The sequence below is a fragment of the Megalobrama amblycephala genome, linkage group LG13, assembly GCF_018812025.1.
Source record: "Megalobrama amblycephala isolate DHTTF-2021 linkage group LG13, ASM1881202v1, whole genome shotgun sequence".
NCBI lineage: Eukaryota > Metazoa > Chordata > Actinopteri > Cypriniformes > Xenocyprididae > Megalobrama > Megalobrama amblycephala.
The window spans coordinates 32,756,866-33,045,223 of NC_063056.1; the positions used below are offsets into that span (position 1 = coordinate 32,756,866).

At 36.9% G+C, this 288,358-nt stretch overlaps 9 protein-coding genes, 3 long non-coding RNA genes and 1 pseudogene across 36 annotated transcripts; 5 read left to right on the top strand and 8 right to left on the bottom strand.

Moving 5' to 3' along the window:
* Positions 1–1,997: 1,997 nt before the first annotated feature.
* On the bottom strand, positions 1,998–10,458 carry LOC125244193. 3 transcript variants are annotated; one of them, XM_048154233.1, is made up of 7 exons: positions 10,194–10,458; positions 9,533–9,648; positions 9,350–9,433; positions 4,052–4,108; positions 3,848–3,928; positions 3,523–3,615; positions 1,998–2,280 (listed from the first exon to the last, which is right to left on the bottom strand). In XM_048154233.1, coding segments are annotated over exons 1-7 (633 nt in total). In that variant the 5' UTR covers positions 10,195–10,458; the 3' UTR covers positions 1,998–2,079. The 3 variants fall into 3 exon arrangements, with proteins under 3 accessions (XP_048010190.1, XP_048010189.1, XP_048010188.1); XM_048154232.1 differs by lacking the exons at positions 1,998–2,280; positions 3,523–3,615; positions 3,848–3,928; positions 4,052–4,108 and adding exons at positions 7,375–7,923; positions 8,716–8,811; positions 9,010–9,090; positions 9,215–9,271 and having other exon boundaries at positions 9,533–9,686; positions 10,194–10,375; XM_048154231.1 differs by lacking the exons at positions 1,998–2,280; positions 3,523–3,615; positions 3,848–3,928; positions 4,052–4,108 and adding exons at positions 7,375–7,923; positions 8,716–8,811; positions 9,010–9,090; positions 9,215–9,271 and having other exon boundaries at positions 10,194–10,372.
* On the top strand, positions 3,338–8,810 carry LOC125244194. The gene is made up of 3 exons (XR_007179248.1): positions 3,338–3,445; positions 3,536–3,619; positions 8,729–8,810. It is a non-coding gene; the product is annotated as an uncharacterized LOC125244194 (long non-coding RNA).
* A 3,633-nt stretch (positions 10,459–14,091) lies between the features above and the next one.
* On the top strand, positions 14,092–69,569 carry slc4a7 (solute carrier family 4 member 7). 17 transcript variants are annotated; one of them, XM_048153727.1, is made up of 28 exons: positions 14,128–14,252; positions 16,112–16,194; positions 30,115–30,196; positions 36,571–36,714; positions 36,820–36,958; positions 37,947–38,107; positions 38,193–38,342; positions 40,133–40,546; positions 42,932–43,047; positions 44,475–44,537; positions 47,743–47,900; positions 48,061–48,148; positions 49,566–49,712; positions 49,872–49,975; positions 50,826–51,000; positions 51,224–51,357; positions 52,315–52,560; positions 52,668–52,773; positions 53,213–53,374; positions 53,455–53,568; positions 56,386–56,547; positions 56,622–56,873; positions 60,115–60,183; positions 60,314–60,487; positions 61,092–61,223; positions 61,431–61,522; positions 61,679–61,730; positions 67,573–69,569. In XM_048153727.1, the coding sequence occupies exons 2-28, from the start codon at positions 16,126–16,128 to the stop codon at positions 67,573–67,575; spliced, it is 3,708 nt and encodes a 1,235-aa protein (XP_048009684.1). In that variant the 5' UTR covers positions 14,128–14,252; positions 16,112–16,125; the 3' UTR covers positions 67,576–69,569. The 17 variants fall into 17 exon arrangements, with proteins under 17 accessions (XP_048009681.1, XP_048009684.1, XP_048009683.1 ...); XM_048153721.1 differs by lacking the exon at positions 61,679–61,730 and adding an exon at positions 65,689–65,796 and having other exon boundaries at positions 14,129–14,252; XM_048153723.1 differs by lacking the exons at positions 14,128–14,252; positions 16,112–16,194; positions 61,679–61,730 and adding exons at positions 19,906–20,091; positions 20,213–20,417; positions 65,689–65,796.
* A 4,127-nt stretch (positions 69,570–73,696) lies between these two features.
* Positions 73,697–108,399, bottom strand: dpy19l1l (dpy-19-like 1, like (H. sapiens)). 2 transcript variants are annotated; one of them, XM_048152845.1, is made up of 22 exons: positions 108,249–108,399; positions 86,427–86,451; positions 86,260–86,347; positions 84,506–84,643; positions 84,289–84,409; positions 83,811–83,904; positions 83,584–83,641; positions 83,390–83,481; positions 81,900–81,999; positions 81,278–81,355; positions 81,104–81,190; positions 79,914–79,973; positions 79,740–79,820; positions 78,984–79,085; positions 78,838–78,909; positions 78,553–78,623; positions 77,790–77,814; positions 77,541–77,660; positions 77,224–77,398; positions 77,021–77,120; positions 76,782–76,907; positions 73,697–75,179 (listed from the first exon to the last, which is right to left on the bottom strand). In XM_048152845.1, the coding sequence occupies exons 1-22, from the start codon at positions 108,367–108,369 to the stop codon at positions 75,008–75,010; spliced, it is 2,106 nt and encodes a 701-aa protein (XP_048008802.1). In that variant the 5' UTR covers positions 108,370–108,399; the 3' UTR covers positions 73,697–75,007. The 2 variants fall into 2 exon arrangements, with proteins under 2 accessions (XP_048008802.1, XP_048008801.1); XM_048152844.1 differs by lacking the exon at positions 108,249–108,399 and adding an exon at positions 86,937–87,348.
* Positions 108,400–120,969: 12,570 nt separating this feature from the next.
* Positions 120,970–169,455, bottom strand: LOC125244215. The gene is made up of 3 exons (XR_007179253.1): positions 168,179–169,455; positions 131,843–131,988; positions 120,970–121,812 (listed from the first exon to the last, which is right to left on the bottom strand). It is a non-coding gene; the product is annotated as an uncharacterized LOC125244215 (long non-coding RNA).
* Positions 169,456–169,929: 474 nt separating this feature from the next.
* tbx20 (T-box transcription factor 20) lies at positions 169,930–179,521 on the top strand. 2 transcript variants are annotated; one of them, XM_048153969.1, is made up of 8 exons: positions 169,930–170,554; positions 171,492–171,735; positions 171,988–172,152; positions 172,534–172,642; positions 173,260–173,418; positions 173,715–173,791; positions 176,261–176,376; positions 177,701–179,521. In XM_048153969.1, the coding sequence occupies exons 1-8, from the start codon at positions 170,428–170,430 to the stop codon at positions 178,039–178,041; spliced, it is 1,338 nt and encodes a 445-aa protein (XP_048009926.1). In that variant the 5' UTR covers positions 169,930–170,427; the 3' UTR covers positions 178,042–179,521. The 2 variants fall into 2 exon arrangements, with proteins under 2 accessions (XP_048009926.1, XP_048009927.1); XM_048153970.1 differs by having other exon boundaries at positions 176,264–176,376.
* A 5,702-nt stretch (positions 179,522–185,223) lies between these two features.
* Positions 185,224–193,537, bottom strand: herpud2 (HERPUD family member 2). 2 transcript variants are annotated; one of them, XM_048153398.1, is made up of 9 exons: positions 193,381–193,537; positions 192,293–192,649; positions 191,597–191,674; positions 189,633–189,734; positions 189,375–189,514; positions 189,163–189,288; positions 187,779–188,102; positions 187,555–187,657; positions 185,224–185,819 (listed from the first exon to the last, which is right to left on the bottom strand). In XM_048153398.1, exons 2-9 carry the CDS (start codon positions 192,437–192,439, stop codon positions 185,643–185,645), a joined length of 1,197 nt encoding a protein of 398 aa, XP_048009355.1. In that variant the 5' UTR covers positions 192,440–192,649; positions 193,381–193,537; the 3' UTR covers positions 185,224–185,642. The 2 variants fall into 2 exon arrangements, with proteins under 2 accessions (XP_048009355.1, XP_048009354.1); XM_048153397.1 differs by having other exon boundaries at positions 187,555–187,681.
* Positions 193,538–194,985: 1,448 nt separating this feature from the next.
* On the bottom strand, positions 194,986–196,551 carry pkdc (protein kinase-like domain containing). Its single transcript, XM_048153038.1, has 2 exons — positions 196,432–196,551; positions 194,986–196,103 (listed from the first exon to the last, which is right to left on the bottom strand). The coding sequence occupies exon 2, from the start codon at positions 196,100–196,102 to the stop codon at positions 195,128–195,130; it is 975 nt and encodes a 324-aa protein (XP_048008995.1). The 5' UTR covers position 196,103; positions 196,432–196,551; the 3' UTR covers positions 194,986–195,127.
* Positions 196,552–197,500: 949 nt separating this feature from the next.
* On the bottom strand, positions 197,501–239,571 carry LOC125243647 (fucolectin-like). 4 transcript variants are annotated; one of them, XM_048153434.1, is made up of 6 exons: positions 239,404–239,571; positions 239,070–239,146; positions 198,950–199,247; positions 198,693–198,847; positions 198,244–198,526; positions 197,501–198,023 (listed from the first exon to the last, which is right to left on the bottom strand). In XM_048153434.1, the coding sequence occupies exons 2-6, from the start codon at positions 239,140–239,142 to the stop codon at positions 197,873–197,875; spliced, it is 960 nt and encodes a 319-aa protein (XP_048009391.1). In that variant the 5' UTR covers positions 239,143–239,146; positions 239,404–239,571; the 3' UTR covers positions 197,501–197,872. The 4 variants fall into 4 exon arrangements, with proteins under 4 accessions (XP_048009391.1, XP_048009390.1, XP_048009388.1 ...); XM_048153431.1 differs by lacking the exons at positions 197,501–198,023; positions 198,244–198,526; positions 198,693–198,847; positions 198,950–199,247 and adding exons at positions 220,406–221,163; positions 221,386–221,668; positions 222,266–222,420; positions 222,523–222,820; XM_048153432.1 differs by lacking the exons at positions 197,501–198,023; positions 198,244–198,526; positions 198,693–198,847; ... (1 more) ...; positions 239,070–239,146; positions 239,404–239,571 and adding exons at positions 220,406–221,163; positions 221,386–221,668; positions 222,266–222,420; ... (1 more) ...; positions 223,383–223,459; positions 223,710–223,798.
* On the bottom strand, positions 204,986–206,983 carry LOC125243650 (annotated as a pseudogene).
* LOC125243649 lies at positions 224,600–227,008 on the bottom strand. The gene is made up of 6 exons (XM_048153435.1): positions 226,910–227,008; positions 226,609–226,685; positions 225,945–226,239; positions 225,688–225,842; positions 225,241–225,523; positions 224,600–225,041 (listed from the first exon to the last, which is right to left on the bottom strand). Exons 2-6 carry the CDS (start codon positions 226,679–226,681, stop codon positions 224,891–224,893), a joined length of 957 nt encoding a protein of 318 aa, XP_048009392.1. The 5' UTR covers positions 226,682–226,685; positions 226,910–227,008; the 3' UTR covers positions 224,600–224,890.
* Positions 239,572–244,990: 5,419 nt separating the features above from the next.
* smarcc1a (SWI/SNF related, matrix associated, actin dependent regulator of chromatin, subfamily c, member 1a) lies at positions 244,991–270,410 on the top strand. The gene is made up of 28 exons (XM_048152197.1): positions 244,991–245,222; positions 246,133–246,252; positions 247,114–247,199; positions 247,313–247,394; positions 247,562–247,654; positions 247,743–247,812; positions 247,905–247,974; positions 248,651–248,726; positions 248,849–248,974; positions 249,261–249,376; positions 249,913–250,040; positions 250,418–250,477; positions 250,590–250,627; positions 250,842–250,960; positions 251,091–251,162; positions 251,328–251,441; positions 252,214–252,367; positions 252,499–252,609; positions 252,711–252,770; positions 252,862–253,120; positions 253,685–253,846; positions 257,204–257,259; positions 257,533–257,674; positions 263,588–263,745; positions 263,928–264,062; positions 266,711–266,969; positions 268,547–268,690; positions 268,815–270,410. Exons 1-28 carry the CDS (start codon positions 245,037–245,039, stop codon positions 268,913–268,915), a joined length of 3,297 nt encoding a protein of 1,098 aa, XP_048008154.1. The 5' UTR covers positions 244,991–245,036; the 3' UTR covers positions 268,916–270,410.
* A 5,484-nt stretch (positions 270,411–275,894) lies between these two features.
* Positions 275,895–281,692, top strand: LOC125244236. Its single transcript, XR_007179261.1, has 4 exons — positions 275,895–277,682; positions 277,811–277,869; positions 278,090–278,270; positions 281,011–281,692. It is a non-coding gene; the product is annotated as an uncharacterized LOC125244236 (long non-coding RNA).
* Positions 281,693–288,358: the final 6,666 nt, after the last annotated feature.

The window sequence follows — 288,358 nt, forward strand, 5'->3', positions numbered from 1 at the left end:
AAAATTCAACATTCTAAAGTTTATAACTTTTGAACCATTTGCTCTAGAAAAATACAATTTAGTACATCTGATTCATCTCTTCATGCTGATTCTATTCAAATTCTTACATTAAGTCTCCGCCCATTACAGTAGCGGCCATTTTGAAAAGTACAGTATTCCGTTTTTTCGCTACTCCTCCTTCAAAATATGTCCAATTTTGTCCAAACTTTGATCAGGTGATCTTTGGTCTGAGCCGCACAGAAATGACTGAACAGATTTTTTTTATTCATCTTTGTTCAAAAGTTATGATGTCACGAAGTTAACGAGGTTGACCCAAAATTGCTATAGAGGCTGTATCTCGGCCAAACTTTGAGCAATCAAAACTAAAATTGGTACACTTGATCAAGACCATGATCTGAGGTTCCATGCCAAATTTGGGAACAGCGCCACCTACAGGTCATGAGATCTGAAAAATGGCTATTTTGGCCAATAACTTTTGAACACTTTATTAGAAAATCAAGATCTTGGTGTCTATGGATTCCCTGTGCCATGCCGAATCCGAGGATATCGAATTCGTCAACATCGGATGAACCACGTGTCCGCCATTTTGAATTTTGTCATAAATTGCAATAACTTTTAAACAATTTGACATCTTCACACAAATTGGTATGTATGACCTTTAGAAGGTCCTGAAGGTACCTGAGAAGTTTCAACACAGCGCCACCTAATGTTCCACAGATGTAATGATTATTGCAAAACCACTTATAACTTTTGAAAACACTTTCCAAAATGTGTATGCTTTATGTCATTTTATTCCCTGGCTTATGCCGATTCCGACGATGTGTCATTTGTCATTTTCCTTAAATGTACCTGTCCGCCATATTGAAATAAATGGAAAACAGTTTTTTCGCTACTCCTCCTACAATTTTTGTCCAATTTTATCCAAAATCAGCTCAGGTGATCTTTGGACCGAGCCGCACAGAAATGACTGAATGGATTTTTGATATTCGCTACCATTCCCAAGATATTCATCTCTGAATGTGACCTTGCTTGTGTTTGTTGTCTTATGCTAGTTAGCTTAGCATGCTAATTGCTTAGCATGCTAACCAGTTGTCATTCTCTTTAATGTGGCTCTTCAGTTATCAAGTTAACCATGAGCTTCATTAGCATGAAGTTAGCTTAGCATGCTAATATGGTTAGCATGCTAAGTAATGCTTTTTTTGTGAATTCTTTGTTAGACTAAAAGGTTTCTTCCACAGTCTGTTGAATGTGCATCCTCAAGTAGCTCAATGTGTAAAGCCAGTTATCTGAAGAGCCCTGTATCCGAAGTTAGTGGGTTCAAATCCCAGGTGGAGCGGTTTTATAAAATAGTGTGTTTTGATTCCTTTACTGCCTCTTGGATTAGAAATAAATGCTTTTTGTTTCATGCTGTGTTCATTTTCATCTAAGCTTATGTACATTCTGAGTTCATTCTTGCCCGTAATTCTGAACCAGCTGTTTCATGTTTGTTCATTTTCTGCTGTTTTTCCTCTTCCTGCTCTGTATTGCACTACAGCATGATGAGCTGCAGAATGATCTAAAGTGCAGCTTTATAAGAATTCTTCATTTTGAGTTCATTTTCACATGAACTAATAAACTTCGGCAGGTGTGGAAACATTCACTTGCACAGTGGTGCAATGAGATGAGAAATGGACCTTGGACCCGGAGGTCGTGGATTCGAATCTCGTGTGGGGTTCCTTTATACAATTGTGTGTAATGAGTCATTTTGATACCTTTTTTATCCAAATAAGGATTGTGCTAATCTTTATTCCTCTTCAATGAGATACAAGTATTTTAGTTCATTCCGTGTTCGTTCTCTGAACTTCTATTGATTTTCATTTCATTTCCACCTGTCCTTCTGAACCAGATGTTTTGCATGTACATTCAATTTCTGCTGTTTTTGCTCTTCCTGCTCCGTATTGCGCTACTGCCCCTACTGGGGCTTGGCCCCGAATTGCTGCTTGCAGCTATATTTGCCCATTGTTTTCCTAATAGTTCACTGGAGGTCCAGAAGGACTTGATTGTAGCTTGGTGGAGGTTCAAAAAGACCAGGATTGTATCTTAGTGGAGGTGCTGATGGGGCTGCATCATAATTTGGTGGGGTACAAAAGGACTTGGGTTGTAGTATGCTGGAGGTGCTGGAGGACTTGGTTCGTAGATTGGTGGAGGTGCAAAATGGCCTAGTTGGCCCTGAAGCACAATATTGTTGTCAGTCATGTAAGGCACATCCCTGTTTATGTAACTGTCTGCAACATCTCTTGACTAGAGGACACAATAAAAAGAGAACATCATTATTGTGTTGTATTCATTATTGGATGTATCTCAATGGGATGCAGTGACACCTAGTGGCAGCTGTTAATCTTACTTCTAGTGCATTTATTATAGCCTGACTACGTCAGACTTCCTACTTCCGCTCAATTTCATTTCGCTTCTGTACTCAGTCTGATACAGCGTCAGAGCTTTGTGTTTGCCACCGGTCTGGAAACAGCCGGGCCAATCAACGAACAGAGGGCGGGCTGAGAGCCGTGACGTAGATGCTAAGCGCCGAGTTTTACATTGTAGGTTAGAGAAATCGAAAACCGAAACGACCGCGGAAATGGGAAACGAGACACGGGATGCAAACTTCGGGATGCATTAACTTCGCATAATCTGCAAAAGTCGTTTACAGCCATGTTCACTCCGGTATTTCGCTCACATCATCATGTGTTTACAACAGGTTTACAGTGGAAGTTCAATCATAGATTTGAGTTCGATGCATGATGTCTGTGCTTCGATGCGGCTGTACAGGCGGATAACATACGTCATAACTAAACGTATCTGATTGGCTTACGGGTAACCAATGATTTTAAACTTCAGACAAGCGTCCCCTAGCGAGAGAGAAAACACTTCTCTATTATGCCATTCCAGACTCTGTCTACGAAGCAAAGTGAAGTAGCAGAGTCTGGTATTACCAGGCTACATTTATTATCAGAAAGGATATGAAGACAAGTTCACTTGTTTCTGTCAAAATGCAGTTAAATGCTCATGAGAGATAAAATGTGGCTCTTTCTGTCCCCATGAAAGTACTAATATGTAAATGATTCGGTTGCTTCTCTAGAGCATAGAATCATCATTAAAAAATATAACTCTCTCAGTCAGGTTGATTTTGTGAACTGGTTCAGCTGATTCATTGAAAAGAAGAACTAATGCTGGTTTTCACTGAAAAGTTTCATTCCTCAAACAAAGCTGTCCTTATATGTCTTTAGAATACATATAGCTGGCAAGGATATAAGGAATAATTTTTTGATGCTTTGTTTTTTTGCAGAATGAAATTCCCAGTCCTCATTCATCTTCATTATATTGAAGGATATTCTATATAATTTCACCATTTGTGTTCCACAAAAGAAAAAGTAATAGGGGTGTGAGGTTAAGTAAATAGTGTCAGAATGTAATTTTGTTTTCAATTAGTACATTTTTAAAGATTATTTAATATACATTTTTGAACTTCATTTTAATAAGTTTTACCTTCTTCCTGCAGCAGTCACAAGAAGATGAGGCAACAATAAGAGAGATAATGAAGACCACAACATCACAGACAACCAAGGGAATTGTCACAGCCTGAGTGAGTATGGAAACAAGATGATTATAAACTTATTATAAACACATTTTATTAGTAGTCATAAATAGTCATTTGTCTTGAAGAAATTGTCAGAAATGGCACATCATGATTGATATTGAAGTACAGATTAGTGTAGAGCTAATCTGGTTACAGTTGAAACCGCTTTTATAGTTGATCTTTCTTAGCACTTTTAAATGTAAGTTTGGCAGAGATATTTATACAGACACTTACATCACTGTCAAGAACATGAAATGGGATGGAGATAAAAGCTGCTATGGCATTGAACCAGTTTAGAAGTTGTGAGATTAAGACCTGTAATGGGAAAATACCCTTTAGATAGATCAGAGATGGTTAAAACATAATGCATTGTACTCTAGTACTATACTGTAATTTAAATGTAAAATATTTTCTATTACATTAAATATTCAGACTAACCTGACATTTGTCACGTTTGGATGCAGCTGATACCGTCACAGATCCAGTTAAAACTGACTACAGTGAAGAAAATGTACATTATTCAGTATTTGTTCATAGTACAATGTTGTCCTGGTGTTGAAATAACATACTTACAATTAGACATGACCAGAGAAGATAAAAACATCCTGTCCAGATAATATTGCCAGCAGTAATATTGCTCTTCGGATCTACACGATTCACATAAATGACATATTTTGATTCAAAATGGTGAATTTCGCCGAAAAGCGACTAGTTTGCAGGTATGTTGTTAACTTATTTAATCTTCAATAAAACTTATTCAATCTTTTTCCACCTAAACTGTATTACTCCATCAATAGAAAAATACAAATGAAAAAATGCGGTGTGATTTGAGCATTTGAGCATTGTATTGTTTCGGTCTTGATTTGCCACAACAAATTTAATTAACAAACAAATTTTAACAAATTTAAATGAAAATGTTGACAAAAGAACAAACAAACAAAAAAAAACAATAGTGACAGCTGTGATGTGCAATATGATGGACCTCCATTAGGCATTAAAAAATTGACTATAAATACTGTACCAAACTACAATATACGATACATTTAGGGTCTGCAAACAGTGTGTATAACAGATGGGTACTTGATTTAAAAAAGTTAGAACCCCTGAAATTTAAATGCATTTAAATGTAAATAAAATTTTTCCTTACAATACATGTTTTTTTTTTCATCCACACTGTTGTAAATCAACCCTGTCAAACAGGGGAGGACTACCAAAGAAATTTAAATAAGGATCTGATTAGCATTTTTTTTATTATAATAAAATTTATTATAAACTTACTGTATTGGTTTCCTTATGGACCCAACATTAGTATGTAGCAGAAAAAAACCTTGAAGTGGTTCAGATGAAGATATGGCACCCCCATAATCATCGGCCTGATCATCATGAAATTAGACACCACGTACTGGTCAAATGGTGACAATGGCTTCTGCTGAGAGCTGGTCACATCATCACGTTTAGGCATCTTTAAACACACTGAGAGAGATATGTGTTGGGATGGGAAGTGTAAGAAATGTTATGTTCCAAATCTGATGTACTTCGCCATTTCAATTTTAGTTAGATTTTGGTTACTAACAAGCTAATGTACTTTTACATCTATACTATTATCAGTAACATTTTTAAACTTTTTTTTTTTTTTTAACTCTACAGTTGTTTCTCTTTGCAGTCAGCCAAAGAGAAACCAGCAGAAAAAAAATCACTGTTTACATTCTCTGAGCTGAAAATCAGGATTTACTAGAAGACCTCACATGACGGGAAGTTAACCAAACGGTGTTGGCGGTTGGTTTATTTGATTTTTTTTTTTTTTTTTTTTTTTTTTTTTAATCCTAAACAATTCACAGCCTAAAAAAGGGACAAGCGACATCACTATTTTCTGATAAAACTTTGGAAGAAGCATGTTCATTTGATTCATCACACAACATAAGATCTAAAGGTCCAATCTAAGGTTGTATTTGTATTCCACATATTGTATAATATTAAATAATAGTCTTCCTCCCAACCTCTAGTCCATTCAGATTAGCAGTATCAAACAGATCTGTTCTACAATCTTAGGAAAATAATCAATATATTAATAGATTGCTTTACCTTGATGTTGCTCTTGTCTTGGCTCTTGTCATTTCCTCTTTCCCTTTAAGTTGTAATTTAGTTAAAAGGCAGTTTATGAGACTCCACCTCCTGAGGGAAGTTTATGCATATAATTTTTGTGATATTATGGGTGTTTGTGATATATGGCTCAGTGGGTAGCGCTGTGTCTGGTTTGATTCACGGTTGAGCCAGGAGGAAATGTGAAGTTTGCATGTTTATGAGACACCACTTTGTGCTCAGTTTTCCCTTACAATCCAAAGACATGCAGGACAGGTGAATTTGAGACACTAAATTGTACATTGTGCGTGTGTGTGTGATAGCCCAGCATGGTTATCTGTTTAGGGTGTTTCTCTTTTTTTAATGGTCTGAGATGCTGGAACAGACTCCATGCACCTTCCCAATGACCCTAAACAGTTTAGAAAATGGATGCATGTTTCTGAAACTTCACTCTATTCTGGGATATGTAACTTATATACAGTATGCAGCAATTTGTCTATTTTTTTAACACTGGCCACTATTCTGATAAAATGTCATAAAATACCAACAATTTGAATAATCTGGCAGAGACTGTGTTTGATAATGTTTTATGATGACTAATAATATCTTGTATTCACACCTAATGGACCTAATAATTACAGTAAAAAAAACACAGTATGTGTTTATCATTAAAAGTTCAATACAATATAATCTCTATTGTGTCTGTGACATGCTGTTGATTACAAATGAAAATAATTTTTAACTCGTCTCCAAGGTACAATGAAAAACATGCAGTAGTGTATTTACAAAGAAAGCTTATGGGGGTATCTGTCACGTGTGGTACAGAGACAAGAGAGTAAGATCCATGTGCAGCTTTAATGGGGTAATCCAGAAACGTAATCCAACATGCAAGGGTCAAAATCCACAAAACAGTCCATACAAAAACAAGGGAAAAACAAACAGAGAAGCCGGTGACCGTAAATGAAACCTCAATAACAAAAGCAGAAACAAACAGGGTATAAATAGACAGACACAAATGATCAAACACAAAACAGCTGAATGCAATGATGGGATAATGAGTCCGGGAAGTGGTTTATGGGAAATGAAGACCAAAAGTGGTGAAGCAATAGTCCGGGTTGGAGTGCCCTCTAGTGTCTAACTAGGGCACTCCAACTTGTGATCATGACGGTATCACACTGTAAAAGGATTAGTTCACTTCAGAATTAAAATGTCCTGATAATTTACTCACCCCCATGTCATCCAAGATGTTCATGTCTTTCTTTCTTCAGTTGAAAAGAAATTAAGGTTTTTGAGGAAAACATTCCAGGATTTTTCTCCATATAGTGGACTTCACTGGGGTTCAACGAGTTCAAGGTTCAAATTGCAGCTTCAAAGGGCTCTACACGATCCCAGACGAGTAATAATTTTCTAAAAAAAAGAAAAATGTATATACTTTTTAACCACAAATGCTCTTCTTGCACTGCTCTGTGTTGCGCCGCGCATTACGCAATCATGTTGGAAAGGTCACGCGTGACATGTGGCGCATTGGAGAGCTAGTGCAAGATGAGCATTTGTGGTTAAAACGTTTTTTTTTTTCCTTCAGAAAATTACCAATAGTTTCGCTAGATAAGACCCTTATTCCTCGAAAAAAGGAAATCCTGGAATGTTTTCCTCAAAAACCTTAATTTCTTTTCGACTGAAGAAAGAAAGATATGAACATCTTGGATGACATGGGGGTGAGTAAATTATCAGGAAATTTGAATTCTGAAGTGAATGAATCCTTTAATAATTGTTAATATGAAACAGTCACACTGTTTTAAACTAACATTTGAACATGTTAGCATGAGACTTGTGGTAGAATTTTTAAATTATATTCAGAAAACTGAATAAGTAGCTCCAATAAAACTGATTTCATCAACAGACTAGAAATTGCTCCTTGTTTTCCTAATAGTTTGATGGAATGTCAAAAGGACCTGGATTATAGTTCACTGGAGGTCCAGAAGGACTTGACTGTAGCTTGGTGGAGGTTCAAAAAGACCAGGATCGTATCTTAGTGGAGGTGCTGATGGGGCTGCATCATAATTTGGTGGGGGTACAAAAGGACTTGGGTTGTAGTATGCTGGAGGTGCTGGAGGACTTGGTTCGTAGTTTGGTGGAGGTGCAAAATGGCCTAGTTGGCCCTGAAGCACAATATTGTTGTCAGTCATGTAAGGCACATCCCTGTTTATGTAACTGACTGCAACATCTCTTAACTAGAGGACACAATAAAAAGAGAACATCATTATTGTGTTGTATTCATTATTGGATGCATCTCAATGGGATGCAGTGGCAGTTGTTAATCTACCTTCTAATGCATTAATTAACCAGAAATGATATGAAAACGAGGTCACTTGTTTCTGTAAAAATGCAGTTAAATACTCATAAGAGATAAAATGTGGAACAAAAACAAATATAACTTTATTTCTGTCAGGCTGCTTTTGTGAACTGGTTTAACTGATATGTCCTTATGTTCCTTATATGTCTTTAGAAAATATATAGCTTGCAAGGATATAAGGAATCATTTTTTGATGCTTTTTTTTGTCATTTTGCAGAATGAAATTCCCAGTCCTCATTCATCTTCATTATATTGAAGGATATTCTATATAGTTTCACCTTTTGTGTTCCACAGACAAAATGTAATAGGGGTATGGAATGGCATGAGGGTCAGTAAAGCCGGGCACACATTTAACGACTAGCTAAAACATTCTAAGACGGTGCTCAACATACAAGCGATTGTTTCCTGCGACTGAAGCCGATTTAAATACGTACACATGGAATTTAAGCACCGACTGCAATCGCAGACTGAACGCAACTGGCTCTGACTGGACGCGTTTGAGCGCGATCAGTCATAAGTATCAATTTACATTCATAATCGGCCTTACAATCGTTAAGTGTGTCCCCGGCTTTAATAGTGTCAGAATTTTATTTATTTATTTTTTTAATTTGTACATTTTTAAAGATTATTTAAGATAAGAGTCTTTGAATTTCATCTTGATGAGTTTTACCTTCTTCCTGCAGCAGTCACAAGAAGATGAGGCAACAATAACTGAGATAATGAAGACCAGAACATCACAGACAACCAGGAGAATCAGAGTTATGCCCTGAGTGAGTATGGAAACAAGATGATAAACACATTTTATTAGTAGTCATAAATAATAGTCATTTGTCTTTAAGAAACTGCCCACTTTTATTAAACCACTTTTATAGTTGATCACACTTATATTAGCACTTTTGAATGTAAGTTGGCAGATATATTGTACTTTTGTTAGACTCAAAGCAGGATGTCTACAGACACTTACATCACTGTCAACACAATGAAATGGGATGGAGATAACAGCTGCTATGGCATTGAAACAGTTTAGAAATTGCGAGATTAAGACCTGAAATGAAAAAAATACCCTTTAGATAGATTAGAGATGGTTAAAACATAATGCATTGTACTTGAGTACTATACTGTCATTTAAATGTAAAATATTTTCTATAACATTAGATATTCAGACTAACCTGACATTTGTTTCGTTTGGATGCAGCTAATATTGTCACAGATCCAGTTAAAACTGACTACAGTGAAGAAAATTAACATTATTCAGTATTTGTTCATTGCACAATGTTGTTCTGGTGTTGAAATAACATACTTACAATTAGACATGACCAGAGGAGAAATAAAAATCCTGTCCAGATTTCTAAGACAAGCATCACCATACCTAATGATATTTCCAAAACCTGTAAGATATAAAACAACACATTATCTGTTTCCTCATTTCCCCCAAATTAAAATTATCAAGAAGCAAAAAGAAATTGAAGTGGAACAGTTTGTTTTACCCCCATGACCTTTGGCCTGATCTTCATGAATGTAGACACCACACGCTGGTCAAATAGTGACGCTGGCTGCTGCAAAAAGCTGGTCATATCATCACGTCTAGGCATCTTTAAACACACTGAGAGAGATTTTGTGTGGGAATTATGGGAAGTAACCCTAAACAGAAGTTAAAGGCATGTTTTTCTCTTTACTGTTAGAGAATTTGAAATCAGAATGAAGAGGAACTAAATGTCGCTGTAAATATTTTCAGAGCAGAAAATCTGGATTTACAGGAAGAGTTGCTGAGACGACACATGAGAAGATAAACACTGTTGGCAAAGACACTTGATTTAGATTTAGCTTTGTTTTGTTCCCCTAATACAACTTATACAATACAAAAGTACAACCTAAAGATAACGGCGCAGGAGATATCACTATTTTCTGGTGGTCCAAAACAAAGTTTGGAAGGAGCATGTTCACTTGATCCTGCGTGCAACAACACAAGAAATCAGCGCAAACTTACAAAACAGCCATGATATACAAAACCATCATAAGAGCACAATGAGCAAATAAAGAGGATTGATATATGATAGTTGCACTGGTATTCTATTCTAGCCACCAATTCCAGCTCTTATCTGACCCACAAACACAGAGAGACAGACGATAGAAGAGCAGAATACTTACTTTAAGTAACAATATTTCCCCCAACTTAAAATCCATTCAGATTAGTAGTATGTGAAGAAAAGGTACTTAATACTTGTCAGTATTACTGTTGACGGTGTGTTTGTCTTGACTGATTTTCAGTTTGTTTTTGATTTAGTTTTTCTCTAAGAAGTCTCAAGACTCCACCTCCACAAAATATGAAGAGAATGGCTCTTAATCGTCACAGTTTCAGGATGTAAACATTGGGTGATATACTGGGTAAAAACAAATATCCAACATTTTTGGAAGTTTTTTAAAAGAGACTTGCTGATCTTGAGGCATTTAGAATCAAAATTGAAATAAGCATGGCAAGTAATGATAATCAAGTTTATCGCCACTGAACTGTAGAGTCAGGATGGCCAAGTGGTTTAAGGCAGCAGACTCAACAGGTGTTGAGCATTCTGGTCTCCGGATGGAGTCATGGGTTCAAATCCCACTTCTGACACAAGGCATTTGGACTAAAGGACTAAAGGATTCAGCTTCAATGACAGAATGTAAATAAGTGATAGTGCAGATAGTTCAAGATGTGTAAGAGCAATGCAATATCTGATCACCATGATAGGTTGTGAAATAAAATACAGTACAGGAAACCCAACTTAAATGCTTTTATTTATATTATGTTAATCATATATAAATTGTTAAATGCTGGAATAGTAACACAGAATAATGTCATGTGACATTGTTTTAAAGCTTATTTTAGACCTCCATCCATCTACTATAGCCTAGATAAAAGGATAACACATGCAGAGAAGTTATGAACCACAAGGGGGCATCCCTGTACAAAGATAGAAATTTTCGAGCAATAAGTGTTGTAATCTCAGCTTGGCTAATTACCTGAAATAAATGGTTAAACAAACAATCATTTAAATAAATAATCCAGCCAATATCGTCATAATGTGAAATGAAACAACAACAACAAAAAAGACTATTATATATAAAATGTAAAATTTTCTTGTTCCTGATTGTCTCTGATGCCAAAGTAACACAAATGATCTATTTTTCATCATCAGTGGTATTAGTATTCACAGTCATTCATAGTTGATTTTTTTGTTTATTTTTAAATAAAACAATTATTTAATCAACCTTATTTAATCTTGTTAAAATTTTTTATGATTTTAACATGTAAACCAAGCATTCTGGTGCACTCTGACAAGAAAATAAGTGGAAAAAACAACATTTGCTTTAAATAATAAAAAAAATTAATAATAATAAAAATTAAAAACATTTATTGACACTAGGGCTGGGCATTGACACAAATTTCACAACTGTATTTAATTTTGATTCAGAAGCTTGCAATTTGATTTCAATTTGATTACCTTCAGTTCAATTTGGGGTTTATTTGGGGCCTATCAGGTGCAGTACACGGCAAATTTTCTCAAAGAAATAATATAAATATACCCTCCACCCCCGAAAAAAAACTCTTCGGATCTACACTATTCACATAAATGACATATTTTGATTCAAAGTGGTGAATTTCAACGAAAAGCGACTAGTTTGCAGGTATGTTGTTAAAAGGGATGGGCAGTATTTATGATACATGTATTTCAAATACGTATTTCAAATAAAAAATAGTATTTTATAATTTGTATTTGATAGGGTTGATGAAAATGGCTTTGTATTTTGTATCAAAATACTTCAGTGTTTTGTATTTTTGTATTTTTAAAATACTGTAAAATACTTTGTAAAAAGTCTACATGATGACATCATAAAATTGCAGCCTCTGAAACTTGTTGAGATCAGAACAGAAAATTGATCCATATGGAAGAAGGTGGTCAAGGTAAGAAACATGCAGGCTGCCAGCTTTTTTAGCGTAATTTTTAGCATAAATTGCTATAATTTTTAATGTTAAGTTTTGGTGTTTGTTTTGGTAGCCTAGTCTAAATAGTTGACCAATTTACATAATGTTCTTGAAAACTATTATACTGTAATGAGCAGCAGCTCCCTATCTTTAGGATTAACAATCGAATGATTAACTAGTTGTTATAAATACAGGTGCCATCAGTTGTCTTCTTATGAATGACTTGTCTGTCATTGAGTCAGTGTTGCTGATGCAAAGTAGGCCCTTCGTTACCAAACACCAAGTAACTAAATTAGGATACAATTATGAGTCATTCGCAAACATTAAACTGTCGGTTACTTTAAAACTAACTTTCATCACAGGGATTTGTGAATATTTGATCAGTTAAAGCCACAATATGTACATTTTTGCCACTAGAGGTCGCTGATTCAAAACAAATGCGCAGCTTAATGACACCTTGATTTCGCGGAATCATGGGATGTATTGTCTTCACGTCTACAGCCGGTGGAAAAGAATTGGGACGGGACTCAGGCAGAAATCATGTTCATGGATGAGATTATTAACGTTACTGTAAGCAGAGCATGGCCGAATGCTGTGAGAGCATTAACGAGGCCGCTGGAACGATTGCTAATTGCTGATTGCGAGAGATGAGCATGACACACATCTCAACAGCAGCTTTGAACTTTTATTATGCCACAGTCGCTGCTTCCGCTTCTTCCAGTCATTTGTATTTGGGGTAAAGCAGCACTGATTTATCATGTTAGGCATATTTATGTGTTTAAAGTTGTTATAGTGCTACTCTGGTTGCATATGTCAGATTTATTGATTGACTTGGGCAGAGAAAAGCTGGTGCTATCAAACATTATTTGCTTAATCAACTGAGTCAGTGTAATGGTGAAGGAATCGATCAAATAGGCCAGTTGATGGAAGGTTTGCGAAGAAATTTCATGCTCCCGTGTAAAAGTATTTTGTAGTATTTTTAAAATAGAAAAATACAGTAGTTTATTTTGATACATGGTGTGACTGCTGTATTTTGTAGTTTATTTTGATACACTTAAAATTAAGGTATTTGGTATTTTATTTTAAAATACATTTTGATGTATTTTTGCCCAACCCTGGTTGTTAGCTTATTTAATCTTCAATAAAACTTATTTAATCTTTTTCCACCTAAACTTTATTACTCCATCAATAAAAACTACAAATGAAAAAATGAAAACTGTCATGCAAATGAAAACTGTCATGCAATATTGTTTCGGTCTTGATTTGCCACAACAAATTTAATTAACAAACAAATTTTAACAAATTTAAATGAAAATGTTGACAAAAGAACAAAAAAAAAAATATATATATATATAAAACATGCAATATGTGCAATATGATGGACCTCCATTAGGCATTAAAAAATTGACTATAAATACTGTACCAAACTACAATATACGATACATTTAGGGTCTGCAAACAGTGTGTATAACAGATGGGTACTTGGTTCAAAAAAAGTTAGAACCCCTAAAATTTAAATGCATTTAAATGTAAATAAAATTTTTCCTTACAATACAATGTTTTTTTTTTCATCCACATTGTTGTAAATCAACCCTGTCAAACAGGGGAGGACTACCAAAGAAATTTAAATAAGGATCTGATAGTTATTATAATAAAATGTATTATAAACGTACTGTATTGTTTCTTCGTGTTTGCTAGGAGTCAAGGTTGGGGTTAAGGGTCTGCAAAGGTCAACCCCTGCTATACAACCAGTCCCTGCTTATAATAGGCTGTTGAGTGGTTGGATAGTTTTACCTTGACATTCCTTTTTGTTTACGTTATCACTCATTCTACAACACATTAGGCCTAATAACACCATAATACTTCTTTCAAATCATCATCCTCATCCTCATCGCTTCTCTAATGGATTTTGTACAAGACCACCCAATAGCCAATCAACCCCTCCCCTTCTTATAAATATTAATATTCCAGCGTCGTTCCGGCGATGTTATTGGCTAAGAAAAAAGCCGGTCGCCTGAGAGTGAACGGATGAAATCACCTGTCAATCTCAAAAAGGGCGGGATTTGCCAAGCCCAGATATATGTAAAAATACCATTCACACGCGCTCAGTGGCTGTGACACGAGCGAAGGGGCTTTTCGAAATATCATATTCAAATCAGTCTCCGGCTAGGGACGGAAGAAGTGGACAGTTTGAACAAATGGAGGAAGATAGCAATGAACAGATGAAACCCCTCCTGACCACAGTAAGCATAAAGTTATTTGTTGTTGTCTCTTTAGAGATGAGAGTTTGGAAGCCTAGAGCGTTTCTGCGCGCGTTTATTTCAAAGAAAGAAAAGGGACGGGGATGAGGGAAACGGATGGTGGGATAGGTTTAAAGCATCACTTTCTCTGGGTTGTTAACGACCCAAGAACATCCACATCGTCTTAGTGGACTTGAAACGTGTTTGATTTGAGATGGTATTGCTGTGGAAATATACTTTCATTGTTTTGGGGTGATCACGCTTCTGCCAGGAAGTGTCGTTTAGATCATTGCGTCACAATAACGGTGAAAGAGCAGCGGAGCAGACGATGAATCTCTCTCTCTCTCTCTGGAACGATAAAAAGGATTTATAAACATACATAAACGTTATAACTTTTGTTGTATGATTTATTTTCTTTCCTCACAAGATTGTCCTCGTCTTTTGGGCACATTTTGAATATACAGGAACATACAAGCAACATTCTCTCTCTTTATATATATATACATTTAGTTTTTAGCTGACATGATCTGCTGTTTATAAAACGTAAATATTTCCTTTTGTTGTGTCACTGTTACCATCATCATTTCCCTTTTATAGTGATGTATTATTCCATAATAATAATAATAAAAAAGTCATACTCATATCATCCTTTCAGAATTATGATTGAAGTCCACTCATTTTTATCACTTAGAGGACTATCTTTGTAAACCTAGGTAATGTGAATTTGTATAGTAAACAATTGATTATTCTCTTCTCTCTTTCTGCTATTAGTGTTTACATGTAGTGTGCACTTAACTCTCTCTCCCTCCCTCTCTCTCTCTCTCTCATTCTTTAAAAGCTTATTTTCCATGTAGTCATAACAACGTATATATTTCCTTCTCCACAAATTATTTGTCATCTGTAGATACTAACAGCCCTGATGCACTTCCATGTGTACAGTACTACATCATTTACTCAAAGCAATAGTAGCAACTCTTAAAGGGATAGTTCACCCAAAAATGAAAATTCTGTCATCATTTACTCACCCTCAAATGCATACAGGTTTGGAACAACACGAGGGTGAGTGAATGATGACAGAATTTTCATTTTTGGGTGAACTATCCCTATAAGTCGTTAAGTATATAAGCTCATATAAATAAATACGCACAATGTTTGTATATTCAATAGAAACATCAATAAATTGCAGTAAGCACCTGTCTAATAACATCCAACAGTTTATGTCTCATAACATCCAAAGTCCAATGGATTTGAAGAGTCATCAATAGAAATCAGAAATAGACATTGAACGACCTTTTTGGTGCAAAGATAGTATTATTTTTGGAGCGTCAGCTGTGTTTACATGGTATTTTGCTTGATTTGTCACGTCTATGATAATGCAAAGGGTAAATTCATGTATCTATGATTTTTTTTTATTGACATTTAAATTGGCAGTGTGAATACTGTTACTTTTTATTTATCTTTTTCAAAGTGTGTAAAGCAACAATAAGGGCTTATGTTTTCATATAAACAGTCGCTACACTGATTTTTTTTTTTTGGTTTACACTTTTAAAGTATTGGTAATACTTAAAGATAACAATCTCTGGCTTGCTTACATCGCTATCTTGTGTTTTCCACACAATTATTAGTCTCCGGTATGTTGTGAGTATTATGTAATGATGATTAAGGTCCAAATGGCAAATCTGAGTAAGACTGGAATCCAGATAAGGAAATGCTTGTAAGTTATTGCGCAATTATGTATATTGTTTAGATGTCGCTAAACAAAGTTAGCATTCTATTTATCTGAAAATATTGCAATGGCCAGTTCCTGGTGTGTAACAAAGAGCCTTGTTGTAATTTCCACCTGTTGCTTACTCATCACTCAGGTGTCTTCAGGACAATGATGTTCCTCATGCCTGTTCTCTGCCATGATTCTATCGGGATATTGGCGATGAGGGAAGATTTCACGGTTCGTTGAGTGTGCGGTAACGTTACAGAACTGGTTCAGAATGGAAGATTAGACAGGAAGTTTGTCATTGTTCTCTGGTTGGAGGATCAGCAGCTCTCGGGAGTGCTGGGACCCAGCAGACAATGCTGTTGATAAAGCCACAGAGGGCACAGCCATAAGCTCAGCAGGTTTAGAGTAGTTGGGGACAGTAGTATGAGGCGCTGTGACCTGTCTGTCTGTGTGCAGCAGGCAACACAGTTGCTCTGCTACAGCTAATTCACAACAAGTCTTTCCGGTCCCACTTGTTTACATATGTTGACATAGATTCTTCTAAAATGCAGTTCATTAATAATAAATGAGCACAGAAGTGGTGGGATCTTTTTTTTTTTTTTTTTTTTTACAGATTTTTATTAATAACAAAACCTCTATTCACATGGATTTTGTTGTTTCACATTTTTGTGTTGTACAAGATTTTGTTAATCTTAGGTGAGAAGAGGGTTTGAGACTGTACAGCGGTGCAAAGTCTGTTTGCCTGTGCCTAGTATTAGTTTAGTCTGTTTTAAGTGTATCAGAAAATTATGGTAACACTTTGCAGTAAGTTTTCATTTGTTAACAGTTAACCATATTAACATGTTAATATGCACAATATGCACATTTGTTAATCTTAGTAAATGTTAATTTCAACATTTACTAATACATTATTAAAATCAAAAGCTGTCTTTGTTAATAGAAAGATTAATAAATAATACTGTAACAAATTTATTGCTCGTTAATGTTAAAGGGACTAAAGGGTTAATATTAAATTTAGATTAAACTACTCAATTCATATGAATTAGTTTTACGATCTCTTTATGAACTTTTTGAAGCGTCAAAGTGGTAGTCGCGTCGCTGTCTATGGAGGGACAGAAATAGGGCTGGACAACTATGGCCTAAAATCAAAACCTCGATTAATTGAGCATTTTACGATTACGATTACTGATTTTGTTTGTTTGTTTGTTTTTGCCCTCATAGTTCACTGACAAGGTTTGTACTGTAAATATGATTGACTATTAAAAGGTGGGATATTTTTCCTATTGAAAGAGTGATCTGACATAACTCACTATTAGCAGTATTTTATCTATGGTTCGTAACATTTCTTACAGATTTCTACTCGTTGTAAATCATATAAAGATAAATTAGTACAGTAAAAGTACGAGCGATTGCGTGTGTGAATTAGTCATACCGTCTCTCTATTAATTGTGAAGCTGTGGGTTGCAAATAGGTCCTTCAAAAGTAGAAAAATATATGCTATAATAAGTTTTGAATTTCTAAGCTACTTTAGTGATAAATCACAGGACAGCACTGACAACTAGTTTCTGCGTTTTACGCAGCTACTATTTGTATAAGTGTTCGTGCCACAATGCAGGTGCACGAGCACGGTAGCTCAAAATAGTATACATCCAATCATCGTCTAAAATCGCTTGAATGTCCAAACTGGCACCCAAGTAACTTTGTTTTGGTAAGCCTTTCTCTGCAAGCATGTGAAAAAATGAGCTGCTCAGATTTAGCTCCCCTTGTGATGTAGGAAGGGGCTCTTATTATAATATTACTGCCCCATGAATCTGTATGTTTACACCCACGGCGTTGCCATTTTGTTTTCGCAAGCGGCAACGGTGTACCTGTTCTGACGCCATGGCAAAAGTTCGAGCAAAGCATGCTAACTGTTCTGTCATTGGCTGCACAGACGAGCACAGAGCACTATTTAGAGTCTTGTTAGCTTGGAAGTTGACCCTGGCAAGCTCGATTGCTAAAAAAGGAGAGTTTCTGTCCGAGCAATATTTTGGAAAAAATATTAGACCATTCACAGCATTTGATAGCAATCATAAATGTTGGCCTTGTGTGTATGGCTCTATTTGGCAAACAGGTACGCTATTTATGTGGGCGTTTTTGCACAAAAGATTAACATGATGGCACATGCTAGTCAATGAGTTGAATCAACTCCACAGCAGCTACATACATTTATCCACTAACCATTCAAAAACGTATTCTAAAAGTTGTAACTTCTTCCTGAGTCTCTCCCTCAGTGTCTGACTCCGGTTTGAACAATGTAAGGCTGAACACCGTTACTGACAGTCGTCATTTTGGCTGCGTGAGATTCTCCAGCTTTGCTGTTGTTGAGCAACCGAAGCGCAAGCTGTTAAAGCTCTGCCCTCTTTTAGAAAGCGTGCCAGGATCAGCAGCTCATTTGCATTTAAAGGGACACACACAAAAACAGCGTGTTTTTGCTCACACCCAAATAAGGGCAAATTTGACAAGCTATAATTAATGATCTGTGGGGTATTTTGAGCTGAGACACATTCTGGGGACACCACAGGCTTATGTTACATCTTGTAAAAGGGGCATAATAGGTCCCCTTAAAACAAACAAAAGACAAAGAGAAAATCACTCATTGCTCTTGACTGAATAACTTGTTACATCTTTCAATCTTCTCTCTTCATATTGTGTTTCACATGTCACCTTGTTTGTGCAGCTTACTTTTATTATGCACAATGACATTATTAGTATCAGCCATATCAGTCAGCCTTATCAACTTATGCATCATTTATTAGAATGTAGGTTGTTTAACTTGTTGATATGATCATTATTCCTAGGTCACATTCTGTTAATCATCATCATGATTGCACTTCACACATGATTTTTTGCTTGGCTATTTTATTTGCTCATTGCCACAATATAAGTGAAAGGTGCCTGCAGGGTAGCAGTATTTCAGTGTAATCTAAGTTGGAGTGAGCTTTACACAGTCAGGGGCTTTCTAAGTGTCTGTGATGCTTTGACATGATTGATGCTTAGTCAACTGAAAATGGCTCAGGTAACCTGTTTGTGCTTGTTGATCAGGTTTTTTTTTTGGCACAAAACCACTTTTCCACATGAAATATTTTAAAATTCAAATGTGGGAATGTAATTGGTTAAGTTTGGTAAAAGCTCAGTACATCAAATGACAATATTCGCTGATTAATCGTTTTGACCTTTCATTTGTTTCCATGAACTTTCTTTCCGACAAACCATATAACAGTGCTTCCTCCTAGATTAGAATGGGACTTTTTTATTTTATTATTCTTCGATTAAGCCCCCGTCATTCACACATACTGCGCAGCTTCTCAGATTTAATTATAGGCATCAACAGCTTCACTGGCTGAATGGCACAACTTCCTACAAAGGTTACTCTGTTGTCAGGGACAACAGGTATGCATTCTTTCTCTTCAAGAGCATAGTATTAGTGTGCATACCTTCAGCTCAGAAGCATTGTGTCTGTGTGATAGCAACATTTGTTCTCTTTTACACATTTAATATCACATCTTTTTACTATAATTTCCATTAGCTTTAGACACCTTTATATTGCAGGGACCCTTTGGTTCAACCGTACAGTAGTGGGTTCACTAAAAACTCTCTGTTTACTTGTATATTACATATTATATATGAAATGAAAAGTAATTATGAAAGGATCCTCCATGTGATTTATTATGATTCCTATAACAACAAAAAGGTATGGACACTGTGTAAATAAGTGATTAATTGTGCTACATAGGATTGTTGATTATTTTGTGATTATATTAGCTTTAGTGTAGTAGCCTTTGATATTGCTTCATGCCCTTTAACTGCTCAGAGCATTGGCATGCTGTCCTGGCTTCCCAGGCCATGTATAGCTCCAGTGCTCGTGGAAAAACACATGCACGCTCACAACAACACACCCTCACACACTGAAACGGCTCTCGGATATAAATATCGGCTCTTGTTTAGGTCTTTGCAACCAGGAGTGAGACCCATCCGACGTCAGCATAAGAAGTGTGCACTGGCAGAGACTTGCAGGATTCTCTCTCACTTCTGCTTACTTGTCAGAGTGACAGATCTTGGTAGAAGCAGACTGCCATTTTTTAGGAAGTGCGTGGACTTCCTCTTCCACAGATCCTGATTGTAGCTTGTCATTCCTTTTTGCTTTTTTAACTACGTTTTAATGCTTTAGGTTGATCTTTTGGTCTTTGGTTTTAACATCTTTATCTAGCGGACCATATTTATGAGCCAGCTGAATAATCAGTATCTCCGGACCTGAGTGACTGCATCATTGAAGCTCTTGCGGTCTTAAGTGCAGTTTGATTTTCCCCAAGTGACGAAGTTTTAAAGTTCCTCCCCAGGGTCTGTGAAAAATGCAGGATTTCTGGGGAGATGTTATGAATTTGAGGACCACCAGAGGAGCCACGATATTCTCGGTATGTCTTTTTTTACTCACTGTTGTGTATCTGGCCTAATGCGGGTATTTATTTATTTATTTTTTTTGAGCTTGCCGCATGATTTAGATTCTGCGTAGCTCATCGAATATGCTTTCGCTTGGTGTTAGTGTTTGCTCTGCGGGTTCTGTTTCAAAATATTGCCTTAAGAACAGAGTATGGTGTGTTTAGTGTGACATTTAATTTACATGAGAGTGAAATTGGGTGGCATTCTAATGAAAAAGGGCAAATCATGTCACTGGTTTCAAGACACCTTGCCTGTCATGTGTCCTTATGGTATTCTAAGTTCACTTTGTACCCTTTGCTCCGTTTTGCCCTTTGGGGTGATATCTGATGCCATGGCACTCAGGAATCCTTGGACAGTGGCCCGTGGTGTGACAGAGCCACCTTGGGTTTTTTTAATACACGGGACTGTACTGGAATGTACTGGAAGAGAACATACTTATCTCACATCTCATTGCATAATATAGACTAGCTAAACCTTGATACACCTTGATTCCTTTAGTATCTATGTGTATCCATGAATGTGACAGAATATATGGCTAGTCAATTTTTTAGTTACTAGATATAAAGATACTAGATAGTCATAAGTGATATCAGAAAGTACATTCTAAAGATCAGTCAATCAGGCATTATATTATGATATTATGATAATCAAGCCTTATTTAATGATATATAGATATTTTATGATATTAATGATCTATAGAACTTAAGTAATTAGAACTAAAACTTGGTAACCATGTTTAAGTGAAAATGTATTAATGCATATCATTTTAACTGAACTGGTGGTGGTGCCAGTGCTCGAAATGGGCCGGTACACTTCTCAATATTTACCTTTAGTGTATCGCCAATTCCCCTAGAGTTAAACAGTTGAGTTTTACCGTTTTCTAAATCATTCAGCCGATCTCCAGGTCTGGCGGTACTACTTTTAGCATAGCTTAGCATAGTTCATTGAATTTGATTAGAATGTTAGCATCCCACTCAAAAATAACCAAAGAGTTTCAATATTTTTCCTATTTAAAACTCGACTCTTCTTTAGTTACATCTTGTACTAAGCTATGCTAAAAGTGGTACCGCCAGACCTGGAGATCGGCTGAATGGATTCGAAAATGGTAAAACTCAACTGTTTAACTCTAGGGGAGTTGGAAAATGAGCCTATTTTCAAAAAAAGTGGAGTGTTCCTTTAAGGCTGGAATACACTACACGACTTAAAATCGAACAGTTTTTTAAACAGCAGGCATCATACACTTGCTGACTTTGTAAATGGTTACAGAGAAAAAGCTGGGCATCATACACTACACGACTGAGGATCACACACTACCAGACTAAAATCATTCCGAACACAAACAGAAACATGCGCCTGTCATACGCATGACAGCTGAAACAAATGAGATGACCCGCAGTAGTGGAAGACGAGCCAAGTGCGTATGGAGGTGGACAGGGGTGGGTAGACACAGTCAGTATGGACTCAACAGATTACAACAGGAGTTATAGGTAAATACTGTATTTTTATCTATGTTGTTACCTTTAATATAATCCATTATCAGTTGCTTTTTACATTTAATGTAATATTAACAATCATTCGCAGCTATTTACATTTTAATCCGGCTACTTATCCAGGATAAAGTGTAAATGTCGAGCCCTGAATAATGATGAATATTAACATAGCTAATAATGAATGAATCTGGATTTACCTCAGAAAGTGGTCAACTCCAGACAAAGCTAACAGTACAGTACAAACCGAAGCAATTTTTCCTTCATGGTGGAGCACCACTTAATATTCTTCAGTAATTTTTCTGAATTTATGAGAAATAATTTATGTATTTTTCAACCTGGGAGTGATGTGAGCTGTATTAACCCGACTGTATGACGAAACTGCTGCAAACAATTAGTAAACAAACGGCAGATTCTGCATTTTCTCATACATTTATTTCATGCGCAAGCTCGCAGCTCCATCTAGCGGCTGTATATTATAGTGTCTTAACATGATCACTCGTCAAGCGCCAAGCTTGTGATTCGTGAGCTGTTTTTTCCTTTTTACCCATATGACTGTACAGTGTACTGTATTTATTAGCAACACATATCATACACTGATTATATGTGTTCTAAAATCGGCTCAAAATATCAAACATGGTTTGAAATACTCCGACAGTATGGATTCAAAGTCTGAAGCTAAAAAATCTGAATCTTTGACCATCATATACTACGCGATTATGCTCAAATCTGCAGACTGGCTCTGACTTTTGGTAACTAGCGTCAACTTGTTCAGACTGTAAATAGGAGAAAAACTGGGGCAAATGTTGTGTAGTGTATTGCAGCCTTTAGTTGTCCAGAGTGAAAGTTTAATTGCATATGCGAGTGATTTATTCGCATTGTTGAAGTTTGGTCAATCACAGGCGATCCACACTCCAAACTAGAAGGGGGCACGCGGTTATGTAACCCTGTTTGCTAACGCCACGACAGGAAAAAGAGCAGAAAAAGAAGAGACGATCTATGTACCAACCAAAAACAAGAGATCAGGGGCTGTATTCACAAAACATTTTAACTTGCCACTAATAGTTCTCCTAAGTAGTAGTAAAGTTCTTAGGAAAGAGTTTTCTCTAAAAGAAACCTTTTCACAAAGCTGCCGAGACCAACTGTTACTAAGGTGTAGAGAGAAGTCTTAAGCTAAGAGAATGTGTGGGGTTGACCTCGTCCTCAGTGATTGGCTGATGGGGGAGGGGTCTCTGTCAGTGATATTTCTATGATTAAATTGTAGCACGAGATATCATGTTGCCATATTAAAAAAAAAGGTTTTAAAATGTAGGCTAATCACTAATTAAATAAGTATACGTTCCGCTAATTGTCAGCCTCATACATGTCTACATCTTCAGAAATTGTAGAAATCAAGTGGCAAATGATGTTTTATAAACAAAGTTCAGGGGGAGTACGTTCAAATTATCTATCCAATCAGCTCGAGAGGATCGAGGCATGTATATATGTATGTGAACTTATGAAACAATTGCCACAGGTAATAGAACATTATTTTCTTATTTTATTTACTAAAGATTTATTTTTGCCTTTTTATTATGATAGGACAGTCAGTAGACAGGAAACTAAATGGAAGAGAGAAAGGGGGGGACGTGATCGGGAAAGGTCCACGAGCTGGAACTCGAACTCGGGTCACCCGAGCTGCCCACAAGGCTACCAGCGCCGGTGATAGGACATTATTTTCAACTTGACTGCAATATTATATTCTTTATCATTCAATGCATATTGCCTGTAGATAAATGAACCTTTATGTTATGTCTTTGCAGATTAAAATCTATATGTTAAAGTATTTTATTACATTTATAAGAGAAATCACCCAAGGCTCTATCGCCTATTGCCCCTAACTTTTCACAAATTTAGGAGCTGGTTTTAGTGCGAAAATGCTTTGTGAAATACTTTTGGAGCAAAAATTTAGGAATCCTAAAATTAGGACTGACACGCCCATTATTTTTAAGTTTCTCCTAAATCGGCAAGTTAGGAGCTACTTTAAGCCTTAAGATGTTTTATGAATATGGCCCCTGATGGCACGCAAGAGTTTGCTAGTAGCCTATACGCTGAGTTTCAATTAATTTTTGTGACTCACTTCACAAGCTTCACGGAAAGGAAATCGGGACGGCAAAAACTGTAATGTAATATTGAACTTTGTGCATCCACCATTGCCACCGCATGTTAATGAACTCTCACGCACAAAGAAAATGACAGCTTAGGCTAGGCAAAACAAGTTAATCAAACCAATAAGTTTGAAAACAGCCGTTGCATTTTACCACGCAGCATTGGTTAATCTATCAATTAGTCAAGCCACCTTTATTTGCATAGTGCTTTTTGCCATGCAGATTGCTTTTCTCTGGAAAAGAGAGAGTCAGTAGTTTCTGTTGCAACATCGAGTTCTTCTAAGCTATCTGGTATGCTTAGGAGATGAAACTGACAAGGAAGATTATTTCTAAAGCAATCTTTAGTGGTAGAAGTGATAGTTCTACCATATTTGTGGCAGGGAGGTGGTTTTGCAGCCTTGGCTAAAGGTAGTATACATGAGACTAGATAATGATCTGAGATGTCATCACTCTGTTGCAGAATTTCAAAGGCATCAATCGATTCCATGTGACAAAATTAGATCTAAAGTATGATAATAATTAGATCAAAGTACGACAATGAGTCAGTCTTGATACGTGTTGTCTAACTCTTTTTCATTATCTACATGGATATTAAAATCACCATCAATTAGGACTTTATCCGCAGCCAGTACTAACTCCGATAGAAAATCAGCAAATTCTTTGATAAAGTCTGTATGGTGCCCTGTAGGGCTGCACGATATATCGCATGAGATTGTCACACGCATTTCGTCAGTAAAGCCGGTTCCCTGATTACCGCTAAGTCGCCATCACCTGCTTTCAAATGGAGCGGCATTTAATAGACAGAGCCGTAGATCACTTACAAGCCACGCAATATCGCGTTCATATCACAGATGAATCGCCTTCGATAATGAACGCGATATTGCGTGGCTTTTCAGTGAACTATGGCTCTGTCTATTAAATGACGCTCCATTTGAAAGCAGGTAATCAGGGAACCGGCTTTACTGACGAAATGCACGTGACAATCTCATGCGATATATCGTGCAGCCCTAGTGCCCTGGTGGACTGATACAGTAACCAGCACATATGTCAAATGGGATTTGTCACTTACATTACATAACGTTACATAAAGCACCATCACTTTGAAGGAATTATATTTGAAAGACTTTTGAGTAATACTGAAGATATACGCAAAAGATTAATATAAATTACAGCAATACCTCCCCCTTTGCCTTTCCAATGCGGCTCGTGTCGATAATAGTAACCTTGAGGCGTGGACTCATTTAAAGTAATGTAATCGTCTGGTTTTAGCCAGGTTTCTGTCAAACACAGCACATCTAGATTATTGTCTGTGATAATATCATTACATGCTCATATCATATCATATAAGTGCTTTTGAAGAAAGAGATCTAATATTCAGCAACCAAAGCTTTATCATTTGTTTATCAGTATCTGTTTTTTATTTGTTGAACATCAATTTTTTTTACTCTTAAATGGGTTTGTGAGGTTTTTTTTATATTTACTAATTTGGGGTACAGACACAGTCTCTATGTGATGATATCTAGGTGAAAGAGTTTATATGTGTTGGGATTTCTATGACTTCTGTGATGTGTGACAGCTAGCAGACAGTCGGTTTAGCCAGTCTGTCTGCTTCCTGACCATGTTTCAGCTCTAAGACTATGTGCCATACTTCTAGAGAGAAGAGCGGCACCATCCCAGGAGGGATGAATACCATCTCTTTTCAACAGGTCAGGTCTGCCCCAAAAACTTTTCCAATTGTCTGTGAACCCTATATTATTCTGCAGACACCACATAGACATTCAGCCATTGAGTGATGATAGCCTGCTAAGTATCTCATCACTCGACGGACAGGAGCAGGGGTCCAGAGCAAATTACAGTGTCTGACATCCTACTTGCGAGTTCAGACACCTCTTTAATGTTAATTTTAGTGATCTCCGGCTGGTGAAGTCGGACATCATTAGTGCCAACGTGAATAGTAATCTTTGAGTATTTGCAATTAGCAGTAGCCAGCACTTTTAAATTTGCTTTAATGTCAGACGGTCTGGCTCCCGGCAAACACGTGACTATTGTGGCTGGTGTCTCTATTTTCACGTTCCGTGTAATAGAATCGCCGATAACTAGGGCAATTTGTGGGTGTGGGTCTCAGTGGGTGTGTCACTGAATGGGGAGAACCTGTTTGATGTTCTAATCGGAATGGAAGAGCGGTGTTTGGCCCCGCGACTATGCTGTCTCAGTCACCTGGTTGCCTTGCTGCGCGGTCTCTACAGCCGGAACCGAACATTCTTGTACAGAGTTCACTAAGCTAGTCGCATCCAAAACAGTATCTAAAGCCCTTACATTCTTACTATTCTCGATTTAAAGTTTGAATGCGTGTCTCTAATTCTGAGATTTTTCTCTGTCAGCCTGACTATTTCCCTGCGTTTATGACATGTGAACCCCTCGTCGCTGACAGAGAAAGCTATACTGAACATGTGACAGGCAGTGCAAGAAACAATAAAAGGAGAGGATGACATAACTCACCGTGTTTGTAGACTGATCTGACTCACCGGTTGTTAGATGGACTCGTAGAAAAAGGAGCACGAGAGAAAAAGATGGTAGGCACGGATAACAAGTTAACGCATTGTGATAGAGATTTAGATTAAAAGATTTTATTTTTATTTTAAGCAATCAGGAATCTGGGGGGGCCAGACATGTAAATGTGACGAACTCATATCGAACCTTGACCCCAAAACCGAGGTACGAACTGAACTGTGAATTCTGTGTGCCGTTACACCCCTAATATGTATATAAACCATGTTTTATAGGCTAAAATCTATGAATAATGTGCATTTATCCGCTTATTAAGTCTGATGTCATGTGTCACAGTTTTCGGGTCTAAATGCTCTATCACTTGCCAAATGCATAGAATAAACAGTGCTAATATAATCTTGTCCACTCTATGATTTCAATAAATTTACAAGTCACATCAGGCATCAGTACTTATAATACAGAGGTGAGATGATGGTTCAGTACTTGTGAAAACGTGCATAGAAAATAATATAGTGTTTAAAACAAACACTGAATATCCTTTTTTTATAGGTGTAAATTCTTGACAATTTGGTCTCTGTCGTTTTCTGAGAACTTTTCTGCTTACAGGTATTTTGATGTTACCTCACTGTGGTTCCTTTCTCACATTGTGATGGCCAATTTATTACGCAATTGAATGTTGGTTATGGCAGAATTTATTTTTACACTGTGCTCTTTTGAATGAGCTCAGAAAAATGTGCCCTGAAATAGTTTAGGGGTAAGAATAGCTGTGAATGTGATCTGACTATGGTTACATCATCCTTGTCATGCAGCTGACCAGAGGACGTAGTTGCATCTATTGTTTATTTTACAGTTCTAATATGCAGTGATAGTCAACTTGTTGTCCAACAACCAACTAGTTGATTGGTTGATTCATCGTCCCAAAGTTTCCTTTCTTGCAAAAGTCATAAAATGAAAGCATCACCACTGCCATAACCTTCAAGCGGATGTCTTTGGCTGATGCATTGCATATCATGCCTAAAAAAGGCATCACACCATGGAAGTGAAGTTTAAGATTCCCATGTCAAGTTAAAATAATCTAAAATTTTAAATGCATCTGCATTTTGCTTTTTGTTGCACTTTGTATAGTTGTTTTTGAGCGCAAGAACACATCTTACATAAACACCCCTTAAAGTCGGCACAAAATGAAAAATCACCCAATCTTAAGTTTTCTTAAGTAGCTTTATTATTGGGAACGATTCACCCTTGCGTACTTTTTTTAATCAATATGTCATTACTTGATCTTCTGGTTAAACATCAGACTGCAAGCTCACATTCAGATCTATCTCCATCCAATCAGTAACCGAATGATAGAAGTCCCTATATATATTTCACCCATATGTACGTCACAATACGGAATAAAAGATTTTTCACTACTTCCATTACATCACAACTTTAAGCTGTTAGCAATTGGCTTCAGGTAAACCCGTACCAGTCTATTTCACTTGGCTTCCTTATAATAGATTAGTCAACTAGTCGTTTAGACAAATCTGATAAGTATTACTTAATTTTTTTTTTTTTATATTTATTTTTAAGTGTTGTCACAGCAAAGGATAAGGTTACTTTGTTTTCTCACAGACCTATGCTGCGTTCTGTCTGGAGACTTGGCCCGTGCAGCAGCAATGGTAGGGAATTGTGGGAATTGGGGTATTGTCTGGGGAACTTAAACAAATATGCAGTAGAGGGACTCAGGCATAGTCCTGAGAATACCCTGGGTCGCATCTGGAAAAATGTCACATAATCACCATCTCCAATACTCCTGCTCCTTCTACACAAACCACCAAAATGTTCTCACAGACATGCGGGGATCTCTTGGGAAATTCAGGACAATGTTGTCTAGTGCGTTCTCTTGTGTCCCAAGCATACTTTAGGGTCCCTTCTAGGCTGCAAGTGGAAAATTTTTCTCAGTTCACAATAATCATTGTCCCTGTAGATTGCGGCTTTGTCCTGATAATAGAGAAAATGTAGTAAACTTGGATTGGGCCCAATTTAAGATCATTGTCTTTGTATACAAGTGAGTGGGCAGCATGTAACAATTAAAATCACTCGTTTACATGGTCACCAAATGTGACTCAAACTATTAAATCATTGTGGTTGGAAAATAAAGTGCAGTAGACGTATTATAGACTGGAAGTGGACATGTGCAGCATGCATTTAAAGAAGTTTAGTCTAAGCCCTGTCTTAGACAAAATTATACTTTATTGAAGTGTCCTGTGTCCTAGTCCCTCATGATGGAGCATCGATAAGCAAGGGCGGAGAAACCATTATCATTTGTGGGGACATGTCCCCCTCACTTTTTAGGAGATAATCATTATTTTTCAAAGACTAATGCCTTGATGTGTCCCCACCACTTTTCAGATCTTTCCTGCTTCCCTGCACACAACACAGGTGCCAACCGACAGCAGCTGTTAGTTGATAATATGGTTTCAAAGCATGTCTTATTTTAGAGACGTGTTATTATGGCCACAGGTTAAAAAAATGAGATTTTTTTTTTTTAAAACTTTCTGAAGATAATTGTGAATGGTGACTGATGGCATCACATTTTGGTAACACTTTACAATAAGGTTTTAAAAGTTAACATTTGTTAACTAGCTACTTTAGTTAAAATGAACTAAGAATGAACAACACTTCTACAGCATTAATTAATCTTATTTAATGTTAATTTCAATATTTACTAATACATTATTAAAATCAAAAGTTGTATTTGTTAACATTAGTTAATGCACTGTGAACTAACATGAACAATGAATGACTTATTTATTAAATAACATTAACAAAGATTAATAAATACTGTAACAAATGTACAGCTCATTGTTAGTTTTTGTTAGTTAATACATTGACTAATGTTAACAAAAGAGACCTTATTGTAAGTGTTACCCATGTTTTTATATTTAGGTGTTAAAAAATTGATTAGCAGAACCATTTTTGATACAATAAGTACATGATCTTTAGACTACAGCATTAAAAACAAATGCATCATGAATAATTTAATAAACATTACATTATTATTATTATTTATGCCACCACAATTTATGTAGGTAGCTAACTAATGTGGGATGAGTTACAGTACATGCCAAAGTTTAATATTTTAGGTTAGGAGTTTGTTCCGGTCCCAAAATCTTAGTATGAGAAATAGTAACAGTGATGGTTGCATTTGCCACTAATTAGCTTAATATTTATGTGGACATGCCCTGTGTATTTCAGTTTTTAGTTAGTTTATGTTCTTGTTGGCTGAGGTAGTAGTGCTGTCCACGTGCTTTGGTTGACTTGACGCAAAATGAACTCTAGTTTTTTTATTTTTTTGACCAGTTTCCTTCAGTTTTGTGTCAAGGAAAGCATTGTCAAAAACAATAGTCTTAAACTCTAAACTATTGCACAATTCTCAATTAGCCAGCAGTAATGGCAGCTGGAATGGCACCCTCTTGTGTTGCCATGGATTGTTTGTTTACTCTGTTGTGACATAAATTCATCTGTCTTTATCTCTCTCTATTCAGGGCAATGATGAGGAAGCTGTTGTTGATCAGGGGAAAACCAGCTCTACCATCCACACAAACTTTGAAAAAGAGGAGCTTGAAAGTAAGTCACTCCCTTCTTTCACATAACCCCCTCCTTTATTTACCCCTCAAAATCATATGCTTTGTTTTTGTTTTGTTTTTTTGTTTTTTGTCTTATTCTCAAGCACACCATCTGGTCTTTTGGCACATGGAGGTCTATAGTGAATATCTGCGGTTCTTTCACTCTTTACTTTGGGAATGTTTTAAAGCACAGTGATTAAAACCATCCATCCCCTTCAACCTCATTTCACTCTTTGGCTGAGTTCAGTGAGGTTTTAAACCTTAAACGTGTCTTAAACCACCCCCCTTTTCCCTCTGAGGGCTTTCCCATGGGCCAACGGCATGTTTCCAGGTGATCTAATCCTGCTATCAGCCTTCTGCATGTGTTCTGGAAGCTTGTGCGTGTTGGAAAGGAGGCACTGGGTGTTTGGTAACAGTGCTTTGCCAGATGAGTAAAGCAAGGAATGTCTTGAACTCTCAGGAACTCAGTCTTAAAGTGACTCGTGCATAGTGTGAGGGGGCATATGACCTACATCTGGCTCTTACAATTATGGCATTCAGAGTCAATGGAAACAAAGCTGTGAGTAGTGGCTGTCATGTACTGATATATACATAAATAATTCAGTTCAACATTAGACATACACAAGTTGTAATGCTCATTATATACTTATTCAGACCAATTTAATGCTGACAAATGTTTTCTTTGTTATCGTTAAATTGGATTATTTATATATTATTATTTATATGTTTAGGTATTAAGTTAAATGTATTGGGGTGTGCGATATCACAATTTTAGATCGTGAACGATTAAAATGTCTCCATGATCTGGTTCTGAAGTAGAAATATCATAGTATTTAGCAACACAGCAGTAGGGTTATGCTCACGTGACATTGCAGTTGAACATTTTATTTGCTCGCTGTTCTGACATGCGCTTTTCTGAGCACGTACACCCAAAGCCCACGCACACTAAAAGCCTGTCACACAGCGCGCGAGTACTGAACTTGGTTGTCTTTCGCATCTTATTAGACTTAAACTGTCAAATACACACAAGGTTTACATAAACAAGGTCAGTTATGTCTTAAAGGGATAGTTCGCCTAAAAATAAAAAAATTATCCCATGATTTACTCACCCTCAAGCCATCCTAGGTGTATATTAGGCTTGCTGCGATAGTCGGTTGTTACCGTTGTTGCCGGTGTACACCATGGCCCCCCAGCGTTGTTTTAAATTTTTATAGTAATAAAAAACATTTAGTTCAGTTAGAGAATAGACACTACAATTAAAAACTGAAGGGGTCTGCTCAATTCAGTGTGAGCCGAACAAGAGTCGCTGCACAGATCAGCAGCAGGAATGAGATTTTACCTTACTTCGCCCATTTCGCCTCACTCTTGACTGAGAAGACGATGCCAGAAGGTTTGGTTTCAAAGCAAAATGTAAAAGCACCTATTTAAGCGAGTTTGTCATTGTACTGTTTTGTTGTTGTGTTTTTCATTAAGAATAATAATGAACCCACCTTTAAAACTCTATAATCGTATAAAAATAGTCGAGTTCCGGCAGAAGAGTAACCTCTTGAAAAGGTCTTCCAAACTTAAAATTTTCTATAAATCTTTTCTATTTTAATACATTTTAAAATGTAATGTATTCCTGTTATGGCAAAGTTGAATTTTCAGCATCATTACTCCAGTCTTGAGTGTCACATGATCCTTTAGAAATCATTCTAATATGCTGATTTGGTGATCGTGAAATATTTCTTATTACCTCAGTTGAAAGCAGTTATCTTGCTTAATATTTTTGTGGAAACCATTATTTTTTTTATTTTTATTTTTATTTTCAGGATTCTTTGATGAATGCTTTTCTTTTTTTTGTTTCAAAACGACTTTCAGGACAGGTTTAAGCTTCCGACACTGTAGTGCCAGAAGCTTAAATCTGTCCAGAAGGTCGTTTTTGTGATATGATTGTAATGAGTTAAAGAGGGAACCTGTAAAAAGTAGCGTGTACGGGCTGTGCTGTACTGGCCTCCCGCTTACTTTAATAGCATTACGATGGATTAGACAACAGCTCAAGATCTAATTAATTAAACTGGGCCTGCTCGGGTCATGCATTTGTGCCCTCCAGTATTAACTGCACTCTCTATTCCTCACATAAAACACCATTTCACACTGAACATTCTTGCTTGTTCTTTTTTACTTTTTTTTGACAGCCAATGTAATTTTAAAAATTCAGTCCGTAACCTTTTTTGATTAAAAATGATCCAAAATAATTTTTTGAGCAAGTACATAACCAGCTAGTGTTCAAAACTATCTCCTTACCTTAGCTCGATTCACAACGGTAAGCTTGTAATAATGTTTTATAATAAGAGCGGTACTGGTGGGTTTCTGCGGGAAATTTGAGCATGTAGCCGTTCGCCTTTGCATCATTACGTCACATCTGAAAACAGAAAGGAAGGAGTCCCAGCTAGTAGACTATATCATGTGAGAATGCTGCTTGTAGCAGATCATTTATAGCCTTTTCTCACAGCAGCTGAAATAATTAAACTTATCATTTTGATGGCGGATTGTAATCCAGAAAGATACAAATGACAATCATCATTGACAACTGGAGATTCAACCGTAGTCAAAAGCAAAAGACGTCAGACTGCGGAGTGACTATGGAAATTTAAATCTACAGGTAACGCTAAATACACACTAAATACATACACATACATACACACTAAATACACATAGTCATGCAATGCTGATGTTGTTAACATTAACAGTTTGAGAACAAAGTATAACAGTAATAATAATTTGCATGGTTTGGCATGATACGAGCTAAGCGATCGTTAGATTTAATCACCGTTGGCAGTGCGATTTATTGTAGGCCTAATGCTTTTTTTCTTCAGTTGGTCAGAACAAAAGTGGCAGACATGTTACTTACTTGTTCAGATGACATTTTCTGGTGAAAATTCTTATTTTGGTCATACTTCCAAGACTTCCAAGTAGAATCTGTTTCCGAAGTACAGTATCCACACCGATGTGGTGACTGACACCAAACATTAGATTCATCTGCACAGAGGATACACAACCGATACACAACGCACGTAACGATAATAATTCCGCATATAACTGCAATTTCAGGTTTCAAACAGAGATGTCGACAAAGAGGCCAAACTTACGGACACCAGCTTTAAGTGAAGTAACAGTAAACCCTTTGCATATTATTCAGTATAATCAATGCTTATAAAAGCATATTTCTTGCATGGCATCATTTCCTTGAATATTTACTCATTGGACTCTGTTAAGGGGATAGTTCACCTCAAAAATGAAAATTATCATCAATTACTCACTCTTATGTCATCCCATGACTTATTTATTTCCATGAAACAAACATTTTTTTAACAACAAAAGAAGTTCTTTAGCACACTGCTCTTTTCCATACAATGAACATAAATGGTGACTACAGCTGTCAGCAAGATTTTCAAGCCAATATTTTCAATATTTTATATTAATATATTCAATATTTATATTAAATTATTTAAATTTCAGTCTGTTCTTCACACAAAGCTAGTGTGTGGCTTCAGAAGAATTGGAGATTAGTGCATGAATCTTTATAGATCAATTTCATTGTCCCTTTTGTGACCCACATGAGAACAAAAGTCAGGTTTGGAGTGACATGAGGATGAGTAATTTTTTTTTTTTTTTAAATATTGCTTTAAGTTAGACCTCAGACAGGATTCCTTTATCTTTGTTCATGCCTTTCTGCCAGACACGTGTGATGATATAATCGTAACAGACGTAGATCAATGAATCATGTCATTTTTGTGCCAATTTTAGCTCCTTGGCTTCATGCGCTTTGATATCTTTATAATGTTGTTCTGTGTTTTTCCTGCCAACTGAGTGCCTTAGCTGATTATTGTAATTAGTAGGACCAGGATGGGTTTTCACAGGCATGCAGCTTTGCAGAGGGCTGTTGTTTTGTAGCTGTTGTTTAGGGGAGTGTCGAGATAATGTGGGAGGAAGGTTTAGTATTGGTCGTCCCACCTCCACCCCCCTTTCCATAGTTGTTGCTTTGTAACCGCACCACTGTTTTCTTCTACATCTAATAAATATGGCTCTGTTTTGTATGTAATCTAAAACCAGTAATTGCCATTAGAGACTTAATTTAGATTTAATGATGTGCTTTGGAAACCTTTGACCCCGCAGTGTGTATGGAAAGTCAACAGTGACTCTCTTCAGCTGGGGAATACATGCTTTCAAGGACTGATGCACATGAGATAAGTGATTTGCAGGTTTGGTGACGCAATTGCGTTTCCTCTGTGTGTCTGAAAAATTTGCAAGAAGTTTTCATGAGCTGTTGAGGCTGTCAGAGTGTGTACTCGAGTTTCAGCCTCCCATGCATTCTCCGCATACACAAGCGTGTGAAATTGGTGTAGACACTGCAGGCGTTTGCACAGACCACACATGTTTTCGCACACTTCCCACCCTTACACTATGAGCGCTCCCTGCACAACAGCCAGCTGAATGAAGTTAGGTTCAAATTGCTTGGAGTCTTCTTTTCTTTTTGACATCATACTTGTGACGCACACAGCTTCTGCTTCCCAGGAATTTGCCTTAAACACAAAAACTCAAGCATGGGTGGCAGACTTAACTTTTAAGCTTTCCTTAAAGCACGTCAGAGGCAGTTAAGATGTTATTTATGTCTGTTAAGAGCACGTCGGTTTTCATGCACAGTTTTTTTTCACAGTGTTAGATTGAGTTTAGGAGGGTTGCTCAGCAGAAGTTTGGGATATGTGTACTGGAACATAAGAGAACTTGTCATGTTTTACTCAAGGTGTTTTGTTTTAAAAAATAGAGTGTTCTGGGTGGATATACAGGTACTATGTTAGTTATCTGTATTGAATGATATTGGATATTTAAAGAATTGAAAATTGAATTTACCTTGGCATAGTTGAATAACAAGAGTTCAGTACATGGAAATGACATACAGTGAGTCTCAAACTCCATTGTTTCCTCCTTATATAAATCTCATTTGTTTAAAAGACCTCCAGGCGAATCTCAACATAACACCGACTGTTACGTAACAGTCGGGGTGTACGCCCCCAATATTTGCATATGCCACCCCATGATCGAGGCATTACACAAGGGCAGGCAGTATTAACGTCTGGATCTGTGCACAGCTGAATCATAGGTAAGCAAGCAAGGACAACAGCGAAAAATGGCAGATGGAGCAATAATAACTGACATGATCCATGATTACATGATATTTTTAGTGATATTTGTAAATTGTCTTTCTAAATGTTTTGTTAGCATGTTCTTAATGTACTGTTAAATGTGGTTAAAGTTACCATCCTTTCTTACTGTATTCATGGAGACAAGAGAGCTGCGCTATTTTCATTATTAAACACTTGCAGTCTGTATAATTCATAAACACAACTTCATTCTTTATAAATCTCTCCAACAGTGTAGCATTAGCCGTTAGCCATGGAGCACCATCAGACTCATTCAGAATCAAATGTAAACATCCAAATAAATACCATACTTATGCGATTAGACATGCTGCATGACGAACACTTTGTAAAGATCCATTTTGAGGGTTATATTAGCTATGTGAACTTTGTTTATGCAATGATAGAGTCGAAAGCTTGGGAGGGGGCGGAGAGCGCGAGCAATTAAAGGGGCCGCAGCCTAAATCGGCGCATTTCTAATTATGCCTCAAAATAGGCAGTTAAAAAAATGAATAAAAAAAAATCTATGGGGTATTTTGAGCTGCAACTTCACAGACACATTCAGGGGACACCTTAGACTTATATTACATCTTGTAAAAAAAACGTTTGATGGCACCTTTAATTGTGCATGTCTATTTCCCCTATTTTACATTTAGATTACTCATCATCTAGGCATCATCTAACACTCACTTAAAGTTTATATTTTGAGAACATTAATAATTTAATAACACTTCTAAATGTAATATTTAGCAAATCTCAAAATGAATATCAGTTTTTCTAACTGTACATTAGAATATTGTGATGCTTAAATTAGCTTGTAGCATTTAAAATTCTATATTTCAGTTTTAGTGTTTTAGTTTAAAGTTTTTAGACAAAATACTATGCCCTTACACACACAAACCTGTGCTTTGTATTAGTGGATGGAGTCCATGTGTTTTGGGTAGATCTTGTGCATCATTGTGCATTTGTTTGCAATTTGTCAACAACATTTTTGTTTTTGCACATTGAAATGTGGCTCAGGAAGTGCTTATTCCTGAGATAGGCAGTTCAGACAATAAATAATTCAGCTTGTGTGTCTGGAACACTGTTTTTATGTTTTATTTGATCTCTTCCTTTTGTTGTCCATAATGGACCTTAAAATGACCTTCTCTCACATGCATTACAGGACAGGTGGATAAAGTCTTTCTCTTTATAGGTCACAGGGCAGTTTATGTGGGCGTACATGTACCTTTAGGAAGACAAAGCAGACGTAGACATCGCCACCGTGGTCACAAGCACCATCGGAAAAGGAAGGACAGAGGGTCTGAGCGAGAGGACGGGCGAGAATCGCCATCGTACGGTAATAATAACAGTCTAGAATGTCTCTATGTAGCTAATTTTTATGAAGAAATGGTAATAATTTCCTGTTCATTCTTGGCTGTCTCTCTCTAACTCATGGCTGCAGACACTCCTTCACAGAGGGTCCAGTTTATCCTCGGAACTGAGGATGATGATGAGGAGCACATTCCTCATGACCTCTTCACTGAGCTCGACGAGCTGTCGTTCCGTGATGGAAACGCTTACGAGTGGAAAGAGACAGCCAGGTGAGGACACAAAATGAAGCCTGAGAGTGCATGTATGTATTGGGTGTTCTTGTGTGTACTGATTCATTGTAAACTGCTATACTACATATATTGCCCAAAAATATTAATTAGCTGATAAGTATAGAGTGGTTTAACAGACAAAATTAAATACTGTATAAAATGAAGTTAATAAATATGTCATGGAAAGTTGCAATAAATAAAAAAATAAATAAGGCATGAAATATACTTTTAGACTAATTTATTGTTTAAAACATTACATTATGTATTCAGTTATTTTGTGATTATTTGATTCGTATTATATTGACTGCTTAATTTTATTTCAATGTGTATTTTATGAAGTTTTTCATTTTAAGTCATATTTCAGGGGTGGTGTTTCACCTCCTTCATGTTACATGAAAAAAATAATCTACTTCATGTTATATTTATTTGTTCCTACATTTTATTTATATTGTACATATAAAATGAAATTGCATATAATTTTATATATATAATAAAATATATATTATTTTTTTTTATTATTATTATTTATTTATTTAATTTAGTCACTCCATAATAAGGGCCATTTTGTCATTTTTTTTCACTGGCTGATTAACAGAACAAAAGCGTACAGAATGTTTTCAATGGATAATGTGCTTTTTCTTTTAGTAAATTAAGTATGAATATGATATAAAACACATGTAATTTCAGATCATTTTTATTAATTTTGTTTAAATGTTATATTTTATATGCCCAATTGTATTAACTTAAGCTTTGGTCCTAAAAATATAATGGTATACACTGGCCTCAAAAAGTATTTGGACACATTTTAAAATGTCTGAAAGTCATTGCATTTTGACTTTAAAAGGACTTAAAAAGGTAGTTTTCTCTTCAGGTTCACCACGGGTGTAGCTCATCACATAAACCATGGACAACCTGAACATTTGTCTACCAGAAAGTGTCAAAATACTTGTCTTAATTCTTGGTCAACATCAAATCCTTCTTGTTTCAGGTGGTTGAAGTTTGAGGAGGATGTAGAGGATGGAGGAGAACGCTGGAGTAAGCCCTATGTCGCCACGCTTTCCCTGCACAGCCTGTTTGAGTTACGGAGCTGCATTCTCAATGGCACTGTCATGCTGGACATGAGAGCAAACACCATTGAGGAGATAGCAGGTAACATTTGGCTGTTAGATAAACCCTTTTATATCAGCATGAACACAATGAATGTCTAAAAATTAAAGTCTCTCTCTGCTCCCAGACATGGTATTGGACAACATGGTGGCATCTGAGCAGCTGGATGAGAGTTTGAGGGAGAAGGTGCGGGACGCCATGATGAAAAGACATCACCACCAGAATGAGAAGAAGCTCAGCAATCGCATCCCGCTCGTACGCTCCTTCGCCGACATAGGCAAGAAACATTCAGACCCGCACTTGCTTGAGAGGAATGGTGAGAGCTTTTGCTGCGCTTGACTTTCTTTCTAATATTTACTCAAAATAATTAGATTCTCTTTAATCAACTACTTATTGATCCTTTGTTCCTACTCAAAAATGAGAAATGAAGGAAAGTAGGGGTGCATAGGGTCCTTGTGCCTGTGGCCAGCAGTTGTTAAAGATGTCCGGCAGGGAGTATATGTGACTAGATGTTCTGTTCCTTCAGTGCTAAAAGCATTGAATTTGATTGTGAAGTGCATGGCGCATTTCATTGACTGATTTCAGGCCATCACTGTGTGCTGTGTTGGTTGCATTTCCTGTATTTACTCACACCAAAATCTTCCTCAAGGAAGTGCTAAAGTGATGGTGTTGTCATTGTCAAGGCATGTTCCACAAGAAATGGAAGCTTGAACCAGCTGCGTGACAGAACAGCGGCGTTACACATAAAATAATTATGGGTTACTTTGGAACATTAGATATTTAATGATATTTTATAAATATTTATTTATTTATATTGTCTTGACATCTAATTTTAATGAGTAGTGACATCATACGCTACCATTTAAAAGTTTGGGGTCAGTACGATTTTCTAAAAACCAAGGCTGCATTTATTTTATCAAAAATACAGTAAAACAGTAATATTATGAAATTTTGTTACATTTTTTTTTTAGGATTCTTTGATGAATAGAAAGTTCAAAGGAACAGCATTTATTTAAAATGGAAATCTTTGCTTTCACTTTTTATTAATTAAATTAAAATTAAAATTATCCATTCAAATTAAAATAATTTCTTTTTATTAAAAAAAAAAAATAATTTTACTGACCCCAAACTTTTGAATGGAAGTGTACTTGCATACAAATGGTGATTTAATATACGTTGAACAGAAGTCAAACAACAAAATAAGGGATGGTTCACCAAAAAATGAAAATTTTGTCATTACTTTCTCACCCTCAAGTTGGTCCAAACCTGTATGAGTTTCTTTCTATGGCTGAACATTAAAGAAGATATTTTAAAGAATGTTAGTAATCAAACAGTTGACGGCATTAGGAAAAAAAATACTATGGAAGTCAATGGGCCCTTATCAACTGTCTGGTTACCAACATTTTTTAAAACATCTTCTTTTGTGTTCAACAGAAGAAAGAAACTCGTAGGTTTGGAACAGCTTGAGGGTGAGTAAATGATTACAAAATTTTCATTGTAGGGTGAACTATCCCTTTAAATTGCTCGGATTCAGATATTTACTGAACAGAAAGTACTGCATATGTGGAACTAGCTTCAAACCCAGTGGACTTTTTTTTTTTTTTTTTCCATAACTTGAATAGCAAAAGATTGTGTTGATTAAATGTATTTACATAGCATTTTTTTTTCTGCTTAGTTGAGAGTATTGCTTGCAAAAATAGGCTGTTCTGAAACGCTACTTGAGTGCTGCTTTTGTGAAACAGGCCTAGCTCTGATACTCAGAGTTGAATGTGGGTTCTGTAATGGTTTACAACCAAAAACAAGCTAGTTTGATTTAGTAAAATCTTGACGATCAGCGTGTGATGCTCATGTCTCTGGGTGTTGACTGATCGTGACTGATTTGCACTTTCCGATCTTGCTGCCATCTCACTTCCTCACTTCATTCTAACCTTCCCAACTCTCTCATCTCAACATTTTTGCCTTTATTTTATTCATCAGTGTTATTTTATTCCATCTGCAGTCTGTTTACTTTGTTTTCCTCTCTTCATACTTTTCCTCCTTTTTGACCTCCTGCACTGGTCCCATCAGGGGAGGGTCTCTCTGCTTCCCGTCTGTCCCTCCTTAGACGTACATACTCCACCTCCACTCCCCCCAGCTCGCGCCGTCCATCCAGAGAGTCCCGCGGTTCCCGTTCCTCCATCATTCTCAACCTCTTTCTGCCCAGCCCCAACTCCTCCCCTGTCGCCACCCCCAACGGCTCCCCTTTCGCCACCCCTCAAAACACACCCCCTACCGCCCACCGCGCTTCATCACCTCTCCGCTCCCCAGGACCCTCTCAGCAGGGGCCCGAGCTGCTGGTGGCGCGGGGAGAGAGAGAGGACATTCCAGAGGTCGTGGTGTTCCCGCCCGAGGAGGAGGAGGAGGAACCGCAGTCACGGTCTTTCGAGAAGGTGGTTCATGACCCGGCCAGGCTGGCACAGCTATTGCCCCTACCGCAGTCAGGCAAATATCCAGCCCAACAGCATGATGTGTCACCTGCATGATACATTTGCTCAGCCTCTCACTCTTTTTATATTTGTCATGAGTGTTTGTGTCCAGAAAACTAATTACATTAGATAAGAAATGAATGTGCTACGCTAAGCAGCGATGAGCATTTTGAGTGTTCTGTTTTCGATTATGGCACATACACTACTGTTCAATTTTTTATTTTATTCAGTAAGATGTTATTTATTTATTAGAAAGAAATGGCTGCATTATATTGATCAAATGAGACATTTAAAGTCTTTTACATTGTTACAAAAATACGATTTCAAATAAATGCTGTTTTTTAAACTTTATATTCTTCAAAGAGTCCTGAAAAAAGTGTCATGGTTTCCACAAAAATATTAAGCAGCACAACCGTTTTCAATATTGATAATATTAAATGTTTCTTCAGGAGCAAATCAGCATATTAGAATGATTTCTGAAGGATCATGTGACACTGTATTAATGACTCAAATTCAGCTTTGCCATCACTTAAATTATATCTTAAACCATAATAAAATAGAAAACGGTTATTTTAAATTGTAATAATATTTCACAATATTACAATATTGTCAAATAAATGCAGATTTTTTGAGCTTAAGGGACTATTAAAAACATTTAAAAAAATCTTACTGACCCCAAACTTTTAAACAGTAATGTATGTGATTTTTTTTTTTTGATTTTTTTTTTTTTGGAAAGAAAAAAAATATTATTGTCTAATATAAAATGAATAATGGAAATGTAAACCCAGAACCTCTCACCAAAAGCTTGCTAAACTCAAACTTTAGCAGGAAAGTGTGTGTGCATGTGTGTGTGTGTGTGTGTGTGTGTGTATACACAAAATAAGCATAATTTAACCGTAAAATATTTATATATTTTTTTCATTAATTATAAAAAAAAAAATCTGAAGTCATACATGAAAATAAATTGTATTTGTCAGTAAACAAATAAATAGAAAAAATAAATATATTTGAAAAAAACATAACATCCAAATAATCGGATTATGTAATGCGCACTAGTTTCAACAGATTACCTCCAACGCTCTCTCACATGCTGTCCTGTCTCTTTCTGTCTTGTCTCAGTCACAATCTTCCCTCGGTCACCCTGATTAGTATTTGAATGTCTTCTTGTGTCTCCACATGTTTTTCTTGAGTTTCACCATGTCCATTCAATCATATGTTTTAAGGAGAGATTGACCATACCCATATGAGACAGTTCAAATTGGCACACAGTGTTGTCCTTGGTGTTTTATACTGATCTATAATGAAGTACAGTGGCCTCAGAAATATTTATATTTGCACCTCTTACATATTAAATACGAAATATCTGATGATCCCACCAATGATGCTAGACATTTTCTCAAAAACGTTTTTTAATACCACTTTATTTTTATTATTAATACACCTGTCTGGGTTTATTAAAGGTCTTCCACAATCGATAAGGTTTCTGCTTTAGTTATTGGGGCATATGCACACAAGAAACCAGATCAAAAAACAAATCACCACAAATAAAGCACACTATGAAGGGTGGTAGTACCTCACAGTTGCTAATAAATTATGTCATGCTGAGAAGCAAGAAGCTTCCTGTGAAACTTTAGGTCACTGGCCTCTTGGAATACACTTAATTCCAGAAGTGTAAACTGAGCCTGTTGAAATGGGAGTGGGTGATGTCATGGAGTTGCTCCATGTTGTATATTGCTACATTCACGTTGGCAGAGTGTCCAGCTCGTGTGCTCGCAAACCTCTGTTTTGTGCCTGACCAGGCCCTAACGAGGAGGCAGTGACATTAAACAATTGCAATGACTGATTTGTCTGTTCTACAGGGAAGACCATAGAAGGAGGGTCTTTTTGCTCCCTTTATTTTTAAGTTTGCATGACGTCAAGCGGCAGGCTCAGATAGCAGGAGAGCTTGTTTCCATGAAATGTCATCCCAGGCCTACGCAGTTTTACAGTGCCTCTTTTTGGATATTCGGAGATGGTTTTCGATCGCTGTGCTGTGCCTCACACAGAAGCCAGGAACAGTTTGTTATACCTCAGTTAATGGTTTAGCCTTAATGCTCTCCTCAAATGAACTCCTCCTGTCATTCCATAAAAAAGGTTTGATTTCTTTCCAACAAATTCTGTGGGTTGGAAAATTTTAAAGACCACTTTCTACACGTTTGAAATTCAACCTTGCAGCATCCATGAGTGTACACGCTGTCGTGTGATGTTATCCAGAAAGCATGTGACCTGCTCTGCATGTCCACACTCCAGACCACACAATGAGTGTACAGTTAACCTTCCCTGCATATTAAAGTTCTGAGTCACAAACATACATCTAAAATTGTCCTCTTCCACCACTTTCCTCTTTTTCTTGTCTCAACAGGTCTCCTTGCATCCCCCCAGTCAGCCCCGGGAAGCCTGGACAACAGTAAGCACAGTGAAAGCCGTATGAATGGCGCTGGTGGCAGCCGGGAAAACAGCACTGTGGACTTTAGTAAGGTGAGCTTCCTCTGCGACACATTCTGTTGTAAACGTTGTGGAGAGGTGTCACTTAAAGGAATAGTTCAACAAAAATGTCATTTGTTTCCTCATGTTCTCTCCTGGCTTTGGAACACAATAGAAGATCTTGAACAGTTCACCTACGTATTGTCATTTAACTCTTATACAAAAAACTTAATCGTGGCATGTGTCATTTCTTAATTCCAGTAAGTTTGTTGAATAATTGTGGGATAAGGAAGATTGTTTTTCCTGTTTTAATATTTAAAAGCACTGTGAATGATGTTTTGTATAATTTGAAGCACTTTTGGACTTTTATGGTGAAGGGTTTTTTAGAGCTGAACAATAATCACAATAAAATTGTGATATGACTGCGATTTATGTAAATAAATTTATGCGCTGTGCGTTTCAGAGTACGACACTGTTCATTTGGGAAAGCAACACGTGCCAACCATTTCACCATCCCTGTTGGGATGCAACAAGAGGAAAATAGCATTAAGGGTTCCCTGTGGTTTTCCGCCAAAATAAAAGCATGATGGTTTAACTTTGAAAATGAAGAAATTAAGACTTAAATATTAGTATTGTAATTTTACAGTTGTACTATAAAATGATTATTATTTTTATTAGATACTCTATTTTTTTATTTTAAAATACAATAGTGTTATTACAATAGTAATACATTTATTTTATTTTATATAATAATAATAATAATAATTAATATTAATTACAATATATTGTGCAGCTCTACAAACAAGCACAGCACACCTGGAGCTCTTAAAAATGACAATTTTTAATCACAATTTAAATTGCAATTTTTAACAGAAAAAAATCACAACTTCATTTTTTTTCTCCCTCAAAATTGTTCAGCCCTAGGTTTTGTTTTTTGTTATCAGTCTCAGAGAATTTATATCTAATATAGGCCATTATCTTGTTATCTGCTTTAAAATATAAATAATTATCAGTTATCCAAAACAGCCAAAATTCCATATTGGCTCTTAAAGGTTTAGTTCACCCAAAAATGAAAATTGTGTCATTTATTACTCACCCTCATGTCGTTCCACACCCGTAAGACCTTCGTTCATCTTTGGAACACAAATGTAGATATTTTTGATAAAATCCGATGGCTCAGTGAGGCCTCCATTGCCAGCAAGATAATTAACACTTTCAGATGCCCAGAAAGCTGCTAAAGACATATTTAAAACAGTTCATGTGACTACAGTCGTTCAACCTTAATGTTATGAAGCGACGAGAATACTTTTTTATTTGGACAATGGTGCAAAAAGATTTTTAAGTGTACCTAAGAGCACCTTTAATATGCATCAAATGACCTGTGGTATGAGATCTGAGTTCTGAACATAAAAGTCTCATGGCAAGATGGCAGATATATTCAGAACACTGAACACTCTCCATGTCTGTCTGGTTGGTATCAGGACAGCCAATCCCCTTTTCACTGTAGTTGCAGCTCTCTGGGAAGGGGCAGCAAAAGGCCTACAGTAAGTCTCTACATCATTATTTCTTCCAGTGTGTCGTCATCGAGTGCTTCATGAGGTTGTGTTTGTGACTCTGGTCTTCTGTGATGTCTTCTTGAGTGGTTAACCATGTTTTGATTACTGTATTGTGTGTCGTGATAAATGATGTTTGAAGTGACTTGGAAAAAGGAACAATGTTTCTGTTTTGATGTTGCAGTACTTCACAATGGTTCTGTCCAAAATATGGGACCTTCAGACAGGCTGTCATTTTTTTTTTATTTTTTTTTTTATACAATATTCTAGTGGGATGGTAACCCAGGTTAGTTTTGGAGTGAATCCAAAATAGTGGTCGACTGAAGTTTTTTTTTTTTTTTTTTTAATCTGGTATATAATATTATGGTAACACTTTAATTTGTTAACATTAGTTAATGCATTAGGTATAAAGCAGTGAAACCAATTTTTAATGTTAATTTGAGCTGTTTATTTTTAAATTGTTCTTTTTCATAATACATCTAGATTAATGCATGCTATGAAACCTAGAATAAGTGCTGTAAAAGTATTTATTTTATGATACCGAATACATTAACTAATGTTAAGAATATAAAGCTTATTTTAAAGTGTTTTCAGTATTATTTTATGTTGCAAATGTGTTGATACTTATTTTACTACATATTTATTTACTCAACTTATATTCACTAAATATTTAAAATGTTTTTTTAAATGTTCATTAACGTTGAGACATTTAATGCTGTATTGCATTGCAGCTATTGTAGCCAGTAGGGTGACAAAAAGTGATAAAGTGAGCCAATATCTGTGGACTTTACTTGAAGTTACTGTTGAAACAGTGAAGTATTGGTTTGAAAAAAAATTCTCACGGCCATTGTTCATTATGACAGCTTTGTTTCAAAATAAAACTGAAACCCTAGAGTGAAACCTGTTTTTCTACGAATGTCCACCTGTCTTGAAAGAAGTTAATGTTCTTTGGGTGTTAAAAGTACCTGGGTTTATTTGATAGCTTGTTTTGGTTCTGCAATTGATCCTGAACTTCAGATGATGTCCTATTTTGTTAGGAGTTAGGTGACATCTTCCCATGAATACTGATCCTGGTTAGAAAAATGTGACTCGCTAAGAGAAAAAACATTTCTCCAGACTGAACTGATCTACATTCTGCTGTCCTGTGGATTGTGAAATATCACTTTTCTCTCACATGTCAGTGGTTTGGTATATTAGCTGGTTGTGTAATTGTTGTTTTTGTTCATTGTCAGTAGTTTACCATAGAATTGTTTTTCATGGTTTATTTTTGTGTTTCATAGTTCATGTGAAGTTTCATTGATAACCATGTTAAACTGGTTTAGACAGAGATTGGCAGAAGTTTAGTTCCTGAAGTTTTGAAACATTTTAATTATTGCATGAATACCAGAAATAAGGAATCCCATCACTAGACTAGTGTGATTTACTGGTCTGGTTTTTGTAATACTGTGGAATGTGGTTTAAAGCCCAAAGTATACTTTGGTTTTCGGTATGCGAGTGTCCGCTTACAGTGCTCGTGATGCAAATTTTGTCACCAGAATAGTACACACGTACTGTGCGCGCAGATCGCGCCACATGCACATTGAATTTGTTTCGCACTAATCAGTTGATTAACAAGGTGGCAACACACAGTAGAAAATGAAACTAAAGAAACGGAACAACAACAAAATATGAGAGAGCGCAACAACAATAGACACCCGCATTAACAAGTGCTTGTGTGAGGGGGTTATGAGATAGCCGCAACTTTAGTATACAAAGAATACAAAGACGTTTTTATCAGTCATAACTTCTGGAGAAAAATAGCGCAGACACTGGGCAAAGATTAAACTTACTAGTTTTAACAAATAGTAATACATTCAAAATGTAAAAATGTACAGTCTACTTGCAAAAATATGCTTTCTTTTAATTCAGCCATGAGGTCAACCATGACGTATTGCTCTTCTACTGGTCATACGTCTTCATGTGATGCAAATTCACAGGTCAGAGTTCTTTGGAAAGTAGCGAAATGCTAAACGTTTTGCACAGAGATGGTCTTATTATTGGGAGATATGAGGGTCTGTGGCTCTACCATTGGAGAAGTGTAACAGCTAACTTGGATCACGTGTGCCTTGATAACCAATCACATTACAGCCTTGACATCATTGAATTTCGTTCAGAGTTGTGCGACAGTCAATCACTATTTGCAGATACCATAGAAATGAATGAGAAGTCCCGTGAACTGAATCATACCAATTATCCATGACTTCTCTTATAAAGCAGCATTTGTTTTGGTGTAAACTTAAAAAATAGATCAATCCAAAATTTGTTTAAGAACAAACCTGTTGAAGATTAGCCAGTGGGCTAAAAAAAAAAAAAAAAAGCCTCTGGTCTCCTTCCCTGCATACCACAGTGCAGGTGTTACGCTTTTTTTGCTAACCTTGCAGGCTTGCCTTCAAGTGGCTTTGTTTTCGCATGAGCATGCGTTTCCGGTCTGACATATTCGCATGCGTATGAATGGAAGTCAGTACAACAAAATGTGTAGTGTGACCACCCCTGTATACTTTGGGCTTTATGCTGCCTTCACGTGCTATCGGAAACTTCCTAATTCCCACTTGTGAAGTTGTGATTATGAGCTTTTAGCATTCAAGTGCCTTGTCGGAAAGAACAAGAATCATAGAGGAGATATTTATTTTTGCCTGTTTATTGGAAAAAACTTATTAAAGCCAAATTATAGGCTATATTTAGTATCCCATTAATTGACAACCATATAAACATTAAGCGCCCTATCTAAAATTCTGGAATTTCGGTCAAAAACATGCTATTTTTGCTGTGTATAAACATACAATGTGCTTCAAATGATTATTCATATATATAAACATGCACTACTTTTTAACAACAAGACAAGGCGATGTAGCTGTTGTGGAAAAAACTAATAAAGAATACCAGTCACAGCAGCAGTCGTTCTCCCCTCCGCCATGTTTAAAGTTTATGGCACGCCCAACTTGGGATCTTGGGCATCAAAATTATCCCTGAGCTTCCCAGTGGTAAATACTACTTTAGAATGTGTTCATGTCCAATTTTTAACTAGGAAACTCCGATAACACGTGAAGGCAGCATTACTTCAACTGCACACTCCCAGTAAAGCAATACCATGAAGAAACACATGAACGTCTAAAGTCAACACTATGTACCTGATCTTCTACTTATCTGTGCTCTTAAGGTGGACATGAATTTCATGAAGAAAATTCCTCCAGGCGCCGAGGCTTCAAATGTTTTGGTGGGGGAAGTTGATTTCCTTGAGCGTCCAATCATTGCCTTCATCCGTCTCTCACCTGCTGTTCTTCTCACTGGACTGACCGAAGTTCCCGTTCCAACAAGGTAGTGCTCAAGCACCCCTAAAAACCCTTGTATTTACATACACGCACACAAATAACACCTTTTGTACTCCAGGGAGACTTCAGTAGGTCTCTTATAGTATGTGAAGCCTTTTCTGCAACCTTTTCCTGCAGTTTTATTTAATTCCTCAACTTATTTACAGGTTTCTCTTCTTGCTGTTGGGGCCTTTCGGTAAAGGGGGCCAATACCACGAGATTGGCAGGTCTATAGCTACTTTAATGACAGATGAGGTGAGACATCTACCTTGAACATGGCTGTATTTCTTAGTCTTGGTTTCCTTTAGCTCAAACAGTAGAGCATGTCCCTAGCAACGACAAGGTCATGGGTTCAATTCCCAAAAAATGCATGAAAAAAGATGTATACCTTGATTACAATGGAAGTTTCTTTGAATAAAAGCATTTGTCAAATGCATAAATGTAAATGTAATTTTATTTGAATGAATACAATGCTGTGAGAGATAAAGTACAGTCCATTCAAGAAGTTGTACTGTTTTAAGATTATAAGTTTAAGATTAAGATTATAAATGTCTAATTTTCACAACCTTTGCGTCTTGCATCCTGGAAATTTTTGTGAAGATATTTTAATGTTTTGCTTAGTAGAAATACTTTTTTTTAAGTTATAATTTTTGTGCATTTTTGCCATTATTGGAGAGGCCAGTCATGGAGAGATAGGAAGTGATGGGGAGGAGAGAGATGCACAGGATCGGAAAAGGACCACGAGTCGGGACTCGAACTCGGGTCACCATGAAGTGCTTGGCACTTAGAGTAAATGTGGGAGCGCTGCCCACAAGGCTGTGGCTCTGACCTTAGTTAACCAATTGACAAGTTACACAGCAGTTCAGCATATTGGACAGACTTTTGAACCTCACAGCCTCGTTTTCATTCACGTCAAATTAAATATGTCATCTACCCTGACAAAGGTCTATAAAGATCAGGATAAACTAACCCTGCTTTAAACCTTCAGTAGCATTTTATAGTGTTGTTTATAATCTACACTTCTGTTCAAAAGTTTGGGATCAGTACGTTTTTTGTTTTTTTTTAATAAAGAAATTAATACTTTTATTCATTGTGCATTAAATTGATCAAAAGTGACTGTAAAGACAATGTTACAAAAGATTTCTATTTCAAATAAATGATGTTCCTTTGAACTTTCTATATATCAGTATTTCTATATATTATATATATAAAAAGAAGTTATCATGGTTTCCTCAAAAATATTAAGCAGCACAACTTTTTAACATTTGACAATAATAAGAAATGCTTCTTGTGCACCAAATCAGCACATTAGAATGATTTCTGATGGATCATGTGACTGAAGACTGGAGTAATGATGCTGAAAATTCAGCTTTGCATTCACAAGAATAAATTGCACATTCAAAATATATTAAAATAGAAAACATTTGTTTTAAATTGAAATAATATTTCGCAATTACTGTTTTTACTGTATTTTTGATCAAATCATTGAAGCCTTGATGAGCAAAAGAGACTTCTTTCAAAAACATTAAACCCTAAACTTTTGATCTGTATTGTAAGAGATGATGTTGAAGGAAGCTCAGACTGTCTTTACTCATAATCATACATTTAAGATTGCAGCAGCTCCATTTATGTCTGCATAATCACGTTAATGTCTTTTCTAACATCGTGACAGATCTTTCATGATGTAGCTTACAAAGCCAAAGACAGGAATGACCTTCTGTCTGGCATAGATGAGTTCTTGGACCAGGTGACAGTACTGCCTCCAGGAGAATGGGACCCCACGATACGAATCGAGCCTCCAAAGAGCGTTCCATCTCAGGTAATCATCGCCTGCGAGTTGGGGCCATTGTAGAGTAGTGGTTACGGCTCAGAAGTGATAACCAGAAGGTTGTTGGTTCAATCTCTGGTTAACAGGGTGCTGTTGTTGCTCTTTCTGGCTCTTTTCTTACATTTTGTTGTTTTAATTTCATGGCTGCAGGAGAAGAGGAAGATGCCTTCCATGCCTAATGGCTCTGCTCCACTATCAGAGATTATCAATGAAGAGGAACACCACACTGGACCTGAACTCAAGAGGACAGGACGGTCAGAGCTCCACCACTTATATACTGCATACTCTTTACATACATCACCCATATTATTTTTGAGTTATCAATAAAATAAGTATGTTTTTAGATTCATATGACGCTTAAAGCATATATTACAATGGAGAGATTCTGTTATATATGAAGCCCTAAATATGGCTGATGGGTTTATATAAATGACATACTTAGACGTGCTGTGCTTTTGCATTAAGCCATTAAGATATCTGGACTTTAAGGACATGCAGATGAATGCGTTTCAAAGCTGAACCCTGCTGAACACAGTGTTAGGGAGAGAGACAGAGAAGGGGGTAATGTCGGATTTACTTAAGTCTCTTTTGATGAAGGAGGACCTTATTAAACACGCATTAGGTGGAGGGGGGTAAAAATGTTTTTATGGTGCAAATTTTGTAAGCCTTTCATGTCGGAGGTATTGAATAAAGGCAGTATATTTAACAGTGGTGCCTCTCCTTTGATGTGCAGCTTAAGTGGCCGGCCAGAGACGGTTGTGTAAGAGAGCCGTCCATTAAGCCCCAAAGCATTCTGGAAATACAGTACACCCTAACAGCCATTAGGACAAAATGAGAAGCCCTTAATTTTCAAATGCATTTCCTAATTTTATTTCCATGAATGTAGTGACTTTACATAGTTAACTCCACTGTCATAACCAACAGTGATGTTTATTTTATTAGAATTGAGTGTGTGTACATATAAAAAATAACAATAACAACAACTATTATTATTTTTGTTTGTTGACATCTTCAAATTATTATTTATTTAACTCACTGCTTTTGTAAATATGACCTGGTTGAATTTTTTTTTGTCATTTCTTTTTATTCTTTTTACTCACACAGGATATTTGGGGGTCTGGTGCTAGATGTGAAGCGGAAAGCTCCGTTTTACTGGAGCGATGTGAAGGATGCTTTCAGCCTGCAGTGTTTAGCTTCTGTTCTTTTCCTCTATTGCGCCTGCATGTCCCCCGTCATCACCTTCGGAGGCCTTCTGGGGGAAGCCACCAAAAACAACATAGTGAGTCAGACTTGTAGACTTGGCTATCCCTGGAAAGATCAATGGAGGATTAAAGCTCCATGTGGAACAGACTAGTCTAAATACGATTCAGATTCACTGGAATCAAGAGTGTTATTGAGCGTAGCCCTTAAATATTTAATTTCTACTTCCACAGAATGCTGTATTCTTTGCTAGAAACTCTCCCACAGTTTGATGACAACCCTTTTGTCTGTGTTTGTTTTAGAGTGCCATTGAGTCTCTGTTTGGAGCTTCACTGACCGGTGTGGCCTTCTCTCTGTTTGCTGGTCAGCCTCTCACTATCCTGGGCAGCACTGGGCCAGTTCTAGTTTTTGAGAAAATTCTTTTTAAGTTCTGCAGGTGAGAGAGAGACTTACTTTCAGTAGTGTCACAACTTCTGTACCTCAGGCATTATTCTCATATTTTAGAATTTGTGCTAAGAAACTAGGGCAATTAGTGACTGTTTATTTTTATATATATAATATATATATATATAAGATTTTTTTTAACTATTTATAAAATATAGATTTTTTTGAAGTATTACATTCTGTGAAATGATTCGTTAAGATGAACAGTTTGAACTGAATCATGCTTACAGTACCAACTCTAACACTGTTTTTTCTACTGATGTTTCAATCAAAAACACTATTATAAGCTTAAGAGACAGAACAAGGAAGGATAATGAAACTGCCGTTAGAAAACTTAATGGCCATATAAAAAGGAAAATAAAATCATTGCAATATTCATGGTTGCTTAAGTTCATATCACTGGCAAACTCATGATTTAATGAAAGTTCAGCACCCAGATGTTTATATGAAATATCAGCATTCTTGACACCGTTTGTCCAGATTATTGGCTTGTAACAAACTATTGTATAAAAACGTTTAAAATGAAGTGTGACATGTCAATGCTTGACATTTCATCAGCTACCCTACCATTTAAAAAGTTACAGTAAATACAACTCTGTTCAGATGTCAGCGATTGTTTCCTATTAGGATATGCTGATTTTTAAACCTTACATACTGTGGTGCCATCTACTGGTGCAGAAAAGAGTTGCCGCAGGTCTCTGGAGATACAAGACGCATTTAAGTTCAGCATAGCCTCATTTTAATCCTACTTGTTTAATCCTACTGTTTATAGTGTTTTTGTGCGGCAATGCACATATAAAATTGCATACTTTTCGTGGCTTGATATTGAAGTAAAGAAAAACACATGGCTGATTATATGAATAATCCAGTAGAAAATATGTATATACATTAATTTAGCTGATACCTTTATCCAGAGCAATATATAACATGCCTGTTTGTCTCTCCTCAGTGACTACGGTCTTTCCTACCTCCCTCTGCGCACTAGCATTGGCCTTTGGACGGCCTTCTTGTGCCTTTTGCTGGTTGCCACAGACGCCAGCTCTCTGGTGTGCTATATAACAAGATTCACAGAGGAAGCCTTCGCTGCTCTCATCTGCATCATTTTCATCTATGAGGCCTTGGAGAAACTCTTCCAACTGGGGGAGATGTACCCTTTCAACATGCATGACAATTTGGACAACCTCACATTTTACACGTAAGGAAGTATTCAACTTTGTGTTTAAATGGACCGTATAATCAGGGCTAGATTAAAAATAAACTTGGCCCCTTAATTCTTATTCTTTCTTTCTTTTTTCCCCTCAGATGTCAGTGTTCACCTCCAGCCAATACTACAGAGGAAATGGTACAGTCATGGAATCAGTCAGGGTTTACTTCTGAGACCATTGACTGGAGTGAACTTAATGTGAAAGTAAGGATTTCTTTTTTCAGATTACAGTTGAAGTGTCTTTTAACATGAAAAGAAACACTATTAATGTCAAAAGACATAAGAATAAGGTGGAAGGTCAGAATAAGGGCAGGAGAAAAGGTGTCCAGTTGCCAAACTCTCATTTATCAGTAAATGATAACAAAACAACTACTTAACAGCATATTAATTTCTAAATAAAACCATATGGAACTTATAAAATAAAAGTTAAAAATGAAAGTAAAAAAATTTCAATTTTTTGTTCCATAGAATTTCTTGATCATCGAAGCTCAACATGTTCAAAATATTACCTACTAAACATATGGAACACTTTAATCTTTTGAGAGCCTTAATTTTAAGTTGCATTTGTATCCATATCAAGATAAATTAAAATCTTTATTTATTATTTGTTGTTGTAATTGTTATTTTCTCTGTCTCTTTAAAGGATTGCAAGATACTCTATGGCGAGTTTGTGGGTCCTGCTTGTGGACATAATGGCCCGTACATCCCTGATGTATTGTTCTGGTCTGTCATTCTCTTCTTCACCACTTTCTTCCTGTCATCCTTCCTCAAGCAGTTCAAAACCAAACGATATTTCCCCACTAAGGTTAGTAGAGACATTTCTCTGCGTGATTATGTGCTGATACAGTGTCATTTACTCTAATGGTTAGTTTCTGTCCTCTACAGGTCCGCTCTTCCATCAGTGACTTTGCAGTTTTTCTAACCATCATGATTATGGTCTTGGTTGATTACTTGGTGGGCGTCCCCTCTCCTAAACTACATGTCCCAGATACCTTTGAGGTACTATAAATGTCATTTTCTATTATACATTTGTTTTTGTTCATCGTAATATGATGAGTTGTTAAACTCAATGTTTGGCTGGTTTTAGGGTTTTTGGACTTTTGACCTTCCACTCCCCCAAATTTGGTCCATGTTTATTTTACTAAGAAAAGTTGGAATCAATTTTTCTCAGAGCCGTTTCTTTTGCAGCTTCAAAAAGAGTTGCAATGAGTTTATCATCATTTGAACAGAGGCAAAATGGCAAAATTTGCTGTAAGCAGCACAAAATAAACAGAAAACACACTAAGCGGGGTGTAGTTGACTCTAAACCACCCCAGCTGTTTCTGTTGTCTGTTATCATGCTGGGCTTTGACTATTGATTTAACCTCTCTTGTCCAACTATGTTTTTCTATAAAGCCTAAGAACTACATGTTATATTTTTATGCAAGTATTGTCATCTTCAATAATGCTCAAAAGTTTAATAATGTTTAATTTTGGGTTCAGTAAGATTTAAAAAAAAAAAAGAAAAGAAAAGAAAAGAAATTAACACATTTATTCAGCAAGGAAAAATTATATTGATTAAATGTGACCATAAAGACATTTATAATGTTACAAAAGTTTTCTATTTTAAATAAATATCTAGTTCCGTCGTGAAACTCTAGAGGGCACAGGCTTATAGGTCCTTTACATACAAGCAATCTGCATTATTACCGCATGGCACAAGCTGATTGGTCTCTGCTGATCCTGTAGCCAATGAGATTGCTTGCTCAACAATGGGCTAGAGTGCGCTATCAGAGTTCCTCTGAAACCCTCCACCTCCCCAGCTCCACCTGCCTAGATCTGCTATGGGATTTATGTACGTCTGTTTATGCGGCAGCAGCATATCTTACATGCTCACAGCAGCGTGTCTGTTTATCCATTAGCAGCAGCAAGTACATACTAGTGTTGCACAATACACCGGTACTAGAAAGGTATCGCGATACCCTGCTTATAAAAACGGTCTGGTTCTTCATTTTATTAGTAGCGGTACTTTGAGTGCCAGCTGTATTTCCTAATGTGTGACAGCAGAGGGCAGTGTGCGTGCAGCGCGCTGCTTCTTAGGCACATTGAGTGCGTTTATTCCTATCAACTGCGCAACGGCTTTTATGGTGACGAAACGAGAGGTATGGTTGCAAATACAGGTGCTCTTGCAGACCGTCCACAAATTGTTGAGAAAGCAGATGCACGAAGCGAAATATGGCATTATTTTGCTTACATTGCCGACAGTCAGGGCAAGCCCACAGACACCACAAAGCCCGTCTGCAAAAGATGTTACAAAATAACGCAAGCGAAGGGAGTCAAAAGCATCTTGCCGTCAAACATCCCGATTTGTACAAAGAATTTAAAGAGCGACAGGTTAGTGAATGTGATACCAGCATTATGTTTATGCTCTCAAACATTAAATGAGTGTTATTTATTCATTTTACTCGTGCAAGCAGAACTCCGTAAAGAGGTGTATTATTGAGTCTTAAGTTTAATAAGTGATATCTGGTTGCAAAAATAAAATTAATTTAAAAATACATAAATATGTGAAGGGTATACAGTATACAGTTATTTTAAACCAATTTATGCTTTAATAGCATTGCTCTAATTATTTACAGTAATATAATTTTTACAATAATCTTACTGTCAAAAACACCTAAATGTATATAAAAAAGCATAACGGCAAATAATTCATAATTTTATTGAGCATGAAAATAATAAACATTAAAAATTATATTAAATCTAACTCTAACTTCATGGCAATGAAGCTCAAATCCAGAATTATCAGCCTGCACACTGGTGAAGAAAGAAGTTCTGTCATATGTTATTTATTTACTTTTCCTGCTGTTTTAGGTTTTTGCCATAGTATCGGTATTGTGATATTTAAGTTGGGTATCGTATCGAAGTCAAAATTTTGGTATCGTGACAACACTAGTCCATACTTGCACTAAAGCAGCAGCAACGTAGCAGATCTAGTCTACCAAGACCAAATACATTAACAATGCCATATTCAGTAACATGCTAATAGTATTCTGAGACTTGACATGATTGAAATGCTGTTCTTTTGAACTTTCTATTCATTAAAGAATTCTGAAAAAAGTATCATAATTTCCACATAAATATTAAGTAGCACAACTGTTTTTAACATAGATAAAAAAAAAAATGTTTCTTGTGCACCAAATCAGCATATTAGAATTATTTCTAAAGGATCATGTGACACTGAATATTTCACAATATTACTGTTTTTACTGTATTTAAATAAATGTAACTTTTTTTATGAATTTTAAAATTTTAAGAAATTTTACCAACCCCAAACTTTTGAACGTTAGTGTACAGTATCAGTATGTGTTTCTTGGATACTGTTTATTTTGGCTTTGGTGACATATTCATTCCCATTGTAAATGGGGATGATGATTTTGTCTAAATAAATAAAAAAAAATTAATGCACTTAAAACAAAAATCAATTATTTAGGCATTGAATTTTAGGTGAATTTAGGCATCACAACATAATGTACTGTATGAAAAATGGATATTCATTTAGAGATTTGTAAAAGATTTAACAGTGTTATTAAATTATTAGTGTTTTAACTGTATTTGAGCATTAATTCACAGCAAAGGTGATCTAAATGTAAAAATAAGAGAAAGGAGCATGTGCACTGAAATATCCAATATCGAATGATGCCAATAAATTAAACTGTTTCTAATGTAGGCTGATAACCGATATGGTACAAAAGTTGTGCATCCCTAATAAATCACATTTTATGTTTATCACAAAAAGAAGAACATGAATATGAAGTGTTTTCTTCTGTCCCGTAGCCCACCTCAAAGAATCGGGGCTGGCTGATTTCACCTCTGGGTGATAACCCCACATGGACGTTGATTGCAGCAGCCATCCCTGCCCTGCTGTGCACCATCCTCATCTTCATGGATCAGCAGATCACCGCTGTCATCATTAACCGTAAAGAACACAAGCTCAAGGTCAGTTCAACACCTGATCCAGCTTATCAGAGCACTGCAGTGGTGCTGGTGCTCATGGTTCTGTTCTGCTGCAGAAAGGCTGCGGGTATCATCTTGACCTTTTGGTGGTGGCTGTGATGCTCGGAGTGTGTTCTGTGATGGGCTTGCCCTGGTTCGTCGCTGCCACTGTCCTCTCCATCTCTCACGTCAACAGCCTGAAGGTGGAGTCGGAGTGTTCAGCTCCGGGAGAGCAGCCCAAGTTCCTGGGTATCCGTGAGCAGAGGGTTACCGGGTTCATGATCTTTGTGCTCATGGGTCTTTCTGTCTTTATGACATCTATTCTAAAGGTAAGCTCAGTATATTAAAAATTATTTAATAATTATAAATCATATAAAGTCTACTGTATCGTATTTGAGAAGCAAAAAAATCTAAGGCCTCTAAATTATCAACATGATCAAAACTTTGCTGAAAAACCTGTTGTACACAATCTACTAGATGCCTTCTACCCTCTGGCTGCGTTTACACTGGCACAAAAAATCCAATCTTTTGCTCACATCTGACACAGATCGGAATTAGTTGCACACCTGTAAACACAAAAATCCACACGAGATCCGATTTTTTTTCGCATCCGATCTGAGCCACTTCCAAATGTGGTTTTAAATCCGATACATATCCGTTCTCTGGACATGTGACCTACGTCTAAACACACATATCTGATTCCCATTGGAATTCCAAGCCACCACAAGGCAAGGGCGACACGTTTGCTCACTAAAAGGTAGCTTTAATGTTGTATTATGAAGCAGACATGCTTGTATGCACTTGCACTAAAAATTTGCAGCTTTATTATTGAGGTGGGAACTTTATATGTCTAACGTTATCTATTTTTCTAGAAAGAAATTGCGCACACACACATACATTCAGCAGCTGAATTTCAACCTTTGCCTGGTTCATTTAAAAGAGACCGCAGTGTTGTTGTTTTTCTTATAAGCCAAAAACTTCACTGTAGCTACTCTCTTTCTCTCTCGCGCGCACGCTCGCACGCTCTCTCCCTTGCTCACTCAAATTCATTAAAAAAAATGGAATTCTAAAACTGATAACTGTAGATAAAATATCAAGCGCAAATTACCTTTTTTTCCGGTCTATATCTGTTCAGTCAGATTTTGCGCTGCAATACATCCATGACACTGACAACTTATCCATTCTGACAGGTAATCATGGCCACTCAACATGAAATATATAAATACTTTTAATAGCGGCCATTCAAAACCCGAGGCGTCTACTATGTGCATGTAAAACTATCAATGACAATCATTTTGGGGCAGGAAGTAATGTAAACACAGATATCGGATACCAGTCGCGTCTAAAGTGAATGTAAACACACTGGCCAAAACATCGACATATGGTCAAATGATCGGATCTGTGCATTAAGACTTGCAGTGTAAATGCAGCCTCTGATTGACAGTTCATATTTTTTAGCAAATAAAAGTCCTTTTAGTATAATTCTAAAAGGTGTTTGTCCACTTACTGGACTGAAGCAATGTAGGTTTACTTGATTATCCATCACTTTTTTTCTTTTTTTTTTGAAAAATCATTTGATATATCAAAATATATCAAATTTTATGAAAGTAGTCTGCTATACTGTTATAAAGATCTCAATGATTTACATTTACCATATAAATGTCAGCAACTGCAGCAAATTTATTTTTGATTATTTTATGTATGTATATATATATACATATATGTGTATGTGTATATGTGTGTGTGTGTATATGTATATATATATATTAGGGGTGTGACGAGATCTCGTGGCACGAGATCTCGCGAGACTAATATGTGACGAGACTTCTCGTCGAGGCGAAAAGTAGTCTCGTGATGTTGTTGCCATGACAGAGTGTTAGGATGATTAGGAAAGAATATGCCACGCTTCGTTTACATTACGCCTCCACTGTCATTTTGCTTTGTATTTAAATAAAAACCATTTAATTCAGTTGGATAACGGTTGCCACCGCTCCATATTTACAGAGTTACGCGCGATCGCTAAAAGTGAAAGTAAACGCGCGCGCGCATTCAAACGCGATTTCAATACCCCGCATTTTGAAAGCGGCTCCCTGATGAATGCAAATATCTCTCAATATGAAAGCTATCTTAGGCTGGGCAGCGTAGTTGTAACCTCTGAGCTCTGTATCAAAGAAAAAAAATGGTCTTATTTGTACTTTGGTTGCACTTATTGTAAAGTAATTACCATAAAAAATGAATAACAGTTTTCTCTTAATCTTATTAAGCACAAACAATAAGGTTTCATTTGTTAACATTAGTTAATGCACTGTGAACTATCATGAACTAACAATGAATGACTATTAACTAACATAAACAAAGATTAATAAATACTGTAGCAAATATATTGCTCATTGTTAGTTGATGTTGGTTAATTAATGTTAATAAATGAGACCTTATTGTAAAGTGTTACCATTTTTATTTATACTGTTTTTATGATCAGTTTGAGGAAAGGACTTCAGTTAGGAGGTCAAAAGTTGTAGAAGCTCATAAATCATGTACAGTAAGGTCTGAAGAGACTGAAATCATACAGAAGAGAAGCCAGTCAGTTGAGTTAGTGGCAAAACCTTTTACAGTACTTGAGTGTTGTTGTCTTTTACTGCATATGATAATTTATACTCAGTAGAACTGAAATTACATTCATTACAAGATGATTAGTTAAAACATTTTAAAGACACCTGCAGAATATTTTTTCTAGTCATGTATTTCGCCATTGAGGATTTCTTAAAAATAGTGTGTAAAAATCTTGTCTCGTCTCGTCTCGTGAACTCAATCTCGAGTCTCGTCTCGTCTCGTGAGATACCTGTCTCGTCACACCCCTAATATATATGCATATATGTGTATGTGTATATGTGTGTGTGTGTGTGTGTGTGTATATATATATATATATATATATATATATATATATATATATATATATATATATATATATATATATATATATATATATATATATATATATATATATATATATACTGTATATATATTTACAGTCAAACCAAAATTTATTCAGACACCTTGAACATTTAACATTTGGTAATAAAGTATGACAGGATATCAGAGTTAAACTGTGTCAGGAAAAAATGTCAGATAACACTTTTAATTATGTCAGATAACACTTAAACAAAACATGCTCAGGTCAAAGTGTCTGAATAATAATATGTTTTACTAATTTTTGGTTCCAAATTTTTATCAGTTTTACTGGTAGTCCACTGTATGAAGAATTTTTGGGTATAATATGTCAGTTTACTTTATTTTGATATCCTCACTTACAGAAATGAACTATAGTGTGCTGCACCCACTAGTGAAAATATAGCAAAAATGTCTGAATAATTGTGTGTGTATATATATATATATATATATATATATATATATATATATATATATATATATATATATATATATATATATATATATATATATAAGGTTTAATAAACGTTTTCATTTAAACAAAAAATTCTGATTATTATTTCAAATGTCAGGCTTTACAGGGTTAATAGTATTTTTCCCTTCTTTTTTCTAATTTCTTTATAGTTTATACCAATGCCCGTGTTGTATGGAGTGTTCCTCTACATGGGTGTGTCCTCACTCAGAGGCATACAGGTTAGTGTACTTTAATATTCACAATACTTTATTTCACTACAGGATTGATGGTCTTTTTTCATTAAAGCGGCTCAATCTAAGACTATGATGAATTTGTGGTAATGTTGTTTGTGTATTCATTGTACTGCAGTTTTTTGACCGTATTAAGCTGTTTGGGATGCCTGCAAAGCACCAGCCTGACCTGATCTACCTGAGATACGTGCCACTGTGGAAGGTTCATATATTCACAATAGTTCAGCTCACCTGCCTGGTGCTGCTTTGGGTCATCAAAGCGTCTGCTGCCGCGGTGGTCTTCCCTATGATGGTAAATATAAAATTCTCCATAAAATCTCACTGACTCGTAGTACATTTTACAGTTCACACACATCTATGTTTAGTCACAAATGCGAGTGAAACGCTCGCACTTAGAGCCCTATCAATAGGGAGTTGAAGTTGAGAAAAGGTTTTGGATGTAGAGAAATAGGATTTCTACTGTAATCTAATACAGTTCTGTAGTGTATATAATCAGATATTGTTGATTTAAATGTCAAAATGACTTGCAATGTGAAAAAGACACAACACATCACTTTCAAAGTGACATGAATATATGCAGCATAACCTCATTATTGCATATTACTTGCATAGCTTTCATAATTTAAATGTTCATTAAAAATGTAAGCAAATTTATTACGCTCTCGGCTACAGGCTTTAGTACACAGTACATTCCGTTTTACCAAGTTTATTGCAGATTTTCCCCAAAAATCTGCACAAAAATTGGATTCCGTCTCTGTATGCTCATTGAGATTAAATTTTGAAATATTTTTGAAATATTTGAAACATTTTTTTGTTAATCTTCATTCAAATTGTACTGCTCATCATCCATTGTTGCATGTTTCTTTTTACTTAGTTCTTGTATTCGTCTTTTGTAGGTTCTTGCTCTGGTATTTGTGCGAAAGCTTCTAGATTTCTGCTTTACGAAGAGGGAGCTTAGCTGGTTGGATGACCTGATGCCCGAAAGCAAGAAGAAAAAAGAAGATGACAAAAAGAAAAAAGCAAAAGAGGTACTTGATCAGTATTTATACTGAAAGATGGCTCTCCTATACCTCTTCATATGCATTTAACATCAATGTGATGCGTTGTTTAACTTCTCCTGATGATAAGCAGGTTTAGAATATTTCTGAAGCTCATCAACACACAAATATTTTCCTCCACCATATTGTTAGATTTTTTTTAATAAGGTCCTTTCATGTTAAAATCTGTCTACCCAGGAAGCACAGCGCATGATGGAGGCAGGAGGAGGAATAGAGATCCCCTATGATGGTGATCACCTGGAAATCCCTGTGAAGACCCTTAAAGTCAGGTTGGTGACAGTTCATAAATCACATACTTAAAAATTTCACAGATCTCTTGTATACTGCAGCTAAGGCATTTCTTTGTGTGGATTTCTTTTAACAACCTGTGTTGGTCTCATTTAAGGGCTCATTCAATAAGTTTTGACCCATTTCTTTTGAGACAGATCTGACAGTGTAGCCTCCGGCACCTCATACGAGGAAGATACGAGTGGAGTGGTTGGTCTTTTGTCTACACACAGACCTGCTTGTGTTCTGGTTCCTGCATACTCCCTCATTATAGGGGCGAATTCCAATCTGCGTTTTTGTGCTCTTAAAATGCACTTCGGGAAGAAGACATCATTTGTAGGGTTGTTCCAAACGAAAGTGAACAACTGAATCCTTTCATGAAGGGCCTTTCCACAAGTCCGTTAGCAAAGGGTAAATGCGATCAGGGTTGCCAGGTTTTCACAACAAAACCTGCCCAATGGCTACTTAAAACTAGCCCAATCACGTTTCATGGGGGGTCCGTGTTTTTCGGCGGGGTTTCCCTGGTAAAATTCGCATTCCATGCGCTAAATATCATGTTATTTGGGGTCGATTCAACCTGTGGACATGGAAAATAACCCGCGGCAACAGTGTTAAAGTAGCCCAATTCCATGGGAAAACTGCAGACTTGGCAACACTGCATTTGATAGTCACTTCAAGGAAGTAATTTTATTGTTCATGTGACCCAGGGTGATGAATCCTTGCGATTCATTTTAAGTTAATGTATAAACAGAGTAATTGAAGTTGTTTTGTATGTGATATATAACACACTTTTCTGTCATACATTTCATATGAAGTTTAAATGAGTTTCATAGGTAAGAAATGTTACGTTAGTAGATACGTTAGCTAAATGTGACTACAAAGAAGAAATAGCAAATTTGAAAGTGGAATAAACTCACATATATATCATATTTTAAAAATGTAATTTATAAAATGTTTATTTATTTCCAAAAATTATATTAACTCTTTCCCCTCCAGCATTTTTTAAAAAAGTTGCCAGCCACCGCCAGCGTTTTTGATAATTTTTTGTTGTATTAATATCTGAACACTCAATACATCAAAATAAAGAACAGGGGGTCTCATTTATAAAACTGTGCGTAGGATCCCTACTAAAATTGTACGTACGCGCAAAAGCTAGATTCTGCGTACGCACAAAAAAAATCTGATTTATAAAACCATGCGTACGCCAGAACCTGCGCACAAATCCCTATAAATCCCAATCAGCGGAAGATTGTGCGTACGTGCATCTCCACCCTGTCTCCTCCCCGAAATCACCATATATGGAGCTTACGACGCCTAGTTTTACTATGCATAACCTCATCTGCATATCATTTACATACATATTCCCATCCACGTGACACCACGGTTAACACCGTCAAAGGTACAAGACATTGGAAAATATTAGATATGGACTATAAATGCAATTTGTGCCACACATTATATTGATAAAGATCATCCAATATCCTCTTTGTTTTAGAATAAATATATCAAAACATCCATAAAAACAAAATTGTATAAAATACTTCAGATAAAGGTTTTAGAATAGAGTTGATTCATTCATTTCCACTGGCCAGATAGTATTTTAATAGTTTTAAACAATTCAAATCAAATTTATGCAGTTTTGCTGATAAGGTGAACATATATTTTAGGAAGTTTAAAACTATTTTTAGTGGAAACAGATCGGCCTACTTATTTATTGCAGTGTAAATACAATTGTCTGACTCGGCGCGTCACTGACAAAGTATTTTAAAAAGAAAACATGCAAATCTTACCGTTTTCCTCAAATTATATCCTTCAAATGGTAATTGTCTGAAGATCCTTCACACGACATCAACACCTCCTGCAGCTGCGGTTGTACAGTAAGCTATTATTGGACCTATTCAAACTGGACAACGGACCGTTCGACCACCGAATCCAGCAGTGTCTTCCATAATATCACCACACATAAAGTTAAGTGTGCATCACTGATCATCATTCTCGAAAAAATATTATGTCATAACATCTGCAGTTTAGTTTAAAGAGGAATTATTGTGCTCCCAGCGCTCCTCGCTTTCATTAAAGCAGCGTGTCACTGGAAAAGTGACCGAAAGTAGCACATCTACGATCTCACTTCATATCACTTTTGTCTCCAGAATGTGCGTACGCAAGGCTCAAAGTTTCCTTAAAGGTGCGCACATTCTCCCGTCAAGTTTGTTTTTATAGATCACAACCTTTGCGTGGGAACTGGCGTACGCACGTTTCCAGCCCCGTTTTATGCGTACGCACGCTTTATAAATGAGACCCCAGAGCCTTTACTTTTAAACAAAACCAAAAAAAACAACCCTGTTTTAGTCTAGCTTCAAGCATTCTTTTTTATCAACACTTGAATATAGGTAAGTTTCATAAAAAAAAAGCGACATTTTGAGTAAAAAGCTGAGAAAATGTCGTTTTTATCAAACACTACATCTGGATCATATTCAGTGCGATGATCAAAGCATAGATGCAGTAGATCGCTTCAATCAAAACCCCCAAAGCTTGCACAGTCCTATACCACTTCCTGGATCGACATTTCACTCAGTAACATTAATATTAGGCAGTTTTCATTTATATGCTGTTATTGTTGATGATCGCATTATTTTTCATATGCATGTGCATGCATATGAGATCGGTCGTTTCTGCACCTTCCTCATCTGTGCTTTCGTTCAGAGATTCTGTACTCATTCGGAAGATGCCTAATAGCATCCCAGAGACATGGAAACCCGGAAAATTCCGTTTTTGGCTGGGAAAGAGTTAACAGCAATAATAAGAAAGATAATGAGGAAATTACGTTGTCTTTCACTGCTCACTTCACCAAGTGCATTGCAAACGGCCACATTATGACTCCAAAGTCCTTCAGAGTGAGTAGGGCATAGGGATGCTCACTTCCGATTGGAATTCGCCCCAGCTCACGGTGTTAATCATCACTTACATTTGATTAACACAGAGTAGTTTGCACATCACTGTGTGAGTGCATGGTTTCGAGTCTAAATCTTCTTCTGGCAGCTCTGCATTGGTTAACAGTGGTGCACCTCATTTAGCTCATCCTTTCCCAATGCAGAACAGCTTCAGATGATGATTGTTGCTTATGATTTACATTGAATGCTCAGTAATCGACATTCCATGTGTAAACCAGTGCTCAGCAATATCTCAACCAATTAACCAGGGCCATCTCATTGAACAATACACTTGTTAGGCTTCACTAACAGGTTTCAAGAGCATTTGACTCCATGTCGGAGGGCTAACTCTCATGACGTTATTATTAGAGGCATTAATATTAGAGCAGTGACTTTTGTTTAACATTCAAATGACAGTTGAAGTCAAGTTATGTAAATTTACTCTCAAGGCCAAAGTAATCCACATCGTTGCATGGCTCTCTGGATTTCTTAATTCTGACTGGGCAATTGTGCAATTATGTGGTATGATACTTTATATGATTATGTAACATCATTATTAAAATGATATCCCCCTATATCAAACCTGTGCTCAGACCAGAGGTTTCCTCCTTGATGATTATACACAATTGGCGAGAATAAGAGACTTCTTACTGACCCAAAATGTTTAAACGGTAGTGTAGTTTGGTATTATAATTAAACCACTAGTTTTGTTTTAGGTTGCCCTGTGAATGTGATTTAGCTTTGAAAATCCAAGGATTGATATTTATTTATTTTATTATTATTATTATTATTAATTTTTTTTTGTAGTTTGGGAAGTTCGGTCCATTTTGTCTCATATCTGCTTAGTGTCCTTTTTGTAGTTACTTTATCTAATCCAGATCCGATAGACGATTCTTACAGAAGAAAAACAATTCCAAGAGGTTGATGTTTGGGTTTCAGCAAGGGAGCAAGTACATTTTTATCTATCTGCTGGTGGAGATGAGTCAAACATGCTTTAATTACTAACATGACATAATGCTCACGAACCTCATCACGGCAACATTAAATGCTCACCTCTGAAATAACACGCAGGGTCTTTGCTGGGAAAGTGTGTCTTTGGTATATCTGATGTTTTTTTTTTTTTTCATGCTTTATTAATCAAATGGCCATCAAGCACAGTGCTGGTGAACAGAAAGAGATAAGAGTGTGTTCAAGTGTGGCCGACCAGCCATAAGTGCTCTGATGTGTCTTCTCTGCAGCATTGACCCCTCTGTGGTTAACATATCTGATGAGATGGCCAAAACTGCTGTGTGGAGAGCTGTTGCCATGAGCTCTGACAGTGCCAAACTATTGAAACATAGTGCCAGGTAGCCATTGTTCCTCTAACCTCATCCCTGCTTTAAAACACTTCTCACATCATAATACTCTGCTTCCTCTCAATGCTTCAATGCACAGCCTGTTTCCTTGTATAGATGTTAAGCTGTAGACCTGTATATTTGAAACGGTAAAGCCCTGTTCATCCACAGTTTTATTTTAATGTATATTGTTGCATTTTTTTTTTTTATACAAATGATGCTTAATGTACAGTATTATTTTAAGTCCTTCATGCAAAATATAAATAATCTAAATATTTTTTTGTTGTTGTTGTAGTAAAGGAATAAAATAAAAAACATGGCCTCATTTGTAACAATAATGTTTTATATAAAATGTATATATTTTATAAAAATATATTTATTTTATACTTATAAGTTATATTTATAAAAGCCTTATTAGTTGTCAAGCCTTGTTTTAATTATTTTATGTATTTTTAAATAAATTAATTTAATATTATATTTATATAATAATATATACACAATTATTTATATATTTTATGAAAGTTTTTTTAAAAGAAAAAAATAGATGTATAATTATAAAAGTTAAGCCTTATTTTGTTAATTATTCTGTAATTTTTAATTAATTAAATATTATATTTATATTAAATTTTATATATATATATATATATATATATATATATATATATATATATATATATATATATATATATATATATATATATATATATATATAATTTATATATTTTATGAAAGTATATTAAAAATTGTAAATAAATGTATTTAATACTATCTTCATATTAAATTATATATATAATTTATATATTTTATGAAAGTATTTTTTTTTTATTAAATAAATAATTTAATTTTATATTTAATTATATATATATATATATATATATATATATATATATATATATATATATAATTTATAAAAGTTATATATATATATATATATATATTACTTTGTTATTTTGTTATGTAAATAAATTTATTATTTTATATATACACACACACACACACACACACACACACACATAATTTATATATTTTATGAAAGTATATTTTTTATATTTATGAAAGTTAAGCCTTATTTTGTTAATTATTTGATTTTTTTATAATTAATTTAATTAATTAAATTAAATATTATATTAAATTATTTATATATAATTTGTTTATATAATTATATAATTTTATGAAAGTATATTTTTAAAAATTGTGAATAAATGTTTTTAATAAGTTTACATTACATTATATTTATATTATTTTTATGAAAGTGTTTTTTTAAATATATATTTTTTTATATATAGAAGTTATTAAGCCTTATTAGTTATTATATTTATATAAAATTATATAGTTTCAATTTTTTTGCATTTTGTACCCCTTTGTAAATAGAACCTTTTTGTTTTCTAAAAAAAAAAAAGTACCAAAATGTACATGTTTTTTTTTTTTTTAAACATCACATAATGTAAGTAAGTTGTGTCAGAATAAGAATATGTGAATAACTCAATTTTGACAAAAATGTCAGATAGAACCTTATAATTCCATGGTGACGATATATAGACTTTTAAATGTTCTGTTTAGATGCATTTGTTTTCATGTGACCAGGCCTTTATCCATCGTTTAAAAAGAATGCCTGTGTGTGTGCTGGATATGCTTTTGCACGTTTCTGATGTATGAGAGAATTTTTGTGCTTCATTTTTAATGTGATACTGTATGTTGCTAGTATGGTGATAATAACATTCAGGGAAAGTTGTGCTAAGCGACTTTTACTGAGAAATTTTCCCTTCATCTTTTCTCTTTATGTTACAGTGACGAGAAGACGGCTAGCATTAAGATCAATGTGGAAGACGAGCATGGGGATAAATGTGTGGATGCGGAGACGTCAATATGAGAGAGAGCTCACTGTGGACACACATGCAGGGCCCTTCCCAGAGTCCTCTAGTTTGTAACAGTGTTGCTCTGTTCTGTGTGCCCTACCAACCTGCCTAAGTCAAGCCAAAGGTAGACGTGCCCGATAGAGGGCTGAGAAATGAGTTCCAGGTATATTTATCTCAGTTTCTATTTTTAACCACACCAACAAGCCCTTTTTTATTTTGTACAATTTGTTTTTAATATGAATAAAGCACCACGTTTTCAGACATATAGGGTATGATATGAAGAACCCAGCCTCTTAGTTTCATCTTTGATTTTTATTTAATTTTCTTATTTTATTTTTCTCTAGATATAAAGACAAAGTCTTTTAGAATTACTTTTACATGCAAAAATCCTGTTTTTCACGGTACCGCAGTTTTCGATTAAATCTCTTTAGATGATTTTCTTTTCAGTACATTAAAATGCTGTTTGTTGCAGAGTGCTGCTTTTTAAAAGAAATAAATGCACATATGAGAAAATGTCTCGAGACCAAAGGTGGTGACATTCAGCTGCATGACTGACCTTCCAAACTGTTTTTGGAAAAAGAACGTGCAAAGCAAACACTTTAAAATGTCACATGTAGGACGTATTAAACCTGAATGAAAAATAAAGTATTATTGTACTTTAATTGTAAAAATGTCATTCCCACTGATGGTCTGACAGATAGCTTGATGATTTATGTACACATACTATATTAAAACAGTCCATAGCACAGAATGAGAACTGCAGTCACTCTGAAAATAAATAGCACGTCAGGAAGATTAAAACGAGAACGATGTAAATTGTTCCAGATTGTGTTATAAAGCTAAAAGCGATATCATTTTTGCCCCCATTTTTTCATGTTTACATTGTTTCTTTTTTAGTGTTATGAAATAGTGTTTTGTATTGTTAGTACTTTTGATTTGTACAATGTGTTAATCAACTAATTTATTAACGGTCTGGTCAAGTATGCGGAGGCGATGGGCAGAAGGATTGCTGCAGTGTTGTTGGCCTGTCATTTCTTTCCTCTTCTGTAACTGGTGTTAATGTGCACTTTAGGTAGGCTTACCATCACGGCTGTAGGCCTGGCAACAACTTATTTAATCTAGAGCAGTCTCAGGAAACTTTTTTGCACTCTTTTCCCACACTACTTAATCTCTTCAGTGCTTCAAGATCACATGGCCTCCTTTTTGCTGTTTATTTTATGAGAAATGTCTTTTAATTTTACACTGGACAGAAAAAAAGTGCAGCCCCCCTCTGTTTATGCCATTTTTTTTTTTTTTTTTTTCAAGCTGAAAACATTTTAAAAGCTACAGATGTTGAAGACCCTTTTTTGCAATATTTATAATACTCCAACAGAGCAATTGTCATTTATTTTATTATGTTGTTTTTATATATTCTTTTGAGTTACTAAGCGTAGTTCATTTGAAATTAGTAGTTTACTTGCATTAGTGAACTAGCTCACTGTCCTCATGCTCACACAGCGCTTCATAAATCCCACAATGAAAATGAAATACCTCTGACTACTATATGTGAAGGCACTCTATGACTTGTAAATCAGTAGATTGTATACTTTTGCAGCAAGTTGCTTGTTAAATTTGATGAATTAAGGTTGGAATCTGTGGGTGGGAGTAATATTGAATATCTGGAAGATAGTTTTCTGATACACCAATAGTATCTTCCTGTATAAGCCTCACAGTAGGACTCTGAACAAGTATTGCTGCCGTGGTGTTCTGAGCTTCTGTCTGCACAATGTACATGTACTATTTCAGAATTCTGCTCCGTTCAATTTCCCTTGTGAACTGGCCAAATCAAGATTTAAAATGTAGGCGATACGTTGCATTTGTATGATATACAAACAACGGGAGAGTTGTCTTTTGTAATGACGAAGTTGTTTAATAAAGCAATAAAGGTAATAACTGTTTCTGTTGTCTTAAATCTACCGTGTGTGTTCGTTGTTTATTTTTGATATTTTCCTGGATCACTTAGTCTTAATGCTACACTTTCACTATGTAACTTTTTAAATAAATTCAGATGAGTACAAAAAAAAAAATCGGGGCTACTGTACCTTGAACGTTTTTATTGATTGATTTAAAGAGTAGTAAAATAGGCATTATTCATTAAATTATTTATGTTATTGTAGTATTGGATGAGTGACCACCAGACTCTCTCTCTCTCTCTCTCTCTCTCTCTCTCTCTCGCTCTCTCACACACACACACACACACACACACACACACACACACAATCCATCCCTTTATATAGGCTACCCAAAATGGTGCCTTGGGAGGGCACTGAAGTGTTTAATCAACATATTTTTAATTAAAATAACTCAATTATAAATGATTTCCAAATGACACTCCTCAGATAGCAACTGTCGGCCCAAATCCGGCCCACATCTGCCACGAGTGGTATGATGATCTGAGGCACGTGACGTGGCGTCATTTTTAAAATGTTACATAGAAACTATCCTAAAATTGATCTTACGATCATTTCTCAGATGTGCGTACATGTGATTAATAGAATAAACGTACACACAGAAAACGAGCGTACGCCTCTCTTTCAGATGTGAAATCTTTGAGATTGAGATTTATATTTCTACATAAGAGGATCTATGGTTGGAACGATGTCTAAGAAGCCCTGCAGTGATCAACCTGAAGCTTTCACCTGCACACCCACTGAAGCTATGCGGTATTGAGCCCGATCTCTATCTGGATGGGAGACATCCTGTGAGATTGGGTAGCTGCGGGAAGAGGTGTTAGAGAGGCCAGTGGGTCCTAATGCCCCAGTACAGTTGCAATAAGCTGTACTGCATAAAGGGTGTAAAATAGTCCATACAGCACATCACATACCACCCAGTACAGTTGCTATAAACTGTACTGAATAAAGGGTTAAAATAAACCCCAGAAAATAAGGGGTGTAACCCTGGGGCAAAAATAATCCCTACATTATATCACATACCATGAAGTTAGTTAGATCACACATCACAAATGATATAGTACTTTTAGTTCTTACAACTTACATGGAAGCACTCTCTTTTTATCATTACTATTTTTAGTGTTTTTGAAAGAAGTCTCTTATGCTCATCAAGCCTGCATTTATTTGATCAAAAATACATTTGAATACATTCGTCATTGAAGTCAAAAGAAAACCAACAGTGTGAATCCTTTCAAACTCGACTGTCATTGAAATCTCATAATGGAATAAAACTGACCATCACTGAGATCTCGTAAAGAAACAAAACAGACTATCTTTGAAATCTTGTAACAGAAGAAAACCGACAGTCATTGATAACTGACAGTGATTGAAATCTCGTAACTGAACAAATCCAACTGTCACTTAAACTGTCACTATTGATATCTACTAAAGGAACAAAACCGAGCATCAATTAAATCTTGTAACGAAACAAAATCAAATGTCTTTGAAATATCGTAAAAGAACAAAGAAACAAAACTGGCCATCATTAAGGTCTCGTAACCAAACAAAACTGACCATCATAGAAATCTCGTAACTGAACAAAACCAACAGTTTGAAATCTCAAAGTGGAAACCAACAGTGTGAATCCTTTCGAACTCGACTGTCATTGAAATCTCATAATGGAATAAAACTATCCGTCATTGAGATCTCATAACAATACAAAGCCCTTCAACCATTGAGATCTTGTAAAGGAACAAAACCGACTGTCATTGAAATCTCATAACCGAACAAAACCAACCGTCATTGAAATTTCGTAACTGAACAAAACCGACCGTCATTGAAATCTTGTAACCGAACAAAACCAACCGTCATTGAAATCTCGTAACCAAACAAAACCGTCATTGAAATCTTGTAACTGAACAAAACCGACCGTCATTGAAATGTCGTAACTGAACAAAACCGACCGTCATTGAAATCTTGTAACCGAACAAAACCAACCATCATTGAAATCTCGTAATAGTACAAAACTCCCAGCATGCATCACAGCATGAATAAATTATGCAGCTGAATTGTTCTATTATTTTCTTTAATTCTAACTATTTGCTTTTCTTTTTTGCTGTGGTTTTTGTCTTTTAGTAGCTTTCTGTGATGTCCAGAGTTGATCTTGTCTGAATATTTTGTTGTCACCATTGCTGAGATTCATACGATCATTGTAGTTTATTATGGAAGCCTTAAAAGGCCATGGATTATAATTATTTTTTTTCTATTTTGTTTTCTCATGATCACGAGTTAGGTTCTTAAGGCCATAAATTATTTTTTTTTTTCTATATTGATTTCCATTACATTTTATGGCTTGCATAGTCTTTCATCATCTTGACATAAAAGTTCTTTTTACAATGATTGTCAGATTCTGAAACACACTGCACCCAGATTCTACTGTTGCTATAGTAACGAACACAACTTTCACGTGCATCTGATTAACAGCTAAACCGTAAATCTTATATGTTGTGGATATTTCAGCAAAATGTTTACTTCAATAAATAATAAAGTCTACAATAAATAAATAAATATAGGCTAATCAATGACTTCAGAAGGATGCTAAATTATTCTATAACTATTCTAAAAAACTTTTAGAGATGCTTGGATTCAGCCCACTTTAATTTCCTCATAAGAAACAACATTTATGGGACAGTTCTATATAGATTTTGTTGCTGATTTGAAATATGTTATTTAATTGAGTTAGCCAAGCAGTTTTTGAGATTTCAGGATTCCCCCATTCAAATAGATAGGACTTGGTCTTGGATGCCTGAAATAGCTGCCCGGAGGCGTTGCAAAATATGGCCGCAGAGTGAACAGACTTTCCTTGAAAGGGACTTCTGAGTTCTGATTGGTCAATCGCTGTTATAATGTTAATTATCATACAGAGAATTTTAAAATTTTGTTTACATGATAAGATTTACATAATACATAACACTGTTAATCTAAAGGGGATGGTAGCATTACAGAGGGGGTCATTTTTTTTAACAAGGGGGATGCCGTGACATCCCATTCTTAATCCGTAGGGTTTAATATGGAGTTGGCACACCCTTTGCAGCTATTACAGCTTCAACTCTTATGGGAAGGCTTTCCACAAGGTTTAGGAGTGCGTTTATGGGAATTTTTGACCATTCTTCTAGAAGCGCATTTGTGAGGTCAGGCAGTGATGTTGGCGAGAAGGCCTGGCTCACAGTCTCCGCTCTAATTCATCCCAAAGCTGTTCTATTGGGTTGAGGTCAGGTCAGTCAAGTTCCTCCACACCAAACTCGCTCATCCATGTCTTTATGGACCTTGCTTTGTGCACTGGTGCGCAGTCATGTTGGAACAGCAAGGGGCCAAACTGTTCCAAATTGTCCAAAAGCTGCTCGTCCATAGAAACCCACTCCATGAAGCTCTCGGCGTACTGTTCTTGAGCTAATCTGAAGGCCACATGAAGTTTGGAGGTCTGTAGCTATTGACTCTACAGAAAGTTGGTGACTTCTTCGCACTGTGCACCTAAGCATGCACTGACCCTGCTCTGTGTTTTTACATGGCCTTGCTTTACGTGAGTTGCTGTTGTTCCCAATTGCTTCCACTTTGTTTTGATACCACTAACAGTTGACCATGGAATATTTAGTAGTGAGGAAATTTCACAAATGGACTTATTGCACAGGTGGCAACCTATCATGGCACCACGCTTGAATTCACAGAGCTCCTGAGATCGACCCATTCTTTCACAAATGTTTGTAAAAGCAGTCTGCATGCCTAGTGCTTGATTTTATACACCTGAATTCAATGATTTGGAGGGGTGTCCCAATACTTTTGACTATTATATATATATATATATATATATATATATACACACACACACACACACACACACAAATATGTACCAAAGACTGGACTTCTGTAAGTGACTAGCCAAATAATCTTTCTCTAAATAGGGACAATTCAAAGAAAATGGAAGATATGTCTGCTCTCGATAGCAATTTACAAACAAAAAGAACGGTGGACTACTTCACTAGCTAAATAAACAGGCCACATTGTCCAGTCGAGTTGATTAAAACAAATACTTAGTGCCTTAATATTTATACAAACAACAAAGACACAATGAAGGATTAAAATAAAACATTTAATTAGGGAAATACAAAATGTTCAGTAACTCACATTAGATATAAAAAAAATAAAAATAAAAAAATAAAAAAAAAGAGAACATGAGTTCTTAAACCGTTCACAAGCATGTCAAATAAAATGTAAAGGACACTTGAATTACAATGGACAATATGCTACAAATTTATACCTTTAATAACTCTATGGCAGTGATTACAGTCCATCATCTTGATTTTAAAGAACTATTATTATCCAATGATATCAGGAAAGACAATTGGGATAAAAACTGTTGCCATTTCCTGACACTTGCATTTCCCTGACAGATGGGAAAGGAGCACAACACTCGCAGACTTCTGAACACTGGTAAACCTCAGTAGAGAAAGAGAAAGTGACACTGACATGATCCAAATGAAAATACAGCTGAGCTTGACAACATTTTTAAAACATAAGATAAAAATACTATTTCACAAGATAGCTTCTCTAGTAAATAACACTGACCATGATTTTCACACACAAAATCTAAAAGTAACAAAAAGAGTAACAAGCAGATGACTAATAAAACTGAATTGGTAGACTTAAAAACAACGACAACAACAAAAAGAACACTATAGACCAGGGGTTGCAAGCTCCAGTCCTGGAGAGCCACAGTCCTGCAGAGTTCGGCTCCAAGCCTGATTAAAAACTCACCGGCCTGTAGCTTCATAGTAACCCTTCAGACCTTGATTAGATTGTTTAGGTGTGTTTGATTAGGGTTAAAGCAAAACTCTGCAGGACTGACGTTCTCCAACCCTGCTGTAGACTATTTTAATCCTCCCTTAAACTATACATATAATTGTCTTGTAGGTCACTTTGGTAAGAGCATCTGCCCAAAACAAATGTAAATTTTAAAACTTTACACAAAAAGGGTTTCACGAAACTTCAGAGGTTGAAAATACTAAGAGTTTAAATAAAATATTTTATGCACAGAGTGAAATGATTTAGGTAAACAATACTCTGGACCATACGCAACCAGCAAACAGCAGCACCACTGATGGCAAAAATCACAGTCATTCAGACAAAATAAATACATTTCAACAAGCATGTGAGCAGATGGTTAAGGGAAAAGGGATGATTCAACACTTGACTCTCTGTGGTGAATCACCTGATTCACCACGGTTTAAACATTTCATACAGTTTATCAAAACAAAACGGACACCAAAGTGGCAGAAGCAGGTCTCAAGAAAAACAGAACTGACTTTTACAAAAATAATCATTGCTGTGTATATACACATGTATCAAAGACAGAAAACAGTAAAGCTGAAGGAAAAACTGCTGTTATCTCATATCTCTCACTGTTTTGGGAACTCGAAGGACTTTGTAAATGTTGTTGTGAAAGACAGTGGAGAAGTGAGGACGAGAATCCCTCGACATGAGAGTGCAAAGTGGCACTTTTCCTGCATTTTGGCTGTCCTCCACATCCCAGATCTCAGGCATGCTGCAGCCGGGCCTGGAGATGAAGAAAAAAAAAAAACGTGTGAGATACATGAAGACATAAAAGGCTAGTTTCTGCCACAGGAAAAAAAAAAAAAAAAAAAAAAAAAAAAAAAGTAATTGTGATTGTGATTTTTCCCCCTTACAATTCTTTTTTTTTTTTTTTTTTTTCACAAATGTGTTTACATCTCACAATTCTGAGGAAAAAGTCTGACTTGCAACATCATATGAATATACTTCCAACATCGTTTCTCTGACTTAATTTCTCCAATTTCTACTGCCATGATAGACAGCATCTTCTCCTACTTCCGACTTCGTTTCTCCAACATCCAACTTCATTTCTCCGGAGTTGTGACAATTTCTCAGACTAAATTTCTCTGAGTTGCAACTTCATTTAACTGAGTTGCGACTTCATATCGCCGACATCCAACTTCATTTCTCCGACTTCCGTCATCGTTTCTCCAACTTCCGTTGTCTCACCGACTTTATTTCTCCGACTTCCGTCATTGTTTCTCCGACTTCCGAATTGGTTTCTCCAACTTGGTTTCTCCGACTTCCGTCATCATTTCTCTGACTTTGTTTCTCCGACTTCCATCATCGTTTCTCCGACTTTGTTTCTCCGACTTTATCCAACTTCCGTCATCGTTTTTCCGATTTTGTTTTTCCAACTTCCGTCATCGTTTCGCCAACTTTATTTCTCTGACTTCCGTCATCGTTTCTCTGACATCGGACTTCGTTTCTCCGACTTCTGTCATTGTTTCTCCAACTCTCTCCTACTTTGTTTTTTCAACTTCCGTCATTGTCTCTCCGACTTTGTTTCTCCGACTTCCGTCATCGTTTCTTCGACTTCAGTCATCGTTTCTTTGACTATGTTTTTTCGACTTCCATCATCGTATCTCCGACTAGGTTTCTCCGACTTCCGATTTGGTTTCTCCAATTTTGTTTTTCCGACTTCCGTCATCGCTTCTCCGACTTTCATCATCGACTTGGTTTCTCCGACTTCCATCATCGTTTCTCCGACTATGTTCCTCCGACTTCAGTCATCGTTTCTCCGACTTTTCTCTCCAACTTCTGTCGTCTCTCCGACTGTTTTTCCAACTTTTGTCAATGTTTCTCCAACCATTTCTCTGACTTTGTTTCTCCAACATCCAACTTCATTTCTCAGAGTTGCAACTTCATTTCTGACTTCCAATAAAATTTCTGACTTCGTTTCTCCAACTTCCAACACTGTCTCTGACTTAATTTCTCTGACGTCCGACATCCTTTCTCCGACTTCCTCTTTCCTCAGACTTCCTTCTCTGACTTAATTTCTCTGACTCGTGAGATATACACAGTTGTGAGTTATAAAGTCCAAATTGCGATATAAACTAATTACAAAAAAAAAAAAAGTCAAAATCCTGAAATAAAAAGTCACAATTACTTTTTTTTCCCTCCATTCCCTGGCAGAAATATACAGAGCCCCGCACGACATGCGGACAAAATGTTTCAGTTTCCACAACTTAATATGTGGCCACAATATAATCTTTTCCCACATGTCACATGTGGGGCTCAGTAGAAACAAGCTTCCATAAGAAACTGACAAACTCAGTGGTAGTAACTCAAAGTATGAGTCATTTACTTGGAGCGTCTGGTGCACCATGAGTCCTCTAAGATGAAATAGTCCACCTGCAGCTTTATTAAGTTTCGCTTTACTTCCTCAGCTGGTTTTCGGCTGTACATGGCATATACCATTTTTGTTCTTTCTCTGAATAATAAGGACAAAATGAAATCAAACACTTTACACTGAGAACAATTTCATAAGAATCTAATAATAGTATAAGTAATTCAATAGAGAAATGCATGTCAAATCGTGTCTACCTCAAACCTGCGTCTTCATAGTGTGGGTGATTCACTATGGCTCTGCCTGTGGACAGTTTCACACTTGCCATGGTGGGCATAGCACCAGCAAACACAGTATCTACAGGAATATTGCATGGATACAGGAGTCAAATTGTTCACATTAAATGAGATGTTTCATTTTGCACAATTAAAAGTAAATCCAAAAGACAGGAGTTTCTCACTAGGGCTTGTGTTGTCCTTGATCCACTCCAAGAGCTCTTCTTGAGGAAAGTTACTGAATTCTCCTATAATGCCCCACTGACTCTGCAGGTTGGCAAATCCTTGGACTGCCATGATGGACAATATTCCTACAACTGTCATCTGGAGTTTAAACTTCTCTCCTATCCAACCAAACAGCTACAGATGAAGAGCCAAGGAAATCAAAACATTAGTGAGTCCAACAGCATTTTACATTTAAAAGTTTTTGCCCAAAATCAGCTTTGTTGCATTCTAAATAGTTTGGAGTAAGTTGCTGATAGAGCGTGAATGGTCGGGTCACCTGTCTGGAGCAGATTAAACAGGACATGATGCACATGTGTGGAGTGAGGAAGAGCTTCAGTCTCATGATGAGCACAGCCAGGACTGCAAACGCCACTAGCTGCAGACTGTGGTACACCAGCTAGAAAAACAACAGTCGTGACAACATAAATACAGCCTTGAGTCATTATATATTATTACACATTTTTGGTATATCATTTTGGTAAAAAACAAAAACAAAAAACAATTAGAATCATAAAACCTATCTTACCACTCCTTTTGCCAACAACTGGGTTCTGAGAGACAGAGAAGAAAAAAATATTGAAGGGAAAAGTTTAGAAGGGACAATAGGCATTATTATCCAAAGAAACAGTCCAATGTAAAATATACACTACTGTTTAAATGTTTGGCTTCAGTAAAACTTCTTGGAAGAAAGGTTAAGGTGATAGTAAAGACATTTATGATGTTACAAAAGATTTCTATCTCAAATAAATTCTGTTCTTCATAATTTAATATTCAAAGAATCCTAAACAAATGTACCACAGTTTCCACAAAAAAAGCAGCACAACTGTTTTCAACACTTAATAATAAAAATGTTTCCTGAGCAGCAAATTAGCATATTAGAATGATTTCTGAAGGATCATGTGACACTGAAGATTGGAGTAATGATGCTGAAAATTCAGCTTTGCCATCACAGGAATAAATTATATCTTAAAAAAAGAAAACAGTTACTGTAAACTATAATTCAATTCAATTCAATTCAAATTTATTTGTATAGCGAATACTATAACAATATTTCACAATATTACAGTTTTTACTGTATTTTTGATCAGATAAATGCAGCCTTTGTGTGCATAAATGGAAAAGAATAAAATCTTTTATTTTACTGAATATTGTCGTTCTTTTTTTTCCCTTTTCTGCCACATTTCCCCTATTTTTAGTTGTTGTCACCATTTATGTCCAAAATAATCATGCCAATAAAGTGCTGTAGATTCATCTGAAAAATCAAATAAAAACCCACATAGAATACTTACTGCTCTGTTTCATCATCCTCTGACTTCTCTGTCTTTTCATTTCTGAGGAATATAATAATGTCCTGTATAGTCTGTCCTCAGGAAGCAAAAGGAGGAAGCATATGGAGGGAGTTTTAGTATAGTTTCCTTTTTCTTAAAAAGCTTAACACTAAACTAACTGATAAACTTGGAAAACTGATGGGAAACTGTAAACTTAGACTACTGCGGCAAATAGATAAAAGCAGGGCACACATAACAAAACTTAGTAGAAAGAAACCATCCATTATCTAAATGAAAACAACTCACCCTTCCAGCAATAAAACCCACTATCAGCACGTTAACTGGAAGCAGCATGGTTTTGATGTACCGAATGAGTGTCTGAAAACACATTCATTACAATGAAAAAAGCTTAAAGGGGTATCTGATGACTGAAAATAGATCACATCACCCACCTCTGCTTCAATGAAGTCAAACTCAGCTGCACACGTGTACATCATTGTGTCAAAGTCTTTGTAGCTTGTGAACTTGGATTTGATCAGACTGCTGATGTGGGCCTATTTCAAAACCAGGGATGCAAACAGGTAAGGGGAAAAAAGGTGAGAACATTGCGCAGGGCAGGGCACTTTTCTTTTTTTTTTTTGCTTTATTTGCTTTACATGCTCATTTGTAGTTATTTTTTATTACCCTATATGTCCAAAACTGTAATTTTTCATGAAAAAAATAAACATTGTTGCAACATTTGACCAAAATCAACATTTGGTTAAAATCTCGTTATAAAGACGAAGTGCTATGCAGGATATTTAAGACAATATTGGCTGATTAGATGACAATACTGTTTGCCACATCTCAGACCTCAAATACATAAATTACCCATTATAGACATAGTAATTTTAAAGTAAAGAGTAGAGGAAACACTGTACGGTACTTACTGAAACAACCAGTACTTTATTTACCCTTGTAAGTTCACAAGTACCCCCCTCCCCATAAAAACACTTTCTCATTGGATCTATGCAAATCCCATTGGTGACATATTTTAATCTCAAAAAAGTGAGTTCTCACTGAAATGTGAGGAGTTTGCATCTATGCAAAACAAAACGAAAATGTCAAAATCCCTGTGAACTGTTTAAAGGACGGACCCCCCCCCAAGCTAAAGCTAACTGATATTCACAGCAAGAGAAAAACACACAGCACTGCTCTCATTTACTCACATCATCTGATGCCCCAAAGATCACAGACAGCATGAACTTCAGAATGACAGTGGAGACCACCCATGCAAGACACTGCATGACCTAACAACAACACAATTGTTTTTGTTTAGTCAATTTTGTGTAAGTCAGGCACATTTTTATTGATGCATCAGCCAACAATGGATGTGCTCTTACCCATGTGAAGATTCCAGGTTTAAATGTACCAACCAAACGGTCTCTCAATGCAATAACCCCCTGAAATGAAAGTAGACCAACCAGTAAAGCTGATGTGTTTCCTCACAGCATATTTGTGTTTGAAGTCATCTATTTGGATGCACTTTGTACTTTAAAGGGTTCACCCCAAAAAAAAAAAAAAAAAGTCATCAATAACTCACCCACATGTTGTTCCAAACCTGCAAGACTTTTTAATGTTCAAAACACATATGAAGACATTTTAAATTAAATCAGAGATTTCTGTCCCTCCACTGACAGTCCACGCAACTACCACTTTGTCGCTTCAAAAAGTTCACTGAGATTGTAAAACTAATCCATATAAATCAAGCAGTTTAGTCTACATTTTCTGAAGGGACTCAATCGCTTTATATGATGAACAGATTGAATTTAGGCTTTTATTCACGTATACACACTGATCAGCAAACAAACAGAAGCTCAACTGAACCTGCTCGATGCGAAAGAACATACCTCTTCCGGAAGCTCAAATGTGCTGCAAGGCAAGGCAATTTTATTTGTATAGCACATTTCATACACAATGGTAATTCAAAGTGCTTTACATAAAGAATAATAATAAAAATAGAACATAAGGAATAGAAATAACGGTAAAAACAGAGAATTTTACCGCAATATTTACTGCGTAATACACAAAAATGATTAATGTTTATGAGTGAATGAAAGCCTAAATTAAATTTGTTCATCATATAAAGCGATTGAGTCTCTTCAGAAAATTTGGACTAAACCACTCAGTTCATATTGGATTAGTTTAACAATCTCTCTATGAACTTTTTGAAGAGTCAATGTGGTAGTTGTGTAGACTGTCAATGGAGGGACAGAAATCTCTCAAATTTCATTAAAATATCTTCATTTGTATTTTGAAGATGAACAAAAGCTTTACAGATTTGGAACGACATGAGGGTGAGTAAAATAATGACAGAATTTTAATTTTTGGGTGAACTAACCTTTTAATCATGGTTATTTATTCAGTTAGGCTATGGCACTATTTGCCTTTGCATGTTCTCTGGAAGACAACATTCATATCATATCAGCAATCATTTCACAAACATATCGGCTTCTGGTGTCCTTAGAAATCATCTATCCTGAGCAAGTATGGGTGTGAATACAGTAATGAGACCTCACACTGTCCAACTCACCCAGATAGAAACCAGTGAAGAGGCGTAGAAGGACGTCAGCAGCATCGAGTTCCCGAACATCAGAAGAAAACAGACGGCCAAGGAGATCTGTGAGAAGCAGTCAGTTCATCAGTGAATCAGAAGGACAACATGAGCAATACTGTGGCTCCATCAATAAAGTCTAGATTACATTACCATATGTGTCACTAAGACTGACTGCATTTTTGACGGGCTCAAATATCCCAGGATATATGAAGCAAAAAGGGATGCAACCTGTGAAACACAAACAATATTGTCATAGCATCCTTTACTATCTTGTTACAAAACAATTTTCTCATAAAAGTTGAAATTAAAACAGGATATTCCTGAGGCATGCAATCATGTTAAACTTATCTACAGACAGTTTTCCTCAGGCAAAAATATGATTACAAATGAGTCTGACTCTGGAGGTGAACTGTACACATTTATTTAATGAAACATACCGTTCAAAAGTTTAGGATCAGTAAGGTATTGCTTTTGAAAAAGAAATTAATACTTTTATTCACCAAGGATGCGTTCATTTTATCAAATGTAAAATCAGTAAAACATTTATTTTACAAATGTTTTCCATTTCAAACAAATGCTGTTCTTTTGAACTTTCTATTCATCAAAAATCCTGAAAATGCATTAGTTTCAATTTCAAAGGGATGTTCAAAGATGAAAGGTTGCAGAAATGTTACATTTGGCTGCTTGCCTGTACTACCTCCAAATATCAGCATTTAGACACAAGCATTTAGTTTGGCATGCTTATGATCTTGTCGTCTCTTCCATCACTCACCTGGGTAAGTAAGACAAATTGAGCAAACTGCCACGGCAGCATGAAGAAAACATTGGAAATTCCCAAAGCCATCATGGTATGCTTGCTTGGGTTCCTTGTCCTTCCAAAATCAAAAATATCCAATAAGATAGATCTTAATTGTATAGAATAATCCAAATCTGTATGTATAGTGGTAAAGTAGATATCAACACATTCGCAGCATTAAATTACATGGGTTGGAAACAAAGTAAAAGCAGATAGGTTAGAGGAAAAACACACATAAATATTGTTTAAAAGTCTTAAAGGGATAGTTCACCCAAAAATGAAAATTTGATGTTTATCTGCTTACCCCCAGAGCATCCAAGATGTAGGTGTCTTTGTTTCTTCAGTAGAACACAAATGATGATTTTTAACTCCAACCTTTGCTGTTTGTCAGTCAAATAATGCTAGTGGATGGGAACTTCTACAATAACAGTAAATAAAACTTGTTTAGACAAGTCCAAATTAAACCCACTATGTCCAACGGCATTCATCACTCGATTCGTTTGGTCTGATCGCGCTCTGACAGCGGCAGTGATGTCTCGCTCTCATTGAAGCATATGTGCGAGACATCACTGCCGCTGTCAGAACGCGATCAGACAAAACGAATCGATTGATGAATGCAGTTGGACATAGTGGTGTATTAGAGGTAAAAAATGATATAAATACTGTTCGGTTTCTCGCACAAACCGATCGTTTCGTGTCTTAAGACATCAATGTGTCGTCACGAGCCGCAGGGTTTAATTTGGATTTGTCTGTCGTGTTTTATTTACTCTTATAGTCCAAGTTCCCGCTGACTTGCATTATACCACTGACAGACGGCAGCGGTTGCAGTTAAAAATCATCATTTGTGTTCTACTGAAGAAACAAAGACACCTACATCTTGGATGCGCTGGGGGTAAGCAGATAAACATCAAATTTTCATTTTTGGGTGAACTATCCCTTCAAGTGACTGCATAACATCTAAAAGATCTTAACGGGATAGTTCACCCAAAAATGAAAAATATCCCATGATTTCCTCACCCTCAAGCCATTCTAGGTGTACATGTCTATCTTCTTTCAGACGAATGCAATCTGAGCTATATTATAAAATATCCCAGCTCTTCCAAGCTTTATAATGGTAGTGAATGGAGCTCCTGATTTTGAAGTCCAAAAAAAGTGCATCCATCCATCATAAAAAGATAGGGGGGTTAATAAAGGCCTTCTAAAGTGAAGCCATGGATCTTTTTCTGACAAAAACCCATATTTAAATCATTATAAACTAACAACTTGCTTCCGCGAGACAGCCTACACAAACAGTCATATACACCTAGGATGGCTTGAGGGTGAGTAAATCGTGATAATTTTTGGGTGAACTATCCCTTTAAGCCATCTCAAAGTACAAAATATAAAGAGTGAATGTGAACCTGAAAGATTTAATATAAACATGAAATTGCTATGAATACACCAAACGTGGGAAGAAAGCAAATTACCGGAGGATGTATGTGAGCAGAAGCATCTGCAGAACCAGGAAGGGGTAGGAGAAGCTCTCTCTCAGAGGTGGCGTCCACATGACCCGAGTACTCTGGGATTCAACGGTTCAAAACAGAGATGAAGCTCTAAATTCTAGGAAACTGTGGTGAAATAAAACACTATCTACACATGCTTAAGAAAACATCCGCTTTACCTCTCCATGGTTAAAGAAGAAACACAAAACTGTAACAGTGCCACCCAGTCGACTGCCACTACAAGAACAGCCAAAAAAGAAAGTGCATGTTATGATTTCGTTTTTGAAACAAGACTGTGAGGATTCAACCATTTGGAATCAAAACGAAACTTCTTAAAGATCCACTTTCTTCTGTATCGATTGAAGCGGTCTCCTCTGACTGAGGTGTTTAATCTAGGCTCGATTACCTTAGATATGTTCCATAAATAAAGAACAGACTCATCATCGCCCCATTTAACAGGAACACAAAGGTGACATAGAAGTATGCAGGATCTCCCAGACCTGTGGAAAAGCCACTCAAGTAAGTAAAATATCTGCAAAATGAAGAACCTTTGGCTGTCAGTAACAAAGCCAATAAAACGGCACCTTCTGCTTTCACTTTTTCTTGCACATTAATAACACTTTAAAAATAAACCTTCCTTCATGACGAGTGTGTTAGCAGAAGTAAAAGTTGCAAGAAAATTAGCAAGTGCAAAAAATAGGTTCAAGACATTTCTAAAGAATGCATTTAAATTGTAACTACAATCAAGGAAACTTTTCTAGGACAGTAAGACAAAATAGAAGGTGATTGCAATAGTGTCATTTACAATGATGTACTGTACTGCTAATGCTCTCTAATATTAAACAACAAGTAGATGTTTGGGTCAAACAAGGCTTCTCAAATACCTTCACAACTCTCCACTGGATCTAGACCCTCCCCTCTGTTGATGGTCCAACACATCTTGGTAGGGAACCCAAAGAAATCCATTGTGCTGGTGAATGCTCTGTACCAGCTGGCCAAGACCACCTGCAGTATAAGAGAAAGTTAATTTCAGATCAAGCAAATACTGTGGCGTGAAGAGATTTCATTGCCATTCAGAAGATGCCAAAGAGGTCATCTTACCTCAGGGTACAAGTTGAACCTCTTAAGAGTGTTTATCACCAGAGGGTATTCAGTGAGCCGGTCATTCATGATCATGTAAAGACCATCCATGAAGGAACGAGCCTCAATGATGGTCTTGAAATATGAGTAATACAATCCCTAAAAAGATGAAGAGTGTGAACATACATACATACATATATATATATATATATATATATATATATATATATATATATATATATATATATATATATATATATATATATATATATATATATATATATATACATACACACACACACACACACACACACAGGGGTTGAGCTGTGAAACTGAAACTCTGGCTAGGAGGTTTCACACCTATATCATGTGTGATTTTACATTCCATCAGTAAGAGCAGAGTGTGTACATAAAATATTGCAATCCACACACAACATAATGGGAGACATATCAGAGTTCAAAAGAGGACAAATTGTTGGTGTGTGTCTTGCTGGCTCATTTGTGACCAGGACAGCAAATCTTTCTGGTGTATTAAGAGCTATTGTGCCCAGGGTAATGTCAACATACCACCACGTAGGATGAACCACATCCAACAGAAGTAACTGTTGACACAAGAGGAAGCTGTCTGGAAGGGATGTCCAGGTACTAACCAGGATTGTATCCAAAAAACATAAAACCACAGCTGCTCAACTTACTGCATAATTAAATGCACACCTTGATTCTAGTGCTGCCAATTTAGTGATTTTGTCGCTAGATTTAGTGACTTCCCCGTCCCTTTTTAGACTTTTTTTTTTTTTTTTTTTAAAGCCTAGAGACAAATCTAGCAACTTGTTGGACGAACCTTATTATCTAGATTCCGTGACTCGCCCACTGATCTGTATTTATATTAATATAGATCAGTGGACTCGCCAGTCTGACGTCATCTAGCGACCGGTTTTAGCTACTTTCAGCTGAAAGCAATTGGCAACACTGTTCAACTCTCCTGTTTCCACCAAAACTGTTCGCCAGGAGCTCCACAGTGTCAATATTCATGGTCAGGCTGCGACAGCCAAAACTTTGGTCATGCATTCCAATGCCAAATGTTGGTTTCATTGTTGCCAACAGTGCAAATCTTGGGCTGTGGACAAAGTGAAACATGCAATGTTCTCTGATGAGTCCAACTTCACTGTCTTTTCCACATCCGTGAGAGTTACGGTGTGGAAAAGCCCCAAAGAGGCTTAACACCCGGACTGTTGCCCAGAGTGAAGCGAGGAGGGGGATCAGTCATGGTTTGGGCTGTAATATCTTGGCATTCCCTATACTGTGCTTGATGGGCACATCACTGCCAAGGACTACGAAACCATTCTGGAGGACCATGTGCACGTAATGGTTCAAACATTGAAGTGAGTGCCATCAAGTATTAGCATGATAATGCACCAATGCACACAGCAAGATTCATGACAGAATGGTTTAATGAGCATGAAAGTGAAGTTGAACATCTCCCATGGCCTGCACAGTCACCAAATCTAAATATTCTGGGGATATTACAGCATCACATATAGTGACCTGGCCACTGTTCTGGAAGAGGAACGGCTCAAAATTCCTCTGGCCACTGTGCAGGACTTGTATCTGTCATGCCCAAGTTGAATTGATGCTGTAACCCCAACCCATACTAGTAAATGATTGTGGTCAATCAGGTGTTTCAGTTTCATTGTCAAACCCTTGTATAACACATACTGTACGTAATACATTAACACAAACCCACACACACGAGAATTCAACAAAGGAGTAATAACCATCTCTGTTCGAAAAGCCATCTCCTTTTCCAAGGACGACATGTGTGAAAAGTGTCTGTCATTTTCAAATAGATGTGAGAGATGATACCTGAAAAATACAGGACAATTTATTTATTTTGTCACAAGAGGATCGTTATTATTAGTTTTAAAGGTCTAAAGGTACTTACCAGTGTAAAAATCCCGCAATAAGAGCTGTGGAGAGAAAAACGTCAGGTTATTTGATTTGTCCAGGTCAGACAAACAGCTACGTGGCCACATTGGAGGACTCTTATCTAGTCTCTAGTCTAGTAGATGACGTGGTAAAGGTTGCCTAATTTAATACAGATTAATGAGCCTGATTAATTATTTTAATCAATTAGCATCTGTGTTAAAACTGAGTGGCTGACATGAACAAATCTTAGGAATTCAGTACATGTGTGGTCATCATTGGCTATATTAACCGAAGTGAAATGAATTAAATTTGATTGGTTGCCAAGTACAGTTAACATGTGAGCATTCTCCAATAACCCACATTTTAAACTGGTATTTTATTGTTGTGTAAGAATAAAATCGTCAAAGGAACTATGAGCTCTACACAACTTTGTTGTTTACAAGCCGAGCTGCTTGATTATCAAAACATGCTAGATGCTAATCTGAATAACCGTTAGCTACCTAGCGGCTAAGATACCAAGCCTTACCGAGAACCAGCACTGTTATTCCTCTTGCAAACGCAGATGGGCTCAAACCCAATTTGTTTCTAATGAACCCAGCAAAAAGTCCGTTTTTACTCTGGAAAGCCGAGCCTTTCCCATCTTTCCCACGCCTGTTTTTCCCTGAGACGGACTGACTCCTGTCCTTCTCGCTGCTCTGGTCCTTGGCATTTGGTTTTCTCGTTTTAGCTACCATGTTTTCATATTTCTGTCCGTAATAGAGGAACAACAGGAGCGTAGATACGCGATAAAATCAGTTGTTTCACTCTTCCAAACGCCTCACATCTGTGTTCCTGCACAGTTTGAGTGCTCTGGGACTTCACTGATCTGTTGAATGAAGCGGGCATCGCCCCCGTCTGGACGCCGCGCTCATCTGTCAGCGTCAGTTACCATGGCAACGCGTTTAACCTGCGGGTAGCCATGATGGTAAATATATGCCTTTATAACATATTAAATATAGGCCTTTATAACATATTAAATATAGTCTAGGGCAGCGGTTTTCATCCTTGTGCAGGAGTCCTCAATCAAACAAATTAAAAAGCAGTTATTAAGACTCTATTTATACTGTGAAAAATTGATATAAACGTGTAAAATATTATGTGGAAAATAGTTTATATTACGATGCATTATTATCTTTTTTACTCAAACCGTACTGTTATATTTATTTTTAATTTATCTGACATTATTCTGTCATTAATTACTCACCCTAGTTCCACACCCGCAAGACCTTCGTTAATCTTCAGAACACAAATTAAGATATTTTTGATGAAATCCGATGGCTCCGTGAGGCCTTCATAGGGAGCAATGACATTTCCTCTCTCAAGATCCATTAATGTACTAAAAACATATTTAAATCAGTTCATGTGAGTACAGTGGTTCAATCAATGTTAATATTACAAAGCGACGAGAATATTTTTGGTGCACCAAAAAAACCCAAAAAAACAACGACTTAGTGATGGCCGATTTCAAAACACTGCTTCATGAAGCTTCGGAGCGTTATGAATCAGTGTGTCGAATCAGCGGTTCAGAGCACCAAAGTCATGTGATTTCAGCAGTTTGACACGTGATCTGAATCATGATTCGATACGCTGATTCATTATGCTCTGAAGCTTCCTGAAGCAGTGTTTTGAAATCGGCCATCACTAAATAAGTCGTTGTTTTGTTTTTTTGGTGCACCAAAAATATTCTCGTCGCTTTATAATATTAATATTGAGCCACTGTATTCACATGAACTGATTTAAATATGTTTTTAGTACCTTTATGGATCTTGAGAGAGGAAATGTCATTGCTCCCTATGGAGGCCTCACGGTGCCATCGGATTTCAACTAAAATATCTTATTTTGTGTTTCGAAGATGAACGAAGGTCTTACGGGTGTGGAACAGCATGAGGGTGAGTAATAAATGACATTATTTTCATTTTCTGGGTGAACTAACCCTTTAACTAAAAATATACACAAGCTTAACTAACAGAAATTATTCTGATAAGAGTGTTTTCCAACAATAATGTAATGAAACAGTGACAATTTAAGTCTGAAGGGAGTAAAGCCTGTGTTTAGGCTATTAAGGAAATGTATTTAGCCAAAGATGAACTTTTATTTTAAATAAATAAAAGCAGCCTACTTCAGTGTGATAAGTTACTATCATTATGCTTAACATTGAGAATTTGAATAATTGTAATGTGATGATCAGGTGCGGATATCTAAATCAGAGAAAATCATCGAGCGGTTGGCAGGTGGATGATTTATTTTTAACAGTGGATTCAGGTACAATACAGACTTTTTCTTTGTTCAATTTGACACTGAACATGGGTTGGAGCTCTTATTTTAAACTCTCAAAGTATTTAAGACTGTTTTATGACTGAAATGTTCAGCGACTGACAGTAATATCCAGTGATGCAAACTACTCAAAATTTTTATGGAATGTTGCCATTTTGATTTGAAAACATGCAATTATTTAATTAATATATGAATAATGTAGCCAAATTCATAACTGAATGTGACGAGACAAGAAAAGTTTTGTGTTTTTGACATATTAGACATACAAATAAGAGTTAATATTTTAAAAAAATTATTTGCAAATAAAACATACTTCTAAGTTAACTACAATAGACCTGGAAATTTTACCAATCTTATTTATTTCTCGTTATTCCCTTAAATCCCTTTTACTCTTTTAATTATTTAATTCATTTTAATAATGATAATTAAAAAAAATCAATAATGCCAATAATAGTGTGCTATATGCTAACTCATAAGAGACATCTGTTTGGGACTCGGACTACGATTGAAACTTTGTCTGTTTATTGAATTTCTAAAAAGAACCGGTTCATAAGAGTCATTTGTTCGGGAATCGGAACACACAGCTGAAGCCATGTGTTGTGATGAAATCAACCGCTTGATGTCGCTGTGATACAGCAAATGAAGCTGGGAGCCGTAAGGTACCTTTGAAAGTAGGCTATATAATTTATATATTAGGCACTAACAGTTAATTTAAACGATATAGTTCTTATGATGTTGTAAAATCATAGCTTATATATTTTCAGCCATATTTGTTGTGCAGTTCTAAACATATTCAGACGATTAGTGGTCTAAATGCTAAAAGGGGGGACATAATAAAATAATTGTAATACTTTGAGATATTCATGTGTTTACTATGTATCCTCAGTAGGGTTTTTTTTTTTTTTTTTTTGGTAATAAATGGTGTAATTTTAAGTAGCTTACAGTGGCACCAGTAAGTATTGGGACAATTAAAAGCCACACATTTAAAATGCATGAATGCTGTTGCATTACATAATCAAACATTTATTTTGTATAACATAGCACAAGTAATTTCACAAAAAAAAAAAAAAAAAAAAAAAAAAAAGTTGGGCTTTAAAAAAAATCAAACAACAGATAGGCCTATCTGTAGGCCTGGTTTTACAGACAGGGCTTAAGTAGGCATTTAAGTAGCTTTTACACATGCCTTAGAAAAAAAAAATACTGGTGTGCATCTTGAGACAATGCCACTGAAGATATGTCAGCGCAAGTTGCTTTCAGTTAAGACAGCTAAAACATGCATTTTAGCCTGGGACTTGTCTTTGAAACTGGGCAGCAGAGTCTTCATACATTCATTTATAGTTTGGGTCCAGTTATTGTAATTGTAAAAATGGCTGAAGAAAATGTCTAGGATCATTTGTTTACATTTTATTTATATGCAATAAAAGTCATACATTTTTAAGTGTTGCTTAAGTGTCCAAAAACTTTTTGTGAAACATTTATGTGAGTTTACGGTGTAACATTTGATGGCACCACAATAAGTTAGAAAGTTCTTGAAGTGGGCAAGGAGCTGATGGAACTAAAGCAACAGGAATCTGTTTAGTTTGGAACATGCTGAGAATTAGGGCTGGATTCCTTTTGGATGGTGACATCACAACCGTTTCTCTTCATCTCAAGAAACAAGGCCAGAGCACATTTCTCAACAGGGTATCTGAGCTGAGGTGGGGGGAACACACTCTTTTCACTGTTCCTTTTTACTTGTAGGCCTTGGGATAAAAAAAATCTTACTTTCACTGAAAATCATGCATGAGATAAATAATATATTCCTCTTGGCTTGACTTGTTTACCTGGTTTATATGGTTAAGCTTTTTATCTCACATACCGGATGATGATGATCAGATTAAGCCTAGTCTAATCACATAATAATGCATGTGCTGTACAGACAGTCCTGCAACATCCATCATGTAAAAACGGTGTCTGTACAATGACGGTCTCAGGTGCCAAGCGATGAAAAAGCGATTGTTTTCTGCCGTTGTACTGATCTCACCACGGTCTTTCATGGCCTCTGAGTGAATCACTGGTGCTAGACATAACCTAAATACAATAACGAGACTCTGTGCCCATCTTGAAAGTTATGGTTAGAGGTGCCACTGAAATGTCTGTGGTGTTAGCACAGCTTGTGGCCACACTGAGGGAATTTGTTTTTTCAGCAAACATAGCTGAGATCTGGCCCGCTTGCAGGGTGAGAGCGTAGGTTCTGCTGTTAGCTGATGACACCTCCTGTCCAGGCGCTCGGGTTGCCAGTATACTTGGCCCATCATGAAAGCCGACAAGCAGATGCAGCTGCGTCATCATTTGAGGCATGTTGGGTGGGAGGATGTTTATTCACATTTTTGTCCTGTTTGAATTATGCACTTAGATTGAAAAGTGATGCATAACTAAGTGCATATTATTTTTAAACATATAACAAAATAATAATTTTCCTTCAATACTAATTAAAATATAAATTTTATTTAAACAAACATTCTGCATTAGTACATCTAATCTGCTGACGAGGTGATGACACCACATTTGAGTTCAAAATATAGTATTATCTAAAGGACATTCAGCAAAGCCACCCACTGACCACATGTATGAAAGGCCTGGCTGGCTGAAGTGTGAATCAGGGATCACTGTTTATGTAAAGGGTTTTCTGTGCCCTGAAGGTTCCCCAAAACTCAAATATCTCCCAGATGGGCTTAAGGCGTGCCAGTATAATCATGGGACAGTGAAAATTGGCGCTGAGCTCTTTTTCTCTCTCCCTCAATCTCTCACTCGCTGCACTAAGTTTGTAAGTATGAATGCGAGCGTCAAAAATGTTTAATGCATGAGTACATAAATTAAATGTTGTAAATTATATAGTTACCGGCCACTTTATTAGGTACTATAAACCTTGCTCCCAGGTGAAAAAAAGTAAATTTCTATAATGTACTTAAAGTGCTCTATTTTCGTGCACTAATTTTGTACTTAAGATGTACTAAAGAAGAATTTTTAGTATATTAAGATAATCTTAAGAACATCTAAGTGTACTCAACTGTGCTATTTTGAGACACCATGAAATATGAACTTAAATATGCTTTTAATATACTATCTCTGTATTTAAAAAATGTATTTAGATACCACTTATAGTACATTTGAACCCATAGTGTACTACAAGTGTACTACAAATATTTTTTTTAAATACAGAGATAGTATATTAAAAGCACATTTTAGTTCATATTTCATGGTGTCTCAAAATATTTTGTACATCTTAAGTACAAAATTAGTGCACGAAAATAGAGCACTTTAAGTACATTATATAGAAATGTACTTTTTTTCACCTGGGTTAATATTGAGTTGGACCCCCTTTTGCCGCATACCTTAATTTTTTTTTGGCATAGATTTAAGAAGGTGCTGGAAACATTCCTCAGAGATTTTGGCTCATATTGAAATGATCGCATCACGCAGTCGCTGCAGATTTTTCAGATGCACATCCGATGTGAATCCACCACATCCCAAACCTTCTCTATTGGATTGAGATCTGGTAACTGTGGAGGACGCATAACCTGATATTGCGGAGTTCAGCATGTTCCTGGGTCAACATTTTTGTTAATTCTGGAACAACATTCAAATCAGATTTGAGGGACAAGTTTACAGTTTATGTCAAGTTTAGGCTTAAAATCATGAATTGGTGCTTCTACATCAGTGTTATTCATCTATCATTTCCCTCGGATTTTTGGGATAACTTATGGGTATGGGTAGGGTTAGGTTTAGGGGTAGGAATAGGGTTAAGACTAAATTTTCAGACTAGAATGTTGTTCCAGGATCAACAAATAATGTTGACCCAGGAACACATCTAACTCAGCAATATCAGGACGTGCGTGGAGGACATTTGAGTATAGTGAACTCATTGTGATGTTCAAGAAACCAGTTTGAGATGATTTGGGCTTTGTGACATGGCGCTTTATCCTGCTGGAAGTAGGCATCAGAAGATGAGTACACTGTGCTCATAAAAGGATGGATATGATCAGCAACAATACTCAGGTAGGCTGTGGTATTTAAATGATGCTCAGATGGTACTAAGAGGCCCAAAGTGTGTCAAGAAAATATCTTCCACACCATTACACCACCAGCAGCCTGAATTGAACAAATTCTGACCCTACCATCTGAATGTTGCAGCAGAAATTGATACTCGTCAGACCAGGCAACTTTTTTCCAATCTTCTAGCATCCAATTTTGGTTAGCCCGTGTGAATTGTAGCCTCAGTTTCCTGTTCTTAGCTGACAGGAATGGCACCTGTTGTGGTCTTCTGCTGCTGTAGCTCATCTGCTTCAAGGTTTGATGTGTTGTGTGTTCAGAGATGCTCTTCTGCAGACATCGGTTGTAACGAGTGGTTATTTGAGTTACTGTTGCCTTTCTATCAGCTTGAACCAGTCTGGTCATTCTCTTCTGACCTCTGGCATCAAAAAGGCATTTTCACGCACAGAACTGCTGGATATTTTCTCTTTTTTGGACCATTCTCTGTAAACCCTAGAGATGGTTATGCATGAAAATCCCAGTAGATCAGCAGTTTCTGAAATACTCAGACCAGCCCGTCTGGCACCAACAACCATGCCACGTTCAAAGTCACTTAAATCAACTTTCTTCCCCATTCTGATGCTCAGTTTGAACTTCAGCAGATTATCTTGACCATGTCTACATGCCTAAATGCACTGAGTTGCTGCTATGTGATTGGCTGAATAGATATTTGCATTAACAAGCAGTTGAACAGGTGTACCTAATAAAGTGGCCAGTGAGTGTGTGTATATACAATATAATATACTATATATATATATATATATATATACACACACACACACACACACACACACACACACAAAAGTATGGAAGAGGATTAGGGCCAAGCAATAATAAAAAAATAAAACCATCTCGAGATTAAAGTTGTTAAATTTCGAGAATAAACTCATTAAATTACGAGAAAAAACTCGTTAAATTACGAGAACAAATTTGTTAAATTATGAGAAAAATGTCATTAAATTTCGAGAAAAAACTCGTTAAATTTCAAGAAAAAAGTTGAGATAAAATGTTGAGAATAAACTCATTAAATTACGAGAAAAAGTCATTAAATTACGAGAACAAATTCATTAAATTATGAGAAAAATGTTGTTAAATTTTGAGAAAAAAGTCAAGATAAAATGTTGAGAATAAACTCATTAAATTACGAGAAAAAAGTCATTAAATTACGAGAACAAATTCATTAAATTATGAGAAAAATGTCGTTAAATTTTGAGAAAAAAGTCGAGATAAAATGTTGAGAATAAACTCATTAAATTACGAGAAAAAAGTCGTTAAATTACAAGAACAAATTTGTTAAATTACGAATTTGTTCTCATAATTAAACGACTTTTTTCTCGTAATTTAACAACTTTAATCTCGAGATGGTTTTATTTTTTTATTATTGCTTGGCCCTAATCCTACAATCGTACAAAAGTGACAGTAGTACACAAAAAATGTATTTGAACTTTCTTTGTATCAAGGAATCCTGAAAAAAAAATGTATCATGGTTTCCACAAACACAAAAAAGAAAGAAATGCTTCTCAAGCACCAAATCAGCATTTCTTATAATAATATTTCACAAAGTTACTGTATTTCTGATCAAATAAATGCAGCCTTGATGCGCATAAGAAACTTCCTTCAGAAACATTAAAAAAATCTCTCTGTTTCTGTTTCTTTTTATGTGTTTATTTACATTTTTTGCACACTTTTGGGGACTATTTTAAGTAACGTTTGTGAAATGATTCTGTAGTTGCGTCGTTCTCTATAAATCTTTTTGGTTTGAGCACAGTGTGTGGTGCAGTGAGGTAATTGCGTTGCAGCTACTGACTGCCCGTCTGTGTGACATGTTTATTACTGGCAAGAAACACATGCTGTCAATGATCACTTATTCTTAGGGCTTCAGTTATCTCAACATTACGCCCCATTAGTATTCTCTGGAAACCAATTCAATTAGAGCCCTCCTGGGTCCCACAGATGCCATTTATCTCAGAGAACAGAGCATCAATCACTCTGAGAGTTTATCAGCTGTCTGAGCAAAGAACAAGAAAAGTGTGTCTGTGCCTAATTCCCTTTGCGACCTGCTTTGTGTATTATTATTCAATTGATTATTAAACTATGATCTCTAAAATTCATCCTTTTGTGAATAAATAATGACAGAATTATGTGAACTATTACTTTAAGGTTTCTATCTGCTCTTGGCACACCTGCTCAGACTGACGTACGGCTGCAGACCTTGCTTTAATCCCAATGCAGCGCTTTCAGGATTACAGCTGCTCTCTCCTCTCAGTATCTTACAGTCACCTGCTGCCTCTCCAAGGTGATCACACACATGTTGATATCAGTCTCTGCTCCCTGCCTTATCCCTAAGATACATATCATGACTATTATGCAAGACTTTTCACTGAAAAGGAAAGGATGTTTTGTAAAGCAGCTGGTCTTGGTGGTTGTATGTTCTTCAAATGATCAGAAAGGTTTAGCTAAAACACACACACAAAAAAAAAATAAGAAAATAAGAAATAAAATAAATAAAATATAAAATAAAATAAAATAAATATAATAAAATAAATATAATATAATAAAATAAAAACTAAAATTAAATAAAAAATAACATAATATAAAATTAAATAAATAATTTATTTAATAATTAAATAATCCAATTAAAAAAATAAATTAAATTAAGACAAAACAAAACAAAACAAAAAACAAAATAAATTGTCTCTTAGTATGCAGAGACAATTATAAATAAAATTTTATAAATTTTATAGTTTTATATATATATATATTCTAATATATAGATGTCATATATGTCACTGTTGTTTTTTTAATCAACATATATATATATATATATATATATATATATATTTTTTTTTTTTTTCTAATATATATACAGTACAGTCCAAAAGTTTGGAACCACTAAGATTTTTAATGTTTTTAAAAGCTGCTCACCAAGGCTACATTTGTTTAATTAAAAATACAGTAAAAAACAGTAATATTGTGAAATATTATTACAATTTAAAATAACTGTGTACTATTTAAATATATTTCACAAAGTAATTTATTCCTGTGATGCAAAGCTGAATTTTCAGCATCGTTACTCCAGTCTTCAGTGTCACATGATCCTTCAGAAATCATTCTAATATGCTGATCTGCTGCTCAAGAAACATTTATGATTATTTTCAATGTTGAAAACAGTTGTGTACTTTTTTTTTCAGGATTCCTTGATGAATAGAAAGTTCAAAAGAACAGCATTTATCTGAAATACAAAGCTTCTGTTGCATTATACACTACCGTTCAAACGTTTGCGGTCAGTAAGGATTTTTATTTTTATTTTTTTGAAAAGAAATTAAAGAAATGAATACTTTTATTCAGCAAGGATGCATTAAATCAATCAAAAGTGGCAGTAAAGACATTTATAATGTTACAAAAGATTAGATTTCAGATAAACACTGTTCTTTTGAACTTTCTATTCATCAAATAATCCTGAAAAAAAATATTGTACACAAATATTTTGTACAATTGTACACATTAAATGTTTATTGAGCAGCAGATCAGCATATTAGAATGATTTCTGAAGGATCATGTGACACTGAAGACTGGAGTAATGATGCTGAAAATTCAGCTTTGCATCACAGGAATAAATTACTTTGTGAAATATATTCAAATAGAAAACAGTTATTTTAAATTGTAATAATATTTCACAATATTACTGTTTTTTACTGTATTTTTAATTAAATAAATGTAGCCTTGGTGAGCAGACGAAACTTCTTTTAAAAACATTAAAAATCTTAGTGGATCCAAACTTTTGGACTATACTGTATATATTTTTTTCTAATATATAGATGTCATATGTCACTGTTGTTTTTTTAATCAATATATATATATAAACATTTAGAAAATTACTATAACATTTATTTTAACAAATAGTCTACTGTTTTAGATAATCTATCATTTTTGATAGTCTAACATTTTGTAGGGTCAAATGTTGTTTTGACTTTCGTTTGGTGAATAAAAACAGTTGTAACACTCTAAATGTCTCTTGTGTTTCGCATCTGAACATACTTCAGGATTGCGATGACAAAATGGGGAATAACAAATGACTGAATTTTCATTTTTGGGTGAACCATCCCATCAACTAATCCTTTAACTAAACTGACTACAATCTGTGGCACTTCCATACATCAAAAATTCTGTTAAGTAAATTTATTGTGGCGATAAATACAGGCCCCTTTCAGTCGAGCATTTAATCAGAGTTGTATCAAAAGCACTCTGAGGGCAAGATGTGGTCGGAGGTTTGCGAGAGGACATGATTGGCTTAGTCCAGTGCAGAAAGATTGTTTCCTTTGGCCCCGTTCAGTGATTTCCTGCCCTGTGATCATCTCTTCCATATGATTAGACCGATGTGCAGAACATGCCGTCATGTGATGGGCTTATGCCACAGGCCGAGACTTTGCTGGCCATCAGTGGGTGTGAGCATAAAGAGAAATGAACTGCAACAGGCTTTGTGAGAGACAGGGTAATTACTGGGAGAGAGCAGTAAAAACCCAACATAATTTACCAGAAGATATTAACATTGGGCCTGATGCCGCAAAAGCAAAGATATTTCTGTCAGCAGCCTATGACAATATTATTTGTTGAAACAGCACAGAACCTCCTCCCCTACACGCACAGAAACACATATGGCACCACAGCTGAGACACACTGGGTCTGTAATGCAATTACTCCGACAAGATGTCTTTTCATTCAAACCCAACACAATACACAGAAGGTTTTCTAAGTTGCAGCTGCTCCTCTTTAGTTAATACAAGCGCAGAGAACAAACTGTTAAGTAGTTGGGTGGTGCGGACACAGCGAGTGAACAGGTTGAGAGAGGATTTCGAATTGAAATCAATCATTCGTCTGACATAGCCAGTGGCCTCATTGCCTTTTTGCCTGCTGCGCATAGCAGCTAATTATGCGAAATATTTTTCCACTAAGCCTCTTACTCAAAGATATACCTGGTCATCTATAGATAGAAATGTGGAAAGCCAATTATTTTAATTAAAGTGGAGGGCCTGGGATGATCTTGAACCCCTTGGTGTGTGACGCCTTCAGAATGCTTTACACACTAGAAGAGACTCCCTGTCACTTGTCAACACCCAAATGTTTTAATCTTTCCTTCCTCGGTGCGTATTAAAAGATTATGAGCTTTCTGCATGGCTGGGCGGCACACAGTCCCTTGTTTTGCAGCTTTCCGAAGGCCCCGGCACATGCGGAGGCCCAGGCGGGGCGGGTGGCAAAGGCTTTGAGTTCGACTCGAGTTGGCTAGATGATGAGAGAACTTGGTGAATCACACAGAAATATGTTCTGCTCACAAAACTTTGAAATTTTATTTTGGATAAAGAGAATAAAGGCTGTTGAATTGGCCAATATGATTATTTGTATTGTGCCATTATTTTTGTTTTTTAAATTACACCAATTTCACACCAACATTTTTGTTAGTCCTATTATTTTTGATAACGATTCTCATTACCATTGTATAGTAGCATAATGTATTTTTGGGGTTATTGTTTTAAACAAATCAGCATAAATGCAATATATCAAACACTAACATAACATATAAAAACTTCCTAATTTAAATAGGTTATACATATAGTAATAATACAATACAACAATTTTTTATTTCTCAATAAGAATCGTTTTTAGAGAAAAAAGTGAATAGTTGTCACGAAAATAATGTCACAAAGCTAAACAATTTTAATTATCGAAAAATATTATAAAAGCATCAAATAATAATAATAAAATTATGAAAATAATTGAAAATTTCCCCCCATCAATTTCTAATTTTTTAGATTTTTTTGTTAGTCCTAATTTTTTTCAATGATTCTCATTGCCATAATATAGTAATTTCTTGTAAAATCATTAAATTATTATTTTTTTAAAACAATTGGTATAAAAGCAATATATCAAACACTAACATGACGTATAAACACTTCCTAATTTAAATTATATATATATATATATATATATATATATATATATATATATATATATATATATATATATATATTTATATATTTAATTTCTTAAGATTTTTAGGGAAAAAAGCAAGTAGTTGTCATGACAATAATGTCACAAATCTAAACAATTTTAATTATCCGAAAATGTTATAAAAACAACAAATAATAATAATACAATTTTTTTAAATAATTGAAATTTCCCCCTCAAAATTCCATTTTTTTTATTAGTCCTAATATTTAAAAAAATGATTTAAAAAATGATTCTCATTGCCATAATATTGTAATTTGTTTTAAAATTATTAAATTATTACTAAAAAAAAAAATTGGTATAAAGCCAAAATATCAAACACTAAAACACTAACATAATGTATAAACACTTCCTAATTTTATAAAAAATGAATACTATTTATTTTAACAAATAATCTATAATTGTTTTAGATAATCATTTTTAATGTCTTTACAATTTTTAATAATGTGTATTATTTTTAAAGGAAAGTTGTGCTTAATTGTCATTAAAAAAATGTAAGCAAAACCTAATCATGCATGATTGTTGTAATCTTTTATATCTTAAGTTTGAGAATCCAAATCATAAAAGCAAAAAAAATCTCAGAACTTGCTATAGTTATGTTTACACTTACATGTGCTAAAAATACTAGTTTTAGCATGTGTTTGTGAATCTCAGCATAAATTTGTGTATGAAAACTTTGCCACATTACTCCCAGATTCCATCTTGACACTAGGCTCACTTGTTGGTGTCCATTGCAAAAAAAAAAAAAAAAGTGAGAAAGTGAGAGCACAGGTTTGTATTAACACTCCTTACAGGTAGAGAGCAGAGGCGTAATAGCCTCTTTCAGCACCTAAGCGAGGCGGCGTGCTGCAGTAATCTTTCAGCAACTTGGCTCCCCGCTAACAGGCCTTCTCTGAGAGCGCCTTTCAATTAGCAGTTTATTATTGCAGAGGCCCCACAGCACTGGGCGCTGATAGCCACATGCCAATACTGCTACTGACACTTCGGGGGTAAGCGCTTTCACCGTGGGGGTGGGGAGAGGGGGCTGGCATCGAAGGGACCGACACCTCTCACTTACACCGTCGCTGGCATCTGAAACAACCACAGTAGATAGTGCTACCAAAGTCACACCTTTGTTCCATGGTATTCTTTTCATGCATGGTCTCTAACTTGCATAAATACCCCTATAATAGTATCTTTTGACTGCATTTAATGGCTCTGCACTTCCCTGTCCTCTCTCTGAAATACTTTCACATAAACACGTACGCAGACGCACACGTGCGCACGGCACTGTCCCTCTCCATGCGAACCCCGGGCTTCTATCTGCCAATGCGCTTGTAGAGATATTGTTAGCATTCCATTTGCCATTTACATTTTCTCTGCTTGACATAATTGAAGAATGGATGCTCTTATGAAAATTAAACTTGCGGTCCTCCCGGGTTACTGTAACCCTGTTAAAATGTAATGAGATTCTTTATGCGTCTTCTCGTGATTTTTTATTAAATAGAATATCAGTATGACTAATTCCCCGGGCCTAAATGCAGACTGGGACACAGCATTATTGATAGGGCAGCGCGTAAGTGGTCTCCCATCCCCAGCCTCTAATGGTCTAATAATGCATTATACCAGTATCAGTGGGCCTGTGGCTTGCAGTGCTTATTGTCGTTATTGAAAACACCTGGCCGGACCATTCATCAAGGTTAAATCAAGAGGGCCCATTTGTTCATTAGCCTGTCACTAAACATCTTTATTTAGTTTTGCCGTCCGAGGCAGATCGGCGGCCCTGGAATTCTGAGCAGAGGAGTCCCGGAGTCCTTTCCGAACGGGGAGCGATGCTAAACGGTGTCATTCCGGACGAATGATAAAGAGAAACAGATTATAGTTGTTCCCGGAACACAAGCTATTTCCCTGTGTATGAATTCACCGCACTCATTTATCTGGCCGTCCTGTTTATATGGGAGGGTGAAAAACAGCCCGTCTCGTTCTTCTTTTTTTTTTTTACCGACACACACATTCAAGAAACAGTCTGAGAAAAAAAAAAGCGATGCTTATTTCACTCCAAATATTGACATATCTAATTAACAGAATTGATAATTATCAGACGTTAATTAATTCTCCAAAATAAATGAGCAAGTCCTCTGAAGCCTATTATGAAATTACTGGCACTGACAACTCAGGTCATTAGTATTAATTATCTTGCCCACAAAGAGGATAGAAGGCACCCATACGAGCGTTTAAGAGCAAATTATATCTCCCTTTAAGCCATTTATTACGAATAAAATCAATAAGGTAATTTTTTATCAACTTCACTATTCACAAATGTTAATTTGGAAATGTAAGGCTTCAAAAGGTAAACTCATATTTATTTTACATTTATTTCTTTTTATATCATATTCTCATGTAAATATTATATATATATGATATATTAAAAACGATGTGTGTGTATTGATTACACAAATAATTGTGTAATTGTGTGTCAATATAATTAAATAAGTGCATTTTACATTTTACATCTTCAGCTTTAAGCAAAAAATAAAGATATATTTGGCAAATGTTTCCAGAATGATACTTTTCCATAAACTTAATATAGCCAATTATTTATATGTAATCAATAAATCTTTAATATTTTATTAAGAGGATTTCATTGCAATGACAATATAGCCTTTTAGTAATGATATACAGTCAAACCAAAAATTTTTGATATATTTTTACTAGTGGGTGCAGGACACTATAGTTCATTTATGTAAGTGAGGATAGCAAAATAAAGTAAACTGTGACATATTATACCCAAAAATTCTTCATACAGTGGACTACCTGTAAAACTGATAAAAATTTGGAACCAAAAATTATTCAGACACTTTGACCTGACCATGTTTTGCTTAAGTGTTATCTGACATAATTAAGATTATTTTTTTCTGACACAGTTTAACTCTGAGATCTTGTCATATTTTATTACCATTTTTTTTAAACTATAGTGAATAAACTGTAATGATGAATGAAGGTGTCTGAATAAATTTTGGTTTGAATGTATGCATTTATATTGTTAAGAAGGTAAGTTAGTTATATCTAATATAGTGAAAAAGTTTTCAAAACAGCAAGCTTTTACCATAACTGGTTGTTGGTGACAGAACCGGTGTTTTGGGCGTAATAGGATCTATTGTGTACATCTGACAGTTTGAAATACGAGGTCAAAACTGCTGCGGTTCGATATACTGTACACTATTCTGTGTGTTTTGATTGTCAATATGCAACAGTCAACAACAGTCACTTCCCACTTCCCAGGTTCACAGAAACCTGAACAATAGCATCATAAAATGGCAGCATTTCACAGAGACTGTAAATGTCATGAGCAATGAGGAAAACATAATACACACACACACACACCTTGGCTACATTGGGCAGAAACCCCGCACGTTAGGCAATGGAGGGGCACCGCGTTGACGAACACATGCGCTGGTCCGAACCCAGCTGCCAGAGAGGGACGCGGCGGGGCTCGCTGTGAACCGAGTTCACAGAACCATATATCTCTCATGGCCGTGGCACACGGGCGTCCACCAGCTTCAGCCGTCTGTCAGTGTCCTGGGTCACACAGACCAAAGACAAACAAACACCAGCAGCTGGACCTGCACCTTTATATACTCGCTTTCTCAGAAATACACACACACACACAAAAAAAAAAAATCACAATTACGGTATACATCTTCACCCACATAAACCTCTGGCTTGGTATGGTCACATTTGGACATGGTGTTTTGTGGGCCATTGTGTGTGTTTTTGCACAACTGCTGATTCTAAATCTTGCAGAGACACATACATGTTCGGTAAAAAAGGAAAAATGGTATGCAGCCAAAAGCTGCAGGGATGCAGGACAAAAGTATATGTTAGGAGATAAATGGCTAATATAAATAGTCATGAACATTAGTGAGCAGAATCACTAGCGAATGCATCGTTTGGGTTACTGCGGTGTTTATATTGCAGTGAAATGCCAGTAACTCTGGGTGGAGACTGTTCTTCTCACACTGGACTGAACAAGGGAAAAGAAAACGGAAAGAGAGGTTGAGCACGAAATCATGTTGGCAGTTGCTGACTGCAGTTCATATCTCAGTTATATATCCCTTAGGAAGACGTTTTATATAGATGGAGAAAATTTAATAGAGGGTCATTTGCTGTTCTTCGGTATCTTCAAAAACTTGAATGAATATGAATAGATTTGTATAAAAAGTTAAAGTTGTCTTTCTCCAGAAAGACTTTCAGAAATATGCTCTGGTCAAAATCAGTCACTTTATTATAAATTAATTGATAAGGTAATTAAAAAGATGCCAACAGAATGAAAATATAAAAAACTGAATGATTTCAGGATTTCAGGAATGGAAATTTCAGGATGGAAACAAAGTGCTTCCATGTTTTGAAATGCTGAAATGACTAAACTGATTTCTGTATTCTTTCAAACAGGAGGGAATGTTTTAAAGTAAGACAAGCCAACTAATACAAAAACAACTACTTGACAGAATGAAAAAAAAACAACTTTAGTTTTCATTGATGTTTATAGTGTTGCTTCCCAAAAAAATGTCCCTTCCTGGAGAATAATGTCAGTAAGGAACTGGCTTTTGTTAGCAATCAATTTTACAAATGACTAACAGAATAGAAAACGACATTAAAGATACATTGAAATATTCATTATAAATTAAAACAATATTCTAATTACATTATTTTCTCTCTTTATTGGAATCAAGTAAGGAAAACCCAAAGAAACCACTGGAATATTTCTTAATAAAATAACAATTTTCCATTCTAGATATTAGTGTAGTGTAGCAACCAGGAACATGGCAAAAATGGCAACATCCTCAAAACAAAGTAGTGAAATTATTTAAAATTGAACAATTAATGACCATTTAATTGTGATACTGGGATAAAAGAACTAACTAATATGAACTGAGTTTAATATTTTATCCAATGTACTTAGGATTAAGCAATTTAAGTCTTTGCACGTTTGCTTTGTAAACGCTTGCTCTGTTCGTCACGTGACCTTTGCAATGTGATTACGTAATGCGTGGCGCATCGCAGAGCTAGTGCAAGACGAGCATTTGTGGTTATAAAGTATATAATTTTATATAAATTTTTTTTTTTTTTTTTAGAAAATGACCGATTGTTTCACTAGATAAGACCCTTATTCCTCAGTTGGCATCGTGTAGAGCCTATGAAGCTGCATTGAAACTGCAATTTGGACCTTCAACCCATTGGTAACTGTTAAAGTCCACTATATGGAGAAAAATCCTGGAATGTTTTCCTCAAAAACCTTCATTTCTTTCCAACTGAAGAAAGAAAGACAAACTTCTTGGATGACATGGGGTGAGTAAATTATCAGGAAATTTGAATTCTGAAGTGAACTAATCCTTTAAGCTAAACTAAAATCATTCATTCAAGTTAAATGAACACCATTGATTCTAGTTAGTTGTACATGTTTGATTTTATTTGGTTTTACTTGTTTCGATCACGTGGAACCACATGCCATGACTGAATCATGTTCAGCCAAAGAGCTATTTTTTTGAGTGTACCAGTGATGTTTTACTAAGACCAGACCAACAAAAATAATGACCGTAACAGCATAATAAAGGAAGACAAATTAGGCTATAAATGTCTCACATATGAGTGACTGTACAGTGTTTAAGAGTAGAAAAATGGGCATGTTTCTCACTCGAATATTCAAGTCTAATAGACTTGAATGTCTGTCAAAAGAGGGAGAAAATGTCGTGGTGTGGATTCATTTAGTAAAAAGGAGAAAATTATTCTTCATTCCTTTTAACAATTTGGCATGCGTTTGATGCAGGGAGAAAATTATTTTCAATTGTCTGCATCACTCAAGAAGCTCGAGGAGCTATGAATTGCCAAAAGTGATTTGATTAGGTTGAGCCTAATGACTTGAATCCATCTTCACATTTATCCTCTCTACTCAAACGGAGACAATGTTCCTTGTCAGCAAATTTTTACAACTGAATGGCTGTCTCCTGTTTTTCTGGCGATGACAATGAGGTTTTTTGCAGGCCTGTATGTTGCAGCGCACAGTAGCTCCCATTACAGAGCAACCTCAGCCATCATCATCTGTAGCATCACTCTCTCTCCATCTCATGGTCAGCCTCTCTCTCCCTCGCTCGCTCGCTCAGGGTCAGGCCGAGGGCCTGCATGGGAGGGTGGGAGAGCTTTCCCTCTGGACTGTTTATTTTAATTTGCGGAGTTGCCGGGGACAACGAACAGTGGTTAGTTGTATGCCTTGGCAGCTCTTTTTAAACAGCCTACTTGTCTGATGTCATGACAGGATTAGGGGTAAGTGTGCGAGTAATGCGTTGATGACGCATTCGTAATTAAACAGATCATAATGGGGTCCATAATGATCAACACTTTCATATGGGAAAAGACATGGTGTGATCTAATCAGCAATAGATAAGCAACAAGTCTGTCAGATACAATTAATTCTGTGAAATTATCAAGATGAGATGAAGTATGTAAAAAATAACGAAGGCAAAAGCTGAAAGCAAGAGAAAAAGAACTAAAAATTTTGTAATAGAGTGCAACCGTTGAAGCGCCGCGCAGCGAATAACATAATCGAGTCGATCTCTCTATGCTTTTAAAATACTGAAATGTTTGCAGTATATATATATATATTTAAAAGAAGTTTCGTCTGCTCACCAAGGCTACATTTATTTAATTAAAAATACAGTAAAAAACAGTAATATTGTGAAATATTATTACAATTTAAAATAACTGTTTTCTATTTAAATATATTTGACAAAGTAATTTATTCCTGTGATGAAAAGCTGAATTTTCAGCATCATTACTCCAGTCTTCAGTGTCACATGATCCTTCAGAAATCATTCTAATATGCTGATTTGCTGCTCAATGAAGATTTATGATTATTTTCAATGTTGAAAACAGTTGTGTACTTTTTTTTTCAGGATTCCTTGATGAATAGAAAGTTCAAAAGAACAGCATTTATCTGAAATACAAAGCTTCTGTTGCATTATACACTACCGTTCAAAAGTTTGCGGTCAGTAAGAATTTTTATTTTTATTTTTTTGAAAAGAAATTAAAGAAATGAATACTTTTATTCAGCAAGGATGCATTAAATCAATCAAAAGTGGCAGTAAAGACATTTATAATGTTACAAAAGATTAGATTTCAGATAAACACTGTTCTTTTGAACTTTCTATTCATCAAATAATCCTGAAAAAAAATATTGTACACAAATATTTTGTACAATTGTACACATTAAATGTTTCTTGAGCAGCAGATCAGCATATTAGAATGATTTCTGAAGGATCATGTGACACTGAAGACTGGAGTAATGATGCTGGAAATTCAGCTTTGCATCACAGGAATAAATTACTTTGTGAAATATATTCAAATAGTACACAGTTATTTTAAATTGTAATAATGTTTCACAATATTACTGTTTTTTACTGTATTTTTAATTAAATAAATGTAGCCTTGGTGAGCAGACGAAACTTCTTTTAAAAACATTAAAAATCTTAGTGGTTCCAAACTTTTGGACTGTACTGTATATATATGCATATTTTGCAATAAAATGAAAATATAGTGTTTTTATATATATAAAATCAACATTTCTAAATGAGTAGTTTTATATTTCTTCATCGTTTTTAAATTGATTATGCTGTTCGCAATGCTTCATGGGAGCATTTAAGTCAACAGTTAAGTCTTGTACCTTTGTTGGATTTTCAAAACCTTTTGCTTCAAATCAATGTTTGTTGTGATTCACTTCATAGCTGATTGGCTTTCTTCATTGCTTATAATGCTTTAGACTATTTTAAAATCCCTATGGGAAAAATTAATGAAAAAAAAAAAAAAAAAACTTCTGGAACCAGCGCTGCTTAAAAATTGGGCAGGCATTGTTGCACTCTATTATGGACAATTAATGAATAATTTATGATTCAAGAAGACTAATAAAATAAAGTGAATTGAAAAATAGGTTTTAACAAACAAATATATTTTGAGAAAGTTTGACTAAGATTTAATATTGGCAATTTTTGTCTGCTGAAATCAATTGAAAAACACTAATCAATATAGCCCAATGATAGATAAAAAGCAAAATAAGTAAATGTAAGTCAATTTAAATAAATAAATTTGAATAAAAAAAATCAAACTAATAAATACAAATAGTTTTTATGACTCAGTTGGATTTTATGTTGCCATTATTTCCTGTCTGCTGAAATAAAAAAAAATTGAAAAACAAACAAAAAAATGATTGAATAAATATTTTTTATGATTTGAGTTAATGTTTATGTTTTTACATAAGTTTTTATGTTATGAGTTTTAATGACTAAGTTAGATTTTATGTTGACATTATTTCCTATCTGCTGAAAACACTAATAAATAAACAGAGCCTAATGAAAGAAAATAAATTAAATTAAATTAAATTAAATGTAAATATAAAATTAAAATCAAATAAATACATTTGAAAAACAAACAAAAAACAAATAAATAAATACATACATATTTTTGAGAAGTTTCTATTTTATGTTGGCATTATTTCCTCTCAACTGAAATCATTGAGAAACACCAATAAATATAGCCTAATTAAATAAAATAAAAACGTAAATATATACATTTAAATAAATGAATCGTTTTTAAGTTAAATTTTATGTTGCCAATATTTTATCAGTCAATTGATATAGCCCTTCAATATTAGAAATACACACTAAAGAGACAAAAAGTGCACAGCCATTTCCATAGTTACATCGAGCTTTGCTGTGTCTCATTTGTCACACCAGCTCAGTGTTTTAGCATTTAAGATGGAGGCAAAGATGCCAGCTGACATCCAACTCATGGATTCAATCTAATAATGAAGTCTTGTTTTTTTAGGAAGGAGAGAGGTAGCACGCCGGTAGCTTTTATTAGATGATGCCATTGGAGGAGTCTGATTCGGGAATAACCGAAGAGGACACCAGAGAGCCTGTGAGACTGAGTGGAACTGGTGTTTCAAAAAGAGGAACGGAGAGGAGAGGAGACAGGTGGCGTTTACGCCGCTACTACCGCAATCACAGGAGCGTCAGTCAGAGCGATATTGCTCCTGGCGCAAGGGAAAAAAAGAGAAACATTTCACCGCTTGCAGAGAAAGTCTGTTGGTGAGGGGGACCCTAATCACATTACCCTAGAAAACTTTTACTTATGGCTAATGGAATTCGTTTAAAATTGAACCATGGGGGGCATAAGTACATTTGCATTGATCCAGATATGTATAGAGCCAAAGTCAGTCTATCTATTTTGTGAGGAAATTAAAGCGGGTAAGCCCATAGAGCCAGACTGTATAATCCTATGTTAAAAGATCAATACGAGCTGGCCCGCTCATAGGCCTTTTTTATTTGCTAAAACGCGTGTATGCGCGGGTGCGCGTTTGTCCGGTGTATATTTTGCCAGTGAATTCTTCTGTGTGTGGGAATTGGCCATCTCCCATGCTTACCTGCTTGTTGGGTGGCGGCCCGGCTCTTTCGTGGCTCTTTGGGGTTTTGCGCGCCTGTTAACGCCATACAAATAAGCAGCGCTGCCCTCCGTTTATTTAGTCTGACACTTGTGACATCCATCGTCTATAAAAGCCCCTGTGACGGCCGGCCCTTAAGAGGAAAATATAGGATTGCAGGATACAAGCAGTCAGTTAAATTAAAACAACACATTATAAAAATCCAAAGAAAACAAGTTTTGTTTAAAAAATTTCAGTTAAAGGAAAAAATTAAGAAACACAATCATGTTTAATGAGTAATGAATAAAGGAATATATATGTATATAAATAATAATTACTTTTTTTTAAAGTGTGCCACATTATCCAACACTGCTATTGGTAGTCTGCACATTATGCCACTGCTAATTTGCATAAATGTAAACTCAACAAAGCCAATGGTTCCAATTTCCAATGGTCTCTGTTGCTCACGTTGTGAGAAATTGCCAACTCTGAGTTGCTATGTTTCCATCTTAGGTTGATAATTTAACTTGTGTAAAATTGGAATATTGCATAAATCATTTGTGAATAAAGCACTGTTTCCATACCATGTGTTCAAGAGAACAAAGTCATCACTTCCTGGGAAATTGGTGCAAAATATCTGTAATAAAAATGGAAGTTGCTGCAATCAAACTGTGGCTCTTTTTTCATTCATCATAAATGATTTGCGCCTCAGAGCGCGCAGAAGAAACGCAATAAACACTGTCAAGTTATCTTGCGTTCGGATGCATGTTGTTTGAAAACGCAATCATTTGAGACACCCAATCATTGTGATGACAGACTTTTGGCTTGTTTTGGCCAAGTGGTACAGTACAGTATAGTATGGTACGTAATTATTTCCATTTCGATTGTCAGAAGTTGTGAATGGTACCGAAATACCAAACTGTACACTGTAAACCCGAATGAGTTGGCAAAACTCAAAAAATTAGATTTTTTTGTACTTATACATTTTAATAACTTTTAGCTTGAAATTGAGTAAGTTCATTCATACGTTATACATCATATACATTTGCTCTACTCAAACCAATGAATTATTTTGAGCATTTGGGTTTATAGTGTACCGCACCACTTTTTTGGGAACCTTCTGTTAGGGTACCTAGCACAGTAGTCCGGTACCTAAAGCCAGAAAGTCACTTTAGCGCAGGCACAATAAACAAACATTGTGTGTGGGTGAAATATTATCCTCAAGGAGAGGATTTTTGGAATAGAATATATCAATACACAGTTACAGTGACGCTGATTAGGTTAAAGGGTTAGTTCACCCAAAAATGAAATTTCTGTCATTAATTACTCACCCTCATGTCGTTCCACACCCTTAAGACCTTCGTTCCTCTTCGGAACACAAATTAAGATATTTTTGATAAAATCTGATGGCTCAGTAAGGTCTGCATCACCAGCAAAATAATTAACACTTACATTGCCCAGAACAGTACTTAAGATTTAAAACAGTTCATGTGACTACAGAGGTTCAACCTTAATGTTATGAAGCGACGAGAATACTTTTTGTGCGCCAAAAAACAAAAACAAAACAACAGCTTTATTTAACAATATCTAGTGATGGCCGATTTCAAAACACTGCTTCATGAAGCTTTGAAGCTTCACGAATCTTTTGATTCGAATCAGAGGTTCGGAGTGTGAATCAAACTGCCAAAGTCACGTGAACCACTGAAATTTCGAAACACTTATGACGTAACGAAGCCTCGTTTGCTGAAATCACATGACTTTCACGCTCTGAACCTCTGATTCGAAACAAAAGATTTGTGAAGCTTTGAAGCTTCATGAAGCAGTGTTTTTAAATCGTTGTTATTTTGTTTTTTTTGCGCACAAAAATTATTCTTTTCGCTTCATAACATTAAGGTTGAACCACTGTAGTCACATGAACTGTTTTAAATATGTCTTTAGTAGCTTTCTGGGCATTGAAAGTGTTAATTGTCTTGCTTAATTTGTGTTTCAAAGATGAACGAAGGTCATACGGGTGTAGAACGACATGAGGGTGAGTAATTAATGACAGAATTTTTGGGTGAACTAACCCTTTAAGCATTTACCGTATCTGAGAGAAATGTAGCAGCGTGTTGATCTGCCTCTTCAAAGGAAGATTACAAACGGAGACTTCACGATGTGAGTACAGGACTGTTTTACTTCACGGTCTCTTGTTGGTAGACATTTATTAATTTGCCTGAACCAATATGAAGCGAGGTCTATGTTTTATCTCCCGCTTCTTGAATCTCGCGCCGCCTGAGCTGACAGGTGTGCTTTTGGTTGTCATGACAATGACGTAATTTATTGCGGCACAAGCTCATGTTCATTTACACTGAACCAAAACAGTATCAGAGTCGCCTTTGATATAGTGGCTGAGGTGGGTCAGACCCGGTGTATTTTAGGTCTGCTTTTATGCAGCATTGCGTCTTTACACAGAATTTTGAGCAGGTACAGTCCCGGCTTAACTCGGCTGTGTAAAGATGCTTTTAGTGAATTTTAAAATGTAAGCGGAGAGAAATTCCTCACACACATCCAAACGCACCACAACTTCACACCTTGCCAGGGTCATCCACTACTATTCACTTTCCAACTATCACAAGTGTTCCACTAGACTCAGTGGAATTAGCGATGGATAAAAACCACAATGACATTCACTGTGGCTGGCAGAAGGTAAATCTGATGACTAAGAAACCCAACTATGAGATTAGTCTCTAGCTCTCCTTCCCTAAGTGCTACTCACTACAAATGGGACCCTAAGAAGATAATAACCTTACAATTGCTTTTATAGGGATTGAGTTATTCTATTACAAGACCATGGAAGAATATCACCTTTATCCTTGTGACTGCACAGCCATCCTCCAGTTGTCTGGAATGGATCGGTGATGTTGTGAATGCCACGGGAATCTGGATGATGAATAAAGATAAATATTACATCTTAAATAAAAGTCAACATTAAATCAAAATTAAGCTGTTGTGAACTTTCTGCAGCATTATTTTCTAATATTAACAATAAAGTTTAACCTGTGAACCAATTTTGTGAAATATTGCATGTGTAACTAAACCACTGACATGCAGATAATTAAGTATTAAGAAATCACAATATGTTACAATGTTGAAATCAGATATCGCCTTCATCCTTTACCTATAAACTCTGACCTCAGAGAGGCTCCTATATATTTTTTTCCAATCTCATGAAAGGGTCAGGTGTGGAATAATCTCCCTATTCACACCCATAATTACAGCACTGTTGCCCTCGTTCAGTTTAGTGAAGCCCCATGTGGTGAGTGTTGCCACCAAAGACCCTAATAGTATTTCATAGAATCAGCAAAGTGGACAGTAAATGTGAAAAGGGTCTAATGGCTGATATCCTTCCAGTGGCACTCCTCTTAACACATAATCCCTTTTGTCATCATCTAATGGAATAAAAGTGGCAAGACCTTTCCCAAACTCCTCCTCTCAGTTTTAAAAACATTACTCTGCAAGGACCAATGTGACCATTTCCCATACACTTACATTGAAAAAAGGACCCGAGCCAAAACTAGAGACCAGAATATCAAAGAGAAATTTCACAATTTTTCTAAATGAATAATGTTTTTTTGTTGTTGTTGTTCTTTTTGCAGATAGTTGTACATGTCAGAGAGTGTATTCTAAAATGGACCTGTCAACGGTCAAAATGCTTGGTTTAAAATAACAACAACAACAACAACAATTTGGGTTATTTGGCAACCCAGTGTTGGGTAAATATTGGACAGAACAGAACACATTTTTAATCAGTGCTGGGTCAGTCAATTGGTTTTTAATTTTAAATAATAAAAATGTACTCTAAAATCTCTAAAAACAGTTCATATATAATATTTTTAATTCATTGGCAAGTCAGTCTTTTACAATCATAAAATACTCCAAAACATTAAAGGGTTAGTTCACCCAAAAATGAAAATTCTGTCATTTATTACTTACCCTCATGGCGTTCCACACCCGTAAAACCTTCAGTAATCTTCGGAACACAAATTAAGATATTTTAGTTGAAATCCGATGGCTCTGTGAGGCCTGCATAGGGAGTAATGATATTTCCTCTCTCAAGATCCATAAAGGTACTAAAAACATATTTCAATCGGTTCATGTGAGTACAGTGGTTCAATATTGATATTATAAAGTGACGAGAATATTTTTGGAGCACCAAAAAAAACAAAATAACAACTTATTTAGTGATGGCCGATTTCAAAACACTGCTTCAGGAAGATTCGGAGCACAAATGAATCAGTGTATCGAATCATGATTCAGATCGTGTGTCCAACTGCCAGCGGCTGAAATCACGTGACTTTGGCGCTCCGAACAGAAGATTCGATACACTGATTCATTTGTGCTCCGATGCTTCCTGAAGCAGTGTTTTGAAATTGGCCATCACTAAATAAGTCGTTATTTTGTTTTTTTTTGGCGCTCCAAAAATATTCTTGTCACTTTATAATATTAATATTGAACCACTGTACTCATATGAACCAGTTTAAATATGTTTTTAGTACCTTTATGGATCTTGAGAGAGGAAATGTCATTGCTCTTAATTTGTGTTCCGAAGATTAACGAAGGTCTTACAGGTGTGGAACGGCATGCGGGTAAGTAATAAATGACAGAATTTTCATTTTTGGGTGAACTAACCCTTTAAGTAAATGTTTTAGGACGTGCCAGGAGCAGAAACAGCAGCCAATGGGAATTTGTGGAAAGAAAACTGATATCTGTAGTCTGTTCCAGTTCATAAAATGGCAATCTTATATATAAATGTTTGAAAAGTTACATAAAAAACAGCGTTACCTTGTGCTATCTCATCTGTCAAGCATTTCCACCGTCAAACGCATCGTGCAACCCGACCACAGCTCACTGTCAGAAAAAAGGTACGGTGCTTTTCACTGGGGCAGTACCCTAAGGTACAAAGGTAAAAAGGTACTAATATGTACCTTTAAGGTACTAATGCTTCATTTAGGGTTAAGGTACAAAGATGTAGGCTACCTTATCACTTTTGTACTTAGTACTGCCCCAGTGACAGTGCCGTACCTTTTTTTTTCCTGACAGCAACGCTAGCGCACTAGATCAACAACGCTCCAACTTTGTTACATATGACAGCGATATCGCGTCGTGTTTCAGACCTGGTCGCGCATTCGTTTGAAACTTCCATGGTGGCGCCGACGCGTCGTTCGGTGCAGCGTTTGAAGAACGGCTGCTTCCTACATGTAAACAAAAAAAAGGTAAAATGTGAGACTACAGACGTTTTCCTCTTTGTGAAGTTTGTACAGTAATTATTTGTTAGGAATACAATATAAACCTTAATTTCTTTCACGAATTTCCCCTCAGGAAGTTTTTTCTCAGAACACAAAACAAAATGATGGTCAAGTTCCAGTTTTAACCGGTTTGGCACAGACTACCCAACATTGGGATACATTTAGTGCTGGATGTAAGGGGGTTCATTGTCATTAAAAATGACCCAACAGCTTAGATACAGAAAAACTACCCAGCACCTGGGTTAAAAAAAAAAAAAAAAAAAAAAAATATATATATATATATATATATATATATATATATATATATATATATATATATATATAAACAATAAGATTACCCAGCATTTGGGTTAAAAAAATATCCCAGCAATTTTCAGAGTGACCCAGCACATGGTTAAAAATAATAAAAATAACTTGATAAAATTACCCAGCAGGCTGAACCAAGCATTTGGGTTAAAAAAAACAATGCAACATTTTTTAGAGTGAAAGTATGAGCACGAATATGATCTATTTCCAAAGGAAAGATAATGTGCATTCAAATGACTTGTTTCCAGGCATGACTTGGTCTGATTCTGCTGCTGTCTATGAAGGGGGATTAATGGAGGCCTTATTGAACGATTTGACTTAACACCTCTCAATCCTGCGGGTCCTGCTCGGGCATTAGTCATATCTGAATACAGTTACCATTAATGCCACTAATCCTTTTAGTGGCTCATCAATAGCTTTCCGTTGTGAGATCCGAGGTGTTAAAAGTCCCCAGGACAAGACAGGTGAAAGGGGGGTCAGTTAACTTTAGGAGCACCGATCTGGGGTAAATTACCCAGCCAAAAAAAACACAGCAGGACAAATAAACAGCAGGCTGGAAATGAGCTGTCATGAGCAGAAATCATTTTCTGGCATGGTGACGGACATCTCTTCGACCACCCGGGAAAATCCACATCCACGGTCTTCATGCTTCTTTCGGCCCGAGGTTTAGGCCGCTCTCACAATGCCAGGATGCTGAGCTGTTTCGAGAGAAAACAGAGCATGAATCATCATGTATGGGAGTTAGGGCCGTGCATGAGGGTGGCGGGACAAACTGGTGTCCCAAGATGTGCTATTTAAAGCCTGCCACCACCAGGCAAAGGAAGAAGTGGTTGTATTTCATTTCAAATGATGTCTTGTTCAGGAAGAGCCTGAGGAAATTAGTCTGGCAGGAAGCCACGGGGGTCCGAGTCCGACTCCCTTTCACACAGTAATGGCTACCGGGGAGAGAGCAGTGACCGGAGAGAATGATATCGTATCAGTGATAGTGTGTTCGAAGGAGTCAAGAACCTTCATTTACCTCAGAAGAACACATTTAACACAAAATGTTCACACAAAAATGAAAACTCATTTCCTAACCCCACTTTTCTTCTGTGGAACAAAAAAGGAGAATTTTCATGCTGCTCAATTATAAATAAGTCAAAAAAGCACCATAAAATTAGTCTCCATATGGCACTATATTCCAAGTTTTCTGAAGTAACACAATTAGTCTACACATGAAAACCATATGACGTTTGTAGTATAGACCTTATGCTCCAGAGAAACAAGCGTGCAGCCATCTTTTTCGTTTTTGCGGTATAGCTCTGTATTTCTATGGCACCACTGAAGTGGATTTACTTATTGTACAAGGGTTAGTTTACCCAAAAATAAAAATTCTGTCATTAATTACTCACCCTCATTTTGTTCCAATTCTGTAAGAACATCTTTCATCTTCGGAACACAAATTAAGATATTTTTGATGAAATCCCGAGAGCTCTCTGAATCCCCATAGAAAGCAGTGCCATTACCAATTTCAAGGCCGAGAAAGGTAGTAAAGACATTGTTAAAAAAGTCCATGTGACTACAGGGTTCAACCTTAATTTTATGAAGTGACGAGAATACTTTTTGTGTGCAAAAATAACAGTAAATAAGGTTGAAGCAATGCAGACACGTCACATGGACTATTTTAACGATGTCTTTACTACCTTTCTGGGCCTTGAAAGTGGTGATGGCACTGCTTTCTATGGGGATTCAGAGAGCTCTCGGGATTTCATCAAAAATACCTTAATTTGTTCCAAAGATGAATGAAGGTCTTACAGGTTTGGAATGTCAAGAAGATGAATAATTAATGACAGAATTTTCATTTTTGGGTGAACTAACTCTTTAACAAAAGTTATGGGCATTGCAATGTTTGAAGCGGATGTCATAACAAATGTCAGTAGACCGGGAAGATTTTAAAACTCATAAATCCATAAGATCTTACCTTCATGCTGTGGAAATACAAACAGGAAGACAGGACATAAGAGCGCAGCGCTGAAAAGAGGCGGGGCTACACAAGGTCTATATATGGACAGAAAAATACAATATAGAAAATGACATTGCTTAAATGCATACATTTATCAAACTTGGGTAGATGTTGCTACAGCAAATATCCCAGTGTCTATACGGTAAGTGGGGATTACTCTAAGTTATCTTTTAGTAATTTGCAGCTTATCAAAAAGAGCAGTTTTCTGCCAGCTACTTTAAGAACACTTATAACAAAGAGGGCAGACCTGGAGAATTTCAGGCAAGTTCACACAAACAGACACCCTTGAACACGCATACACACACGCACTATTGCCTCCATCTCTCTGCCTCCTCTGTTTAAGGTAAAATAAACTAGGTTTTCTTATCATAAATTAATATTTACTGCATGATTGGAGATAGATGCGCATACATTGTCCCCCAAAAGTATTTGTATACATAATCCACTTACTGTACATTGTTAAAACAGTATACTGTTTAAAAGATTGGGGTGGGTAAGATTTTTAAATGTTTTTGAAAGAAGTCTGTTATGCTCACCAAGGCTGAATTTATTTGATCACAAAATGTAAAAGTAATATTTTTAAATATTATTACAATTTACTATTTTCTATTTGAATATTCCTGTGATGCAAAGCTGAATTTTCAGCATCATTATTCCAGTCTTCAGCGTCACATGATCCTTTAGAAATCATTCTATTATGCTGATTTACTGCTCAAGAAACATTTCTTATTATTATCAATGTTGAAAACAGTTGTGCTGCTTAATATTTTTGTGGAAACCATGATACTTTTTTCAGAATTCTTTGATGAATATAAAGTTCAAAAGAACAACATTTGTTGGAAATAGAAATATTTTGCAGCAATATAAATGTATTTGTCACTTTTGATCAATTTAACACATCCTTGCTGAATAAAAGTATTAATTTCTTTCAAAAAGAAAAAAAAATGTGACCCCAATATTTTGAATAGTATCTAAAAATGTATGAATGTCATTGCATTAGATAATAAAATATTGAAACAGGTGGCACCAGCTTTTCTGAGCCATCTGAAACCCCATAAAGTGGCTTTAGCTTTCCTTCCTGTGTTGATGTGTTTCCTTTTGAAACAGGAAGTTGTGGTGGGACTTATGAAAGGGCTTGTGGCTTTTTAAAATAGCCAGTAGGCTGAAATTTCTGTCAACGCCATAAACTATTATTGGCTACTTGATAATGCTAGTCAATGGCAATATAAGGTGGTGTTAGGGGGAGGGACATTCTCCAGATAGAGAGAATTTGATTGGACAGATGATAAATAAATAATACAAACATACATACACCATGAGTGCAGGATGAGTCTTTTTTTTTTTTTTTTGGTGCATTTTCCCAGGAAAAAGAAAGGCTGTTAATTTAAAAAGCATTTTTAAAATGCTTACATTTTTAGAATGTAATTAAAAAAAGAAGAAGAAGAAGAAGTACACTAGTATACACTAGTATGTAGATGTTTCAGAAAAACACACCATGACATACAGTACAGTCCAAAAGTTTGGAACCACTACGATTTTTAATGTTTTTAAAAGAAGTTTCGTCTGCTCACCAAGGCTACATTTATTTAATTAAAAATACAATTAAAAAACAGTAATATTGTGAAATATTATTACAATTTAAAATAACTGTGTACTATTTAAATATATTTGACAAAGTAATTTATTCCTGTGATGCAAAGCTGAATTTTCAGCATCGTTACTCCAGTCTTCAGTGTCACATGATCCTTCAGAAATCATTCTAATATGCTGATTTGCTGCTCAATAAACATTTATGATTATTTTCAATGTTGAAAACAGTTGTGTACTTTTTTTTTCAGGATTCCTTGATGAATAGAAAGTTCAAAAGAACAGCATTTATCTGAAATACAAAGCTTCTGTAGCATTATACACTACCGTTCAAAAGTTTGGGGTCAGTAAGGATTTTTATTTTTATTTTTTTGAAAAGAAATTAAAGAAATGAATACTTTTATTCAGCAAGGATGCATTAAATCAATCAAAAGTGGCAGTAAAGACATTTATAATGTTACAAAAGATTAGATTTCAGATAAACACTGTTCTTTTGAACTTTCTATTCATCAAATAATCCTGAAAAAAAATATTGTACACAAATATTTTGTACAATTGTACACATTAAATGTTTCTTGAGCAGCAGATCAGCATATTCGAATGATTTCTGAAGGATCATGTGACACTGAAGACTGGAGTAATGATGCTGAAAATTCAGCTTTGCCATCACAGGAATAAATTACTTTGTGAAATATATTCAAATAGAAAACAGTTATTTTAAATTGTAATAATATTTCACAATATTACTGTTTTTTACTGTATTTTTAATTAAATAAATGTAGCCTTGGTGAGCAGACGAAACTTCTTTTAAAAACATTAAAAATCTTAGTGGTTCCAAACTTTTGGACTGTACTGTATATATGATATATATTTAAATGTGGCTTGCATGTCTACATATGGATATGTGGATATATTCGATTTATTTGAAGCCAAATGTGAGCTTAAAAACATGTCTCTATAGATGCGTGCATCTTGTGTCATTACATTTTCTCAACTCTTGTTTTATTTTCTAGCTTCAGAGTAAATCATTTAACATTTTCATTTTGTTAGCAGTTCCCTTAACATCAAACAGGTACCGGTCGCACCACATCCACCGGCCCTTTAAGATTTACAGTCACGTCTCCTTCACTTTAGTCTCCTGATCTCTTCTCGCCTCCCCAATTACAACACTAATTTCCCTAATGGAGCATTAATGGACAAACAGGCTGCTGAAGCGACGAGGGAATAAAGCTCACTGCTCAGCACAAAGCCAGCGAACACAACACAAGCCTATTAGATTTCACAAACAATGGCACTGCGATGCCTTTCCCGAGAGACAAACATCTCCCAAGTAGCAGTCACGGCTACTTAGCATGCGGGACAGGAAAGCCGGGGCTTGTTTGCATGTCACGGTGTGACCTTGCTGTGAGCGGCAGCTATTGATTGTGCTCTCCACGTGCTCGCTGTCGTGGTGATTATCTGTGTTGATTTTCAAACGGCTGGTATCCAGTGCTTTAACAACCAAAGAGTCGACTTGTGTGGAGTATTAGGAAAATTAACTTCATTGCCAGGTTACTATTGCAGCTCTCATATCCAGACAGCCATGAGTGAGTAGTTTTTTTTAAAGATATGTGGTCTCTTGACCTGATATGACAGCATGGAAAAGCTTTGAAGCTGTGCCCACTAAAAACGGGAATGCTGAAAGATGAGTAGCTAGTTGTAAGATCAGTTGTATAGTACTTAGATATTGCCAATGAAGAAGGGAGGGTGTCAGGAAAGACAGAGCAAAAAGATCACCACACTGGCGCCAAGACCCTCTTCTTATCCTTGTCATTCGCTCACAAACACACACATCACTTTTTTCTCCCACCAATAACAGTCAGACACTGGACACAGGCATCACATTGATGGGAATAGAGTTTGATAATTAGCAAACACTCATTTGCCTCTGCAAAGGAGCAAAGCATATAAATTTCGAACACAAACCACAAAGATGGTAAAACTCAACAACTACATATTTAAAGACAGTCAACAACATAAAATCTCATATTCTTTTATTTAAGCCAACAGATGTGTTTACAGGCCCAGCACACACACGTATGTTGGGTTTCCAATTTTTATGGGGACTTTCCATAGACATAATTTTTATACTGTACAAACTATATATTCTATCCCTTAAGCCTGAACCTATCTATCACAGAAATCTTTCAGCATTTTTACATTTTCAAAAAAATTTGTATTTTAGTACATACTGTACAGTGGGTACAGAAAGTATTCAGACCCCCTTAAATTTTTCACTCTTTGTTATATTGCAGCCATTTGCTAAAATTATTTAAGTTCATTTTTTTCCTCATTAATGTACACACAGCACCCCATATTGACAGAAAAACACAGAATTGTTGACATTTTTGCAGATTTATTAAAAAAGAAAAACTGAAATATCACATGGTCCTAAGTATTCAGACCCTTTGCTGTGACACTCATATATTTAACTCAGGTGCTGTCCATTTTTTCTGATCATCCTTGAGATGGTTCTACACCTTCATTTGAGTCCAGCTGTGTTTGATTATACTGATTGGACTTGATTAGGAAAGTCACACACCTGTCTATATAAGACCTTACAGCTCACAGTGCATGTCAGAGCAAATGAGAATCATGAGGTCAAAATAACTGTCTGAAGAGCTCAGAGACAGAATTGTGGCAAGGCACAGATCTGGCCAAGGTTACAAAAAAATTTCTGCTGCACTTAAGGTTCCTAAGAGCACAGTGGCCTCCATAATCCTTAAATGAAAGACATTTGGGACGACCAGAACCCTTCCTAGAGCTGGCCGTCCGGCCAAACTGAGCTATCGGGGGAGAAGAGCCTTGGTGAGAGAGGTAAAGAAGAACCCAAAGATCACTGTGGCTGAGCTCCAGAGATGCAGTCAGGAGATGGGAGAAAAGTGTAGAAAGTCAACCATCACTGCAGCCCTCCACCAGTCGGGGCTTTGCCTGACCGAAGCCTCTCCTCAGTGCAAGACACATGAAAGCCCGCATGGAGTTTGCTAAAAAACACCTGAAGGACTCCAAGATGGTGTTTTGTCCTTCATGTGTCTTGCACTTCCGTCGGGCTATCTATCTATCTATCTATCTATCTATCTATCTATCTATCTATCTATCTATCTATCTATCTATCTATCTATCTATCTATCTATCTATCTATCTATCTATCTATCTATCTATCTATCTATCTATCTATCTATCTATCTATCTATCTTCACAATAAAAAATATATAAATATATGAAGAGTTCCATTGCAAAAACCTCTGAATGCCATCTGAAATTTTCTTCTAAAATGATAATTTTTTTATCAGACTTCTATGTTTATGTTCAGTTATTTCACTTTAACGGCGATGAAAAGGACTTATTGATTGCCATTAAAGTGAAATTACTGAACCTAAACATAGGAGCCTGATAAAAACGCTAATTTTAGAAGAAAATTTCAGATGGCATTTAAAGGCTTTTGCAACTGAAGTCTTCATATATATATATATATATATATATAAGAGGATAGTTTATGGTCTTTTTTAACACTTACAATAACGTCCTGCTAGTGAAGTCAGAAATATCATATTTATCAATGGGGATATCCAGGTTGTTGAGTTGTGACGTTAGAAGGGGGGTGTCCATATGAAAGATGACACAAAAAATAGATTTGATGAGAAAGAGAAGCTATTTCGATTTCAGTTCTGCATTTTATACAACAGAACTTGTAACTTGTCTCATGTAAGTCTACTTTTGAAGTAATGTAAAGCTAATGACTCACCCTTCACACTTTTATGCAACTGAATGAATTGTTTGTTAGATAACATGCAAAAATGAATAATATTTGTAGTGTAAAAGTGATGCAGGTGTATTTGCTTCTGCTTACCCCTGATACAACACTGTTTGCCATTGTACAGTATTTATTTGTTGTTATTGGACTGCTCAATCCAGCAGTAGGAGCCTCTAGATGCACTTTAAAGCAGCATAAATTAAATTGTAAGGATTTAAAAAAAAATGCAATCAGAAATGTGATTCAGTAAAAGTACAACTATTCACTTTCAATAGTACTCAGGTAAAGTAAAATCCCACATAAATGACAAAGTAATGAAGTAAATTACTCAAGTAGGCCTACTTTATATGCCTGCTGGAGCGACATATCTGGAAAACATGAACTGTGGGAGGGAGGAAGGGGCGACGGACAAGTTCAGCCGAAAGAAAAGAAAGCAGAGAAATGCAGCCGCTCTAATCTCAAGTCTGGCTCCAAAAACAGTTTGGGTGAGAAGCTCCAGAGGTCAGCTGGACCTGGGATCCAAATCCACCTTCTGAGGAGCAAACAGCCGCTCCCAGATGACTCACACTGGAAGGCCTTCTCTGGTGACATCATCTATAGCGGAAGGAGAATGAGAGTTAATACTCAAAGACACAAACAAGGGACTTGGCATCATAAAAAAAGAATCTACAGTCATGATTTATAGCACTGAAACCAGTCATGGTCATCCACATACAGTACACTATAGTTCTCGTGAGAAAAGTTGGGTGTAATGCATTACAAGTAACCCGTGTTCACGTCATCCAGGATTCTTCAACTTTTTACAGGTCGAGGACCCCTGCAAGGGTGCAAAATACACCTCAAGCCAGATATAGCGCTACTGTTCTGGAAGAATGAGAGCATCTGATGGTCAGAATATGAACCCTAACCATGCTCACATACTCGGACTATGTGCTTCTCTGGCCCTGCTGCGCTGGGGTAAATTCAAAGGGGCCAGATAAGAACTGGAGCCAAAGAGTTATAAAGCTGACTGTCTGTTTGCATTCCTCACATCTCTCAGTGCCTCCTACCACGCTTAAACACTCACGCTACAACACACACATGCAACAGTCATTCTGATACAGTATGATCAACAGGAATGAGATCAACAGGAGTGAAACATAAATCTTCCATTTTAAGGTGTAGTTTCTTGCTCGTAACTTAAGAAGTGGCGACAGCTGAATATACATGGAAATAATAGCATCATATATAAATTATGCTTGTTATGAAAATCAAACTGTAATAATGGTCAGAGTTAATGGCTATTTTAGTCATTCTTGCAGTTTTGTTCTGCGGCAATCCAACATTTTTTATATCTACTGAACATTTATTCAACTATCCTTTTTTTTTGTTTGTTTTTTAGAAAAAAATAGCAATGAATGTATAATTTTATACTTCTGCCTTGTTTAGTTGTATTAGGCCTTTAGACTGCATAAATCAAGGGTTGGCAACCCAAACATGCCAGCTATTTGCCATGGAATGGCACATAAGTGATAAGAGTAAGAAAGTATTAGTACTGGAAAATGTACTCATTTTATTTAGTTATTTTAGAAATTACTCATATGCTTATTTAATACTTGTTGCATTGCAGCCTGTTTTATTCAGTTATTAGCTTTATGATTGCCAAACACTAATGAATCTCACAAACTATTCGTATATCTGTGATTAAAGTAAAAGTTCAACTAAAATGAAAATTCTGTCATCATTTACAGTAAGATTTCTTTTTTAATTAATCAAAATTAAATTGATCAAAAGTGACAGCAATGACATTTATAATGTTACAAAAGATTTATATTTTAAATAAATGCTGTTCTTTTGAACTTTATATTCATAAAAGAATATTTAAAGATTTTGCTATGGTTTCCACAAAAAATTTTAATCAGCATAATTGTTTTTAACACAAGAAGAATCAAATCAGCATATTAACGATTTATGAAGGATCATGTGACACTGAAGACTGGAGTAATGATGCTGAAAATTCAGCTTTGACATCACAGGAATAAATTACAGTTTAATATATATATAGAAAACAGTTATTTTAAATTGTAATAATTCACCATATTACTGTTATTAACTGTATTTTTGATCAAATAAATGCAGCCTTTGGTGAGAAGAAGACACTTCACCCTCATGTCACCCTCAACTTGAACTGATCTTCTTTCTTCTGCAAAATATGATATTTAAAGAATATTTTAGCTGTTTTTGTCTACATTATGAAAGGAAATGGGAACACAAAAAGCTCAAGTTCTAAAAAGGACATAAATTCTAATGCCTTTGAAATAATGTAATAACATCCACACAAGTACAAATGAAGCAGTCTTGAATGCGAGGGTGAGAGGGTCAGATCCTGTGTGTGACCTATTATTCAGTTTCTCTTTGGGGCTTGGCCAGTTTCAGTCAGCTCTGTATGCTAGTTCATGAACTACAGCCCTCGTGCCAGGCTGGAGGAAAAATGCTGTGAATACCCAAGTTGACATGAAAATAACCTCCAAGTAAAATACTACATCCGATTTCCCAGTGTATGAATGAAAAGGTTGCTGCTTTTACAAGCTACTTAATGATTGTGAATGTGAGTGTTGCCTTAAACCTTTTGGCAACACTGTTTTGCTAAGGAACAGAAAGTGCCCTGTGTCAATAACCTTGTTAGTGCTCTCTTTTGTTCTGAACTTGACAGTTCATCAACCATTTGGCCAGAAGCAAAATTTGCTATTCCTCAATGGGAAAAGAGCAGGCTGCTTTCCTCTGTCAGGATGGTAACTGAAAAGAACATTTAACCTTTAAAAGAATAATTCAACCCAAAATAATATGCTGGTCATCCTTTTCCATGCAATCCAATGAATGGCGACTGAAGATTTCAAGCTTCAAAAAAGGATGGCAGAGCACTATAAAAGTATCATAAGTGAAAAAAAGGTTCATTTGACTCATGCACTATATTTCCCAAGTCTTCTGAAGTCATTAGACAGCTTTGTGTGAGGAACAGACACAGTTTAAGTCATTCTGATAATCTACCTCATGAAATGAGCAGTTAACAGCAACTGGTTTGAGTAAGATTCATCAATTATTCAGAGTGGTTTTGTGAACTGAATCAATCAATTTATTAAAATGATTCTGACTCAAAAGAATGATTCTTTACTTTGCTACTTTACTTATGCCAAGGAGTTCAAGATTGGATGTGTTGTGGTTATAAAGGGATGTGGTAATGCATATGTGAAATCGATTTGCTGTGAATGTTACATTGAAACAAACAATCAGAACGCAAATAGAGTTTCATGGCTGAACTATCCATTCTCACACAAAGATATCATATGGCTTGGAATATTGCGCATGAGTAATTTAGACACTTTCTAATGCTAATTTTATGGTGCTTTTGTATCGTTTTAGAAGCTTGAACATCAAGTCAATGTTCATTGAAATGAAACATGGAATAGAGCCTGGAAAAGTCTTTAAAACTTCTTTTGTGTTCTACAGAAGAAAGAAAGGGCCTGTTTACACCTGATCACTTAATGCGTTTTCTTTGATTGGAAAGCTATTTGATCGTGAAAAGACCAGGTGTAAATGCCCTCCAGAACTCTTTCGAGAAGGATTTAAATCCGATCACTCAAACCCCTTCAGAAGGAAATGAAAATGAAACTGGACAAGTGTAAATGCTCAGGTGTTGAAGCCACATATACGTTGCTTTCGATTAAATTTGCGTATGCAGCCATGGCCAAAAGTATTGGTGGTGACATAAGTTTTGTGTTTCGCAAAGTTTGCTGCTTCAGTATGTGTAGATTATTTTTTCACATTTCCAGTACACTGAAAAGCAACATTTCATAAGTTTTATAGACTTTTATTGGCAAAAAGTTTCAATATATGCAAAGAATCAATATTTACAGTTTTGACCCTTCTTCATAACCTCTACAATTGGCATGCTGGATATCAGCTTTTGTGCCAAATTCCATTCTTGTCTTATTACATGCTTGAAGTTGATCACAATTTGTGGATTCTGCTTGTTCACTCACCTTTTGAGGATTGACTTCAGGTTCTCTATGGGATTAAAATCCAGGAACCCGCTTGGCCCCGGATCCAAAATTTTAATGTAATGATCTCCGAGCTACTTCATTATCACTCTTGCCTTGTGACATGGTGCTTCATCATGCTTTAAAATGCATGGATCATCACCAGATTGATCCTGGATTGTTTTGAGAAGTTGCTTTTGTAGGACATTTTGATACCATTCTTTATTCATGGCAATGTTTTTGGGCAGAATTGTGAGAGAACCCATTGCCTTGGATGAAGAGCATGGATCTCAGGATGCTTCACTGTTGGCACGACACAGGACTCATGGTAGCGTTCACCTTTTCTTCTCCAGACAATTGATTTTTCAGATGTCCCACTCGGAAGGGGGCTTCATCAGAGAAAATAATGTTGCACCAGTATTCTGCTGTCTAATTTTTGTACTTCCTGCAGAATTTCAGTCTGTCCTTGATGTTTTTCTTGAAGAGAAGCGGCTTCTTTGCTGCCCTTCTTGACACCAGGCCACTGTCCAAAAGTCTTCACCTCACTGTGTGCGCAGATACACTCAAAACCAACTTCTGCCGATACTGAGCAAGCTGTGCACTGGTGGTGACACGATAGTGACTCCTCAGGAGGAGACAGTCCTGGTGCTTGCTGGACACTATGGGGTTGTCCTGAAGCCTTCTTCACTTCATCTGAACCTCTTTCCTTGAAGTTCTTGATGATTCTGTAAATTGTTCTTTCAGGTGCAATATTCTTTGCAGTAATTTCCTTGTATGTGAGGCCATTTTGATGCAACGTGCTGATGACTGCATGTTTTTCTTTGGAGGTGACCATTGCACATGCACAAGAATACAATGAATGGAGGCACTTCTTCCTTGCATTTATAGCAATGATTAATGATCACTAAATAATAGTACTCGTTAACACTTTCCCATGTGCTGATGATATGATTAGTAAAATTATGATACCTGGTCAATTTGTGCCAGGGCCAAAAAAACTGTGAAATTTGGGTATTTGTGAAAAAGTTCATTTTTTTGGCCAATAAAGCACATGCATCTGATCACAATAATCTAGAAACAATGTGAATTAACACGACTGAAGCAGCGAACTTTCCAAAACACAACATTTATGTTACTGCCAATACTTTTGGCCACGGCTGATTGGATTCATATTCGTTTTGCAGTGACACATTTATGTGGCCAAGAATAAGTTGAACAGTTTTAACAAATGGGATAGTTATCCAATCAGGAAACACATGAAGTGACCAGGTGTAAACAGGCCCAAAGTCATCAGGAACCGCATGAAATGACATGAGAGTTAGTAAATATATATATATATATTTTTTAATTATTCCTAAGAAATTATTCTCCAATTAGAGAGGAAGTCTTACCCAAAGCGCTAAAATGTTTGAGCAAATAAAAAACATAAAATTGGCCTCACCCCCTCACAAAACTCTTTAAACTCTTTGAATTGCCAAATAACACAAATGAAAGCTACTGGGTAATTATAGAATTTGGCTTTCCACACTGCCCTGAGGACTTTGGAATCTGTGTTATGACAAGAAAACATTTTTTGTTAATACGGCACACCTCTGAAACCACAAAAAGTCGTTCCTGACAGGATGTTAGTTGCTTTTAACAGATATGTCCAATCATAAGTGTTAAGTGATGGATATAAGCAACCCATTTATTTTATTTCTGATGGTTACAATAGATGAACTTTTGCTTTCACATTCATCTTTGTCATACAGGAAGATAAGATTAGACTTGAAATGTTCTTACATTCATATGAATCACATTTCATCTGTGCCTCAAGGGTCACGTTCACTTTCAGTAAGAACATAATCTACCCTTGATTCCGACTGTCATCGTTTCCATTGATGTATGGAATTATGCCATTTACATAGATAGGAACAGAGTAATGACAGCTGAAGCTTTGGGAGGATTTGGAGACAATAATGGAGCACACTTTGCACTTTCTCACACAAAAGCACAGTTTAAATTTCCTCTCCTCACTAAGGCCCCCAGGACTGGGCAAAGAACCTTCACTTTTGAGATGATCCATATGGACATTTGGTCTTAAAATTATGAGCACTTTTACATGACTAAATTCATACTGCAAAATAACACCTCAAGTTGTGAGAAGTATCAGATCTTTGTGTTTAAGCCAAGAACCAAATGTTACCTGTGCGTAAAGCTCAGGTGATTTAATGCTGACACCCGGAGATTATGTGAAATTATGAAAAGAGTGTGTTGCATGAGGAGAGGTAATTACGCCTGATAGCCATCAGAGAGGGGGCGACCGCAGGTCTCCTCTGTTAATCTCGGACCAGTTGCGGCCAATTAAAATCCCACCCGGCAGCCAAGACTGATGGAGCTGTGGAGGGGGGCATTATCTACTACTTTCATCTGATTAAAATGGCACAGAGAAAAGCCGCTAATGGTTCAGATGTGATTCACAGAGGGGAGATCGAGGATATGCATCACATACACACTCATTACGTCAAGCTGCACCTGCTGAGAATGTCCACTTAGTGCTTATTTTGATGTTGCTGTCAACCTCAAATGCAAATGCAATTGATTTAATTAATATACACTACCACAAAAACATTAAGCAGCACATCTGTTTTCAGCATTGATAATAATAAGAAATGTTTCTTGAGCAGCAAATCAGCATATTAGAAGGAATTCTGAAGGATCATGTGACACTGAAGACTGGAGTAATGATGCTGAAAATTCAGCTTTGCATCAAAGGAATAAATTGCATTTTTAAATATATTAAAATAGAAAACAGTTAGTTTAAATTGTAATAATATTTCACAATATTACTATTTTGAAATGCAAATGCAGCCTTGTTGACCATAAGAGACTTCAAAACAAAAAATCTTACCGACCACAAACCTTTGAATGGCATATTTAGAATAATTAAATATTGAACCGTAATTTCAATAAATGTCTGAAAACCTTTTATATAAAACACAAACTTGCTGTTAGGGTGGTCTGGGTGGTAAACAGAACATTGCTTTGCAGTTGCTATATGTCAATGCCAGGGTGTTGCTATGCAGTTGCTAAGGTGTTCCAAGCTGTTTTTAGCACACTGATATGGGTTGTTAATGTGTTCTGGGTGGTTACCAGGCAGTTGCTATGCAGTTGTTTACATGTTCTGAGTGGATTATAACACATTGCAGCTGTTAGGCTGATGTGTGTGGTTGCCAGGGTGTTGCTATGCAGTTGCTAAGGTGTTCCAAGTGGTTTTTAGCACACTGATATGGGTTGTTAATGTGTTCTGGGTGGTTGGCGGGGCATTGCTCTGCAGTTGTTAAGGTGTGTTTTTTTAACACACTGATATATATTTATAACGTTTTTTTTGGGTGGTTACCAGGGAGTTGCTATGCAGTCGTTCTGAGTGTATTATAACACATTGTGGCTGTTAGGCTGATGTGTGTGGTTGCCAGAGCATTGCTATGAGGTTGCTAGGTCACTGTTAGAATGTTTTGGGTGCTAAGGTGTTCAGTTTTTTAGGATGGTTGCCGGGGCGTTGCTATGAGATGGCTTGGGCATTGCATGGGCAAGTCCTCCGCAAATCACATAATTTGAGGCACCATTGATGTCCGCAGCACAAACAGTGCAGGATGAGTTACAAGCCAAATGCTTAGGGGGTTGTCAACCATAAGTATGAGCAGTAGTAATAGTTATGCTTGCCTGAATCCATGTTCTCTCTAAAGACATTCCAGAAGAACGTTAACGGTGACAGTAACATTACTAAAATAAAGATGTGTCATGCTCAAGGGTTGACTCCTGTCTCCATTAGCAGCTTAATGAGAATCAGTCAGAATCACAAACTGTAACACGCTAATCCTAGCCAAATCCCAAGCATACTTGAGGGGCACTAGACTGCTGATTCCTGGGCTAATGGGTAGGATGAGGGTGAGGGTACATTCCAGTGGAAGTACGGCCATTGCTCTTGGTCATGGCCTTCTCCAATCACCACCCTTTGGTGAAGTGATGCACAGGATCTATGCACGATATATGTTAGGGGTTAAAAGGCCTATTATGTCCTGTAATGCCTTTTGCTCACGCCATGTCCTCCAGAGGAATGAACTAATGCTAAATCACAAAGATCTATGTGGGAAAAACTTTCAAGTGGACTCAGAAATGCTCATACTCGCATTCATTCACACACAGAGAAATAAACACCTGACTCACAGAGAGGTTAAGGTGCTTGTGTGAGCACTTGGACGTCACAGGTTAACAAACACACCGTAAAGCAACAAGGTGGAGACAGGCTCCTCGACGAGTGCACTTTTTAACTCCCCCCCACAACGAACCGAGAGGAGGTTTACACCTTCTGGTACAAGGGACGTGTTTACACTACACTAAAGCCTCCGCATATTTATTACCAGCAGCACGATCCCAGGTACTTAAGTGTCTGTGGACGGAGGGAGATCGGGAGAGAAAACAGAGCCACCACTCTGTGCTCACCGCTAATCCTCAGGCATCCCGCTCTGCTATCGAATAAGAGGGTCTGGATTGGGATGAGAATATATATATATATATATATATATATATATATATATATATATATATATATATATGCTAAGAATATAGATAAATCTGAAATACCATACAAGCAAACTACTCTATTTCTACAATAATAATGTAGATACGGTAGTATGCTATTCCAAACACTGTATGTGTGTGTAATATCAACACTTTTACTATTGTGGTAATATACACCAGTTTGTAATATAAAAGTTTGGTGTTGTACGATTTTTTTTTTTTTTTTGGTCTTTTATGCACACCGAGGCTGCATTTATTTGATCATATGATCATAAGCTGCTGTTTGGATTTAAAGAGTCTATGACTGGATCATTATTGCTGTGATCATTATGTTTCTAGCATGTTATATGTTTGGCAACAGTTCTTTCAACCCTAATTGATGGAGAATGTAGCTTTTCATTTATCAAACATTTGATGCACCTCTTGATGGAAATAACTTCACAACATTTATTTACATCAAGAGGTGCATCCATTTTTGGACAAGATCTTGTATTGACAATGCAAGAGGTGAGCACTCTGTAAAGTCTCCTCCAGCACATCCCAAAGAATTTAAGGTCTGAACTCAGAGGTGCCAATTCATGTGTGAAAATTATTCTTCATTCTCCCTCCCAACCATTCTTTCACATTTTGAATCTTGACATTGCCATCCTGTAATATGATACATCTTCCTATATGGTTGTTTAAGAATATATAATAAATATAATATAACATAACATAACATAATATAATATAATATATAAAACAGAAGTTTCCAGAGGTTACATACTGTAGAGTGATTTTCATGAAGACAAACAGCCCCTCTCGTCTCACACACACTCACACGCCTCTAAGTATGCTAAGGAGAGCGGGAGATGGAGTTAAATGGAGAGAGAGATTGAAAGCGAGGGATGAAGATAAGTGGGACAGGATTAAGTTGTCTTGAGTCTGTCTGAGGGTCTACATGGCAGAATGGCAGCTGCTGAAGTGTTTATCAACAGGAGTTCTGCTCCGACGCTCTGTTTGTTTTCAGCTGTATGCAGACAGCTCAGCAGTTCACACGCAGAGACGATCAGGAGGGCGTGAGCTGTTTGATACAGTTATATTGTCAATGACAGTGATAGTCACATACTCATATCTGATTCTATGTGATGGACTGTAGATACACTTTAACTGAAAGTCAACATGCAATCAAATCTGACATATATATATATATATATATATATATATATACTGTATATATATATATATATTTAAATTATATATATATATATATATATATATATATTTAAATTATATATATATATTTATATTTAAATATATATATATATATATATATATATATATATATATATATATATATATATAAATTATAAAATGGAATCATTTTGTAAATGATTTTGTAAAAACAAATATATAATTTTAAACTGTCATATAGAGACCACTTTTTGAGATCCATTTAATTAATAGATAAAATCAAGTCCTGTCCAACATATTTTTTTTACTGGAAAACCTTGCGTCACATCAATTAAGGAATTAAAATGCTGTTTTTGTTGACTAAAATGTGCTTGTTCTTATTTTTCTTCCTACACAACTGATGCGACTCCATACTGACACCTATCTGCATGGATGAAGCAACATGCAAAAGCAAAAGGTGAATTATCGATGACACTGTAAAACAAGGATTCCCAAACGAAACATTTTAATTTATTGTTAATATTTCTATAATTTAACAACAGATTTGCATGTTTATGGTTCTCTGATGTCTGTTTAGTTTAAAAAATAAAAATATTTCTGTGATATTTCAGTGATTTATTTAATTTTTAATTATTTTTTTATAATTTACTAATACATTTTCTTTAGCTTATCAACCCAGAGAGAAATGTATTAATTTTTGTGTCAATTATTAATTTATTCCACAAACTGCATATTTAATCATGACCTGGACATGGCAGACTAACCTGATGTAGAATAAAACAGCTTATCTTCACATGTGCATCATTGTACAACATCCTGTATTTGTCAAAAGTACATTCATTCACTGCTTTATGCGTAAAGTTTTATTTACTTACATTGAGACAATCCACGTTTTAAGCTGTCAGGCAGCAGACTGAAGTTCCTTATCTATGGTGCCCCTTGCAGTGGTCTGGGTTTCTGGTCCTGTGGTCAGCATGGACAGTGTCCATATAGTGGCATGCGGTGATCAGCATTGGCCCTGCTGGGATAAGAATGGCAGCGGTGAGGTGTGTGATGAGGAGGGTGACAGGGATCCTGTGTGAACTGGCTGATAGAGGAAGCTATTCCTGCCCATTCCCACGGACCGGCCCAAAAAACATACGCTAGGGTGTCAGGCACGCCGGCAACACTGCTGACAATGCAGAAAGTGACAAGTGTGTTTGCTGCCACCTCTCTGAAGAGGCACAGCAAGGCCCTCACGCGTGCGTTTACGTGTACATGCTCTAACAGACGTATACACATGCACCATGAGCAGTGCTGAAGCTGTGCTCTCCAATGGCTGTTCTATGTAACCTCTCAAACTAATTTAATTGAGGTGCTGATGGCCTTTTTCTGCACACTTTGATCATAAAATCTGTAAGGAAACAGAACAAAGCACTGACAGGAAGACAGTCACCATGTGGCCAGTCGATTGCGTGTGTTTGTGTTTTGAGAGGTTGTTGATTCTAAGCATCAGCACCTTTGAACTCTGCAAATATAATGTTCAAAAGTTTGCGGTCGTAAGATTAACAGTAATGTTGTGAAATATTAGACTATAAGGACACAGTATGTTAATATGAAGGAATTTTCTGTATTGATTTTTCACAGGTGTTTTATTTTGAATTACGCATTACAATGTGTTGATTTTCAGCATCATTACTCGGTTTCAGTGTCACATGATCCTTCAGAAATCATTCTAATATGCTGATTTGCTGCTCAAGAAAATATTATCCATGTTGAAAGCAGTTGTTCTGCTTAATATTGTGGAAACCACGATACATTTTTTCAAGACTCTTTGATCAACAGAATGTCTCTGCTGTCACTTTTGATACATTTTTAATGTGTCCTTGCTGAATTAGAAGAATTTATTCCTTTTTAAAAAAAAAATAAAAAATCATACTGACCCCCCCAAAATTCCCCATAAAATTTACAGTAAAAAAACAGCAGTTGTTGCTGCTGAACTTTACCGTAAAAAGCACGGTAGCAACATTTTAGGTTTTACGGGACAGCACTTAGTTTACTGTATATTTACAGTTCAAAACCATATAATTCAAAAGTTCATATTTTAATAATTACGGTTCATAACTGTTTATTTTACACACTGTAAAAAAATTCAGTTAAATTTGGGGTAAAAAACCCGGTGGCAGAAATTTACCATAAAAAATGCGGCAGCAACATTTTAGGTTTTACAGATAACTTCAATTTACAGTAAAAAAACGTATTTCATTAACTGATATAATGCTAATTAACCAACCTATTGAAGTGCTAATATCTGTTTTGTACCATTGTAATACACTGACAACCACAATCACAGTGGTGACGAGAGTCACATGATGAATCATAGCTCATCACAAGCATCTTTTCCAAAAGCTGAGAAGGACTATACTAGTAATATATAGAAGTTGCACACAAGCAGGGAATTGTCACGCAGGGAATTGTGGGAATGTCAATTTACATTTTTTTCACTGTAAATTATACAATGACTTACAATGACTGATTTTTCCAGAAATGTATACCTCCAAAAACTGTAAATTTAACGGTATTTTACTGTAAAATTACATTAAATGTACCGTTAGATGTATTACAGTTATTCAATGTATATAGTAAGGAAACTTTTTGTTAACCAATTAACTGTTTTGTCTTTTACAATAATTGTTTTACAGTGTGTGTTTTCTGCTCTGTTTAAAACTGATCCCATCTTGTTTTAATACACAACAGCCCTTAATGCACGATTTCTGCTCCAGTTGATGTTCTTTTCTATTTTTAGTTCTGCTATTTGCACTAGAAAAACAAGGAGTGACATGCTTTGTCTGGCATTGAACTCATGGTACTGGAGAATGGATGCGCTGGCAGTGCGGGAATGAGCTAAGTGATGTTTCACTCTTTGCTCTGCCTTTTTGCTTTCCACTTTCAGTGTCAGCCGTGGATAGCTTCCTCTCATTCAGCCAGTCTGTGGACAGATCCTCAGCCTGCAGACAAAACATTGTCACCCATCACAATGGACTGCAGCGGCCATGTCTCTGCGGCAGACCGGTGGATCGGTCCTTCGTTGGCTCGGTTTAAAAAACCCCAGCTCCGCTGACAGCTCCTCCTTTTGTCCATCACTCAGACCGCCGCAAGCCACCCCTGCAAGCAGGCCAAAGCGCAAACAAGAGGACAAAAAGAGAAAGGATGACACAGATATAAAAGCCCTCCCCCTGGCTTCTTCTAATCCAATTAGAGGGCTGTAAATTTGATTGGGGCCCTGAGAGTGTGCCTTCAGCTGTCCGTCATTAGCGAGTGGTGAGAGGGGGCTCATACCTCACAGCAGAGGTAAAGACTGAGATCAGAGTACAAGGAGACACGCATGTGAAAATGGAACCGCAAAGGACATGTTTGGATATTGTACACCGTAAGAAAAAAATACGTAGAAAAACAGAAAAGATGCAAGGACATTATGAAAAGTTGAATGAAAATGAATGAAGGACATTTCATTTAACTCTAAAACACAATGCAATGCGTAATTCAAAAATATTGGTAAAACACCTGTGATCACTAAGATCACTATGGAAAATTCCTTCATATGAACATAATCCATTGTGCCCTATTTTTACAAACTTTTTAATGGAAGTGTAAGGTGCTGAAAAAAATATGATTGTGAAATATGAATATAAAATATGAAACATGCATGTTAATTACTCAAAGTCATAAAACAGACAGAAATTAATATAAAATCTAATTGCTAATCTAATCTTCTGTGGGAAAAAAACACTTCCAAAACCATCCTATGCTGGTTTGAGCTGGTTTAGAACCAGCCAACAGACCAGCATGTTTTTACAGCAAGATGTTCTGCATATCAACTGAATATTAATATCAGTGAACTATATAACTGGGTCAATGACATGACGGGTCATTTTTTGTCCAAAGGCCTTAATGATAATAAAAAACAAAGATATGCTATCCAAAGTATGTAAGGTAGTACAACTAGATCTCTTTATTGAATCCAAAAGGTTTTAATTATATTTTGCTACATATAAAGGTATTTTAAAGATTTTGAAGTGTCAAAAGGTCATTTGGTTTAACCGTCCAAAGGCCAATACAGCAAATTAATTTGTGATTAAAATATCTTAAAATGTAATAGATGTATATTTTTTTTATTCTGGCATGATTTTATAACATCATATATCAACATAGTGCAAACTGGTATTAAAATTATGTGTAGAAGTCATTGCTTTGTTATGAGAAAGAATGTCTGGAAAATTGAATTTCATTTATGTAATTCAGAGTAACCAATATAAAGGGACCATTTTGGATCAAGTCATGCGGCCAATATCATGTGACATCATTCAGACACCTGCAAAGGACCACTTGGTTGTGAAGCAAAGTAACTAACTCTCTCTTAACTGTTTGAAAAATTCATGTTTTCACTGAAATATCAGGTCATTCGATACAACCGCTATAAAACATGGAAAATTATGTAATATTTTAAAACTAGTACTAAATATTAAATGTTTAATTGTCCTTTTGCTAGCTAGCTAGCAAGCTAACTACCTAGTTATCTAGATATTAGCCTGTTAGCATTGTTTGAAAATATCGTCATTCAGTATAACCAAAAGTGTTGTTCGGTAAAAACAATTCGGTTGTCCATTGTGTAAAAAAAAAAAATGATAAAAGCAGTGTTAATTGATTATAAAAACCACAATCTCATTGTTAACACTTAATAAAACTTCAAATTTAATTATATCTTGATTATGTTTTTTTTACACTTTTAAAAACCTTATTCGTCAATGACCCATCTACAGTTAGAATATAGAACTACATTGGTGGAAAACATAATTATATTGTGATTATTATTAATAAATGCAAATTACCAAATGGGCATTAGTATTTTTATTATTATATTGCTTTTGCCATATTTAAAGTAATATTTATTTATTATATATATTTGTATTATTTGTTTATTTAAAATAAATAAAACAAAAAACAAAACAAAAACAAAGCAAGGCACAACAAAGCAAAGCAAAGCAAAGCAAAGAAAAAAAGCAAAGCAAAACAAACCAAAACACAAAATGAAGCAAAAAACAAAAAGCAAAACAAAGCAATGCAAAAAACAAAGCAAAATAAAACAAATCAAAACACAAAACAAAGCAAAGCAAAAAACAAAACAAGGCAAAGCACAAAACAAACAAACAAAACACAAAACAAAAAACATTTTAAAAAACATCAAAAAACATTTATCAGTTGTAAAACTATATTAATTAATTATTAACTTCAATTTTTCATAAACACAGTTTTAGGTAGCCTAAATAGTTGCATTGAATTGAACTGTATGTTGATTGTATGTTGAACTGTATGTTGAACTGTATGTTTTGCGTTTTGGTTAACAACATCGCTTTACTATGGTAAAAATCACTGAAACACAAGGCCTTCATTATCATTGACTTGTATCACTGAATTCGATTGATTCTCTGAACTAAAACGTAAACATTATCAGAAACAATACAAAGACAGAGGAAACAACTCTGAAAACATCACATCTGCCATAGGCGAGTATACAGAGTATAATACTACTCAGCAGTCTTGTTAGTAAAACAAGAAGAACTGATCAACATTCAACGTAATTTCTCTTTTGTCATACGAACACATGTGTCTCAGAGTGGCTTTGTTGGAGCTGGTGGATTATGGGGGTGGCGGTGGTCAGAACCATGGACGCTGTGGTAACCAGGTTTGCTTGCCACGCATACAACGGGACAGCAGGGCCCTTTCTTTAGGTCATTGTGTAATTATTGTGTCAGAGCTGCATTAGTCTGATGGCTGTCACGGGCCTGTCCTCAAGCTCTTAGGGTCAGACTAATGGATGTAGTTACAGTGGTCGGTAAACAAATTGACTGAGGAATCCATACAGGAAAATAAAAAGAGAAAAAGAGAGAGAGAGACCGAATGAGCAGACAAGAGTTAGACAATAGACAGAATGACAGGAGAATGAAAAAAAAAGGAAAAGGTAAGAGAAGAATAAGCAGGAGGGAAGATGAAACAAGAAAAGACTAAAATCAATAGAAGTCTGCGGGATCAATAAGAGCTACATTTTCATCTGTAACAGGATTGACTCTCTGCGACCTTATATAACTATTCCCAGTGCATATGTTGAATAGGGAATCCTGCCCTGGGGACGTGACTGACAAGACTACAATCTGATAGGAATTGTAAAGAACAAATGATAAAAACAACTGATTAGCAGAGCTGTGCAATTTATGGAGCTAAATTGTCCTGGTATGTTTATTATTTTTTATCATATATTCACTATAAAGTACTTTTACACAGACTTTTCAAATGCAACCCAATAAAATGTTAAATAAAAATACTAAAAAACAAACTGTGGTAACATATTTCAGTCATTTACTTACAAAACTCATGCTGCGTTTCTTTAAAGGGATAGTTCACCCAAAAATGAAAATTTGATGTTTATCTGCTTACCCCCAGTACATCCAAGATGTAGGTGAATTTGTTTGTTCAGTCGAACGCAAATTATGATTTTTAACTGCAACCGCTGCCGTCTGTCAGTCAAATAATAGCAGTGGATAGGAACTTCAACTATAACAGTAAATAAAACTTGCTTAGACAAGTCCAAATTAAACCCTGCGGCTCGTGACGACACATTAATGTCCTAAGACACGAAACGATCGGTTTGTGTGAGAAACCGAACAGTATTTATATCATTTTTTACCTCTAATACACCACTATGTCCAACTCCGTTCAGCTTCCTGCTAGTGAGGTCAAAAAACGCGTTCTGGTGACGGAAGTGATGTCTCGCCCATATACTTCAATAAGCGCGAGACATCACTTCCGTTGTCAGAGCGCGATCTGACCTCACTCACCGGAAGCTGAACGGAGTTGGACATAGTGGTGTATTAGAGGTAAAAAATGATATAAATACTGTTCGGTTTCTCAAACAAACCGATCGTTTCGTGTCTTAGGACATTAATGTGTCGTCACGAGCCGCAGGGTTTAATTTGGACTTGTCTAAGCAAGTTTTATTTACTGTTATAGTTGAAGTTCCTATCCACTGCTATTATTTGACTGACAGACGGCAGCGGTTGCAGTTAAAAATCATAATTTGCGTTCGACTGAAGAAAAAAAGTCACCTACATCTTGGATGCCCTGGGGGTAAGCAGATAAACATCAAATTTTCATTTTTGGGTGAACTATCCCTTTAACTATATTTTTTATGTGAACAACTTGCGGTAACTACACAAATTTAAATACATAGTTCACCTAAACATGACAATTCTGTCAGCATTTATTCACCCTCATGTCGTTCCAAACCTGTATGACTTTCTTTCTTCTGTGGATCATGAAAGAAAATATTTTGAAGAATGTTGGCAACCAAACAGTTTCGGTTCCCACTGACTTCCATTATATTTTTTGTCCATACAATGGAAGTCAGTGGAAACTGTTGCCAAAATTCTTCAAAATATATTTTTTTTTATGTTCTGCAGAACACAGAAATCCATACAGCTTTGAAATAACATGAGGGTGAGAAAATTATGACAGAATTTTCATTTTTAGTCTTCTAGGCTATAATCTATAGGAGTTTGATTCACTAAAAAGAACCATAAGAGTCATTTGTTTTAGAATCTGATTTGATTTGCTGCACTGTATTAGTATGATTCACTAAAAAGAACTCATAAGATCATTTGCGCAGGGTTGCGAGGTCTGCGTAACAAGACTAGCCCAATGGCCAATCAAACATAGTCCAAAAGTATCCTAATGACCATATCCCAAATGTCAAAATATGCCACTCCCATACATAAAATACATATTTTACACAGTAACTTTTATTCAAATTGTAAGCCACTATATTGTAGATATCAACACAGATCAAAGGCTCCCTATTTGTGGCCCTCCTTCACAAAACTTAACATCTAGCACAGTTTTATCATTGGTATATCATAAAATATTTCAATACAAGCATTACAGTCAAATATAATTTATGCAATATGTCAAACCTTTAAAGGCGCACTATGTAAATTTTCACCACTAGAGGTCGCCTATTCAAAACAAGGTCGTAGCTTGATGACGCCGAGATTGGGCGCGGAATCTTGGAAGGTGTCGTCTTCACCTCACAGCCGGTGGAAAAGAATCGAGACGGACTCGGTCAGAAATCATGTTCATGGATGAGATTACTAACATTACTGTAGTATGAAGCAGAGCAGGACAGAGTGCTATGTGAGCAGAAACGAGGCCGCTGGAGTGATTGATAATAAGAGACGAGTGCAACACATGTCTCGAGAGCATTGGAGCTTTTATTATGCTTCCGCTTCTTCCAGTCATGCGTATGTGGGGTAAAGCAGCGCTGTTTATCATATTAGATACATTTGTGTGTAGAAAGTTGTTATAGTGCTACTCTGTGTTCGCTTGGTGGCTACTATGAGACACTTGTTGCACAGTGCAGTAAGCTAGATCGATATTAGGCTTGGTAAAACATGGTACTCAAGGTAAATCAAGAAAGGATTTAAACTATAAGACTTACTGTGTTGAGCTATATAGCATGATTCGTTTTATGTTGATGAATATATTCAAACAGTTGCTCATTTGTCTAATAAAACACATAATATATTAAAGGTGCCATCGAATTGAAAATTTAATTTACCTCGGCATAGTTGAATAACAAGAGTTCAGTACATGGAAATGACATACATTGAGTCTTAAACTCCATTGTTTCCTCCTTCTTATATAAATCTCATTTGTTTAAAAGACCTCCGAAGAACAGGCGAATCTCAACATAACACTGACTGTTACGTAACAGTCGGGATCATTAATATGTACGCCCCCAATATTTGCATATGCCAGCCCATGTTCCCAATATTATGAAAGGCATTACAAGAGGGCAGCCAGTATTAACGTCTGTATCTGTGCACATCTGAATCATCAGACTAGGTAAGCAAGCAAGGACAACAGCGAAAAATGGCAGATGGAGCAATAATAACTGACATGATCCATGATATCATGATATTTTTAGTGATATTTGTAAATTGTCTTTCTAAATGTTTCGTTAGCATGTTGCTAATGTACTGTTTAATGTGGTTAAAGTTACCATCCTTTATTACTGTATTCACGGGGACAAGAGCCGTCGCTATTTTCATTTTTAAACACTTGCGGGGGGCAGGGAGCGCGAGCAATTAAAGGGGCCGCAGCCTAAATCGGCTCATATTTAATGATGCCCCAAAACAGGCAGTTAAAAAATTTAATTTAAAAAAAATCTATGGGGTATTTTGAGCTGAAACTTCACAGACACATTCAGGGGACACCTTAGACTTATATTACATCTTGTAAAAAAATGTTTGATGGCACCTTTAAAGCATCTTTGGTGTTTCCATGGTTTCCACGGAAATTGAGGGTAACGCGGGTATGTCATTGGTAGGCGACGCACGGACACGTCCTGGTTAAAATTGCTTATTTCTCTGTATTTAAACATTCTTGGAAACATTTGTGATAATGTAAGTACACAAGACAAATAAAATATATAACATTGTTCTAGTGGTTTTTGGATATTTTAATCCAAAATATTACATATTGTGCCTTTAACCCGCAGGGAGAAAAATCAACCCCTGCCAACAGTTTAAAAGTAGCCCAACTTGGCAACTCATGCAGGAAACAGACTATATACTAGTTGTTTTTAAACTAGCCAACAGACCAACAAACCAGATGTTAAGCCATCTTAAACCAGCAGGGTGGATGAGTTGCACATTCAGAATCACAGTGAAATATCTGATAAACACATTTGTGGCTGCACATCAATTGAATACTAATATCAATATCTATCACCACAGCTAGACAAATGAACTATAGCTTGGTGGAAAAAAAACATTATTGTGATTATTGTGCACTGATTTTTTTTTTATCATCTTGCAGGTGCTGTCTTTTTACAAAATTTAAATCAAGTGTCTGTTTGACGCTATAGATTCAGTAGAGATGTTGCAGTGCTGTTTCCGCATCATGGAAGACGGCAAACATGAGAACCGCTCACAGAAACAAACATTCAAAAATGGAAAGAATTCTGAATAAGAATTGGTCCTTGGTTCCCAGTTGTATGTTAGGAAAAGGAAGAGCATATATGGGACCTAGTGGCACAGAGAGTATTTGTGCCATAATTAATCTCTGCAGCGAGAACATCAGTATACTCTCCACTAAGGAAATCACAGATACACTTACAGTCTTATCTTTTATTGGCTGGCTCCTCTCAGACTTATCTTTTATTGGCTGGCTGCTCCTGATGAGAACCTATAAGCTGAAGCTGGCCTGCCCAACTGTCCTGTAGCAGATAAGTCTATCGCCACAGTCTGGGAAAGCAAGCCTGTTTCCACTTTCTCTGTCTCCCGTGCTTTTCTTTCTCCTCTAGGCCTCTTTCTTCTTCAATGTAGGGTATTTGTGGGGACAGAGAGGCTGGACAGGGATTAGAGTCTGCAGCGCTCGTACATTCATCATCGCCCTGCATGCTCTTTTGATCTCGCTGAGCTACAGTAAGGGAAGAAGTTCAGGTTTCCGCAAATTAAAGAGACATGTAAAGAGAAGTCATTTTTAATGCACCACTTTGTCTGACATGACCTGCTGGTTTATGAATATCTGCAGATGAAATGACATGCTATAGTTTTAGTTTGTATAGATTTCTACTTGCCCTGTTAAGAATAGCCCAAATATATACATTTTAAAATCATTTAAATTTAAATTTATAATTTTATATATGCATTTAATCTTACAATTATTATTTTAAAAAATCATCAAATATTAAGTTTTCTCTTTGAAATGAGCAAAAATAGGTAGAAATTATGTATTTCGTATTATGCATTATTCAGAAAACTAAAATACAACCATTTTACTTTTGCTGGGAAATGATGGTGTATGTTGTAGACAACTAGCGAACCAAATATACATAAAACAGCAGAAGGGATTGTGCTGAAAAGATAATAACTTAATAAAAAATATTTTGCGCAGAGCAATTTCAGTGCATTTAGCGTATGCCTAAACTGGGTTGTGAATGAGACGTTTTTTGCACTGAAATTCTATGCATTAAAGTGGTGCAACTATTTAGTGACTTCACCCTTTAGTGTTACCATGTCAGAGATTGGTCAAGAGCAGACACCAAGTCTCATCCAATCAGTCAGTGACCCCAGACCCCCAAACCCCCAGCCAGTGGAATCTGGAGTCAGGAGCCAAAGTTAATCCCTGGCTCTCATCAGGATCTCTAAAGTTGAGCTGGGCAGAGGTAATGTACCATGGTTTTGTCTCTCTCTCCCTCCGCTCACTGACATATGACAGAGCAGTAAAGAGCATCCTCAGCACTCATCTCCATAGCCCTAAATCACCCTAAACCTAAACAAGACATTCCGAACTCAAAGCCTTTTCACCACAGTAGCACCACAGAGCAGAGGGAAAAATCATCACGTTGTCTTTTATCCATCATTCCCCCTGACACAGATGCATTCTTCTCCTGGCAATCATTGTCAACATGTGTATGGGATTTTTAAACTTTTTGATGACAAGGACCCATAAATATGACAATCCCCTTGCAAGAGACCATCTTCCTAAAATATAAAAATGTTTATTCTGTGTGAGACAAATATTAAGGGCAATATAGACAACTAAATATGTTGTCATGTATTAATCGCTTTTTTTATTGCTAATGTGTGAACAGCTTGTAACAAAACTTAAATTTCTGGATTCTGGATGTTTTTGTCCAAAGGGTGTGATGTTTACGCACGCCCCGAGTGCACTGAAAGAGCCATTCTGTCATGCATTTAAAGGGTTAGTTCACCCAAAAATGAAAATAATGTAATTTACTCACCCTTGTGTTGTTCCACACCCGTAAGACCTTCGTTCATCTTCGGAACACAAATTAAGATATTTTGCTGAAATCCGATGGCTCAGTGAGGCCTGCATTGCCACCAATGTCACTGAACCTCACAAGATCCAGAAAAGACATATTTAAAACAGTTCATGTGACTTCAGTGGTTCAACCAAAGTCCCTTTAAGACAAGTCATTTCACTCGGCGGCCATCTTTGAAACGCCTCTCGGGCATCCTGGGCATCCATGCAGCTCCTATCTCTTTGAATAGGGAAACATCAAATTCGCCAAAGCTGTTTGCCAAGCTTTCGATTAAATTTCATATTTGAAATCACTAATGAATTCTGACAACAACTGTCTCATTTTTTTTTTTTTTTTCCAAACGCTCGAATCATGACAAAAAAAATATTTTTTAGGCTGGATCAAGCTAATGCGCATGCGCAGACCTAAATGCGCGTCTCTTGTGCCTCATTTCGGAGGCGCGCGTCAGACTGTTTCTATAGAAACCTGTGCTTCTAATGGCCGCTGCAGTGACGCGATGACTTTACCAGTCGGCGATTGTCTCTTATTTTGAAGGCGGGACTATTGCGCGTTACACTTTCTCCCATTCAAAACAATACGAGTGACATGTCTTGTGTTATTCTATAGTCTTTGGTTCAACCTTAATATTATAAAGGGAAGAGAATACAATACAAAACACCGCATCATGAAGCTTTGAAGCTTTACAAATCTTTTGTTTCGAATCAGTGGTTTAGAGCACCAAAGTCAGGTGATTTCAGTAAATGAGGCTTTGTTGCATCATAAGTGTTTGACATTTCAATTGTTCATGTGACTTTGGCAGTTTGATAAGCAATCAGAATTATGGATTCGAAACAATAGATTCATAAAGCTTCAAAGCTTCATGAAGCAGTGTTTTGAAATCGGCCATCACAAAATATTGTTGAAAAGTTATTTTGTTTTTTTATGGCGCACAAAACGTATTCTTGTCGCTTTATAATATTAAGGTAGAACCACTGTAGTCACATGAACTGTTTTAAATATGTTTTTCGTAGCTTTCTGGATCTTGAGAGGTTCGGTGACATTGCTGGCAATGGAGGCCTCACTGAGCCATTGGATTTCATCAAAAATATTTGTGTTCCGAAGATGAATGAAAGTCTTATGGATGTAGATCGACATGAGGGTAATTAATGACAATTAATTTTTTATTAATCATTTTTGGGTGAACTAACCTTTTAATTTTATGAAGTGATGAGAATACTTTTGTGTGCAAAAACAAAACAAAAATAACAACTTTATTCAACAAATTTGTCAGTCTCCTACGCTTCTCGTTGTTAAAATATTATCTGGAAAATATTTATTTTTATAAGGTTTTTATTAAGTTTTATTAAATAACAACTTGAATTTTAGCTGCTACACCACACCACCTATCTGATTTCTTGTTTTTGACAATTGCTTTTAATAACGCATAGCTGTTTCCTTCACAGGCCAAAACTGTTATCTCTTCTCTTAACTGTTAGCAATTAGTGACTGGATAATGGGTCCACGGCCACAGCAGACACTCCTGGTCCTCATACACACCAAGCCTGGTTCTGTCAATGACGCACAATCAGCAACCCCATCCTGTGAGTTTATGCGGCAGCGGTGCAGACGGCCGGTTGGATGAGCAGGTGCAGCTATCAGACAGAGTTCTGCAAGAACTGGGTCTGCTTGTTTGTTTTGGACAGAAAGGGTGTCACGGCCCTTAGGGCTTTACTGTAGAATATCACAATCAACGGTGCTTTTGTTAAAGCCAGGTCTGTTTTTAATGAAGATGTTAAAGGAGACTTATGGGTATTATGGGGTATTTCCTTGCTGAAAAGACCAACAAATGCTCTGTGTATTAACAAACGCTCAGTATATCACAGCAAGTTGATCTTTTTGTTTAAATTAAACCCATGTGCTGGAACAAGCTGGTCTTTTCTGGAGGGTTGCTCTAAAGCAGGGGTTTTCAAACTGGGTGACATTTGAGACAAAATGTTGACAAACAATTTTGGTCCATCTAAATATCAGCAACTTTGGGCCTCTGAATAACACTGAGGTGTTTTCCCCCAAAAAATTGTATGATCAGAATGTATGAGCGCTATATTTTCCTATATCATACTATATGCGCCTAATGAATCAAATATGATACTAAAGAAAAAAACACATATCCAAACTTTAAAAAAAAAAGTCTATTATTTTTGTTTGGGTAAAAACATCTGTTAATAAATAAATAAATACATGTAGTCATGATCATGGCAGCTTTGGGTAAAATAAAGGGTCATGGCAGACAACATGTTTATAGGCCTATAAAGAAAAAATTGGTGAATTACTTAATATAACATTGTCTGCTATTGCAATCAATCAATCAATCAATCAATCAATCAATCAATCTATCTATCTATCTATCTGACAAAAGAATAGCAGACATAATATTGATCATTACGGTGCACAAAAGCTGGCAGTACACATCATATTTCTTATCTGGAGTTGCAGACTAATTTGGTGAATAGGAGCTCTTGAAACCCCTTTCACTATGATGTGAGGAGATAAAGAGAAATTTGACTGACTTGACAGAAGACAGAGGATAATGAATGTGAGACACAGAAGCTGAGATTGACCTTCACACGGCCTCATGAAATCCAGTTTTGTGAAACTGCCACCATCATTCTGTGTTGGCTGTAGACTGTTACAAGCAACATGGGTTACCTAAGCCAGATTGCTTTTTGTAACAAGCAGTGACATTTTTTTAAGGTTAATTGTCCAACACTGGAACTGAGAAAAATGGCAAAAACTTACATTTTCAGACTTTGTTTACTTTAAATTGAAGCATAGTTAAAGGGTTAGTTCACCCAAAAATTAAAAAAATGTCATTAATTACTCACCCTCATGTCGTTCTACACCCGTAAGACTTTCGTTCATCTTCGGAGCACAAATTAAGATATTTTTGATGAAATCCGATGGCTCAGTGAGGCCTGCATTGCCAGCAATGGTACTTCCTTTCTCAAGATCCATAAAGCTACAAAAAAAATATATTTGAATCAGTTCATGTGAGTTCAGTGGTTCTACCGTAATATTATAAAGCGACAAGAATATTTTTTGTGTGTCAAAAAAAAAAAAAAAAAACCCGACTTTTTAACAATATGGCTAATTTCAAAACACTGCTTCTGAGCTTTATGAATCAAATCAGTGGTTCGGAGCACCACAGTCACGTGATTTCAACAGTTAGACGGTTTGACACGTGATCCGAATCACTGAATCGACACAAAAGATTCGTAACGCTCCGAAGCAGTGTTTTGAAATCGGCCATCGCTAGATATTGTTAAAAAGTCGTTATTTTGTTTTTTTAGCGCACAAAAAACATTCTCGTCGCTTTATAATATTAAGGTAGAACCACTGTAGTCACGTGAACTGATTTAAATATGTTTTTAGTACCTTTATGGATCTTGAGAAAGGAAGTATGCAGGCCTCACTGAGCCATCGGATTTCATCAAAAATATCTTAATTTGTGTTCCAAAGATGAACAAAGGTCTTACGGGTGTGGAACGACATGAAGTTGAGTAATTAATGACAGAATTTTCCTTTTTGGGTCAACTAACCCTTTAAGCCAAACAAGTCCATCACCGGATAGATCATAGCCCAAGACAGCAGCTTTAAAACTTTTGATGACAGATGCATAAATATGATGATACAATGAAAATGATACACAAAAATTATAAATACACTATTTTTTAAAAGTTTGCAGTCAGTAAGATTTGTTTATGTTTTTGAAAGAAGTCTCTTATGCTCACCTGCATTTATCTAAACAGCAATATTGTGAAATAATAATACAATTTAAAGGAACTGTTTTCTATGTTAATATATTTTAAAATGTAATTTATTCCTGTGATGCAAAGCTGAATTTTCAGCATCATTACTCCAGTCTTCAGAGTCACATGATCTTTCAGAAATCATTCTAATATGATGATTTGCTGCTCAAGAAACATTTATTATTATTATTATTATTATTATTATTATTAATGTTGAAAACTGTTGTGCTGCTTAATATTTTTGTGGAAACTGACATTTTTTTAACATTTATTTGAAATATTTTTTTATAACAAATGTAAAAGTCTTTACAGTCACTTTTTTGATCAATGTAATGCGTACTTGCTGAGTAAAAATATATGAAACATATTTATTTAAAGAAAAAAAACCTTGCGAACAGTAGTGTATATGTAAGTCTAGTAAGTCTTTTCGGCAAGGAAATACATAATACGCAAAATCTCACCCATCATCTTCATTTTTAAATAAGGGTGTAACATTATTATACCTTTAGAAATAATGTAGTAAACCATTCCCTGTAAAATAACATGTAACATTAAAGAAGGCTTGATCTTACTTTATCATGCCAATCACAAACGTTGAGTGCCACATTTGCATAAATGTGCAAAAAGGATGCAAGACTGATGAGGTCCCTGCATGTGATGAATAAACTGACAATTGATTCACTCTGAAAACATCTTTTTCACAACATAACTGCTTCTTTTGTCGGTATTTGTGCCACTTTTAACAGACAGAACACAGAGAGGAGACAGGAAATTATTTGGGGAGGAAATTAGATCACATGCAGACCATATTCCAACCTTCATCTTCTGAATGATCACTATGGATTAACATATCTGGAGGGAACACATGCTTTAACCACTGTGACACAGCTTCAAGAGTTTGCCCTGTTTTCTAATTAATTTGTTTCTGAATCAAATCTAAACGGTGCCCACGTTGGCCTGGGTGTGAGAGCCTGATGAAGGAAAGTTTCCTTCTATCAGTGCTGCTGCTTCCCTCTCCAGCCTGCCTGTCTCCCTCTTATCAGAGCAGACCTCCCCCTGCCGGCTCCTATCAAACCCTGCTGCAGCCATTCTCTAACCGTCTACCACTCTGCATTCTCTCTCTCTCTCTCTCTCTCTGGAATATTTCTTTTTCTTTTGTCTGCTGCCCCACTATAGTACAGCATAACACTGCAGTAAAGCTCTCGTCCACTCTTTGGCTTTTCATAGCCTCTCTCGGGATTGGCCTGGTGTCCGTGCCGCACTATCGGAGTGTGAGGGAGCGCTGTGGCTCTGCACAGTGTCTCAGAGCTGGAAGTGTGCGCACATACACAAATATACTATACCAGTTTCTACTTTAAACTATAAAGATTTCTATTTCAAATAAATGTTGTTCTTTTGAACTTTATTCATGGATTCACAGTTTCCACAAAAATATTAAGCTGCACTGTTTTCAACATTGATAATAATAATAAATGTTTCTTGAGCAGCAAATCAGCACATTAGAATGATTTCTGAAGGATCATGTGACACTGAAGACTGGAGTAATGACGCTGAAAATTCAACTTTGCATTACAGGAATAAATTACATTTTAAAACATATTAAAATAGAACACGGTTATTTAAAATTGTAATAATATTTCACAATATTGCTGTTTTTATGGTATTTTTGATCCAATAAATGCAGCCTTGGTGAGGCAGAAGAGACTTTCAAAAACACATGACATGAATAACGAGCAAATTATTTGATAAAAAATACAGAAATATTGTGAGATATTATTACAATTTAAAATAACTTCTATTTTAGTATAGTTTTATATTTTATTTATTGATATGATTCTTCAGAAATCATTGTAATATGCTGATTTGGTGTTCAATAAACATATTATTATTTTATTATTATTATCAATGTTGAAAACAGTTGTGCTGCTTAATATTTTTGTAGAACAATCACAAATATATTTGTGAGCAATATATATTTTTATTGCATTTATTAATCTTTGTTAATGTTAGCAAAAATAAAAAAAATTGTTTGACTGGTCATGTTAGTTCACAGTACATTAAACCATCCGCAAACTGTTGAACGATATAGTGTTTTCGCTCACATATGCACACACTATTACACATATTAACAAAGAGAAACATTTTAAAACCACTTGGGTTATACACATATCTACAAACAAAGGCGGTAGCATTATTTAACACATATGTTTCATCCAAATAAACAAAAGCAGGAGACTTTATCAGTACTCTGTAACCAATCCAAAGCAATCTCACTTCTTGTCACTGAACAGACAAAACTGTTTTGGTCACCCTGACAGAATTGTGTGGTCTTCCACGGATACCTTCGGAGTGACGAGATCCTTTTGAATTTCACCCAGTCTGGTTTGATTTTGCTTACACACACAAAAGGACACACAAACGTCCCTTTGACCACCCACATTCCCTCCCCGAAACAAGCTCGGCCAACAGACGAGAGCTGCCATGCATCGCCTCGGTCAGCGTTGAGCTGTCATCTTCCTGCGTTACGTCACGTCGTGAGTGTGGGAGCTCTGTTCTGCTCTGCACTTCAAATGTGTGAGAAACAAACTGATGTACATGTCTGTGGACCACCCTGCTTCTGTTCAGATAGTTCCAAGATAGTACAGCAAACCTAAAACGGAGACTAATCTCTTGTATATTTGTAGCTCATCATTGATAGGGACTTTTAACCCCCATAATAATATATTAGTCATATACAAAATCATGTTGCAGCATATCATCTATACAGCACTGTAGTTGTGGGATAATTTCTTAAAAAAGAAAAGAAAAAAGTCTTAATACTTTTATTCCGCAAGAACGCATTAAATTGTTATTTAAAATAAATACTGTTCTTTTGACTATTCAAGATTCATGAAAAAAAAAAAAGTATCATGCAGGGTTTCCACAAAATTATAAAGCAGCACTGTTTTCAACATTACAAAATCAGCAAATTAGAATGATTTCTGAAGGATCATTATACTGTAGTAATGACTGCTGGAGTTGTAGCATACTATTTATATGATATCTTATCTACTGTATTGTGACACTATCAGCAAATGTGGCTTCTTTTTTTTTTCTTCAAAATGGGTTCCAGGGACCCCCAGAGGACCACAAGTGGGTACTCAGGGGTCCGTGGACAATTTCAGGAAAAAAAAAAAAAAAAAAAAAAAAAAAATAATAATAATAATATATATATATATATATATATATATACACACACACACACACACACACATATATTATATATATATATATATATATATATATATATATATATATATACACACACACACACACACACACACACACACATATATATATATACAGATTATATCATAAACTGATTAAAGTTTACTATATTACAGAATTTAATGGTGTTTTGGTCTGGTTAAACAAGCCGTATAAAGAGATTAAAAGTTCTGTCACGTGATTCCAAGAGTTTGACTTTCTTCTGTGGAAAAAAAAAAGTTTTAAAAAAGTCAAAGGGTCCAATGTTGTTTGGACCCTGACATTCTTCAAAATATCATCTTTTGTGTTCCAGAAAAGAAAGTCATACAGGCTTGGAACAACTAAACGATGACAAACTTTGCATTTTTGGATAAACTATCCCTTTAATTATCAACACATGACTGACCATTTGTCATTCTGCACAACTAATCAAATCCATAAAGTTTTGGGAAATTGCTGATTATTCCCAGCGGTGCTGACGATGGCTCCATTCTTATCCCCTCCTTCCTCTTCCTCACTGTGCCTCTGCCCTGTCTATCTGTCTAGGCCAAGGAAGAGCGTGTCACCCAGTCACTCAGGGGGGCTCAGATAGGCCTGGCTCCCTGCTAGGCCTGGGACGCGGCTTATCAGCCAAGCCTGGCTCCATTTGAGGGGGAGTGGGCCGACAGCGTCTACACACCAGGCCTGAGCGCCCCCACCCACCATCCCAAAAAAATACTGATAACACAAAGCAGGGAGTGTGAGAGTGAGAGTAGTTCCCATTTCGTAGTGTCCGCTTATAGTTTCCACAAAAATATTAAGCAGCACAACTGTTTTCAACAATCAAATTCGGCATATTAGACTGATTGATCATGACACTGAAGACTGGACTAATGATGCTGAAAATTCAGCTTTGCCATCACAATAAATTACATTTTAAAATAGATTATAATAGAAAACAGTTATTTTAAATTGTAATAAAATTTCACAATTTTACTGTATTTTTGATCAAATAAATGCAGCCTTGGTGAGCATAAAAGACTTCAAAAGCATTAAAGGGGACCTATAATGCCCCTTTTACAAGATATAATATAAGTCTCTGGTGTCCCCAGAATGCGTCTGTGAAGTTTCATCTCAAAATACCCCACAGATCATTTATTATAGCTTGTCAAATTTGCCCCTATTTGGGTGCGAGCAAAAACACAAGTTTTTTTTGTGTGTCCCTTTAAATGCAAATGAGCTGCTGCTCCCGGCCCGCTTTCCAGAAGAGGGCGGAGCTTTAATAGCTCAACAACAACAAAGCTGGAGAATCTCACGCAGCCAAAATGAGGATTGTCAGTAACAGTGTTCAACCTTACAGCCTTACTCAAACCGGAGTCGGACACTGATGGAGAGACTCAGAAAGAAGTTACAACTTTTAGACTTCAACTGGACATTTCTGAATGGTTAGTGGATAAATTTATGTAGTTGCTGTGGAGTTGATTTGACTCATCCACTAGCATGTGCCGTCATGTTAATCTTTTGTGCAAATCCAGCGTTGAATTGCCCCTCGTTTGTGAAGCAGTCCTGCGTAAAATGGCAACAACACTCTACTACAACAACTCTTCCTCTTCTCTAAAGCAGCCCAACATGGCCTCATCCCTTTTGTTGTGTGTTCCTGGGGGCAGGGTTTATGTAAATTTTAGGGTTAGTGATGTCACCAACCCGGGAAGAAGCTCATTGTAGTTCCTACCAGCCATTTGTTGTAGTCCTTAAAAAGCAGTTTCTGTAAATGGAAATATCTGCCTTTGCATTGAACTTTGAGTATTGTAACTTTGTAGATGTTGTTTATGCTCAAGCAGCAACATTACACACTAACTAAAGTTAAAAAAGTGAAATCATAATTGTGGCGAGCAGGGCGGGCGAGAGCCGTGACGGAACGGCGCGAGGCCGGTGACAGGTGCGCCTCACAGGTGGAGCTTGTTAACTCTCGCGTCACTGGCCTCGCGCCGTTCCCTCATGGCTCTCGGCTGCCCTGCTCGCCACATACCCCCATCGCCCCTCGCAGGCCGCTCTACTCCCCCCCCGGGGCCTGTCTCGGCGGCCGCAGCACCTGGGGGTAAGGACAGATGAGACGAGAGAAAGGAGACGGAAGCAAGGGGAGCGACAGAATGAGAGAGGGGAGAGAGGAAAAAGAGAGAAAAAAAATTCTTGGTCCGGTTCCCGGGCACACTCGGTCCTCAGCCAGCCGAGAGGCTCTTCCTCGCGGTGCCATACGATGGCACTGGACGCTCGGTGGACGGCCCGATCCGCGACCGCCTCCTGGCGGCCGGCGATGGCTCCTCCGGCAGCGAGTCAGCCGTCCCCTGCTCCTCCCCTTCATGGCGGACGGTAGCAGGCTCCGGCCCACGGCGGACGACGGCAACTCCTCCGCTCCCTCCTGGATGGCAGCCACCCAACCTCGTCCCAGGAGCACGGCATCAGGGTCTCAGTCCCACCTGTCACAAGCCTCCAGTACCACCACCTCAGGCAGCCTCTCGCGGTCTTCACTCCCGCGCTGCCCGAACTCTGCAGCACCGCGATCCCCCTCAGCAGCGAGGGCTCTAGATGTGGGAAGGAGGAGGCGGGAACCGGCGAACATTCAAACAATAATCTTTAATAAAATAAACAAAGAACAAAACGAAAGTAATACCGGCAGACCCTCGCGGATGTCTGCTGGCCACACAAACATAATAAAACATAAAACAAAGTCCAGGCCTGGTCCTCTCTCGTCCTTCACTGTTGTTGCTCCTCCTTTTACGCTTCCGGAGCTCCTCCGTGAGAGACTCAAGGCCGGTGCGCCTCACAGGTGGAGCTTGCGTCACCGGCCTCGCGCCGTTCCCTCACGGCTCTCGCCTGCCCTGCTCGCCACAATAATCAAGGACCCCTTTAAAATAATCTTACTGCTCCCAAACTTTTGAACGGTATACAGTTATGACATACTATCTATATGGTATATTGTATCATATACAGTTGTTTTGGCATGCAGTCAATACACTATGATAGTAGTTAAAGGGATAGTTCACCCAAAAATTAAAATTTGATGTTTATCTGCTTACCCCCAGGGCATCCAAGATGTAGGTGACTTTGTTTCTTCAGTAGAACACAAATGATGATTTTTAACTCCAACCGTTGCCGTCTGTCAGTCAAATAATGCTAGTGGATGGGAACTTCTACTATAAGAGTAAATAAAACTTGCATAGACAAGTCCAAATTAAACCCTGCGGCTCGTGACGACACATTGATGTCCTAAGACACGAAACGATCGGTTTGTGCGAGAAACCGAACAGTATTTATATCATTTTTTAACTCTAATACACCACTATGTCCAACCGCGTGCAGCACTCGTTAGTAAGGTCTGATCGCGCTCTGACAGCGGCAGTGATGTCTCGCTCTCATTGAAGTATATGCACGAGACATCACGGCCGCTGTCAGAGCGCGATCAGACCAAACGAATCCAGTGATGAATGCAGTTGGACATAGACAGACGGCAACGGTTGGAGTTAAAAATCATCATTTGTGTTCAACTGAAGAAACAAAGTCACCTACATCTTGGATGCGCTGGGGGTAAGCAGATAAACATCAAATTTTCATTTTTGGGTGAACTATCCCTTTAAGTTAGTTGTCGCATACTATCCATATGACATCATATATCTATTGTTACATGATTACCAAAATGGCAATAACACAAAGCAGGAATTGTGTGTGAGAGAGAAGTTCCCGTTTCGTAGAATCTCCTTATAGTTCACATCAAATTAAGAATGTTTCGGAAATCCACACACAGATTCGCGCAATATGTATCCGGTCATTCCGAAGCCAAATCAATGAACCATGTAAGTGCAGAATCCATCTTATATGACAGAGCTTAGGAAAAAGGAAAGTTTAACTAAAGGAAATGGGATTGCGAGTAAATAGGTTAACCAACCATTACAAAGTATTCCCGTATTCTGCTATTAATACACTGGTGAAGCCATTTCAGAGTTGTCATTTCTCCGTTATACCTTCAGGCCATTCAGCAAGCTCTAACTTTATGGTGGTGCTTTTCATAAAATTAGCATCGCGTAATGTATTTCCTGTCTGACTCATGACTACAGAGAAAAGAGGGAGTTTATTAGCCAATAATGCTGCGGCACTGCAGAATGTCACTGTGTGCTGTCAGGCCTGATTTCATTACCTTACAGGATAAGAAATGCACCGTGATATTGAGGAGAAAGTCCATCATTTGCAGAGGGCATTGACAGGCAGGGAGGAGAGCCAAGGAGCCTCCGCATCTCCTGGGGGCCATTTCCTCCTGTAATCTGTGGGACCCAGGCCGTTAGAGCATCCTTCCACTGGTTCGCTGTCTCTGATCCTGTGGCGCTATCATCTGCTGGGGCGTCTGTGGGCTACATGTGACCCTATGTATCTCGCACACATACAGAGACGCAGCCGGTCAGCTCATCTCTTATCGCCTCAGCCTGACGGCATCTTGAGAAGCTAACTGTCTACAAATATAGTGATTGCAGGAATTGTCAGCACCAGCCTTGTGGCCTGATATCATTCGGACACTCACTTAGGAACTGTTCAGAAGCAAAGCTCCAGCATTTTATCTATACCTCCAGTGGTCAAGCCAATGTAACAGGAGAAGACGTTACATATCAAGATATATAAGCCAGTACAGGCCAGTGTTAATCTTGTCAGTAACAATTCAATATTAACAATGCACTAACAATGCATCATAGCTACAACAATGTAAAAGTTTGGGGTTGTTAAGAGTTTTTAATATTTTTTTAAAAAGAAGTCTTTTATGCTCAACAAATAACTTTTCTATTTGAACATATTTTGAAATGTAATTTATTCACTGTTAAACGGAATGGTGAAATTAATTAAATGAAATGAATTTGTTTCACTCAATAATAATGAAAGTTCAATGTACTTAAAAGAAAAAAGTTGTGTGAACTCAAATTTTTATTGTAGTAAGCTGAACTTAATATGATTGAGTTGAGTTGCAGCAGATTTCTAATTCTCAGCACGCTTTGCATCAGACTGTATAAATAAATGTTGAAACTAAGTGTTATTTTGTGTGTTTTTGCACAAGATTAAAATAGGGAGACATAAGTTAGTGTTTAATATTGGGATTTACAGGGGGTTCTGTTATGTTAGTTTTGTAGGGTTTCCATTGTGGTGAAGAGTAGAGCCTGTGATTGAGGATAGGCTGCAAAGCCTTTAAAGACCATTTATATGTTGTTTGATTGTATATATTATATAGAATATTTAAATTGAAAGGAAGGAGGATTCTGAATTACTTTAACATGGTAAAATGTATGAATTGGAACAGAGAGTAACCAAAATATCTAGTATCAAACACATAAGACTTTGGGGATATGTAACACTCTGTGTTCTGCGGGTGCAAATTTCTGTTTTAACTATTTTCATGTGGTCAGTTGTTATGCTCTGGTGAGGGAGGTGGTAATTGGGGTTTTTCTGAAGGGTTAAGGAGAGCAGGATTAACCCCTTGACAGACTACAAGCTTCCAGACCTCCCCCCCCCCCTGCCTGACCCCAACACATGTACACTGGGTCTAAAGTTCAAGGTTCTGAGAAAAGAGTTCAAATCCACAGTCTGATAACACTTCCAGTCCAGAGACCCCAATGCTGTGGTATAAAAGGACCCAAAGGTTAAGGTCTCAGAGACATCTATCTGTACATTCATCATCAGACCTGGAAAGATATGGAGAACCCTCACACGATGACTCCAAGGAGGTCTGATGGGAAGCAGATGAAGGTCAGAATAACCACAGTGATCAGATAGTCGGATCTTGATGTTTCAGGACATCATACAACCTTCAGACTTCATCACAAATATGATTATAACATACTGATTTCACTGCAAAAACTTGGTGACAGCCATTGGCACAGATCCCCAAAGACCACAAGAACCAGACAAGTCCTCTGCACAGACCTATGACCAGCTTCGTCTCCATACTGAATCCGATCTTCAATCAAAAGGAATTGGATGAAATATTTGAATGCTACCGATCCACAATCTGGTTTCTGATTTGTGATGAAGCCTGAATCTCTCGGTGTTCATTCGTTGGCCAGAGGAGAACTGGCCTGAATTTTCCCATGTTTTTTTTCTCCATTTCGGTGACCTGATGGAGTTTGGGTTCCTTGCCACTGTCACCTCTGGCTTGCTTAGATGGGGACACTTAATATTCAACAATATTATTGATTTGACTGCATTGACACTATTCGATGAGAACTGAACTGAGCTGGACGACAACATCCCTTTTTTTCTGTAGAACTGCCTTATAGATGAAATTTCTATAATAATTGATTATCTTTACAACGGAAATAAATTAAAGGTGCCCAAGAACGTTCTTTCACAAGATGTAATACAAGTCTAAGGTGTCTCCTGAATGTGTCTGTGAAGTTTTAGCTCAAAATACCCCATAGATTTTTTTAAATTAATTTTTTAACTGCCTATTTTGGGGCACCATTAACTATGCACTGATTTACACTCGGCGCCGCCCCTTTAAGACGCGAGCTTCCTGCCACACGAGCTGTCGACTATATTACAGCGCATTTACAAAGTTCACACAGCTAATATAACCCTCAAATGGATCTTTACAAGATGTTCGTCATGCATGCTGCATGCATGCTTCGAATTATGTGAGTAAAGTATTTATTTGGATGTTAAAAGTTTTATTCTGAGTGAATTTGAGGCTGTTCTCCGTGGCTAACGGCTAATGCTACACTGTTGGAGAGATTTATAAAGAATGAAGTTGTGTTTATGCATTATACAGACTGCAAGTGTTTAAAAAATGAAAATAGCGACGGCTCTTGTCTCCGTGAATACAGTAAGAAACGATGGTAACTTTAACCACATTTAACAGTACATTAGCAACATGCTAACGAAACATTTAGAAAGACAATTCACAAATATCAGTAAAAATATCATGCTATCATGGATTATGTCAGTTATTATTGCTCCATCTGCCATTTTTCGCTGTTGTTCTTGCTTACCTAGTCTGATGATTCGGCTGTGTGCAGCTCAGACTTTTACTGGCTGCCCTTGTCTAATTCCTTTTATAATGTTGGGAACATCATGGGCTGGCATTATGCAAATATTGGGGCGTACACCCCGACTGTTACGTAACAGTTGGTGTTATGTTGAGATTCGCCTGTTCTTCGGAGGTCGTTTAAACAAATGAGATTTATATAAGAAGGAGGAAACAATGGAGTTTGAAACTCACTGTATGTCATTTCCATGTACTGAACTCTTGTTATTCAACTATGCCAAGGTAAATTCAATTTTTGAATCTAGGGCACCTTTAACACCGAAGCTGACTTCAGCTGAACAACGACACTATTTTTCTTTTAGAGCTGCTGTACAGTGGAAATGAACTGTTTGCATCATTGAATCATTTTCCTGTTATCACTGTAAAGCTGCTTTTAAAAAATGTGTATTGTATTAAGCGCCTTATAGGTGACTTGAGTGGTTGCTAAGGCATTGCTATGGAGTTCTGATTGGTTGCCTACTCAAAAATAAAAAATGTCATCATTTACTCTACCTCATGTCATTGCAAACCTCTACAACTTTCTTTCTTATATGAAACATTATATTATTGATTATTTTGTCTCAGTTTTATCCATACATTGAAAGTCAATGGGGTCCAGTGCGGTTTTATAGAAATACATATAGGTTTCAAGTATATCAAAATAAAATTAAAAATATTTGAAAAAAAAAAAAGCCTCTAAGTGCCGTCTGAAATGTTCTTTTAAAATAAGCATTTTTAACAAGCACGTTTGTTTATGTTCAGTTATTTCACTTTAATGGCAATTAATAGGTCATTTTCATTTCCATTGAAGTGGAATTACTGAACCTAAACATATGAGCTTGATAAAAATGCTTATTTTAGAAGAAAATTTCAGACGGCACTTAGAGGTTTTTGCATCTGAAGTCTTCATATATATATATATATATATATATATATATATATATATATATATATATATATATATATATATATATATATATATATATATATTATATCACGTTTCAAATGACACAAAGTTGAGTAAAAGGGTGAACTTTCCCTTTAACAATAAATTACAGGTACAATTCACTGTCTTAAGGTTCTTTGTTATGTTCCATCCTCATCATGTGAGGTCCTAATCCCGTTCACTTGACATCATGCTACTTCAAGATACAAGATATGTGCACAAGTTGTAAAAATACAACTCACAGACCTTACCGCAACTAAGTATACTTTTCTACTCTTATTCTACTCATATTTTGTCAGAGAGCAACAGGACGAGCAAAGGAGACATCTAGCAGTTTGTAATGGTGTGAATGTCCCTGTCTGTGTTTACTTCACGCCTTTCTTGGAGTGCTAATGCAACCGGAGCATTTGACAGCTAAATGAGCCACACTTGGGACATCAGGGAAGCAGTGGTGCTCTCAGCCCCATGTGCCTGACAAACAGCGGTGGTAATGGACGCTGCCCAGGGGGTGGCGGGCACGTAAAGGGTGGGGGGGGATGAGATTTTATAAAGACCCCCTGCCACGACAGATGAAGGCCGTCTGCACGTTAACCAATTTCAGAGAGATTTTCTGCTCCAGTGGAGGCACGAGGAAGCCCTCCTGTACCTCGGCCTCACCTCCCCTCCTCCCTGTCTTCACGTCCCCCTTGGCACCCTCTCTCCCACCACTTGTCTTATCCTCTAAGTTTTTGTTTCTGTCCCTCCTCACAAAAAACGCAATCATTGACTAATCAGCAAGATTTCCCCTCCAGAGAGAGCGCCCAGCAGGGGCATTTCAAGGGGAAATGGGCTCAACACCGCACTTCCCTACACCCTTCTAGCAGTATTTTAATTGAGCGTATATTTAAACTAAAGAGAACATTTCATCATGGTAACAGAGGCTTGACCTCACATGTCAGTCATGGGGTGATGAATACCAGTGCATTGTCTGTTTCACACCTTCACTCTTGGTCTCACCCATACACTTGACAGACTACAAAGGAACTGAGGCTACGCTAACTGAAATGTACCAAAATTTAAAAAACACATTACATTTTTTTAAAACAAATTTAAAAACGGACAGACTGTCTCTCATATTAAAATTAAACAAAGTGCTATAATAGTTTGCTGAAGGATAAAAATAAAATATAGCAAAGTATTATAATTTGTAGAAATTATTTTTTGTAGTGCAACATCTGCCTCTGAACACCCTGAACAGAGTAGCAGAAGTTCACAAGCTGTGCTAATACCTTCAAACGCCTGAAATAGTTTTTGTCCCATCAACACTCACATTGTGCTGTATTTGACCCCGTAAAGTGTATTAGGGCAAATCTCTGAGAAAATCTCTGCTAAATACTTAGGAAAGGGCTTCTGCATGAGACTGACATTGGTTAGATTATAGGGGTAACAACACAGGGAAACAATGGGCCTTTATTGGCATCCCACTGAGCTACAGTTTCTTAAAATGTTATGTTAGTGTCATGACTAATTCCACTTTTTATGTATATGGTGGCTACACTATGTAGCGGCTAAATCCGACAGCCTGAAAAATCCTACATAAATCCAGACTAAGCTTGATTAAACCTCACAGCTCTTAAATTAATACAGTTCATGTGTGAGAGAGTGTGTGAAATCAGCCCACATAAACTGAGCCAGATAAATAAATTTCACTCTTTGCAAATTCTTTCTGTTTTTGTCCTTTCAAACAAGTCATTTTGCCTTAAAGGTCCCGTTCTTCGTGATCCCATGTTTTAAACTTTAGTTAGTGTGTAATGTTGTTGTTAGAGTATAAATAAAATCTGTAAAATTTTAAAGCTCAAAGTTCAATGCCAAGCGAGATATTTTATTTAACAGAAGTCGCCTACATCGAACGGCCAGTTTGGACTACATCCCTCTACTTCCTTCTTTAATGACGTCACTAAACGTCACTTTACTTGACTAACCTCCGCCCACAGGAATACACAAGAGTTGCGTTTGTAGAGTGTGTTTGTCGCCATGTCGTCGAAACGCTGTTATTTTCATCCCGCAGTCCAATCACCGGGTCTGATTCCGGCTCAAATTGATAGGGTAAAATTAAAGACATGTTTACAATAACACTGAGCGCGTGCATCTCCACGTTATGGTAAGAGGCGTGACCTTTCCGGGCAAGATGCGCTAAACTGCTGTCGAATCACAACACAGGAACCGCTGGCACAATCAGAACTCGTTACGTATTTCTGAAGGAGGGACTTCATAGAACAAGGAAGTCATCAGCCCATTTTTATGACAGTGGAAACAGCGGTATACAGATAAGTAAATTATGTGAAAAATACTGTGTTTTTTTACACGCGAAACATGAACACGTTATATTGCACACTATAAACACAATCAAAGCCAAAAAACCACGAAAAACGGGACCTTTAATAATGATTTAAAGAGTCAGTTCACCCCAAAATGAAAATTGTGCATCCTTTACTCACCTTTCATGGTGTTACAAACATGTATTTCTTCTGTGAAACACAAAAGGAGATATTTTGGAGATGTAAATTTCAGTCGGTTCAAAACACAAGACGACATATGGACTACTTTTATGGGTTGTGTTTGGGACAAACAGCCTGGGCCCATAAACTATGTTAAAGGGTTAGTTCACCCAAAAATTAAAATTCTGTCATTAATTACTCACCCTCATGTCGTTCAATATAAGACCTTCGTTCACCTTCGGATCACAAATTAAGATATTTTTGATGAAATCCGAGAGGTATATGACTCATCCATAGACAGCAATATAAACACCACTTTCAAGGTCTAGAAAGGTACTAAAGACATCGTTAAAACAGTCAACTTGACTGCAGTGGTTCAACCTTAATGTAATGAAGCCACGAGAATATTTTTGTGCACAAAAACAAAACAAAAATAACGACTTTATTCAACAATCTCTTCTCTTCCCTGTCATTATCCTTACGCAGGTGACCCAGTAAGCACAGTGAAGGCTTCCTTGTTTACATCCGAATGCACACGTGAGTAGCATGATGTATGCGTGTGATGCTGATGCAGGAGCTGGCCAATAATGAGTCGGCGTTCGGGCATAGAACCTGGAAATGCTGGACGTAAACAATGTATGAGAATGACACAGAAGAGAAGATCTTTGTTATTTTTGTTCTATTTTTGCACACAAAAAAGTATTCTCGTCACTTCTTAAAATTAAGGTAGAACCACTGTAGTCACATGGGCTATTTTAACGATGTCTTTACTACCTTTCTGGACCTTGAAAGTGGTCGTTAAATCGCGGTCTATGGACGAGTCATATTCCCCCTCGGATTTCATCAAAAATATCTTAAATTGTGTTCCGAAGATGAACGAAGGTCTTACGGGTGTGGAACAACATGAGGGTGAATAATTAATGACATAATTTTCATTTTTGGGTGAACTAACCTTTTAATGGTACGTTTACACGACAACGATGTACTAAAAATGTAAAAGTTTGTCAACATTGTCAAAACAGTCCCCGTTCACATGGATCAACAAAAACGACTGAAAACACTGTATTATGCTGCCAGGCCAGTAGTTGTTGATGTCACTTTTTAAAGATACACTATGCACTTACATACTGAACAGGTAATATGCATGTGCATGACGTCACCATTTTCACAAATTCAAGTTTTTGTTGTTGACATGGAGACAATAACGGTATTGTTTTCAAAAACTTTCAATTTGAAACCTGATTTCAAAAGCTTGCATTTTCAGGTTACCATAAAATGGTGTCGTGTAAACGGCCCCTATAAGGCTAATTACTAATCACATACCTTCACATCTAAAGTGACAATATAATGATTTAGTGCTCAAGAAACATTTCCCTTTTATCATCAACAATGTTAATAGTGAACATGATGTTTAATTGTATTTTGTTTTTGAGGAAATCATGATTTTTTTTTTTTTCAGGATTCTTTGATGAATAGAAAGTTCAAAATACAGCATATATTTGAAATATATATATTTTTCGTAACAATGTATAATCTAGAGTCCTGAAGCAGTGCAACCTGGAGACAGTTCCTGAACCACAGCAGAGGGCTGTGAGGGATAGGAGGGAAAGGCCCAGGAGAGACGCAGCAGGAGTGTTTAAACAGAGCAAAGGTTAAAGGCAGAAATACTAACAGAAGCTCTTTGCACATGCAGCGCCTTGGCCTGAGCTGGGCTGAATATTAGCACCATGGCCCCTGTTTACATGCTCCCCACAAATACTCCTCTTTGCCCTCCATCTTCAGAATGTGTTATATTGAGGGCACAGTTGAGAAAAATAATGTTTAGACTAATTCTGCCTCTAATATGTTCTGTATTTTAATTCATGTCGTTACAATGCAGAACTCAGCTTCTGTGATTTGTTCGGTTTCGGTGACCAGATACTGTGTTTGCACAAACGGCCAAACCACATAAAAAGAGCTGCGGTTTTGAAAATACCCGTGTTCGTGTGGACAGGGCCTCATTTGCATATTAAAACTTTGGTTGTAATTGAAAAAAAAAAATTATATATCATTAACTAGCATTAACTGGCATTTTTGTTATTTGAAATAAACATGAAATAAAATAAAATATAAATATTAGATGAAAAACTTCAACCAAAAACACTGGTGATATGTAAGAACCAATGGTGTTCAGCATCATTCACATCAAATATCAAAAATTCATGTGGCATATTGGAATATGCAAATGAGATTTCAGAACTATGGTTGGCGGAAAGATTTTTAGTAAATAAAGACTTTGGCCTGTTCATGCATTTCAAAAACTCATAACACTGGGAATATAGCACATTTAAAACATTTTTCAATATTATTTCTTTTGTGTTCCACGGAAAAAAAATAAAAAATTCAAACAGTTTGAAAGAATAAAAATAATGACATTTTTAAGTAAACTAACCCTTTAAATACAGTTTGCACACTCCAGTTAGCAGTGGTAAAAGGTTCTTTGGTGTGTGCTAGTGAAAATCTGTGGAAGTTAAGAGAGAAGATCAGAAGCAAAGGTCAAAGTAAAGAAAGGACACTAAGTCAACGCCCACAGTTCAGAGCGTCAAGTACGATTACCACTTCAGTCCTTTTTGGAAATGTGATCACCGCTGGAGAGACACAAGGGGGATGGGATAGAAGTGGTCGAGTAGAAGCACAATTAAAGTGCTCCTTAAAGAGATGTTCGTAGGCTCCGGTCCCTCTGCAGTTTGCAGTGTTGTATTACTGGAGACCTGCTACTCTTTGTGGCTTTTATCACCGCACGCTCGCCGCTAAAACCCCAACGACATCGGTGTGATGCTGCAAAAAGGCTTTCACCGTCACAGACATCCTCTCTCCCCACCGTTCTCTGTCACACCCTTTCTCCCGTGGGATGGGCTGCTCATATTCTTCCTTCGCAAGTGTGTTAAACCACATTAGTACAGTTTTTAACCACCAGGCTTCTCTATTATTCATGGCTGTGGCAAAGTCAAACATTCCCATTTAAAGACTTTACACTTGTTTGACCAGGAGAATGTCCGATAGTCATGTACGGACAGGAGAGCATCTCAGAGAAAATGAGCGAAGGGGAGGGGAAGGACAGACGCTGTCGCCTTTTTCCTGCAGCTTCCTATTGCCAATGTGAGAGAGGGAGGAAAAGAGATAAAGAGAGCTGAAAGACAGAGGCAGCGAGAGAGATTCAATCACATCTCCGATGGGGACCTTTGAAGGTTGTGGGGAGCACATGCTGACCGGTGTGACCATGGAGAGACTGGGCTGCCCATGCCAACGCTTTTATCACACACTCACCCACATCGAACAAACACTCTCTGGAAGGACACTGACGTGGGCAGATATAGGATGGTTCATTCAGGCATGATTACTATAGTAGTTAAAGGGTTAGTTCACCCAAAAGTGAAAATTCTGTCATTATTTACTCTCCCTCATGTCGTTCCAAACCCGTAAGACTTTTGTTCATCTTCAGAACACAAATGAAGATATTTTAATGAAATTTGAGAGATTTCGGTCCCTCTATTGATAGTCTACACAACTACAACATTGACGCTTCAAAACGTTCATAAAGAGATGGTAAAACTAATCCATATGAACAGTGATTTAGTCAACAAATTTTCTGAAGATTGTTTTATATGATGAACAATTTTAATTTAGGCTTTTATTCACATATAAACATTGATCAGCGAACATAAACACAAGGTCAACCGAAACGACGCAAGAGAACAAACCTCTTGAGGAAGCTCAAATGTGCTGCGTAACACGAGAATGAACCTGATTGGTTCACACGTCAAACGAACATGCTTGAGCTTGTTTACCATGTCTGATTTGTGAGTTGATCAATGTTTTAAATTAAATCTGTCCATCTTATAAAGTGATTGTGTTTCTTCAGAAAATTTGGACTCAACCACTCAATTCATATGGATTAGTTTTATGATCTCTTTATGAACTTTTTGAAGCAACAACAAGTGGTAGTTACATGGACTGTCAGTGGAGGGACAGAAATCTCTCAAATACAATTAAAATATCATCATTTGTGTTTCAAAGATGAACTAAAGTATTATGGGTTTGGAACGACATGAGAAATTAATGAAAGAATTTTAATTTTTTGTTGAATAACCCTTTAGATTTGTATGGCAGTGATTCTCACGATTTTGAAGCCCAAAGAAGTTCATCCATCCATTATAAAAGTAAACTCCGCCGTAACTCCATGCGTACAGCCAATTGCCGGAAGCTAGTTATTACAGTTTATAAAGTTTTAAATATGGTTATTTCCTTATAAAAACCCATTGCTTTGCTTCAGAAGGCCTTTATAAACCCCCTGGAGCCATATGGATTACTTTTATGGTGGATGGATGCACTTTTTTGTGCTTCAAAATTGTGCTATTCACTACAATTATAAAGCTTGAAAGAGTCAGGATATTTTTAAATATAACTCCGATTGTGTTTGTCTGAAAGAAGAAAGTCTTATACACCTATGATGGCTTGAGAGTGAGTAAATCATGGGATAATATTCATTTTTGTGTGAACTATCCTTTTAATAAATTTGTGCAAACAGTGATATATATTTTTTCAGGATTCTTTGATAGAAAGTTCAAAAGAACAGCTCTTGAAATAGAAATAGAAACCTTTTGTAAAATTATAAAAGTATTTACTATCACTTTTGATCAATTATTTAATTATTTAATTATATATTTTCTGTGTAAAAATAAAATTAAAAATGGAAAAACTAAATATTACATACATATATTACATACAAAATACGTTTATTATTATTGATTAATTTTAATTTAAACATATTTTTTATATAAATCAGCCAATCACCTTGCCAATCACTGTCTGTAGACAATAGTTTGAGAACCACTATATTATGGTAACTGTGAAAGAAGAATGATGTTTTAGAAAATTAAATCCAAATAAAATCCAAATATCTAAATCAAAAATATTTGGGACATTAGTGTTATCCTCTAATAAATTATTTAAATAACTGTAACTCAAAACTACAACGTTGACCACAGCAGAAAGTAAGAGTGGTGTAAACTGAAGACAAATTAGTGTTAAAGGTCACCCTCAAGAAGTCGAAGCCACATCCATCAGTATTATTGGCACACTGCAACATTGCACCCAGCGTTAACCAAACTATGAGCAGCACTCTGACAAGTTCTCACTCACTCACACAAGACTAATGACTTTAAGCCATTTTCACTCTTACTTGGAGCTGCCTTCCCCCTCTGATGGGCCCTGATACAAGCTGGAAGTACAGAGGGGTCTGAGGTGATGAGAAGGCGAGAGGTCAGACTCAAACTTCCTGGGTTGATTTATCCCTGCTTGAGCAAAGACACCTCATTCGTTTTCAGTCCTTAATGAGCCTAATCTGAGATACGTCTAACACCCTCTCCGCATTACACCTCCCTCTCCTCCGAACACTTATCCTCGACAGTCCGTGCTCCCTGCACACACACCGCCTGATCCCAAGCCTGTCCCCAACAGGCTCCGGTCCAGGTCCAGGCCCAGGTCAGGGCAAAAAAAGGGTAGAGGGAAGGGGCCGTTTAGACGGTGGGGTGGAGGAGTGCAGTGAGCCGGCGCTGCATTTGAACTTAACCTCTATGTGCCCCAAGACGGACGTGGCAATTAGCACCAGGGCTCAGCATCAAAAAGAACAGCGCAGCGTGAAGCTTGTCTAATTAGTCATATGAACGGAGGCACTGGCTCAGCCAATGCATGCCTGTCAGCCCGGGCTAGCTTGGGAAGGGCATGCCTTCACTTGGAAGTGAAGGGGAAAACTGGAAAAGCTTCTCTACTTTTCTTAGAACTAGCCTGATGCAACAGGACTTATTTCGCTGCCCTAGAATTTTAAGGTCATTACTAACCATGGCAACTTAGTACAGCTGACCGAATGTTTTACTTTTCCTGTTGAGGCCTCTGAATGAAGGATGATTGTTGTATTTCACGCCTCTGGATTAATCCACAATATAATTAATCCACTTAATATAGGCCTAACAGGAATTTTAATGCCGATAATATAATTCACACTTCATGGGATAATTATAAAATAAAGACAATGTGCTTATGCATAAATCTAAACAAAATATTTTGTTGATGCCTATGTTTTTTTTTGTTTTTTTGAAGATAAAGCAATACTGTCTCTAAACACCAACAAAATGAACACCAAATCTAAAATAATCTGACAGCACAAAAAGTCAAGTGATTTAACAACTGCCCCAACAATACTGTATCTGGAAATTAAAAATATTACTAACAATATTTTACAAATCAGAATGAGTCAGCTGCATATAAGAATACTAATATTAATACTATTTTCAGTTTTTTCATTCAAAACACATTACATTGAAGAGCACTGATACAGGCCTTAGTCAAATTAAGACATAAACCTCCAGTTTCACAGACAAGGCCTAAAGGGTTAGTTCACCCAAAAATGAAAATAATGTCATTAATTACTCACCCTCATGTAGTTCTACACCCGTGAGACCTTCATTCATCTTCGGAATACAAATAAAAAAGATATTCTTGATGAAATCTGATGGCTCAGCGAGGCCTTCATTTCAAGCAATGTCAATGAACCTCTCAAGATCCTTTAAGGTGGTTCTACCTTAATTTTATAAAGTGACGAGAATATTTTTTGTGCACAAAAAAAAAAAAAAAAAACTGCTTCATGAAGCTTCGAAGCTTTACGAATCTTTTGTTTTCGAATCAGTGGTTCAGAGTGCCAAAGTCACGTGATTTCAGTAAACGAGGCTTCGTTTACACGATCCGAACCACTGAACTCACATGAACTGTTTTAAATATATATTTAAATATGTCTTTAGTACCTTTCAGGATCTTGAGAGGTTCATTGACATAGAGGCAATAGAGGCCTCACTGCGCCATCAGATTTCATCAAAAATATCTTAATTTGTGTTCTGAAGATGAACGAAGGTCTTACGGGTGTAGAAAGACATGAGGGTGCGTAATAAATGACATAATTTTCATTTTTGGGTGAACTAACCCTTTAAGCTATAGACTAAATGAATGTTTGAGCTGTTTTAACTGAAAGCAACTTGTATTGACATATCTTAAAATATGTCAGTGCCATTGTTTTGTCTCAAGATGCACACCAGTAATATATATATTTTTTTCTAGTGTACGTTTATAAAAGCTACTTAAATGCCCTAACTGAACAAGGGCTAATCCTGGTTTAGGCTATGCCCTGTCTGTGAAACCGGGCCTTAATACTGCCTTCACGTGTTATCGGAAATTTGATAATTCCCACTTCTGAAGTCGAGATTACGAGCTCATTGCATTCAGGTTTCGAAATGAGAGGGCGTTCATGTGCAATTCTTATCAAGGAAACTCGTATTTACGATAATTCCGAGAGCACGTGAAGGCAGCTTAAGTATACTCGTCCCTTACGGGAAAAAACATTACTGGTGTGCATCTTGTGACAAAACAATGGCACTGACATATCTTAAAATATGACAAAATATATCATTTCCATTGTTTTGTCACAAGATGCACACCAGTTGCATTCAGTTAATACAGCTCAAACAAGCATTTTAGTCCGGGACTAGGCTTAAGCCTTGTCTGTGAAACTGGGCTGGGAAACATAACACCACACAAAACAAATGGCAGTGTTTGTTAAAGTTTCTTGGGCCAATATGATTTGGCCTATACATGACATAAAGGCTAAATGTGATGGAATTAATGCACCTATGAACTCCATTTAGCTTGGATAATAATAGCCTAAATATCAAAATATTCATAACAACATTGTTTACGCGGGCAGCACATTAGTTATAGGCTTATTCCAAAGTAATTGTAAATTGTGGCTCACCACCGTTTAATTATCCCCGTCTGATGTACAGAAATGAATAAAACAGTCGTTTGCTGAATGTAGATGATACTTGATACAGTCAGCAACCCTCGAAATGTATCCGTCAGGTGAGTGTTTGTTAGGTTCCTACTATTTTTGCCCGTATGAAATACTACATACTTAAACAGTGTTGCCAGATCTCGCAAGAAAAAAAACAAAGTGTTTCAATAAAACAAAGCCATAAAAAGAGATTTGCATCATCATAAAACATAAATCATACAAAGATGCATAAAACATAAATTAAACAATGCTACATTGTAAATTACAAAACAATATTTTATTTCAATAATTATATCATCTAAACACACAAAAAGATGATTAGATAGATAGATAGATAGATAGGAATTTAAGAATTAAACTATAATTGCATAATATATTGCTGTTTCAACAGCAGATGGAGATATTTGGTAACTGTTCACATTCTGCCAAGCGCCAGCAAAGCTGTGACTGCGCAAGGCCAAAGTCGCTTATAATATGCGGACATGGCAACACTGCACCTGACGGGCACGTTTCGGGGGTTTGCTGTATCGTTAAAAGTCGCCTTTGGCCGGCTGGCACATCGGCCCCGAAAGTGTGAATAATATTCAGTAAGAAGTTACGCTAAGTGGGAAAGCTTTTAGCACATTATCCGCTGGCAATTGCAGAGTAATCTAATTTTTCCAGCCAAGGTCCCTTATAATATATCTGCAGCATTGGATTTGCATTTGAGTGTCGCCTTAATGGGTTTAAACGCTGTAGATCTGGGGCTCTCGCGTCTCTCCAGAGAGAGTGACATTGAGGATGAGGTGAAAAACACAAGAGTCAGCGCTTTTTGGATATATATTAATATAACTGCACACTACAAAAGCACAGATCAATGGTGAATTAACAGGGAATAATCAAAAACAGATATTGTGATATTAATATATAGCCTATGGAAATCAAATTCGACATGAATCTTTAAAATAAGAATGTAAGAGTGCAAAGAGTCTCATCAACTGATCTGACCAGTTGAACACAGACAGCTTTATTTGAGGGAAACGTGTTGGTTTAAATCTGCAGCAATGATTTCACCGAGCTTGATCGGCATAAGCTTACTAAGTGTTTGACTTGACAAAGGGCCTGTGTCTCAATTTTGGCATCAAGGGAGAGCAGTGGCTTGAGGTGGCGTCTAGACAGGATTTGTTCTTATCAGAAGTTCAAAAGGATAACGCAGAAAAAAAAAAAAATAAAAGAGAAACGTAAGTGTTACTAATCAGATGTTACCGAATCTACAAAAAAAAAAAAAAAAAAAAAAAAAAAAAACAGAAAATATAATAATAATAATATGGGATAATACTATTTTTACTCTTGTTTTACTGTTTTCTGGTCAAATTAATTTATCAATTAATAGCAGTATAATTGAAGAATTTCCAATTCTTGTAGTATTTTTTTTTTTTACTTTAACAGAAAATAATTATATTAATGTATTTAAAAAATTTAAAATAAATAAATTTATAGTGATAAAACATTTCTCTTCTTAATAAGAAGGTCTGTAAATTCCCTCACAAGATGTGGACATTTAGGTTTTCCTGCATGATGGAAGCTACATAACCAGCCATTTTGTGTAGACAGATGTGACGTGTAAACTGTGATGAAGTTTATTTAGCATTTTGACGGCTCTCTCAGTCAGATGCTTTCATTGAAATCAACTTATGAATATGAATAACATCATTCTGACGTTCCATGTTAACCTTGAGGCGTCCAGTCACAAAATGTTAATAAACATTCACAAGCCACGCCTACATATTAAAAGTATTCGTTATGATTCGCCAGCTCACCGACGCCCTCTCACTAACGTCACTCATTCAGCAAATCAGAAAGACATACGCCACGCGAATAAATTAATATTCATGAACCAAGTCTTCACCATAGTAGGATTTGTAAATAAACAATGGAGAGTGTTGAAGAGCCAATGAACTAGAAGCAACACAACGATTGGTCGTGGCTGTGTACGACGGAGGGGCTAGTGAAATTAAGGAGCCTTGCAAGTGTCCCAACACTTACAATGAAAACCTTGCTTGTGCAAGAGAACTAGAAGGACACGACACACAATGTCCCAGCCGCTTTGGAAGTAACAGCCTGCTGCAATCTTCTTAATCCTGACTAAAATATCAGCTTGCAATTTAAAGTAATTTCGGGGCTTACTCTGGACATTTGAGCTGTTGAGAATAGTTTTGAGCACCCGCACCATGGAGTACACCTCTTCCCCCAAACCACAGCTCTCTTCTAGGGCGAATGCTTTCTCCATAGCCGCTCTCATGTCAAGTGGGAAATCGAAGGACAAGGAGTCGGAGGAAAACACCATCAAACCGCTGGGTAAGATCTGACTCTTTTACGGTTGAAAGTTTTGATGGCGACCGTTAACGTTACGTGTTTTGTTTTGAACGTGAGGCGTAAGGTAACATCATCAATGTCAAACTAGAGCATTATTTATTTAAAGACAATGTAAATCGTCGGTCGTATAAATAATTACAGAAATAAATTAGGCTACATAAATATTTACACAGGCACATTGTAGTGCGGTCGCAAAATTGTAGCCGAAATATTCTGAGGAAATAGGGTAAATTGGTGACCTGTCAATATGAGGAGGAATTCCGTTAAGCTTTTTAAAATATAACTTAGATAGGCCTATAAAAGAAAAATCTCGAGTTTTGTATTTGACCAATTTGTGTTGTTTTGTAAATATTTTGTACACTTTCCTGTCAAATCAAATCAATAGATTTAATTTCATAGATAACAAACCATATCGTACGCGTATACCTGTTTGTTTTACATTTACACATTACAATCAAAATAATAACGAAATCTTAATTAGTCTATCCGTAAATATAAGATTTAAAAACATGAATAGTGGTGTATTGGTGTATTTCTTTTAATTTTAGACCACTAATAAATCATTAATGTAAATAAATAAATAAATAAAAATACTTCCATGAATAAATATATAAGCAATAAAAAATATTCTAAAAAATATATTTATTTTCGGGTCATTATGAATTGTTTGATTTTGTTGTTTTATAAAGAATAGCAATGCAAATTGTTTTTACATGCTATAGCCTATTATTTTTACATTTCATATCGTATATTCTATAACGTTACAGTGTTAAAGCAAATCATGTAAACGTTATTATGCTGTTCCTGTATATGATTATTTGATATTTTATTAGAAACAAACATCTGGCTCCCAGGCTTTAATATATTTTGTAACACCAATTGCATTACATTTTTTTGCACACATATATTTTAATTCTAGAACAATTCGTGGAAAAGTCGTCGTGCCACCCAAACCTCGGCGATCTGCCTTCGCTGGAAACCCACGGCGACTTCAGCGGCAGCGGCAGCGGCGGAGCTCCGTTATGTACCGAGCCGCTCATTCCGACGACCCCCGGCGTGCCCAGCGAGGAGATGGCCAAGATCTCCTGCAGCCTCGAGACTAAAGAACTGTGGGACAAATTCCACGAGCTCGGCACGGAAATGATTATCACAAAATCTGGAAGGTAAAAAAACTGATGTTAGTTTTAAACCAGCCAACGAATTTAGCCTATGAGATGAACTGTTATTTATTCGCTTTTTAGGATAGGCTATTATTTTTAAAGGGTAACGTTAGTCATATTTCTGTTGTCAGGTTTACTTCAGCTCGTTTATTTATTTATTTATTTATTTTTCATTTATTTTTCACATTGAACCATTTTATTCTTTTAAAAAAACATGTTTACTCACGCTAATGCCACTCACTTTTGCTTCAACAGACGAATGTTTCCGACAATTCGCGTGTCATTTTCCGGAGTTGATCCTGATGCCAAATATATCGTGCTAATGGACATCGTTCCAGTGGACAATAAAAGATATCGATACGCCTACCACAGATCCTCATGGCTTGTGGCGGGGAAGGCAGATCCACCTTTACCTGCCAGGTAGGAAGCTTTTCATATTAGCCTACGTGCGTTGTTTCGCTGTTTTTTAAATTAATTTTAATATTAGTTGCTTTATAATTATTATATTGTGAACGGCCGCTGCAACTGAAAAGTGAATAAATCATTACGAAACAGATGATTTTATGTGTATGCGGTAATTCGCTTAAAATGTTTATGGATAATTCTAACACACGCTCTATTATTTTCAGTTTTTACGTAAAAAGCGTTTATTTTTTGTGAAATGTAGGCTAAATATTGGAATAAAAGGTAGGCTAAATTTGAAAAAAAAAAAGAAAAGAAAATCTAATAATGCACATATATGAAAATGCGATCTACAGCATGAATAAAAAAAAACGATTTTGTTCTCTTTTTATTTTACAGGTTGTACGTGCATCCAGATTCGCCGTTTACAGGAGAACAGCTATTGAAACAGATGGTTTCCTTCGAAAAAGTGAAGCTTACAAACAACGAACTGGACCAACACGGACATGTAAGTCGAAAATCTTTAAATAATCAGTGTGTACTTGCTGCTTTACGTTTTATTCTGTGTAGCCTATATAATGAAATAAGTAAAAATAGTGCTTAAATATAAAGTGGCTTTACACAGAAGATATTTTGCCTGTGAAATCCAGTTCTCTCATTTGTCTCAATATATGATGTACAGATTTGTCAGTCAAACCTATTTGATTTTCAATAAGCCTATATACAGTATACAATTTTGATATACAACACAGCTTATATTGGGCTGATGAAGCATAATAGTGTTTTTTGTAAAAATATAATAATGTTTAATGGTTTAATATGCATAATAATAATAATAAATATTTAATATAAAAATACTATTTATAATGTATAATTAATTAACTCCAAGGGTTTTGGAAGGATGATTTTAAATATATTGTTTTTTATATTTATTTATATCACAAACTCTGATTAGACACATTTCTTTACCTTATAAATTATGCAATATGTCAACACACAGTTCTTGCACAATTCTTATTAAACTGTTCTTGGGCTTTTATTGAAATATGCTCTATTATATAATATGCAGTCAGGGAAATATATGTATATAGCAAATCACAATTCTTTCTCATATTCCTTTAACAGATCATCCTAAACTCCATGCACAAGTACCAACCCCGAGTTCATATCATCAAGAAGAAAGATCACACAGCGTCACTTCTTAACCTAAAGTCTGAGGAGTTTCGTACATTTGTCTTCACTGAGACAGTTTTCACTGCAGTCACTGCTTACCAGAACCAGCTGGTGAGTACAAATCAACCAGTTTCCTTTGTAAGGCACCTGGAAATTATATTTATGCAAGAATGCTTAGATGTATGTTTTTATATATTTCCCCCATTGACTACTTTTATTCTGCTGCAAACTATAGTAGTACTAATATTTTGCCAACGGTTTAATATTGATTCACTTTTAGCAGAACAATTTACTGGAAGACATCAGTCATTCCATCCGGACTTATGTTTTATTTAATGCTTATGGCAACATGTGGGAGAGGAAAAGATCTTCTGGATTAATTTAGTTGTTTCCTATTTTCACTACAGATAACCAAATTGAAGATTGACAGCAACCCTTTTGCCAAAGGCTTCAGAGACTCCTCCAGACTCACGGATATCGAGAGGTATGAGGAATTCTGCTGCTAGTCGTGTTGATTTCTGACATGTGTTCAGAGCAGTGAGTGATTGCAGAGGGAGGAGCAGCTGCTCTGGGGAGTGAAGCGTGTGTGTGGTGGGGGAACGTTCAGCAAAACTCATTAACAAGTGCACAAGTGGCTTTTCATTAGAGGCTCATTAGACCTAGATGTGTGTGGGTGGGTTGGTTCAATGAAAGGAAGAGAAAATAAGCTTTAAAAAAGTTATTAAAAGAATGGTTCATGTGGTAAAATTAATAAATTAATTAATAAAACAATACATTTTATTTTTAAGTGAAAAATATTGTTTAACATCAATTGAATCAAAATGAAATTTAGATCAGGTAGAAAGAGCATCTGAAGGTAACATTCACAGGTTAGCATGTTTTTATATTATAGGCTGTTTATTTATTTATTTAATAATAATGCACTTTTTTCTACATACAATATATTTTAATTAAATAAATATTAACAACAACAAAAACAATTGAATGACCCAAAAATAATTTTATAAAACTACACTCTAAAACATGGGTTGAAAATGGACAAACCCAGCGTTTGGGTTAAATGTTTGCCTAACGTACTGTGCAGTTTTATTTAACTCAACTATTTTTTAAAATTGACTTTATGGATGGCTTGAAATCAACCCAAAATAGGTTGGAAATTAAAAATCAGACACATAATTACTAGAGGCAACAATAATAATCAAAAGGTGAACATTTATTAATAATCAATTTAAAAAATGTTTATTGTTTAATTATTGTTCATTAAACCTGTTAATAAATGTTTATTTATTAAACATATTAATAAATGTTCATTTCCAACATACTTTAGGTTCATTTTAAGCAAGAAATACAGTAATTTTTAAACAATAGTTGAGTTAAATAAAACTTTCCAGCAGGTTGGGCAAACATTTAACCCAACCGCTGTATTAAAACAACCCAATCTCTGGGTTTGTTGATTTTCAACCCAACTTGGGTTGTTTTTAACCCAGCATTTTTTAGAGTGTAGAAATGCTGGAAATGACAAATTTTGGCAATGTGCTCTCTAATTATACCAACAAAAATAAATATAAGGTTTTGATCAGATGGAACTAGCATCTAAAAGTAATTGTTGTAGGTTGCCACTTTTTATTTTAAATGTATTTCTTTTATATACATTTATGAATAAAGCAATTTTTGCCCACTAGTAAATGTGTTATATGGTCTCTAAATATCATACATTTTAAATAAGTCAATATGCACAAGAAAAATTGTCAGTATCACTGACTTTTCTGACCCAAGATTCACGAGCAAAGCAATTGAATGACCCAAAAATAATTTGATAAAGCTAGAAATGCTGGAAATGACCGATTTTGGCAATGCGCTCTCAAATTAGCATTCCAGTTAAACATTTGCCAGCAAGTTCCATTTCAGACCCCAAGGAAAGAACAAGCGAAAGTCAATGACTGCCAAAAATACCACACAAAAATGCATCCTGCTCTCTTTCTCTCTCTCTCTTTCTCCGTCTCTCTATTTCTTCTTCTCTTTGGAAGGGCTGTGAATTAGATCTGATCAATTGATCTTCAGGGAGCTGCAGAAATCGCATTAGTCTGGAGTCGGGCACTGCACTAAAACACAGCGTAATTCAATTGGGCCCCGTGACTGATTGAAAACAGCCACCCAAGTTGTAGGGCTGCGAGGCCCCTCTCCTCGGGAGCGCATCGCAGATAAAAACACACATATTTGTATTGCGCTGCTGACAGATATTGCACTTTCCTAACCTAATTGGGAGGCTAATGTGGACGCATGGCTCTTGTGATGCAGACCATCTCAGCCTGTCTGAGGAGTCTAATCTAACAGGAGCTAATGCACTTACTGCAAGGCTAGCAGACACACTTCTCTCTGCGCACTTGCTGTGTGTTAACATATTTTTATGTGCATGTTGTTCAAGCTAGTTTGAACTGATGCAGTGAATGCAAAACCTGCAGAGAGACAAGTTGGATGCGTCATTCGTACCATCAAATTAGCATATTCACATCATAATGAATGGTTAAAAACGTTATAATAGTAAATAAAATTTATTAATTTTCTCACTTTGTTTGTTGCAGCCACAGAAGTGTGTTAGTTCACCTAAAAATTTAAATTCTGCCATCATTTACTCACGGTCATGTTGTTCCAAACCTGTATGACTTTCTTTCTTCTGTACATACAATGAAAGTCAGTGGGGTCCGATGTTGTTTTGGACCCCATTGGCTTTTTTGTATAAACAAAAAGAGTTTAAACTTTATTTAAAATGTGCTCATTTGTGTTAATTTTTGGATGAACTATCCCTTTAAATGAGTGTGTGATGCTTTGAACAATAATGGTTTAGTCTAATAAAATGCAATATATTTAAGCTATTTATGCACATCACGTGATTTTGTGTAAGCAGTTGTGAATATAGAGATATATTTTGGGCTGTTGTCTTTTGGTTCTGCTGTAGGGAAAGTGTTGAGAGCTTGATCCACAAGCACTCTTACGCGCGGTCGCCCATTCGGACTTATGCTGGTGATGAGGAGACACTGGGTGAAGATGGACACTCGGCACACAGTAGAAGTAAGAAAATCCTCCTGTACAGTAAACTGTAAATATATCCTGCTAAAATTTACTTGAGCTGTGGATGCCAGAATTTCAGTGTAAAAATAAGGTGATGATGTTTCCAGTATTACAGGATGTGTTATTGATGCTTGTATATTTTATAACCATATATTTCATCAAATGATATAATGTTAGTATACCAATTTACTGCTTTGTACCTTAAAATGTAGTGATAACAACTAGAATAATACAGGTAAAATAGACAGACGATGATAAGTTCATCGTATAGATGGTACACACACACAAAGACAAAGCACCTGACATGGCACATGACACTAAAATAATGCATTAAACATTATCTAAATAATATAAAATGTAACACAAAACACCCTAATATACTTAAATGATATCAAAAATAAGACTTAACAGAATAATGTCACAGTTTCAAACAGTTAAGTTTTTTTCAACATATATGGTATATTCTTAAAGGGATAGTTCACCCAAAAATGAAAATTCTGCCACCAATTACTCACCCTCATGTCGTTCCAAACCCATAAGACTTTCGTTCATCTTTGGAACACAAATGAAGATATTTTTTATAAAATCTGAGAGCTTCGATCCCTCCATTGATAGCCTATGCAACTACGTTCAAGACTCAGAAAGGTAGTAAAGACATCATTAAAGTACTCCATGTGACTCCAGTGGTTTAACTTCAATTTTATGAAGCGATATGAGTGCTTTGTTTGTGCAAAAAAAAGCATAATTTACCACTTTATTTACAAAATATACATGGATTACTTTAATGATGTCTTGACTACCTTTCTGGGGATTGAAAGTGGTAGTTGCTTAGGCTGTCAATGGAAGGACAAAAAGCTCTTGGATTTCATCAAAAATATCTTAATTTGTGTTCTGAAGATGAACAAAAGTCTTACGGGTTTGGAATGACATGAGGGTGAGTAATTCATGAATTTTAGAGAAATTTTATTTTTGGGTGAACTAACTCTTTAAAAACAAAGGTTCTGTATTGGCATTGATTGTTCCATGAAGAACCTTTCACATTCATGGAATCTTTCCATTCCACAAAAGGTTCATTATAGTGAAAAAAAAATTTCTTTAGATTTTTAAAATGTTCTTCACATTAAGAAAAAAAATTGGTTCTTTTAGGAACTGTTCACTTAATGTTTTTTGGGAGCATTGTTGCAAAAACCTTTATTTTTAAAGTATCAGTTAACTAATTAACAGGTTTTTACTGCAGCAAAAATTACTAACATTTGTTCATGTTATGCTGTAAATCTGCACATTTTATGGTACAAATTATGCATTCATTTCTTTCCCTGCATAGGCTCGGCGTTCACTGCATCGGACAACCTCTCTCTCAGCTCTTGGGTCACGACCACATCTGGCTTCTCGGGCTTTCAGCACCCTCAGTCTCTGTCTGCCATCGGAACCAGCACGGCGTCCCTGGCCAGTCCTCTTCCTCACCCCATCCAGGGCTCTCTACCCCCTTACAGTCGACTGGGCATGCCTCTCACCCCATCCGCCCTGGCCGGCTCCATGCAGGGCAGCGGGCCTACCTTCCCTTCCTTCCACATGCCACGCTACCACCACTATTTCCAGCAAGGGCCCTACGCCGCCATCCAGGGACTGCGCCATTCTTCCACAGTCATGACCCCGTTCGTATGATTCCTGCCACTTCAGCCTGATAAGATTTCCCTATTGCCGGCATGCGAAGACACACGCAAAACACACGCTTACACGAACGGAAGAACCACATGTAAATAACATTGACATTACCTAACGACCCGGACGTGCTGCTTCTCGCAGTTGTGCTGGAGAAAAAGTGAACGAATGAGCCCAACGGACACGGATTCTCATAACTTTGAGGATGCCTTTTTAGCGCTGATAAGAGACTCGGAGATCTTTCTGACATGTTTATGCTACCTGTAACGATTCATCTCACGCCTTTATCGCCGCTCAGAGCCAAATGAGGGAGAACGTAACTCGCTGAATGTTACACTGGACAACTGCTGTTTCTCATTCCCCATGATCCATCACCTCTTAATGATATGATATCTGCCAACCACTTCAGCCCTCCTGTTCGAATTGTCAACACTAGAGGGCGCTGTGCTTTCTGAAAACAGCAATACTGGATGGAAACATTATATATGTGGACTCAAAAATGTTGGACAGGTTGGTTTTATCTTTCTGGTCAGACAAGTATCTTCTTTAAGGCATTTAATTGTATTTCGTATTTGAGTTGCTATTCTGTTCTCAGCAAGAAAAACTGTAAATGAACAGATCTGTTAAGATGAGGGTGAACTGCAACTGATATGAATTAGCAGACACTGTGTCGCAACCAAGAAATCCAGAGGAAAATGCACATATTTCTGGTTTGGAACTGGCTAATAGAAGAGCGAACACTCAGAAAACTGATCTATAGCCACTCGAGGCTGCTTGCCGACAGCCAGCTTGCAGGAAGTCTACACCTGTAAATAATGGGCTAATTTTTAAATAATAGGCTCGTCTTCTCTAGGGGAATGAGGGAAAGTGGGTGATTTGTGGCTGAAGTGGTCCTATTTGTACAGTCACATCGACGACAATTCATCAGCATCCTGTAACCAAATCACGGAGAAACAGCACTAGCCATAATAGCCAGATGAAGAGGAACTGGTGTGCGTGTGTGAGGAAGTTAATGATGATGGCACTGTCTTTTATTTTTCCTTCAAATTTGACCAAATCAGGACAGATGAGCATAAATACACAACCATCCAAACAGAGCCACACAATGCAAATAATGAGTCGAAATGTTTGTGCATTTTAGGGTTCAGGGTGTTTTATTCAGATTCAGTGTGATGTCAGAGTAAAGGGGATAAAAACATGTGCCCACCATTTTCAAGCCTTTGATTTGTTATGAACAGACTGTACAAACAGTTATGTAGTTGCAATATATTAGCAAATGTTTTCCTTTTTTGTTTGTGTGTATTTTTAAGTCAGATGTATCCTACTCATAAGGAGTCAGTCATCTGACAATTTTTGTTTTGATGCCTTTTTTAAGTGCAATATATTTATTTCAGCTATGAAAAAGATATGGCTAATGTAATATTTGAAGCAATGATAGATGTTATTTGTAAACAAAAAGAAATATACTATATCACCCCAAAAATAATGTTGTGAGAGTGTGATTTTTACGTTTGCATTTTTGTTATATGCTGCCTTCACAATCATTGTACTAACAATACCATATTGAAATTAATCTACATTTTAGGTTTACACTATGAAATTTGTATAAAATTGATATATAGTACATTTAAAAAACAGGGAGGGGAAAAATTGACCAGTGAGTCTGCATCTATAATAATGTAAAATGACATATTACTGAAAGCTGATTTATTTATTTTTTTATATGATTGAAATGTGAGGAACATTAATTTAACATGAATTAATATAATTAAAAAAGCCCAAAACTACCTTTTTATCTACTTTCCTTTTATTAAATATACTTAATGTTACTACATTTGACATTGCATTAAAGTGGAAACATTTTGTGAAAATGAACTGATGAACAGAAAACATAAATATGTGCAATTATTTAACACTCTTTTTACTCAACATTACACAAAGTGTTTGCTCTGATCTTTCATACAGATTCTGTTCCTCTGAAAGACCTGATATTCTCTTTCAAGTGAGCAAATTATGTACAACTTTCTTCAGTAATTCCATAAGTCTGTCTATATGTATTCATTCATAAAATCATTCAAATTGAATGATTTTATGATCATAAATTCTTTGACGCCTGGGAGAGTTGCACATTTAGGAAGTTAAAGGGTTAGTTAACCCAAAAATGAAAAAACTCATAATTTACTCATGTCGTTCCAAACTCATAAGATTTTTGTTCAAGTTCAAAACACTAATGAAAATGAAATTTCTGTCACTCCATTGACAGTCCACACAACTAACATTTTGACGCTTCAAAAAGTTCATAAAGAGATTGTAATACGAATTGAGCGGTTTAGTCTAAATTTTCTGAAGAGACACAATCGCTTTATATGATGAACAAATTGAATTTAGGCTTTTATTCACATATAAATATTGATCAGCTAACATAAACAGAAGCTCAACCGTGCCTGCTGGACTCTCGAGAACAGGCTTCAAAACTAATATAAAAACTTTTAATTATATGGAATTGTAAAAAGAAAAAATATATATAATTAATTAATTAAAAAAGAACACAATTTACCAACCAGAAGCCAATTTTCTGTAATTTCCTAATCTTTATGGTCTATTCTTTTTAACAGCGCATTTATTGATTAGTTGAAATAAATGGATTTGCTAGCTAAATCCCCAACAATTATCTGACTGTTTCTGACTGATCATACAAGAGGTGACACCAATTATCATTTATTATTCTGCATGTGTTGTACAGCAGGAAATGTCTAAGGTATCTATAGCATAATTCTAAATATAAAGATGGCCTCTCTATCACACAGCCATCACTATCATGGACAAACCAACAAATCGATAGCAGGTCGTTAGTCACCGTTTCACCAGGAAGAAAAGGCACTTCTACCCTCTGATAAAAATCAGTTACATCCTTTGAAAATAAATAAATAAGCAAATAAATAACATCCAGTGAGAGGGTGATTGGATTAAATAGATAGGGGAAGGGCGGTCTGAGGGTTGTGAGGTATGGCTAAAGAAATTGAAAGGAACAGTTCACCGGGGAGTCCATTTTAAGGAATAAGAGTGTAATTTACACAGCAAGGACTGCCAGCTAAATCTAATGTAATTTCATTCAATTTTGCATGTTTTCCCCCCTCCCCGCCATGTTTCTTTAATTTGTCTGCAAGACAAAAAGAGCACATTTCAATGATATAAGCAGGAATGGAAAACTGTCTGCTGTCTTTGCCAGTGAATTAAGGTTAACCCACATCCCTGTCAATACAGTCCACGTTGTTTATTGCCTCTATTAAACCATGGCAATTTCAGTAAGAGTTTTATAGATGCTTCACTTACTTTTATTTGAAAAAATACATAAATATTTAGATAGTAGATTCAATTTCAAGAGTCCGAGTCAAACAAAACACTTTTTTCGTGAATGCTTGTAACATACACTATTTCCTATTTAATTAAGAAAAAAAAATGTTTAGGCCTATATGTTATGTAAAAACTCTTAAAAAATCTATCTATCTATCTATCTATCTATCTATCTATCTATCTATCTATCTATCTTTATTGCCAAGGATAAACAATATACAGTTAACTGAACACGTTTACCTTTTGTGACAAAATGCCCCAAAATTACCAGTTGTCACAATGGAAAATAGCAACAGCCTTTTCAGCAAAATTTAAACAGCAACAATTATGAAACACAAAACAGTTCATTAAACAAAAGTATACTGTACATACACACAGTTACAGTTTTTCTCAATCGCTTTGGTACATTTTTTAAAACAGTCTTAACATTCTCTAAACTGTAAATGCAATCGTCATAACTGTTTGCGGAAACATCTGATTTCTATTGCATGTCTGCAAAATGTAGTAACTCACCCAAAATAATTCATTCATGCTTCAAAACCTAGTTATTGTGTCAGTAAATTGGCCAGTGCCACCAAAATAAAAAGTGTTTTTGTCATCATGTGAGCCATACTGGTCAAAATGTTTACATGTTTTTTCAACATGGAAAATTTGTTTTTTGCACATTTTTGTTGACACTGACTACAAGAATGTTAGTTTTGTCTAGCTGAATGCTCTTGTGTATTAGATGAGTCATTCCATGAAACTGGTATGATTTGGACTTAAACATTTTTAGATTTTTTTTTACCAAAATATACTACTTTTCTGAACAACCCACAACATTAATGACATATTTAACTTCCAGAAAAACATATTTTCCCATCTCAGGCATCAAATCCCTATTATCATTGGTCATTATTTTAAGTTATGGACACTATGGGAGCTCTCTGAATATTATTATAAAATGTATTTGTGATCAAAATCAACATTTTCCTATTAATCAGATGTCCCTCACACTAATTTAGTAATTGCAAATATAAAAGTTACATAAAATCTCACACTTTTGCTATACTAAAGCCTGAAATGGGCACTTTTTGTGAAAACAACCTCATAATTTTTTATCAAAGGCTTAACTTCAGAATTTGAACTAAAATCAGTATTCTTATGTATACTGATTTTAATTTAGAAGAATCAATTCTTAATTGTTCTGAACATTTCAGACAGAATTCAACTAACTTTAAATTACTTTTTCATAAACTTAACAAACAATTTTTTTTTGTGTGTGTGATTTTTTTGCCCAAATTGGCCATTACTCTATAGTGAATAAATGGAGAGTGCATGGCATGCATGATATTAAGAAATCATGAATAATGTTGAAATAAAGATAATTTTCACAAGTAATAGTTTTCTATCTTTAATTGATGTAACAGGGTTGAGCCGTTAAGCTTGACAAACACAATTTCACAACATAATTTAGTTATAATTATTAAAGAAGGTGGTAGTATGACTGTGTCTGCTCACACTGTTGTTCAGAAGACTTCTATGATGTCACTTCCTATTAAAGATGTCACATAAGTATCAGTTCATTATTTTTATAGAGGGAGGATGGTTTGTGTAACGGGGTTGAGGGGTTACTGAGGAACTAAATCATGTGATTTTAATGAATTTACTTAGAAAAAAAAACATTACCAGCAAAAAAGCAGAGATGGATATTAATGGGAATGACAAAATGAATGGACTTTTTTCTCATTTTATTATTCATATTCCAAGTACACTTTCATAGAAGGCCTTGAGGGACACGACAAAATAGGTGGTCAACTGAAAAAAATAATAATAATAATTTCTAATATGAAGATAAAATGTATGTCAAGTTTTTAAACATTATTAAAGGAGACATTTCAATTAAAGCTTTTAAAAATATATTTTGGTGACCCAATAGATAAAATACACTGAAAAAGGTCAGAGAGACTCAAATCGTACCGGTTTCGTGGAATGACTCAGATACAGATTTTAACATAGGTAAAAATTTGCTGGGAAAGGTCAATAATACTGTAGTAGACAAAAAGATAATGAACATTTTTATTTATACAGTACATTTATTTTTGTAGAAATGTTACATGTAAACTGAAGATTTACAGCTGCTTGTCTTGTTCATTTTTACACTCTTTCTGTATTCCTTTAACATGACCACCACACATTTTTACATGACTTCATATTGCTCTTCCATTACAAGCAATTGTGAATTTTCATTTTACATGTAACACATTTCTACAAAAATAAATGTACTGTATAAATACAACATGCTGTAGCTGCTGCTGTTCAGGGTCGTGACGTTCCTCCATGTTCAAAAAACTCCATAGCCTATATATATATATATATATATATATATATATATATATATATATATATATATATATATATATGCTTCCAAACTTAATTAGTTGATTGGTAAGATTGTGATTCCTATTTTATTACAATGGCAGGCCATCTGACATTACAATCATTGCATGTCAGATATTTATTGAATATACATGCATGTCTGACATATTTAGATAACTGAATGGATAATGTTGCATGTAATGGCTCACACAATGAAAGAATGTTTAGAAGTTGTGAAGAGTTTGACAATTTCAGCTCATCAGTTTTGATCATGTGCATTTAGTTATTGTGCAAATTGAAGACAATTGCACTTACTCTTTTGCACACGTGCACCAAAACACATGCAATTTGCTTAAATCAATAAGAAATTCAAATCTGATGTGAACAAAAAACTGTTCTGAGATCTAACTTATTGTTTTGAGAATTGAGCCAAAGCGATTGAGAAAAACTGTAACTGTGAGTTCAAATCTTCCTTTGTACTTGAGTTTTATCTGAACGTATTTCATTGCGATTTTGTTGTTTTGTTTGCCAAACAAATATGATGATATTCGAAGTTTAGTTCAGAGGACAGGATTCACAAAATTGTTTCTATTTAAGATGATTTGATTCATGGTGTTTGAAACCTACATACAAAAACACTAAACCTACTCAGAAACAGCCTTTGACTGACCCATGTGACAACTAGCCCCCGTCTCCCCTAACTGATACAGTTATCAATCACATTATTATTCTTTTTTGTATTCCTGGAGAAATCCACTTCAATTTAAGTGAAATAATTTCAACAACAACTGCATTTGTCTAGGTCTATCCAACCAGGGATGGAGTCGTGATGAAATCATCGTCTGACAGACAGAGCCCTCCTCGGAGATCTGCTCTCCTGATAAGAGTTGTCCTACCTTGGGAAGAGGGACTATAACCCGATTTGTCCAGTTACTTAGTGGAGTCCGGGTGAAATGAGCCCAATAAATGTCTCTGTCATGCATAATTAATTGTGTTGTTACAATGAACCGTACAAAATCCATCTTCATTTGATTAGAGGTTTTCCGAAGGCACTGAAGTGCATGATGGTCTACTTTGTCTCAATCTCACCTCAGTGTCTGTATATGACTGGACGGAGGGATGTAAAGGCTGGCCTCTGGCTTTTGTTTCAAAATGTAAAACTTCAGATATACATATATACTGTACGTATATGTGCACCAACTCTTGTCAATGACATAAAAGTCATGAATGACACAAACAAACAATAATATATTTGAGAAATTCCCCCCTTAAGGAGAAATAATTGCACATAATAGTTTTTGCAATACATTAAGTAAAAATTATTAGGCAAAACATAGTGCACATATATTTATATAAAAGAGAAGAAGCATTTTTAAAATCTGCGCAAATTTGTAGATGTTGTGCAGTTTTTAAATCAGTGGCGCCCACTGGTGGTGTATCAGTTGATCAGCTGAAGGAAATGAAAACCACGTGTTACGATAAGAAACCAAATCCTGATTTTATTCAAAAACACACCTTATTTCAATGAGATGCATATATTCATATCTGTAAATATTTACTATTTATTTACACACAAGGAAGAGAAAAATAGTTATGCACTAAAGTAACTGCGTGATTCACTAAGTCTTATGGTCTTATGAGTTTATCAACCAGTCTTGAGAAAAAAGTTTTTTGTAACAACATGGACAGCACATCCATGAAACCTCACCCCGACTTATTGATAAAGGCGGGAGAGGAGAAGCGGCATAGGGGGGAAATTGAACACCATTGAAGCAGCATTACAGACTTGCCAGGACATGGCAGAACATGTTGTACTATTTCATTATTATTTTTTAAGTTTATTGTCATTTTTTTCTCTCTACTGTCCACAGACAACGTGGAGACATCGGAGTTCAGTTGGCAGCGTGTGCGGGTCCCTCAGGGATGAGAGAGGTGAAGAAAGTGCTGATGAACGACCACGCGGCCGACAGGAAGCCCGGCTGATGCGGGCCTGCGTTCATGGGATCTTCAGGACCTTCCTCCCCGCTGTCCCCCTCATCATCCTCCATCCCCTCATCCATCATACGCTCCTGCAGAAAAACAAAAACAAAAATTGATAGCTAAGTTTGTTTATTATGTTTCGGTTCACAAGAACGTCTCACAACGAATTAGTGAGAGAATGATATGTGACTGTTTTAAGGTTACTGGTATCGGCTGATAATTGTGAAATGTGTTTTAAACTCCTCACAGGCTTAATATATAATGAGCATTTTCTTTTATTTATTTATTTTTAAATATTTGACTATAATATACACTATAAACACAAAAGGTTCGAGTTTTTTTTTCTAAGAAATTAATACAAGGATGCATTAAATTGATCAAAAGTGACAGTAAAGACATTTAATGTTACAAAAGATTTCTATTTCAAAGAAATGCTGTTCCTTTGAACTTTCTATTCATCAAAAGGGCTTTTCACATGTGAAATAGTTAATCCTGGGTCATTCTAAACCCCGGGTAAACAGAATCCTGGGTTATCTTGCTTCACGTTTCACACGGCTCATAATTTACCCGGGGTTAACAATTAATCCTGGGTATTCATAAACTGACGTTTCACATTGTCCATTCCTGAACCCTGGGTTAACGTTCTTATTCGCATATTTGTGGTGTCAGTGTCATTGATTGGATAAACACTGCACACAACCCGTTTACATAGCTTTAGCATTGCGCATCCTCATATTGCTGACTGTACTATCGAGTTTACTGAATGGACATTTCAGACTATAAAAGGTAAGAATGAAACTGTCTTTTCTTCACTCAAATTGTTGCGTTTTCTCTCAGCATTTGACATTTTTCCTCTGAATTTACTGTTTATACAATGCGCAGTGTTTCTGTGACTGTTCAAAGCTGGCAAATATGAGTATGCGATTGGTTGTCTGTTGCTAAGCGTCTAGATGTAACACTGCATCGTTTCACACTGTACAAATTTTGCACCGCAATGTGGGGTTAACACAGGAAAAGCGGTGCTAACACCACTTCTAAATTATAAGTGTGAAACGTTCCTTTACCCGGGGTTAAAAGCGGTGTTTAGAACGATGATAACCCGGGGTTAAGTGCAGTGTGAAAAGCCCTAAAGAATCCTGAATCCTGTTTAATAAGAAGAAACATTAAAATCAGCATATTAGAATGATTTTTGAAGGATCATGTGACACTGAAGACTGGAGTAATGATGCTGAAAATTCAACTTTGCATTACAGGAAAAAATTAAATTTTAAAATATAATACAATTTAAAAATATTACTGTATACTACTGTATTTACTGTATTTGTTAACATAAATGCAGCATTGGTGAGCATTAGAGACTTCTGTTAAAAAACATAAATTATAAAAAAAAAAAAAACAATCCCCAAACTTTTGAATAGTAGTGTATGTTGAGTAAATAAATAAATTGCCGATTTAAAATTACATTATTGCATCAGATGTACAAATGCACCCCCCATAGGAAGTTTAGACACACCAAAACCCATGATCATGATGATTTTCCACATTTTAGAATAATAGAAATTTCATAAAAAAAATATAAAATAACACAAAATAGAAGTAATGGAATAATATAGCGAGACCAACATTTTAAATAAATACGATTTTTGTTTTAAACATGGGCACAATTTCCATATCTACAAAACTATTTTCATCTTTTATGGCAATATTTTTTTATGATCATAGAAAACAAATTCAGTCAAGGGTGTCCAAACTTTTGAGTTCAGTCTGTATATCGGCAACCTTGCTCTCTAGATATCTGCAACAATATTGGCCACTAATACTAACCATCTCTTGCAGATCCTGATTTTGCTCAGCCTCGTCTTGTGGACCTTCTCCAGCTCTTGGATTCTGCAATTCTGCTCTAAAGGGAAACCAGCCAGCCTGGTGCCTAAAGTCCACAAACACAGACAAACTATAAAGACAATGAAGTACAAATACAACGTTAAACTTCCTAAAAGAACAATTCAACTTCTGTTCATCAGGAAGCTTCTGTTTAGTATGTGACCTACAGATAAACCAGCAGCATGGCACCGATCACCATGACGAAGCGGCCGAAGGAGGAATAGAAATAGACGATGCTGAGCAGGATGGCGGCACGTGACACCGTGTACATCCAGTCCAGCCAGTCTCGGTTGAGCTCATCGTCGTTCAACATGGCTCCTCCCTGAGCGTTCATCTGGATGTTGGGGTTGGCAGGGCGGTCCTCAGGGGCGGGGTTGGGCCCCATAGGGGCTGCAGGTTCGTTAGGCTGAGCCGGCTGTGTGGCGGGCCCAGCAATGGGAGCGGGAGAGGGGGCCGCGCTGGACGCCCTGGAGGCTGCCATGGCTGCTTGACTGAAAGACAAGATTGAGAATGAAAGATTAGGAATAAAATAATTGTGCACATAAAAAAATGGGACATTTTTAAAAAGAGTATAAAGGGTCAATTTTTATTTCATATTGTCTTTATAGAAAATAAATTGTGAGCTATATCCATGTAAATTTTACACTACCTGTCAAAAGCTGTATTTGATCAAAAATACTGTAAAAACAGTAATATTATGAAATATTATTACAATTTAAAATAAATGTTAAAAATCATATTTTAAATGTAATTTATTGCTGTGATGCAAAGCTGAATTTTCAGCAACCATTACTTCAGTCTTTAGTGTCACATGATGCTTCAGAAATCATTGTAATATTTTGATTTAGTGCTCAACTGTTATCAATTATTATTGGTGCTCAAATATTAATAACGGTTCTTATTATTATCAATGTCGAAAACATTTTTTCTGCTTAATATTTTTGTGGAAACTAAAAAGTTCAAAAGAACAGAATTTATATGAAATAGAAATAATTTCTAACATTAAATGGCATTTCTGTCACTTTTGATCAATTTAATGCGTCTTTACTGAATAAAAGCATACACTTCTTCCTTTCTTTCTTTTTCAAATTCTTACTGACCCCAAAGTTTTGAACAGTAGTGTATCAGTTTCCACAAAAACATTAAGCAGCAAAAACAGTTTTCTACATTGATACTAATAACATGAAATGTTTCCTGAACAGCAAATCGGCATATTAGAATGATTTCTGAAGGATCATGTGACACTGAAGACTGGAGAAAAGATGCTGAAAATTCAGCTATGATCACAGGAATAAAATACTAAAATAGATAAGTTATTTTAAAATGTACTAATATTTCACAATTTTGCTGCTTTTACTGCATATTTGATCAAATAAAGGCAGCCTTGGTGAGCAAAAGAGATCTTTTTCAAAAACATTAAAAAAAAAACTTTTGACAGCCAGTGCATGTTTATATTGATTTATTTCTTAAAATCTAAGTCTGAGAGGGCTCAAATACATTTACTCAGGGCCACACCGAGTGTCTGATAACAACTGGGCTGTAGTAACTTACTATTGCACATAATAATGACGGGCATACATCTGCTGCCACCAAAACATTTGCATCGGCATATACATAGGGTGGGCAGGGAAGCCAGCAGCGGGACCACCTTGCATGGGAAGAGGCATTCCTTCAGGCCTAAGTGGGACAACAGAAGACCTGAAAAACTCAACTCAGCTCAGCATGTTTTGTCTTAAGCGGAAGAGTGTTATTTGTGCATTTACCTCTGCATCACACCAGTAGGGGCAGGATTGAGGCCATGCGTTTGCACTGGGTTCCCCCGGTGCCGTAGACCATCGGAGTTGGCTGGTGTTTCCTGACTAGGGGTAGAAGATGAGGAGGATGGACCAGCGCTGTCTGACGTCTAGGAATAAGAAGGAACGATGGACATAATAAACAGCAAGAAAAGAAACTGCTCTTCATGGGATGATCCATTTCTTTTTTTTTTATTCAATGCATGCATTGTTTTTCTGGGCACTCACTGAAGAGCTGGAATCAGTGGTGCTAATGGGGCTGCCGAAAGTGGGGGATGACGGGGGGCTTCGTGAAGCACACACCAGGTGGACCATGTGGTATTCATCTTGCTGTTGGGGTTGAAGAAATCCAGTGATTAGAGCTCTGGTCAAATACTATTACACAATAATACAATAAGAATACCATATAAACAGTACTTTCTGCATTATATTACTAAAAAACATGGTCACCATACAAATTATTGCATTTAGTTTGTGCCATTTTTAAAGGGTTAGTTCACCCAAAAAAGAAAATTCTGTCATTAATTACTCACTCTCAAGTCGTTCCACACTCGTAAGACCTTCGTTCATCTTCGGAACATAAATTAAGACATTTTTAATGAAATCCGAGAGGTTTCTGTCCCTCCATAGAGATTCAAGAAAACTACCACTTTCAAGGTCCAGAAAGGTAGAAAATAGATCATTAAGTAGTCCATGTGACTCCAGTGGTTTAACCTCAATTTTATGAAGCGACACGAGTGCTTTGTGTGCGCAAATAAATAAATAAATAAATAAATAATTTACCACTTTCTTTACGAATATATTGATCTGCAATGCTCGTTCATGAGAGCATGACGACGCACTTGTGTTGTGTTCATGTGAGAGATGACGTTGCGTGAACACGCTTTGGATTAGGGCTAGGCGATATATCGCATGCGATTGTCACGCGCATTTCGTCAGTAAAGCCGGTTCTCTGATTACCGCTAAATCGCCATCACCTGCTTTCAAATGGAGCGTCATTTAATAGACAGAACCGTAGATCACTGACAAGCTACGCAATATCGCGTTCATTATCGCAGATGAATCGCCTTCGATAATGAACGTGATATTGCGTAGCTTGTCAGTGATCTACGGCTCTTGAAAGCAGGTGATGGCAATTTAGCGGTAATCAGGGAACCGGCTTTACTGACAAAATGCACGTGACAATAGCATGCGATATATTGCCCGGCCCTACTTTGGATACTATTATTTTATAAATAAACTGGTAAATTATGTTGTTTTGTGCAAACAAAGCACTCGTCTTGCTTCATAAAATTGAGGTTAAACCACTGGAGTACCACTTAAATGATGTCTTTCCTACCTTTCTGGGCCTTGAAAGTGGTTGCGTTGGATCTCTATAAAGAGGGACAGAAAGCTCTCGGATTTCATTAAAAATATCTTCATTTGTGTTCCAAAGATGAACGAAGGTCTTATGGATGTGGAACGACATGAGGAAATTAATGACAGAATTTTCATTTTTGGGTGAACTAACCCTTTAACTACTGGTCGATGTAGAAATGTAGCAAATAAATGTCTTGGCCACTGTGTCATATCTCTCAGTGTTCTTAAAATGCCATCCCAAGTAATGGAAGTAGCGACAGATCTTTTATTCTGTATTGTGACATGCATCAGAGTGAAACAGATTATCGAAAAAGAAAAACAAATGTATAGTGCAGAGTCTTCTATCCAAATTGTTAATTGATCTGAATGCAAGTTTGCATGTGATTTTAAGAAAGGGACGGGGTTTAAGCTGAATAAATGACATTGGCATTGTGATTAAAAATTATGAGCCCAACTTTTTTTAAAAAAAAAAAGAAAGGAAACATACATGAATGAATCATTCACAATACAATCAAAACAACACAATAGATGCATTTAGAAAAAAGATAGGGTGAATTTTCTATTTCTTGCCGACTATAATACAGGGCAACTTCTAAGAGTAAAATCACCCCAAGATGGTGGGGAATGGCCTAATAAGATTATGATGGTAAGTAAAAAAAAAAAAAAAAAAAGAAATCTATAAGTAAAACGGCGGTTTCAGAATCTCAACAATCAGAAACACTCATAAACCGTTTGAACTTGAAGCACTTCTCTTTTCTTCAAAAAACTTTTTTTTTCCGTACATGTTGCATTTGATTTGATGTTCAAACAGAAATCACAGATCAGGAGCCTACCTTTCTTAGCACATCCCTCAACTGCAAGTGATCCTGCAGAAGTCGTCCAGAATAGACAAGTCTCTGGTCCTTGGATGACTGAAAGAGGAAACAAACATGGACTTGTCTAAATGCAAGAAAGGCATTGAGAATTTCATAATAAAGGCATTCAATGAAATCTCACATTAAAATGTCAGAAAGGCATGGAAAAAATTGTTCATCAGTAAATGGCAGCAAAGTGTAAGGACCTAGAATCTGAATTGCACAGATCTGCAGGCTCTGAGGCAAAATACCAGTGATGCCACCTGCTCGACAGGAATGTTTGGCATCTAGCTGCCATCTCCTGAAGTCAACGCACAATTTCATAGGCTTCTTCTGTGTTTCAAAACAAGTGTTTCAAATCAATGACAACCTTGCCTAAAATGTTAATTCTGTGATTTACCATTAGAAATCTCTGTAACAGCCATAAATAAACCTTTCTTGAACCCAACAGCAAGAAAGAGGAATTATGACACACTAAACAGCTTATTTTAGGTATATTCTTAGGTATGAAAATATCTCAAATCTATGGAAATAGCTCAAATATTGCACTAATGATTAGTTAGATACTAAACACTAGGTCATAGAAATAAAATGTTATGAATGTTTTTCTTGGGTGATTGACAACAGACATATTTTTGAAATAGAACAATAATCTTGATAATAATATAAACTCACCGGCTTGCTAGGATACACGTTGGAGATGTGTTTTTTCAATTTCTCTACTGTCCAATTCAAAAAACAATTGATGGTCTGGTCATCATATTTCTGGTTGGGTGCCTTGATGACAAGAGTAACAGGGCTGTCAACTGTACCCTGGTCCATGTTTCATAATAAAGCAGCTCTTGAGCTTTGAAACGAGGAAATGGCACAGAACCGGTTGTCCTGTTCAAGGGCAGGGGTATTTTCCTCCCTCAGACTTGATTCATGGCTGATAAACTGTGAAAGTATCCTTCATGTTGCTTTCCAGGCAGTCTCAGCACTTATCATTAGACATACAACTTCAGAGTGAGGAATGTGGCAGAGACAGTCAGCCTATGAAGAAAAACAGAGGGGGAAGAAATATGTTACTGGTAAATGAAAACATGACACTTCCTTTTATATAAAATACCAGTCCTGCATGGAAACAAGCTTGGTAAATCATACACCACATACTGGCATGAATACACTAGATGTGCTAGAGAGAAATCTTACATGACATTCTGTCTAACACCTGACAGCAATGTCAAATATTCATTTTGTGTGTTAGATGTGTTCAAAAGCAATATAAAAATATTAATTTGCCTAAATGATCCCAGCAGTTAGATGAAATCCACATATAGTGAAACTATTCATAATTTGACATTTGCATATATGTTGATGGGAGAAACCTTTCAGTAAATTATCAAATAATATAAAACAACACAATATAAAATAATTTATAAAAAGAGAATAAATTAATTATGTTCGTGACAGCTACCAAGTCCCTACAGATAGATAAATAATCCTAGGTAACTAAACACAACACTACATCACATATAATGACCTCAGGATAACTGTTGGTTTGCTTGATCAAAAAGTCTTCTCTTAAATATGATTGTTTACCCGTATATTAACAGTAAATGCATAGGAAACAAACAAACATCAGACGATAATGACCAGCTAAGTTAGCTAGCCAGTGAGCTACAGACTCAACACTAATCCCACAGAAAGCAACGATGTCAACGTTTAATATGAGTTAATATTAAAATATAGTATCTTGAAGGCAAAACAAAAATTATACGAACCCGAGTAAAAAATATCGTGCCCTAAGATTGTTTTCGTGTAAAATGGAGTCGGGCGTAACTCCGGAAATGTCGTCATCAGCTCAGCAGAACAGAGCGGACAGTTCCGTATATTTGGAGATGTTTCCACATACATAAAAGGAGCACGTATGCACTGACCGCAGATCAGCTTTGCGATTTCATTCTCTTTTCGAATGAAGCTATGGGGTATTGTTGGCTGTTCCTAATTCAGCATGAAGGCGAGGATTCTTCTCAAAAGACAAATGCCGGTTCATGGAAAGATTATACCACACAACTCTTTAAACGGCGGGAAAACATGGTCTTTATGGCGAATAAAATATAATATTGTCACTTATGACATTAAATGCGGCCAAACTTAGTAGCTAAACTAAGAATTTAGTGGATTATGAAGTTAAAAAGGGAACGCACGGTAATTTATAGATACAAACTGAATACTTTTTTATGTACATTGTTTAAAAGGGTTTTTATCATACTGCTTATATTACATGATGAAGCCTTTAGAATTGTAATCGAATTACATAATGTCTCTACGAAAAATGAGTGTGTGGAGTTAATTTAACATAAAAAATTAAATGTTTAATACACATTTTTAATACAGAATACAACAAAATCTAAATCAACTGTTTGAATTTACAAATACAAAAAATAAATATAGTGTTAACATTTCATACAGAATAAAGTTTGTTCTGAAATAATAATAATCTTGCTGTACACTCCTGTGTAAATTGCACATATTTTAGTATTTCCCCCCTAACTTTATATGCACATTGCTTAAAATCAAAATTAGTAATTCAAATGACCTGAAATCATACTCTTTATACAGCATTAAAGAAGGTTCTTAATGATGCCTTTATAATTTTAATGTAATTATAAAATATTTCTATGAAAGATGAGTGTGTTGGAATGCTTTAACATAAAATATACCATACAACAATTAAATAGAAATAAGTATTTTTTTAATCTCACAAACAAGTGTTTACATTACATTCAGAATAAAGACAGTTCTGAATCTTTCAGTTCATTAAACTCCAGTGTAATTTTAGTATTAAAGGATTAGTCCACTTTCAAATAAAATTTTCCTGATAATTTACTTCCAAGATGTTCATGTCTTTCTTTCTTCAGTCGAAAAGAAATTAAGGTTTTTGATGAAAACATTCCAGGATTATTCTCCATATAGTGGACTTCAATGGAGCCCAATCGGTTGAAGGTCAAAATTACAGTTTCAGTGCAGCTTCAAAGGGCTTTAAACAATACCAGACGAGGAATAAAGGTCTTATCTAGCGAAACAATCGGTCATTTTCTAAAAAAAATACAACTGTATATGCTTTATAAACACAAATGATCACCGTGCACGTGCTTCTGCTTTCCGTATTCTTCAAAAAGCTTATGCTGTATGTCCTATGCCTTCCCTATTCTACTTATGGGACGAACACGGCACCAGATCCGAAAAGGGAAGGCATAGGACATACAGCATAAGCTTTTTGAAGAATACATTTAAAGCCCTTTGAAGCTGCACTGAAACTGTAATTTTGACCTTCAACCGTTTGGGCTCCATTGAAGTCCACTATATGGAGAATAATCCTGGAATGTTTTCATCAAAAACCTTCATTTCTTTTCGACTGAAGAAAGAAAGACATGAACATCTTGGATGACATGGGGGTGAGTAAATTATCAGGAAATTTTATTTTGAAAGTGAACTAATCCTTTAAAATCTTTCTTCCTCTGAGTTTCACAATGATTGAGATTGCTTCAGTTTGTTTAAAACCTCCTGAGTGAGTCTTTTGCTATACTTATTAATCTTGTGATGTCCAGGCATCCATCCAAGAAGAAAGCGATGAAAGTCTGTCCAAGCGAAAGCGAACATGCTTCGCCATTCTTTCTCCAGCTCTTGAAAGTTGGTCTTCACGTCCAAGGATTTCCGTAGCTCTGAAAAATAGTGATCCAGAAGGCCGGGCACTCGCTTTTCACACTCTCTCTCATCCATACAGCTGCCCAAAAAGTAAATAACATCCTTCATCCCACAGCCTCCACCAACATACTGAAAATCAACCGCTGCAACCTGTAAACCGTCCTTGGAGAAGCAGAAATTTGCTAGTTTTGCATCACCATGCAGAATTGTCTTAAAGCGGCAGTTGTTGAGGATGCCGTCTATCTCTGCAGCAGCTGCTTTGAGTTTTTGATCTGACATGGCTTCTAGCTCTTCAGGTCTTGTTTCTAAATGCCAATATGTGCCTACAGGCCAAAGTCCTTCTGGGACGACATCAAGGAAGAGGGCGTGAAAGTTGGCAATCCAGCTGAGGCAGGCCTTTATTTCAGCATCATTAACATAGGTTTTTCTCAATGGGAATCCTGCAACATCAAGGTCCTCTAAAACAATCAACTGTTCATCACCAAATGACTTGGCAGCAAGACAAATGGGGACTCTGCAGTGTTCATTTGTAGTGTAGTTTTGGTACCAATAAGTTTCTACTTGATAGGATCGCACTTTGCGCTGGTGAGATATGTCTGTGTTCCAGCCCCCTGGATGTTTCTGGTTTTGGGGAAACATTACATGTTTTACAACCACAGAGGGACGGTCACATCCCTCCAAGTGGACTCTTAATATTTCACCATAACCGCTCCACAAAGTCTGAATCTTTGCACCAATCTGCAGAGATTTTGCTCCACATGCTTTCAAAACGAGATCTTCATGTTCCTGCTTCATTCTAGAGATAAAATGAGCAGAAAAGTTGTATTATAAATAATGTATCATTAGCTAGTGTCAAGTTAGCAGTGAAAAAGTATTCATTAAGATAGACTAGTAATGGAATAAAAGACAGATATTAACATTTAATCACATAATTTACTTTAGATTTTGAGTTTAAATTGACAACAGAGATAATTTAAGATAAGTGTACGATATGTCATTTACAGCTCAGTGAATGATTAAAAATAAACTTCAAATTACAAAACATAATGCAAATCATAAATTCAAGGAGGAATCGAATAATTAGCTAGCTGTTGAGTTTACGATACACCTTTGTTTACATTTACCTTCTATATCTTGAAGCGAAACGTGTTCGGCAAAGGACGATGAGAATGTAGGTTGACCTTCCGGTATACGGGACAATGCATTCTGGGAAATGTAGTCTTTAGATGAATGTACTGAACCTCGCTATTATTTTGACAATTTTATTCTCATTATTATTTCTCAGAAAAGCTAATTGGATACCACGAGGGCTTCTGCTAAGTGTGGTGGATAGTTATTAAAGGGAGGAACAAAATAGCCTAAGTCTAACTATAGCCTAATTTTATTAAGTCCCTGAGTGGCAATGATGAGTAGCAAAATGTCCATGTTGTTTCTAATTAACTTCTACACGGCATTTTACGATCTACGATGACCTAGAATGCTGGGAATCCTCTAAAAGCTGAGTAAGAAAACCATAATTGTTTTGAGAAATTCAGATTATTAATGAAGCTAAAATAACATAATAATATAATGGCTTTGTAGAGTCAATATGATTAGCTCAAGAATATAATTAGTTCTCTTTGTATTTTTCTGGTTGGAAAAAGAGTAAAAGATGGAGAGTCTAGTGAGATTGAATGAGGTTAGCAGACAGAGAGAGAGAGAGTGCTATATAGCACAGTTTCAGTCCATCAAAGGAATATCACATTGTATCAGGTGAGCACGACTGATAGCATATTTCAGTGGGTTAGCTGTTCCCATCATTTTCTTGAGCTCCATCAATCATTTCTTGGGCTTGATTGGCTGTATGTCTTCTGCAGGTCAACCCTCCACTAGGGGTCAGTCTGGGTTTTAGTATTTCTGTCCAGTGAGATGACTGGGTTGCTTTCTCCATCCTTACAGCCTATTTATATTGTAAAAGAACATTTCTTACATTGAAATCATATGAGGATTCTGCAAAGTGTTACTTTGGAAAACATCTATTTGATTTTCTTGACATTGTTTGTGTTATACTTTAAGAATTAAACATGTAGGATTGTATGGGGGTTTTTTAGCAGTTATTTTATTTAATACAGAAACACACACACAATTTCAATTCATAAAATACTTTTAATTATGATGAATATTATTGTGGTATTTTATTATTTATGTCTTATTTGACATATTTTAACATTTTGCAAGATATTCCTGCCTTAACAAAATAATCATTAATTTTTCATCATGCAATTGTCGCAGTTCTCTTGCATTAAAAAAAAATGTGTCCCATTTTGTTCATTGTCAAGTTTTCTTTGATTAAAATACCACATCTTGTTTTTTTTCTTTGGCATTCATATATGCTGAATATCAGTTGCAAGAACAAATATTAAAATAACAGCTAAGAAATAAAATAATAAGGATTAAGATAACAATTTATACTCTGCTTGTATCCTGAGTTCTGTTGGATTACAGAAAAGTCCTCCAGGCACAATTAGAATTGAAACTTTGATTCTGTAACTTTTACAAGATAATGAATCATTTTTACAGTGCTTCTCAATCCAGTGGTGATCCGTACACTTCAACCTCACACAGTGTAAGATACTCTTGCCGTCCTGGAATAACAACAGTAATGTAACGTCCTTCCATCCCATTACATTCAAAAGAGGTGGAAAAACCAGCAGGAATGGAAGAAATCCTAGCACACCTGAAGAAAGAGTGAATAAAGCATCTTGAGAAACTCTGAACTGTCAAAGCAAAACTCAGGACTGCATCAAATCAAACTAGTTAAATGCAAATGAACAGAACAAAAAATGTACAAAATCCAAATGACATTGCACCAAGATATATGTCACATTGCAGACTGCAGTAATTCTGAGATCTTTTCTAAATTCTCTAAAAAGTCATATTAAGATGAATTCATTTACCTGGGATTATTAATGCCATTGTTGTCCAGACTGTTTCCAATTCTGATTTCTGCACCATTTAGTCTTGTAGGAACATTGTCTAATGTGTTTGTAATTACCACTGAAAACACTTTGTGCCTTTTCAGTAAGTCCAGTCTCCACCAGGGATTGAGGTCTGCTTTAGTGTGTGTACAGGATCCATGACCGAAAACACCATCTTTGTTCCCATCAATAGCATTGAATGCAAAAGCATTTCCATAGAGGGAACTTTGTGTAGCTACTCCTCCTAAAGCCACATTTTCACCTACAACAACAGATGGGTTTCACATCAATTCATAATTTTGGATAAATAACTTTTCTTGCAGTTTAGAAATGGAATATGTCTACAGCATTGCTAAATCTGAAATATCTGCTTATTTTTGTTAGTGCCAAACTGATCAAATCCTGATCATAAATGTTCATATTCTCACCATCAGGAGCTGGATAACCGTAAACCTCAACCTCGCAGAGAGTAAGAAGCCGACTAGGACCAGATATGATCACATTGATGTAACGGCCTGAAATGCCTTTTTTCCATTTGAAAGTGAGGGATCTCCCACCTGGAATGGATGAAATCTTTCCAGCCCTGTATAAAAATGGCAGCATATGGACAATATTTGATTTCATACAGTATGTAACCTCATCACATCATTCTTTAAGAGAATCTCCTCTTGAAAGACTTTCTTACAATGGATTGCTGTTGCCGTTGTTCAGCAGAGAGTTTCCAATGTGTATCTCGGCTCCATTAATCCTTTCAGGACAGCAGTCTTTTCTGTTGGTGATAGTTATGGAGGTCACTACGTACTGGTCTAGTAAATCTAACCTCCACCATGGGTCATCTTGCGTAGGAGTAGCAGTACAGGATCCGTGTTCATAATTTGAGTCAAGATTTCCATCAATAGCATTACTGGCATGACCAAATGCCGCCCAAGGATTTCCAACCAGGTCTGACTGTGTGGCCTTGCCATATAAAGCGAGATTTCTGCCTAAAATTGATAAAGCATAGTCAAAATGTGTAATAAAAACAAGTAAATGAATAAATCAAAATAATAATAATAATAATAAACATTTAACCATATAATGTTTAACTTTTTACTTCAGTGATTATTTCTCCAGGTTTATTTATTTATATTTTTGACAGTACATTTCTGTATAGATGTATCAGTCTATAGCTGCAAAAAACAATTTTACACTTCCACCTTTATTGCCAAAGAGAAAAATGTGTTTTAGACACAGTCCTTTTGTGACATTATGCCCCATTGAGTTTTTTTTTTTTTTTTGATGAAATGCTATCTAAAAACATCTTTCACATTATAAGATAAGCATTTTCAGCAAAATGTAAACAATTATGATTTCATAAGACATTTAATGAATTGGAAAAGTACAACATATAAATCATAGGTGACAACTCGCCTTGATAAAAATATATGACGTGATCAGTGTTTATAATGTCTGTTTAATTGAAACCAGCTGTGTAATTTTGAACTTTACCTTTAGCTGTTGTTGTGTCTGTAAAATAAGGCATCACAAAAATCCAAAGTAGGAAAAACATGTGCATTTCCATTATCCTATGGGTAGGAAAGTCTGATAAGTTAATTTAGTTTGTTCATAATCTGATTTTATAATGGATTTACTGTGAAAGTTTAGTATTTAACAGCATGTAATTGGACTTTCTTATTATTGAATTTGATAGGCAGTTAAGTAAATTATAATTCAAATAATAGCATGCATAAAAACAATCTGACATTAATTTTGATTCTTTTAAATAAAAAACTCACTCACCTGTATTTTATAATGTACAAAACAAGTTTTCCTCAAAGACAAGATGAAGTTTACTCTATGGGCAAGAAGAGTTTTTCTGTCCTTTAAATACCAAAAATGTCAGTGGACCAGCAATAAATACACAGCAACTTTTAAAGGCCTGGATTTTTTTATCTAAACAGGTAATCTGAGATAAATGTGTTTTACCACAATTGTAATAAAATATTTATAGTTTGCAGTAACATTACGGAAACAGACTATGTTTTTCAACTCTATTTCCGCTAATTTAAGCCATAAAGGTGCTCTGCATTTTATTGCCACACTCTGGATCTTGTTTTGAGCTATTTATTACACAAGACCTTTAAGCAATCTGTAAAATTACATGAAAAACATGCAACAAGATTCACAAAGGCCTTCAAAATGCCAAATTACAAACAACGTACAAACCATAAAGTCTACTTTAAAGGTGCCCTAGAACTTTTTTTTAAAAGATGTAATATAAGTCTAAGGTGTCCCCTGAATGTGTCTGTGAAGTTTCAGCTCAAAATACCCAATAGATTTTTTTAAATTAATTATTTAAAGGCCTATTTTGGGGCATAATTAGAAACGAGCCGATTTCAGGTTGCGGTCCCTTTAAATGCTTGCGCTCTCCGCCCCCTCCCGAGCTCTCGACTCTATCACAGCATAAACAAAGTTTACACAGCTAATATAACCCTCAAAATGGATCTTTACAAAGTGTTCGTCATGCATACTGAATGCATGCGTCGGATTATGTGAGTATTGTATTTATTTGGGTGTTTACATTTGATATTGAATGAGTTTGAGGCTATGGTCTGTGGCTAACGGCTAACATTACACACTGTTGGAGAGATTTATAAAGAATGAAGTTGTGTTTATGAATTATACAGACTGTAAGTGTTTAAAAATGAAAATAGCGACGGCTCTGGTCTCAATGAATGCCATGTTATTTTGTTATTTTTGCTGTCACTGAACAGAAGAATGCAGACAAGGGTAAAATCCAATCAGAGTTTATTGAGACACACAGGATGTAAACAGGTAAGTAACTGGAAAATAGATATTTGAGATGATGGCAGGGTAATGATGTTCTTATCTGTTTGCAGGTGGAGATAAGAGGTGATTGAAGGCTGGCTGGTTGCCAGAGATGATCACTGAAGAAAGAGGACTGGACAGTTTGAGACAGAAGCACAGGTAAAAGCACACGGGTAAGTATCCATAGATACACTGTAAACCCTAACGCTCAAAATAATTAATTGTTTTGAGTAGGACAAACTTAAATTAAACAAATTAATTCAGTCAAGTTAACTTTTATGAGTATTTAGCACTTTCTTTTTCATTCAAGATCACAAAACTGATATTTTAAGCAAACTGAACTGTTTCATTGTTTTGAGTTTAATGAACTTTTATTTTTTTATTTTTTTTTATTTAGACAAACTTAAGTTTAACTGGAACTGGGCTGGGATTTCTATTTCCCATGCTTTGCCCATGGCACTAGATTAATGTTAGGTGGGAGATTTAGTCAGAGATGGGCACTCGAGTTAGAGACTCGGGGTGCTTCTCAATATCTCTCCTCGTTTCCTCGCTCCTCCGTCCTCCATCCTATGACCCGGAAACCGATCAAGCTCAGCCATCTTGAAGGACATCCCAATTCTCTAATAGCACCACGAGGAGGTGAGGAACGAGGAGTTATGATCGAGGATACACAGGTGTATCCTCTTCAGAAGTCTGACGCACGCATAAATTCTCCTGCCCCTTCATATCTGTCACAATAATTTGCAATCACAATAGTATGCTTTAATGTATGCAGGTTAGATAAACTTTACATTTCACATATTTCAACGGGGCATCTTGCTTTTTTAAAGCTGCAGTCCGTAACTTTTTTTGGTTAAAAATTATCCAAAATCAATTTTTGTGCAAGTACATAACCAGCCAGTGTTCAACACTATCTAATTATCTTATCTCGATTCACAACGGTAAGCCTGTAATGATGTTTTATAATAAGAGCAACATGGTGGATTTCCGCGGGAAATTTGAGCATGCAGCAGTTCCTCTGTGCGTCATTACATCACGTCTGTAAACAGAAAGGAAGGAGTCCAGGCTAGTCGGTTTTATCATGTGAGGACGCTGCTGGTAGCGGGTCATTTATAGCCTTTTCTCACAGCAGCTGAAATAATTAAACTTATCATTTTGATGGCAGATTGTAATCCAGAAAGGTCCAAATGACAATCATTATTGACAACTGGAGATTCACCCGTAGTCAAAAAGCAAAAGACTTTGGACTGTTGAGTGGCAACAGAAACTGAAATCTACAGGTAACGCTAATACACACTAAATACACATAGTCACGTAATGCTGATGTTGTTAACATTAACAATTTGAAAACAATATAACAGTAATAATAATTTGCACGGTTTGCACAGAATGTGGGAAAACAATTAAAGACACCGGAACGACAACATCAAATTTTATGAGACATCGCATCCACAAAGGTTAGTCACATTAGCTCACGCAGCTAATTATACTGTTGTGTAGCTGCATGGCTCTTTTGAATGGCCAGCCTGTTAAAATATGAACAAAACAATATAGACTTTAAACCTAGCACTACGTTTTATCAATCTTTTCGTATTATATGCAGCTTTATTTCTTAATGTGTGTCCATAAGAGAGCTAGAAAGAGAAGTTAATCCATTTATTACTTATAGCTCATATTTTAAAGTATCACAATCAGCATGTGTAGTTTTCTATTGACATTCTTAAACATTATGAGGTTTGATATTTTCTGATAATGACTGTCGTCAATAACAACGAAGCTGTAATAACAAACTGCTGTATAACAAACCGACTCACTGGCGCCATCTTGCGTCCACTTAGCGACTGTATTGTGAATGACTACTGGTGTTGCAAGTACGACTGTTTTGTTCATTGTAATGGATCATGAAGTAACATGCTGGATGTACATTATCCATTACATCATAGGACCTAAAGACTCCAGACTTGACTCGGACTCCAGATTAAAGACTCCAGACTTGACTCGGACTCCAGATTAAAGACTTCAGACTTGACTCGGACTCCAGATTAAAGACTTCAGACTTGACTTAGACTCCATCTTAAAGACTTCAGACTTGACTCGGAATCCAGCTTAAAGACTTCAGACTTGACTCGGAATCCAGCTTAAAGACTTCAGACTTGACTCGGACTCCATCTTAAAGACTTCAGACTTGACTCGGTCTCCAGTGATAAAGACTTCAGACTTGACTCGGTCTCCAGTGATAAAGACTTCAGACTTGACTCGGTCTCCAGTGATAAAGACTTCAGACTTGACTCAGACTCCAATGATAAAGGCTTCAGACTTGACTCGGACTCCAGCTTAAAGACTTCAGACTTGACTCGGTCTCCAGTGATAAAGACTTCAGACTTGACTCAGACTCCAGCTTAAAGACTTCAGACTTGACTTAGACTCCATCTTAAAGACTTCAGACTTGACTCGGAATCCAGCTTAAAGACTTCAGACTTGACTCGGACTCCAGATTAAAGACTTCAGACTTGACTCAGACTCCAGCTTAAAGACTTCAGACTTGACTTAGACTCCATCTTAAAGACTTCAGACTTGACTCGGAATCCAGCTTAAAGACTTCAGACTTGACTCGGTCTCCAGTGATAAAGACTTCAGACTTGACTCAGACTCCAGCTTAAAGACTTCAGACTTGACTTAGACTCCATCTTAAAGACTTCAGACTTGACTCGGAATCCAGCTTAAAGACTTCAGACTTGACTCGGACTCCAGATTAAAGACTTCAGACTTGACTCAGACTCCAGCTTAAAGACTTCAGACTTGACTTAGACTCCATCTTAAAGACTTCAGACTTGACTCGGAATCCAGCTTAAAGACTTCAGACTTGACTCGGTCTCCAGTGATAAAGACTTCAGACTTGACTCAGACTCCAGCTTAAAGACTTCAGACTTGACTTAGACTCCATCTTAAAGACTTCAGACTTGACTCGGACTCCATCTTAAAGACTTCAGACTTGACTCGGACTCCAGCTTAAAGACTTCAGACTTGACTCGGTCTCCAGTGATAAAGACTTCAGACTTGACTCAGACTCCAATGATAAAGGCTTCAGACTTGACTCGGACTCCATCTTAAAGACTTCAGACTTGACTCGGAATCCAGCTTAAAGACTTCAGACTTGACTCAGACTCCAATGATAAAGACTTCAGACTTGACTCGGACTCCATCTTAAAGACTTCAGACTTGACTCGGAATCCAGCTTAAAGACTTCAGACTTGACTCGGACTCCATCTTAAAGACTTCAGACTTGACTCGGTCTCCAGTGATAAAGACTTCAGACTTGACTCAGACTCCAATGATAAAAGCTTCAGACTTGGAAAAGAAAGCCACAGTCTAGAAATGGAATATGTATCTACAACATTGCTAAATCTGAAATATCTGCTTATTTTTGTTCAAATCCTGATGATAAATGCCCCCCACAGGTCAAAGTTTGAACTAATTGTTGTATACTTGCACAAGCATATTGTATATGGCAATTTAATTCATTCTTTGACCTGACGAGGGCAGTAATACACTTAGCAGCGTCTACACTGCCGGAATTCTAATAGGGAAGAAGAAGAAGAGAGCTAGTTCAAGATGAGCATTTATGGTTAAAATGTAAAAATTCTTTTTTTTTTTTTTTAGAAAATGAGTGATGGTTTCTCTAGATAAGACCCTTATTTCTCGTCTGGGATCGCGTAGAATGCTTTGAAACTGCACTGAAACTAATTTTGACCTTCAACCATTTGGTGTCCACTGAAGTCCACTATATGGAGAAAAATCCTGGAATGTTTTCATCAAAAACCTTAATTTCTTTTGGACTGAAGAAAGAAAGACATGAACATCTTGGATGACATGGGGGTGAGTAAATTATCAGGAAATTTTAATTTGAAAGTGAACTAATCCTTTAATACAAACAATACCGGACAGGGAGCTAACTCAAACTGAGGGCCTAAATACACAGAGCAAACAGAAGAGCTAATGAGCTAATTAATAAGACAACAAGTGAACGGGATAATCAATCAAACACACTGCAACTAGATAAAACAGGCAAAAAGATCGAGAACACAATGAAAACTCAAAACGTAAACATACATGTTACACTAAGAAATAAAATATTAAGGATTAAGATTTAACAATTTATGCTCTGCTTGTTAGTATTCTGAGTTTGAATAAAGGAAAGTTCTCCAGACACCATTAGTATTGAAACTCATTTTTAAAGTGCTTCTCAATCCAGTGGTGATCCGTACACTTCAACCTCACACAGTATAACAGCATCTTTCCGTCCTGGAATAACAACATTAATGTAACGTCCTTCCATCCCATTACATTCAAAAGAGGTGGAAAAACCAGGAGGAATGGAAGAGACCGTGGCACACCTGAAGAAAGAGTGAGTTCAGCATTGTGAGAAACTCTGAACCGTCAAAGCAAAACTGCATCAAGTCAAACAAATGAACAGAATAAAAAATGTACAAAACTCAAATCACATTGTACCAATTTAAAATCAAGTTATATGTCTCATTGCAGACTGCAGTAATTCTGAGAACTTTTCTAAATACTCTAAAAAAGCCATATTAAGATGAATTCATTTACCTGGGATTATTATTGCCATTGTTGTCCAGACTGTTTCCAATTCTGATTTCTGCACCATTTAGTCTTGCAGGAGCACCATCTAATATGTTTGTAATTACCACTGAAAACACTTTGTGCCTTTTCAGTAAGTCCAGTCTCCACCAGGGATTGAGGTCATCTACAGTGTGTGTACAGGATCCATGACCGTAAACACCATCTTTGTTCCCATCAATGGCATTGGATGCAAAGCCATATGCGTGGAGGGAACTCTGTGTAGCTACTCCTCCTAAAGCCACATTTTCACCTACAACAACAGATGGGTTTCACATGAATTCATAGTTTTGAATAAATGACATCTCTTACAGTCTAAAAATGGAATATGTCTACAACATTGCTAAATCTGAAATATCTGCTTATTTTTGTTAGTGCCAAACTGATCAAATCCTGATCATAAATGTTCATATTCTCACCATCAGGAGCTGGATAACCGTAAACCTCAACCTCGCAGAGAGTAAGAACCTTAGTAGGGCCAGGTATGATCACATTGATGTAACAGCCTGAAATGCCTTTTTTTTCCATTTGAAAGTGAGGGATCTCCCACCTGGAATGGATGAAATCTTTCCAGCCCTGTATAAAAATGGCAGCATGTGGACAATATTTGATTTCATACAGTATGTAACCTCATCACATCATTCTTTAAGAGAATCTCCTCTTGAAAGACTTTCTTACAATGGATTGCTGTTGCCGTTGTTCAGCAGAGAGTTTCCAATGTGTATCTCGGCTCCATCAATCCTTTCAGGAGAGTCTTTTCTGTTGGTGATAGTTATGGAGGTCACTACGTACTGGTCTAGTAAATCTAACCTCCACCATGGGTCATCTTGCGTAGGAGTAGCAGTACAGGATCCATGTTCATAATTTGAGTCACGATTTCCATCAGTAGCATTACTGGCATGACCATTTGCCGCCCAAGGATTCTCAACCAGGGCAGAGTTTCCCAAAAGCATCGTAAGCTTAAGTTGATCGTTGCTCCATTGCCACCAATGGAGTTACGATCAACTTAGGCTTACGATGCTTTTGGGAAACTCTGCCCAGGTCCGACTGTGTGGCCTTGCCATGTAAAACAAGGCTAAAATTGATAAAACATTTGTAAAATGATAAAAGCATGTATCAGTCAAAACATTTAATAAAAACAAGTAAATGTGTCAGGGTTCTGCCCTGGCAGCCTTGTCCGTGTTGTCTGTGTTGTCTTTGTTTCATGTCTCTTTGTTTGTGTTGTGTGTGAGCACATGTCTCTGTCTGCGTCTCTGTCATCGTTTGTAATGAGTGTTCTCACCTGTTCCCTATGTTCCCTGATCCCTTTCCTGTTGAGTCCTCTGTTCTGAAATATTTGGTGTCTGAGATTTTCGGTGACACTGGGCGGAGCATACATGAATATTCACGAGTTTCCTGTTTTGAGTTAAAGCGCCACTGAAAATGTTAGTGCACGCTCTTCGGCTTACATTAAAGGTAATTAGCATATGTTTCAGCGTTAAACGAAGTCAAGCTTATATTCTAACTGTTACTGATGCACAATATTTTATATATAAGCTATATTGTGTTATGACGTGTCATGTTTTAGCTATGTTTTATATGAACACAGCCAATGATTCGCCAGAGGTGTCGTTAGGATTCGCTAAACGAGCCAATAGCATTTAAGTAGACTATTTTTGTTGTTTCTGTATTACCTTGAGTCTTTAAGAGTCTTTTAAAAGTTTAAAAGTTTGCCGAAATGTGTGGCATAATAATAATTGTGAGCTCCTGTGGTGAAGGCAGCAGTAAACTTTTCTAGTTTGCAGAAGCACTCATCTGGGTAGACTTGAATTTCTAGTGTTATATGTAATGGGTTTCAAAAATTGCACACATGCATTAAAACATGTTAATGTACTTTAAATCTAGTTTAATGATTACTCAAATAGGCCATTATGAATTATGCATCTGATAACTAATATAATATCTATAGCTAATAATATCCTTGATTCATTCCCAAATATGACTTTTGCCAATAAATATCCCTGTACACCAGACAAAGCAGACACTTTTATTTTTCACTTTATGAACATGACAGTGTATTAATTTTAATAATACAGGTTAATGTAATTTTATTATTTTATTATATTTTATTATATATTGTAGATTGAATGTGTCAGTAGCAAAGGCTGGTATCACTGAGATTCCATGAGCAGACCAAACTTTTTTATTTGTCTGGGATCACAAGACTCTGTGTAAAGTGTGTTAATGTGTGTTTAAATACAATTGTTTTTGCTAATTAAATATGTCATATTATTAGAGATATGCAAATTACTACATGGTCTATTATTTTAGCCGCTAAACAAACAATTAAAATTTAAACATTTTAATTATGGAAAGCTTGTAGAATATAGCTAATACATTTCATTGTGAATATACTGCAGGTTTGCTCAGTTAGTTCTATTTCCATAGTTTCATATCACCACTGTGTTAAACTGAATCCTGATTCACAGTGCTTCATGTTTTTTCCACATTAAAATGTTTTGTCAATGAAATGCATCATTTTGTGGGAAAAAAGATTAAGAATGTTTCCTAATAATATGAAAAAATAACACTTCACTTTAGGATTTAATAAAGTCTCTTTAAAATTATTTACCCAACTGAGCAAGCAATTTGTCATGGAATGCACAGAGACAAACAGGTAAGATCTAAGTGCAGCTTTAATGGGGTAATCCAAAACGTAATCCACAAACAGGCAAGGGTCAAAATCCACAGAGCAGTCCAAACAGAAAACAAACAGAAGCCGGTGACATAAAGTGAAACCACGATGACAAAAGCAGAAACCAACCGGATAAATAGACAGACATTAATGAACATAACAAGACAGTTGGGTGCAATGTCCGGGAAGTGGGTTATGGGAAATGTAGTCTGTGGAAAACAAGAGTCTGGGTTGGAGTGCCCTCTAGTGGCTGATTAGGGCTTCCCACTAGTGATCACGACGCAATTAAAGGGTTAGTTCACCCAAAAATGAAAATTATCTCATTAATGACTCACCCTCATGTCGTTCCAAACCCGTAAGACCTCCGTTCATCTTCAGAACACAGTTTAAGATATTTTAGATTTAGTCTGAGAGCTTTCTGTCCCTCCATTGAAAATGTATGTACGGTGCACTGTCCATGTCCAGAAAGGTAATAAAAACATTATCAAAGTAGTCCATGTGACATCAGAGGGTCAGTTAGAATTTGTTGAAGCATTGAAAGTACATTTTGGTCCAAAAATAACAAAAACTACGACTTTTTTCAGCATTGTTTTCTCTTCCGAAATCCTTTCCATTGAATTGATTCCATTGAATCCTTTCATCTGTCGATGTTGGTAATGCACTTTTACGTCGCCGTGGTTGTTTTTGGTGATTAGGACATCCGCGACATTTTGAAGCCAAAATACATTTTGGTCCAAAAATAACAAACACTACAACTTTATTCAGCATTGTATTCTCTTCCGGGTCTGTTGTCAATCCGTGTTCACGACTCCACTTCTTCTTCTTCTTCTTCTTCTTCTTCTTTCTTGTTTTACGGCGGTTGGCATCCAGCTTATTGGTGCATTACCGCCCCCTTCTGCTCCGGAGTGTGGTTCACGACTCTGCAGTAATGCTGCTGATGTAAGACGCTGCTGATGTGTTATCTGGTGCGCCCAAGCTTCGTTTACAGTCTGAGGGAGACGCACGCTGTATTCAAGCTATTCTACATTGTTTGTATTTTGGTATTGCTATATTTTTTAAAATGGTGCGCAAGTGTGCATGTCGCGGATTTCCTAATCACCAAAAACAACCATGGCGATGTAAAAGTGCATTACCAACGCCGACAGATGAAAGGATTCAATGGAATCAGTTCAATGGAATCAATTCAATGGAATCAGTTCAATGGAATCAATTCAATGGAAAGGATTCTGGAAGAGAATACAATGCTGAATAAAGTCGTAGTTTTTGTTATTTTTGGACCAAAATGTATTTTCAATGCTTCAAAAAATTCTAACTAACCCTCTGATGTCACATGGGCTACTTTGATGATGTTTTTATTACCTTTCTGGACATGGACAGTATACCGTACATACATTTCCAATGGAGGGACAGAAACCTCTTGGACTAAATCTAAAATATCTTAAACTGTGTGCTGAAGATGAACGGAGGTCTTACGGGTTTGGAACGATATGAGGGTGAGTCATTAATGACATCATTTTCATTTTTGGGTGAACTAACTCTTTAAGAAATGACAGAACAATCAAAGCAGTGAGTATATGTCTGATTATCCACATAACAATAATATTCTTCATATTTTTGCCAATTGTCTTTTCCATATAAATTTTTGTAAATAAAACCCACATTAGTAACTTAGTTTTGTAGCTGATCAATTTAACCACTTGTAATTCAATTTTAACATTTTAATTGTTGTGGAAAGCTTGTAGAATTAAACTAAAACCTTATGAAAGTGCTGCAGGGAAGCTAATATCACTGTCTCGTCATGTTTCTATTCATATAGAGCATTGTGTGTTTTGCAGAAAAAGATAAAGAAGGTTTACATGCATTAATTCATACATGTCAAAAACATAAACAAAACAAACCTAACACTCATTGTGTTTTAAATATAATAATGTCTGGTTAAAGTTATGCAGCCTATCAACTGAGAAAGCAATAGGGAATGGCAAAATAATCACAACTGAAACTTTTATTATGCAACCACAGATACATTTATACAAGTTATCTTATCAAACGAACTAATATAAAATCAAAACAGTTACAAACAAACTCGATGGCTGTTGGCTCATTTCCTAGCGATAGACCAGTGGCTGTAATCACTACTAAATTATATCTCACGTCACGACGCGACACAATGTAACCTACAAACTATTGAGCATACATAAACCGTTATTAATAAAAAAGAATCTTAACTTCATTCGACGCGGAAACACAATCACGTTACCGAAAACAGTTCTGTGATCCAAGAACAATCCACTAAAATTTTCAGTGGCGCTTTAACTCAAAACAGGAATCTCGTGAATATTCATATAAGCTCCACCCAGTGTCACCGAAATCCTCAGACACCGAATACATTGTAACACCTCATTAGTCTGAGTGTTGTCACCTGTTCCTCGTGTTCTTTGCCTCCTTTATATTGTGCACTCTTTCCCTCATGTATTTGCCAGTTCGTTAAACCTCGTGCCTGCGTACTAGTCTTTTGTTCACTAAAGCTTATAGCATTTTTGTAGGAGTTTCTTGAAAAATCAAAGTCACAGTTTTAGACACAGTCCTTTTGTGACATTATGCCCCATTGAGTATTTTTTTTAAATATGAAATGGTATCTAAAAATATCTTTCACATTATAAGATAAGCATTTTCAGCAAAATGTAAACAATTATGGTTTCATAAAACAGCAATAAACACTTCCTAAAAAATGTCAAAAGGGAACATGCAAAAATATCAAACCATAGTTTAGTCCAAAAAACATTTAATGAATTGTATAAAAGTACAACATATAAATCATAGGTGACAACTTGCCTTGATAAAAATATATGTTCAGTCATCAGTGTTTATAATGTCTGTTTAATTTAAACTATCTGTAATTTTGAACTTTACCTTTAGCTGTTGTTGTGTCTGTAAAATAAGGCATCACAAAAATCCAAAGTAGGAAAAACATGTGCATTTCCATTATCCTATGGGAAGAAAAGTATATAAGATTATAACAAATCTGACAAGTTAATTTAGTTTATGTTTATAATCTGATTTTATAATGGTTTTATTGTGAGAGTTTGTTTTAATATTTAACAGCATGTAATTGGACTTTCTGTTTATTGAATTTGATAGACAGTTAAGTAAATTATAATTAAAATAATAGTATGCATGAAAACAATCTGACATTAATTTAGGTTATTTTAAATAAAAAATGTACTCACCTGAATTTTATAAAAAGTTTTCCTCATAGACAAGATGAAGTTTACTCTATGGGCAAAAAGAGTTTTTCTGTCCTTTAAATACCAAAAATGTCAGTGGACCAGCAATAAATACACTGCAACTTTTAAAGGCCTGGATTTTTTTTTATCTAAACAGGTCATCTGAAATGAATGTGTTTTTCAACTCTTTTTCCATGAATTTAAGTCATAAAGGTGCTGTGCATTTTATTGCAGTGCACGAATTTCCCTCATATACAGTATATGCCTGCAAGTAACTTCTGGCTCTGTGTGTCACACTCTTGTTTTGAGATTTATTACACATGACCTTTAAGCAATCTGTAAAAATGCATGAAAAACAGAGCAAACCAACAGATTCACAAAGGCCTTCAAAATGCCAAATTACAAACAATGTACAAACTATAAAGTCTACTTTAATGTGACATACACAGTTTATATAATTGTTTACAGTCCTGTGCAGTGTTATTTTTTCTATTTTGTGTTTTATTCAAAGTCACCATCATGAATAAAAGTGTCTGCTGCAAGACTCCTTTGTCTGTACATTTTTATATTTCTCCTGCGAAGCATAATATTATTTATTCAATTATTTTTGGGATTTTTGAAATGCCATATTTGTATACTTAATTTGTTCAATATAGAGCAAAACAAAAGTTAAAAAAAAAACACTAATAATTTATTTTCTCCCATTAACCTTAAGCAATGAATGCCATGTTATTTTGTTATTTTTGCTGTCATGGAACAAAAGAATGCAGACAAGGGTAAAATCCAATCAGAGTTTATTGAGACACACGGGATGTAAACAGGTAAGTAACTGGAAAATATATATTTGAAATGATGGCAGGGTAATGATGTTCTTATCTGTTTGCAGGCGGAGATAAGAGGTGATTGAAGGCTGGCTGATTTGAAGACGAGATGATCACTGAAGAAAGAGGACTGGACAGTTCGAGACAGAAGCACACAGGTAAAAGCACACAGGTAAGTATCCACAGGTACACTGTAAACCCCAACACTCAAAATAATTAATTGTTTTGAGTAGGACAAAATTAAATTAAACAAATTAACTCAGTCAAGTTAACTTTTATGAGTGTTTAGCACTTTCTTTTTCATTCAAGATCACAAAACTGATATTTTAAGCAAACTGAACTGTTTCATTGTTTTGAGTTTAATGAACGTTTTTTTTTTTTTTATTTGACAAACTTAAGTTTAACTGGAACTGGGCTGATATTTTAAGCAAACTGAACTGTTTCATTGTTTTGAGTTTAATGAACTTTTTTTTTTTTTTTTTTTTTTTAATTTAGACAAACTTAAGTTTAACTGGAACTGGCTGGGATTTCTATTTCCCATGCTTTGCCCATGGCACTAGATTAATGTTAAGTGGGAGATTTAGTAATGATTGATGTTTTGTTAAGCTAATTTAGAAGAGTTTCTGTTCATGTGGGTTTTTGGAGAGTTACCATCATGGTGACGAGTGGTGCATGCAGCTTGGTTTGAGAGCAATGTTAAATGCTTTATTGCTGTACTCATTCAACAAGTGCTATACTATTGTTAACATGTTAGCTTTTCAAAGTTATGTGATCATTTTTAGTTAAATGTAAGGCCACGTTCACACCGTCAGTTTTTGGGATTGACAACCGCATTTACTTACAGATGTGAGTCTCTGTGATGTCACAGCTCATCTCTCCCCCGCTGTAAGTTACTGAAAGTGAAACCACACACAAGATACCCTTTAGTGTAGCAGCTCTCTCGCACTGACACGACGGACAACTAGTTGTCCAGTCCTGTTCCGTTCACACAGCGCAAATATTCCAAGAATGCGGTCGTGAGTCCTGAAAATTTATGGGTGTGAGTTTGGAATGTGGTTGTCACTCCTGTAAATAACCGTACTGTGTGTGAACATAACCATATTAAAGGTGCCCTAGATTATGTTTTTAAAAGATGTAATATAAGTCTAAGGTGTCCCCTGAATGTGTCTGTGAAGTTTCAGATCAAAATACCCCATAGATTTTTAAATTAATTTTTTTAACTGCCTATTTTGGGGCATCATTATAAACGCGCCGATTTTATGCTGCGGCCCCTTTAAATCCTGTGCTCTCCGCCCACAGAGCTCGCGCCTGCCTTGAACAGTGCCTTAACAAAGTTTACACAGCTAATATAACCCTCAAAATGGATCTTTACAAAGTGTTCGTCATGCATGCGTCGGATTATCTGAGTATTGTATACTGTTATATTGTTTACTTCTGATTTTGAATGAGTTTGATAGTGCTCCGTGGCTAACAGGTAATGCTACACTGTTGGAGAAATTTATAAAGAATGAAGTTGTTTATGCATTATACAGACTGCAAGTGTTTAAAAATGAAAATAGCGACGGCTCTCTTGTCTCCGTGAATACAGTAAGAAACGATGGTAACTTTAACCACATTTAACAGTACATTAGCAACATGCTAACGAGACATTTAGAAAGACAGTTTACAAATATCACTAAAAATATCATGTTCCCTTTCGATATTTAAGTCTCCCTTTTTCCCCGCCACTGAAGCCTTTTCAATAACGCAGTGTAACTGCACCGTCATTGGTTCACTCATAGACAAGTTGTTGAACCAATGGCGGCGCGGCTCAGCTGCGCGGCCTATGAGAAGAGAGCGCGCGCACATTCCCGCCAAAAGGGGCGGGGTAATGTGCTATATAAGCGAGCGAATCGCCATAGGCCATCAGTCCTTTCTCCTTCAGCGACGACTGAACTTCTCTTCGCTGATCCTCGCCGAAGCCTGCTCGCCGGGAAAGAAGCTTGCCGCCTGAGAAGACGCTTCGCCGCCGTTGACAAGGCCCTGCAGCGGACCCAGCCGACTCGCCGGATCCCCGCAGCGCCCACGCCCTCGCCGACTGCCACCTTCACGCTGTCGACGAGCCGCCGCCTCCCGCTTCCTGCGACCGGCCGCTTCTCAGCGGGTCTCCTGCCGCCATCCGGCGCGCCCTCTCTGCGTCCTCCCGCGGTTACAGTAACCGCTATCGAGCATATTTCCAGCGGTTTTCACCGCTTCGAGCACTGGCCCTCGCCGCCAGAGCCTCCCAATCGCCGTTTTCACGGCGCAGGGCATTTCTAAATGCCACACCACTCTTGTGGTATGTGCAGAGCCCCTCTGCACGAAGAAGACGGGCACAACGAGTGCATCGGATGCCTGGGCAAGTCTCACGCGGATAACGCGCTCGTTGGCGGCTCATGCTCGCACTGCGAGTCTATGAGTCTCGCGTTTCTGCGCTCACGGGCCGCTTTCTTCAAACAGGAAGACCCCGCCGCTCGCGCCCTCCCGTCCCCCTCTCCTGCGAGGAAGAGACCGCGGGGCAGAGCGGTTCAGCGCATGGAGATGGGCGAGCCCACGTCGGCTCAGCACCCGCGTGCCTCGCCCTCTCCCAGCAGAGAGCAATCCCCCGTCTTGTTCTCCCGCCCTGACCAGCGTCCCTCAGCAGATGCGAGCGACCTCGTCTCATTTGGCGGATCCAACGAAGAGCCCCTCTTCGACTCTGTGTCTATGGCAGCCTCTGAGCCAGAAGCCTGGGTTGGCGAGTCGGACGACCCCGCCCCCCTGCCTTCCTTGGAGCCCATCGACCACGGTACGGGCATGGACGCCGAGCTCTTCCGTGTCCTGTCCAAGGCCGTCGAAGACCTCGACTTCGATTGGGCCCCTCCAGAGGAGCCATCTAGGAGCCGCCTGGATGAGTGGTTCCTCCCAGGTCGTCGTCAGGCCCCTCGCCAGCGCTCCGCTCCCTTCTTCCCAGAAGTCCACGAGGAGCTCACGAAGTCGTGGCGCGCCCCTTACTCTGCCCGCCTGCATACTTCGCACCGCTCAGCCCTCACCTCTGTGGACGGCTCGGAAGAAAAGGGCTGCATCTGCCGCCCTTGGATGAAGCAGTGGCCGCTCACCTCTGTCCTCCCGCGGCTGTGGGATGGAAGACGAAGAGAGCCCTCCCGTCCAAACCCTGCAGGACGACCTCCGCCCTGGCAGGAAGGGCCTACGCCTCAGCGGGCCAAGCCGCTTCAGCACTACACTCCATGGCCATCTTCCAAGTATTCCAGGCCAAACTCCTCCGCTCATTGGACGAGTCCGGCACTGATGCGCCTGCTTTTCGGGACCTCCGCAGCGGCACGGATTTAGCCCTGCGGGCCACGAAAGCCACAGCCCAGGCCATTGGCAGATCCATGGCCAGCCTCGTTGTGCTGGAGCGCCACCTGTCGCTAAACCTGACGGAAATTAAGGATCAGGACAAGACGGCCTTCTTGGATGCCCCCGTCTCCCCGTCAGGACTCTTTGGGCCGGCAGTGGAGGGTTTCACGGAGCGCTTCACAGCTGCACAGAAGTCGTCTCAGGCCATGAGACACTTCTTACCCAAGCGCTCGAGCTCTGCGTCTGCTTCTAGCCGCCCCAGGCCTGCGCCGGCTCAGCGCCGCCAGCGCTCGCGCCCTTCTAAGCGCCCACCCTTCCCGAGACGCCAGGGACCCCGGCCCAGGATTGCGCTGGACCCGGCGACTCCGAAGTCATCCTGATCTGTTAAGGAAGAGGACTAGGGCATGTCCCGCCGCGGTCGGACCACCCCAGAAGCTCCTTCGTGCAAATTCCCTTCCGCCTCGTTCAACTCTGGGCGCGGGAATAACACAGCCTGCTGTCACAGGGCCCACAAGTATTGTGCCCTCCCCAACCGCCGTTTTAACGGCGACCCTATTTTTAAACATTTCACAAAAGAGCAAATTTCCTCTTCCATCACTCCCGGTGTCCGGCCCGCCCTCTCTCGGGCCGTCACCCGACGTAATCCTCCCTCTTGCCACACGGGCCGAGGCTTGGAAAGCCATCCCCGGGGTGTCAAGATGGATTCTAAAAGTCGTAATCCAGGGTAACTCGCTCCAGTTCACCAGAAGACCTCCGCGATTTGGAGGGGTCATCCAGACCGTGGTACAAGCGGACGACGTTCACGTCCTCCGAGCCGAGGTCGTAACTCTACTCAGAAAAGGGGCTATAGAAACAGTCCCTTTTCCAGAGAGCGAGTCTTTTACAGCCGCTACTTTCTGGTACCCAAGAAAGACGGCGGTCTCAGACCCATTTTGGACCTCAGGTTGTTGAATCTTTCCCTTATGAAGCGAAAGTTCAAAGTCCTGACGCTGAAACAAATCCTTGCGCAGATTTGCCACGAGGATTGGTTTTGCTCGCTGAATCTGAAAGGCGCTTACTTTCACATCCAGATAGCCCCCCATCACAGGCGATTCTTGAGATTCGCATTCGAGGGTGTGGCTTATCAGTACACGGTCCTCCCCTTCGGGCTCTCCCTGGCCCCCCGCACTTTCACGATGTGCATGAATGCGGCTCTTTCCCCTCTGAGACAGATGGGAATACGAGTTTTGAATTACCTCGACGACTGGCTCATCCTGGCCAGCTCGCGTTCGGAACTAGAACACCACAGATCCGTGCTCCTCAGCCACTTACAGTGCCTGGGTCTCAGGGTCAACCTAGCCAAGAGCTCACTACTCCCCACTGAACGAATTTCGTTCCTGGGTGCAGTGTTCGACTCGGTCCGCATGACGGCCGTAGTCTCACCAGAGCGCGCTCTGGCTATTCAGCAGCTCGCGGCTTCCGTCAAGAACAAGGCCTGACTCCCTCTGAAGCTCTTCCAGAGGTTGCTAGGGCTCATGGCTTCTGCCTCCCCAGTGCTCCAGCTCGTCCTGCTTCGCATGCGGCCCCTGCAGTTCTGGCTGAAAACCCGGGTCCCTCCTTACGCTTGGCGTCACGGGCGCCTTCGCCTCAAGGTCAATCAGGCCTGTTTGATGGCTCTGAAACCTTGGATGAACCCTACTTGGTTCACTCTAGGAGTACCCCTACAGGCAGTAACACGAAGGACGGTTCTCTCGACAGACGCATCCAACTCAGGTTGGGGTGCCCTGTGCGAGGGCAGCCCGGCTTTCGGCTCGTGGACACACGAGGAAAGCCACCTTCACATCAACTGCCTCGAATTATTGGCAGTGATACGAGCCTTCCAAGCCTTCCATTCTCGTCTGACGGATCGCCACGTCCTAGTCCAATCGGACAGTATGACAGTGGTCTCATATATAAATCGCCAGGGGGGTCTTTCGTCCAGCCGCTTATGCGCTCTGGCGAAACGCCTTCTGGAATGGGCTTCCCCAAGTGTTCGCTCACTCAAAGCGACTCATATACCTGGGAAAAGCAATCTGGGAGCAGACATGCTGTCTCGGAACAACATCCCCTCGGAGGGGTGGATGCTCCATCCCCAGACTGTTCAAACCATATGGGAGTTCTTCGGGAAAGCAGAGGTGGACCTCTTTGCCTCAGGAGACAACTCTCATTGCCCAACTTATTTCTCCAAGAAGGACGAAGCATTGGCCCACATCTGGCCCAATACCCTTCTTTACGCCTTTCCTCCGATCGCCCTGATCCCTCAGGTCGTCAGACGGATCAGAGAGGACAGACACAAAGTTCTGTTGGTGGCCCCACTCTGGAGGAGCCAGGTTTGGACCTCGGAGCTGTTTCGGCTTTCCACGAAAGCCCCATGGCCAATTCCCCTGAGACGGGATCTCCTCTCTCAGGCAAACAGAACAATCTGGCACCCACAGCCAGAGCTTTGGGCTCTACATCTGTGGATCCTTGACGGGAGCCGTCTGACCTCCCCAGGAATGTGCTAGATACCATTTCACAGGCAAGAGCTCCGTCCACGAGACGTCTCTACGCCCAGAAGTGGTCGGTCTTTGCTAGCTGGTGTTCTACACGCAGCATAGACCCGGAGGAATGCGGAGTATCTTCCATACTAACTTTCCTCCAAGAGCGACTGGACTCGGGGCGAGCCCCTTCCATGCTCAAGGTTTACGTAGCAGCCATTGCGGCGTTTCACTCGCCCATTGCTGGACAATCTGTAGGGCGGAACGACTTGATTATTAAGTTTCTGAGGGGTTCTAGGCGATTGCATCCTCCTCGTCCCCTCACCGTTCCCCCCTGGGACCTCTCTTTGGTCCTCAGGGCTCTTAAAGGTCCTCCTTTTGAGCCATTAAGTCTAGCAGGCCTCAAGCCCTTAACGTTTAAAACCGCTCTGCTACTTGCATTGGCATTGGTTAAACGCGTTGGCGATCTGCAGGCACTCTCTGTGAGCCCTGCATGCCTTGAATTCGGGCCTAACGACTCCACGGTCGTGCTTAAACCAAGGGTTGGCTACGTTCCCAAGGTGCTCTCTACGCCGTTCAGAGCACAAGTGATCTCACTCTCTGCGCTCCCCCGTTCATCGGACGAGCCAGAGCTAGAATCACTATGCCCCGTTAGGGCTTTGCGCGTCTACATCGAGCGATCACAGCCCTTCCGGCAATCTGATCAGCTATTCGTTTGTTTTGGTGGCCGCACCAAAGGGTCTCCGGTCTCGAAACAGCGTCTATCACGATGGATCGTTGACGCCATAGCCCTTTCTTACTCCTCTGCAGGCGCTACATGCCCCATTGGAGTTAGAGCCCATTCCACTAGAGGCATGGCTTCATCATGGGCCTGGTCCAGTGGAGTCTCTATCAAAGACATCTGTGAGGCGGCCGGCTGGTCCTCGCCGTCCACTTTCGTCAGATTCTACCAGTTGGACGTTCCGACCTTGCATGCTCGGGTCCTTTCAGTGTAAAATTGCGGCCCCTTAATATTCCGCTTTTTGCACATCACAAACTCAGGAGTTCTCTCCTCCGTAGTGTAACAGGGTACGACGGCTTCGGCCTTCACTTGTCCTCGGCCCCTTCTGGTGCCTGCTCAAGTTCTGTCGTTCCCCAGCCGTGGCACGGCGCGGTTGAATTCGTTCCCCCATACGCAGTACGAGTGAAATATCGAAAGGGAACGTACTCGGTTACTAACGTAACCTCGGTTCCCTGAGATATGGAACGAGTACTGCGTTACTTGCCGTGCCACGAGGCTGCGGCTTAGGTCGTCGCTTCAGTCGATATGGCCTGATGGCCTATGGCGATTCGCTCGCTTATATAGCACATTACCCCGCCCCTTTTGGCGGGAATGTGCGCGCGCTCTCTTCTCATAGGCCGCGCACCTGAGCCGCGCCGCCATTGGTTCAACAACTTGTCTATGAGTGAACCAATGACGGTGCAGTTACACTGCGTTATTGAAAAGGCTTCAGTGGCGGGGAAAAAGGGAGACTTTTCCCCCATACGCAGTACTCGTTCCACATCTCAGGGAACCGAGGTTACGTTAGTAACCGAGTACGTTATCATGGAACATGTCAGTTATTATTGCTCCATCTGCCATTTTTCGCTATTGTTCTTGCTTGCTTACCTAGTCTGATGATTTGGTTGTGCACATCCAGACGTTAATACTGGCTGCCCTTGTCTAATGCCTTTTATAATGTTGGAAACGTGGGCTGGCATATGCAAATATTGGGGGCATACACCCCGACTGTTACGTAACAGTCAGTGTTATGTTGAGATTCGCCTGTTCTTCGGAGGTCTTTTAAACAAATTAGATTTATATAAGAAGGAGGAAATAATGGAGTTTGAGACTCACTGTATGTCATTTCCATGTACTGAACTCTTGTTATTTAACTATGCCAAGATAAATTCAATTTTTCATTCGAGGGCACCTTTAAGGACTCAAATACAGGACTGACAACTGTATTCTGCTGCTGTGTGAACATGGCCTATGAGTGTACTCAAACATTTCAAGTTAAGAACAATTAAACTGTATGAGTACAAAATAAAAATCTGCCAGTTTTGCTTACTTAAACTTTGAATTTCTTTCAACCGATTGCCTCAAAATTTTTGAGTTTTGCCAACTAAATCAGGGTGGGTGGGTTGGTATCCACATAAGTAAGGCTAGCGAGGATAGTAACATCAAGACCAGACGAAAGTGAACTGAGGAGTGCTGGTTTATGTAGAGAGCTGCTAATGAGGGTAATAGATGGCAGGTGCAGGTGATTGAGGATTGTGTGCAGGTGGTGAGCAGGAAGGATTCTGGGAAATGTAGTGATGAGGGTGACTGAGCTGGTGACATTTACCAGGATTTTTAGCCTGTGATTTTTTTTTTTTTTAATTTTTCTATAAAAGCATTTTAATAATTACTATTTTGTATTTTACATATACATTTGCAAGACACTACAGACGTAATAACAAAAGGATCATTCATTTTACAACATACAATTTTCACAGCTGCATTCAAAACAAAGTGTTGTCCATATTGTCCATTTCCCAGTGTCGTTTGATCAATAGTCACCCAAATCTGTCTAATACTTTCTGCAGCATGCAGTGTGTTAAAGCATACATGCACTGTTTTGCAAACTCTGGTACAGTAAATGTCTGGTTAAAGTAAAGCCATACATCCACCAATATTACGTTTTTTTACACCCTGTTGTTTAAGCGCTTCTCAATCCAGTGGTGATCCGTACACTTCAACCTCACACAGTATAAGATAGTCTTTCCGTCCTGGAATAACAACATTAATGTAACGTCCTTCCATCCCATCACATTCAAAAGAGGTGGAAAAACCAGCAGGAATGGAAGAGATCGTAGCACACCTGAAGAAAGAGTGAGTTCAGCATCTTGAGAAACTCTGAACTGTCAAAGCAAAACTGCATCAAGTCAAACTAGTTAAATGCAAATTAACAGAATAAAAATGTACAAAGCCAAATCATATTGTGCCAGTTTGTAGCCAAGTTATATTTCACATTGCAGACTGCAGTAATTCTGAGAACTTTTCTAAATTCTCTAAAAATCATTATTAAGATGAATTCATTTACCTGGGATTATTATTGCCATTGTTGTCCAGACTGTTTCCAATTCTGATTTCTGCACCATTTATTCTTGAAGGATCACTGTCTAATATGTTTGTAATTACCACTGAAAACACTTTGTGCCTTTTCAGTAAGTCCAGTCTCCACCAGGGATTGAGCTCTACTGGAGTGTGTGTACAGGATCCATGACCAAAAACACCATCTTTGTTCCCATCAATAGCATTGGATGCAAAGCCATATGCGTGGAGGGAACTCTGTGTAGCTACTCCTCCTAAAGCCACATTTTCACCTACAACAACAGATGGGTTTCACATCAATTCAGTTTTGAATAAATTATTTGTTTTACAGTCTAGAAATGGAATATGTGTCTACAACAATGCTAAATCTGAAATATCTGCTTATTTTTATTAATAAATGTTCATATTCTCACCATTGTCACAGACACGTCAGGTTCCACCTCACTGCAGTACCCACGCACTCAATCACCAGCCTTCTAATTACCGCCACCTGCACATCATTAACTCTGCAATCACCAGCACCATAAAGCCACCACACTCACACACACTCACTGTCCGGTCTCGTTCGCACTACGACATATGTATGCTTACCTTAAGGACTCCCAAACGACTTACCTACCTGCTCCAGCGATCTCCTTCATCTCCTGGTCCCCCTGTGTGCAAACCTACCTGTGTGTGTGAGTGTCTCCATCGTCTCCCTCCATTGCATCTCTCATCCAGCATCTGCAAGTTTAAAAAGGACAGTATTATATCCCATTCATCTCTTATCACGCTATATCTGCTTGTTATCACTCCATGCTCAACTACTTGTGAAGAAATACTTAACTGGATTGCTTCTACTTCAGTCTCCGTGTCTCTGTTGTAACAACCATCAGAAGCTGGATAACCGTAAACCTCAACCTCGCAGAGAATAAGAAACCGACTAGGACCAGGTATGAACACATTGATGTAACGGCCTGAAATGCCTTTTTTCCATTTGAAAGTGAGGGATCTTCCACCTGGAATGGATGAAATCTTTGCAGCCCTGTATAAAAATGACAGCATGTGGACAATATTTGATTTCATACAGTATGTAACCTCATCACATCATTCTTTAAGAGAATCTCCTCTTGAAAGACTTTCTTACAATGGATTGCTGTTGCCGTTGTTCAGCAGAGAGTTTCCAATGTGTATCTCGGCTCCATCAATCCTTTCAGGACAGCAGTCTTTTCTGTTGGTGATAGTTATGGAGGTCACTACGTACTGGTCTAGTAAATCTAACCTCCACCATGGGTCATCTTGCACTTCAGTAGCAGTACAGGATCCATGTTCATAATTTGAGTCACGATTTCCATCAATAGCATTACTGGCATGACCATCTGCTGACCAAGGATTCTTGACCAGGTCCGACTGTGTGGCCTTGCCATATAAAGCAAGATTTTTGGCTAAATTGTGTAATAAAGTAAATGAATAAACCAAAATAATAATAATAATTAAAAAAAAAGACCATATATTTCACTTTTGACTTCAGTGACTATTTCTCAGGGTTTATTTATTTATTTATTTATTTATTTATTTATTTATGTATTTATATCTTTGACAGTACATTTTTGTATAGATGTATCTACTCAGTCTATAGCTACAAAAAAAAAAAACACTTCCTCAATGCCAAGGAGAAAAACCTGTTTAAGACACAGTCCTTTTGTGACAATATGCCCCATATTGAGTATTTTTTTGAAATACGAAATGCTATCTAAAAATATCTTTTACATTTTAAGATAAGCGTTTGCAGCAAAATGTAAACAATTATTATTATATAAAACAACAATTAACAAAAAACACTTACTAAAAAAATTAAAAAGGGAACATGCATGTATAAACGTACAACATATAAATCATAGGTGACAAGTTGCCTTGATAAAAATATATGACGTTCATTGATCAGCAACCAGTGTTTATAATGTGAATGAGTCTGTATAACTGAAACCAGCTGTGTATCAACTTTACCTTTAGATGTTGTTGTGTCTGTACAATAAGGCATTACAAAAATCCAAAGTAGGAAAAACATGTGCATTTCCATTATCCTACACATGGGAAGGAAAGTAAATAAGAGTATAACAAATCTGAGAAGTGTTGTTAATTTTATGTTCATAATCTGATTTTATAATGGATTTACTATGAGAGTTTGTTTTAATATTTAACAGCATGTAATTGGACTTTTGTATTATTGAATTTGAAAAGCAATTAAGTAAATTATGTAATTTAAATAATAGCATGCACTTGAAAACATAATCTGACATTCTTTTGATTCTTTTAAATAAGCAGTTCACTCACCTGTATTTTCTAATCTACAAAAAAAAAAAGTTTCCCTCCCAAGATGAAGTTTACTCTATGGGCAAAAAGAGTTCATCACCCCTTTAAATATCAAAAACATCAGTGGACCAGCAATAAATAGGTGGCAACTTTTAAAGGCCTGGATGTTTTATCTAAACAGGTCATCTGAGATAAATGTGCTTTATCACAATTGAGATAAAATATCTATGGTTTGTTTGTTGAGCTTGCAGTAACTTTATAGAAACAGATTATGGCCTGGTTTCACAGGCAGGGCTTAGATTAAGCCAGGATTAGGCCTTAGTTCAATTAGGACATTTAAGTAGCTTTAATAAACATGCCTTAGAAAAAAAAATATTACTGGTGTGCATCTTGAGACAAAACAATAGCACTGACATATTTTAAGAGATGTCAGAGCAAATGGCTTTAGTTAAAACAACTCAAACATGCACTTTAGTCTGGGACTAGGCTTAAGCTTTGTCTGTGAAACCAACCGGGCATATGTTTTTCATCTCTCTTCTTTTTTTTTTCCTTTTTTTTTTTTTTTTGTAATTTCAGCTCAGTATATGCAACTTCTGGCTCTGTGTGTCACATTCTGAGTCTAGATTTGAGATATTTATTACATGTGACCTTAAAGCAAAAATGCATGAAAAAATCAACAAACCAACAGATTCACAAAGCCCATCAAAATGCCAAATTACAAACAATGTTGAAACCATAAAGTCTACTATAATGTGACATACAGCTTATATGTACTTTCAGTTGTTTACAGTCCTGTGTGTTATCTATTCTTTTGTGCTCAAAGATATTGTTTTATTTGAAGTCACCACCAAGAAAACATTTTAATTATTTTTATTTTATTTATGAATGCATTTGCAAGACACTACAGACTTAATAACAAAAGGATCATTCATTTTAAAACATACAATTTTCACAGCTGCATTACATTTCAAAAAAGTGTTGTCCATATTGTCCATTTTCTTGTGTCGTTTGATCAATAGTCACCCAAATCTGTCTAATACTTTCTGCAGCATGCAGTGTGTTAAAGCACAGAGGCTTAAAATAATACATGCACTGTTTTACAAACTCTGGTACAGTAAATGTCTGGTTAAAGTAAAGCCCTACAGCCACCAATATTTATTTATTTTTATTTTTTAATTTACATCCTGTTGTTTAAGTGCTTCTCAATCCAGTGGTGATCCGTACACTTCAACCTCACACAGTGTAAGATACTCTTTCCGTCCTGGAATAACAACATTAATGTAACGTCCTTCCATCCCATTACATTCAAAAGATGTGGAAAAACCAGCAGGAATGGAAGAGACCGTAGCACACCTGAAGAAAGAGTGAGTGAACTCTGAACTGTCAAAGCAAAACTCAGGACTGCATCAAGTCATAGTTAAAAGCAAATGAACAAAATAAACAAAAATGTACAAAATCCAAATGACACTGTATCAAGTTATAATGTCATATTGCAGACTGCAGTAATTCTGAGAACTTCTTCTCAAAAGAGCCATAAGATGAATTCATTTACCTGGGATTATTGTTGCCATTGTTGTCCAGACTGTTTCCAATTCTGATTTCTGCCCCATTTAGTCTTGCAGGAACACTGTCTAATGTGTTTGTGATTACCACTGAAAACACTTTGTGCCTTTTCAGTAAGTCCAGTCTCCACCAGGGATTGAGGTCTGCTTTAGTGTGTGTACAGGATCCATGACTGTAAACACCATCTTTGTTCCCATCAATGGCATTGAATGCAAAAGCATTTCCATAGAGGGAACTTTGTGTAGCTACTCCTCCTAAAGCCACATTTTCACCTACAACAACAGATGGGTTTCACATCAATTCAGTTTTGATTAAATAATTTGTCTTGCAGTTTAGAAATGGAATATGTCTACAACATTGCTAAATCTAAAATATCTGCTTATTTTTGTTAGTGCCAAAGTGATCAAATCCTGATCATAAATGTTCATATTCTCACCATCAGGAGCTGGATAACCGTAAACCTCAAGCTCGCAGAGAGTAAGAACCTTAGTAGGGCCAGGTATGATCACATTGATGTAACGGCCTGAAATGCCTTTTTTCCATTTGAAAGTGAGGGATCTCCCACCTGGAATGGATGAAATCTTTCCAGCCCTGTATAAAAATGGCAGCATATGGACAATATTTGATTTCATACAGTATGTAACCTCATCACATCATTCTTTAAGAGAATCTCCTCTTGAAAGACTTTCTTACAATGGATTGCTGTTGCCGTTGTTCAGCAGAGAGTTTCCAATGTGTATCTCGGCTCCATCAATCCTTTCAGGAGAGTCTTTTCTGTTGGTGATAGTTATGGAGGTCACTACGTACTGGTCTAGTAAATCTAACCTCCACCATGGGTCATCTTGCGTAGGAGTAGCAGTACAGGATCCGTGTTCATAATTTGAGTCACGATTTCCATCAATAGCATTACTGGCATGACCATTTGGTGCCCAAGGATTTCCAACCAGGTCTGACTGTGTGGCCTTGCCATATAAAGCGAGATTTTTGGCTAAAATTGATCAAGCATAGTCAAAACGTGTAATAAAAATAAATAAATAAATAAATAAATCAAAATAATAATAATAATTAAAAAACATTTGACCATATAATATTTAATTTTTGACTTCAGTGATTATTTCTCAGGGTTTATTTACATTTTGACAGTACATTTCTGTATATCTAGAGCTGCCAATTTTACACTTCCACCTTTATTGCCAAGGAGAAAAATAGCAAACCATAGTTTTGTCCAGAAGACATTTAATGAATTGTATAAAAGTACAACACATAAATCATAGGTGACAACTTGCCTTGACAAAAATATGACATCAGTGTTTATAATGTTTGTTTAACTGAAACTATCTGTAATTTTGAACTTTACCTTTAGCTGTTGTTGTGTCTGTAAAATAAGGCATCACAAAAATCCAAAGTAGGAAAAACATGTGCATGTCCATTATCCTATGGGAATAAAAGTAAACAAATCTGATTAGTTTTGTTAATTTAGTTTGTTTATAATCTGATTTTATAATGGATTTACTGTAAAAGTGTTTTAATATTTAACAGAATCTAATTGGATTTTCTTATTATTGAATTTGCAATTAATTCATTATAATTCAAATAATAGCATGCATGAAAACAATCTGACATTTATTTAGATTCTTTTAAATAAGCGATTCACTCACCTGTATTTTATAATGTACAACAAAAAATTTTCCTCATAGACAAGATGAAATTTACTCTATGGGCAAAACGAGTTCACCCTTTAAATATCAAAAACATCAGTGGACCAGCAATAAATACACGGCAACTTTTAAACGCCTGGATGTTTTATCTAAACAGGTCATCTGAAATAAATATGCTTTACCACAATTGTAATATAAATATTTATGGTTTGTTTGTTGAGTTTGCAGTAACTTTAAGGAAACTTTTCTACATTTTTTCCACTAATTTAAGTCGTAAAAGTGCTGTGCATTTTATTGCAGTGCACAAATTTCCCTCATATACAGTATATGCCTGTAAATAACTTCTGGCTCTGTGTGTCACACTCTTGTTTTGAGCTATTTATTACACATGACCTTTAAGCAGTCAAGTGTTATTTTTTCTATTTTGTGTTTTATTCAGTCACCATCATGAATAAAAGTGTCTGCTGCAAGACTCCTTAGTCTGTACACTTTTATATTTCTCCTGCAAAGCATAATATTATTTTTTTTATTATTTTGGAGATGTTTTAAATGCCATATTTGTATATTTAATTTGTTCAATATAGAGCAAAACAAAAGTAAAATAAGTAAAAACAAAACAAAAACATCACTCTAATAATTTATTTCTCCCATTAACCTTAAGCAATGAATGCCATGTTATTTTGTTATTTTTGCTGTCACGGAACAGAAGAATGCAGACAAGGGTAAAATCCAATCAGAGTTTATTGAGACACACGAGATGTAAACAGGTAAGTAACTGGAAAGTAGATATTTGAGATGATGGCAGGGTAATGATGTTCTTATCTGTTTTCAAGAGGTGATTGAAGGCTGGCTGGCTTGAAGACGAGATGATCACTGAAGAAAGAGGACTGGACAGTTCGAGTTAATTTAAATGCAAGGCTACGTTCACATCATCAGTTTTTGGGATTGACAACCGCATTTACTTACAGGTGTGAGTCTCAAAATGTCTTGTTCACACAGCAACTTACAGCAGCGTCTCGAATACTCTCTGTATGAACGCGCAAAGAGAGTCAAGCCCATATTCTCTTTCTACTAACCATAGCGACAGTGACCAAAGTCATTTCAAAGATGGCGATGTCCATAAAACTGAAAACTCTTATCACTTTTGACAGGACTGTCCAGCTGAGCCGTGAGTTCATCCATCAAATCTTCATTAACCGACAGCAGCTTCAATGTAAACATACGCTAGATCCTCAGGTGATTGAGGATTGTGTGCAGGTGGTGAGCAGGAAGGATTCTGGGAAATGTAGTGATGAGGGTGACTGAGCTGGTGACATTTCCCAGGTTTGTAGCCTATTATTTCCTCTGAGTATTTATTTTTATAAAAGCCACACATTGGAATCTGCGGCCATTAGGACGCCGCAAAGAATGGGACCCGGCGTGGCAGGGGGGCTCGACAGCGCCCCCTTGAATGGTGTCCGAAAACTTGGTCCATATATCAAACACACTTGCATGTATTTGTATGAAACTCAGTACACATATAGACCTCATCAGGCTAAACAACTTTCATGCTCTAAGTTATACGTCAGCTCAACAGGAAGTCAGCTATTATGGGTTGTTTGAAAAACGCACGCTCTGGAATTTGATATACTTCTCCTAGTCAATTAATCCGATCACCACCAAACTCGGTCAGAAAGAAGTCAAGACACTGATGATGTAAAATTTCGAGCAGATTTTTGATATCTCAAATGGTTTGGCCATGGCGAGGCAACGAATTTATGGCGAGAAAAGGGAAACAGGAAGTGTGTTATAACTTCTGCATACATTGATTGATCTTTGTAAAACTTCAGCTGTGTGTTCGTTGTAGGAGTCCGATCACATGGAGGTGATTATTGTGAGTCAAAGTTATAGCGCCATCAACTGGCAGCAGGAAGTGTGTCACTTTCAAAATGCTTTAAGATTGCCCTCAAATTTTTACCCAATTTGCTTCAAACTTCATTAGAATAATGTCAAGACATAACGAATGAAGACCTGTAAAAAGATTTTTTATATTTTTCAAACACTGTTGCCATAGCAACAGATCAAACTTCAATATTTGTTTTGGATGGGTTTGAGACACTTAGCATGCTTCAAATTGCATGAAACTCGACTTATATGTCAGGATTGTCATCCAGTAGACATGGGCAAAGCCTCAGAAATGGGCAGGAAGGAGGGCCTCTATAGCGCCACCTTTTGAAAAAAGTGGGGGGTTAGTTTAACTTACAGTCACCAAACTTGGTACACACATTGATCTCATTAAGCCAGACAACTTTCTAATTTACAGTCATTAGCTCTGACCAACAGGAAGTCTGATATTTTGGTTTGAATGTGGATTTTTTCACCCTCTCTCTCTCCCTCTCTCTGTGGCACCCCCCTCCCCCTCACTCCCTCAGTCTGACTCTTTCTGTGTGTGCGTGAGAGTGTGTGTGTGTGTGTGTGTGAGGGTCTCTGTCTGTGTCCCTCTCTGTACTTGTTTTGACTATACTTGTGAAGACCAAGTGTCCTCACTTATTTTGTGGAATACTTTCACAACCCACTAGTCAGGACATTTGACTGGTCCTCACTATTTTAAAAGGCTTATAAATCAGCCAAAATATGTTTTTATTTAAATCTAGGGATGGTTACATGTTTCTGTGATGGGTAGGTTGAAGGCCCCGGTATACTTCAAACAAAATCGAAGAATGAACTGATGTGACGTCAATTCGAACCAAATCAGGCCAAAACGAAGTTTGTTTTGTGTTCTTTTTGGAAGTTCGAAACAGCTTGCCAAAGCGAACTTTCAGGAAAAGTTCGCTCCAGCTGCAAAACACCTTCGTACTACCATTGGTCAGTGACGATAACGTAATAGGAGGTGTGCGCTGAGGCTCCGCCTTCTCTCGCGTGGGACACGTATTTGACTCATTTTATGTGTTTGAGTTCGTCGAGGTAAGAGCTCTATGGGTGAAAACATGAACACACTGGATAGCCGCTTTATAGTACAAAATGAAGTTGTGCTTGTAAAAAAGAACCTGTCTTTGCAGGTTCTGTGATTTGGCTCTATTTATTAATTTTATCATTTTATTTTTTATACCACACATATTGAAATTTAATGAAAGCATGCTTTTGGAGCATAAGACTGTTGCACAAACGATAGTTCAGGGAAGTTTTAAATGCATATTGCCTGCTGTGCACAGTTGCCCTGAAGCCACCGGGTTGGCGGTGCAACCGGGCTTGGGCCCGCCATCGCTGCTTGCAGCTATATTTTTATTTATTTTTTATTTAAACCCTGTTGTTTAAGTGCTTCTCAATCCAGTGGTGATCCGTACACTTCAACTTCACACAGTGTAAGATACTCTTTCCGTCCTGGAATAACAACATTAATGTAACGTCCTTCCATCCCATCACATTCAAAAGAGGTGGGAAACCCCGGAGGAATGGAAGAGACCGTAGCACACCTGAAGAAAGAGTGAGTTCAGCATCTTGAGAAACTCTGAACCGTCAAAGCAAAACTGCATCAAGTCAAACTAGTTAAATGTAAATGAACAGAACAAAAAATGTACATGTAAAATGTAAAATCAAAATCACGTTCTACCAATCTGAAGCCAAGTTATATGTCACATTGCAGACTGCAGTAATTCTGAGATCCTGAATTCTCTAAAAACCCATATTAAGATGAATTCATTTACCTGGGATTATTATTGCCATTGTTGTCCAGACTGTTTCCAATTCTGATTTCTGCACCATTTAGTCTTATAGCAACACTTTCTAATCTGTTTGTAATTACCACTGAAAACACTTTGTGTCTTTTCAGTAAGTCCAGTCTCCACCAGGGATTGAGCTCTAGTGCAGTGTGTGTACAGGATCCATGACCATAAACACCATCTTTGTTCCCATCAATAGCATTGAATGCAAAAGCATATCCACCGAGTGAACTCTGTGTAGCTACTCCTCCTAAAGCCACATTTTCACCTACAACAATTTTCACATCAATTCATAATTTTGAATAAATTCCTCTTTTACTGTATAGAAATGAAATATGTGTCTGCAACAATGCTAAATCTAAAATTTCTGCTTATTTTTGTTAGTGCCAAAGTGATCAAATCCTGATCATAAATGTTCATATTCTCACCATCAGGAGCTGGATAACCGTAAACCTCAACCTCGCAGAAAGTAAGAAGCTGACTTGGACCAGGTACGAACACATTGATGTAACGGCCTGAAATGCCTTTTTCCATTTGAAAGTGAGGGATCTCCCACCTGGAATGGATGAAATCTTTCCAGCCCTGTATAAAAATGACAGCAGATGGACAATATTTGATTTCATAGAGTATGAAATCAAATATTGTCATACAGAGAATCTCCTCTTGAAAGGTTTTCTTACAATGGATTGCTGTTGCCGTTGTTCAGCAGAGAGTTTCCAATGTGTATCTCGGCTCCATTAATCCTTTCAGGAGAGTCTTTTCTGTTGGTGATAGTTATGGAGGTCACTACATACTGGTCTAGTAAATCTAACCTCCACCATGGGTCATCTTGCACTTCAGTAGCAGTACAGGATCCATGTTCATAATTTGAGTCACGATTTCCATCAATAGCATTACTGGCATGACCATTTGCTGACCAAGGATTCTTGACCAGGTCTGACTGTGTGGTCTTGCCATATAATGGCGAGATTTTTGCCTAAAATTGATAAAGCATAGTCAAAATGTGTAATAAAAAACCTAAATGAATAAACCACAATAATAATAATTAAACAAAAAACATTTGACCATATTTTACATTTGACTTCAGTGATTATCTCTCAGGGTTTATTTATTTAATTTATTTATATTTTTTACATTAAATTTTTGTATAGATGTATCTACTCAGTCTATAGCTACAAAAAGCAATTTTACACATCCTTATTGCCAAGGAGAAAGACACAGTCCTTTTGTGACAATATGCCCCTATATTGAGTTTTTTGAAATACGAAATGCTATCTAAAACCGTCTTTTACATTTTAAGATAAGCATTTTTAGCAAAATGAAAACAATTATGATTTCATAAAACAACAATTAACAATAAACACTTGCTAAAAAAAGGTAAAAAAGGGAACATGCAAAAATATTAAACCATAGTTTAGTCCAAAAGAGATTCAATGAATTGTAAAAAAGTACAACATATAAATCATAGGTGACAACTTGCCTTGATAAAAATATGACATGTTCAGTCATCAGTGTTTATAATGTCTGTTTAACTGAAACCAGCTGTGTAATTTCGCTGTTGTTGTGTCTGTAAAATAAGGCATCACAGAAATCCAAAGTAGGAAAAACATGTGCATTTCCATTATCCTACACATGGGAAGGAAAATAAGTAAATAAGATTATAACAAATCTGATAAGTGTTGTTAATTTTGTTTATAATCTGATTTTATAATGGATTTACTGTAAAAGTATTTTAATATTTAACAGAATCTAATTGAATTTTCTTATTATTGAATTTGAAAGGCAGTTAATAAATTATAATTCAAATAATAGCATGCATGAAAACAATCTGACATTTATTTAGATTCTTTTAAGTAAGCGATTCACTCACCTGTATTTTATAATGTACAACAAAAACTTTTCCTCGTGGACAAGATGAAGTTTACTCTATGGGCAAAACGAGTTCACCCTTTAAATATCAAAAACATCAGTGGACCAGCAATAAATACACGGCGACTTTTAAAGGCCTGGATGTTTTATCTAAACAGGTCATCTGAAATAAATATGCTTTACCACAATTGTAATATAAATATTTATGGTTTGTTTGTTGAGTTTGCAGTAACTTTAAGGAAACAGACTATGTTTTTCTACATTTTTTTCTGCTAATTTAAGTCAAAAAGGTGCTGTGCGTTTTATTGCAGTGCACAAATTTCCCTCATATACAGTATATGCCTGTAAATAACTTCTGGCTCTGTGTGTCACACTCTTGTTTTGAGCTGTTTATTACACATGACCTTTAAGCAATCTGTAAAAATGCATGAAAAACAGAGCAAACCAACAGATTCACAAAGGCCTTCAAAATGCCAAATTACAAACAATGTACAAACCATAAAGTCTACTTTAATGTGACATACACAGTTTATATAATTGTTTACAGTCCTGTGCAGTGTTATTTTTTCTATTTTGTGTTTAAGAGAATAAGTGTCTGCTGCAAGACTACACTTTTATATTGTAAAAAATATAAACTTTTATATTTCTCCTGCAAAGCACAATATTATTATTTTTTATTATTTTTGGGATGTTTTAAATGCCATATTTGTATATTTAATTTGTTAAATATAAAGCAAAACAAAAGTAAAATAAGTAAAAACAAAACAAAAACATCACTCTAATAATTTATTTCTCCCATTAACCTTAAGCAATGAATGCCATGTTATTTTGTTATTTTTGCTGTCACGGAACAGAAGAATGCAGACAAGGGTAAAATCCAATCAGAGTTTATTGAGACACACGAGATGTAAACAGGTAAGTAACTGGAAAATAGATATTTGAGATGATGGCAGGGTAATGATGTTCTTATCTGTTTGCAGGCGGAGATAAGAGGTGATTGAAGGCTGGCTGGTTTGAAGACGAGATGATCACTGAAGAAAGAGGACTGGACAGTTTGAGACAGAAGCACACAGGTAAAAGCACACAGGTAAGTATCCACAGGTATCCACACTGTAAACCCTAACGCTCAAAATAATTAGTTTGAATAGGACAAACTTAAATTAAACAAATTAATTCAGTCAAGTTAACTTTTAAGAGTATTTAGCACTTTCTTTTTCATTCAAGATCACAAAACTGATATTTTAAGTAAACTGAACTGTTTCATTGTTTTGAGTTTAATGAACTTTTTTTTTTTTTTTTTTTAATTTAGACAAACTTAAGTTTAACTGGAACTGGGCTGGGATTTCTATTTCCCTTTGCCCATGGCACTAGATTAATGTTAGGTGGGAGATTTAGTAGTGATTGATGTTTTGTTAAGCTAATTTAGAAGAGTTTCTGTTCATGTGGGTTTTTGGAGAGTTACCATCATGGCGAGTGGTGCATGCAGCTTGGTTTGAGAGCAATGTTAAATGCTTTATTGCTGTACTCATTCAACAAGTGCTATACTATTGTTAACATGTTAGCTTTTTTGAATTAGCTTGTTATAGCTAGCTAATTTTATGGTAATAAACATGTTTACATTGGAGTTACGTGATAATTTTAAGTTAAATGTAAGGCCACGTTCACACCATCAGTTTTTGGGATTGACAACCGCATTTACTTACAGGTGTGAGTCTCGAAATGTCTCGTTCACACAGCAAATTACAGCAGCGTCTCGAATACTCTCTGTATGAACGTGCAAAGAGAGTCAAGCCTGTAGGTATTCTCTTACTAATAACCATAGCGACAGTGACCAAAGTCATGGTGACGTCCATAAAACTGAAAAGTCTTATCGCTTATCGCCAGCTGAGCCACGAGTTCATCCATCAAATCTTCATTGACCGACAGCAGCTTCAATGTAAACATACGCTAGCCGGACACAATCGTTGCACTCGTGTCTCACGTCCTTTGTAGTGTCTCGTGCTGCCGCCCATGACACAGCATTTGAGTCACGCGTGGAATACAAAACTGACAGGAGCAGTTTGGAGAGGAGAACAATGACTGATCTAAAACCATCAGATGACACACAGCTCATCTCTCCCTCGCTGTAATTTGCCGAAAGTTAAACCACACACACAAAACCCTTTAGTGTAGCAGCTCTCTCGCACTGACATGACGGACAACTTGTTGTCCAGTCCTGCTCCGTTCACACAGCGCAAATATTCCGAGAATGCGGTTGTGAGTCCTGAAAATGTATGGGTGTGAGTTCTGTTATAGAATGCGGTTGTCACTGCCGTAAATAACCGTACTGTGTGTGAACGTAACCGTATTAAGGACTCAAATACAGGACTGACAACCGTATTCTGCTGCTGTGTGAACATGGCCTATGAGTGTACTCAAACATTTTAAGTTAAGAACAATTAAACTGTATGAGTACAAAATAAAAATCTGCCAGTTCTGCTTACTTAAACTTTGAATTTCTTAACTTAAAAATTGAGGCAACCATTTGCCTCAAAGTTTTTGAGTTTTGCCAATTTAATCGGGTTTAGAGTGTAGGTAGGTATCCAGAGGTAGATAAGTAAGGCTAGCATAGGGTAGTAACAATGAGACCAGATGAAGGTGAACTGAGGAGTGCTGGTTTATGTAGAGACAAAAGGCAGGAACACACCAAGCTGACGCCGACGAACTAGTGGCGATGAAAGCAGACTGCGGGGTTGGCTCACGTCGGCAGCATTTGTGTCCAAAATTGTCCTGACGCACCAAACCAACGCTAAACAGCCGACGGCCAAGAAGCATGTCAGTTCTGCGCCTGCGTGAAGCGAAATGCCTCTCCAAACCAGCAGGTGGCAGTATCTGAACAGCCAATCAGAATGATCAGATGGCCCGACGGACCGACGAGCTCCGACACGATTCAACATTTCGAATCGGCCGAAATAAAGCCAATGAGGACCAACTTCAGCCGACGGTGCGGAACACACTGAGAAAACTTAGTCGGCCGATGAACAAAAACTGCCTAACGGCCGACCGTCGGCTTGGTGTGTTCCTGCCTAAAAAGTATAGAACCCAAGAGGCGACACTCTGATACTTTTTGAGCAACAGCCACTAAATGGTGCTCCGGTAGCGCAGCCGCCATTATGGGGTGAAAATACTAACTGGACCATAGAATCCTTCACATCTTATGTTACCAAAATCTGTGAATTTCACTGCCAAATCAGAAGCGCAACAGAACAGTTTTTTAAAGCTTTTTTTGTGTTCAAAATTTACAAAAATGATATAATGAGAATGTACAACATGAATCAATTTTCCAAACCGTGTTTTTGTCTTACCCTCAATCATTATGGTACACTTTAGTGTTGTCACGATATCAAAATTTTGACTTCGATACGATACCCAACATAAATATCACGATACCGATACTTAAACGATACTATGGCAAAAACCTAAAAAAACAGGAAAAGTAAATAATTAACACATATGACAGAACTTCTTTCTTCACCAGTGTGCAGGCTGATAATTCTGGATTTGAGCTTCAATGCCATGAAGTTAGAGTTAGATTTAATATAATTTTTATATAAAAAATAAAATAAAATTGTAAATTATTTGCTGTTATGCTTTTTTATACATTTAGGTGTTTTTAACAGTAAGATTATAGTAAAAATTAGATTACTGTAAATACTTAGAGCAATGTTATTAAAGCATAAATTGGTTTAAAATAACTGTATATACCCTTCACATATTTATGTATTTTTAAATTTTATTTTTGCAACCAGATATCACTTATTAAACTTAAACTTATAATAAGTGTTTATATTCGGACTGTTTCAGACTGGACTGGTAGGACCCCGCCGCAGAGTATCACAGTAACTGCATGACTCGCCATAGACATACACTGAGAAAAGTAGATCCGGCTACAATGTTCTTCCGCAAGATGTGTGCAGTTCTGTTTATTAACCGCTAGAGGGCCAAAAATCGCGGACTGCAGCTTTAAATTAAGTCACCAGTAAATTGTATGGCTCCTACAGTAAATGTTGTATTGTCTTATATATGTTTTATTTTACCAGTTGTGGAATCCAACCATTCAACCATCTGAGGTAATGTACTTTATTGAGTATTTCCATTTTTGCAACTTTGTTTACACATTTATTGATAGTAAATTTAGGATCATCATGTTTGCAGCGAACAATATATTTCAGATAGTGGAGTAATAGTAATAATAGTATCACTTCACTAGGTCTGAATTGAAATAGGCTATATTGTACGTTTTAATGGATCACACTACAAACATAATGATCTTATAATACATGATGCATTGCTATGTCTGTTATCCAAAGTGTTGTCCATATTGTCCATTTTCCAGTGCCCACTGATCAGTAGTCACCCAAATCTGTCTAATACTTTTTGCAGCATGCATTACGTTAAAGCACAGAGGCTTAAAATAATACATGCATTGTTTTGCAAACTCTGGTACAGTAAATGTCTGGTTAAAGTAAAGCCATAAAGCCACCAATATTTTGCCTTTTTTTTAAAAGTGCTTTTCAATCCAGTGGTGATCCGTACACTTCAACCTCACACAGTGTAAGAGAATCTTGCCGTCCTGGAATAACAACATTAATGTAACGTCCTTCCATCCCATCACATTCAAAAGAGGTGGAAAAAACAGGAGGAATGGAAGAGATCGTAGCACACCTGAAGAAAGAGTGAGTTCAGCATCTTGAGAAACTCTGAACCGTCAAAGTAAAACTGCATCAAGTCAAACTAGTTAAATGCAAATGAACAGAATAAAAAATGTACAAAATCCAAATCACATTCTACCAATTTGAAGTCAAGTTATGTCACATTGCAGACTGCAGCAATTCTGAGAACTTCTCTAAATTCTCTAAAAAGCCATATTGAGATGAATTCATTTACCTGGGATTATTGTTGCCATTGTTGTCCAGACTGTTTCCAATTCTGATTTCTGCCCCATTTAGTCTTTTAGGATCACTGTCTGTGTTTGTAATTACCACTGAAAACACTTTGTGCCTTTTCAGTAAGTCCAGTCTCCACCAGGTATTGAGGATATGTCGAGTGTGTGTGCAGGATGCATGACTGTAAACACCATCTTTGTTCCCATCAATAGCATTGAATGCAAAGCCATTTCCATGGAGGGAACTTTGTGTAGCTACTCCTCCTAAAGCCACATTTTCACCTACAACAACAGATGGGTTTCACATGAATTCATAATTTTGGATAAATGACTAATCTTAGTCTAGAAATGAAGATTTTTAAGAATAAAGTTGTTTTATTAAATTTCTGTTATTGACTATAAAGATTAGTGAGTGTTTCTCTCTTTGGATTGTTTAGTTTTATTAGTGCCAAACTGATCAAATCCTGATCATAAATGTTCATATTCTCACCATCAGGAGCTGGATAACCGTAAACCTCAACCTCGCAGAGAGTAAGAAGCCTACTAGGACCAGGTATGATCACATTGATGTAACGGCCTGAAATGCCTTTTTTCCATTTGAAAGTGAGGGATCTCCCACCTGGAATGGATGAAATCTTTCCAGCCCTGTATAAAAATGGCAGCATATGGACAATATTTGATTTCATACAGTATGTAACCTCATCACATCATTCTTTAAGAGAATCTCCTCTTGAAAGGACTTTTCTTACAATGGATTGCTGTTGCCGTTGTTCAGCAGAGAGTTTCCAATGTGTATCTCGGCTCCATCAATCCTTTCAGGAGAGTCTTTTCTGTTGGTGATAGTTATGGAGGTCACTACGTACTGGTCTAGTAAATCTAACCTCCACCATGGGTCATCTTGCATAGGAGTAGCAGTACAGGATCCATGTTCATAATTTGAGTCACGATTTCCATCAATAGCATTACTGGCATGACCATTTGGTGCCCAAGGATTCTCCAACCAGGTCCGACTGTGTGGCCTTGCCATATAAAGCGAGATTTTTGGCCTAAAATTGATAAAGCATAGTCAAAATGTGTAATAAAAACAAGTAAATTAATAAATAAAAATAATAATAATAATAATAATAAACATTTAACCATATAATGTTTAATTTTTGACTTATAAATTTGTGATTATTTCTCCAGATTTATTTTTTTATTTATATTTTTGACAGTACATTTCTGTATAGATGTATCAGTCTATAGCTGCAAAAAACAATTGTACACTTCCACCTTTATTGCCAAGGAGAAAAATCTGTTTTAGACACAGTCCTTTTGGGACATTATGCCCCATTGAGTTTTTTTTTTTTTTTTTTTTAAATATGAAATGCTATCTAAAAACATCTTTCACATTATAAGATAAGCATTTTCAGCAAAATGTAAACAATTATGATTTCATAAAACAACAATAAACACTTCCTAAAAAATAAAAAAAGGGAACATGCAAAAATATCAAACCATAGTTTTGTCCAGAAGACATTTAATGAATTGTATAAAAGTATAACATATAAATTGTAGGGGACCACTTGCCTTAATAAAAATATATGACATGTTCATTGATCAGCAACCAGTGTTTATAATGTGAATGAGTCTGTATAACTGAAACCAGCTGTGTAATTTTTACCTTTACCTTTAGCTGTTGTTGTGTCTGTACAATAAGGCATCACAAAAATCCAAAGTAGGAAAAACACGTGCATTTCCATTATCCTACACATGGGAAGGAAAATAAGTAAATAAGATTATAACAAATCTGATAAGTGTTGTTAATATTGTTTATGTTCATAATCTGATTTTATAATGGATTTACTGTGAGAGTTTGTTTTAATATTTAACAGCATGTAATTGGACTTTCATATTATTGAATCTGAAAGGCAATTAAGTAAATTATGTAATTCAAATTATAGCATGCATGAAAACATGATCTGACATTCATTTTTATTCTTTTAAATTAAAAACTCACTCACCTGTATTTTATAATGTACAAAAAAAAAAAGTTTTTCTCATAGACAAGATGAAGTTTACTCTATGGGCAAAACGAGTTCATCGCCCTTTAAATATCAAAAACATCAGTGGACCAGCAATAAATACACGGCAACTTTTAAAGGCCTGGATGTTTTATCTAAACAGGTCATCTGAGATAAATGTGCTTTACCACAATTGTAATAAAATATCTATGGTTTGTTTGTTGAGCTTGAAGTAATTTTACAGAAACAGACTATGTTTTTTTTATCTCTTTTTTGGTCATTTCAGCTCATTTAAGTCATAAAGGTGTTGTGCATTTTATTACAGTGCACGAATCCACCACCTTTCTCTTCCATGTGCAACTTCTGGCTCTGTGTGTCACACTCTGAGTCTAGATTTGAGCAATTTATTACACGTGACCTTTAAACAATCTGTAAAAATGCATGAAAAAACAGAGCAAACCAACAGATTCACAAAGCCTGTTAAAATGCCAAATTACAAACTATATTGAAACCATAAAGTCTACTATAATATAACATACAGTTTATATGCACTTATAATTGTGTATACAGTCCTGTGTATTACCTATTCTTTTGTGCTCAATGATATTGTTTTATTCAAAGTCACCATAATAAAGAAAAGTGTCTTCTGCACAATGGCAGGTCTAGTTTTGCTGCAAAACGCCTTAGTTCTGTACACTTTTATATTTCCCTGAAAAGCAGAATATTATTTATTTAATTATTTTTGGGATGTATGGGTTTGTATGTTTTTATGTGAATTTTGCAGGGGTTTTTTTTCACAAAAGCATCATTTTAATTTTTTTTTTTATTTTACAAACACATTTGCAAGACACAGACGTAATAACAAAAGGATCATTCATTTTACAACATACAATTTTCACAGCTGCATTACATTACAAAAGTGCTCTTTGATCAATAGCCACCTAAATCTGTCTAATACTTTCTGCAGCAAGCAGTGGATTAAAGTATCAAGGCTTACAAAATAAATACATAAAATAATACATGCACTGTTTTGCAAACTCTGGTACAGTAAATGTCTGGTTAAAAAAATTGACCCTTACGCACAGAGATTGTTCCAGATTCTCTGAATACTGATGATATTATGCACTGTAGATGATGATAACTTCAAACTCTTTGCAATATTTCTCTGAGAAACTCCTTTCTGATATTGCTCCACTATTTTTCGCCACAGCATTGGGGGAATTGGTGATCCTCTGCCCATCTTGACTTCTGAGAGACACTGCCACTCTGAGAGGCTCTTTTATACCCAATCATGTTGCCAATTGACCTAATAAGTTGCAAATTGGTCCTCCAGCTGTTCCTTATATGTACATTTAACTTTTCCGGCCTCTTATTGCTACCTGTCCCAACTTTTTTGGAATGTGTAGCTCTCATGAAATCCAAAATGAGCCAATATTTGGCATGACATTTCAAAATGTCTCACTTTCAACATTTGATATGTTATCTAATATTCTATTGTGAATAAAATATAACTTTATGAGATTTGTAAATTATTGCATTCCTTTTTTATTCACAATTTGTACAGTGTCCCAACTTTTTTGGAATCGGGTTTGTAGTATAAAAAAAGAAAGTGACCGAATTTTTTATTTTATGCAAATAGAGTACCTCAGAGATGAAGTGTTTTTGTAGGCAAAACCCGGAAGCGAGTTAGCATTTTAGGACTTCCGGTTCCATCGCTCTAAATTCGGGTTTTTTGAATGGGTTTTTGCTAAATCGCCTGAAATAAGGTCTGTGGTTAACAAAGCCTCTAAATATTTTCAGGTTTTGATCTATGACATAAAACACACCAGTTATAACCCTTTTGTGATTTTTTTAAACCTTTATTTTGTCTTAAAAACGGCTAACAAGTTACTAAAAGGGACCACTTCCTTTGGTGGGGACTTTAGACGTCATTATGACAAACATGACATTTGGACAGCATTTCTCATGAAAACGTGGATAAGTATTCATACACAGCACAGATCATAATCAACAAGCATGTTTTTAAATAAAGTTGTTTTTTAAATAAAGTTTGAGGAAGCTTGGTGGTGACGACATTGATCCGCGACCATGGTGTGCTGTAGTCCGTTTATAGCCTACTAGCTTTTTATATCTGATGACTTTATTTAGGCTTCAAAATGTATAAATGTTGTGTTAACCTGTAAAGATGATCTTGATAGACAAAACGTGTAAGTGTCATAACCCTTTGTTAAACACAGAGCTTATTTTTTGTGATTTTTCAAAAGTCTATGGGAAAGCTTTCGATCAAGGGAACCCGTGCGCCACTAACTTCCGGGTTGGCCTAAAAAAAACACGTAATCTCTGAGGTATTCTGTTGTGGCACTAGCCCATTTGCAGGGTTTAGTAATTAAATCTTAAAGAACTATTACACCACATCCAGTTTTACAGACCTTACCTTGGAACTGAACCTTCAAACTTTGGATGTCTCCATCCTCATATCTTATCTGTATTTCTAAAGAAGTAGTATACTTGAAAAGGGGCCTTTATAGCTTCTCAAATTGCCCATTGGCACATTAGTGTTTTATGAGTTTATGTGCACAGAAAAAAAATTGTGCCTTAAGCAGATTTTGCTCTTTTTATTGTATTTTGCTATAAATAATATTAATTAATTTCATATTCTCTGTTTTGAACAAATGCGTGAATCAGTACGTTTCAGGTGAGGTTCTGTGCATTATCAGAAGTTGACAGAACATGTGGTAGACAGTTAAGATAATACTTGTTTCTTTTAATGACACATTTTATGGTGTACAGGGGTTGGACAATTAAACTGAAAAACATTTTGTGATTTGTGATTGAAGATTGTGGCCAATCTTCACTGATTTTACGTTCCATCAACAAGTGCAAAGTGTGAAGGTTGAATTAGCAGAGCAATAGCACAGCTGTACATAAAATATTGCAATCCACACAACATAATGGGAGACATATCAGAGTTCAAACAAGGACAAATTGTTGGTGAGTGTCTCGCTGGCTCGTTTGTGACCAGGACAGAAAATCTCTGTGGTGTATCAAGAGCTATGGTGTCCAGGGTAATGTGAGCATACCACCACGTAGGATGAACCACATCCAACAGAAGTAACTGTCGACGCAAGAGGAAGCTGTCTGAAAGAGATGTTCAGGTACTAACCAGGATTGTATCCAAAAAATAAAAATAAAACCACAGCTGCTCAACTTACTGCAGAATTAAATGTGTACCTCAACTCTCCTTTTTCCACCAAAACTGTTTGTCGGGAGCTTTACAGAGTCAATATTCATTGTCAGGCTGCTACAGCCAAAACTTCAGTCACGTATTTCAATGTAAACGGTGACATATTATACTCAAAAATTCTTCATACAGTGGACTTACCAGTAAAATTGATAATTATTCAGACACTTTGACCTGACCATGTTTTGTTTAAGTGTTATCTGACATAATTAAGATTTTTTTTTTTCTGACACAGTTTAAGTCTGAGATCTTGTCATATTTTATTTCCATTTTTTTATAGTGAATAAACTGTATTAATGAATGAAATGTTCAAGGTGTCTGAATACATTTAGGTTTGACTGTATCATGGCATGCCCTACTGTGCTTGAAGTGCGCATCACTGCCAAGGACTACCGAACCATTCTGGAGGACCATGTGCACCTAATGGTTCAAACATTGTACCCTGATGCGGGTGCCGTGTATCAGCATTATAACGCACCAGTACACACAGCAAGACTTGCGACAGAATGGTTTAATGTACAATAATGTATATATACATATATATTGCATATATTATTTATATATATTTATATAAACTGTATTGCACTTCTGGTTAGATGCTAACTGCATTTCATTAGCTCTGTACTTGTACTCTGCTCAATGACAATAAAGTTGAATCTAATCTAATCTAATCTAATGAACATGAAAGTGAAGTTGAACAACTCCCATGGCCTGCACAGTCACCAGTTCTAAATATTTTTGAGCCACTTTGGGGTATTTTGGAGGAGTCAGTTAGAAAACGTTTTTCTCCACCAGCATCACATTGTGACCTGCCACTCTAAAAAATGCTGGGATAAAAACAACCCAAGTTGGGTTAAATATGGACAAACCCGGCAGGTTGGGTTAAAGGGCACCTATTATGCCCTCTTTCACAAGATGTAATATAAGTCTCTTGTCTGGTCAAGTTTCAGCTTAAAATACCCCACAAATTTGCCCCTATATGGGGGTGAGCAAAAACATGCCTTTTTCTATATTGCTATATTGCTGGCTAAAAAAATAAATCCAAAATTGGTTGAAAAAAATGGCTGGGTGAAAACAACCCAATCCCTGGGTTTGTCCATATTTAACCCAGCATTTTTTTAGAGTGTGGCCAATTTTCTGGAAGAGGAATGGCTCAAAATCCCTCTGGCCACTGTGAAGGACTTGTATCTGTCACTCCTAAGATGAACTGATGCTCTAACCCCAACCCATACTAATAAATTATTGTCGTCTATAACAAGGTGTTTCAGTTTCCTTGTCCAACCCTTGTTTTTCATGCATACACTGCCATACATAGGCAAAACAAAGTAACTACACCTTTTTGTCAAAAATGAGTTGACTGAATGACTGAAAACCAAAAACACCTGATGCTTCTGGTTCAGTTCTACAAGACTTTTTATGATCTATGATAACCTAGAGTGCAGGGAATCATTTAAAAGCTGAGTAACAAAACAATTATTTTGATAAATTCAGTTTAAATAAAATAGTAACATAATATAATGGATCTGTCAAGTTAATATGATTAGCTCAGACTAACATAATGCTGGCTGTTGCCCTTTGTAATATCTTAAACACTTTTTGTATTTTTCTGTTTGAAAAAACAATAAAAGATATAGTGTTATGCCTAATAATAACACAAGTCTATATCAAACAAGCTTGAACAGACTTATATTTTTATGCCTTTGTTGTGTGTTTTTCTTTTTCTTTTTTCAAATAAACATTAATAATGCCAAATTAACAGGAATTAGAATATTGTTAATAACAATAGACATTTTTAAAGGTATCAGTGTGTTTCAGTTCATCAGCATCACATTTTTCTCAGTGATAACATATTGCACTGGATTCTTGAGCTCTATCAATTGAGCTACACTCCAGGGCTGGATTTAAGGATCCAAAGGGAACACAATAAATACTTAAGGATCTGTAAGATCACATTGTTATCACTAGATGGCACTATTTTCTATAACAATCTGTCTTGTACTATTGGACATTACAAAATGATTTCTGGCTCTAGTTTTGCTCGCATAATGCGCATTAAATCTTTATTTAAATACATATTTTTTTAATTTAAAATGTTTTATATCAGAATTGATCTCTGATCAGGAATAAGCATTCTACCAAAACATGAAAAACACAAAACACAATTTTAATAATTTGGAGGAGAAAATTAAATTTATTTTTTATGTTATAATTTTATATCCTCTGTTTTGCCCAAGAAAAAATATTTTTGTTCTTACATCTCGTCTAGTTTTTTATTCACATGACATCTCGCGATATTTCTCAAGCAACGACTCCAGCGTCGACCGTTGCGCAGGCGCAGTGTTGTTTTAAAACAGTTTCCACAGGACTAGCCTCTATCGCTAATAAAGAAACAATGGCGACAGCGGCGACTGCAGCGGGCGGAACGGGCTCCGGAGGACCATCGGCCGGCCAAGCGGGAGCCGGTTCCTCAATTGGACGGAAAAAAGACGGAGGGCCGTCTTCCAAGTTTTGGGAGAGCTCGGAAACGGTCTCTCAGTTGGAGACAGTTCGGCTGTGGATCGGAAAACATTATAAGAAGGTCTGCGGCTCATGAGGCGCCAGTTGAATGGGGGCGCGCGCGCATCACACAATAGCTACAAGAAGCGCCACGCGCGCTTGTTTATAGTTTATTCGCTATTATGGTCGGTTTTTCGAATAGGTCGAAACGGAGCTGTCGTGCAGATGTTGTTTTGCTTCCGTGCTGGATTTGTAGCCAGCAAGTATTGCTTTTGTGTAGTTTTAAACGGCAGTGTTGTGGACTGTTGTGTTAGCTTGCGTGCTAACATTGGTGTCTGGGATGTGCGATCTGCCATGATGATGGCTGTGTCTTAAAATCTGCTAATATACTGTCTTGTTTTTAGGACACGCTCTCTTTTCAGTAAAACCCACTGGCCAGCTACTTAAAAATCAGAGGAAACTTAGTGGTCCGCGCCACAGACCCTAGTTTGTTTATGCTGAAGTTTGTTTACTGACTCTAATGTTGATTCACTAGAAGTATTAGTGGTACTATAATACAGTGATGATATAAGATTAGATTGGTACATTCGGTGCTGAATAATTAACATTGTTATTCATCATGGTATTTGCATGGTTCTCTAAGTTATGTCAAGAATACTGTGGTATTTATAATGATACTGTCTCTTTAAACCATGGCATATTGTTAGTGTACTATTTAAATCGACTGATTGTCTTTTGCATATATGATGCAATGCTTAATTTAATCTGTACTCTTTATTGTCCATCAGTAGTGTTGTGTGATGCACTGAATTTGATGTATTTTGCATGTTCAGAATTGTTTCTTCAGATAATATTGTAATGATGTTAAGTATCTAAATAGTTTTGGTTCTTGTATGGTTATAAAACCCCCCCAGCAACATTAATGTTCAATGCTTGGATGTTTCTGATTGAATTGCTGATATTTATTGTGACTTTTTTTCTTTTTTCTGTAGTATGTCCAAACCGACTCTCCTACAAGCAAAACTTTGGCTGCGCTGGTGGTGCAGTTGCTGCAGTTTCAGGAGGATGCATTTGGGCGTAGGGTCAGCAATCCTGCCCTTACCAAGCTACCTGTAAGTTTGGATTTGTAGCATTTACACTTCATTTTCACTTCATGTTCCAAATCCATAAGACTTTGTTCATCTTCATAATAAAATTAAGATATTTTTAATGAAATCTGAGAGATTTCTGTCTCTCAATTGGCAGTCCATTCACCAAATTTCATAAAACTTAAGTAAATGCAAGGTTATTCTTTAAAGATTGCTTTATCTGATGATCAGTTTTAATTTGGGCTGTTATTCACATCTAAACTGTGATCAGCGCACATACATAGAGCATATCAAATATGGTAAATGGAAGCTGAATCATTATCGCTTGACGCTCAAGAACCAATGAGGTTTATTCTCTCATGTTTGAGCTTCCACAAGAACCAGTGAGGTTTATCGTGCATCAAGCAAGTCTGATTGAGCTGCTGTTGACCATATTTGATGTGCTTTGTTTGTGAATTGAGCATTTGTTATATGTGATTAAAATTAAATCTGTTAATCACATAAAGTGATCATGTTTATTCAGAAAACTTGGATTAAACTGCTCAATTCATATGGATTTATTTTAGGATCTCTAAGAACTTTTTGGAGTGTCAACTTTCAGTTGAGTGACAAATCTTGTTTCGTTAAGGTTAATATCATCTTTGTGTTCTGAAGATGAACGAAAGTTTTATGGGGTTAGAACAACATGATGGGGAGTAATTGATGACAGGATTTTCATTTTTGGTTGAACTATCCCTGTAACGTGATCTTGATCACACACCTATATACCGTAACTATTTATTTGACATGAGACATTCTGCATAAATGTATATTTTTAATTGCACACCAATCGTATTGCTGTTGATTTTTTTTTTTTTTTTTTTTTTTTTTTCCCTGCCATTCTAGGCAAAGATCTTTCTGGACTTTAAACCTGGAGGAGCCCTTTGCCACATTCTGGGTTCTGCATACAAGTTCAAAAGCGAGCAGGGCTGGTGAGTAGAACCTCAGAAAGGGTGAACAAGCGGGTTGGGATAATGAATCACATTCTGTGATTCTCAGAGCGATAATACCAATGTTTAATATTGCTGTGCCTGTGTTTCTTCAGGAGGAGGTTTGATCTGCAGAACCCATCCAGAATGGATAGAAATTTGGAGATGTTTATGACTATTGAGAAGACTCTTGTTCAGGTAGAGGTCCTTGTGTTGAGGTCTATGTGTCCAAATATATAGGCTAATTGCTCAATGAAAATGTACTTTTTTGGGGGATGGGGTTATGTGGTCTTCCCAATCTTGATTATGTGGTTACGTTCATGGTTCTCTATATACAATTATGCATTTCTCATTTTTGCCTGCAGAACAACTCTTTGACCCGACCAATTGTGTACATTGTGTCTGACGTAGAGCAAAAGCAAGCCAATAAGCTCAAAGACATCATTAAAAGACATCAGGTAAAAAAGATGATTAGGTCATTTTAAAAACAATTCCATTGTTTGTTCTCTGCACTTCTCTAATGTTTTGTTTTATTCTCACATCTAGGGAACCATCACTGAAGATAAGTCAAAGGCCACTCATATTATTTACCCCTCTCCAGCTCAGCTGGAAGAAGGTTGGTGTTTTGAATTATTATTATTATTTTTTTTAAATGTTATCCAATCTGAATGGTTTTCATGAGCTTACCTCGTGAATTCTGCTTTTCAGAGGAATGGCTGCGTCCTGTAATGCGCAAAGACAAGCAGGTGCTGGTTCACTGGGGCAACTACCCTGACAGGTTGGTGGGGCTACAAATTGATGTTAAAGGGATAGTTCACCTAAAAATTCTTAGCATTTTCTCACCCTCATGCCATCCCTGATGTATGTGACTTTCTTTCTTCAGATAAACGCAAACAATTTTTTTTTTTAGGAAAATAATCCATCTCTGTGAGTCCACATAATGCCACTGAATGAAGCGAAATGATAGGGGTGTGCAAGAAAATACTAATATTTTAAACTCTGAGCATTGCAAAGCTCAAGTGAGAAATGGCGGTCATCTCTGCTTCCGCGTTACTTCTCAGGTGAAATTCATTATGCAGTTACGTCACGCATCACAGTTTCCTTCAAGAACGCTCATATGACAATAGACTGGAAGCGATGGCTTGAAGTTAAGAGTTTAAAATATTAGTATTTTTCTTACACACACCTATCGCTTTGCTTTATTCATTAAATGGACAATGAGATGGATTATGTTCCTAAAAATTAGTTTATTTGAAAAAAGAAAGTCACACATCAGGGATGGAGTGAGGGTAAGTAAATGAGAGAATTTTCATTTTTGGGTGAACTAACCTATGAGCCTAAAATATAAATCATCATGTCGTTGACCTGATGTTACTCAAACCCCATTTTTTTATGAAACAGAAAAGGAGATATTTACATTTCTAGTTGTCTTATAACATTTTGTTGATTTGCAGTTATGACACATGGGTATCAACAAGTGATGTGGATGGAGATGTTGAGGATCCACCAAGTTCTGAGAAACCATGGAGGGTAAGACAGTTTCAAAAGAAACAATTTTCAAAAGCCTTACAATATGAAGCATTCATATTGTCAGCGATACAGCCAGATTCAATTTTCCTGCGTTGTCTCGGTACGCTCTGTGATTCCCTCAGGTGCATGCTAAATGGGTCATCGACACAGATGCTTTCAACGAGTGGATGAATGAGGAAGATTATGAAGTGGATGAGAACAAGAAGTCTGTGAGTTTCCGCCAGCGGATCTTTCCAGGGGAAGAAGTGGTAAGTGACCCAGAGACATGAGTGCTAAACAAATTGATATGGTACACATTCAGATTTGCGTTGTGTTTAAGCCAGACTTTTGAGGTCTTGGCAGGGTTTGTTCTGTCACTGTCTGTGTCTGTCAATCATCCTCTAAAGCTCTTCCTCGCTGCCTCACCCTCACGTACCTCACCCGCCCACCCAAATATCCCTTCAGCAACCCCCTCCCCTTTGTGTGTAAGACCGTTCCATTCTCTCATTCTCTCGCTCTTTCTCTCATCCTTCACTCCTCCATGGTTCTGATCAGTCTTCCCGTACACCCGATCGCAAGGACCGCAAGTCCCTGGTTGGCGGCAAGAAGAGGAGACGCTCTCCATCCCCACCCAGCACCCCTGCGGAGTCTCGAAAAAAGGGCAAGAAAGGGTAATTATCTGATAAATGAATAAATGTACACCATCATTCAAAAGTTTGTGGTTAAGATTTCTTAAATGTTTCTGAAAGATGTCACATTCTCACTAAGGCTGCATTTATTTTATCAAATATACAGTAAAACTGTTTTATTGTGAAATTATTAATTTAAAAAGTGTGTTTATATTTTAATATAACTTATTCCTGTGAAAGCAAAGCTGAATCTTCAGTGTCATTTTAATATGCTGATTTGGTGCTCATAAAACATTTATCATCAACATTGAAACCAGTTGTGCTGCTTAATATTTTTGTGGATATTATGATTTTTAGAGAAGGGGAAAAAAAAAAAAAAAAAAAAAAAAAAAAAAAAAAATATATATATATATATATATATATATATATATATATATATATATATATATATATATATATATATATATATATATATATATATATATATATATATATATATATTACACAAGTAAATGTATTTAGTCATGATCACTTTAAATGTAGCATGGTCTCATTCATTCATTTTCAAAAAAACCCAGGAATCCTGGAGGACAGTGGAGGCGCCGTGGACATCAAAATGATGACGAGCAGGACGAAGACCTCACAAAGGACCTGGAAGATCCTTCCCCTGTGCCAGGAATGGAAGAAGTTACATTGCCAAAAAATGGTCATTCTTCTTGATTAATAATCCCACAAATTTATCTGAAATCTGATTGTAACCTCAACCCCAGGTTACCTAAGATGACCTTTCCCTAATATCCGTAGTGTGCTTAGTCATTTTGGATAAAGACCTCTGGTTGATGAGCACTTGCTTGACATAATTTGCTAAACTGTCCTCTTTGTCATATTTCAAATCATCTATTTTAAAAGCCCTCTGGATGCATGAAAATTCATTGCATGGCTAAAATAGACACTTTGAATATTACATGCTGCAGCCCTACTTTCATTGTCCTACTTACACTGAGAGCTTTTAAATTTTATTGCATTGGAGTTGTCTGATACATCATCTGCTCTGCTTGATGTCCACTGCTTTTCTGTCTGCAGTCAATCAGAAAAAGGACAGTGAGAACACACCAGTGAAGGGTGGAACTGTTGCAGATTTGGGTGAGTATTCTGCTTGATTTTTTGCAGGCATAAATGTGATGTGTGTCTGTTAATGTATACACATCGTCAAAGGAAATGTAAATGATCGCATTCATTTTGTTTGCTGTTTTAGATGACCATGAAGATGATTCAGTAGCATCTGGTGGCAAGGTAGAGTTTCTTCATACTTTAATCAAGTTATGTTGAAGTCCATTGTCTCTCCATTATTATATCAGATGCATAGCATTTGGTGATGATAATGCTTTTTTTTTTTAACCCATAAATTATTATTTTTTTAAATGGACTGAAAATATGACTTTAGTGCCAAGCCTTTTATAGTGGGTCGAATGGTTCTGAAAGAGTGTTTACAAACTGTAATTGTCAGGAGGATGATGAACAGGGCAAAACAGAGATCAATCGTCTGATCGACTCTGAGGATAACGTGACTGAGCAAACCCATCACATCATTATCCCCAGCTATGCTGCCTGGTTTGACTACAACAGGTATTGAATCCCTCCTTCCTCCTTGTGCTGCAATATTGTCTTGAAATGTGTTATAGAGCAGGTTTTGGGTGTTAAATGAGTTGTGAATGTCATTGCATATTAACATATTTTTTGTTCCCTCCCCCCCCAGTATACACGAAATTGAGAGACGTGCCCTGCCAGAGTTCTTCAATGGCAAAAACAAATCTAAGACTCCAGAGATGTAAGTTCACACCAGTGCATTTGTCGTGTACACAAGCCTTTTTAATTCAAATCAAAATATATTGCATTTTTACCTTATGCTCCCATGTGTCTCTGTGGCTCTTCTAAGTTGCATGTATGTTTTACTGTTCTGACTGTCAATCTCTGTTTATAACATCTTCCTTAGATATCTGGCTTATCGTAACTTCATGATTGACACATACCGGCTGAATCCTCAGGAGTACCTGACCTCCACCTCCTGCAGGAGGAACCTCACTGGAGATGTGTGTGCGGTCATGAGGTCAGAATTCTCCTTTGTCTCTGTGTACCATCTTAATATTATGCAGACAGTTTTGCATAAAGTTAATTAGGTTTATTTTATTATTTCGATTTGAAACAATATCAGTTCTTAAATCCAAAGAATCTTTTAGTCTGTGCTGCTTTCAGCTGATGCGTTATCAAAACTTCACTAAACATTATTTGTAGCATGTTTGGTGATGTATCATGTCTCATGTAATCGCTCAATCAGTGTTTCAATAAAACGGCTTATAAACAATGTCACAATCTTGCATTTACCTCAGAAAAGCCATTTAATGACAATAGCTTAGCTTGAAAAATGAACTCTAGAGAGCAGTATTTTGCTAAATATATGCACAATATTTTTTTTTCTTATCCTGTTCTTCAGTTTAATGTTTTTTTTTGTTTGTTTTTTTTAATCTGTCATGAAAACAATTTTGATAGCCACCGCTAAATGTTTATATTTTCAAAAACTAATTTGAGTAAAAACGTAATTATATACCATTAAAAAGTTGTTTGATTAAATGTTATTTGAATGTTTTGTATTAAAATCTTTTAATTTTTACCATTTAATATTAATGTACCAACTGGGTTCCCTATAATTTACAGTAGATTTGTCCCCTTGAGAAATATTGACACACTGTACCTGATATATACAAATAAATCGATATTGAATTAGAATCTAATCACAAGCTTGTGAATCAAATTGAATTGTGAAATTTATGCATATACCCAGGCCTGTTGTATATTTAATTTCAATGTTATCTTTCTCCCAGAGTGCATGCCTTCTTGGAGCAGTGGGGGCTGGTAAACTACCAGGTTGATGCTGAGAGCAGACCCCTACCAATGGGCCCTCCACCAACCCCACATTTCAACGTTCTTGCTGATACTCCCTCTGGTTTGGTGCCGCTGCACCACCGCCCCCCACAGGTGAGAGTGTGGTGACTTCCCTTTTATTTGAATTTCTTGAAGATAGCCTTTCAATAAATTCATATTAATTCCCAGAAGGCAAAAGCTTTCTTGTGAGACAGTTGCAATAATGTGTCTGCTATTCTTTCCAGGTTCCCCCTGCTCAGCAGATGCTGAACTTCCCAGAAAAGGGCAAAGACAAGCCAAGTGACTTGCAGAACTTTGGCCTCCGTACAGATATTTACTCAAAGAAGAATCCCAAGGCAAGTCACAAACCCTGCTGCCAAACCTAATACTTGCAAGTTTTTTTTAATTTTTTTTCTATAAACTTCATAGTTTTATCATTTACTCTTTTGCCCTACAGGGTAAAGGGGCTGCAGGTGGCAGAGACTGGACTGAGCAAGAAACGTTACTTCTGTTGGAGGTGAGATCAGAATCGTCTAAATGAAATTGTGGGCACCATAAACCTCTCAATATTCTCATTTTCTTGTTAATATTTAAACTGATTATTCCAGGCTCTGGAGATGTATAAGGATGACTGGAATAAGGTTTCGGAGCATGTTGGAAGTCGTACACAAGATGAGTGCATCTTGCACTTCCTGCGGCTTCCCATAGAAGATCAATACCTGGAGAGCTCGGAAGCCTCGCTAGGCCCTCTAGCTTACCAGCCCATCCCCTTCAGCCAATCAGGAAATCCTGTCATGAGCACTGTTGCGTTCCTTGCCTCTGTAGTCGACCCACGTGTGGCGGCAGCTGCTGCCAAAGCAGCTCTGGGTATGTCAAGTTTTGACCCATATGGAGCTTTTGTAGATAAGCAAATGAGAGACAAGATTGTGTGTTAGTAGCTGTTTCCATCCAAAGTTGCACATTTAATTTGTGCATGAAATTGGATCTCCATCCCATGTGTTCAAAAGAACAGAATTGGGAAACCTGGGAAATTGGGGCAAAAATATCTAATAAAAATGGAAGTTGCTGCACTTGGGGAAGCCACTGTGGCTCTTTCTTTGTTCATCATAAACTACTCTTGAGTGTGCAGATGAAATGCTATATACGCTGTCATGTTATTTTGTTTGGAGGGAGATGCCTGGCGTTTGGGAACACAATTGTGAGACATTTCAAGGAAATAATTGTATCCAAACATTCTGATGACAGACATTGGCTCAGGAATTTTAGAATGACCAAACCAACATTTGAGATGCTACACAATGAGAGTTGTTTTTTTTTTTTCCATCTAGCATTTTTAATGTGATGTCCCAAAATTTGCATCAAAATACGTAGATGAAAACAGCTTTTGTCAATGCCTTATTTTAAGATGGTGTTTGTCCATTGCATTTGTAGAGGAGTTCTCCCGTGTGCGTGAGGAGGTTCCCACGGAGCTGGTGGAGGCTCATGTGAAGAAGGTGCAGGAGGCCGCACGCAGCACAGGAAAAGTGGACCCTGCGTTCGGCCTGGAGAGCAGTGGCATTGCTGGCACAGCCCCTGAGGAGCCAGAGAAAACAGGTAGGAAACTATGTTTGGGCAGGGTTATGATTAGAGATGCACCGATTGCAATTTTCTTGGCCGATTCCAATTTTTTTTGTTAGTGAGATCGGCCGATTCCAATTTTCTTTCTAAGAACTATAATTGACAACATATACAAAAATCTACTTTTCTTCAATGCAAAGTTTTATTTTCATTAAAAAAAACCAAGTAAAAGTCAGTAATAAAATATAAACGGCTCAAATAAATGCAATAGAATAAAGAGGGTTAACTGGGTTTCTATTCAGGTAAGAAATACTACAGAAATTAAAGTAATCAAATGTAAAATGACGCATTCAGTGTTATTTTAATTTCTGTAGTCTTTATTGTAAGTATTAATACAGATCAATTCTTACCATTAAAGTTATAAAACGTATTTCAGTCAAGAGCTGAAATTGATTTTCTTTGTCTTTTGTTCTTTGATTAACATGACAGACAGCAGCAGGAATATTAGACTGCTGTCCCTTTAAGAGTTAATGAACTGTGTTCAACGGACCCAATACTGTTACACACGACATGGGTTCGCTTTCTTTGCTATTTAACGATTCAAAACTGAGCGTGTTTCTGTATACTCGCCAAGATTGCCTGTACCGCTGGTTTTGACATACTTTTGTATGTATTTGACAGTTTAAGCGCATTATGCTACTTGTTTTGGTACTTGTGACTGTTTGACTTCTGTCTCTGTTTGAGACGGACTGTGGCTTTTTCGCTTCACTTATATAGATCAGTGGTGGATCATTGATCTTTCGGTGTGAGCGCGAAACCTGCGGGAATGACTAAAATTTATGCGCAGTAAGCACTATTTAACCGCAGCAAATGAGACGAGTGAGAGAGAGGCGGCACCCGCGCGGGTGTGTGTCACTTCACCGTGACAGAGAAGAGAGGGAGAACACGCATTTGACGTTATTGCCTGTGCCGGTGGTAACAAAAAAGATCGGCTCGGAATCGGTAAGAAGTGAGACTGATCGGCTGATCACCGATCCGGGCCGGTCATGAGGAAAATCGGCCGATTCCGATCCCTGGCCGATCAATCTCTAGTTATGATATATATCTTGGCGATCGTTAGTTTTTGCGATCTCATTTATATTATGGTATGTAAATATATCCATGTAGCACAGCATTGTAAAATTGTCAATTTAGAGTGATTGAAAAAAACATTAACGAATGAGAAAATAAAGAGCAGGACGTGAATGATGTTAAAAAGAGTTTAATGTAGTAAGCCATGAAATAATAACTCAATGCAGTACACTGATACACCCGAAGTGCGTGCACAGAACCGCCTCCCTTGGACAGCATGTGATCCCAAATTCAGTTTTCTCACGCTTTTTGCACTTGAATGGCCAAATACACAGTTATATCAAAATGCCCATTGTGTGGAGTATTCACATAAGCACAGTCCATTATGTTTTAAGTGAACTAGATATGTGTATCGGCATATTGGATCTGTGCATTGGTCCTAAAGTGACAGCAGCCTAATAAACCATTTATGTTAATCAAACAACAAAAGACATAAAATCACTCACTGTTCTTGACTAAATAACTTTTGTATTCTTAATAAGAATCAATTTATATTTAATTCATACATTGAAGGATATGCAGTGTTTTATTTTTACATTTTATTACTTAATTTCTGAAGAATTTCATACCATGTTAAATAAACCTACTGTACCTGGAAAAACTTTAATTTTTATTTTTGATCTGTTGTATTTGTCCTATTGTTTGTTTAGGACAGGGGTGTTCAATCCTGTTCCTGGAGATCCACCTTCCTGCAAAGTTCAGCTCAATCACAACTGAACCAACTAATTAAATCTTCATGAGCACTTGATAATTACAGACAGGTGTGTTGGATCAGGGTTGGAAATGAACTTTGCAGGGGTGAGTTTCCCGAAAGCATCGTTAGCCAACTATGGTCGTAAGTCCCATTGAACTCTATTGGTAACGACGGAACTTGCGACCATAGTTCGCTTTGGGAAACGCACCCCAGGAAGGTAGATCTTCAGGATTGAGCACCCCTGGTTTAGGAATTATTTGCTGCCAAGTTTTTTATTTTTTTTATTTTATTTTTTTATAACTAAAATAAAATAAATAAATAAACTCGTATACAGTGAAATCGGGAAGCTCATCGAGGGCTCAGATAGGCAGCCTTTCAATCTTACCTAATTGTGCCTGTGTAGTTGTAGCTTCTTCCACCAGATGGCATTAAATCAGTACTTATGAACCAACCTGGTCTTGTCAAACCCAGTGACCTGATCAGCTGTGCGTAGGCTGGTCGTGATCATTTAGAAATTGAGTCGCAATTAAAAAAATAAATACATAAATATGTATGTATTATACAAGTCTCCCCTACACTCCTTTCTGAACACGTAAAAAGCAGTACGAGAGCACATTTACTGTGCGAGTCGACACAGTACTGGAGGCAGCGTGTGCAACTGCATACAATGGTAGCCGATGGCTTTATGCAGCGCTGGCAGATGGGGCACAGACATGGGAGGGGTTGAAACTGGGTCAGTGGAGTGACCTAATGTGACATGGTTTGCCAATGCAGGCTTTGCCACACATACCTTATTAAAGGCTCCAACGTCATATGTGCCACAACTCTTTGTTCAGCTGTAACGCTCAAATACTTGCTCATAAGGTCACAATTTTTTACTCTGTTCTCATCTCTAATGGTTGGTTGTTTTTCTTGCTCATCTTCTGTGTGCTGTCAGGCTCTTTAGTTTTGACTTTGCAATGCGTTGGTTCGACAGTGTTTACAAGCATCACGACGACTACATTCACGCACATTGAATGCAATAAATTGATCAAAAGTGACCGTGAGAACTTTTACATTTAATTTCTATTTTAAATGAATGCTGTACTTTTCAACTTTCTATTCATCAAATAAACCTGAAGAAAACGCATCAGTTTCCACAAAAATATTAAGAATTCAGTTTTGCCATCATAAGATTACTTTTTAAAATGTAATTTAAAGAAATTGTCTCAATATTTTGCAATGTTTTTACTTTATTTCTTATCAAATAAACGCCTTCTTGAACATGATTTTTCAAAAACATTGAACCATTTGAATTTGACATTTTCATTTCTGACATGTAGCCATGTAATATGTATTTTATCAGTAGTTTTTTTTTATTTATTATTTTTTTTTTAAGTTCTGCATTTATATAAAACAAATATATCACTTATAACTTTTGTAGGCAGATATGGGCCACATTTAAAAAGGTCATATCAGTTTGAACAGAAAAGTGTTTTACTGGATAGTAAGTAGTACTTTCTAGGATAGTTTCCTTTTTTGTCCAGTGCACTCAGTGTTAATCAATGTTTGTTTTCCTTTACTCACAGAACCTACAGAGACTGAGAAGATGGAAACAGACTCAGACTCCCAGCAGCCTGATAAGGTCAGATTTAACCCTGCTACCTGTATCCAGATGTGTCTGCTACTGTGTCATGTTTACTGGTTGATTGGAATCAGATCAGAAGTGATTTATCATTTCCCTGCACTGTTGGGATTCCTTGCAATGTACCCTTCCTCCAGTCTGTGTCTCCATATTGAGTCTAGTTTTTTCAAGTTTGCTTTCCATACAGTCATCTGTACCTGTGCTTCATTTGCATTTCACCAATCTCATGCTGTCTGACTCATGTCTCGCCATTCCCTGTATCATCTGTTGCAGGCGGAGGCGAAGGATGAAGCTGAGAAGCCCAGTGAGTCTGCAGAAAAGCCTACAGAGGCAGAGAAGGAAAAGAATGAGACAACAGAGAAATCTGAGCCACAGGAAGAGGAAGAGAGTGAGGGGGGAGAACCCAAGACAGCAGGTACAGACACTGACTGCCACAGCGGCACCGAATGCTCATGGGTTTGCCTGAAATCTGACACAAGCCTACTTCAGTTGCAGTGCAGTTGCAACACCCCTTTCAACATATTGGACTTAACTTTACACTTTATCAAAAGGTATTTATGCAAATGTTAAACCCTGGCTTGAACCATGAGCAATTCATAAGATCAAATAAAACCTGGTTTTGTCGCTTTTTTTTTTTTTTTTAACTCTTAATGCATTATTGTTGCGTTAACTTGACCTAAATTCAACACAAGATTTTCTTCACACACCGTAGGAGTTAGAGTCTGAACCCGTTTTTCTGCCCCCTTTCAATTGACTCTGTAATCGGCCCTGATTGTTGGCTGTATTTAAACAATCGGCCGACAGAGAAAATAATTGCTTTTATCAGTCAGTACCGATTATCGGCCAATAAATCAGGTAGAGGTCTGCACGGGCTTCAAACTGAAGCCTGAACCTGGCCCGTACCCGAGATCATTAGACCCAACCCGAACCCGATAGGTACTGTTAAAGTTTAAGCCCGAACCTGAAATTTGTTACTGTATAGAGATGTACAAGTATTCTTGCTACCATAAACCACAGCTTTGTAAGACCTACATTTCACATAACCGCTGAGCTATTGGTTGAAAGACAAGACCATATTGTACGATGTTTAAATGGACAGCCGACATCAAGTGTTAGAAAATGTGTATGATTTACAGACACGCACAGAGACGGCAACGTGGCTATTTGACTTGCTATCGCGCTTCATTTCATTCATATAATTTGCACTCATTAGTTGATCATATCGTACAATGTTTTAAACATTTAAATACACATCAAATAGAAATTGCCTATTAGAAAATGTGTATGATGTAGTATTTTTGTTGATAACAGCCTACAATTGACAAAGCTAATTTGATTTCCGAGAGAAACGCAACTATTTAAACTACGAGCGTGCTGCTCATTTCATTCATAGTTTCATTTGTGTATCATATTATCTATCATATCTTATCATCTCTCAAGGTTTAAAACATTTAAATATACATATCAAATAGTAGAAAATGTTTATGATGCAGTATTTTATTGATAGTAGCCTACTCTTAACAAAGCTCTGATTTCTGAGAGACACAAACAGCAGCGCAGTTATTTGATTTGTGCTGTGCTCAGTTTACACTTACACAGTCATTTTAGAGGTTTATATAGCCTATAATTTTTTGCTATCCCCCGGCTCACCTGTCATTCATCAAACACGAAGACTATGACTGACAAATTTTTATTATTTTTTGGTAGAATTAGTTACAGTGCAGCTTTCCCTGCATCATTTGGCACTGTAAGTTTTCCCTCAGCAATTGCTTGCCTTATTGCACTCATAGTTAAGGTTTGAGTGCCGTCTGTTGTGTTGGGACCGAAAGAGTGCACAAGAGCAAAACTGTTAATATAGGACTGTAAATTATATATAAATATGCTCCCGCTCCCGTGCGCTCTTTTGGCCACAATACAGATGGTGCTCAAACCTTCACTAGGATACATAAGTCGTTGTAATATAGTTTTTCTTAGTTCCAAACCTGACCCAAATAAAAAGATATTCATGAAACATTGACCCGAAGGTAGCAGACCTCTAACATCAGTGCATTTCTATCATGTACCATTTCAAAGGATGGTGATCGTTAGGATTTCAAGTTTATTCATAAAGCACTTTTCACAATACACATTGTTCCAAAGCAGCTTTACTGAAAATACAGTAAATAAAGTATTATAGGGGTGGGAATCTTTAGTCACCTCACGTTCCTATCCGATTCAGATTCTGGGTGTCCAAAACAATTCTTGATCTTTTTTTTTTTTTAATTATTATTATTAATTAGTTTACCGACTTAATCTTAAAATCCTTACATTTACATTTCCTTACATAAGCAATTAGAAGTAGGCCTACTTTTTAAAATAATTACAAATGGAAAAAAATTAATTAAAACAATTGAAAGTTAAGAATTTTAAATTAATATAACTTCAAAACATGCAAGTAGCAAATAATAAAGAGGAGCAATGAAACATATTACAAGCAATAAACAAAGAGTGCTTTCAGTATTTAAGATTATCTGAACGGTTTCTTTCTCATGTTTACTGTTGTTTGATTGTTACATCATAGACAGCGGGAGATCTAATAAGTTGCATTCACGCACGGATCTCTTTTGAAATATAATAAGTAATGCAGTTTGTCCTGTCTATTTTAATAGCTTAAGACAAAACTGGCTGTGTTTAGGCTACATTAATTTTGCATCATAAAACCATTTTGAGACGCAAGTACATTAAACCACTTACACGGAGTCTCGCACAGCCGCATGCACGAGCAATCTTCACATATAAAGCATCAGCATTTGAAATTGAAAGCAGCCTTCTGTAAGTGAGTTTCGTATTTTCAATATTTAAGTCCACTGCATTCCAAACAACATAAATTATGCCTTCGTAGAGCATTTGTAATTTGAGACCGCGCACAGCAACATCAAACAAAGCTTGCGTCTCTCACTGCTCATCCTGTGCAGTGCAGCCTGCGAATGTCATAATTCGCTTCAACCTTTCCGAACTTTATGAAAGATGATTTTACAGAAGGTTTGAGTGGTGTATGTATGGTGTGAATTGGAAGCAAGCAGAATACGGGTGTTTCTAAAGCATTCTAAGCGTCATTGTGCATCTGAATAAAAACTAAGCTCAGAATCGATCCAGAATCGTTGGAGAGAGAATCTTAATGCATTGATGGATCGATTTTTGTTTGTTTGTTTTTGTTTCTCCCAGCCCTAATGTATTAGGATTTAAGTGTCTTTAGACCCTAGTTTACAGAAAATCTATTAACAAAGCAATTAAAAATTAATATATCCAGGAATTTTAAATTATTTCCTAGCCTGTGATTGTCCTGGAAATAAAATGTCTAAGTGTTAGGGCTCTAAACGTTAACTTTTTAATATATGCAATTATATTCAAAATCCTTAAAGGTCCCGTTCTTCGTGATCCCATGTTTCAAACTTTAGTTAGTGTGTAATGTTGTTGTTAGAGTATAAATAAAATCTGTAAAATTTTAAAGCTCAAATTTCAATGCCAAGCGAGATATTTTATTTAACAGAAGTCGCCTACATCGAACGGCCAGTTTGGACTACATCCCTCTACTTCCTTCTTTAATGACGTCACTAAAACAGTTTTTTGACTAACCTCCGCCCACAGGAATACACAAGAGTTGCGTTTGTAGAGTGTGTTTGTCGCCATGTCGTCGAAACGCTGTTATTTTCATCCCGCAGTCCAATCACCGGGTCTGATTCCGGCTCAAATTGATAGGGTAAAATTAAAGACATGTTTACAATAACACTGAGCGCATGCATCTCCACGTTATGGTAAGAGGCGTGACTTTTCCGGGCACGGTGCGCTCAGAGCTGTCGAATCACAACACAGGAACCGCTGGCACAATCAGAACTCGTTACATATTTCTGAAGGAGGGACTTCATAGAACAAGGAAGTCATCAGCCCGTTTTTATGACAGTGGAAACAGCGGTATACAGATAAGTAAATTATGTGAAAAATACTGTGTTTTTTTTACACGCGAAACATGAACACATGTTATATTGCACACTATAAACACAATCAAAGCTTCAAAAAACCACAAAAAATGGGACCTTTAATGTATTAAGATAATTTAACGCAAATTATTGAAGCGTGCGAAATTGCGTCATTAACGTAATTTCCGTCACACAGTTAGATGATCTTAGAAGTCAAGAGTTTATCACACGTGTCTACAATGGCGTGAGCACCTGTAATCCTGGTAGGCTCAAATTTCTATTCTAACCCTTTAACCTAATTTTGCTTCTCTATTTGCGATCAGATCATTTTAAGCCACTAAACTCTGGGAAAGTTTTCAGTCCATTTATCCAGTAAGTAAGACTACGTTCACACTGCAGGCTGAAACGACCCAATTCCGATTTTTTTTTTTTTTTTTTTTTTTTTTTTTTTTTTTTTTTTGCCCCTATGCGACCTGTATGTGATCTTTTCATGACAGTCTGAACGACACAAATCCGATCTTTTCAAATGTGACCCAGGCCACTTGGGTATGTGGTCCTGAATCCGATACGTATCCGATCTTTTGAAATGCGACCTCCGTCTGAACGGCCAGGCCACATGTATCCGACCCGTACGTCATTGATACGCTACAAACGTCATAATTGTGCGTTGAAGTAGGCGGGAATGAGAAGATAAACAACAACCATGGCGGACGATGCTGCTGAGACCAGTCAATGGAAGGGAAGCGAGGTCACAGATTTAATTAATATTTGGGGTGACAGCTCTATTCAGGCCAAACTCGAGGGCTCTTATCGGAACCGGGCGGTTTACGAAAACATTTCCAGCGAAATGGCCGAGCGTGGTTACAGACAATCCTGGCTCCAATGCCAGCGAAAAATAAAAAGCCTCCGAGCCAAATATATTGCAAAAAGAGCTCCGTTGTTGACTACACTGTTGTTGACATCCATGTTTAACGTTAGCTACTTCCACAAACAACGAGTGATGTCGTTGAACGTTGCGTACTCTTCTGCGCATGCGGGTCACTTCTGGGTCATTTCACGTTTACACAGGAGATCACAAAAGGTCGCATTTAATTGAAAATGTGAACGGCCTTGCAAAAAAAATCGAATTTTTTCAAAAAATCGAAATTGAGCATTAAGCCCTGCAGTGTGAACGTAGCCTAATTCAAACAATCAGTCCAAAATAGTGCTAATAGTGCTAAAGAGAACCAAGCTTGTTACATCCGAGATGGCAGAGAGAACAGTGACTTGCAACCAGTTTTCAGTTAATTATTCATTCCAGTGTCTGTTTAGTTTTAAAACACGAGCTCTGTCATATTCTGTCATTGTTTCTGAAGAGCGCGAGCCCTCGCGCATCGCGCTGTGTGAAATACAGACTGAGCGGAACGTCAAAACATCCCACTGCTGTATGGCCGGATGATTCGCAAACTACGTTTCTCGTCTGGATAAAGCAGCTGCTAGTAAAGTTTTGATGGATACAGATTGTAATCAAGGTAAAGTCGATTGCAGTGACGTACAGGAGTCGTGTACAATAAGCATGCGGGAGTCCATTTTATTGATGCGCAAACAAACAGTTTGTGTGTGCTTTCGACGCACTGATCGCAGATTGTATATAGGCACAGACACATTTCAGTGCATGCACATTATTTTCACACACGTTCAGGATAATGTTTTTATCTGTCGTGTATGTTGCTGTGTTTAGGAATTCTGAATGGATACGTGTGCTGTAGTAGGCATGTATAATGCAGTCAGGTCAAGGTGGTTGGTTTAGGGTTTGTTTGTTTATTTGTTTCTCCATGTAGTCCTGTTCTGTATCGCAACTTGACATGTCTAAAACGTAAACAAGCTCTTTGCTGTTGCACTGTACACATACTGTACCCTGAATTCTGAAAAGTTTTGTTCTGTAAGGTTTTGTTTTTTTCCCCCCATGTGTGCCTAAATTGATGACTTGACTCATTCATCTTATATGAATGAGTCCATATAAGATGATATAAGTCCAAATGAACTTGTATTGTTTGGTTATTAGATGTCCTTTTGGAGTCTCATAGTATCCTTTTTTTTTTAAAAAGACACCTAAATTTACCTTTATAAAAGCTTGCAGAAAATAGTTTTGTGAGAATCATCCTTAAATGAGATAGTTTACTTTGCTGGATATAGAAAACGATGACAAAATAAACGTGTTTAGCAAGATAAATGAAGTATGCTTAATTTCGCGCCAAGTATGCGGTTAATCGTGATTAATTGCGCAAAAGGGTGCGATTAATTGCGATTTAAATATTTTAATATATTGGCAGCCCTACTAATTCTTCAGCTGTAAAGTAGTACTAATAAGCCTGTACATTTTTATGTTTCAGAGAAAGACAAAGAAGAGGACATGGAGACCACAGAGGAAGGGAAGGAGGGTGAGGAGGAGCAGGAGGAAGGAAAGAAAAAGCTTGAGTTGGATATTGGAGAGGGCAACATTGCCACTGCTGCCGCTGCTGCTCTGGCCTCTGCTGCCACCAAGGCAAAGGTAATGCATCCCAGAGATTGAGACTGGGTTTAATGTTTAGCAATTCTTTAACTTCCTCTGTTGGCTCCAATGCAAACTCTGTGCTTTGTGCAGCTGTCTCCAATCAAAGTGTTTTTATCACCCTGGTGGTTAACTTGATTTCATGCATTGTCTCTTACTTTTTTTGTGTGTGTGTGTCTCAGCACCTGGCTGCAGTGGAAGAGAGGAAGATCAAATCTCTTGTGGCTCTGCTGGTAGAAACTCAGATGAAAAAGCTGGAGATCAAACTCCGACACTTTGAGGAGCTGGAGACCATCATGGACCGTGAGAAGGAAGCCGTAAGTATTGATGATTATTTGGGTGAATCTAGAGCAGTGGTTCCCAAAGTGGGGGTCGCGAGACAGTGAGGGAGGGGTCGCGAGATGATTTCCAGAAATCAAAAAATAAATAAATAAAATAAAATAAATAAATAAACGATTAGAAATAGTATATTCTATCAATACTTGTCACAAAATACTAAAAATAGTAGTTAAATTAAAAACAAAAACCATGCAAATAAAAAAAAGCCATCAACCTTTCGATGTTCCTTTCCCTTGACCGTGACTCCTGACGTGATTACGACAGATTAATGACAGTAGCAACAGCATCAGCTGCAGCAGGTCAGTTTACTGCACCATGTTAAACATTCAGACATGTGCACGTAGGTAATTCTTTAGGCTTTAAGCTTTGGATATTATTTTTGTTGAAATGAAACGTTGGTTAATATCGATCAAAAAAGACAACGCAGAGAGGCCAGCGGAGGAGAGCGGAGAAGCACGCGCTTCACATATGCCGCGTTTGCAGTGCGCAACTGATCCATGGATGTGTATCACAAACACAACATTTACTTATTTTTATTTCAAATCCAAAAGTTGTTACTGAATATGGCTTGTCAGCACAGCGAATCTCTTTGTATAGGCCTACACTATATTTCATATGTTACGTTAAAACGCACTATATTTAAACGTTTTATTCGTTACTTTATATTTATCTGAAGTAATACTTTAGATTTATATATTATGTTGCGCACGCAAGTGGCAAAACATTTAAACGTAAGCTTTATGTTAAAATCAAAAACGTTTTTTAAAAAAAACTTAAAATAGACAAAAACAGGCGACTCTCGTCTTTTCTTTCCTTTTAAATCTTTTTAAAATCCCTCAGATCATAAAGAACTGTTTTTCCACCTTCACGAAGAGGCGAGTGCTATTGTTTATGTCTCCTTGTTCACCTAAATGCCTGGTAAGGTGTTATTTTCATTGCTTTACCCGAGGCAAAAAAGCCGTGTTTAAACTGTGTAACAGAGACTTTGAACTATATGAATCTATGGTGAAATTACTATTTTTTTCGCGTCAATACATGTTTATTTTAATGCGAACAGTGCGCTGTCGTTTTAATTCAGCGCTGTGCAGCACAGCAAAAGTAGACACGGCGCGTAAATGATCGCTGCACTGCTGCAGACGCACCGCTCCTGGAACGCACTGCCGGACCGCATCCGCGTGCAGTGTGAAATCCGTTAATATGTGCACAGAAAAAAATGCGCACTGCAAACAGAGTATGTGTGAAACATGCGTTAGTGCGTGTGCGCCTTTATGCACAACTCGTTAACCACCTCCGAGGATAGTGGGGGTCGCGAGTCACTGGCATCGTTATTTTGGGGGTCGTGGGCTGAAAAGTTTGGGAACCCCTGATCTAGAGTGTCAAAAATGTCACTCAAATCAGAAATAATTTTATTTTGAATTAAAAAAAAAATGAATTTAACTTTTTTTGTGTGTGTGTGTCTTGATATATTCATGACAATTAAGTGCATCTCTCCCCCAATTCCCCTGAAATTCACTGTATTAAAAATGATACATTATGGTTGATTTTTATCTAGCTATCTATTGGTCGGTCTGTCTGCTCCATAAATTATGACTGACGCTTTGTTGTAACTTGCTCCTCTGCTAAATATAGTTTTTTCCCCCCCATGTGAAGCAGTGTTGCAGAAGCTTTTAATTAGTTGTACTATAAAGCTGTGACTTACACTCCCTTTTACACATTATTTTGATAGTTTTATGTAGGAAAAGAGCATTCTGGGATACATTTACAACCACCAAATTGAGTGTGATTTGCAAAGCAAGCAGAGTTGGTGGAAATTTAAACTCCTTTTTGTTGCTGCTTATAGAGTTCACGCATCCTCTGAATTGTTCTGTACATTGTTCATTTTTGTCATGTAGTCTTGTGTCTGCACACCAGAGGCACTCTCCACAAGAGACTTGAAGATCTCTGCAAAATGCTTTAGCAAATGTAGCTGAAGATAGTAACCCAATTTAGCTGCTGTAAATAGTGCATGAAGGATGTGTCTTTATATAGCCCAGCCCAGTGGTACTTTATTTCCTTGTAGCATTCATAAATTCACTGAAATATACCTCTGATTTTTTTAAGTTAAAAATCATTTTGGTGACTTTTGCCTATGCAAGCACCACTCACAGTTTCTTTAAATTCTTAAGTGTTTTCTTTTCAGTTTTTATATATATTAATTTTTATAATAAATAAATGCATTCGTTTATTTAAAAATTGAACCATCTAAATTCAGGTAGCTTTTGTTTCATGCACCTCATGACTAGAACCACAGTTAGATTCCATGATGGACATAACTGAAAATTTGCCATCAAGTTTTCAGTCAGCTCCTCCTACATCTAAACCAGTAGCTTTCTACTTTTATTTGGAATTATGCTCACATTTATATCAACCAGATGTAGATATACCAGATGTTAGCTACACTACTCAAACAAATAGATCCGATTAGAGTGTTTGCAAAATAAGTGCAGGCATTCCATTCTAATGATTGGATCTGAAAAATGAATTGAAATCGTCTGCCGTGCGAGTAAACCCTCAGAAATCAATTTAAACTTTCCCTCATGTGCCATCAAGCTGTGAGTTGATTTTACAGGAGTTGTTCTCTTTTTAGCTGGAGCTCCAGAGGCAGCAGCTTTTGACAGAACGACAGGCGTTCCACATGGAGCAGCTGAAGTACGCAGAGATGAAGGCTCGTCAGCAGATGGAGCAGCAGGCAGCTGCACAGCAGAACGCAGGAGGACATCATGGACCTCCTCCACATGGCCCACCTCCAGGCATGCACCCTGGACACCCAGGACATCCCGGGCACCCCGGCCCCGGATATCCCCCCATGCATCACGCCATGGGTCCCCACCATGCCCCTCAGACAGGTCAGAACTCACCTTCATCTTCTAATAATAGTGTTGTCACAGTACTGGAATTTCCAACCTCGATACAGTAACTTGAAAAATATTGATATTTGATACCATTTTAGATGCCACAAATTGCAAACGATAGCACAAATAAAATAGAATAAAGAGACAAACATTGCTTTAAGTTTTTTAGGATCTAACAGTAGTATTCAGGTAAGAAATATTACAGAAATTAAAGTAATCAAATGTAAAATAACTGGATGTTTTTTTTGTTTTTTTTTTGTAATTAAATACAAAAAATTTTAAAGTTACTAAAGTTATTCAGTCAAGAGCAGGGAGTGATTTTTTTCTGTCTTTTGTTCTTTGGTTAACATGACAGACAGCGGCAGGTTTATTAGGCTGCTGTCACTTTAAGAGCTTATGCACAAATCCAATATACTGTTACACAACATGTTTTCTCTCAACTATTTACATTCCAAAACTTATTGTTTACTTGAATACTCGCCAAGATGGGCATTTTGACATAATTTTGTATTTATTTGACATTTTGAAGGGATAGTTCACCCAAAAATTAAAATTATTCCATGATTTACTCACCCTCAAGCCATCCTAGGTGTATATGACTATCTTCTTTCAGACGAACACAATCGGAGATATATTTAAAAATATTCTTATAAACCTTGGAGGACTAATGGTTGTGAATGGCTGCCCAGATTTTGAAGACAAAAAAAAAAATGGATGGATGGGTGCATTTTTGTCTTCAAAATCTGGGCAGCCATTCACAGCCATTATAAACCTTGGAGGACTAAGGATATCTCCGATTGTGTTCGTCTGAAAGAAGAAAGTCATATCACCTGTGATGGCTTGAGGTTGAGTAAATCATGGGATAATTTTCATTTTTGGGTGAACTAACCCTTTAAGCATGAAAACTAAGCCAATTTGGCAGCTTATATATAGATCAGTGGTGCGTGTGCTTTTGGTGTAAGCAAGAAACCTGCTGGAATGACTAAAATGATGGGCAATAAAAGCACAATTCAACCAGAGTGAATGAAAGGACTGAGTTTGAGGAGGCGGGTGTGTGTCAATTCGCCGTCAGGGAGAAGAGTGAGAACGGCAGCTGGTATCGTTGTATACATACTGCAGACAGAGTTTGGGAACCATTTCAGTTATATTAGTATCGAAATATTTTGACAACACTACCTGATGTAATCATGTGATCTGTGGTATTTACCTGGAAATATGGCTACATAAATCAATTTTAGATATCAGTGAAATTTCACAATTCTCAATACCAATTCTGTCTCAGAACACATGCACAGAAATCCTTCTGGGGAACAACACAAGTTCTCTTTTTTAGCTTAATGCCCAGTAGACGGCATTTTACGACTCTCATATTACATGATTCGACTGATTTGGATTGAATTGGCTTTTAAGGAGGGGCGTAAGCACACTGCTGTAAAGGAACGGCACAGTAATACTTTTATCTCGATTAATCAAATAAAATTCAATTAATCACACAGCCCTAATTAATCTCAAAGCAGTTTTGGAGCACATCAATGCATCTCTCTTCAAGTGTCTCTTGTTGCTTCATACAGGACCAATGGTTGGACCAGGTCAGCCCATGCCAGGTCAACCAATGTCAGGCCGAATGATGCCTGGACCTCCCCCAGTTGGACCCCCACAAGGTGGCATGCCCCCCATGATGGGACCTCGACACCCTGGACCACCAAACGGCATGTGTGAGTATCCAATCTATCACTAGATCCTGTCCTGGTGTTCCTTTGTATGGCACATTTGTCCTGGGCTGTATATATTTTTTTGTTCAGGCTGCGTTTTTGAAACGGCATAATTTTCTCCTTATAGACCCAGGTCCTCCTCCTCCAACCGCACAGCCTGATGGGATGCCCCCTGGCCCAGTGGGACCTCCTGCACCTGCGCCCCCTCCTCGTGCTGCTGAAAACTAAATACCCCCCCCCCTTCCCCGCACACATGTACACATCCACACGCAGATACACATGCGCATTCAACTTAAATCCAGATTAATCCGGGATACCCGCTGACCTGCTGTCGTTGCCCTCTGTAAATTTGCCTTGCTGATGGGTGGGTCATCTCTAAATCCTCTCTTTCCCCCGATCGGGCTAAGCACTCGCCGCCTCACCTGTAAACATTCACACGCTCAGGGCACAAAGTCAAGAGTGCCGTCGCTCCGACGTCTCTTGGCTAGTAATAGCACTGGCTTCTGTTCTTTATCTCTCCTCTGTGTTTGTTTTTAGAGTGCGTGCTGCAGGCTCCTGCGTTTGAGGAACATCGCTGCTGGCGTCTGGCTCCTCCCTATAATGTGACGATAGAATCATATGTGTATATTGTGCTAATCCACTTAAGCTAATTTCTCCGAGATCGAAATCACACTGTAGCTACGAGCCGTTTCCTTCCCAGCCCTGTGGCACGCAGATAACCTTTCCACTGCCTTACGCGTTTGTGGTGCAGTATCCATTTCAGCAGGGTTCCCGGTGGCTTCCTTGAGCTTCCTTTTAGTATTTACATCCTCATCTAGCTGATAATCTACCTCGCCGGTGAAATTGTATTTAATCTGTGCACAGTGTGTAAAGCAGACTTGCTTTATGGTGCTCTGCTTGGTCAGTCACGCTGTGAGAGAGTTTCAAACGGAGATCGTAACTCACACCGACCGAGTGCTCCACTGTCCTAAACGTGCCCCGAGAACGAGAGCACACCAAACTGCTGTTTTTAGAGATGTACCCACACATGCATTAACCTTTTTTTTGCTTCAAATACTGTGCAAATGTAGAAACACAAAACACACACAATGAAAACCTCCGTTTTTGTTCTCTTGGAGAATGCTAATGGAGGTGTATATATGGTATCACACTGAAGTGATGGAGGAACTTTGCTTATCTTAGGTGTAGCTGGCCTTTTGTGCTCCTCCCTTAGGTGCTGACAGAGTAGCTGCCCCGCCTTGCTCTACCTCTCTCACTTTACTACCTCTCTTCTCTCCTTCTCTCTTCCTGTTTTGGCTGTTCTCTCTCTTTTTTTTTCTTTGTGTGTGCCCATGTGACTGCTGCATTACTGCTGTGTGGAGGCTGTTGTCCTCCTCCTCCTCAGGTGAACCAAGCCCTCACTTCAAAATGGCCCGCCCCGCTACACTACACATACATACACATACACACACACACATACACGCGCTGATACACGTCTTTCCTCTTCCAAAAATTTCCAGGCTGTATATCACAGGAAACCGGGGTGTAACCCTGCCCTCCCGATCTCCATATATATCTTTTATTGCTTTTTATTTTATGGTAATGTATTTTTAAGAAAATAAAGTTTGTGTAGACTCAGTTATCTCTGTTCTTGGAAGTTTGTAGCCTTCTTTTCATTTTTACCCGGCACATTGATACTGAGACCTGAACACTGTCTAAATAAAGTGGGTTTTTGTTTTTGTAAGACTGCTTTGTTTCAGTTCTAGCAATTTTACCTGTAATGATGTGTAGTTTGATTATTAAGTGTATGAATCTGATAAAAACAGGCTTTTGACCTTGAAATCAGAGGAAAATCTTGGATTTAAAAAGTATTTTTAGGACCTTTTGCATTGTGATGCGTTCAAGGCTTTATTCCTATTAATTCTAATAACTAATATAACTATTAAATGCATTCATTTAAATGTACTGTTTTTGAGCAGATTTTCAATCCTCATGATCGGTTCAGTAGTGGGTTAATTGATCATCATTTGCTCTATGCACTTTGGCAAATCCTGCTCTGTGAGGGAAAAACATGCAGGAATTATAACAGCCTCATGTAATAATCTCTAACCCGTATAATCCGTCATGTGGAGGGCTGGAGCGTGCTAGACTGTGCCCGATAAGGTGGCTGTGGTGGTGTTTTTTTTTTGTTTGTTTTTTTTTTCCATAATGATTTTTCTAAAGATTGCCACTTTAAAATAATTACACACTTGAGGATGTGCATTAGTGGTTTTACCCCACAGGAATGGAAAGTTTACAATGACTAAATTTTAGTGTAACTTTTTGTAAAACTGTGGAAATGTTAACATATTGCTTTAAAGGTGCTACAGAGGATCTTTTCGTCAACTGAGAAACCAAAGACTGTTATTGAGTTTTTGAAATGAGCGCATGCATAAGAATTTCGAGGGAACGCCTCCCAAAACCCGTGCACGAGTATTGGAACACCAATTGTCGTGTTAGTGGATTCATTATGTCGGACTCACCGTATGTAACTCATAATCTGCAGTTGTTACTCCTGTCTCCTGACAAAAACATTGCATGCGGTGCCTGTGGAGTGTGGAAAGTTACTGGAGCGTGCAGACCGCGCACGTATCTCACAAGGAACGTCACGGCAGTGATTGACAAGCCAGAGGGCCAATTGTTTACGTGATGATCGCGTAAACGATTGGCTGATGTTTTTAAGGCCCTACTTCATGCACAGATGATGTATATTAATATTATTCCTTTCAGTGCACCTAATACATAGTCTTTTATCAGTTAGTAAAGACAGTTTCAAGTAACATTGCAAAAATGTATAAAGCAAAACATCCTCTTTAGCACCTTTAACCCTCTAGTATTAAATATTTACGCAATAATTGATTTTTTTTTTTCTCTTTAAATACATTTTTTTCTAATATTTTCATTTAAAGCAGTATTTCATGTTAAAAGAGAGACGATGCCTTTTTAAAATCCAATTTTTGAAGGCAGATTAGTGCCATCTGGTGTGAGACTAGATTCCTATATAGCTCTATATAAAAAGGCTTTAAAAATTTCTCTAGTTTTTAGACATACCTACTTATTTTTAGACATAATTACTTAAGTTGATATATATTAAGACATTCTCAAAGACAACTTTTTGTAAAGGAGTTTTGTTTTTTAAATGTTGGTTTGAAGTGTCAGTTATTGCATCAATTTTACTAGTGTCAAACCTGAACACAGAGAAGGACATTTTGTTACACAACAAAATGTCTGTTTTGCACTCTTGCTATTTTACAGTGTCATCAACAATGCAACAGTGGGGTCTAAAATGACCGAACAACAGCAGGGTTAATAGCTGTTTAAAAAAATTGTATAATTTATATATTTCATTAGACTAATTGTAGCCTGTTTGCAGTTTTTACGTAACACTTTATCACAATAATACAAGTGTTTTCATACGTGCTTCTATCAGACATGATTCTGTTGGGATAATCTGATTTTGGTGGCAGTTTCAAAGGTTTTAATACATTTTCCTTGATCTGGAAAAAGTAATTTTAAAACAAAAATCATTATTGGAGACCCTTGGGCTTTGGGCTGAGAACTGCAATTATATTGATTTTGAATTTGTGATCTTGGGTTCAGAACAACTATTTCACATGTATGCAGAATTTTACATTTATTTTATCCATTATTCATTGAGATTCATTATTCGTGAGATTCTATTTTTTTTTGTTTTTTATTTTTTTAAACGGGGGCAGATGATAATATTCGGATGCCACCTAATATTGTTTCAAATGAAAAGGTGATGAAGATTTAAGATGTTTTCTCATATATATATATATATATATATATATATATATATATATATATATTATAAATATAATAAAAAATATAGGGTTTTGTCACCTTGGTGTTTGAGCACCTCACTGCCTCCATGTGCAACATTTACAGCTGTTATTTACATTTGGTGTAATGATACCAGATGAGGCCCAGTCATAAAATTGAGCTTGAGGCGTACCTAAACGGCCAGTGATTTTTGGGAGATATCAAACACCTCCTCCACTCAGATACAGGCTGGTCTTGCAGCCCTCTTTGAGAGCACTTATGCTTTGGCAAAGATGAGCTCAAGGCACAGATTTCCCTATTTGCTGTGATAAAGTGTGGCTTCTTCACTAGTTTTCACTTTCATTTCTTTTATACTGCCTGAATGAGAATAAATGGTGGGGAATGGTGTTTTGAAAAAATGTTAGAGCTTATTAAAAGTGTTCAGATTAGTGATAGACTGATTAATTGGTCAATATCTGTCATTGTGAGATTATCAGCTTGATGGCTTGTTACTGGGGAAATTTCCTTTTTGCTTAGTTTCAGTTTCATTCATCTTAGTTTCATATATATGTTCAAAAGTTTGGGGCAGGTACTTCTTTCAAAAACATTCAGATTTATCTTAAGCTCACCAAGGCTGCGTTTATTTGAACAAAAATACAATAAAAATAGGAATATTGTGGAATATTATTAAAATGTAAAATAACCGTTTTCTATTTTAATATATTTTAAAATGCAATTTATTCCTGTGATGCAAAGCTGAATTTTCAGCATCATTACTCCAGTCTTCAGTGTCACATGATCCTTCAGAAATCATTCTAATATGCTGATTTGGTGCTCAAGAAACATTTATTATTATTATCAATGTTGAAAACAGTTGGGCTGCTTAATATTTTTGTGCAAACTGAAAGTTTTTTCCAAAAGTGAAAATTTACACACCCTCAAACCTGTATGAACTTTCTTCTGCTGAACACAAAAGATACTTTGAAGATCGTCAGTAACCAAACAGTGGATGGACCACATTGACTTGAATAGTATGGGGGGAAAAAAATACTTTGGAAGTCAATGAGGTCTATCCGCTGTTTGGTTACTGACATTCACAAAATATCATCTTTTGTGCTCTGCAGAAGAAAGAAATTTAGTAAATGATGACAGAATTTTCATTTTTGGGCAACTTATACCTTTTAATAAAGTAAATCAGGTCAAATGTCACGTTGGCTTTAAATTGCATTACATATATAAAACTCCCAACTTTCTAGATAACACATTAATCCCATATTGGTGGTTCAGATGTTTAAAAAACACTTATTTTATTGAGCTTCAGCAGCCCTGTCATCACAGATGAAACGATGAGGTCACTCCACAGCCGCCCAGGCGAACTTGTCACTTCATTTCTCTCTCATCATCTCCCTCTTTTCAACCCATTTCCTTTCCCCATTTTTTTTTTAGCAGGTTTCCTCTTCTTCTATGACTTCATTTTCTGCCCTGGTTCTTTTCTTCTCTCTCCATCTTTCTCCCTCACATCTTCTTGCTTGTGTGTTCTTCCATCAGTCTTCATCCTTCACCACCGTAACCATGGTGGCAGATGCAGAGATGTGTGAATAAAAAAAAGAAAAGGGGGTGCTCTGCTCAATGCCACAGGCTGTGTCGCTGCACGGAAGGAACGAGGACAGCTTGGCAAAGCCCATATTCGGCTAGTCATGTTTATGTTCAAATAATGCTATGATTTGTTCCTGGAAGCTTATGGGGTTGATTCCCAGGAAACAAAAAATGCTGTATACCTTGAATGCATCTCCAGATTTTGATCAAACCTGCCCGGTTTACAGTTACAGCTAGTACAGAAGGCTAAATGTACGGTATGTTCTTCAATGTCTTCTGTATTTCAAACTGATTGCTTTGCGTTACTCCCTGTGGAACTGCAAAACCCCCAATTGTAAAGACTTTGAATTAAAACAACAAATATTGACAGCCTGTGTGTGATGTACAGATGGCTCGATCTCTTGGGCTGCCAGAAACAGTTGGCGCCTGTGCGTTCTCAATCGAATATAAAGGATACTTCCCTTGTATTCCAAGCACCATCGTTTCTGTGCGATACGTGCTTGATGGAGGCATTTAAGCATTTCATGTTTGTGCACCCGCACTATCTCTCTGAGGACGTTTCCATGGTAACGGGTCTCATGGTTCTGCATGAAGAGTAGCTGGAGAGGAGGGGCTGTTTTGTGCTTTAAAGATTGAATGTTAAAGCAAGGGCTCCGGTGAATCTCACGCCGGAGACTCCATTACCGGGAGAATTACTGTCTGAGATGGTAGCCGCCCTTTCTAGTCACACAGAGCTGTGACTGTATTTGTAACGCAAAATTAATTACCCCCTAATCAGCATTCCTTGTGTTGAGTTCCATCTGCATGACTTAAAGTATTCAGCTTGAGGTTCATTGAGTTCACATTCGAGTCAGCTTGAGGTTCATTGAGTTCACATTCAAGTCACTCTTTGGTCTTGTTCTCAGCTCCATTCTGAGAGACTTGGTTTATTCACTGAATCAGAGAAGTAAGCATAGATGTCTAGCCTTTCAGATTAAAAGGAGTAAAACTGGGACTGCGCCACCACAGGCTGTCAACAACCTCTCAATTAGGCACCTTCTGTGTTTGCGCCATGGGCATTTGGCATCCCGCTTGCTTGTGCAAAAGTAATGTCTGCCGCAAAAATAGATAGAACCAAATTTGGTAATGTTGGTTTAATGGCGAAACATATATGGTCATGCAATTTTAACATGGTGGCCAACATGAGAGGGGAACCTGCATTATGTAGTCTAAAATTGGTTTTCTAGGCCACTGACATAACTAAAGCCTACTGAGCTCACTATTTGTTTCTTTAGTTGTAAAGGAGAGTTTAAGTGGGGAAAAATTGCTTACCTTATTAGTTCACTTTCAAATGAAAATTAACCCAAGCTTTACTCACCCTCAAGCCATACTAGGTGTATATGACTTCTTTCTGATGAACACAATCGGAGATATTTTAATAAATATCCTGATGCATTCGAGCTTTATAATGGAAGTGAGCGGGACCGAGTATGAACTGAAGAAAGTGCTTCCATCCACATCCGTCCATCATAAACATACTCCACACAGCTCCGCGGAGTTAATAAAGGCCTTCTGAAGTGAAGCGATGCATTTGTGTAAAAAAACAAAAAAATCCATATTTAACAAGTTATGAAGTAAAATACCTAGTTTCTGCCAGACTGCCTTCCGTATTCAACGTACGAAGAAAGTGTAAACCAGCTCATACTCGTTGGTCCCGTTCACTCCTGTTATAAAGCTCAGATGCGTCAGGATATTAAAATATCTCAGATTATGTTCATCAGAAAGAAGAAAGTCATATAAACCTAGTATGGCTTGAGGGTGAGTAAAGCTTGGGGTAATTTTCATTTGAAAGTGAACTAATCCTTTAAGGTACAATTCCTAGTCTCGGCTTTCTATATGAGCCATGCTTCCCAAAAGCATCGTTGGCCAGTTAGTCGCAAGTTCTGTTGATCTCTGTTGGTAACAACAGAACTTGGGACCATAGTTGCTTTTGGCAAACGCACCCCTGGATTACGTAACTTTTTTTTAGGCCAACCCAGAAGGAAGCCCTTGACTTGGATTATCTCTTTTTTTGTCATTTAACTTTTTTTATTTAAACTTGTTGCACCCAAAAAAAAAAACCAACCAAAATGACAGCAAAATTATATCTCTACTTGTTTTCCAAATAATTCAGAAAGCTACCCCATCTCTCATTGAAAACATAGGTGGTGTCTGTAAGTTTTGCCAGCATTTGTTCACATGATGCATTAGAAGTCATACGCCCAATACAATCCTTGAAAGAGAGTGTGTCTGAGTTCTTCCAATTTCACAGCACCACTCTGGCATCCAACAACAGCCAGACCAGCCTACGCTTGAGATATTTCCTTCCGTAGAACAGTTTTGTCTCCATGAAGACAAAATCTTGGAGCGCAAGGTATAGGCTGCTCCATCCACTTTTCAATGGTCTGAATGACTCTGGAGCCAACAAATGGCAATCCCACATTAAATACTTTGAAGATTATCTTGAAAAATAAAACAACCTTATATGAATTTTGAAGCCTAAATACAATGGCCAGAATTAAAAGCTAAATTTAGACTACAAACAAACTACACTATGGATACACAACTTTAACATCACCACCACTAATCTTCCCACAGCTCTTTCAATCTTTATTTAAAATATACAAGTTGGAAAGTTCAAATTATCCTAGCTTACAAAAGTGCAAGTATAAACACAACGAGGCTGTAAAATGGTCTAGTGATTAGATGCGTTTTCTTCTTCTGTGTGATGATGTTTATTATCCCTGACAACCACTGTAGCCCAAATAACCAAATTAGCAAATCGAGTAAAAAATGCTTTATTACCAATGTATTTTATGTCGTAGAATAAAAAGAAAAGATCTTGAGCTTGTTTTATTTCAGGCATTTAACCAAAAACAAACATTGGAACGATAGAACTAGAACAGGGGTGTCCAGTCCTGCTTCTGGAGGGCCACTGTCCTGCAGAGTTTAGCTTCATCCCCAATTAAACACATCTGAACCAGCTAATCATGGTCTTACTAGGCATACCAGAAGCTTCCATGCAGGTGTTTTGAGACAAGTGGGAGCTAAACTCTTCAAGACAGTGGCCCTCTATTCTGTCTCAGTTGCTGGAGTCACATGGCCAGATGAAACGATACAATAATTATAACCAAAGAGATCTTCCAGTGTTAAAATGTTTTTTTGGAAGCGTCTCTTGATCGAAAGTGTTAGATGTTGTACCCTTATAGTTTTGCTCAATGGTTTGAAATACCAGACATTGATAAGCTTGTGATGGTCTGTTTTTGTTTATGACTCATTGTAGTTTAGTTTCCCAACTCGCCGCCTGAGTCATGCTCTGTGAACACGTCATGCTCCTCCCAGAAAAACACATTTCTTTCATTTTTGATGGGTGAGAGCAAGAACATGACACCCTTTCAGCTAAAGAAGATTTTGGGATTGAGTAATGTTTTCCTGGAGAGGTTCTTTTGCCCTGAAGTTCTGTGCTGGACACGTGAGAAGTGCAGGTGGGACCTCCAACCCGCCTGCAGAAAAGAAATTACATCCAATGCCATGCTTCCAGCAGGTGATTGAACTTGTGCCGCAGTGTTTAAGTGTAAAGGTAAGTGTGAAGTCTTTCTTTATGGCTGTTAATTCACCATGTTTCATGGCCTCATTTCTCTTGAATTACCCTGTTGCTCTCAGTTGCATGTTGGTGTAAATCTGTTTTTGGTTATTTCTTGCATGTAGGAAAATCAGGAAAACAAAGAGATGGACTGACTTCATTCCACACATCTGGAGCACTAAAGGTCAACCATATTCCTTAATGAAATACATTTAAGTAATCCCATCCAGATACCACACTGTTCTCTGATGGCATTTCCAATAGTCACTCGCATGAATTTCATAAGGACCCGGAGCCGGGAACCAGCCGTTGGCATGTCTGGAAGCCACTAAACCAGTAGTCTTTCAATATTTATTACAATTACTCTGTGTTCCTTTCACCTGAATTTCTTGTGGATGTGACAGGTTGTTGATTGGTGAGCTCCGGTGCGGGTGTTGGATGAACTCATTAAAAATGGAAGCTGTGAAAGTAGGCCAGCGGTTTACTGATGTGGAGGTAATGGGTAAAGAGAAAGAAAAGCAGTTCCCAGTTCTCCATCGCTTATCCCATGTCATTGTCTTCTCTTGGTCCATTCTCTGCATGGAGGTTGGTATCTCTCTTTTCCCAATTACTACTAGTAAAACATCTCATACAAATAACTTGCACTGTTGAGAGTGAGAAATAAAGCCTTCTCTATTTGAGTGCTTTGAGACAACAGGAGAATAGTCACTGCATTATTTATCACTGCTCTAAGTTATCCAAATATTGAAGCCAGTTTCTTCTGTTTTTGAAGCTGATGAATTAAGTGTAGTTCTGGGTCTGCCAAAGGTCAAATTTTGTTGTATAAATTCCTTCAAGAAAAAGGGCTACTTACATTTCTGTTTCCTTAAATGAATTGTCTCAGTTCAAAACAGCATCTATGAAATGGTCATTGTGATTTTGCCAAGTAAGAAATGTTCCTGGATCAACAACATTCCTGTCCAAAAATGTAGTCCTAAACCTATCCCTACCCCTAAACCTACCCTAACTCATAACTTATCCCTAAAAAGAGGGAAATGATGGATGAATAACACTGATGTAGAAGCACCTGGATGTAAGCCTAAACTTGACATAAACTGTGAACTTGTCCCTCAAATCTGATTGGAATGTTGTTCCAGGATCAACAAAGATGTTGATCCAGCAAAATGTTGTACTTGGTGAAATCACATTCACCATGAAATGCTGTCGATGAAAAATAACTTCAGTAGAACATGGTGTTAGCAGCGTAATGGGTTTTATTCATGATGAAACTGATAAACTGTATACCATGAATGCAATGTATGTCTCTTTCCGAATACATTAAAGGATTAGTTCACTTTTAAATAAACTTTTCCTGATAATTTACTCATCCCCATGTCATCCAAGATGTCCATGTCTTTCTTTCTTCAGTTGAAAAGAAATTAAAGTTTTTTATGAAAACATTCCAGGATTTTTCCAGACGCTGCTAAGTGTAATACTGCCCTCCACAGGTCAAAGTTTGAACTCATTTTTATATGCAATATGCTAGTGCAAGTACATAACAATTAGTTCAAACTTTGGCCTGTGGAGGGCAGTAATACGCTTAGCAGCATCTACACTGCTGGAATTCTAATAGAGGAGAAGAAGAAGAGAGCTAGTTCAAGATGAGCATTTCTGGTTAAAACTTATATAATTTTCAATTTTTTTCAGAAAATGAGCGATGGTTTCTCTAGATAAGACCCTTATCTCTCATCTGGGATCGTGTTGAACAATTTGAAGCTGCAGTGAAACTAATTATGACCTTCAACCGTTTGGTGCCCATTGAAGTCCACTATATGGAGAATAATCCTGGAATGTTTTCATCAAAAACTTTAATTTCTTTTTGACTGAAGAAAGAAAGACATGGACATCTTGGATGACATGGGGGTGAGTAAATTATCAGGAAAAGTTTATTTAAAAGTGGACTAATCCTTTAATGTAAATATAAGGGCTGATTTCCCCGAAATGCGCTTTTGCATTTAAAAATGAGGGGAAAAAAAGGGAAGTCTTGAGATGTGTTTTAACTTGAGCGCAAAGTTTAGAAAGCCGTTATTTGTGCAAGGCATTGAAAAAGATGCAAGATTAACGTTTAAAGGCATCATTTTAGGGTTTATTTACATAGAAAAACAATGGGAAGGCAATGCAGTGTAATGCAAAAAAAAAAAAAAAAAAAATTTTTTTTTGTAAATGGCTCCTAAGAATTGTTAGAATTTCCAGCAGACCAGACAGAACATGTGTAGACATTCCAGCAGATTCTGCATGATTAAGATATGGCGGGAAGGCAGTAGATTTAAAAGAATGCCTTGTCCCTGATGGGGGGGACTAATGGATTTGCCTCAGTAAAAAGAAATATGAATAAGCCAGAGTTTAAGACTTGGCTCATTATTATAATAATGTGAACACTCGGAAACATGCTTAAAGCTCTAAGCTGCCCTTTTGATTTACATTTGCCTCCTAATGGATTAAGTAAGTGCAGTTAGCAAGGTTTTGTTATTGATTTATACTTACTAATTGGGGGGGGGGAAACTGGACACTATTGCCAGAGCAGACCAAAACATTAATGAACACGAATGAAGTGAACTTATTTGACCATCCTCATTTTCGGACTATTATAATCTGCATATGGCAAGGCTGAATGCCCTTTAGCTGAACAAAAAGTGACAAACATGCCATTGTGCTTTGATTGTCTCATTACCTTCATTCCCTTTGTTTCCAATTATCTGAAACCTTCATTAGAAGCTTTAGCGTGTTACATAACAATGGACTTCATTGTTTTCTCTGCCATTTTGTGACTTAGTGAGAGTTAATATAGGCATCTGTTTAGCTGCGTGGGCCATTGCTGGCAACCAGACTGCACCGCGCAGGACGAAAAGATCTGTTTAATTTGTTTCGTGGTATTTGTATATGGAAAAACGACTGTGTATTTTTTGGTTTAATGTACATACGGCCTGTACTGTTGGCGTTTTGCAGCAATTAAACCTCGTTTTGCTCTTCTCATATTTGTCCTTAACATTTTGCCAACTAGTAACAGAACGCAGCACTGCTTAACACTAGCACTGTTGAAATTGGACTGCAATATTCCTACAGTCCAATATTGAGATTCCACTCTCCAGTGTTCTGCCAAGTGTCTATTCAGTAAAAGGTCTGTGTACCATGTGCCACGATTAGCTTGCAGTGTGTACCGTGTTCTATTCCTATTCAAGTGTCTTTATTTGTTCTAAAGTCTGCGGTAGGAGCATCATAACAGCCTCTTTCTCTCGCTGTCTCTCTTATATTTGATGTCCATTCCGGTTGTCACCTCTCCTGCCAGCCTCTTTGGTTTGATGCCACAGCTAAAGCACACTTGGCCTGCCTGTATCAGCCCGTTCCCATTGCTGTCGAGTCTGACATCTGGATCTGACAGGCTTCTGATTGGTTGTTATGATTCACATGAACCATATGTTGTCCTTGCTGGTCTGTCATCTGGAATTTGTTTCTTGCCTGAAGATTTATACCTTAAAAAATGTCCAATTTTTTCAATTTGTCATTAACTTAAATGTATGCAATTAGCTAACACTTTTTTGTAAACGCTTTGTTGTGATTGAGCTCAATTCTGATTTGATTTTCAAATATGACTGTCTGCATGTCATTATGTAGGTGTAGTCAATATCTGATATATCTACATTTGATGCCATAGTAATGACTAAAGTGTCAGCATGACGCCAAGAGGCTTTCTTTCGCATCAGTCGAGAGTGGCTGTCAGTATGTAACGAGCAGACAGAAATCTGGATGTTTTTACATTATAATATTTATAATATTTTACACATTGCTGCATATACTGCATTTAAAACCATCCACTTTTTCACTACTGAATACATATCTAATTTCTTACAGTTCAGATTATAGCAAAAAATAATGCATTTGAACACTAATCCGAAAGATTGAAATGTTTCCTTTTTTTTTTAAAGTATGTATGTGCACACTGAGCAAAATAGTGGCAACAATATCAATATGCTGTGTTATATATTAGATTTTATATATATATATATATATATATATATATATATATATATATATATATATATATATATATATATATATATATATATATATATGTGTGTGTATGTGTGTATATATATATATATTATGTATATTATGTATATATTATGTATATATATAATATATGTGTGTGTATATATATATATATATATATATATATATATATATATATATATATATATATATATATATATATATATACAGTACAGTCCAAAAGTTTGGAACCACTAAGATTTTTAATGTTTTTAAAAGAAGTTTCATCTGCTCACCAAGGCTACATTTATTTAATTAAAATACAGTAAAAAACAGTAATATTGTGAAATATTATTACAATTTAAAATAACTGTGTACTATTTAAATATATTTGACAAAGTAATTTATTCCTGTGATGAAAAGCTGAATTTTCAGCATCGTTACTCCAGTCTTCAGTGTCACATGATCCTTCAGAAATCATTCTAATATGCTGATTTGCTGCTCAATAAACATTTATGATTATTTTCAATGTTGAAAACAGTTGTGTACTTTTTTTTTTTTTTTTCAGGATTCCTTGATGAATAGAAAGTTCAAAAGAACAGCATTTATCTGAAATACAAAGCTTCTGTAGCATTATACACTACCGTTCAAAAGTTTGGGGTCAGTAAGAATTTTTATTTTTATTTTTTTAAAAGAAATGAAAGAAATTAATACTTTTATTCAGCAAGGATGCATTAAATCAATCAAAAGTGGCAGTAAAGACATTTATAATGTTACAAAAGATTAGATTTCAGATAAACACTGTTCTTTTGAACTTTCTATTCATCAAATAATCCTGAAAAAAAATATTGTACACAAATATTTTGTACAATTGTACACATTAAATGTTTCTTGAGCAGCAGATCAGCATATTAGAATGATTTCTGAAGGATCATGTGACACTGAAGACTGGAGTAATGATGCTGAAAATTCAGCTTTGCCATCACAGGAATAAATTACTTTGTGAAATATATTCAAATAGAAAACAGTTATTTTAAATTGTAATAATATTTCACAATATTACTGTTTTTACTGTATTTTTAATTAAATAAATGTAGCCTTGGTGAGCAGACGAAACTTCTTTTAAAAACATTAAAAATCTTAGTGGTTCCAAACTTTTGGACTGTACTGTATATATGTGTGTGTGTGTATATATATATATAATATATATATATATATATATATATATATATATATATATATATATATATATATATATATATATATATATATATATATATATATATATATAATATAATATAATATAATATTAATGAATGAAAAATGTTCAAGGTGTCTGAATAAATCTTGGTTTGACTGTATGTGTGTGTGTGTGTGTATGTATGTAATTTATGTATTTAAAACATTTGCACTACCATTCAAACTACACTACCATTCAAAAGACTGGGGTCAGTATGTTTTTTGGGGTTTTTTTCATTAAAGAATCCTGAAAAAAAAATCTTTTTAATAATATTCACAATATTACTGTTTTACTGTATTTTTGATCAAATAATTGCTGCCTTGATGAGCAGAAAAGACTTCTTTCAAAAACAAAACAAAAAAAAATCTTACTGACCCTTAAAATATTTAATGGTCCTTGAGAATTTAAGTCTTGACCGTGGCATTGCTAATGCTGTGCAGGGCCACTTTTTGGAGAACAGCCTGTGTTCATATTGTTTCCATTTTTCTGCTCAGCATATTGGTACATAAATGGAACGGAGTGATATCATTGATCATCATGCTAATCCACACTGCTGTGATTTATGCTTGTCAATAAATGCATGGAACCCATGATCATGTTCTTGTAATCTGTTAATATGGTATTAATATGTCACCACTCGCACAAGTCAACATGAGTGTGTATGAGATAAACACACTGTCCGCTGTATAGCAATGGAGCACAGCTGAGAGAGAGAGCATTGAGGGAGCACAGACGGGGGGATGGGCCACTGCTGATGGTGGTGGGGAGGGGGGCTGCACAAACAGTTTAGTTCTGCTCTGGTTGGCAGCATATAAGCCTGTATGATCCAAGCTCCAGCCTGTCCAGAGCCAGGAATAGCAGCAGTGCGCTAATGGCACTTGAATAAAGGGAAATAAAAGTGCTGAAGAAGGTGTAGGAGAAAATGGAGGAGGGGCTTAGATCTGTCACATGGCCAGAGGAACTGGATTATAATATATCTTGCATATAGACTGTGAGCTTATATGTGAATGTAAATCTGAGAGAAAGACATCAGGAGAAAGTTTTTACCTGCAAATTAAAACAGACTCCTTAACAAAGTAGTTTGTTTTCATACTTCATACATATAACTGATCTTTCTAATTCTTAATACTGGAGGTAATATGATATTGTTTTTACATTTTTTGAAAACAAAACGTCATTACCACCATGCAAAGATGTTGTGGGTGGTGGCCATGATATTGTTATGCAGTTGCTAAATTGTTCTGAATAGTTTCCAGGATAATGGTGGGTGTTTATTAGAGTGTGGCTTTTAGGACGTTGCTATACGGTGGTATAGGGGTGGTTACCAGAGTGTTGCGATGTGGTTGCTAAGGTGTTCTGTGTTGCTTGCTTTTAGGGTGTTGCTATGCGGTTGCTGGGTTCACCTGAGTGGTTACTAGAGTGCTGCTACCAGGGTTGTTTAGGTTTTCTAAGTGGCTTTTTTCTTGTTGCTATGTTACATAGTAGCTTGTTGTTATGTGGTTGCCGAGCATATCTGAGTGGTTGGCAGGGCATTGCAAGGTGTTTACAAGAGTGTTGCTATGCGTTTGCTAAGGTTTTGTGAGTGGCAAGACCAGCGCTGCATCAGAAATCACGTACTGTCTGAGTAGGTACTACATTTGAATTTACTTCACGACCGTTGAAAAAGTATACTCTATATAGTACAAATATGGTTAGTATGAAAATTCAGAAAATTCTTCAGAATCTTGGCGGAAGTAGTAGGTCATTCAGACTTTTCGCCTACTGTTTTTCGAATACTATGTATTCAAGCATACTACTCTTTTGGCGTACTGTTTTTTGAATACTATGTACAAACCCGATTCCAAAAAAGTTGGGACACTACAAATTGTGAATAAAAAAGGAATGCAATAATTTACAAATCTCATAAACTTATCTATATTCTATTGTGAATAAAATATAACATATCAAATGTTGAAAGTGAGACATTTTGAAATGTCATGCCAAATATTGGCTCATTTTGGATTTCATGAGAGCTACACATTCCAAAAAAGTTGGGACAGGTAGCAATAAGAGGCCGGAAAAGTTAAATGTACATATAAGGAACAGCTGGAGGACCAATTTGCAACTTATTAGGTCAATTGGCAACATGATTGGGTATAAAAAGAGCCTCTCAGAGTGGCAGTGTCTCTCAGAGGTCAAGATGGGCAGAGGATCACCAGTTCCCCCAATGCTGCGGCGAAAAATAGTGGAGCAATATCATAAAGGAGTTTCTCAGAGAAAAATTGCAAAGAGTTTGAAGTTATCATCATCTACAGTGCATAATATCATCCAAAGATTCAGAGAATCTGGAACAATCTTTGTGCGTAAGGGTCAAGGCCGGAAAAACATACTGGATGCCCGTGATCTTCAGGCCCTTAGACGGCACTGCATCACATACAGGAATGCTGCTGTAATGGAAATCACAACATGGGCTCAAGAATACTTCCAGAAAACATTGTCGGTGAACACAATCCACTGTGCCATTCGCCGTTACCGGCTAAAACTCTATAGGTCAAAAAAGAAGCCATATCTAAACATGATCCAGAAGCGCAAGCATTTTCTCTGGGCCAAGGCTCATTTAAAATGGACTGTGGCAAAGTGGAAAACTGTTCTGTGGTCAGACGAATCAAAATTTGAAGTTCTTTTTGGAAAACTGGGACGCCATGTCATCCGGACTAAAGAGGACAAGGACAACCCAAGTTGTCATCAGCGCTCAGTTCAGAAGCCTGCATCTCTGATGGTATGGGGTTGCATGAGTGCGTGTGGCATGGGCAGCTTACACATCTGGAAAGGCACCATCAATGCTGAAAGGTATATCCAAGTTCTAGAACAACATCCAGACATCGTCTCTTTCAGGGAAGACCTTGCATTTTCCAACGTGACAATGCCAGACCACATACTGCATCAATTACAGCATCATGGCTGCGTAGAAGAAGGATCTGGGTACTGAAATGGCCAGGCTGCAGTCCAGATATTTCACCCATATTTGGCGCATCATAAAGAGGAAGATGCGACAAAGAAGACCTAAGACAGTTGAGCAACTAGAAGCCTCTATTAGACAAGAATGGGACAACATTCCTATTCCTAAAATTGAGCAACTTGTCTCCTCAGTCCCCAGACATTTGCAGACTGTTATAAAAAGAAGAGGGGATGCCACACAGTGGTAAACATGGCCTTGTCCCAACTTTTTTGAGATGTGTTGATGCCATGAAATTTAAAATCAACTTATTTTTCCCTTAAAATGATACATTTTCTCAGTTTAAACATTTGATATGTCATCTATGTTGTATTCTGAATAAAATATTGAAATTTGAAACTTCCACATCATTGCATTCTGTTTTTATTCACAATTTGTACAGTGTCCCAACTTATTTGGAATCGGGTTTGTAATCGGACATACTACTCTTATGCCGTACTGTTCACGTAATATATATTAGGGAAGTATTTGATTTCATATGAAGCGCTAATATACCACACATGTCCTGAAAAGTGAAACCAAAACATTTTGATCGCCCCCTGGTGGCTGGCTGCAGTATAGGTCATAAACACCGCCCTCCCATGTAATTGAATGCGATGGGAGTCAAACTAAAAAATTACACTTCAAATACTTTATTTTTCAAAGATGGTTTTTGTCATTTTTGATAGTCATTATTACGCTGATTTAAGTTCAAGTGTTCATTTTACGAATAAGTTTGGTTTTAGTTTTATGATGCTATAAAAACTAGGTGTAATGTCATCATTGAAAGCTGTGCTTGCAAGTGAGTCTGCAGGAGTATGGGCGGGACCTTGATCCTGCGGCTCCACTTCACGATCAGGACTGCACAAACTCAAGCTGCATCCGAAATCATGTACTGTTGACTAGGTACTACATTTGAATTTAAGTTTACTTCACGACTGCTGAAAAAGTATGTTCTATATTGTACAAATGCGTGTAGTATGAATGAATTCGGACGTACTACATTTGCCATGTTGTTACTGTCACATGACCTCCCAGCATCCGTTACGTTCCTTCAACTCCATTCACAAATCCTCTCCTGTGGCCTCATGGGATAGTAAAGTGTCCATATGCACACTTCAGAATCTCGGAAGTAGTAAGTCATCCGGGCTTACTGTTTTTCAGATACTATATGGTAGAGAAGTATTCGATTTTGGACGCAGTGTCAGGCTCTAAATTACATAATCACCCCAAGATGTTAAAAGCCTTTTCTGGGACATTTTGGCTTCATTTTTCTTCAGTAGAAGGAAGTGGAGACGTGCCGTCCATCCTTTTTTACATCAATCTATGGACAATATCCATTAGTTGGAGCTAACAAAAGAATTTTGTTTTGTTTTTTTCTTAGGCCTTTTTTTTTGTGTCAGCAAAATAGGAAGCTTGGGTCAAGAGGTGAAAGATGGATCAAGATGATTTCCAAGAGGAAACTCAGTATTTTGGATGCCTCAGTTCTTGGGACAAAATTGTACTTTGCAACTGTTTTTGTTATTTTTGGGATTAAATATGTTCCATGTCTTGTTCCATTTGAATTCAAACAACAAAGCTATGGCTATCAAAACAACACTATCATGCTGAAGAGATTAGAGGATTATGATGGATCTTTAACCTAAATATTTTTTCTTGACTGCCCATATTGTTATTGTGACCTTATTATTTTTGTAGGTTTGTATGTAATCTATATGTTTGGGCTTTTCACACTTGGACTTGTTAACACAACTTGTTTTGATAACTGCTTATCCATCTGTGGAAATATCGTCATTTAAATCAACTCTAATTATTGACAAAAGAAAGTGCGTCACTGAAATATCCTCAGATGCTGAAACAACAATGTGTGAAAGCTTTTGTGATTGCACAAAGTGCAAAAATATTTAATGCATGCATTTATGCTTAGTTATCTAGTGTTTGGTTGGTTGCCACATTGTTTCAAAGTATACCTTTGGCATCACAATTCAGAGTAGCTCTAGAGAAGGGTGTCAACACCGAGTCAAAAGTGGCCTTTACCTAGGGTTATAAAAGACTTTTCGGGTTAGGCAGGTATACTGAAAGTGTAAAAAATCCTGTTTACTATTTTTTGAGGACATGTGTTTGTTTGTGTAGTGGTTAGAGCTTTCAACAAGTCCAAGGACAAAGTGAACCACCGGATCTATTTGTGTCTTGTTGTGTGGATGTGTGTTTTCCCAGTGGGGTGTTTTAGCTTTGAAAGAAGAAAAGGCATAGAAGGCGTAGTGCCAGCAGTGCTCATCCAGGAGCCTTGTTCTTTACGGCTTTAACACTCCACCACCCAATCAATAATGGATCATCAATTACAAATAGGCTGTTTTACAGCATTCAGAATGTAATCCTGCATAAATGTGTACACCAACATTAACATTTTCTCGAAACCATATGTAAGGCACA

Excerpts from the sequence above, each read along its gene's own strand:
- dpy19l1l (XM_048152844.1), bottom strand. The coding sequence starts at position 87,144 with ATGGTAGCTAAAACGAGAAAACCAAATGCCAAGGACCAGAGCAGCGAG. Across the intron at positions 83,482-83,583 it reads TCTTCTTTAACCATGGAGAG|AGTACTCGGGTCATGTGGAC; the intron begins GTAAAGCGGATG and ends GTTGAATCCCAG. Across the intron at positions 77,121-77,223 it reads CAAGGACAACACAAGCCCTA|ATACTGTGTTTGCTGGTGCT; the intron begins GTGAGAAACTCC and ends ATATTCCTGTAG.
- LOC125243647 (XM_048153434.1), bottom strand. The coding sequence starts at position 239,142 with ATGGAAATGCACGTGTTTTTCCTACTTTGGATTTTTGTGATGCCTTAT. Across the intron at positions 198,527-198,692 it reads CGGTTATCCAGCTCCTGATG|GTGAAAATGTGGCTTTAGGA; the intron begins GTGAGAATATGA and ends CTGTTGTTGTAG. Across the intron at positions 198,024-198,243 it reads AATGGCATTAATAATCCCAG|GTGTGCTAGGATTTCTTCCA; the intron begins GTAAATGAATTC and ends CTCTTTCTTCAG.
- LOC125243649 (XM_048153435.1), bottom strand. The coding sequence starts at position 226,681 with ATGGACATGCACATGTTTTTCCTACTTTGGATTTTTGTGATGCCTTAT. Across the intron at positions 225,524-225,687 it reads CGGTTATCCAGCTCCTGATG|GTGAAAATGTGGCTTTAGGA; the intron begins GTGAGAATATGA and ends CTGTTGTTGTAG. Across the intron at positions 225,042-225,240 it reads AATGGCAACAATAATCCCAG|GTGTGCTACGGTCTCTTCCA; the intron begins GTAAATGAATTC and ends CTCTTTCTTCAG.
- herpud2 (XM_048153397.1), bottom strand. The coding sequence starts at position 192,439 with ATGGACCAGGGTACAGTTGACAGCCCTGTTACTCTTGTCATCAAGGCA. Across the intron at positions 189,735-191,596 it reads TGAGGGATGTGCTAAGAAAG|CAAGATGAATACCACATGGT; the intron begins GTAGGCTCCTGA and ends CAACCCCAACAG. Across the intron at positions 189,515-189,632 it reads CCACTGATTCCAGCTCTTCA|ACGTCAGACAGCGCTGGTCC; the intron begins GTGAGTGCCCAG and ends TCTTATTCCTAG.
- smarcc1a (XM_048152197.1), top strand. The coding sequence starts at position 245,037 with ATGGCGACAGCGGCGACTGCAGCGGGCGGAACGGGCTCCGGAGGACCA. Across the intron at positions 253,847-257,203 it reads TGAGGAGCCAGAGAAAACAG|AACCTACAGAGACTGAGAAG; the intron begins GTAGGAAACTAT and ends CTTTACTCACAG. Across the intron at positions 257,675-263,587 it reads GGGAGAACCCAAGACAGCAG|AGAAAGACAAAGAAGAGGAC; the intron begins GTACAGACACTG and ends TTTATGTTTCAG.
- slc4a7 (XM_048153736.1), top strand. The coding sequence starts at position 20,355 with ATGCAGGATTTCTGGGGAGATGTTATGAATTTGAGGACCACCAGAGGA. Across the intron at positions 36,715-36,819 it reads GCGAGAATCGCCATCGTACG|ACACTCCTTCACAGAGGGTC; the intron begins GTAATAATAACA and ends TCATGGCTGCAG. Across the intron at positions 52,561-52,667 it reads GACAACCTCACATTTTACAC|ATGTCAGTGTTCACCTCCAG; the intron begins GTAAGGAAGTAT and ends TTTTCCCCTCAG.
- LOC125244193 (XM_048154231.1), bottom strand. Across the intron at positions 9,434-9,532 it reads TCAGGCCAAAGGTCATGGGG|GTTTTGGAAATATCATTAGG; the intron begins GTAAAACAAACT and ends TATATCTTACAG. Across the intron at positions 9,272-9,349 it reads TCCTCTGGTCATGTCTAATT|TCAGTTTTAACTGGATCTGT; the intron begins GTAAGTATGTTA and ends TCTTCACTGTAG.
- pkdc (XM_048153038.1), bottom strand. The coding sequence starts at position 196,102 with ATGAAGCAGGAACATGAAGATCTCGTTTTGAAAGCATGTGGAGCAAAA.
- tbx20 (XM_048153969.1), top strand. The coding sequence starts at position 170,428 with ATGGAGTACACCTCTTCCCCCAAACCACAGCTCTCTTCTAGGGCGAAT. Across the intron at positions 173,419-173,714 it reads CTGCTTACCAGAACCAGCTG|ATAACCAAATTGAAGATTGA; the intron begins GTGAGTACAAAT and ends TTTTCACTACAG. Across the intron at positions 176,377-177,700 it reads ACACTCGGCACACAGTAGAA|GCTCGGCGTTCACTGCATCG; the intron begins GTAAGAAAATCC and ends TTCCCTGCATAG.